The 284112-nt window shown below is 45.5% G+C and overlaps 3 protein-coding genes across 10 annotated transcripts; all 3 read right to left on the bottom strand.

Annotated features, from left to right (window-relative positions):
- Positions 1-527: 527 nt before the first annotated feature.
- On the bottom strand, positions 528-100411 carry LOC121459742 (regulator of G-protein signaling 12). 5 transcript variants are annotated; one of them, XM_041669722.1, is made up of 19 exons: positions 100366-100411; positions 81785-83769; positions 64241-64357; positions 41399-41420; positions 21177-21346; positions 20288-20380; positions 19415-19558; positions 18029-18208; positions 17586-17742; positions 16522-16598; positions 14807-15001; positions 14450-14523; positions 13862-13988; positions 12429-12525; positions 10912-10991; positions 10375-10528; positions 8512-9108; positions 945-1010; positions 528-856 (listed from the first exon to the last, which is right to left on the bottom strand). In XM_041669722.1, the coding sequence occupies exons 2-19, from the start codon at positions 83663-83665 to the stop codon at positions 846-848; spliced, it is 4242 nt and encodes a 1413-aa protein (XP_041525656.1). In that variant the 5' UTR covers positions 83666-83769; positions 100366-100411; the 3' UTR covers positions 528-845. The 5 variants fall into 5 exon arrangements, with proteins under 5 accessions (XP_041525656.1, XP_041525654.1, XP_041525655.1 ...); XM_041669720.1 differs by having other exon boundaries at positions 528-1010; XM_041669721.1 differs by having other exon boundaries at positions 528-1010; positions 17586-17739.
- A 24146-nt stretch (positions 100412-124557) lies between these two features.
- Positions 124558-133228, bottom strand: LOC121459820 (myb/SANT-like DNA-binding domain-containing protein 1). 3 transcript variants are annotated; one of them, XM_041669855.1, is made up of 4 exons: positions 133154-133228; positions 130401-130665; positions 126570-126845; positions 124558-124884 (listed from the first exon to the last, which is right to left on the bottom strand). In XM_041669855.1, the coding sequence occupies exons 1-4, from the start codon at positions 133167-133169 to the stop codon at positions 124644-124646; spliced, it is 798 nt and encodes a 265-aa protein (XP_041525789.1). In that variant the 5' UTR covers positions 133170-133228; the 3' UTR covers positions 124558-124643. The 3 variants fall into 3 exon arrangements, with proteins under 3 accessions (XP_041525789.1, XP_041525788.1, XP_041525790.1); XM_041669854.1 differs by lacking the exon at positions 133154-133228 and having other exon boundaries at positions 130401-130776; XM_041669856.1 differs by lacking the exons at positions 126570-126845; positions 133154-133228 and having other exon boundaries at positions 130401-130776.
- A 2223-nt stretch (positions 133229-135451) lies between these two features.
- LOC121459250 (huntingtin) lies at positions 135452-279985 on the bottom strand. Of its 2 annotated transcripts, none has more exons than XM_041668794.1 (67): positions 279657-279985; positions 266808-266891; positions 260486-260606; positions 258419-258478; positions 257761-257840; positions 253290-253428; positions 249486-249627; positions 247191-247369; positions 245158-245362; positions 241514-241561; positions 237633-237716; positions 236150-236490; positions 231411-231537; positions 231055-231173; positions 229901-230012; positions 229570-229707; positions 228677-228835; positions 228332-228429; positions 226802-226941; positions 224444-224507; positions 223896-223996; positions 223367-223513; positions 222180-222300; positions 220742-220818; positions 219207-219358; positions 217994-218196; positions 214692-214818; positions 213179-213306; positions 208471-208581; positions 203487-203564; positions 202583-202806; positions 201429-201507; positions 201135-201296; positions 196884-196939; positions 195866-196014; positions 191585-191721; positions 189681-189797; positions 188132-188254; positions 187639-187874; positions 186282-186424; positions 182144-182351; positions 175972-176113; positions 173720-173899; positions 173427-173603; positions 173128-173204; positions 171824-171962; positions 170772-170894; positions 167705-167918; positions 166667-166812; positions 164505-164682; positions 163474-163569; positions 160850-161037; positions 158301-158427; positions 155494-155594; positions 154371-154525; positions 153849-153988; positions 152721-152803; positions 151203-151333; positions 150934-151063; positions 149295-149450; positions 145794-145984; positions 143978-144092; positions 143651-143864; positions 143141-143246; positions 142134-142296; positions 141766-141926; positions 135452-138883 (listed from the first exon to the last, which is right to left on the bottom strand). In XM_041668794.1, exons 1-67 carry the CDS (start codon positions 279851-279853, stop codon positions 138670-138672), a joined length of 9363 nt encoding a protein of 3120 aa, XP_041524728.1. In that variant the 5' UTR covers positions 279854-279985; the 3' UTR covers positions 135452-138669. The 2 variants fall into 2 exon arrangements, with proteins under 2 accessions (XP_041524728.1, XP_041524729.1); XM_041668795.1 differs by having other exon boundaries at positions 237636-237716.
- Between the last annotated feature and the right edge of the window lie 4127 nt (positions 279986-284112).

Below are 284112 nucleotides of genomic sequence, written 5' to 3'. Positions count from 1 at the left end.
TCCTCACTAATGTCCTGCCATATCAGGACTGGATAACCAGTCTATAACCAGTGTCGCTCCTGTCTGTCTTCGACATACTTGGTTCTTTTGCTAGACACCTGAATGAGACTAGGGTAGGGGAGCAGGGCCAGCAGCAAGACGGCTCCACTGGGCACAGTGGACACAGTGGGCAGGAGTGAGACCACAGTGACCCCACTGCAGCTCTCAACTGGATGAGAGAAGAGCACAGACGTCCAGAACCCCAGGTCACCTACAAGGGACAGTGTGATGGACAATATTGGGGTGTAGCTGGCCTCATTATCCCAGGGGTGGTCCTGGATCCCATACATCTAAGGGCGGGAGGAGATTCTGACCTTCAGCTCCCAGATGCCAAGCTACCTTCTCCCTGCAGCCACCCTTGACCCTGACCTCACGGCCAGGCACCATTCCCTCCCTGGGATTCTTTCTTCTTGGGAGTGAGGGCTCCCGAGGGTGGGGAGCATGCGACACCAGCACTTAGCACAACACAATGCATGGCAGGTCTTCAGAAACATTTTATTGGGCAGAGTCTGAATGCCAAGGTTGGCTGCTGTGGAGCTGTCTAAATCCAGCCCCTGTGACGAGGTTGTCCCTTCAATTCCTGCTTTGGCTCCTGAGGGTATTGTGGCTGAAGGGGCTCCTCCCAGGCCCCTGAGCACCCATTGCTGACAAATGGGCCCCCGCTGTCTCAAAGTCATGGCATTGCCATATGAACAGGAAGACAGAGCACGCTGGAACAGTAGGAATCTCAACTTCGGAACAGCTTCACACAAAGGTGGCATGGTGCGTGCTGGCCTTGGGCCTGCTGGGCTCACCTGGGACTGGGCTCAGGCCGGGACTGTTTGATAGAAAGGGTCCGTCAGCTCTCACCCTCCTGGGGCCCAGCCGTACCCCCAGGACGCTGCCTCCCCACCCAGGAGTCACACCCGCAACGAGGTCCACATCGATGATCCTGTTGACTGGGAGGCTTCCGCTGCCTTGGGCCCTGCCCCCTGTCACAGGGAGAAGAGAAGCCGTCATCTACTTGGCTCAGCCCTGGACTTCCAAAACCCACCCGTCATCCCTGCACAGACACCAAAATACCCCAGATCCACTCCGGACAAGATGATCCTGGGCAGGAGGGCTGGAAAGCTCAGAGGGCATCAATTGCCTACACCTCCAGGCTGACCAGGAGCCTCCACAGATGATTCTCCTAACTGGGCGCCTCACGGGGAATGGCCCTGATGGCAGGCAGTACCACAGAGTCTCAGCTGGGAGGGTCGGGAATCACAGGCTGTTCTGACACGATGAGCAAGGGACTCAGGGCTTTCCTACACCTGTACAGCTGTACCCCGGCTTCATCTGTCAGACTGCTCAGGGGTCTCACCCACTAGGGTGGCCTCTCACTAGATGCTGGCCCGTGCAGCCTCCTCTGCTCACCCACCCGGAACACTGCTGATGTTTGCAGTTCCCTGTTGGGCATCCTTCTCCAGGCCTCTTTGGCTAGCTCTCCTCATCTCCCAGGAAAACAGCTGGACTCCTTCCTGACAGGCTTCCAGTGAAGATTCTGAACTGCCTCCAGGCCAGGTCTGTAATCAGGGAGGTGGATTCATCCAGTGCGGGACTGGAGTGGCCAGGACTTAGGACAACTCAAAGGGGTAGATGGACCCTGGGGTTCAGTAGGAGTCCCCGAAAGCAGGGAGGGGAGCTGTCTCTGAGTCACACTGAGATTCCCCTCACGGTCTCTTCCTTGCCCCAAGTGAAGCCCAGAAGCAAAGAGCCAGGTCACCTGCCTAGGTCCCTAGTCACCTTGTCCTGATTGCTCACCTTCACCTGGGGCCAGCACCCACCCCCAGTTTCTCCTGGGTGCTGCCTGCATCCTTTAAGCCTTGGAGACCCTAGGATCCTCCCATAACAGGCCTCCCAGCCCAGCTCCCCAGGCCCCATCCTTCCTTTTCCTAATGTTGGGGTCATCTTCACCTGCACAAACTTCTCTGGGACTATAGTGCCCCTTGACTCCCATGTCACCAACACTTGTCACCGACCTGTCGCCTCCACTGTCACTGTCCTTCCCTTGCTGTATTCCCCTCTTTGGTCTGAATTCCTCTATTCTAGGTGCCCCAAACTGCCTTGGAAGGTTCTAGATCTCAAGATAGGTTTAGAAATCCTTACTCCAGGACTGCCTTGACATATCTGACTCGCTGTGCATGGGCCTTGTAAGAGGCCTACCCATCTACTTTGGGGGAAGGGGTATCCCCACAGCCCAGTAATAGCTTGCAGGGATTTGGGAGTGGCTCCATTTGGGTCAGGTCTCAGTTTCCTGCATTGTACTATCTGAGCTCCAATCAGGGGCAGTGACACCAGAGTTAAGGCTGAGGGAGCCCCTGAGAACCCCCACTTTCCATCTATAGACATGAGCAGAGCAGGGTCTGCAGAGGTGGATCCCCACTTCCCGCTACCTCTGGGAGCCACAGGCAAAGTGGGCCTTCCTTGCCAAAGCCTCATGTGGACAGAGAGTTCCATTCCAAGCCACAAGACCCCAGAACATGGGATTATAGTCTACAAACCATTCCAGACTCAAGTTTCCCCAACTATAACAGAGGGCTTACCACTAAAGATGAAGATTCTGCTCCCTCCACAGCCCAAGTCTCCTAACAGACACAGGGGTCAGGAGGTCTGTGATGGCCAGCTTCTCTATGGACTCCAAGGCCCACTGACTCTTGGTATCTCACCTTACCCTTGGCCCAAGCTTCCAGAAGTGGCTTCCATGAGGCCTTGTGTAGCAAGTTCGGGCTTGTACACAGAGGCACAATGTCTCTGTTGGGGGTCCCCAGCTCATCCTTTGACAAGTCCAGGGGACACATGAGGAGGTTCATTGACTTCAGCTGATATCAAGAACAGGGTGCCCAGCACACAGTGTGGGTAAGACTGGAACTCTCGCCCAGTCTTCTCTATGGTCACTCAGCAAACATTCTGCTAGGGCCTGCTGGGATCATCTTGCCCCTATCCACCCTGCTTGTCATTAGACTCCCACAGCTTCAAGTGGCACGGCAGCAAGACGGTTGTTTGTACACTCAGGGACCAGGGACACCGCTGGAGCATCTGTGTGGATGCCATCGGGTCCCGAAAGAACCAGTTACCCGACAAAGGCACAGCAGGCCTGTATAGTCCCCTCCAGTTCTGAATGGACACTGGAAGAGACTCCAGCCTCCCGTAGGCCTGTGTGCCCAGAACGGGGCAAGGCAGATTTTTCTGGGGATCAAGGAAGTGCACCTCAAAAGGAGAGGCACTTTCACACTTCCTGCCTGCCCAGCCCTGCCTGCTCTGAAAATGTGGCAATTCCCAGCCAGTGAGTCAGACAGCAACCATATGTTAGGACCAGCCTACCTCCAAGGCCCCACAGAGCTCCCTAGGCTAGGAGCAATGCATGAGAAGCCACTGGGCAGGGCCAGTCTGGGGCAGCAGAGCCCATACCACACCTCCTGGTGTTAGTTCCCCTGGGCCGAGTGCTCTTGAACACTCAGCCCGAGGCTACATCAGCATCTCATTTTCTGCCCCTTGGACCACCCCTGGGCCTTTCCTCCTGGCACACTGGCCCTTGGCTAACCACTCAACCCCCTTGCCAGAGCCCCAGAGACTGGGAACTACCTAGGCTCCTCTATGGGAGCCTGAATAATCCTTTGCCTATCAGGAGTGGTGGCATCTGTCACCCTCAGGCCTCTTCATTTACCTGTGGACATTTCCTGCCCTAGCTGTTGCTGCCTGCTCTAGGCTCAGCATGCTGACCCCTAAAGCCCATCCCTAAGGTTCTGTGCCCCACAGCTAAGTAAAGTTGAGGGTTCACCCACTAAGCTGCTCCCGAAATAATCCCGTTCTCAGGGTCGAGCCCTAGAAGCCTGCCCCTCTTCCCTTCCTGTCTCCACAGGCAGATACTGCCCTGAGTTATGGCCCCATGCTCTCAGGATTGCATGCACCATCTGGTCCTGCGGCCTCCTACCAGGGCCTCCAGATGCTCCTAGAAAGAAACCAGGCACAGGTGAGCCACAGATGCAGGAAAGCCTGGAAGGAGACAGCAAAGAGGACCAGGGCCAGGGCTCCACCCTGGCCATTCCACAGGTTCCCACAGGGGCCTGAAAACTGTGGTTCCTCTTGGGAGAGAATGACTTAGCCCTGGTCACCACCTGCCTTCACAAAGACCCTGGTCACCACCTGCCTTCACAAAGACCCAGCGCAGGATCAGGGCTGTGACAGGCAGGGCGAGATTTCAGTTCCTTATTCTACGGAACACTTCCCGGGCCTTGAGCACATGCTCGCCCGTGGCTGGGATGGACAGTGGTGCAGGGCACACTGGTGGACAGGGAGTGGGCGAGTCTACAGGATGGTACCTAGTGAGGCTGGCATGCTAGGGTAGGGGTAGCCAAGAAGTCAGCATGGTTAGGGAAGGCCTGTGCTGGGGGTGAGGGTGGGGTAGATCAGGATGGGGGGGTCAGAAGAGAGCAAAGCCTCGGGTCTGGAGTCTGGGCTAGTACAATAGGTCCAGGGCCTTGGGGCATCACTAGGAACCCGATATCTACTTGATACTAGACACTGGACACGGCTTGCTACCAGATGTGCTATGGGGTGGCTCCTGGCAGATGGCTTCCTTGGTAACTCGGCAAACTTACAGTGTCGTCCCTAGGGGGTGAAGCGTTCTGATCTGTGCCTGTCTGTGCCGCATGAGTGCCGGGCTTCCTTGAGGACATGAGAGGTGCCCTGGGAGCCTGAGAATAGAATTGGACGGTACTTGCCAAGGAGGAAATGCCTCCTACAGGCAGTCTGGATGGAGCTTGAGGCCGGGAAGGCTGTGTACCCTCAATCCAAGATCAGAAAGTGTGGTACCACGCAGGGCTGGGGAAGCACCCGGGCTGGGGTAGGCAGATAAGCCTGACATGAACAGGATCTGTCCACGGAGCTGCAGTCACGATATCTTTATTTCCAGGGTGAGGAACTGACACAAGACTTTGTCCCCAAGTCTCAGCTACCTCTGGATGGGCTGGCAGGAGGGTGAAGAGCTGTGGTGGAGAACTGAGCTGGCAGCTCCCAGCCAGCCACTGTGACATGACAAGCCCCTGGATGGCTCTGTGAGGGCCCCTTCCCTAGGGATCATGGCTCGGCCTTTTGGTAGTCCTTCAGAGCTGACATTTCTCGGCAGCCTCCTGTGGGTCTGGGATTGAGGTTGAGCAGGGAGCTCAGCCTAGCCAGGTATCCCCAGGAACCAGGCCATTCACTCTGGGCTGGGAGGGGCTCACTGATCTTTCCTTAGCTGAGACTGGCCTCTGGAGGCTGTGTTGCCCAGTGAACAGAGGGAGAAGACAGGCAGGGCAGAGGCAGGGACCTCAGGAGAGTGGGTAGGATAGTGGCGCCACAGAAGGGAGGGGCAGCTGAAGTGTCCAGTCCCTGGGCAGAGAACCAGACCACCCCTAGGCTCCAAGCTTCTGCTGGCTGTGAGCACTCGGAGTGCTGATGGGGTGGGGCGCTGGCCATGGTCAGAGCAGGAGACTGCTCTGTGGTTCTCACCTCAGACCCCATCACCACAGCTCACTTCCTCCTGGAAGCAACGAGTCCTCCAGGCAGAACTCCACCCCTCCCCGGATTCAGAGAGCTGTCTGGGACAGACATAGGCTGCTGACCCATACTGCCTCCCCCTCCCCCTCCAGAGGCCCTCTTTATGCCCCCAGCACGCTAGCAGGCCAGCAGACAGACAGACAATACTAGAAGGATGAACAGGAATGACTGTCTAACTGTGAGGGGCAATTTCCAGACCTGCCTGTAAGAACTTCCTGCTTGGGAGGCCCAACTCCAGGTCCCTGCTCCCTTTGTAATGCCTTGTAAAACAAACACAGAGCAGCCCTCCAAGAGTGCTAAGGAGGAAGTTCTCCCAGGCTGGGGACACTCATCTGCTTTTCCCTATTATGAAGGAACTTAGGTATTTTGGAATTTCCTTTGTCAAGACACAAATATATATGAAATGTTACATAGAGGCACTTCCATGTACACACACACACACACACACACACACCCCTATCAAAGTGTCTAGAGTGTTAGTGGCCACATTTCAACGCTTTTCTCACTGGATTGTGGGGCCAAGGTGGCCAACAAATCCCTAAAAACTATCTCACAGTTAGTCGAGAGTAACTGGGTGGAAGTGGGGCCTTCAAACCCTGAAAACTGTAAGTGGCAATCAGTTGGCCCAGCCCTGCTCAGAGAGCCAGAAAGGACCCTAACGTGTGCACCTGAGGGTGCTCTTATAGGCAGCCTTCTCCAGCACTCCCAGCAGCCCTTACTCAGCCAGGCACTCTCCCACATAAAGAAGCCCTGGAATAGTTGGTGCAGAGACACAAACTGGGGTAAGCAAGCTGAACAGTGGAATCATACCCCACGACCTCCTCCCTCATGCTGGGGCCACTGCCTCCATGACTCCAATGACACTGGGGACTGGAGAGTGGGACCCACAACCAATGCGCTACAGCTGAAGCCCCCGGACCCTCTACTGCTGTCCTTTTTTTCAGGACAAAGCCAAGGACCCTACTTCCTTATCTCCTTGGCGACCAGAGACTCGCTCTCTACAAGTCTAGTGCCACCCTGCTCTCCCCCTATCAGCACAGCCAGGGCACGCCAGCAAAGGCAACCTGGCCTGGCACCACACTGGGCGTCACTGTCCATGTGCCCCGTGGGTAAACTGCACAGCCTACTCACACTCCAGATATGGCACTGACATTTGAGCTGTGAGCCAGCTTGAGCAGAAACAGGCTCCAGAGCCATCCCAGAGAGGGGAACAGGGCTTAAGGAGCCAAGCCCAGGACGGCTCCTCTGCTCTCCTCTTCTGCAGTGGAAGTGCCCAGGCAAACAGGAGACAGCTGTGGAGACCACAAGCCTGAGGTGAGGAAGACCCTGCCAGAAGGCAGGATTGGGCAGGGGACAATTCTATTCCCACTTTAAAGCCTGTTCTCTTGATGTTTCTATCACAAAGCTGGTGTGGCAGCCATGTGAGCAGCCATGTGAAGTGAATGGTCTCTCTTGAAAGCCAGTCTATTTGGAGCTGGAGAGATGACCGTGGTTAAGTTGCTGTTCTTGCAGAGGACCTGGGTTGGTTCCCAGCATCCACATGGCAGCTCACAGTCATCTGTAACTCTAGTTCTAGAGAATCCGACACCCTCTTATAGCCTTGAGTTGGGGGCACCAGACACACATGTAGTACACATACAAATATGCAAGCAAAACACTCATATACACACACATTAAAAAATAAATCATTTTTTAAAAGGTTGTTTAAGATAAATCTACTTAATTTCTCCAAAATGGTTAAGATGTAGAAAGAATCATTAAGACGTAGAAAGAATCATCTATGTTTAATCCTAAAGAGAGAACCCACTGTAAATGAAGAAGAAAGGAGTTTTCAGCCAGTCAGTGATGAGCGCTCGAGTTTATTACTCTCGGAAGAACAGAGTTAGAACACAGGTAGAACTGTAAACAGGCAGCTACAAAGGAGCAGAAAGGAGGGTGTGGCTTGACAGAGGTGCCCAAACATGCACACAGGGCCACTTCATGGCACCTCGTGCTTCCTGACTGGGTGTTGCCCCACTGGGTGAGGCTGGAGTCCAGGCCACCGTGTGTACCCTCCCAAGTGCCCAGATGTGTGAGTGTATGGACCATGCATTGAAGCCCAGAAAGAAGGCCTGGACGGGCGCAAACACTGCCTGCCGTAGATCACTGCCAGGCGTTGGACAGGAACAATAGGAAACATGCACTGAAAAGGCTCGTCACTGTCACTGAGGACACTGAGCACAGCAGCTGCTGGAGCCCATCTCCACTGTGTTTTGGGTGGGCCCAGAGTAGCATCCCAACCGCTTGGTCACACTGTTCCCCTCCACTGGACTCCTGCTTCCCCTAAGAGAAATGCCTGGACACATCTGAGGCCAGCCGTGAGCAGCAGAGCGGCAGAGACTGCCTAGCGCAAGGGCACAGCCTGGCCTGTCGAGGGCAGTCAGTTAAATCCCGGCCGGCCACAGAGGGGCTGACATTGAGAAGCCTGGTTCTTGTCAGCATGGGACCCTTGCTGACTGGCTCAAGACAAATACCATTTTTTTTTTTTTCGATCTTGAGGCTAAAACACTGAGATGGCAGCAAGGAGATTTTAAAAGTGAGATCCATTCTCAGAGCTGAGCCTGCCCAAGGTGTCACTGGACGTGGGCTTCCATTCCCACAGCGCCTCCGCAGCAACAGCTCAACATGGTGACCTGCCTGAGCCTCAGTGACCCTCCCAGGGAGACCAAACCTTGGCTCCACCTGCTTTCCTTTCAGAGGAAGGCAAAAGAGGCCCCATAAATACATGAGGCGGCCACCCCTCGCGTTTCAGTACGGAAGAGTAAAGGAGGGGCTGCCTCGTTGGTGCTCCCCTTATTAAACATGGGCTGGAGCAGCCTCTGGGCAGTAAGCAGGACAGATCAAGGCTGTAGAGTCAGAACCTGGAGGTACCTGGTCTTGTAGGTCCTGGTGTGTCTTGGGGGATGGGGGGTGGCGGTAACAGCGTGCTGTTGGGGCTGCTGATGTCCCCCTCCCCCATCAGGGTCAGGTCAGCCACCTGCTCATCCTCCACAGTCTGGATGCCCCCAGCCTCCACTTCTGGCGATAGCCTCCTCCAAGCCTGTGTAGGACCCTCCTGCACAGAAGGGATGCAGGAGGACTTTGTAGGCTTCTCTCCAGGTTGGGTGGTTCCAGGAGGCCCAGGGGGGCTGTGGGCCGAACTGGGGCTGTGGATGGAGGCGGGGCTGTGGGTGGAGCCGGGGCTGTGGGCGGAGCCTGGACTGTAGGCGGAGCTGGGGCTCTGGGCGGAGGCAGGGCTGGTGGCTGAGCTGTCGCTGTAGTTCTCAGTCTGAGCAGCTCCCTCCTGGACACAGCCTGTGACAGCTCTCTTGCTATAGCCCTTGACTGGGGCTGGGCTGGACAGGGCGAGTTCTGAGGAACCGGGAGGTAAGCGAAGGAACTCAGGCAGCACCAGGTCTTCCTTTCTCAGCAGCCCACGCTGGTCATCGGCTCTGTTGCTCTGAGCTTTGGAAATGAGCTCAAAAAACTCTATTGGAAGAAAACCCACAGTGACCACATTTGAGAGACTCGCAAATGCATGCATGCCTCAGCTGACCACTCACTCTTACCAGGGGCTTCTGCTTCCTTGAGCCGCCGCTGGCAGCCAACAGGATTATGAGGTCAGCCACACTACTTTCCCCACAGAGACGAGGCCAATGTCTGGCTGCCAGCCCCCCTGAAAATTATACTGCCAGGCCTAGGCTTAAAAACACCCCTCCTCTACTTAGTAGGGGATAAGCTTGCTAGCGCTCAGTAGGATGTTGCTGGCACTGTGGCATGTGCTTTGTTCATACATGGGGTCCTTTAGACCTGAGCACAGATGAATTTGAAGTGTAAGTGATGGTCGGAGTAGGGTCTGACAGAGCCAGGGCCCAGCCGCACGGCAAGCCCAAATCGGGAATGTATGGCTAGCCTGTGGAAGGCTGAGGGAAAGCTTTAGCTGGGTAGAATGGGGAGCCCTGAGATCTACCTGGCTCCCAGATTCACTGTCTTTGCACAGAAGGTGGTGCTCTGGGCTGAGGGGAGGAGGCGCTTCAGGACCCCCTGACCCAGCTGAAGCTCCCCAGCCCTTGGGCCAGAATGGGTACTCTGGGCTTGGCACCTGCCTGGCTTCTTCACTGCCCACTCCAGAGCCTTTTCTTGTCAGCAGCCTGTGTTTAGTGTGACTCAAGCTCACCATTCATGCCACCGGGATCTAAACGTTCTCTAGGTCCTATGGCCGTCACTGTCGGTGCTTCTTAGAAATGTGCACACTCAGAGCATATGCTTTATATTTGCTCAGGGGTCAGAATGCCCAAGGGCGACATTTAATGGCTCTATTGTGAAAAGGTGGCAGAGTGAGGGGCACATCCCACCCCTATGGCCCCCAAGTCCCAGGGGCACCCTACAGAAATCCTGGGTCAGGGCAGAATAGGCCTTTCTCCAGCTTCCATGGTCAACATAGGTCAACAAACCCACAGCCCTCTCAGGCCTAGAACTTTGCCCTCCTCCCTCACACCTAGTTCCTGCCCCCACCCAAGCTGGGCCCCAGCTCTGTCAGGATTTGGGTGGTAGGGGAAGGGAGCTGGTTGAAAGCACAGCCAAGGCTGCTGGCCTCTGGCAGGGCCTCTGGCTTTCCCCTCATAACAGGGCCTTTAGTGAAGTTACACTGGTAGCCTCAGTACAAGAAGACAGGCCACAGACAGGGCAGAGCAAGGTTAAGGACCATATTGTGCATTTACTGGAAGACACGGAAGTTTTAAAAAGTACACATACCCTCTGCTTCGTCCAAATTAATTTTCTGATATTTTTTTTTCCCAATCTTTGCAATAGATTCTTCTCTCTTTGAAAGCCGGGGATCCCTAGCACCTTTTCCATTTTCTCCTCTTATTTTAATAGAGTTAGACTTGCCTAGTGTTCTCTCCTCTCCCTGCATCAGAAGGAAAGTCAAGTTCTACTGCATGTCAGCACACGGTAACATCACTCATCAATACAGCAAAGGCCCTGGGGCCCAGCATCGACAGCATCTAGACACACTTCGCAAATCAATCCCAATGACGGATAGATAACACAACAGCGTTTATGGCCCACCTACCCACCCAGGACAAAAGAAAACCCAAGGCTGGCAGCTCATAGCCAAGCCGAGACTGAACTCCAAAGGGACCTTAGGAGAAATACCCACAGGGGGAGGCACGCAATACTGAGCAGAGCCTCGGCCAGCCAAATGGGCGACAACAGGCACAAGGAGCCCCAAGAGGTGGAGGCCATGCAAGAGGGGCAGGGACAGCGTGGGGCAGGCGGAAGGGGAATTACCATAGCAGAGTGGTTTCTGGGGCTGGAGTTCACAGCTGAGCTTTGCTTGACAGGAGCACCTTTCGGTCTATCTGTGGACACTAACACATGAGACAAGCTTGTGACCAGAGCTCACAGTGCCCTCTGAACAATAAACACCATTTGCTGTGCTCAGTGAGAACAAAGGCCCTCACCACCCCTTCCTTATCTAACATGCACACCCCAGCCAGAGCCTATGCTTCTCTGTCCACCTGCTGCAGCTGGGAGAAGGCAGCAGGGCATGGAGGGAGGTCTAGACACCTACTGGGACGTCAGGAGGCTGAGATCGAAACTCATGCCTTTTACCATGTGCTACACATACGTGTTCCTTTAGAATTGAACATCAGGCCCTGCCTTTCCCCCTGTCAGGGTGTAACCGGCTTTGGTGACAGAGTCTGAGGACCACTGTCTGGCTAATCAGAATCCTAGTCCCCAGCACCCAATAAACCCGCAGCCCCACCAAGAACTCACTTGCACACAGGCCCTACTTGCCAGCCTTGGAGGAAGCTGGTGAGAATCTGCCAGGTAAAGCTAGGTGCCTAGCCCATGGATGCTGCCTAGATAGTGCTCAGTCCACCCACACCAGGGCCAGGGCGCAGCACTTTCTAGAGTGGAGGATGACCAAGGAAGGGGAACTCTCTATAGAACTAGAGTACTGTAGCCCAAGCCACAGAACCTTATCTGCTAAGTTGATGGGGACACATGCACCTCCCAGGGCCCAGGGGGATCTGTTTATACAAAGCCCTCCCTCAGGAGTCATTTGGGCACCTGGGGAAAACCTAAAGTTACCTGGAATAGCTCCACACAATGGACCTCTACCCATATCACCCCTCCTCGCAGCTTCTAGAAAGTTTCCTCCCACCCGGACAGTCCTAGAGGCTATAAGACAAAGTGCCTCCCCCATGGGTTTCCTGTGCTAGCGGCCTGAATAATATAGGTCCCTGAGGCTTTGGAGGTTTGGGGGCCCATGGAGGCTTTGACGAGGACTGACTGACCAGGTCAGGGGTGGGAAAGAGTTATGTGGTCCCTACACATGAGGAACAACACAGCAGACCAGTGCTGAGTGCAGGGCCAGTGCCCTCTGGACAGGACCAGGCCCGCCACTGTCCTCACTGCCTGTTTCACCCAGAGGGACGGATCTCAGAACAGGGCACTGTGCTAAAGGCAGGAGACCTAGACCAGGCTGTTAAGGTCTTAGGTCCCTGCTTTGTAACAGCAAAAGCCTCTAAGGAAAAGAGTACCTTCTAGTGCTTTCTGCCACAAAAGCAACATGGAGGGGCAGACAGGGGCTGCCCCTCTTCCTACACCTGAGCAGACATGCTCAAGGAGCCAGGTCCTCCTTCCCCCATCCTGCTGCCCCTTCTCCTGTAGGAGGCTGGGTCAGCACATGAGAGGTAGATTGCCGTGGGGGCTCACATGGACAGAGCGGTCTGTCCAGGGTATGGCTATGAGACAGCTACTAGACCACGGAGTGGCAGGCTGGGAGCTGGCAGCCTTACCTTTCCCTCTGCAAGGATCCCTCTCCTCCAGGATGACCCGCTGTCCATCCAGACTTGATATAGGAGCACCAAGGTCCAGGGGCTCCTTCTCCCCACTCTAGAGGCAGAGATGATGCAGTGAACTATTTGCCCAGATTGGAACTTTCTGGAATAGTTGCTGTAACCCAGCCACTGACAGTAAGATTAACCCAAGTTTAATGGAGCCTCAATCCAGCTAGATCTGGGGTCAGATCACCCAGCCTGGCTGACCTGTGGGAATATGGAACCCTGAGAGGCTGGTGGAGCAGGTCTTTCAAAGGTCACTCAAAGGGGAGGGAGAACAACCCAGGGGCAAACTGGGAACTCCTCATCCCTGAATAAAGGTTGATATGCATGTGTCAACACTCTATAACTTCATCTGGCTTCTGTTTCAACACAGTCTTCATGATGGCCCACTTAAAACCCCCAAACTGCTCTGAGGAGAGCCCCAAGATAGGGGCAGGAAGCAACCTTAGCAGCTATAGGTGCTCTTGACCGCTCAGGACACTCTTCCCTCTGCCGAGCAGTTAGACTACCACAGCTATAGAAAGAAGCAGGGGAGGGACCCTGGATGCCAGGCTAGGTCAGTCTCTATAGGCAAATTTCTGATCTCCAAACTGGAGTGAGGCCACAGTAGGGAAGTGGTGTCCAGTTACCTGAGGCTGGAGCCTATGAATAACCAAGTAGGTTGCTCTTGTGTATTCAAGGCTCTAGGACAATTCTGAGGACAATTTTAGGGAAAATTAAAAATTTAAGAATATTTGAAATCAAAGCTTAATATAGTGATGTATGCCTGTAATCCCAGTAGTTGGGAGATATAGTCAAAGAATAAGGAGTTCAAGGCTAGCCTGCTACATGAAACCCTGTCCCCAAAACATCAAAACAAAACAAAACAACCCTGGAAATCACAGCTTGGATTAAGTTGACAGGGAAGGCTTGGCAGATGCTATACCTCAAGCCACTGTGAGCCAACACTGACTGCCTCAAGGCCAGAGCCATCCTAGCTGCTGGTCCATAAACACCCATGAAAGCAGGAAAGGGTCAGGGAGGGCCTGCAGTCTTCTTCCTCAACCTCTCCTCCATAACAACCTCCCCCCTCACAACTGGGAGGGAGCAGCACAGTGTACAAATGCATGCGAAACTGCCAGTCAGTGCAGGGACAGGGGCAGTGTACTTGTGCCCTGACAAACTGCATATCAAGGGGACTGGCTATACTCTGTTCTCTTGTCACACCTGAAAATGGTGGAACTGTTTCAAGGTGTTTGTCGCTTCAGTTTGGTTCACCTGAATCAAATGTAATGAACAACATGCGAATAAAGGACACAGAGGGTGGGCAGGAGAGGTACTGTCCTCTACCTTAGGAAGGAGAGCGACAAGATACGAGAGATAGTGCTCAGACTCCAAATGACACTCACCAGCCTCACCAGCAGGCTACCCAGGTCCAGGCCATACTTGGCCACCACCGGTCGCAACACTTCTGTGACAGGCTTGGTGGGCTTGGCCTTGAGTCCCACTGACCGGTTAATTGGAACAAGATCCAGCCTGGAAGGAGGGCAGGGAAACATTCACAAAACACCCAGTTCTGGTTCCACCATGTCTCGAGGGTCCCCTCGGCAGAACAGGAGACCCCGACAATTCAGCCCCACCTTATAAGGAGCACTCCCTGCATGTGGAAGCCACTTCATGAAGCCCTTCTGAAACTAAAAACAGGGCAGTGGGCCTCAACCTTCTGATGGAGGACTGCACAGTCAGGCTACTGCCAGGCACCCACTCACTCAGACTCTGCCTCTTTCCCCACTAAGATTTTAGGGCCAAGCAGCCTATGTGTGGTGCCTGCCCTCTTGCCAAGGGTCTGGTGGGGGCACCGTCATTCTTTTATGGCTGGTGATGGGACAAGTACATGTTCATTGGGTAAAAACAGAGATTATCACAGAACAGAAGTCCCGAGGTTCAAAATATGGAGGCTCCAAAAGTCTCCAGAAACCTGTACGCTCTTCTCTTACCGAAACAAAGTACGCTTTTCCAAGCGTAGGTCCCTTGTGGCCAGGATGCTGCTGTCCTGATGCAGCACCAGAGGCTGAGGAACAAAGACACCAGAGTTAACGTGGGAGCATGTGGGCTTGACATGTAACAGCACACAGCTGCAAGAACAAAAGAGCAGTTTCAAAATTAGCCTGACACCCTCGAGACACCAGGTTGTGCTGCCATGCACCCACAGACCCCTGGGAGCCTCCATTCCAGCTGCACTGCGTCACAGGCAGGGGGTAGTGGTGGTGGCAGGAGTGGGCACTGATAAGGCCAGAAGGAAGGGAGTAGACAGAACCAGGATACTGATGGCTCATTCCTGTCTGGCACAGTACCTTGTCTCCGCCCACCAGGAAGAGGTCCACAGCAGCCCCATTGATGCCGTGCCGCTCACACAGTCCAGATAGGATCTCTTTGATGGAAAACCCGGACTTTACAGCAACCACACAGGATGTCCCATCTGGGAGGTGGACACAGCAGTGTTTGGCAGCCTTATCTCTCTCTAGTGCTGAGGTCCTGCAGGCGTCTGACTGTAGGGTAGGAACACAAATGTCAGTGTCAGAAGGTAAGGGAGTACCTCCTGAAAAAGATCCAGTCTGCCTGGTCTCCTGGGCCCCATAACCTGCACATCCTCATGTAGAAACTCAGAATCCACCTCAGAAAATTCTCTGCCCCCAAAGCTGATGGTGTGGTAGGGTCTGGAGACCAGGGCCATGATCTCTCAACCACGGTAACTATATGGCTTGTACCTGAAGCATGGCTGTGTCCTTCCAGATGAGATTGCTACTGCTACACTGGACCCAGCTCACCTTGGGACCCTGAGGCTGTGAGAATGAGCTGCCCACAGGCCTGCAGGCTGTCCTAACCCCTCCAGTTATAGTATTACAGGCTTGTCCTGAGGGCACAGACCTTCTATGAAACCTGCCTTCATAGCTATCTCCTTATCCTACTGCTTCCCAATGCCTGAAAATCTCTGCCTGCTACTTCAGACAGCTGTCTAGGAGGGCGAGGACTGGCTGCAGGAATGGCCCAAGGACTCCTCCTAAATCTGTGTGGCTCTTCCCATGAAGTGGCTGTTTCATCCCTGGCCTTGGAAACTGCCCAGAAAGGACCTGGCAGAAGGGAAAGAGCCAATTCCCAGCCTAACCTCCTGGCCACCATGGGGAGGAACCTGGGTTGGCCTCTGGATGGTGACAAAAACATGGTCCGGATGGTCCCATTGATCTGGCCCATAGCCATATATCCATAGTCATCTGTGAGCTGTGAGGCCAGGGGACTGGAAGCATAAATGAGTCCCCCTAAGCACAGGATCACCCAGCTGACACCTAGACACATGCACTTCAAGTTTTCCAACACTAAGCTGGGGTATTGGTGGCAATAGGTAACTGACTCACGGTGACCTTGACAGGGTTTCTGGAGTAATGAAAGAAGAAACAACCATCTACCTCAGCCATCAACCGTCTTGATGGACAGTTACAAATGTCATGATGCTGACAACCAGCAAGGTTTCCCCAAATTCTTGTCAGACAAGAGTTGAGGGAGTAACAGGTCCTGAACCCTACCCAGCTCCCCTCACGGCACATTAGCAAAGAGCAGGGCAAGCAGGGTGCCCTGTAAGACGTGCAAAGCTAGGCCTAGCTCTTAAGCAGTAGGAGGACGGCTCCTAGGACCCCACAGGCAGACACAAACACTGGAATGCTAGCATCAACAGGAGGTCTGAGCACCAAGCCTAAGACAAAGCCCTTTTTCAAAGCACTGCGCTCTTAGTGGGAGTTCAAGAAATATTAACTACATCACAACAGAGGAATTTAAGAAATAAACTCAAGGCTAATTTTAGTCCTTACACAGCGCTTGTCCCCACCTACTAAACAGCTTCTCACAATGCCCTAGAAATCCTGGACTGGGGACTCTGAGGCCTAGGGGACCCAGGCCAGTGTCTAATCCTGGGACTCTGTTTATGAAACAAATGCTGGGTTTAGGAGCCAGACTTCATCTACCAGCTGGTAGGTGTAGCCTGTAACCTTTGGAAGGAGAGTAGGTGGCCACTCACCAGGTCTAGGCTCCCTGCTGAAGACACAGAGCCCTGGGACTCCCGACGGCAGAGGCCTCCATTGGCATGAAGAGCATCTTGAAAGAAGGGAAAGACCGGGGTAAATCAGAGCCATAGCTTCGCCATGCTGTGCCCTCTCAGTACAGAATCCTACCTCCAGCCTCAGACTGAAAGACACATATAGTAAGGACAGAGAGACAGCAAAACATCAGAGGCCCTTCCAGGAGTCACCTTGCTTCACTGGGGTGTAGTCAGATAGCTCCCTCACAGCAGAGGTCAAGGCAAGGGCCAAGGAGGTCACATTGTGGGAGCTGTGTAGGACTGAAGGACTTATCTGGTGCAATCCAGGCACCAGATAACAGGGAACAATGCTATGCAGCCCAGTCTCATGTCCTTGTGTGGACCTGTCTTCAGGATTTCTATCTCAAAGGGCTATTTTGGGTCTGAAAAAGACTGTCCCTATGACCAGCTGGCTGCTCCATCTACTGGTGACTCATTTCCCATCTTCTTCCTCACAAACCCTGTTCAGAGCCAATAGTCCAACTCTCCATAGTTCTTTTTTTTTTTTTAAAGATTTATTTATTATGTACACAACATTCTGCCTCCATGTATGCCCGCACGTAGTTCTAACTATGATCTAGGCTGCCCTACACAACATGAAGGGCCTAAACATGGTTCTATGCCAAGTCGGACTGATACTCAGGTTCCTGGATCCAGTGATCCACCCTGAACAAGTGGTCTCTTAGCATCTACAGACACTGTACAGACCAAGTGAGTATCTGAGCTCTACTCAAATCCTCTGGAATCTACCTGTTACTATCATAGCAGGAAGGAAAGGACCTCAGTCAGCTGAACACTTGGCACTAAGGAGACTCCAGAAGGTTCTGGAGCAGGTCTACTCCGTAAGCTGGCTCATCCCCAGCTCTGCTACCCAGTCAGGTTCTGTGACATTTCCTCATTCCTCCTGATGACTCTTGCTATACCTCTGCCTGCTCACCATGGCTTCTCATTTCACCATGGCAGCTGAGCTCCTGCTCACAACAACACGGTCTGCATCCACATACCGTGGGCATGGTCACCATGGTCCTTCTTCTTCTGGGACCGCCCCGTGCTCCTGCTCCTTGACCAAGAGAAAAAGGCCCCTTTGCGTTTTTTCTCACAATCCTCATCCCCCACATCCTCATTCAGGGATCGTCCTGATTTTGATTTTCCACTTAACTGCTAGGAAATAGAAAAACAGTTAAGAAGTTACTTTAACGTTACATGAAACACCAAAGGCGGAGTGCAGAGCTCTATGAGTAAGGATTCTGAGGAATAATCTAGAATCTAGATCCTTCAATGAGTCAGGGCACAGTCCTGACCCTCTCTTCACCACTGAGGTGGTCAGGGATTAGGGGACAGGAAAGGGCTCGAGGGGATGGATCTAAGGACTCCATGCCCCACCCCAAGCTGGTGAAGGGATAAGTCGCACAGCCTCACTCTCACCCCCACAAGGGCTGCCCAGCACCTTTTTTGGTGTGGACACATTGGAGTGGTCGGAGCTGACACTGTGCTTGGAGGCTGGGCTGCTGGGGACTTGCTGGGAGTCAGGGAGGGTGCGTCCTTCCACCTCTGCCAGGACGCATTCTTGGTACAGCTGGGATTTCAGAAAGCGAGTATAGCTATCAAACTTCATCAGGTTGAAAATCTGAGGAGCAAACGCCATGCAGTACAGTCACAGAAGGAACAGAACTCCCCGAGACCCTAGGTACCCACAAACAAGTGCTATTTTGGAAGTTTATTTCAGCCGATGCTCCCAGGGCATTCTGATGTTAATTCTCTAGGCATCTTTCTGCTCTTCCCTCTGCCACTCTAGTAGGAGTGGAATCACAGAGGTTATGTTAGTCAGAAGCATGGGCAGACTCAGGCCTTCATTTCCTAAGGACTCTGAAGGCTGTCATCTCACGAGTGAGTGCTGCCTAGGGAAGATCCTTGTTTTAAGCTAACTCCTGGCTAGAGAGTGTGCTCTGGACAGGCACTGTTGGCTCAGATCAAATGCTCTTCCACAAAGAAGACATCAACATATAAGCAGGGTGCCCTGCGCATTCGGTGACTCAGCACTCAGAGGCTGAGGCAGGAGGACAGTGAGTTTCAGGTCAGTCTTGGTGAGCTACACAGGGAGACCAAACGACACTGCCAGTACTACTAAACCCATACCGCAAGTACACAGACAGGCCCAGAGCTATGACGCCAGACACTGAGTATTCTGAATGTATACTAGTGTGGCAGCAAAGTGTGTTCATAGAATCAGTACTTAAAGTTTTGAACCTGGATCTTTCTCTGGGCTGGTAAAATGCAGTACCATCCTCTCTTGACTTCTGAGTGACACCAAACTCTGGCCCCAGGTCATCCCTGCAATGAGACCACTGACCTTTCATAATATGCCATGTGGAAAAGCTGTAGGTAAGGTGTGCCCAATGCACTTAAAATTTTTTTTAACATGTATGTATGTATATGTAGAGAGAGTAGAGAGTGTGTGTGTGCACACATGTTATGGTCCATGTGTGGAGGTCAGAGTATAACCGTAGAAGTTGGTTCTCTCCTTCCACTATGTGGGTTCCAATGAACAAACTTAGGATGTCAGGTTTGGTGACAAGTGCCTTTATCTGCTGAGCCATCTCACCACCCCAGTGACTTTTGATAGATAACATTGTCCTTTCCTTTGGTTCACAGTGGGGTACAAGTCTGTGGAGCAGGCTTCTCGTTCCTCAGTTCTCCCGAATCCTTTTGAGACTGGAGGCCAGTGGTCAGATGGAGTCCTCATCATGCCCACAACTAGCATTCCCCCTCCCCAGCTGAGAACCCTGCACCCCAAGCCCTGGCTGGAAGCCCCATGCACTGTCTGCAGAGTCACCTGGAGCTGCTGTTCCTTGAACATGTCAGGGTGGGGCGCATTAAGAATGTCGTCTGCCAGCTGGGCCTGGCTGTCAATGTTTACAGGAGTGGTGGCCTTGCTGCATAGGAATTTACTGAAAATCTCCCGGGCCCTGTAAGAGAGCTGACAGGTAGAAAGGTCTGAGCAGAGCTGTGGACACACCCACTGGACATGCATTTCCCACCGGAACTGCAGCGTTCCTAAGACTGACACTACTTTGGGACTGAAGAACTGATTCACGGGTCCTGTCTATACTCTGGCTTACAAAGGGAAGTATAAAAGAACGAGTCGGGGGAAAAACCTCCTGAATGGGCTCCTCTGCAAGTTTCCCAATGGCTGCTTTGGAAGGGCCTCAAAAACTGAGACGTGCTACCTGGAATAGGCCTCAGAGTAGGATCCACCAGCAAGGTGTGAGCCACCAGGAAGGACAGGAGTGTACAGTGTTCAGAGCGCAAGAAATAGGCATGAGGCCACTCTGTGAGGACAACTGTTACCTTGGGGACATGTCATAGGACATGGCTGAGGTAGTCCTGGGGCAGCTTGAAAGGAGCCATCAGGATGGCAGGGCGAGGGTACACTTGGACTGAGTGCTTCTCCAAGCCTCCCTCCAGCATGGCTTCTCCCTCCCAATCCTAACACCAAGTACCACCTCTGCCAGGCTCTGTGACAGGACATTTGTGCAGTCTATGTTTAGGCAGGATTAAATGTCACACACTTAAGTTTTTATTCGGAAGCAGAAATGTCATTTTTTTAAGTCACGTGGAAGCATCCCTCATCAACTGCTCAAGCAAAACTCGATGTAGCCCTCTGCCACCTGACCCTCAGGCAGCCCCACTTGGAAGAGCAATTTACCTCTTTTTTGTCGTGTGCAGGAACATGACTGAAGCATTCACAGGCCTGCCAGAATAAGATGTTCTCTTCACTGAATTCTTTCCGTAGAAAATCCTGAGGGAGCAAAGGAAGAGAGCAGTCGTCACTCCACAGCTCCACCACGCAGCTGACCCCCAACCCTTATCCTGGCCTCCTTCGTCTACCACAAAGCAGAACAGGCTCCTCTCCAGAGGGCCTCGAAAGCAAGCAGAGACTGTCCAACATCCCCGAGGGCACTTTCTGCCTCACAGCTCTTTTCTCAAGAGCTGATCTTTCTTTTTCTTTGAGAAATACATTTTTAGTTTCTAGTGAGTACACAAAATGACATTATATCATACGACACTGTCCTACACATGTTGCTCATATTCATCCCTTTACCCTCTCTTGTTGCCCCACCCCCACTCCTGGGTCCTTAAGAGCTGTGCTTGTCAGAATATCTTTCCAAGAATTTTGAAGAAGCTCCGGCTAGGAGGATGACACACACCTGTAATCCTAGCACTCAGAAGTACGAGGTAGGGTTATAGTTCCAAGCTAGCCTGAGTGACATAGGGAGACCCTGTCTCAAAACAAACCAACACATAGAGCCAAGAAATTCTGATGTTCTTTCTTGCATAGACATCCTATGTCTGTGAATGGGGCGTGGGGGGAGGGAGCTTAGGAAACTCCAGGACAGGAGGCCGGTCAGGAAAGAAGACTGAGCTGAGGGTCTCTACAAATGCACACCCTACTGAGTCTGGAGTTTGGAGCAGAAGCTGAGGCAGTCACGCTCTTACAAGTTGATGCACTGTCTCTGAGGTATGAGATGACCCAGTAAGCTTAAGCACCCTTGGCACAAAGTGGCAATGCCCCCTCAGCAGTGCCCCTTACTCACAGAGAAGTAGCGAACACCAATGGGATCCTGCAGTAGACGCTCGAATGACACTGCCCAGCTTGCAACCCTCCTCTCACGTAGGCGCCGGCAGCTCTGCACACTGGGGAGGCTGGCATTGCTGCTCAGGCTGTTGTTGCTGATGCAATCCTTCAGGTCAGCTCCTGTCAGCTCTGCAGGATCAGTACAGACACACCTGCACCTCTTGCCTTTTGTGACTGCTCCAAAGGAGGCAACAGGTACCTGCAGCCAGCTCCACTTTTCATACTTGTTCAGTCAGTGATATGCACTGCACCTGAAGCCTAGCCAAAGCTTTCTAGATATCAGATGTAGCAGTGAAAAAAACACATCTCATCTCAACCACACACACACACATACATACACACACACACACACACACACACACACACACACACACACTTACTTAAATAATAAGCTCTGACCATGAGAATGAAACAGAGAAACTATTACCTAAGTGCACATACAACACAGGGCAGAAAGCTCAATGTTGAGCATATAGCAGGGAGGCATTTGCAAGTGCACCACAAAGCCAAAGACCCCAGTGAAGCCCAAGGAGAAGCTTCAGTTGGCCCATTGCCCTCCTGATGTTGTCTGCTGCAACTTGAAATCCACAGCTCACGCTTATGCACTTTCCTGCGTGCAGGTCACTTCTCAGTGGAAACACTAAGCCACAACATCCAAAATGAGTATTAGCCATGTGTCTGCTGGCAGCTGATTCACTGGTGATTCCAATACAGGAAAGCACTACAACTCAGGAGACGGAGAGGTGTCTAGGAAAACCCCATTTGTCACTCCTGTCCAGTTGATGAAGCAGCCCAGGGATGAGAGGACCACAGGCCAATGTAAGTGGAGCTCTAGAGTTGTTACACATGTTGCCTCTGGTGAGCAGGGCACACAGAGCTTCCCTAGATGAGAATGACCCATGTCAGAGGCAAGGCCAGGCTACTGCAGGGAGACAGGACAGGAGCCGTACTGTGCTGTCAGAAGGTCCCAGGCTCTGCAGCAGAGCTGACTAAGATGACTTTCCACATGGCATCCCTAAGGAAATGTTGCTACATCACATGTTCACAACAGGCTCCATCATCTGTTCTGAGCACCTGCTGCCTGGTATTCAAGACAGGTTGGTCACTCAGGATGGTCTGCCTGAGGTCAGTCCACAGGACAGATTCCTGGGGACAGGGTAGCATAGCAGGCTCTAGCTTGAGGCCAGTCACTGAAGAGAGCTTTGTAGCTGGAGGGGAGGATGGAAGTACAGGGACTGGAAACAGCATGGCCACTTACACTTTCGGATCACACCCAGTCCACAGGGGCACTGAGAGTTGCCACTGAGCCTACAGCCCAGAACAGTGTGCAGATGGTGTGTGCAAGCCAGAATAGAGAGGGCCTGAGGAGTGGACACTGCACTTTCTAGAGGAAAGTGACCCCGAGGGCTAGGAGCCAAGCCAAGGATGTGACTACAGCAAGGCACCTAGATTAAGTACCGGGCAAGAACATTCAAAGCCAGCTAGCATTTAGATTACAAGAGACAAGGGAAAGACATTCGAGTCACACACTGACACCACTACAGATGTTTATGTCAGAAGAAATGAGATCATGAGATCAGAACTTGTACAATCTTACCCCCACCCCGTCTGTGCACCAGCCACTGTTCTCCTGAAGTCTAGAGGAAAGGGCTTGGGTCAGGACACATCACAGGAGTTGCAACCTGCTCCTCTAGAACACTGTTCACAGTGGGGCATGGTCAGAGCAGCTGGCGCTACATAGGGCTGCTTCACTAAGTAGCTTGGCCATCAAACACACTGTGTGAGCACCTCACACACTTCCTGTGGGGCTGGGACCCCACAGGGATGGTTCTCTGAAGCTGACCTGTGTCCAGTGACCACAGCAGATACTGATTGTCTCAGAATGCACATTTAAGTCCAAAATATGTTCTGACAGAGGTTTCCCAAGAGCTACACAAGCTGAGTGTGACTGTCCCAGAAGAAAACTAAACAGAAAACACATTAAAAGGAAGGATGGCTCCACCTAGTTCCACTGTACACCACCCCACCCCCACTGTACACCAACCCATCCCCACTGTACACCACCCCACCCCCACTGCATACCACGCCCATCCCCAATGTATACTACCCCACCCCCACTGTACACCAACCCATCCCCACTGTATACCACCCCACCCCCACTGCATACCACGCCCATCCCCAATGTATACTACCCCACCCCCACTGTACACCAACCCATCCCCACTGTATACCACCCCACCCCCATTGCATACCACGCCCATCCCCACTGTACACCACATCCGTCCCCACTGTATACCACGCCCGTCCCCACTGCATACCACACCCATTCCCATTGTACACCACGCCCATGCCCACTGCACACCATGTCCATCCCCACTGCACACCACTTGCTACAGCACTATACAAGCATGTTCTTGAGGATAAAACACCAGACCCATGCTTGGGACAGAAGGCAAAGTCCAGGAGCAGATGAAGAAGAATGCAGTGGAGGCGGGGACTGAACCACATCTGAAAAACTTCAAGCTGGGCTCTTGCTTTCCAGATCATATTAAAGCTGACTTCATAGGGCACAGTGATTTAGATGTGAAATGAAATTGGAGACAAACTGGAAACCCAAGCTCCCATGATGTGGAGCACAACAGCGTCTGAACCCCATATAAAATGCCCAGGCAAGAGGCTAAGGGTGACACACAACACACAGACTGAGGGTTGGTTCCTTCCAGACCAAGACACCCATACAGACAGATGGCCAGAAGAAGGCAGAAGGAAGCACATGACAGGTTCCGGGCTCCTAAGCGCTTGGGCATACTCCTCTCTGCAACCGCTGCAGGCTAGTTCATGCTCCATATACCACTCTGCCTCACTCTGCTAAAGTCAGGCTTTGTGCATACCAGGTGACAACCCAGGCAGACATGGGAACTTGTACTTCAAAGGAGCTTAGCACTTCAAGGTACATAGGAATCACACTGCCCAGCACAGTCTTTTGACGACCCAGCCCCCACGGAAAAGTGAGGGTGCTGATGTTGTTCTTCACTGCATCCTCTGTTGATGAGGTGATGCTCACCAATGAAGCACTGAGCCCAGCAGAGTCAACACTGCAACTATTTCCCTCCAACTTTCCTCTGAGGCAATGAACTAAAACTGAATAAGGAACAGTTAACTCAAGAAACACAGAAGAATCCTCTACAGCAGGATGTGCACATGCAAAGGTCCTGTGGAAGAAGAAATGCAGCACACAGCAGTGACTCGGCTGAGCTGGCCACAGGGGTATCCTGGCAATGTGTCCTTCACCCCAGACAAAGGACTGGCAAGGTCTCTTGTTCCTCACAGTGGAGGGTGGCCCGGAGGACAGGAAGGCAGAGGAGGTAAGGTGGGACTGAGTCACCGAGCTATCCATAGACCATAAGGCCCCACTAGGGCGATGAAGTTTGTGCTTCTGAATTACAAAATACTTGTAATTCCAGCACAAGCTTAGTATGAGAAATACCCATTTTTCTTTTCTTTATTTGTTTTTTGAAACAGGGTTTCTCTGTGTTGCTTTGGAGCCTGTCCTGGAACTAACTCTTGGAGACCAGGTTGGCCTTGGATTCAGAGATCTGCCTGCCTCTGCCTCCCAACAGCTGGGATTAAAGGCGTGCACCACCACCGCCTCATGAGAAATACCCATATTCTCTGTGTCCAAGGTACTCAATTGCTGGAGGAAAAGCGGCCCAGTTCTCCGAGCGGACCTGCAGACCTCCCAGCTTGCTCATATGCAGCTTGTCACTGTCTGCTAGCTCAACAAGATCTTCCCCGCTCCCTAAACATCCAGGTTTCTGTGTGCTCACCTTAACTACAAGAGGTCACTGGTCTCTAGGGCTGCAGCAGGAAGTGTTGGGTGTGTGGTAGGAGTGAACCTATGCTGTCTCAGTCAGTGAGTGAAAGATGACCGGTATACTGACTAAACTTATTTTTATAACCTGATATAAAACAATGGCTTTCCAAGACTCACGTCAACATGCCACCGTGAACTCTAACAACGAAGGATTGCAGCAAAGAGCTGCAATGATGAGCTCCACTGTGTCACTGAGTGTCCCACATCGCTGGCTGCCAACGTCCCTGGCTGTGGGTCAGGCTTGTCCTTGGGTCTCTCAGGCATGAGCACTGCATAGAGAGGAAGGTGGCGCAGCACCTAAGCAGGCACAAGTGGCAAAGACAACAGTGGGGAACTGACACCACAGGAAATGAGGGGAAACGGCTCGTCTTCTGGCAGCTGGACTAGAGACCCGCTCAGGTGAGATGCCTGGTTGGTGAGGGGACAGTCTCCATGGCTGCAACAGAGCCCTTCCCCTAGAAGAAGAGGAAGTTTCTGGTGCTCTGGTAATGCCTCCCTGAGGTTGTGGGAATAGTGACTTGGCCTTGAGCCCAGCACATTCCAGGGACCTAGACAAAGACATCACAAATGCTGAGGCGAGGCCTAGCCACAGTGGACTATGACAAGTCACACATATACGGGGGGGGGGGGGGGGGCAAGTCCTGAGTCCACAAGGGTGCCACATGTGGTTCTTTTAAACAGAGCTCCTGGAGGAGGTTTTCACCCAGTGGGGGTGTAGGAGGCTTGCAAAGCAGACGGGTAGAGGCAGACCCTGCTCAGGCTTGGCACAAGTTGCTCCTGTGAATTGGATCTTAGTGCTTTTGACGGGCTACACAGACACAAAGTCCCTTCCCCTTTGTCATGCATTTCTGAGTTCAGAACCCACACCATGTTCCAGCACTGTTAGTCACATACAGAACAAAGCATCTTCAGGGTTAGCCTGACCCAGGACATCAAGCAGCACCTGGTGGCCAAGGAATTCCTTGCAAACACCTCTATTTCTAAACCAAGTTCAAGACCAGTTTAGGAGGCCGACACACATCAGGTCTGAGACTCACTGGTCTGCTGGGAGCTACCAGCCTGGTCCTCTAATGTTAAGCGCTTGGGTGAAACACAGGCTGAGTTGAAGATATGGCTGCACTGTGGCTTTAGTGGGTGTGTTCTAGGTGTTTGTTGTGATGTGGGTTTTCTTCTTTCAGTCAAATGCTGACCTGGTGAGAACGTGATTCGAGTCTGTGCAGATCTCCTGGAACAGCTGCCAGCACAGCTGCAGAGACCGTCGCAATGTAGGCTGTAGGTTACACATTGCAGTAATTCCTTGAGACTGAGTGTGTAGTTACTTCTGTGATGCATGGCCTCAGCCTGCTCCCAGTTCACTGTATGTCTTAGCCAATCATAACCTTAAGTATTCCAAATGCTCAAGTCTCAACTCTAAGCCACGTGGCAGCCCAACCCAACATAAGACCCTCCCCACGCAGCAAACATACCTGAGGACTGCACACGCCAGCCTGCTCTGACACTCAAGACAAGGTGAGAGACAGATGTGGGACTTTACCTGGGTAGAGATGATAAGAGCCACTGTGGTGCCATCTAACCAAATACTTCCAACCATTCACCGTAAACCACCCTTCTGAGTCCATACCAGGCTCAGCCTGGGTGGCCAGGAGCAGAGGCCTGGGCCACGGGTGCTGAGGACATGGCTCCTTAGCTCGGCCTTGGGGGTAGATGAATTATTGCAGAGCCTCAGGGACCCTAGCAGAGGCAGCCCTCAGCCTTTCAACACTGGCTCCTGGAGAGGCACTAGAGCCTCGCAAAGCCTCAGAGACTCATGTATAATGCACAGCCGGAATGCCTGCTGCAGAGGCCTGAATTATTCACAAGGGCAGAAACACTGTTCCCCCAGCGTGGGGAGGAGCCACTGTGCAGTTCATGAAACAGCAGCAGGGAAGGAGCAGCAAGAACACACAGCTTCTCGTAATAGTTATGTGATGCTGTCATATTTCCACACCATCTTGAATTTAAACTCTTAAGTCCCATAAACACAAGATCTATATTCTCAGTGAGAGACTAAAGCCATGGCATCTCAACGGTGTGCACTTAAGAAACAAGCAGCTTGAACTCAACCAGTTCCAAAGCAAAGTCTGTGGCATCAGCAGCACACCTAAGGAAACCTCGAGGGGCTGGGAGCTCAGCCGGAGCTGGGCGTGCCAGCTTTAGAAAATAAAGCCTTTTGCTGCTGCCCTCACCAACTAAATCAGTGCATAAACAGAGGTGGGAGAAAGGCAGTGAGGCCTCATGAGTTCTCCATGGTCTCTGAGGTTGGGACTTCCTGCAGGTAGCCCAGGTAAGGGTCAGCAGAGACCATTTTCAGCTTTCTGGCCACAGTCCCCAGCAATTCCAAATTTGATCTCTAAGACATGCAAGGGAAAGATGACTGGGTCAAAGTTTTACCACCCAAGCTGGATGACCACAGTCCAATGATTGGTGACTTTGGGTGGACACTCCTCCACAAACACTGCGGACTCTGTCAGTTCCAGTAGAAGGCCACCAAAGGATCTCAATAGTGTCCTCTAAAAGAGACCTGCGAAGGGTTAAAAGGAGGCCTCAGCTGTGTCTGCCTTCCCTGAGCACATGGCTTCACATCAGTGGCGAAGCAGGGAATACACCCTTACCACCCGTGAGGTTGCCACCAGAAGCTCACAGGAGTCTTGTTGGTGTGAGGATGGGGAGCAGGAACAGGACCCCCACTCTCTTCTGGGCCCATTCTGTCTCTGGCCCTCCTGTCACAGCCTTCCGCACCTCCTCCAGGGACAGTCACCAAAACATACACATTTTTTTTCTAAGCTATTTGAGGGTAAGTTGCCAACAGCAGCACACACATAGACACACGACACATCAAGGTGTACTGACTGCTAAGACTTTTTTAATCACCGTGATAAACCCAGAACATTTAGCACAGCCTGTCCTCTAATCCCACCCACCATGTCCTTCATGGTGCCGTCCCCTCTTGCCTAGGACTAAATTCTGCTGGTTAGCAAAGCTCTCAGGCACCTCCCACCCCTCTGCACTGAGGTCTCGGTGGGCCAGAGGGTTTGGTCATCCATCTTATCTTGGCTTGTCAGTGTCAGGGAGAGAAGCGGATCATGCAGGCACCTTTCTCTTGGATGCACCGTGCCAGTGTGCGGCCTGATCCTGTAGTCAGGGTTTTCTGCATTATCATTCTTTCTCCTCCAAATACAAGTTGAATAGCCTTAATTCAGAAATCTGAAATTCAAAATGCTCCCAAATCCAAAAATTTGGGGTGACTAAAAAGCTACTTCTACATCTTGTCTCATGACACCTGCAAACAGACTAAAGTGCTGAGTAAAATTATCCTCAGGCTCTATGTGTAAGATGAATAAATGAAGCCCATGGGAAGACCTGTATCCTATGCCTGAGAACTCACTGTACCTATGGGAAAGTTCCAAAACCTAAGGGAAAAGTCAGAAACTGAAATACTGGCCCCAGTGATTTTGTATAAGGAACTCTCATCTCCCAAACTAAGGCAAAAAGCACCTCATGTTCATGGGGCTGTGCCACGTTCTCAGTCTCCTGAGAGCGTCTCAGGGCTATGCTGGTCTGTAGTCAGTCAGGGGTTTGCGCTCAGTGGCCTGACACTTTCTCCTCTACTCAGTCCTCCATCAGGTGGTCGTATGTCCCTGAGTCTTCCCAAACACTGAGCACTGACTGGAAGCAGACATATACCTGCAGGCCCACTGTGTGCTTTCCCTGCTCAGCCCAGGAGTTGGTCTTTGGGTATGGTCACTTCCTCTCCAGCAGTGGACAGCCTCCTTTCTCTCCTGATGCCCCCACTTCCTCCCTCAAAAAAAAGCAGCTGAGCTTTCTAGAGTTCCCTTGCAGGTGACATTCACAGCAGAGTCCCACCTGCCTTTCTGCGCTGGGAAGTTCTGTCACCTGCTTGGTGAAGGCACTGCCTCTCTGTGAACATGTTCCCCTTACTCCCACAGTGGTCCATGTAGACACCAGTCACAGGTCACCAGTATGGACAATTCTGGTTCTGGGAGAGGCCAGGCGGAGATAGAGCCCAACATGACCTTTTTGGATCTAGGTGACATGATGATTACTGGACCCTTATGTCTATGTCTTGGCTTTCTTATGGGGAGAAACAAACACCTGTAGGGCCTAGGGCCTGAGAACCCCGTAAGGATCCCAAGCTATTCATCCAAGTACTAGAACTGTGCCAGAAGCTAAAACGCCATCAACAAGAGAGGCCTCAACCTACCTGGAGGGCTAGGTTTCCATGAAAGTCCTGCATGACACGGGGAAGATAGCCCTGGCCTCACCTCGTTTCCTGTGTGACAACTGCATACCTGAGTTCTGTCACCTTACTCCGAGAGCAGCTGGCTAAGAGCACTTCATTCTCATTGCCAGCAGGGTGACCCTTCATACTAATCAGTGAGGAGAGCTTAGGACAGGCCCCACTGCTTACAGACTCCACAGTGTAAAATCTGAGGGCAGCCATTCGGCTCCTCACCTGAGAAAGCCAGAGCGAGCAGTGGCAGATCCTGACAATGAGCGGATTGGCTTGTTTTGAGCACCACAGCAGAGCCCCCAAACTGCTGGTCTAACTCTACGGGTCCACTGTGAGATGAGGCTTCAAAGGTCTTAGGATACTGGTGGGTAGAACTGGGCAGGCACCACAAACTCTGAGGTGGCATCCCAGTACCCTTTCCTGCCCTGCTTGCTCCTCACCGTCTCCCAGGGAGTGACAAGGCCGGGCAGTCCTTTGAGACTGTGCTGGGATCACACGATTATGCATACCGCAGGACCCCAAGGAAACAAACGGGAGAAACCTAAATGCTGTCTTGAAGCCGAGACCAGGCCCATCTGAACTCAGCAGAACAAACTCAGCCTGTGAAGTGACACAGTGTTTCAGGAGAGGAAATGCCAAGCAGATGGGAAAATGCCAAGAGCTTTCAGGGCCGTAAGAGTGGGTAGAACGGGAGCTGCCAAGGGTCAGTGTGGGAAGTGGTGGGAGAGAACAGCTCCTTCGTTTGTCACATTGCATTTTCAGAACTCAGTTGAGGAGCCATCAGCTGCCACCATGAGGGTCACTGAACTACAGGGCCCTAGCACATGCCAGGAAGGGGCAGCGCCTTTTTGAAGCCCTGATTCACACACTGGCTGGAACCAAAAAGGTCACAATACCTTACTGGCTAATTCTTTCTCAAAATGGACTTATTTGATTTTTTTTTTTTTTTTTTTTTTTTTTTTTTGGCTTTTCGAGACAGGGTTTCTCTGTGGCTTTGGAGCCTGTCCTGGAACTAGCTCTGTAGACCAGGCTGGTCTTGAACTCACAGAGATCCACCTGCCTCTGCCTCCCGAGTGCTGGGATTAAAGGCGTGCACCACCATCGCCCAGCTGACTTATTTGATTTTGACAAATAAAAAATTGGTATCACGAAGCCACACATCCTCCTTTTGTGTTCATTTCAATGACAGCATGTGGAACAGTCACCTGGCAACAGAACCTGGCTGAAGAAGACAGACACACTGCCCAGCACAGAAGCCCAGGGATCCAAAGGCTGGGCTCAGGAGGAAGGCTCTGGAACCTCATGCCCACATGCGGTGGGGCTTCACCTTCTACAGAAACCATGTCAACAAGGGTGTTTTGGCTGTGCCAAGTGTAATGATGGAGCTAACTTCATAGGAGGGGGTGAGCGCCGCGCCTCACTGGAGAGCCACTTAACCTTTCAATAAAAACCTGATAATAACTATATGCTGTCATCACAGCAAAGTTGTGACAATATCAGGCACACAGTAGGCACTGAATGATGTCAACTACTAACTGGGCTGTGCTAGTCCTGAATACCAGGTGAAGGGCAAGCAACTCCAGCTATATCTGCACTGTTAAGTCATGGTTCCTAAACTAGTCTCTGCCTTAACATTTTAAATATAAATCTAAAGCTTTTGTTGGTCAGCATTTAAATCATGCTCTCATCCCCTCCCTACACAGACATGGCACCTCATTTAAGGAAGATCCTGCTTTCTCTCTGATGAATTCAATCAGTTCTGAAGGTCAGGGCTGGTCAGGGGCTCTGCTTTGGGTTTGTACACAGGTGGCACCAACTATGAGTTGCGCATATGTAGTTTTCTCCTTTCTCTCTTTTGTCTTTGTAGTCTGGGCTAACCCTAACACCTAAAGTTACTGTCATGTGCACATGCTCGTGCTATTCTTGGCTCTTGTAGAATGCTTCTAGTTGTCGAGTCTATCTTGGAGACAAATCAAGCCAGTGCTTGACTCTGTCAGCTGCTACTCTGGCCTCCATGGTGTGAGTCAATTGGCTTCACTCCTTCTCTGCTGTGACAGATCTGCTTGTGTGTCTGCAATTGTTTGCCCTGAAAGCAAACTCTGAAAACATAGGCTTAGTCTGCCTCAAAATGTACCCAAGTGTCTGGAAGTGCTGCAAACAAAGCAGAAACTCAAAACCCTACCCCATACCATGAAAAAAAAAAAAAAAAACAGATTCCAGGGGCATCCAAGACTTAAATGTGAACAATAAAATGGTAATAGTTTTACCTTCATGGTCCTAGGAAGGACGGAGTAGAGCAAGACAAATGTGCTTCTTACAGGGGGATGGCCACTGGGACTATCTTAAAAACTTCAGTCTGCAGGAGACAGCACTGAGAACCAACGGCAGAAGGTGGCCTTCACGCCTTCCTCAAGTGCTATTACACCTTCTTTCATTCATTATTAGCCACAAAAACCAAACAAGAATGCAATTGATAAGCTGTAAAGCTGTGAAGGAGAACTGTCCCCATAGGCTCCAGGATTTGAGCGCCTGATCCCCAGCTGATTATTGTGTTGGGCGGGGGAGAGGCTGTTGAACATCTGGGAGGTAGAGCCTTGCTGGAGGAAGTAGATGGCTGGGGCAGGCTGTGAGTGCTCACAGTCTTACCTCACTTCCTGGTCACTCTACTTGATGATTGAGCTCTCAGCTTCTTGCTCTTGCAACTATGCTTCCCCAACACAATGGACTCTTATCCTTTCAAACTGTAAACTAAAACAAACTTCTTACAAGTTTCCTTGGTCATGGCATTTTATCATATTTTATCAATGGGAAAGTAGCCAATATATAAGATTATCATAATTCATCTGTCCAATCCAAGAATCACTTCTAGAATTTATTATTTTTTCAATTTTCTACTAATCAACTAACAGTAACAACATAACCAGCTGAATGAGAAAACACAAAAAGCAAGCAACAAGCACAAGCTTGTTTGTTTCTGGCAATGTCTGCGATGGAATGCAGGGCCTCACGCTTGTTAATCGGGTACTCTATACTGACACCCGTCTAAGCAAAGGTCTGGACTAAGTATTTAAAAATAAAACTGAGCCAGGCGGTGGTGGCACACACCTTTAATCCCAGCACTCAGGAGGCAGAGGCCAGCCTGGACTACAAGAGCTAGTTCCATGACAGGCTCCAAAGTTACAGAGAAACCCTGTCTCGAAAAACAAAATAAATAAATAAATAAATAAATAAATAAATAAATAAATATCAAGTGGCCACATACAAACCCCAGCGGCCATGATGAACACAACAGCTGCGTAGTGTCCACACTGGCCAATGGAGAATATCTAAATACACACGCCGATGGCCAGCTCATCAGAGCAAAGCACACACATATGTCCATGAAGAGACCTGTACGGGCATGTCCTGCAATCTTTGCGACAGCTAAAGTCTGAGCCAGCTTAGCAGCTATCACCAGAGGCAAGAGCAGACAGTGGCCATTTAACAACTGAACAGGGCATGGTAGCCAAAGTGATGGTAACAGACCCACTAGGCAGGAAAGCAGTTCACAAACAAGTCAGGTACCAGAGAGCACACATGGCAGCATTAGCCCAAGATCACATGGAAGGGTGAGACATCAGTTCAGAGTGAAGGTGGAAGGAAGATATGTCCTGGGAACCAGGCAGAGGCTCAAAGGATGATGTCCCAAGAACGGGTGCCTTCCTCCCCAGCGCCAGTCAATCCCCAGTGCCTTGTAAAGATCACTAGCATCAATCACTGTAGCCCATTAATGTTAGCTAACTTGAAAGGACGCCTTTATAAAGGCAGAAAAGCCATCATTAGGTCATGAGTCTTAGGTTTTGTTTTAAAATATTTACATAAAAGCCTTCCTTCCCAGAGGATGTGGTAAACTGACCCAGAGATGTGCTGTCTGTAAGGAGACTTTGCAGTCTGGCCCCAATCCCTTCTGTGCAAGGCTCACCAAAAAGTCCATGTTACTCAACCAGTATGTGCCACCTATCTCTCAAGCCCTGGCAGGTGAAGTCACTGGATAAGAAATAAGTACAGCCAGGCGGTGGTGGCGCACGCCTTTAATCCCAGCACTCGGGAGGCAGAGGCAGGCGGATCTCTGTGAGTTCAAGACCAGCCTGGTTTACAAGAGCTAGTTCCAGGACAGGCTCCAAAGCCACAGAGAAACCCTGTCTCGAAAAACCAAAAAAAAAAAAAAAAAAAAAAAAAAGAAATAAGTACATAGTGGGGCCACCTAGCTGATCTCCATCATGTTCAGAGCTGGTAAGGGACCTCAGGGAGCTCCCACATACTGCCCACATCCATGCTCAGGTCCCAAGAACAAAGACATCTCTGAGCAATGGTAGTAGCACACCACCAGCCTGCAGCACAGTGGGACCTGTCCCCCTCACCAGCCTGCAGCACAGTGGGACCTGTCCCCCTCACCAGCCTGCAGCACAGTGGGAACGGTCCCCCTCACCAGCCTTGAGACCTTGCAGGCCCTGCCTTCCGTGTCTGGATCCCAAATGCAGAGGGAACACAACTGCCCCTCACTGAGGTGAGGGCTGGGTACACCAGAACCCGCAGGGCTAAGTGTTGCTAGTCAGGTATGCAGCACCTATCTAAGGACACCCTGAGTGTCATACCACATGGTGCCAGACAGACTGAGAGCCCTCCAAGGAGGTGAGCCCAAATATTAAACAGTGTGTAGAACATTTTTGGGGCCCACACTGCTCCCTGGAGATGCACCAGAGCTCAGCTGGAACAGCGACACTTCAGAAGACAGGTTCTGATGTGGGCAGGGCCTTGTCACCACTTCATGATGCTCTGACTTTTCATGGCTGAATGCTCTGTAAAGGCAGAGAAAGTAACGGGATGGGCAGGCAGGGCTTGCTGATTCCAGAATGAGGTATCAGCTCTGAATGAATGAGGAACTGATTGCTTCCCACGCCTGTAATGTGTGGATACGGGATACTCCAGGCATACTGGGGTGAGACCTGGCACTTCATGATTCTAAGGGTAGTGCTCATCCTATGGGATGAGAGATCATGGGAGCTCCTTGTATTGAGCTCACATTTTATTGTGAACTTTCTAAATCATGTTCCACAACTAGAATGTGAAAGCATCGCATCGCAGGATGCTGGCTGTGATGGGCTGGCTGTGACAGGAACCCTACTGCCACTCAGCACTAGAAAATGAAACTAAATGTTTAGCAATGATCCCTGGAATCTGGACCTCTGTCACTTCTGATGGGAAAGCCATCAAGTCAGTGTGTGTTTAGATCACCCCATTTACCAGGAGGCATGTTGGGTGCTACAGCAGAAAAAGGTCCCTACAGGTGACTCTCCATTGGGCTGAAGAGACAAATCAGAACTAGAGAAAGTTAAGGGGCTGCGGCACGCAGTCCAGATACAATTGGTGAAGAGAGAGGAGGCTGGGGACCACCTGGGACGTCTCAGTTCTGACTCTAGGCAGTGCACATGCAGGGTGAGGCCCCAGGAGGTTGCAGGCGATGGTTTGAAGCTACAGGATGAAGGTTGCCAGCCCTTGCACAAGTCTGGGGAAGTTCCAGATCCAACCAGTTCTTGTAGGAATCCCTGGAGGGGCTCCATTAAGCCAGGAACATAAAGACCCTTTCAGGAGTCCTTCTTCATATGCCAAGTCCGGAAAGCACCTTGGTCATGTGACAAAGAAGCTGATGCCGCAGAGCACCAAGGGAACTAACTCTGGGGCAACTGCATTCCCTGCCCCACCACATCTCTTAGCAATGTCCCTGCGAGTGCTAGACTGATCCAGAGATCCAGTCCCCTTGTTCTGACATCACAGGCTTACTGCTCTTTATCATCCCTCCTACTCATTCCTGTGAAGATCCTCATATGTGTGCACTTAAGACATTCATGTTTTTTCCTGTTAACCAGCTCTCCAGCCAAAGGCTCTATGGTGCTAAAGGGAATGACAGGGAGGCCGCACCCCTACACAGCTCTTTACCAAAGTGTAAAAGAGCACAAGCCCCAGGCATGTATTGCAAAGGCTTTTGCAAGTGAGCACACTGTGTCAGCTCCTCTGAAACCGAGTGTTGGGACATAAGCAGGAAGCCCCTGGGCTTCACCTCTCTGAGCAAGGCTCATACTGCTTCTCTGCCTCAGAGACTCACACAAGTCTGTTCAACCGAGTTTTGTTCTCTAAGAACCGACTGAATATGTTCCCTTTGTGAGGCATGGCTCCCTCAGGTGGGCCTCTCGAGACAGAAGGGGAACCAAGAGGACCCTACTCCCACTCCAGTGCACTAGAGATGAGTACTGAAACCAACATGTCCAAGGTTCCCACAAATAGAAGGGGGGAGGAGGCAAGGTGGGAGGAAGGGAGGCAGGAAGGAGTCACTGGCTTTATTACTTTTGAACTTTGCTAGAAAAAAAACTTCACAACATAGTTACTAATAAAAACTCCTTCCAAATGTCTTGTCAAACCAGAAAGAAAGGAGTGTGTTGGGAGGCGTCTTGGCAGAAACCAAGTCTGCCTGCTTCCCCAACAGTCTACAGTCTGTTTGAATTTCAAGTCCAAAAAAATCATTTAAAAAAAAAAAAGTGAACTACTGGGCCAAATAAAAGGCTCTGCTTAAACACCTGCTCTCACACCACAAGCTACAAATTACCATCCCATTCCTGCTCAGTAGTGAGCAGTTTTGAAAAGCACAAGATTAGGCTGTGGTACCGTGGACCACCGAGCCACGCTGCACTGTCAGCACTGTTCCACGGGGACTCCTCACATCTCTGTCTCTTCTGATTACAGAGGATGGTTCACCTGCCCAGAATCTTCACAATCGCAACGTTCCAAGTGAATGCGACCTAACTTCAAGTCCTCGTGACAAGCACGGCTGGCCCTACATCCCTGAGCAGCTTCCAAGTCAGCTCAGCATGCCTGTGACGTGGACCGCTGCAGCCACTTCTGTAGGACAGAAGATGCTATCAGGTTGGAGCAAAGCCAAAGCTGCCAGACAGGAAGGGAAGGTGGCTTGCCTGAGTATAGCCCTGGGCAGACCCCACAGCTTAGGGTAAAGATGAACAGTTAAGAAGTGCCAGGGGTGAGGAGGGCAAAGGGCAGAATGACACAGTCTTTCCCAGAGCATCCGAAGGTAAACAGTCATTTGAGGGGTTAGGGAGCCCTCCAGATCTCAGTGGAAACCTAAAAAACAAACAAACAAACAAACAAACAAAAAAACAGGAAAGTGAAGATTGAGAGAGCCTGGCAGCCTCTTCACAGAGGACCTGACTGGGCTTCACAAGGAGGGAGGCTAAGCAGACCTGGCCAAGCCCATAAGTATCTAGCACAGGTCAAAGAGACAAAAACATGACAAAGGTGCCCCTACCACTCTGAGCAGGCATCCTAGTCCTCACCAAGTTTGTTCAAGTCTCCAGAATAGTCTGGGGAGTACTCTAGACTCCAAGCACTCAGATCTAGGTTAGCCTAGCTCAGCACCCAGACCTGGCCTAGAGTCCAGACAAGTACCAGCTCCAGACAAATACTTAGTCCAGCCTAGCCCAGTGTCAAGCACCCAAAGTCCCATACCTGTGGGGCATAGCAGGCCAAGAACAGCCCTTGGCCCGATACTCTCTTCCTTCAAGTTCCACTGAAAGTTCCACCACAAAGGAACCTACAGTCATGTGCATGACTACCACACACCTTCACTGACTCTCCTGTACTCTCTGCACTTAGGCAGAGGGTCAAAGAAGGGGACACTCATGCCCATACTTTAGGTAAGAAAAAGCTAAAAGCAGAGCAAACCCAACCTAAGGCCTAGCAGCCTGGAGAAGAAGGTGAAGACAGACTCGGAGTGCCTTCTGGAGTTTAGTCAGATGGGGATGCTATGGACGGGCACACCCAATTGCTACTCAGCAGGCATTTTCCAATCTGTGCTCCAGAATAGGGCATTTGCTTGACAGAATTTAAGAGCATTTTGCTGATGAAAACACTTTAAAAGCCACTGCCCTAAGCCAGCCTTCCAAAGCTTGAGCTAATGTCACTGAAGACCACTGGGGCCCAGATTCAGTGATCCTCTCACCACGCTTTCTCACACCAGTCACTGGCAGGAAGAGCAAAGAATACTACTCAGAGAAGGGGCAGGAGGCAGCAGGTGGGTGGGACAGGAGGAGCTGAATGACATCAGGGAGAGTACAGTGGGCGGTCTGGTGTGCTGGGTCACTGCAGGCTAGCCTGGGACAACAGACCACTGTGGCAGACGGAGGGGGTCCAAGTTCAGTGTGAGCCAGCCACAGCTGCTGCCCTGTGGAGACTGGAGAGCACAGGTATGGCAGACGGTAGGGATGGGGAGCGCACTGAGGAGGCAGAGCCTCACCTCCATTCGAAGGATCTGTGGATGTGGTAAGGGCACGAAGTCACAGAGTTGAAGGGCCTGACATGAGGACATGAGGAATGGCAGATTTCAGGACCAGCAGACTGGACAGTACAGAGATCTTAGGGAAGTGCTGCACAGACCCCACAGCCACACCCTCCACTGACTACACTGCTAGTTTCTCCCTCGCATCCCCCTCCTGTGTGCGTGTTATGCGTGCGCGTGCATGTGTATGCATGTGCGCGCAAGTGTGTGTGTGAGAGATAGCAGAGTAATTTTCAGGAGTTGGTTCTCTCCCTGTACCATGTGGGTTCCAGGAATAGAACTCAGATTATCAGACTGTGTGGCAAGTACCTTTATCCACTATAAGCCGTCACATGGCTCTTCTCTGGCATAAATCAAAAGATGCTCCTCACGAGGACCCTGGAAGCTAAAAGCTTGCATCTGTCTATCTTAGTGAGGAGCAGGTATAACCAGAGGCTGGAGGAATCCTTCCACACAAAGGAGGGGTTTTACCCTTGACCCAGGCAGACCATAGGTGACTACTACCTTTGTGACAAGACCACCTTGTTTACACTGTGTTTCTCATACCTTTCACAGACTCCTCTCGCTTTAATCTCTGTAAATGTCCTGATCCCAGGGACTGTCAAGCTGTCTGAATGCTAAAACTGAGTAGTAATGTCTCTAATGGTCTGCCTGCTGTCAGTTTACTTCACACACCAGAACTACTGAACCTTTAGCAGGAAAGGCACACCTGAATGTCCTCATGCAGCAAGGTGGTATGCCCTTTGAGAACAAGAGCCGGGTGGGAGGGGAGAACCTGGCAGAGCTGCTAATACCAAGTTAAAGAGCTTAAACTCCATGGGAGCACAGAGCATCGTGGGATCCTGGTGGATTACTGCAGGAGCACGGAGATGGGACACTGGGAGCACAGAGGTGGAGCACTGTTTGAACACAGTAGTGAGGTACCACAGAAGACAGTGTGAAAGCCAAGCCAGTATCTGAGACGAAAAGTCCTTTCAGTACCAGCATCAACAATGGGACTCACATTTATATCCCCTCCCCTCCCCTTCCCTCTCCTCCCCCTCCCTCTCTCTCACTCCCCCCATCTTCCCTTCTCCTTCCGTGAAGCTGAAATAAAACCCCTGGGCTCAGGGCTGGAGGTTAAGAGCACTGACAGCTCTTCCAGAGGTCCTGAGTTCAATTCCCAGCAACCACATGGTGGCTCGCAGCCATCTATAATGAAATTTGGTGCCCTCTTCTGGCAAGCATACATAGAAGGAATGTTGTATACATAATAAATAAGTAAATCTTTAAAAAAAAAAACCTGGGCTCAAGCATGCTAGGTAAGGGCTTGGTTTACACATTTTCAACCCTCCAGGTTGACCTTGTTTTCTATTTGGACATCGGGAAGTCTCTGAATGCTAGGGATACTTCTCTAGGCCTGATCTGCTGTCCTAGAGACAGTCTGCCCTCCACACAAGGCCAATGTGCAGGCAGTGGTGATCTTAAGCCCTTTTCTGCTGAGCAAGTGAAAAGCATACTCTGAGCGAAATCTTAAATGGCACCGCCCAACTTCCTTAAAATTGCATGAGACGACATGATAGGAACACACATTACCAAATGTTACACACAGCCTGGAATGACATCAAAGAGTCACATTATGTCAAGGGCATGGTAAGCTGGATGCACGACACTTCTGGAGAGTATTAGATTTCCTAATAGTCATAGCCCAGGCTGGATGAGGAGGCAAACATAGCCTCAACTGGGCACAGATTGAGCTGGCCCCTCGTCTCTACCTGCACTTGGTACACATTTTTCCATACATCGTGGGGTTCTGTGGTTCCTAGGTTCCATGTGAGAATCTGTCTACTACTGACCAGGTCTATAAAATATCTCTGTGTGGAAACATTCAAGCTTCTGCCTAGTCCTTCTCCACAGGTGCCTGGGCACTGCATGATGGAACACGGAAGAGCTCCTGGGGCCTGTGGGAAATGGAAGGCTTTAGCTGGATTAGTAGGGTGAAGGCTGGAGGTTCTTCTCCAGGCCTGAGCCCCAGGGACCTCGACTGGAGTGGTCCTTACACTGCTTCAGTATCACTGTGACCACAGCACATAACAGTGACCTCCCAGACCTAACACACAGACTCAGTCAGACAGCCTCTGCATTTTAACCTTATAATTAGAAAAGAAACTAAAAGTATAAAAATAATAAAAGCATGAAAAGTAGCGAAATAAAATATATCTGGCTGTCTAGCTCAGTTGCTGAAATCCCCTGCCTCCTGCCATAGCAGGTCCTCCACAGGAGAACAGAACACAGCCCTGTGGCCCTGGGGTCTGAGCTGGAGGAAAAGGGGACTGAGGGTGGAAAGCCCCCAAAACAGGGGGAATCACCTGGCCAGGACACCACTTCCTCAGAAAGGCGCAGTGGGGGCTGGGAGCCAGGGGCTTCCCACCCTTGGAAAGGGACCTTCTGAAACCTATAGGACAACTTGAGGTGCTGGGGCTGGGGAGGACTGGCTTCCCCAACTCCTAACAGCAGTACAGAACTTTGGAAAGTCAATAAAATATATTACATATTATTAAACTGATGGATTATGGAAACCTCAAGTATATACATTTCCCACAAGAATAAATGTCCTCTGCCAGAAAAGAGAAGTTAGCACCAGGGCTGTGAACCTGTGTTTTTGGCCCGGACTTGGCTGCCCATCCTACTTCTTTTCTTGCATTAAGGAGGCTTTGTCTGATTAAATGACATGATTATTATTGTACATAACACAGGAAATATAACCCCCTTTACTCTAAAATATATGCTTCTCACACTTTGCCCAGGCTCCCTGTCGTCTGTGTTCTGGCATGAGCAGGTTTGTAACTCAAGCAGTGGGAATCCTCCCCGCCTCCATTCTGTGAGTCCTACAGAGCTACTAATGCCAAAGGCTCAGCCTGCACTTTCCTGTGGGAGAGGAATACCAGCCTGAGGTGGGCAGCTCTGAGGGAGACAACAGAAGTCTTTAGAAACTATACCAACTGGTCTGTAGTACCAGAATACTACACGCCTGAGGAGTGTCTAGATGAAGCTCCCCAAAGAGTTTAAGGCAGTTTCTTTTGTTGTTGTTGCTGTTGTTTGTTTTGTTTTGTTTTTTCTATCTAAATGCTGAATTAAAACCAGGGATTATGTCAGAGAAATGGAGTGAACTCTGGCTGGGTCTTCCTTCCTGGTCAGTCCCACTAAAAGAGCCCTGTACACAGACTCTTCTAAAGACAGAGAGAAAGGTTTTCATTCTCCTTCACCCCACACTCTCAGTTCATCTACTACATTTTCCTTAGGAAGGGAACTTTCAGAATGGCTCAAACTCAGCAACTGCTTTGAGAACTGAACTTGCTCGTTTGGAAGCTGGATGTACAGGGATCAGCAAGCATGTTTTTGCTTGTTGATCACAGGCATGCAGGAGCATGAACTGCAGCTCAGCACACTATCTGTGCTGGCTACACGGAGCTTCTATTGCCATGTTAGTCAAACACATGGCCAGGCCACCAAGACGCTGCCTGCCAGTGAAACTCCAACTGAGACCCTCCCACAAGGAAAAGGCAGAGAAAGCATCTTACTGAGTATATATCAAATGGCAGATATATTTTCATAATTTGAAAACGACAATAAGAAAAATAAAATATGACTTACCACCATCAGACACAGTTGCAGACTGAAAAAAAAGAGAGAGAGACATGAGTTAATTACATCTCATGACAAGATTCAGGGAACAGCGCTTCACTTCCTCCAAGGTCCTGGGCAACTCCCAGCTACCCAGGTAGGCGCTGAGAGAAGCAGACAGTGAGTCAAGCCTTGGGGCTCCAACTCCGCCCCAGCTGGTGACTCCCTCTAAGAGGAAGTTGCCGTCATTTTCACTTGAAAAGAACAGATCCCAGCATGTCTGACATCATAGTCTTATTAACAGACCGTGCGAGAACAGTTTAAGATTAGTGCCCCAGTTAGGGCACTTTGCAGGACAGGGGCTCAGTACCAGATACTACTCAGCTCAGGCTAGTGTTACCTCCACTCCAGTGAGACCTGAGCTGTGAGAAAGCAGAACAGGAATGTGTGTCCCTAACCACCACCACCTCCCCCCACCCCCGCCCTGCCACTCCCCCTTGGGAGAGTGGCTACTACAGTTCTGGGGAAATGCCTGCGGGCAGATTAAAAAGAGTTGGGGGTTGCTAAGAACTACTGGGCAGAAAGGCTGATCCTCTGGGAATAAAAACTGTCAGCAGTTCTCTGCAGGAGCCCAGCCTGGGCTCATGTGGACACTTGCTAGTGGTCAGGTAGGTGGTGAATGGCCCAGGAAAAGGCAGATGGATAAGGAGGCAGGCATCCCAGGGGCAGCAGAGGGACTCAGCAGGAGAAGGAGGAGCATGGAAGAGCCAGTGAAGCCTGTGGCTAGGATCCTGGCGGCAGTATGGCTCCTCCCCAAGAGCAGGAAGGACAGCAGAGTGCCGGAGTGGCTCAGAGGAGGCCTGGGACACACAGCAAGTCCAGCACCACTGCTCTCATGTCTGCAGCATGCCAAGATGCCAGAAAACTTTCCCTCCTGTGGCCTGGGCTATAGGTGGCTCTACCTAGAGCTTCCTGGATCAATTACAAGGCCTTCTACCATTTTTGCCATAGCATTCAGGTCTCATCTGAACCGGGCTTCTAGGTGCAGCCAGAGGGCAGACAGCAAGTGAGTAGAGCCTGCCTCACACCAGACCTGGGTCCCCTGGGCATCCTGTAAGACCCCTCTAGTAAAGTAATCTACTCAGTGGCTGCCAACAGGAACACCTAGAACCAATGGCCATAAGACACTATCCACTCTCCCCAGGGAAGCCAAAGGATATGTGATAGACAACCCACCAGGGCACCTGGATTTGTGCACTTCCTGTCCGACTCTACAGCCCACGTCCAGGCCTATCGGGCAGTCAGATAGTACTCTCGATCCATCCTGGCTGATACCAAGGAGCCCCTATTGCTACCCTGCTAGGATACATGATGGGTCCCTAGGATACCCTGCTAGGATACTCAATGGGTCCACCTTGATGACCAGCCTCCACTTATGACCAAAGGACTATCATGGCACATAGAGAGAAGTCACTTCTTACTGTGACTGCCACAACCTGTGATGGGGTCTGAACCCATAAAATCGTAGGTCTAGAGAATCCAGGTTCTGTGAGGGCCAGCCATGATAGATAATCTAAGTCTGGGCAGGTCACCTAAAGGAAGTTCTTTATTTCTTCCAACCATTATCACCTGGGACTCTGGCCAACGATGAATTTAAATGGAGGCTGGAGTCACAACTGTTTACCCAGAGACGTGCTGGGCTGCAGGAGGAACCACAAGCTGAGATCACCCGACCCCTACCCAAGAACAGACCATTCAAAGGAAATTCCTGGCATTCCAAGCACTGTAGCTAGAAACACCTGCAGCTCAGAATCACCAGGAAAGCCTAGACGAATGTCAGCCAATCAGGAGTCTTAAAACTCAGAAACCCCTCACCCCCACCTTTACTACTATAAAACCCTATTCTAATTGTGCTCAGGGCTCTCCAGTTATTCCAATACGTTGGACGTCTATTCTAATTGTGCTCAGGGCTCTCCAGTTATTCCAATACGTTGGACGTGCGGAAAGACCTAGTTTGCACACTTGATTAAAATAAAGGCTCTTTGCTTTTACACACACGACTCTTGGTTTCCTTGTCGGCGTGCGGGGATTGCGGATTTGGGTGTAACAGTTCCTTAGCCACCAAGAGGATGCACCTAATTAATCTTTGATTTTTAATTTATGGATGTGGCTATTTTGCCTGCCTGTATGTTTGTTTACCACTTTGTGTGCCTGGTGACCTCAGAGGCCAGAAGAGGGCATCAGATTTGTCTGTAACCCTGGAACTGGAGTTACAAATGACTGTGAGCTGCTGTGTAGATACTGGGTACCGAACCCATGTCCCCAGGCAGCCAATGCTCTTAACGGCAATGCTACCCCAGCCCCAGAGCCACTTAACTTTCACCTTATTGGACATCTATGAGCAGTATGCACCCATCCTGCATGCTGGCCTCCTTTACAGGCTGGAGTTTCCATGCCTTGGCATGTCATCTGCCACCACAGTGTGAGGCTGAAAGACACCAGAGCCAGCTCTTCCTGGGGACTGTGAAGAAGACCCTTGTTGTGGTGCACATTCAGAAATCCTGTCAATCTTAGAGTCTAAACCTCAACAAGGTGTCACCTTGTGTCACTCAAGACAAATGCAGGCCCTTAAATCATAGCTGACTGAACACACATACCAGGAAATGTCAACACACAGCAGACCTACCATTAGGGAAGCATAGAGGCCTAGGAACAGGGGCCGGAAACCAAAGACAGGCAGTGAGAAGATGGCTTTCAAGGACCAATGCCCATGAGGAAAACAACGGTGGGAATGAGCACAGCAGTGTATCCATCTGCCAGCACTGAGCCAAGGTCAAAGAGACACCTTTTTGGGAAGGGACACTTTCAATTTCTAAAACAGTTTTAATTTACAGGAAAAAGCCAGTACAGAGATGTGTACTTTCTAATATGTTACTGTTACAAAAGCCAGAGTCCTTGAGAAACAGAAGATAGGCAGGGGATTGGGAGCAATGGGCAAAAGCCATGGCCTCCAGTGAGGCGATGCAAATGAGCCTGGCCACAGCACTGTCACCCACTCTATCTCATCTGAGATGTTCCACTCTTTCAGCATAGGCCTCAAGGAAGCTGTTCTGAGGCAGGCACAGGGCACAGTACTCTGGGAAGCAGGAGGATAACCCTACCTTCAGGAGCCCCTATATGTGTAACACCAGAGTACAAACTCTGCCATACCCAAGGGAGGCCCACACAGGCCAGAGTCCGTGGAAATGTGAGCTGGAGGGATGGCTCAGGAGTTAAGAGCACGGCAGCTCTTCTAGAGGACTAGGGTTAAATGCCCAGCACCCACGGGATTGCTCACAACTGCTTGTAACTCCAGTTCCAGGGAATCTGGAGCCCTCTTCTGACCTCCACAGGCAAAAGGCACATACATGGTGCACAGACACCCATGTAGACAAAACACTCATGGACGTAAATAAACAAAAGGCACATACATGGTGCACAGGCACAGGTGCACGTAAAATAAACAAATCACCCTTTTAAAGGAATCAGTAGAAACAGCAGCAGTTTCACCTCCTAGAAAGGTCTCGGCAGAATGACACAGTCATGACACCATGGAGAAATGAACAGTGCCATTACAAGAGGGAAGAAGGGCCGTGGTTGGAGGTAAGGGAGGGGTGAGGAGGCAAAGGGGAAGAAGAGGCAGAAGCCCCCAACTCATTCCCCTTTCCCTTGGGATTCCTAACAGTCCCAAAGGCTGTTGTCACAGCGGTAAACTAGTCACCTGCAGTTCAATGTGACTTTTTACATTTCAATGCTCAGAGCATTTATCTCCTGGGGCAGTAGCTACAGGGACAGTGCATTCACAACACAGGTTTAGCACAGCACTCATGCTGTGCTGCCAGGACCTGACTGGGCTGTATTCCCCAAGAAGGGCGAGCAGGAGGAGCCAGAATAACCAGAGGTGTACCTCACACCCGAGGGCATGGGAAGGAGGACACTGTGGGCTAACTGAGAGAGGTGCAGTCAGCTGTGGTGAGACACAATGCCGCGTCATCGTGCCACCGCAAACAATGCAAGCGGTTTCCACAGCACTGTCACCGGCGCGTCACTTTCACTGTAAAACACGTGAAAAGGCAAACTGCACACAAAGGACTGACATGGGTCAGTCGCCCTTGGAGTTTGTGGTTATGGATTTCTTATGCAGAAAAAGACCATGCATATCTTAAATGCACAGAATACTATTTTGAGTACAAACCCATGAGAGCATGATCACCATAACCAGACAGGGTATCCTCACCTTACAAGGTATCAATAAGCATGGGCATCCCTGAGGCCACAGTACTTTCCTGATGTGTTGTCTCCCTGCCCCCACTCCCTCTCGCCCTGGCAGCCACTCTTTTACTCTGCTTCAGGACCTTAGCCCTTTCAGATTCCACCATGCCACGAAGACCATGGAGGATCCATCTTTCTGTCTGGCAGACTTCAGTCAGCCTAAGATGGCTCGATGTTGTCACAGATGGCGGCTGTCATATACACACCACATTTGCTTTATTCCTCATTCATTGGTTATCCGCAGGTATTTGGGTTATTTCTGTATCTCGGCTATGGGGTTAACGCTGCAATGGGCTTGACAGTGGTGCTGTGTCTCAGATCTAAGTCTCAAAGGAAACTCTACACTGCTTGCATATTGGCTGCACTGATTCCCACCCCATCAACTCCCGCCCTGGCCTACAGTTGTGCCCTTTATCACTGTGAAGGCAGGCGTCAGATAGCATCGTACTGTTTCATCTCCTGATGAAGGGCACACGTGACATGGTCTGCACATGTTACTCAGGAAAACAGCTCCTCTGCCATTTTGCAAGAAGGATTTATTTATTTTTATTTTTTGAGACAGGGTCTCACTACGCAGCACTGGCACGCACAATGTAGACTAGACTGGCCTTAAGCTCAGAGATTTGCCTGCTTCTGCCTCTGCCACTGGAGTGTTGGGATTAAAGGCTTCACTAATACACCCAGCCTATAAGTAAAATTTTTTGTTTTGTTTTGATTTTTTTTCTTGTTGATGTTTAGCTACTTGAGTTTCTCATATATTTCGGTTACTGACCCTTATTAGGTAGCATGTGCATGGCTTGCAAATACTCTCCTACCTAAGAGATTGTCTTTTTGTTTTGTTGACATTGCCTTTACTATAAGGAGTTCCTGGCTTGGGTTCCTTTAGTAGTGGACTGTGACCTGGAAATATAAGCTGGAAAAACCTAAGTTGCTTTTGGTCAGGGTGTTTTATTACTTCAGCGAAGATCAAATTGGAACAGTGTATTATGTGCATGCGAGCATCTCTGAGTGTCTATTTGTGGGCATGTATACGTCTGGGTTCCCAGGCTCTAAAGGGATATATACTTACCTCCCACGTGGGGGCTAATCTGAGGACTAATGGTGGCTGCATGCTCTAACCCAGTGTGGAGCTGCTGCCCCAGATTACACAGCAGTCTCAGCTGGTAGGTTCCCTTACCTGGACTCAGGTACACTTGCACCTCCTCTGGATAGCCCCTGATTGCCCTCTCTGGCCATGTTTGGAAACCTAGCCAGATCCTGTCTGCTCTGGGGCTCTTTGGCTGTGGAATCAGAGGGTGGCTCCACAGACTCCAAGGAGCCCCAGCTGCGGGCTGGGCTGTACTGCTGACCTGGCATCAAAGCATGGCATTTTAGCTACAGCCTGCAGCTACCGGTTCTCTTCACGCTCTTACACAGAATACATGGTCGCACAAATACAATACAATGCTTTTTCTTTTAAATAAAGGGGCAGCTGGAGAACACGTTCACCTAGAACAAGGCGGAAGAGGCAATCATCAGGTATATACCTGGAAGTTGACAAGAAATAACTTCTGTAATCCAGGAGCCAAAGTAGACGCCACGTCAGTGGGAACATTCTAGGTTATTTCTGCTTAGAGCTACTCAACAAGCAAGACCTCAGGGGAGAAAGATCTGGAATGTGGAGTGTGCTTAGAACAGTGGTGAGAGGGGCAGGGAGGGCCAGAGATGGGGGGAGACTGAGGTCGTAAAAGAGCTTTTCTGTGTTCAGTACAACCAAAAGACATGGAGATCAGGGAACTAAGGACAACATCTGTCACAGAGCCTCACATCTGTGCTCTGCTCACTGCTGAGACCTCAGACTTCAAGCAGCACTTACTCCAGACAAGTACTGTGACAAGCTGGCACATGGCAAGCACCACACAAACACAGCACTCAGTGTCCCAAGTCCTCAGTCCTTTGTCCTGGTGCCTCATTGTAAATCAGGAAAACCTTCCATCCATCTCCCAGCAGCCACCGCTGTGTCTAGGCATCACACTGAGCTCTGGTTATTGTGAGGCACAGACCACAGTCAGTCATGATCAAAATGGGCAGTGTGCAGGGAAACACATGCTAGAACGCTCACACTCACACACAGTCACAGCTGACCACCTGCACCTGAGGTGCTAGGAGTCTGAAGGTCAAGTTCACAGCTGCTGATGTGAATAATCAGAGTGGCAAGGCCTGAGTCAGAGGACAGGGGCTAACCTTGCCTTAGCTATGGGAGCAGATACAGGGGTGAGAGATGAATCAAGTCTGGTGGGGTTCCCAGATAGCTAAGGGGAGACAGGGATGTGTGGAGGGTTCCGTGGCCCAGAGGCAGTGAAGGCTGTGGAGGTTGGGGGTGGCAGTGCTGGAGGTAACATAGTTTCGAGGTCTGGAATAAACCTTGTGCTGACAAAGACAGACAGAGTGAGGGACAGCACCTTACATGGTGGAGGGGCTGGACCTGCAGGACCAGGAGGGGACATGCCTCTGCAGAAGCATAGTCTTGTGACTCCTCACGGCAGCATCTTAGCAGGCCACTGCCAGGCCACAGCCTGGACACATCAGCAGCACTCACTCAACGTGCATCAAAGCAACTTTACACTATCTTACTTTTTACCGCTAGGAAAACACGTCTGTGGACATCTACACATGTGTGCCCTTTTCCTAGTGCAAACAAGCTGCTCATGCGAACACTGCCGAGTCCACCCAAGGGACTCAGTCATGTCTGAAGCACTGGCTGCACCTTGCTTCCTCATGTTTTCAATCCCACAGGCAGCCAACCAGCTTCACCCTGCTGCACACTCCAGAACACTGTGTGTTTGTCACGTTCTGCACTCAGCCCTGGTGAGAACATCATTTCAGAGCCCTACAATAGGTAGAATATGGCAGAGAGAATCTAATTTGACTAAAAGAGAAACTCAAAGGGGGAAAAAGAGATTCCACAATATACTTCAAACTCAGCCCACAAAGGCTCAGCAAGAGCCAGGCAGAGGCAACCTCAAACACATCGCCTGTGTTTCTCACGTCCCACGGCTGCCACCGGCTGAGCCGCACTCATCACTGCTAAGCACACCAACAGTGCCAGCTCCACTGCTGTCAGCCACAGCCCCTCATCAACGCCTAGTCTCTTCTCATAGAGGACGGGCAGATGAGGACAGACAAAAGGTTCCAGACATGAGAGGCAACGGACACTCTGGACACTGGAATCTGAATCACCCCTCAGCCACAAGTCCCCTTGGCATGCTCATCTTCCGTGCTATTCATTTACCTCCCCATGTCCCAACAATGCTCTGCCTTCACCAAACTCAAAGGTCTTTTGCTGTGCAGTGGGTACAGCTCCAGCCATGCAGGCAACAGAACTCCCAGCAGGAGCCTGTGCGCGCCCTGTACAGGGCGTACCTGTATCTTGTACCCACTGAAGTCCTACTCATCACCCCAAGGAGACAGTGGGCCTTCCATACAACCAAGAAAGAAAAGTCCCGTGTTTTCTTTACACTAGAACCAGTTTTCATTTTCAAATACTAAACAGCACTCAATACAACCTAATGGCCACTCTCCCGTAATGATGACCACATGGCCCAACCTGCTGTTCCTGACATCTGAGGCCTGAGGAAGAAATGGTATCCACCTGTGGGACGTGCTGACTGCCACCTCACTCCACACAGAGCCTTAAATGCTTCCGGGTACAACTGCTCCTCCCAACAGACCACCCAGGAGAAGAGAGATCCTGAGAGGGTGTAGGCAGATTGGAAATGTTACTTTCCTATGATAACTCATACTTCTTTTGACTATAGGTTTTACTCTCCTTAAGTAGCTCATACCAGAGCCCAGGATACATCTAATGGCCATGCAGTCCAGCACATGCATTCCCCATCCACATAACCTGAGGAAGTCATGGTCAGTATTCCTAGCCACTGAGACTCTTGGCTCTCTGGCTCTAATTTCCATCCACCTAGCTGTCCATGTGCCCTGAAAGATATTGGACTCGAAAAACTAGAGAGCTCCTTGCCTCAGGGCAAAGAAAACACAACCACCTGTACTTTAAGAAAGGCAGCAGCTAGCCATGTAGACTATACACAGAACCCCAGTATTCTGAGTACCCCATTTTAAACTTTAAGATTCCCTTGGGACCTGGGGTTTAAGAACAGTCTCTCCACTTTACTCCAACACCAAAGGGTTAGGGAGCATCTGTCTTGGCCCCCAGGAGCCACTCTACTTAGCTGGCCAGTGCCTGGTGGGAAAGAAAAGGCTAGAAAGCAGGGAGGTGTCAGCACATCAAACATGGCCATGCCACCTAACCATACCCAACCCAGTGGGAGTTGCTCTACCCTGGAAACCAGCCCTGACCCATGAGACCAGTTCAGGCCCTGAGGGAAATGGAAGGGTACAGCTGTCCTAGTGTGCACTAGCATTCTACACCCACACCTGGAGGGTACAGACGTCCTCCTGTGCACTAATGTATACACCACACCTGGCGGGTATAGACGTCCTCCTGTGCACTAATGTATACACCACACCTGGCGGGTACAGACGTCCTCCTGTGCACTAATGTATACACCCACACCTGGCAGGTACAGACGTCCTCCTGTGCACTAATGTATACACCACACCTGGCAGGTACAGACGTCCTCCTGTGCACTAATGTATACACCCACACCTGATGAGTATAGACGTCCTCCTGTGCACTAATGTATACACCACACCTGGCAGGTACAGACGTCCTCCTATGCACTAATGTATACACCCACACCTGACGAGTATAGACGTCCTCCTGTGCACTAATGTTATACACCACACCTGGCAGGTACAGACGTCCTCCTGTGCACTAATGTATACACCACACCTGCCACTGATATTCTAGCAACTTTTACTCCAGGAAGTGTGAATTAGATACTAGGAAGACAGATTAAGCAATTCCCAGGAAAAAAATTGAAACCAGTACCCAGGAATTAATGACAATCTTCCATATAAGCTTAAATCTATTTTTATCTTCCTAACAACATGGGACTATCACAAAAAGAAAAATGCTTTTTGTGCTCTCAAACTTTTTAAAAAAAAAAAAACACTCTATAACATGTTCCACTCCGTACCCTCCTATAATAACCAAACATTAAACTCCAGTACTTGTCAGTATGTTCCCGCAGAGCCAATTTGCTATATTTTGAAATGTGAACTACAAGCTAGCAATTTAACAAGAAGAGAAATGTTAGTGTTTATCCACTTGAAACGCAGTATTGCAAGAAAACATTCACTAGCACTTGAAGAGCTGTTAGAATTACTATGGGTAACTAAAAGATAAATGTTGGTGCCTTCAGACAGGCTCCCAAAGGGTTAGGAGGGACCAATGTCCCAAGCAGCCGAACAGACAGCCTGCACTGGGCTGCGGTGGAGTCCCACACTCACCCATCACTCTGACCTAGCTAAACAGCCAGTCCTGCACTGGGGCTGCGGTCACTGCTGTTGGTGTGGCACTCACTCCACGGCTCTCTCAGGACCCAAGGAAAGCAGCTTCAAAGCTTACACTTCAAAGCACCTGGAAATTCCACAACTACTATTCCTAGAGCAGGTAGAAATAAAGCAGTAACCCGGATGTAAGCTTTCTTATGGACATCCGTTTACACAACACACAGCAGCTGGATCACTTACCTGATGGTCAGTAAAAACGTCCGAATCATCTGACAGCCCCTTTTCCAAATTCATCTTAAGACAAGAAAATGTCCAGACGCGTCAGGCACCTGGATCTAAAACCCCATCGGACACAGCACCGTGCCTGTACATGTCAGAAAAGTTCAGACATTTCGGTTCTATGTGCTCCCTTCGTCACCCATGGCAACAGGACACTGAGGAAGCTGTGGTCTGCCAGAGACTCAGACGCTATCTTGATCGACTCATACATAAGAGCCATTTATATATAAGTCACCCTGTGAGATCATTTTTAAAGCATTTCCTCTACCGAATCTGAAGAGCAACACTAGCTGATAGGGGTAATTTCTCAGCACAACAGCTGCAGAGAATTTGTGTTTTAGCGGCGTGGTATGGTTTGCAACCTTAATTACAGTTGCTGCTGATTCTATTATAAGCCTGCTCCATATGCACGCGCTTCCTTGGTGGCAGCCAGCAGGATCTAGTACGTTCCTAAAAACCCCTCCACCTCCACGCAGCATCTGTGATACATGATTGGCTACGTTTGCTTCCCAAGGATGAACAACCCAGGAATGTGTGAACCTGATGGATCCTGGCTTGCGAAAGGAAGAAGGGGGTGGTGGGGGTGGGGGGAAAAGATTGCCACTAGAACCTGGGTCCCACTGCAAAATGACCTGCCGTTTCTCTGAGACTGGGTGAACTGCTCAGCCAGGTGTCTCCCCAGGCATCGTGGTCTGGCCAATCAGGCTCTACAGTCCTCCATCATCCTAGACCACTGGGTTAGATGGGGGCACCCCCAGAAATCACAAATGCAGTGCCTCTGTTCCTTAGACTGGGCCAGGCCTTGTGTCTGTGTCAGGCTACCAGATGGGAACGCCTAGGGCCAGTATCACCTTTGCTATTCCGAGAGAGCTGTGTGATCACAAGGCCGAATCCACAACACCTTCCCTGCCCTTCCATGTGGAAGCTACAGTGACTGCTGGCCAGGATGAGAACCTGCAGCAGCTCAAGTCTCCTTAGACTTAGGCTTTCTGGGGAGATGTAGTCGTGAACACAGGAACAGAGCCAGAGAAAGCAGCAAGGGGCAGGGCTCATGTGCACCACTCTCATTCCCGCCTCGAGCACAGCTAGCGCCCAGACAGGGGATTTACAATGGAAGAAGCAAACAAGGGGCCTGGCTTCCACAGCTAGAGATGGTCCAGACAGCCCAGTCCTCCCTCTGCAGAGCTGCTCCTTGCTGGAAGGGAGCACCACCTATGCTCTGTGGGCAGCCTAGAGGCTGTGGTCAGTCCTGTGAGTCCAGTGGCTACTGGCACAGGGAACTGTCTCCATGCCAAAGAGTCTAAGTGACACACAACAGTCAGAGTGACAATTGTCTGAGGACCTAGCACTAATTGATAGAGTTTTGGAAGGGGTGCAGGACAGTACATCCCAGTCCACCATCCCTCCAGACCCTAGAAACAGCTATGAATGATGAAGGTGCATATGTGCCAGGTGTGGTTAATGCGCACAGAGGAACCTGCTGCGACGCTGAGAGACAACCCAGCCATATATCACTCAATAACTTTAGACAGAAAGGTCTAGGTTCTTGCTTTCATTATCTCAAACAGAATGCCTGCATCCTAGGCATGTTCAGTCAGGGATGGGAAAGGAAGAAAACAATAGCATCTTGTCAGTATGGACGCTGTGGCTCAGTCACAAGCAGCCTGGAGTCTTAAGGCCACATCTTCTCTTCTCCTCATACCTGCGGTTTGCCCTTGCCTCTATAGCTGATGAGGTCTTTGCTAAGGCTGAGACTGGCCTCTTCGTCTGAGGACAGGCCTAGAAGACAACCAGGCCGACACCCAGGACTCTGTGCCATCCCGCTGTTTCCTGACCCACACGTGCTCTGAGCTGCCTGCCAGATCAGGGCCCAAGGGTGAAAGATAACAGTGGCAGTAGCCAGGGCCTTACGTGCCTTCCTGCCTTCTGCCCATTCCCAGTGCTGGGGGATAGTTTTCAAGTCTGGGCCCACCAGCCCCAGCGCAGCTCTCACAGAGTTGAGCCTATGGCCACTTCAGGAACACGAAGCCAGGACCAGAGAATGAGATGAGAGCAGAAAGCACTGGGCATCAGTGCTGCCTGAGTCACTATCCAGAAAGCACTGGGCATCAGCGCTGCGTGAGCCACTATCCAGCAGTTAGGCTAAGCTACCCCTCACACTAGCGCCCTGGAGCCCAGAGAAGAGTGAAAGCCACCACACGGCAGATCAGTAAGCCGTGGTGTCAGGGGGAGTACTCAACCTAGAGTACCCAGACTCTTGCTACTCGATGAAACAAGAGGTACCTACTAAGTGCCCACAGGATCCCAGGAGGGGCCTCACCCCCACCTTCGCCCCAGAGCCAGCACTTGGAATAAGGAAACTGGAGTACACAGGGATGTGGATGAGGCGCTGGCCAGAACCACAGGGACAAGAGCAGAATGACAGCAGTATAAGAGGGCAGAAGACCAAGGCCAAGTGGAAGTGAGAGCTCCTGGGAGGTGGGCCCCAAAAAGTTCTAGGGCAAACAAAGGGCTCCCCAGCGTCCCATTCTTCATCCGAGCATTGCCAACCAGACAGCTGGAGAGGCTAGCCAGGCTGAGTGCTCTCCACCTGCCAGCAACATCACGGCAGGGCATGGCCTCGTGATCCTCAGTGCCTCTTGCTCTTGCCCACTTTGCCAGAACAGGCCCACCTCCCTCTGGCCTGATGCTCTCCATGGCCTGGACCTCATCAGCTTCTACTGGCTGCTGTGTTCCCAGAGATAAACAGTGTACAGAAATGGAATGGCCCCATGAGCAGCATCTGAATGGGGAACTACTCCGGGCAAAGAGATCCCTTGTTGTGTGTCTGAGTGAGTAAAGAGTCACGGTAATTTCCCACATAAAGGAAGAGAAGATAGGAGTATGAAAGACCAAGCTAATTCAAATTCTTGGAAGCAGGGAAGGGTAGATTTAAGAAATAAGAAAAAAGAGTTTATTTTGAGCTATCTGTGAGGCGATTACACACTCTGTAGCCGCCAGCATCACAGTTCAGGGAGGCTGAAGTAGAAGCAACCAAACCTGCCAAATGTCAAGAAGGCACTTTCCCTGTGTCCTGACCTGGCTCTCACGTGGGGTTTCTGTATGCTCTGCTGGGATTGTGAGTATGACAAGCAAGAAGAGTGGGCTGGGTCTGCAGACAGTATCAAAGCACCCACATAAAGCCTCCTCCCACTACCATGGCTCTCCAACATCTGGAGCACAGGGCTACTTTTATGGAAGCAAAACTTTGACTTGGGCGCCCCCTGCTGCCCAGAATCTACCATTGCCAGTACCAGCAAAACAGTACTGGCGTCACACAGCAACAGGCAACTCTATATCAACTCCAGCTTAGGTAAAAGAGGTCAAACCAGCTCATCCCAGCACAGTGCTCTGCAGGGCCACCAACAGATCCCTTGGGTGTTGGAAGGTCAAGGAGTAGAGACTAGAACACTGGCTTTAGCCAGGACAGAGATGAGGGCACACAGGACAGGCATGAGGGCACACAGGACAGGCAGGCCTGACCCACGCATAGGGTAAGGTAGGAGCCAAAGGAAGATCAATGTGGAGGCAAGACTGATGGTAAACACCTATAGTCCTATAGCTCCAAAGGCAGAGGCAAAGGAGGTGCTACAAGTTTAGGGCCAGTCAGGCTACACAGTGAAACCTTGTCTCAGAAAACAAAACAAGGGCCAGCAAGATGACTCACTGGATAAAGGTACATGCCACTGAGCCTGATGAGATCAATCCCTGGGACCCACACAACTCATGCTACTGCACAAGCGTGTGGGGACACACACACACACACACACACACACACACACACAGACACCACAATACAAATTCATTCACTCACTCATTCATCCAATTATTTAACAGGCTATAGAACAATCCAGAGCCACAGGAGGTAGACAGGGTTTTATCTTGTAGCCCTGTAGGAAGCTCAGAGAAGAACACAACAGGCTTCTCTGTGAAGGGCCCATGGGACACTCAGCTTTGCAAGCCATCCCAACCCTGCCTGAACCACTCAATGGCCATATGATACAAAAACAGCTGAGATACAGGCCTGGGTGATGTGGCAGTGGCCATTAACTGGGCTCCAGGCCCAGAGCACCAGCTCCAGCTCCCAGAACCTCACAATTTACCTTCTATTCACCCCGCCCTCAGGTTCTATTACTGCACCTCCTCCTGTCACATGGAAACATGACAGCTTCCTCCAGACTGCATTCTGAGAGCCCCAGCCCAGGGCAGTGCCACCCGGACTCCCAGTTGCGGTCCAGACTCCGGGTCCTTCCCTCTTGCACTGCTTTCCAGGCTTGTTTCCAGCCCCTATCCAGCTGCCACTTGTTGCCCAAAGGCCTTCTAAACACAGCCCCACTAACCTTGCAGAGAGTGACTGCAATCTGCTCTCACAGCTAGAGCCTAACCGAGGCACAGGCAGGAGCCTGGACCATCCATACCAAGCCCAAGGGTAGTTGCTCTCCCTCAGCTCCCTGCTACAAACTTATCCAAAGCTTTGTCACACCAAGAAGAAGATCCAAGCTTGCATCTCAGCCCTTCCTGCCCTTCAGACACACTGCCTGTGACCTGAGTTCCTTGTGGCTGGTTCCCTCTCAGTATGGAAGGCTCAGTATGGAAGGCTCCTCAAAATAGCCATGCCCCACCCTTCACCCAGAGAGCCTGGCTTATTGTCTCATTTTTATCACCCTGCCACATGTGGACAGCAGTTCCCTGGGCTCAAGATCTCTTCTGGACACATCACTCCCTATTGTAAGTGAATGTCCTCAGAGTCAAGCAAGCAAGAGTCAAGCAATATCAAGGGGAGTTCAGCTGGGCCCTCCCCTGCAAAAGGGCTGTCTCAGCTGGACTTACTGACTGTTAACATACTCTCATGGATGGGTGGGAAGGGTCTCAAGCCCCCCACCTGAGTGTCCTGTCTCTCCCTACCACCTTGTGTATGGAACTCTGCTTAAATGCACATGGTCTGGAGAGGGGCTAGAGTACATAAGCTGATGAAGCCAAGATGAGGGGAGGGAGCTCCATCTATGAACAGTGGGGAAGCCTCCATCCCTGCTGAGTAAAGTCTTTCCAGGTGTAGCCTGTTAGGGGAACCACATCCCTGTAACTAACCCTTCAGCTATGCTCTGTAAGGGAGACTATCTTAGCCAGGGTTGCAGGGCTAGGATAGGAAATCCTACCGTCCCACACCTGCAGTCTCCTGAAAAAACAGCCGACTAATATGCAATCAGGGCTTGCCTGCCAGGGCAATGTCCTGGCTGCTGTCCTCACACACTCATGGTCTTGGACACAATACTCCTGGCCTTTGGCCCCAGGTTCTAACTTTTTTTTTTAATATTTATTTATTTATTATGTATACAATATTCTGTCTGTGTGTGTGTCTGCAGGCCAGAGAGGGCACCAAACCTCATTACAGATGGTTGTGAGCCACCATGTGGTTGCTGGGAATTGAACTCATGACCTTTGGAAGAGCAGGCAATGCTCTTAACCACTAGGCCAGCTCTCCAGCCCCAGGTTCTAACTTTTTAAGGAAGAAATGCTTATGCTCCTACCCTGTAGGAACTTTGCCATCTCCACATGGAATAAGGACACCCATGCCTCCTGGGTATCTACTAGAGGACCCAGTACCAAAAGCTCAGCATGGGATCATGGGGTGCACTCAGGACAAGCAGACAGTCAGGAGACCTCAAGGCATGGTGACTGCTTTGGGCACTAATGTCACCCCCCATGTGATCAGAGCAGGCCTCGGAGGATGTCAAGGCTTTTCCCATACTCTCACAGTGGCCCCACAACAGCTACAAGACTAAATTCGCTGTGAGCAATGGAATATCATTTTAACTATGTAAAGATGTGTTATATTTGTTTTGTTATAGTTATGGTGTATTTGTTTAATTATGAAAAGGTGTTATTGTTTTGCCTTGCTTGCTTAAGGCATCTGATTGGTCTAACAAAAAGCTGAATGGCCAACAGCTAGGCAATAGAGGGACAGGCAGAGCTGGTAGGCAGAGAGAATAAGTAGGAGAGAGAGAAGGGAATAAGAGAACGAGAGGGAGATGCCAAGGACCCTGTCTGGCAGGCAGGCAGCCAGACAGAGTGGGGCTTATAGAATGAAAGATAAAACCCCCTGAGGCAAAACATAATGAAGAGAAATAGGTTAAATTACATTATAAGAGCTAGTGGGACAAGCATAAGCTAAGGCCGAGCATTCATAACTAATATTAAGTCTCCATGTCTTTATTTGGGAACTGGTTGGTGACCCAAAAGAAAGCCTGCTACATCTTACTTCCCCAGTGAAAAGAACTATGGTTTTCAATGGAAGGTGATTCCTGTCCACCTCTTCAGTACCAGAGATCATCACATTTCAACTCATGGGTGATGCAGTCAAGGAGAGTTGAAGATACCCAGACACACACAGTTTTATGGGGTGCAAGCTTCTCCTGGGGTACAGCCTCTATCCCAGCTGCTCCCTGGCTATGCCTTCCCCGAGCTTCAGGCTCTACTGGGGCCTCAGCACAGCTTTCTTCCCAGGACTGCACTTCCTGCACCTCCCAGGACTGGTCCTACAACTTCCTATTACCTGGGCCAGCACAAAGCAGTCAACCCCTTCAGTCACTGGTCAATCTTCAGGACCAAACCTGCTCCCCACAGGAGGGTCACAGTGTACAGGCCTCAGCCAGTGCAGCTTTCCTTCCTGGCTGCATGCCAGGCTAAACACCACCAGTGGTGCAGTTGCTTTAACCTAGACTTCCCCAGAGCTCTTCCCTTTCTGTGCAGTTTGCTGGGTCTTTCTCACTGTGCTTCCTAAAATCTGCAGGGTTTTGGAAAAACAGAAAATCCATATATTGATAAATTATTAGACATGGCTGCTGTCCCCAGCACCCTTGGGAAGAGCATTGCATAATCATCTGTATCCTCATCTCTTGGCTCCATAAACGGCAAAAGTCAGTCAGGGCATCCAGTAAGGGGGCCTGATGTTTTCCAGGTAGCCCACCCTCAGCCTCGTCATTCCACTTTTCACTGCTCAAACTGCCACCCAACCTCAGGAGTTGACCTGCAAGCCAAGCATTGCAAGACTGTAGCTGAGCAAACAAACAAACAAAACAACCAACAAACAGTTCAAAGGACCACCAGGCTGTGGATACGTTTTAGCCAGTCAAGTGCTTGCCTTGAAAAGCATAGGAACTTGAATTCCACCCCCAGATTAATATATATATTAAGGCCAGTTATGGTGACATGTTATGGCCCTGTACTAGGAGTCAAAGAAAGCAGATCCCTGCAGCCTGAAGCTGGTAGTTAGTGAGATCCTATCACAAGAAGAGGAATGGCAACCGAGGATGTCCTCCAGACTCCTCATACAAGTGCACACAGAAACACCCACACACACACAAAAAGAAACACAGAGGCAGAAGCAGGTCTTTTTTTTTTTTTCTTTTTTTTCTTTTTTGGTTTCTCGAGACAGGGTTTCTCTGTGGCTTTGAAGCCTGTCCTGGAGCCAGTCCTGTAGACGAGGCTGGTCTCGAACTCACAGAGATCCGCCTGCCTCTGTCTCCCGAGTGCTGGGATTAAAGGTGTGCACCACCACCGCCTGGCCAGAAGCAGGTCTTAAATTGGATTTTTTTGTGTGTGTGCATGCGTGCGTGCTGAGAGAGCACCCAAGGCATCAGTGTTGAATGTGCTAAGCAAGCACTTTATCACATGATAAATATGCACAATTGCATGTTAACAAACTTGAAAAAGAATACACTGCATTGAATCTACAGGTCATCTTCTAGCTGTGTTCATAATTGACTGTTGTACAGGATCCATGTGTCCAGCAACCTTGCTAAATCCTACTCATTGTGCTGAATAACTGAGACATCACTTGAGATTTTCTTTGATAATTTTTAATCACTTGATAATAGTAACATTTTTGTTTCCTTTTTGCAAGCATTTCACATTTCTATTATTTTTATCTCCTGTGTGCATCAACTACACTGCCAGTACAACTGTAAATGGAAAGGCAGCCACTTGTGTCTTGTCCCTGTCTCAAGGAAAGCTTATACAATGCACACCAGGCCACTCTGAGGACTGTGGGACCCAGAGGCTCCTCTCCACTTTTACATTGGTAACTTCTGTTTCACTATACATGGGTAGTGAATTTTACCAAACGCCTTTCTGGCCTGTTGAGAAATATGTAATTTTTTTTTTTTACTTTACTCTGTTAATGTAGTAACTTACGCACACATACATGGTGGGGGGTTATAATTTTTAAATACCAACCAATGTGTCCCTAAAATAAAAATTATTGCACTCAGGTTGTTAATACCTTGGCTAATATCTTGTTTAGGATTTTTACATCTAGTATTAGCCAATTTCCCAAACTTTCTTCTCAGAGTTTTTGGTTCCAAGGTTATAGTAGCCTCATCAAAAACAGCTGAAAGTAAGTACTCTCTTATCTACGGTTGGATTAACTGCTTTAACCTTGATTACTGCACAGCTCCTGCTTCCTGTGATTCTGTTCTAAGACTTTTGTCCAACCTGAGATGACATCCCACTGCCCTTGTCTGCACACTGCTGGGCTGGAAAGGCAGCCCATCTCCACAGGCCTGTCACACCAGCCTGAGGACCTGAGCTCAGATCACCATCACCTCCATGAAGGCTGGAGCATAGCTACACATCTTCAACCCCAGGGTTTGGGGGACAGAGACAAGCAGATTCTGAGGTTCACTGGCCAGCCAGCCTAGCAGGATCAATGAGCTACAGATTCAGTTAAAGAACTTGCCTCAAATATAAAATGGAGGCAGATCAAGAAATACACATGATGCCAACCTCTGACCTCCACCTGCATGCATGTGCACACACTCACGTGACCATGTACATACATCTCTTTCACACCCACACACACCCACACCTACTCACACCCCCCCCACACCCACACACCAGAAAAAGAAAAAGGAACTAAAAGAACATTAAGTTAGTAGTCACTTCAAAGCACTCTCTAACGTCCAAGGGGATTTCTTCTCTGAGCTGGATGAGTCAGCAGGGCACAACTCACCAAGCGGATAGGTGCTGGTGTTTCTAGTCTGCCTGCACAGAGGCAAGAACAGGCCATGCGCCATTTGTCACTCTTCTTCTCAGAAGAAGCTTATGGTCTAGCCCATGCTCAGCTTTGCAAGCTTCCAAGAGGGTGTGGCAAGAAAGCACTAAATAGCAAATCCCACCAATAGAGGAAGGAGACTAATGTGTTTGAGGGACTGAGCACAAGCAAAGCAAACAGTGGAACAGGTAGGATATAAGTCCAGCACCATCCCATCCCTGCAGCTGGAGGACAGGAAGGTAGAGTCCTCTAGAGACTCAGGTGGGAGACAGAATTCTCGATTCCAGTACAAGTCCCTCACAGAGAGCAGATCAAGGTGTTCCCGGTGTCATCTGGCTGGAAGCTATCAGGAGACACTAAAGCAAGTGTCATCAGTAGGGAGTCCTCAGGTTTTGCTCTAGTGTTCAACTAATCACCCGGGAGACAGACCTCTGGACTTACCTGTGGAGGAGTATTTTGATTGTGTTCAATGACGTAAGAAACCACATCTTTTTTTTTTCTTTTCTTCTGAGGCTGGGTTTCTCTGGGCAGCCCTAGCTGTCCTGGAACTCACTCTGTAGACCAGACTGGCCTCCAAAACAGAGATCAGTCTACCTCTGCATCTGCTAGGATTAAAGGCATGCTCTACCGCTTCCCAGCTGGGGAACCCCATCTTGGCCATGGGTGAGGCCGTTCCCTGCAGAGGATCCTGGACTATACAAACTGAGACAGCCAGTTGAGCACTAGCACGCACACACTGGTCACTCCCTGCTTCATGACTGCAGATTCCATGTGACCAGCTGCATCAAGGACAAAGACCACCTTGATGTTTCTGCTATGATGACCCATAACCTTGAATTGTGACCCAAAACAAATCCTTTCTCCATTACATTCCTTTGCCAGGATATTGGTCACAGCAACTTGAAAAGAAACTCAAATAGTCACAATACTGTGAAACACCATGCTGGGAACATGTGCAGCTGTTCCACCCAACATCAATGCTCCCACCCTGCCACGGGACAGTCAGAGAGAACCTGAGCCCCTGGATCATCACAACACCGCAGGGCTCATGATACCACCAAGCAGCAGCAAGTCCACGGGTCTTGGTCCAGCACTGGAACCCAGAGAGTAAGAGACAGATCTGCACTCAGGGCTGCCAACCAGCAGAGTGATCAGAAGTTGGACGTCCCGTCCTAGGGAGAGACAAGTCTTTACCACAGACCTCTCACCAACCACAGAGAAGTCAGCCCAGAAGCTTGTCTGGGCTCTAGATGCTGACTGCCTCTCCCTTGGGAACATGGCTCAGATCCTTCTTCATATATTGTGTTCCTACTGCAGCTTCCTGCTGCCAAAAAGCAGCTCCTGGTGCTGCTGAGCCAGATGATTCACAAAGTTTCTACATGGGACAATGGTCAGTTTCTAGGCACCAAACCATCCATGAGTGTGGAACTGGTTCTTTCCTGGGACAAGTCCAGCACAATCAGGATACGCCCAGGCAGGGAGGAGCAGGCTACAGGCTCCACATCACTCACATCCAGCGTATCCACACCTATGGCCACACAGGTAAGTGCTCTAACCAGTGAATGTGGAAGACATAGAGAAGCAAATAGGTCACCTCAAGATGAAGTGGATCAAAAACAGATGCCCAGAAAGATCAGACCGTGACAGGGTCGCCCGGCCACATTTGTGTGTGAGGAGCATAAGCCCAGGTAAGACTATGTAAAGGCTTATGAGGAGGAAAGGGGATGCGGCAGGAAGACCTCAGCTAAAAGGATGGATGGGGAGGGAGGGAGGCCTCAGAATGGCAGGAGAGAACAAGAGCATGGACACCTTGTGCCACATGACTGCATCCATCACAGACCATCCCTAGACCACTACCTGAGTCCTTAGAAGGACAGGGCTGACATCCAGCAGTAGCCAGAGAGTGCTGGGATTGAGAGGCACAAGACAACAGAGGTAGCACCGTACATCATCCAGTGAGGCTGTCTCCGCTCCAGCTGCCTGCAGACCACAGAGAGCCTCTTGCCATGTGTCCTCCAGCGAGCAGAGCTACTCAGTAGCTAGTCATCAGGACGGCATCCCAGCACTCTGCTGTACTCCACAGCAGCCCTGGTCACCAGGGTCAGCTGCACCCCAGGGTAGTGGAGCCCACGGATGCAGAGACTAGGAGGACGTTCCTAGCACACCCACAGCAGCCATGCAGAGCACAGACGGACAGGCCCCAGTCCCCAAGTGGTCAGGACTATTTGTAGCTTCTGCACTTTGAAATCTTTAGGAGAAATTCAGAAAGTTTAAATAAGAGGCTACCCATATGATGAAAAGCCACAGCTTCACTGTCATGTGACCCAAGAAGCATTTAATAACTGGTCTACAATTGGGCTTCCTTTCTGTAAAGAGGCCAGGTCAGCAAGACACGCTGACACAGGCCTGCAATCCTATCCCTTAGGAAGCCACACAGAATTGTGAGTTCAAGGCCAGTGGCCATACTGACAACCCTCTTGTTGTGATACTCTGAAGACAGCAGGGAAAGGTTTGGAACACCAGCCCACGCTCACTTCTCACTGCTGACAACAGCAAGACTCCACTGCTGGCCAGCAGGTAGAACCAGCCCATCCCTAAACATGAAGAGAAGCAAAGCAGTAGCCCAAACTTCTACAACAGTTTCTCAGACATCCACCATGAAGCTATATACATGCTCAAAGTTCAGACCAGTGAGGCCTTCTTCTCACACAAGTGGAGACGTAAGCACCCCTGGCAGGAACCCCCGCCTGGAAGCAGGTGAGCCATGATCTACTTTCTCACGGGTCCCCAGGCTCAGCCAGACCTTGCCACACAGCCTCCCATCTAACACCAGGAACTGACTTTTCTCTTCTAGGCCATGGAACAGCCCTGCAGCTGATCTTCACGTCACTAGGGACATACACGGACACTCAGCTCTTCCACTTACACAGCCGTCCTAGCACCACCACATGTGTGCAGGGGATGTGTAGGGAACACTCACAGCTTCCTTAGAGCAGACACTTCATCTTCCCCCACATTTCCATCAGACAGAGGAGTCTAACCGCCACAAGGTTATAGATCATGCCACAGAAAGCCATAAAATAAATCCTGAGAGCAAATGGCCTGCGTTTGGAAAGTGGCAGAACAAAGCATGGCAGGCAACTGTGCCCGTCAGAATTCATAAACCAGGAAACCCAGCAGCATGATCTGTGGGTGCAAATGGCTCAGAGAGGGGACAGGAAGAGCACAGAGGCCCTTGGGAGCTGTCACTGCTCTGTATGTGCTGTGTCGGCTAGTATGGCATGGCACACGTGCCCCACACAGCAGAGACCCCGCCTGTCAGTGCTGCTGTGCTGTCATTAACAGCAGCGCACCCACAGTGCCCACTGGCCGTGACAAGTCCTCAGCCCTCATGTAGAGATGACTGGTGCGCCACCATCAGGGTCTGTACTTTCCTTCCCTCTAGTTCCTGGAAGCCTAAAACTCCCCAGAAGAATAAAACCGATTCTTAAAATGGCCTTTGATCTGGTTGATCGGGTCTATAGGAAGGAACAGAAATGGGCCTTACCTTAACTGTCCCACAGGATTAAACACACTCCTGTCTGACCAGGGCTCCCCAGTGTGGGGGTCCAGGTGACTCAGGTACTTTGAGGGATAGGGACAGTCTAGCACATGCTCTAGAAGCTCCCGCTAAGGGGGAAGACTCCAGTAGGCTCCCAGAGGGAAGAGCCAGAGCGCTGGAGGGGAACAGAGGGGAAAGAGTGGCCAAGGCCCACAGTGGTCAGCAAGTCCAATCCACCTACCTCAAGATCATCAAGGGAGCGCGTGATGCTGAACCTCCTAGACCTTCCAAAGGATCTTCGAGCTGAGGTGCGCTGTGAAGTCTGAGCCAGGGTAACTCCCCGCCCCAGTTTTGAGCCCTAAACACAAAGGAAACAATGTGTTAGGTAAGCGTTGTTGGAAGAGATGATCAGTTCTGTCCTCTGTGCTCCACTCAAGGAAAAGCCAAGCCCAGCAGCACCGTGGGAGGTTCAGTTGAAGTCACTGTTTGGTACATTTTAATTAAAATATTTACCACAACATATATAAAATTGTAATAGTCCTCCCAGGATCTCGAGCTATCTGCTGCTACTTACCAACTGTGTACCCTGGATGATAAGGCCCGCCCTGCTTTCCCAAACCACACACAGACAGCGGTCTCGGGGCGGACTGATACTGATGGCTACACAGCAAAAGTCAGTGTGAAGGCTGTCTTCTTCACACCTGGGCTCGTGTCATCTGATGGTCACTTTAAGCAGCTAAGAACACCCTAACCAGTGTCTGAAGATCATTCCAACAAGAGGCTTGTGTTTCTTCCTTCAGGAAATGACAGTGTTTGCTGTTATTTCTTCCCAATTCAACATCTCCTCCTGGAAGGCGGAGGGGGTCTGAAAAAGACTTAGGAAGCTAACAAAATGTACATGACTGTGAAGTCAGAGGACTCAAGTGTGGATCCTATCACCCACAAAAGGTGGATCACAAGCACATATAAGTCTGGTTCCAGGGGATATGACACCCTCTTCTGGCCTCCACTGGCACACACACGCATACACACACACATCTTAGAAAATGGGAGGGGCAGAGAGAAAGAGAGTGCAAGCAAGCAGACAGGTCATCTGGCTCGGACAGTTCAGTAAGTTAAAAGGACTCACAAAGTCTCAGACACCCCAGGTTGTGGGAGCAGTGAGCTGTTAAGTGAGGAGCTCCCGGGATGCAGCTTTCGTGGGTCCTCACTCATGCTGGAATCGGCTTTTCAGTGATGCAGCTGCCTAAAGATGTTCCAGTCCTTAGTAACCCCTCACAATGGTCCATAAGCCCCCGCAATACACTCACTATCCATGGGGCTGGCTCTACAGCACTCAGACTCCCCAGAGAGGGCACCTGGAGGGCAGTCTTCAGACATCAGCATTCAGGCCATAACTCAGTAGTGCTGAGCACCCCAGTGTTGGCAGTCATCACCTCCATCCACAGCCAGCACCTTCTCACCTTCCCACATGAAACTCTCCCCATGTCTGCCTTTTCTGCCTGATAATGGCCACTTTGGGCCTTGTATAAGCAGAATCACTACATCCTCATCTTTTAGTGACTAGCTTGTCTCATTGGCCATAATATCCTCAAGGCTCATCTGTACTGCAGCACGTGTCAGGATTTCTTTCCTTTTCGAGGCTGAATTCCACTGCATAAAGTAGCCAAATTTTCTCTTTCCAGTCATCTATTCAAGGGCACTTAGGCTGCCTCCATATCTTAGCTGCTGAAATAATCCAGCTATAAATATAAACTCTGGTGTACAAACATCTATTCTAGTCTCTGCTTACAATTATTTTGGCTATACCAGAAGTGGAATTGTTCAGTCATAAGGTGATTCTATTTAAAGGAATTTTAAGGACTTGCCACACTGTCCATAGTGGCTATTCTACCGTGGATTTGCACCAGCAATGCACACAGTTCAAATTTCACAAGTCCTATCCAGGACCTGGCACTGTCACCTCACTGGGCCGAGTGTGCTGCACTGCACTGGAGCCATTGCCACCTGCCTGGTGACAATGGGGTTGAGCATTTCTCACATGCTTTCAGCATCTGAATATCTTCTTTGGGAAGGAGTCATCCCGAGTCCTTTGTCCATCTTAAATCAGATTTTTTTTTGTTTATTTTTTTTCCTTTCTGATGTTGAATCCCATTTGTGCTAGACCCAGGTTCTGTCGGATCTGTTTGAGCATTGTCTCCATCTCAGAACCACTTTCCTGTGTTCTTGATTGATTCCTTCAATAAGTCCAAGTTTTGAATTTTGGGATAATGTAATTTCTATACCCCCTCCCCTTGCTGCCTTTGTTGTTAAAATTTAAAATTCTTAACCCAGAAGCCTTAACCCTAGACTGCAGGCTCCAGTAAGGCAGGGACTTAGTCTGTCCTGGTAGCGCTTATCTCTGCCCTTCCACAGTACCTGGGAAAAATCAAGTGTCCACACAGTCTTACCAAACAGATGCTGAGCAAGAGTTTGGCTCTAAACAGAGACCAGATCCATCATCAGAAGGTTCTTCCAGATGCCACACAGGATTCTGACAAGATTTGGAACTGACAGGTTTGCTCCTCCTGTCATATCAATCAAGGTCCCCATGAGGTGTCTTAGTAGAGAAAACTCATTATGTCAAGCAGCTGATTTGGTGCTGGGGGACAGGACAGGCAAGGAGGCCCTAGGGTGTCCTGGAGGCAGAGGAGGGCTGTTCACACTGAGCAGCTCAAGGAGGGACCACAGAGCTGGGACTCTGAGAGACGGAGGGGAAGAAATGGTCCCTAGGGATGAAGAGTGTTATTATTGTGACATCCCTGTCCTCTGGTTCATTTAACATCCCCAGAGACAAAGCTTGCCAGCACATGACTGAGGAACAAGAAGATGGTGCAGACCCCACTCCTCAGGGCACAGAAGGTCTCAGGGCTGGGGGTACAGCTAGAACTGGTGTGTTACAGCAAAGTTAAACATTAAGAATCCAAAAGCCAAGATCAAAACAGCTTCAGAGTGTCACACACAAACTGAACAATGACAGCTGTGCTGTGTTGTGTCCGTGTGTCTGTGTAGGTGCACACAAGCACATGTATGCGCATGCATGCAGAGGTCAGAGGGCAAATTCAGGTGTCACGTCTCAGGCTTGCTGGCTAGTTATATGTCAACTTGACACAAGCCGGAGTACTCTGGAAGAGGAATCTCCGCTGAGAAAATGCCCCTCAGACTGACCGTAGGAAAGCCTGCTGTGCATCTTCCTGACTGACTGTGGGTAGGCCCAGATCACAGAGGGAAGTTCCACCCTTAGACTGCTGGCCCTGGATGCTGAGGCAGAAGTTAAGCGAGCCATGAGAAAGAAGCCAGTAAGCAGCACCCCTCCATGGCCTCTGCTTCAGTTCCTACCTCCAGGTTCCTGCCTGACTTCTTTCCCTGATGGAGTATGACTCAAGTGTTATAATCTGGAATAAACTCCTTTCTCCTCAAGTTGCTTTAGACCATGGTGTCTTATCACAGCAATAGGAAACCATAACTAAGACAAACAGGGCCCATGACTGGCCTGGAACCTCACCAAGTTGGCTAGGCTGACTGGCCAAGAACCCTAGTGATCGCTCTATGTCCATGCCATATTGTCATTGCTCGACCTGAATTCTAGGGCTCTGAAACACTCTGCCAAATGAGGCCCCCTTCAGCCTTACAGTGCACTTCATGCGTACACTGCTTGAGAAACTACTCCTGGCCACCGTGAGTCACGTCTGAGAAGTGGGGAAGTCCAGGTCTTCTACTCAGGAAAGGAATGGACAACACACAGGAAAGCACATGTGAGCACGAGGGCAAACTGCATCAGTTAGCACGTATCTGTCAGGCAAGGCCAAGAACTCTACAGGGAAAATGAAGTATGAACTACCGCACCGAGAAGGGAGAGAAGGAACCAAGGAAACAAACTACATGGCCTTGAAAACAAAACAAGGCAAAGAGAGAAAGGGAGATTTGGTGCCTTCCAGGGGCCCAGGACTCACCTCTCCTCCCATTACATGGATGGACCACGTCTGTAGATTCCTTCTGATTCACTCATATGCTAACGGAAGAATCTCAAAGTGAACTGGGAAAGAAATCCAACTATTGACCTCCAATACGGAAGTGGAAACATTTAAGTAAGAGTGCTGATCGGAGCCGGGCAGTGGTGGCACACGCCTTTAATCCCAGCACTCGGGAGGCAGAGGCAGGCGGATCTCTGTGAGTTCGAGGCCAGCCTGGACTACAAGAGCTAGTTCCAGGACAGGAACCAAAAGCTATGGAGAAACCCTGTCTCGAAAATAAAAATAAATAAATAAAGAAAGAAAGAAAGAAAGAAAGAAAAGAGTGCTGATCGGACAGGCCCGTGCCACTGGTATAACCTGGTTGTTTGCTGATGTCTAATAAAAGAACCCAGAGCTGGGGATGTACCTGAGCTGTGGAGCCCTTGCCGAGCATACACAAGGCCTTGGATTTAATTCTTAGCTCTGAAATGGGGGGTGGAGATTAATATGTGAAAAAGGGAGGAAAAAGAGAAGGAAGAGAAGGAGAAAAACACTATTAACTTGATACAATATCATTTATTTTATAAGAAAAATATTGCTACCAAAACTAAAAACATGAGAAAGGGAAAAAAGTACAGAAGAGTCTCACAACACAGATTCAAAAATCCTACAAAACTATTAGCAAACCAAATCCACTAGCATATGAAAAGCTCATTGTGCTGAGCTGGATTATCTTGGGAATGCAGATGTGGTCTAACATTTGAAAATCTAATGAAGAGGGGGAAGCCCACACAATTCGATGGATGCAGAACACTCAAAAAGAAAAGCTCAACTAGAACACCCATTGGAGGATTCATATTAACAAAGGAAGAAAAGGATCTTCCCAAACGCAGAGAGCTGAAGAAAAGGCCAGGAACCAACTGTATTTTCATATGTCCCCAGAGGTGGCATTTATAATTTATGATGGTCCCATTATTAATAGCAACAAAATTACATAAAACAGCTAGGAATGACTCTAACGAAACAATATGCCTTATTAAAGACACTCAGGAAGGTAATTGCCAAAACAGCTGGGAGAAAAAAACAAGGCAGCAGGATGGCTCAGAGGGTAAAAATACCTGCTACCAAGCCGGACAGCCTCAGCTTGGTCCCTAGAACCCACAAGGTGGGTGAAGAGAACCAGCTCCCTGGCCAATTGTCTTCAGACCTCCACACACATGCTGTGGTTCACATGTGCACGTCACCACACACATATACACACATACTGTCTTAAATCCCTGCCCCTGGTCAACAGAGCGCACAAACACATCTCTCTAAGCCATATTCTTCCACCTCCTGTCCCCAAAGTCTCATGCTTCTTTCAGAATATAAAGCACAGCACAACTTTAAAAGTCACCACAGTCAGACTGGAGAAGATGGATCAGTGGTTAAGTGAACTGGCTGCTCTTCCAGAGGACTTAGGTTCAGTTCCCAGCACTCACATGGCAGCTCACAACAGTCTGTAACTCCAGTTCCAAGGGATCTGACACCCTCGCACAGACATTCTTACAGGCAAAACGCCAGTGCACATAAAATAAGAATAAATCATTTTTAAAAAGAGGTCTCCATAGTCTTTAAAAATTCCAACACTTTAAATCCCATCTAACTGTGAGTGCCTCTAAAATAAAAACAAGCTATATACTTTGAACACATACTAGCAAGAATGAATATGTTTTATTCTCAAAGGGAAGAACCAGGGAATAAAACAGTCACACCAAAATAAAACTAAAATCCGTCAGGTGAAATACCAAACCCTACACTTTCCTGTCTAGCATCTGGAACTTAGAGCATAAACATCTAGCTCTAAAAGGCTGGGGTATCCCTGACCCCCTGAATTCTGCCAGCTGCAGCACCTCCAGCTTCTCTCTAAAGCTCAAGCTGGCTCCATCTGACACCTGCGGCTCTCGCTGGCAGATGTCCTATGCTCTTGGCAGCTCCGACATCCTAGGGTCTCCACTGAACCTGACGTTTCGCCTTCACAGCTCCACATAACAGCTGTTCACAGGGACTACAACCAGCCACAGGGTACCTGGCCTCAGCTGCTCTTCATGATCCTTGCATCTTTGTCTTTAAAACCAAGTATACAAAGCTTACAATGCTAAGTTCTGCTGCCAGCTCAAGGTGTAACCAGGCTCCTGGGACTACACTGCATGCAGACCTTGAGGACAAACTCTCCTGGGAAGGTGTTCTTTTAAAAAAAAAATTATTTATTATGTATACAATATTCTGTCTGTATGTATGCCTGCAGGTCAGAAGAGGGCACCAGGTCTCATTACAGATGGTTGTGAGCCACCATGTGGTTGCTGGGAATTGAACTCAGGACCTTTGGAAGAACAGGCAATGCTCTTAACCACTGAGCCATCTCTCCAGCCCTGGGAAGGTGTTCTTAAGGAGCAGGGAAACTTTTCAGGTTAAGTTTCATTCCTTTAAATGAATTTGTTTCTCTACAGGATAAGGCCTCCCACGGGTGAGGTCCTACCCTGGGATATCCTTCCTTTTGTCCCAGTATAACATGGCAGGCTTCTCTACATTGGTGCTGATCTCTCTACCATTGACGGCTGCTTCCTCAGCACCAGCCTGAATACCATCCTGCCTTGACTCTCCTCTGCCAAACAAAGATTAGTCCATCAACCTTCAAATTTAATCCTACTCAAGTTTTCACAAGACAGAAGAGATGCAGCCAAATTCTTGGCAAAAAAAAAAAAAAAAGAAAAAGAAAAGAAAAGAAAAAAAATCACAAGATTTGTCCCATCCCAGCTCCTGTTAGAGCTCTGTTTGTTCCCTCTGAAGCCTGATGAGCCGGATCTCTCGATAGCCCATTAAATCCTTCACACGGCATCCAGTGGCTTTTTAAGCCCAAAGTTATAAACTTCTTCCACATCCTCCCACAAAACACGTGGTCATGGCAAAGCTTATCACAGCAACTACCCCACTCTCGGAACCAATTTCTGCCTGAGCTTCTTTCCTGGTCACTATGATAAAATACCTTAACAAAGGCAACTCAGGGGAAGAAGGGGGTTTCTCTTAGCTCACTGTTTCAGGTTACAGTCTATCTTGGTCAGGGTTTCTATTGCTGTAAAACACCATGGGCAAAGCAAACTGGGGGAGGAAGGGGTTTATTTGGGTTACATTTCTACAATGTGGTGGCTCACTGAAGATAGGAACCTGGAGGCAGGATCCAAAGCCCTTGCTAACCTCATTCTGAAGGGCTAGGGCCTAATAGAAACAAAATCCATTGCACACCTGAGCTTTGGTTAAACTGCATGGGCCTCCTACGACCCCCTAGACTCCTCAAAGGCATCAACACTAGCCTAAATTAGGACACTGGCTGTGCTTTTCAAACAGGGTTGGGATGAACTACTTCCTTTTTTTGGCTGGTCTCGAACTCAGAGACCCCCTGCCTCTGACTCCCAGGTGCTGGGATTAAAGGTGTGCGCCACCACCACTGCCTGGTGATGAATTTCTTAATATCATAACGCTTACATGAAATCAGTGCCATGAGTTCACCAAGACACCAGTGCACACAGACACTGCTCAGAACCTTGGAGGGATCCACTTCGAAAATCACGTGCTCCCGGAGGGTAACAGGCTGACACTGAGATTAAAGGAAGCTAATGTGGGAATTTTTATTACAAAATATCAAAAACTTAGGAAATCTCAGACCAGAGTTTCACTTTCACCCTCATGTTATCTATAACACTATGCTCCACGTCCACCACAGTCACTTCCCCAACAACAGAACTCAGTTTTTTCTTTGCGTGCTTTTAGGATAAGCAGTGCAAAGTTCCTCTCAATACATTCTCTTCAATGTAAAGAACATGTTTAGAACAATCCCAAACACCATCAAAAAATTTTTAAAAAAATATTTTAAAAGCCTGAACAAGCAAAAACTATTACTCTGCTGGGTAGTTTTGTGTGTGAACTTGACACAAGCTGGAGTCATCAGAGGAAGGAGCCTCAGCTGAGGAGATGCCTCCTTGAGATCCAGCTATAAAGCATTTTCTCATTTATCCATCAATGGTAGAGGGCCCAGATCATGTAGGTGGTGCCACCCCTGGGCTGCTGGTCCTGGGTTCTATAAGAAGGTGGGCAGAGCAGCCATGGGAAGCAAGCCAGTAAGCAATACCCCCTCCATGGCCTCTGCATCAGCTCCTGTCTCTCGGATCCTGCCCTGTGTGAGTTCCTGCCCTGGCTTCCTTCAGTGATGAACAGCAATGCTGAAGTGTAAGCTAAACAAACCTTTCCCTTCCCAACTTGCTTTTTGGTCACAGTGTCTTTGTCACAGAAAGAGAAGCCTTAACTAAGACAATCACGTTATCTGGGTGTGGGATGCCTGTTTTTTTTTTCTTTAATTTTAATAAAGAAAATAGAGCTGGGCAGTAGTGGCACTAGCTTTTAGTACCGGCACTTTCGAGGCAGAGGCAGGTTATCTCTATGAGTTTGAGGCCAGCCTGGTCTGCAGAGTGAGTTTGTGAGTTTGAGGCCAGACTGGTCTGCAGAGTGAGTTTCAGGAAAGTCAAGGCTACACTGAGAAATCCTATCTCAAAAAGACAAAAATGAAAGAAAGAAAACAGAGACACTCAAAACATGGAGAGAGATTATTTTCATGGTAGGAAAACTTGGTAACTTAAACTCATCAACTCTTCTAAATTAATCTACACATGAAAATGTAATTGACATGAAAACACCAATAGTATTTTGGGGAATCTTTTAACTGAGTGTAACTACATCAAAGCGAGGCCTAAGCAAAATTAACATAAGGTAAGGGACTTGCCCTATAGAAAGAAACAGAGACATCCTGAAGTCATGATAAACTGTTATTCAGGTACTCACAAAGCAAAAACAGGCATGCGTAGAGGGTCTTGCCCTAGAGACACAGAGACATCATAAACCTACAATAAACTGACAACAGAATAACAAATTACCAAGGAATAGACCCATACATAACAGAGCATGTCTGTGGTGGAATATTAGTTGAAGATGTGTTACATTTGTTTATGCTATGGAACATTTGTTTAATGATGCAAAGATGTGTTGCATTCTTTTATGTTGCATTTCTTTTAATTCTGTGAAGCTGGGTTACTTTGCCTGTCTAAAACACCTGATTGGTCTGATAAAGATCTAAATGACCAAGAGCTGGGAAGGAGAAAGGATAGGTGGGGCTGGCAGGCAGAGCAAATAAATATTTAGGAGGAGAAATCTGAGAGGGGCGATCAAAGAGCTAAAGGAGGCAAGGAGGACTCCAGGGGCCAGCCACCCAGACACACAGCAAGCCACAGGTAAGAAGAAAAGAAAGGTACACAGAAATAGAGAAAGATAAAAGCCCAGAGGCAAAAGAGAGACAAGATAATTTAAGAAAAGCTGGCTGGAAACAAGCCAAGGCAAGGCTGTGCATTCGTAAGTAAGAATAAGACTCCATGTATTTATGTGGGAGCTGGATGGCAGGCCCCAAAAAGTAAAGAGTAAAAAACAAACTACGTTTTGGTACCCATTGTGAGGCTCGAATACACAGGGCCTGAGAAAGCTGGAAAAACTACAGATATGGCCCCTTTAAGAAACTCTGCCTTGGCCGGGCGGTGGTGGCGCACGCCTTTAATCCCAGCACTCAGGAGGCAGAGGCAGGTGGATCTCTGTGAGTTCGAGGCCAGCCTGGTCTACAAGAGCTAGTTCCAGGACAGGAACCAAAAGCTACGGAGAAACCCTGTCTCGAAAATTCAAAAAAAAAAAAAAAAAAAGGAAACTCTGCCTTATAGCAGATCATTTAAACAGCCTTTCCAATGATAAATAGAAAAAACTAAGTTAAACAAACAAACAAACAAAAAAACCCAAAAACCACCTGCCACTGTGCAGGACACTGGCATTCCAGGGTTGCGGGTTAAATACAGTTCCTAGTCAAAGACATCTGTGACCAGGCCGAGAGCCTGAGGCTTGGCTCTCATGTAGCTTAGCAGTTTAAAGTTTGTTCACATGGTCAGGAAAGACTAGAGATATGCATTAAAAGAGGGCCAGATGGGGGGGGGGGAATATTTTGTGGCAGGGAAAAATATCTAATCTTTAAGGTAGTAGAATTTTACTATGTAAAACACAGATTATACAGGAACTTGTAGGCATCCAAAACCATGAAGGCCGGGGTGTATGTGAGTGCACGTGTGTCTGTAAATGTGTGGTCCTGCGATCAACACAGAGCAAGTAGTCAGCATCTACAGTCCTGCCTTCCCAGAAGAGACAATCGGGCAGAAACTGTGTGTGAGCAAACAAGAGGTGTGAACAGATGCACCGCAACCTTCACAATCAATGCAAACGTAAGCCACAGTTAACCACTGCTAGTGCTAGGAGCCCAACAACCGCACCCAGACCCGGCAAGAATGCCAACATGGCACTGATCCTGTAACAGAGGGCTGGAGAGGTGGTTCCGCTAAAACTGTATTCTGCTCTTCCAGATGACTCAAGTACAGTGCCCAGGACCCACATAAGGCAGTTCAAACTGCCTGTAACCCCAGTTCTTGGTGGAAATCCAGAGCTCTCTTAGGACTCTGGGCACCAAGCACACATGTGGTTCACGGACATACACACAGAAAAATATTCATGTGCAAAAGAGAATAAAACTAAGAAAAATAGGAGCATAAGAGCTGTGTGTGACACATTTACACAATGGAACATTCATACAGCAGAAAGGTGATCAAGCTGCAGCTACGCCTAACCTCGCAGGGAAAGCTTTGAAGTTGTGCCGGGCTACTATAAGCCAAGGGCAGACTTGCAAAGCATCCACACACAGTGGAAGGGCAGCAAATGGCCATGTTTGGGAAGCCAATTGCTCAGCTGGGGCTCTTCCAGCAGGAATCTCAATCGTCTTCCTTCCCGGAAACTAAACAAAGGAGAGGATGGCAGGCACACCCGTCTACGTCCCTACGCCTGCAGGGCTCCTCTGCAACCCTAGGTCCGCTCACCCTCCTGGAGGCACCATCCAACAGTCAGACACCATCCTGGCGACTGGCACTGCAAGGGGGCTGCTGCACAGAGCACACCTCTCCAGACAGGCAGTACTTCACATGGGAACACTGGCCACCTCGTTCATCAAAGACATGGAGTGGGTACTGGGGGCTAGACAGAGCTGAGTCTCAGTTCACACACGGGATGGCCACAGATACCCTGCTCAGGGAGGTAACAATATGGGGCCTTTTTTAGGTGTGGTCTTTGTTGATAGTACCAGGAGAAAGTATCTATTTTGAAACTTCCTCTCACACAAGGAAAGACTAGACATATCTTGTTTGTTGAATGCAGAGCTCTCTTGTTTGTTGAATCTAGGCTTGGTCTCGGCCAGCGTGAAGGAGGAATTACCATTTTCAGCTCCACTCCTCACTGTTCCACGATTGTTGTGTTTTGTTTTGTGTTGGAGTCAAGGTTTCAAGTTGATGGGGGAGAGTCTTCTGTTTTGTGTTAATTTCATTGGTTAAATAAAGAGACTGCCTTGGCCCTTTAATAGGACAGAAAATTAGGTAGGCGGAGTAGACAGAACAGAAATCTGGGAGAAAGAAATCCAAGTCAGTCAGTCGCCATGATTCTCCCACCCAACACAGACGCAGGTTAAGATCTTCCCTGGTAAGCCACCTCGTGGGCTACACAGATTATTAGAAATGGGTTAGATCAATATGTAAGAGCTAGCCAATAAGAGGCTGGAACTAGGGGCTGAGAGATGGCTCAGAGGTTAAGAGCACTGCCTGCTCTTCCAAAGGTCCTGAGTTCAATTCCCAGCAACCACATGGTGGCTCACAACCATCTGTAATGAGATCTGGTGCCCTCTTCTGGCCTGCAGGCATACATGCAGAAAGAATACTGTATACCTAATAAATAAATAAATATTTAAAAAAAAAAAGAGGCTGGAACTAATGGGCACAGGCAGTGTTTAAAAGAATACAGTTTCCGTGTAATTATTTCGGGTGTAAAGCTAGCCGGGTGGCAGGATGCAGCCCCGCTGTTTATGCAACATCAAGTAGTCCAGACTAGCCTCACTATATGGCCTTGAACCCCTGACCCTCCTCCTCCCTACCCTGAGTGCTAGTTACAGCTGGCTTGTTCTTTTTAAAAGAGTCTTTAGGGGCCATCAAGATGGCTTGGTAGTAAAAGCACTTAGCAAGCATACTTGATGATCTGAGCTTAGTCCCCCAGCACTTAGTAGGAGAATCAACTCCAAAGCTGTCCTGTGACCTCAAATGCATGCCGTGGCCCACATGTTTGTATGTGTATACACATTAACAATGATGATAGCAGTAAATAAAATAAAAAAATTTAAACTATCTAAACTAATGTGTTTTCATCTAGGGAAACGTTCTTAGTCACTAAGTTTACATTTCCATTACAGAAATAAACACAAGATGAAAATAGGCTCCCTGGCTCTCACTGGCCCCTAAGGTAATGGTTATCACCAGTCTGCCTGCTCAAAGTCTCTCGTTGGCTTGATGTGGTGGGGATGGGAGGTTGAAGTAGGTACTGAATGCAGGGCCTCACACACTGGGCAGGCTTCCTACCATGGACCACATCCTCGCTCTCTTTTTCCTTTCTGGTGGACCCTTACTACACTGTCGAGGCTGGACTTGAACTGTGTAGCCTAAGCAGAACTTGAATGGGCTATCCTCCTGTCTCAGCTCAAGAGTGACTGGATGACAGGCCTGTGGTATCACCTGCTGCAGCAGCATGTGCACACCAGGGCTAGCCACACAGTCGGCAGGAAAAACCACACGCTGCACATGCCTAGGAAGCTGAGTTCAAGTCTAGAGCCCACAGTGAGAGAAGAGAATTCTCAGAAGTTGTCTTCCGACCACATGTGTGTTACAGCACATGTGTGCATGGCCACCTGTGTACACATACACAATCACTTTAAAAGCAAAAAAATAAACGTGAATGGTTAACAACGGCTTGAGGACACTAAAACCTTTATATAAGAAAGGGATTTAAATGTGCATTTCTGTGAGCTGCTGTTCTCACTGGGCACGAGGAGTCCTACTAGTCACACACTGTCCCTCCTCATGAATGACAGCACACTCTTGAAACCCCAACCCCAATTCCAGGGACTCAAGCCCTGCCTCCATCTCCAACATCTCTGGACTCAGGCAACCAAGAAGGTTAACTTGCAAAGGAACCCACACTGCATAGAACTCAGTTTGATTGGTGATGGTGGCACACGTCTTTAATCCCAGCACTTGGGAAGCAGAAGCAGCTGGATATCTGTGAGTTTAAGGCCAGCCTGGTCTACAGAGTGAGTTTCAGGGCAGCTAGGGCTACACAGAGAAACCCTGTCTAGAAAAACAAGAAAGAATTCAGTTTTATTCCTGTGCCCAAATGATGCCTAATGCAAATTCAATCCATTCGTAAGCAGTCAGCAGACTTCCAGTCTGATCTGTGATAGCCTACCACATCACACCTGAGTCCCGTTCTGGTGTCTTTCATGTCTACCCCTGACAGCTCAGTGGGTTGGCAGGGAGTCATGTAACTGCTGCTTTAATACTTCAGAGTGAGAGCCCCTGCCTGTCATGGTATTAGCATAGGGTGAGACCACTGCTTGTTCTGAGCCACCTCGTTCCTGTGCTGATCCCCTTCTCCCAACATTACTCTCACGTCTATCACTGAGCACATCCGGTGCTATCATTTACAAGTCTGGCACTGGCTACTTTAAGAGACAGACACGGCCTCCATCAATTCCAGGAGTTCACTACCTGTAGCGGGCTGGTCTGCGCTCTCCGACAACCACATATTGAATCCTAAACCTAGAACCTCAGCACATGCCGATGCCTGCTGACAAGTGCCCATCAAAGGAGCTCACTGGGTGACCCTGATGCAGTATGATGGACACAGGAGATCAGAACACACACAGGATGACTCTGGGGACATATGGAGATGACCCCACACAAGGCTTACCTCAGGAGGACACACCCAGGTCTGTGGAAGAACATACCTCCACCTTCAGCCCAAACAACCTGGCATGGCCCGTACACATCCATACAGGCATTTACCCTCAGGCCCCAAGGAGCCTCTCGAACATCTATCTCCCAGCCCAGGGCAGTCCTATCCACACACTGCACACACCAGTGAAAACATTTCTCTGCCTCCTGAGATCAAAGAGAAGGGAGGCTTGCTTGGCCATCATGGAAACCCAAACCAAGTGAGGACCTCTCAACTCTAACCACCTGACTCCCTCAGTCCTTTCCACTACCCTCCCTGGCATTTCAGCAGATGGAGGTAGGAGGGTCCACTCTCAGGGGGCATCACCATTCTTGCAATCCCCCCCACCAAGCTGTTCAGTGGGAGTCTTGCAGCTAAGTGAGGACGGTGAAGGCAAGAACACCCCAGGAGGAGAAGCCTTGGGCTATGGCAGTCCTGATGCTAGGGGCATAGGAGCTCTGAGCTTTCTGACAGTCCCCTGCCAGCTGGCAGGCTCAAGCCCACGGTTTAAAATGTCCCAGTTACAGCAGTGGCAAATGAAACAAAAACCCCTTCTAAAGGGAAGTGAGGAAGTGGCAGGCAGCAACCTGAGCTGCCTGAAACATTTTAACAAGTGTCCCTGCAGGCAGACCCCAGAACTAACTTGAACATCTGGCAATTTGGGGTGGGGTCAGGGTTCTCCTCCTTCCCCACCAGGCTGGATCTTGTCAGGGCCCAGCCGATGTCCTATAAATCAGGGCTTCAGCAAGAAGCTGCTTGCAGGTGTGTTAGAATTCAATGGAAGAAGAAGAGATGAAGTCAGGGCTCTTTGAAGATTGGATGGGTAGCTGCAGACTGAGGGGGCTTGTTCCTGCCTGGGTCTCTGAGACTTCATGGATCGGATACAGGCAGGAATTTGTTCTGGCTTCCAGACAGTGAGACCACACACCACTTCAGAGACCTGCAGGCCGAGCTGCAGACCTGCTCTGCAAGGGGTGGCCCCTCACTGGCATCCCAGGACCCTGGGAGCTTCAAGCTGCAACCCTTCTCAGCCCTTGGCTATCTGTCCACTGCTCGCCAGAGTTTATGCTTGTGTTGTTTAAATCCTGTGTGGCAGGCCAGTTTACCTCACTTAAGGTCATTCCCAAACTGGCTAGCCAGACATTCCTCAAGGGGATAGCCACTATCCAACTGGTACTCTTTGCTGTCTGTTTACTTCATTCTTACCAAGTCGGGGACAGGTGACAACCACCTTACTGGCTAAAATGCATTTGTATGCACTGCCTGCAGGACTGCCTGGGCAGTTGCTCCTGGTCATAAGGACCTCCTCGAAGGAGCATCTGGGCAAGGCTTGCTCCAAAGGAAAAGCTAAGGAAGTAGATCCCCGGCAGTGGGTGGGGAGAGAAGGGTGAGGAAAGTGACAACGTATTCCTGGGAACCTAGAAAGCTGCCTTAGGGCTGGGTACACGTGCAGGAAAGACCCGAGGAAGCCACAGTTCTTAACTGAGAAGGAAGAGGAGGCTAAGGCAGGAGAACTGACTGTCTCAGGCACCTAAGATCTGACATTTCTGTTACATTATGCGTCAGTCACAAAGCTAACCAGGCAGACACTACATGGGTGCACAACAAAGAATAAACCTCATACACTCTGCTCGGGGAAGCCAATTAACAAAAAAAGCAGATAAATAAGAACATGGGACTGTCCTGGAGGGGAGAGGACACTCTCACCATCAAGTCTGCCTCCCAGGGACACTGGCCTACTCTGCCTGGTACCCAGGGACACTGTGTGGCCAGGGAGGGGTGTCATGGTAGGCATTAGGCACTGAGATACTCTGAATGGTCAGCTCCTGCTCTTGTACCTGGGGCCTTACAGATACCCTGCCCGCTTGCTACTCAGCACTGCCACAGAGGCACTGGAGGGCATTCATGTTAAAGTGTCGATCTCTTCCACGTGGTGGAGGCAGATCTGCAATGACCTTGACAACATTTCTCCTATAGTTTTAGTTGTTGTGAGCCTAGCCTTTAAGGCTGAGCCATCTCTAGCTGGACATTCCTCAAGGGGATAGCCACTACAGTTGGGCAGCTGCACCTCCCCCCCAAGTCTCTTAATCAAGTGCCCCTGTCGTTAAAAAACCCACCACCTGCTGCTCCTCACAAGCCTCCTCAGAGTGTCTGGTCTCCTCCTTGTCACTTTTCTAAACCACATCCCTTTCTATATTCCCCTCCTCATCTTAATAGCTTCAGGTCTTTCCTGGTCACCCTCAGACACACTGAGCCTCCCTGATTACATCACTGCACTGTATTCTGTGACCCCACCACATCCTGGCTGCTTTAGCTGCCTTCCGGCAAATGCTGACAAGAACCAGTGTTCTGTAAAGCTGACCACTGGCTATCCACAGCCTCCAACTGCTCCCTCCCTTCCCAACTTCTGTCCCTCTCATTTCCAGGCAGTTCAGCCCTCTGGCCTCCCCTCTGTTTCTAACAAACCCCAAGCCTTGCATAGTCCTGTCCTTTATTTTCAGTTGAAATTTTAGGGCATAAACTGAGCATGCCCAGAGGCATGAATTTTTTAAGAATGTGTTCCACAATATTAAACTGAGCAGGCTCAGGAATGCATTCCTTAACCGAGACGCTTAGGGATGGGACATTGCCCGGATGACTATCTCTAGGTCCCCATGCTTCCTCTGCTCAAGAGGCCGTCGCTTCAGGAAGGCCCCTTGTTCTCCTTCCCACTCTTTGCATCTGAGTTGTGCTTGTTTTGACTTTGCGCTCACCAAGATGGGAATCCATTGCATTCGGTTGCAAAGAAAGCCTCCAGCTCAAACAATCTGCTAAGACTTGATTTTATTTTTAGAAAATGAAAAAGAACGAGGTTGAAAATCAGTTCAGCGTGTGTGTTTGCTTTAAATCCACACTTAGCTGCACCAGTGTTACCGTGACCATCTGGGGACAGGGCACCAGAAGCACCCTTCCTTCCCAGATACAAGTCATAATGAAAAATCACTACAGCTTATGAGGGCTCTGGGACAAATCCCCACCAATGTGACAGCTACAGCCTTTGTTTTATGCCCTGCCCTGACCAGCTTTTGGAAGGCTTGGGAGAAGTTTCCCACTACTAAAACAAAAATATGCACCAACACAGAAAGATGCCTATAACTACAGTATCTCTGAGAATGGCTTCCCAGCAACAAGGAGGTAAACGCTGACTGAGCCATGCTGTGGCCAGCACCTCACCTCAGACAGCACCGCCTTCACTGAACAGAGTCCTGGAGGAAGGTCTGGTTTTCTCCTCTTACGTTCCAAACTTAGATCCCACAGGAAACCAGAGGTCCCCAAGGGACACTGACCATTGACAGATCAGGTTCTCTGAGGCAGTGATGCTCAAAGGCCCCATCAGCTGCAGGCAAAGAACCTAAGCCGCCCCAGGGATTCGCCAGGGAGGTCCCCAGAGAGACTGTGCTTCTGTAAGCCTTTCACTCAGACACTGCAATGACAACTCAGGCTCAGACACAAAAAGGGCTTCAGAGGAGCACCAGGAAAGGAGCCCTCTAGCAACCAGCATGGCCAGGAGCCAGAGAGGGAGGGAGGTCCTGCCAAACCGGGAGGTTTCTGCCTGTCCAGTACAGATGTCCTGACAAGACCAGCCAGACAACAGCCTAAGGTCAGGGTGCAGACCAAGGCAGAGGCTGCAGAGCAGGACAAAAGCCTCAGTGAAGGGCAGAGCAGATTACTGTGACAGTCTGCAGAGGCCACAAGGCCACTGGGAGTGAGCCAGGGCTATGAGTGACAACTGTTCAGGTTACAATGAAGCCGTTCCTTCTAAACGTCCTCCAACTTACCTTTTTGTCCTCTTTGGTCTTTCTAACATTTCGATGGGGCCCAAAAATGTTTTGCATTCCAAAAGCCTTCCTGGAGCAGTCCCTCTTCTGGGTGCTCAGCGGGGCCTGAGCAAAGCTGCCCTCCACCCGGTACCGGTCTGCAGGGATCTTACTCATGGGGGGAGGCAGCGTGCCGCAGTTGACACTGGACCACCCATCAGTAGAGTCTGTGTAGGATTCCTGGTCACTGGCATGTCCGCACTGCCACTCTTGGAGCACGTGGACTGGGAGCCACCTCTGGTTGAAACCACAGCTGGAACCTGTGGCACCCCTCTTGGAAGGGGGTACAGAACTCCTCAAAGAGGTTGGAGGGACCTCCATATGAGAGGTAGGTCCTGAAGGCTTTGTTAAGTCCCAAAACCTGTCGGTGTGGGGGCTGGTTTCCAATGGGGAGCCCACCTCTGGGTCGTGGCAGAAAGTTCCATTCCAGGATGCACCCCAAGGCTGTGAGCTCCTCCCACTCACACCTTCCCACCCTGGGCTACTACCCTGGCCGTGCCTGCTCGAGCTCCCACCTAGGTCAACCACAAGCACCCTGTTGTTCTTCTCTTCCTGGTTGAAGTTGCCAATGCCACTGTCACTGTTGCTGCTGGTGCTGTTATTCTGGTGGGCATCAGCATCCCCGTCTAGAAAGGCACGGGCCCGCACACCCTCAATCAGCTCACCCATGTCTCGGTACAGGACAGAGATGAACTGAAGCACAGGGAGGGAAGATGCTGGGAATTCCAAGCAGCCGCTCGTGTCTGGGTCGGCTGTGCATGCAAACCCAAACCTCCGTGCGATGCCTTGGTGAATCTTGTGATGAAACAAGTCTGGGTCCACCATGAACACATGGCAGGACGTCCTCAGGGCACCTTCATCCTCCTGTGCCAGGCCTCCATCATCATTGGTCTGCATGGTCACCAATCCGAAGAACCGCCTGTCATCTGGGCACACTGCACTGAATGCCAGCTTCTCCGCAGGATATTCTGCCACCACGCCAGCCCTGTCAGTGACCAGCTGCACACAGTCGTGCATGACCTTCATGGTCACTAGTGAATGGATCTTCTGCTCAGCCCGCAGGCGGCGCATGCAGCCACGAATAGCCTGTAAACTGTCATGCTCCAGGTTGGAACTTGTGGAAGGGAGCTCGATGGAGCCCAAATAGCCCACGACCATGGCAACATTTAAAATACTTGCATCTAGTCCAAAGTCGTCATGACTATCCAGCCCCACAGTGAATACAGAGTCATCATTGATAACTTTCGATATCTCTTCCTTGGAGAGCATGCTGGGATGTGGTGCACAGAGACTGTCCTGACCAACATCAAGCCGCAAAGCAGCTGACTCGGACAAAGACCTCTGCTTCAGCTTCGGTGACTCAGGGCCACTGGCACAAAGATTTGGGCTTTCAAAAATCATGTTGAAAATCCCCCCAGACTGCACCTCTTCCACAACTCTCTCTGCCCTGTTTATACCCAAAGCCTTAGAATCAAGCTTAGGCCTCAGCCAGCCTTTCCCCTCATACAGGCCACCTTCTTCATCGCTGGAACAGGACTCCACATGACTGGTGCCCTCACAGATCACCATGTGCAGAACACCAGAGCATTTCCCAATTAATTTCACCACATCTTCGTGTGAAGCTTTCTTCACATTGATTTCGTTGATGGCTAATATCTGGTCTCCAGCCCGGAGACCCACAAAATCCGCAGGGCTGCCCCTCATGACACAGCTGAGCACACAGGGTGCCTGTCCTGACAGGGTGAAGCCATAGCCAGCTCTGCCTCTGGCCACTTCCACGCTCCTCACTCGAGGGGCCACAGCGCCAGGCTGTCGCTTCCCTGGCTCCCCTGCCCTGTACATCCTGGTGCACCTTCAAGGCCAATTGCATAGCCCACTAGTCCAAAGAGTCCATGTTTCAAGGAATGTTGAATGCTACTGAGGTTTTTTTGTCTTGAAATGTTGCCCTAAGGAGGAAATACAAATACCTTGTTATTAAAGATCCTGTATCTCTAACTTCTACTGGCATTACCTGACTCTACATGGTAATTCACAATAAAAACCACCAGAGTCTCTACAGTCACCACGTAAATGTCAAGGTGAAGGCAAACCATCTGAATTTGGAGGATCTGATGCCAGGCTAAGAACCCTGCTATCACAGTGGAAAGCTGTGATCTCTCTCCTTCAGGATCCTGAAGAGGATATCCATAGAACAACCTGGAGGCCTCTGCATTCAGCCTGCATAGACAGAGGCTAAGGCGCAGGCCTAGGTTCCCCTGAAAGCTCCATGGAACCCCTTGTAGGTCCAGTGTTAAAAGCAAGGTTTGCTGCTGTTCTGGGGTCAAAGGCCCCAAAGATCACCACCCAACTCTTTTACCTGATCCCAAATTCCCTCCACAAAGTGTACTCCCATGTCCCATGACTCTCCCACAATTAATTTATTTTGAACAAAGAGCTATGCTAGGAAAACATGTAAGTATGAAACAACCTCAATCAATAAAACCATGGAGGTCATCCAAGAGAAGAGATAAAAACAGCAATTGAACAAAGCAAAACAATGCTGTACTGACTTACTTATTCCAGGGGGCATGACTTCATAAAGTACTGGTTGTCATTAAATCCAGGCCTAAGATTCCAGGGTATTTTTGTCCTTTTGGCTGTGAGTCTTAGCCTTTAATGGCTGAGCCATCTCTCCTAGCTCCTTGAGGGTATTTTTTTAATTATTTATTTATTATGTATACAATATTCTGTCTACGTGTATGCCTGCAGGCCAGAAGAGGGCACCAGACCTCATTACAGATGGTTGTGAGCCACCATGTGGTTGCTGGGAATTGAACTCAGGACCTTTGGAAGAGCAGGCAATGCTCTTAACCTCTGAGCCATCTCTCCAGCCCCCCTTGAGGGTATTTTTTAATCAGCCTTAAGAAAGTGAAAATGTAACTACTTTACTCTAAAGACAAAAAGGTTAAAGAGCAGACCCGAGTCAAGGTCCCCACACCACCCAGGCCAGTGATCCACAGGACTCCTAGGACTTGGCACGGAGGCACACCAGGTTAAGACTCATTACAATACAGGAACTCCAGGCAAAATCAGCAGAGGGGAAGATACACAGGGATGCCCAAGAAACCATGCATGAGCTTCTAGAACCTTCTCCCAGGGAAGTCACAAGGACACACTTAAGTCCCTCTAGCGAGGAGCTGTGACAACATGCACATGTGAAATGTCCAAGCAGGGGCCCAGCAGAGACTCAGAGTCTAGGGTTGTCACTACTTGTGTCCTCTGTACAGCATGTATGAAAACTCCAGTCTCCCAAAGAAAAGCAAGTACAGACATAAGTCACATTGTCTCTGTGTGTCACACAGTCCGCAGAGGCACAAGAAACCTTCCCCACCAGGGGAGGCAGGCGCCATCCCAGCATGCAGGCATCTCTTGGATGGGTGTCTAATGCTGTGAGAACTCTACTGCCTCAGATTCCTTCAAGATTATCCTTTAGAAAATACAGTGGGTATGACGGTGACTCCGCTGGTAAAGTGCTTCTATGTAAGCACAAGGGCCTGAGTTTGAGCCTTGGCATTAAAATGTGAGCAAAGCAACACATGCCTATAAATCCAGTACCAGAGAAGGGCAGGACGCTGGGAGTCTATTGGTTGGCAAGCTACAGGGTCAGTGAGTAATCCTGTCTCAAAAAATAAGGTGGAAGCCATATGTGGTGGCATATAACTTTAAGCCCAACACTCAGGAAGCAGAGGCAGGCAGACTGTGTGAGTTCAAGGGCAGCCAGGGATTCACAGTGAGACCTTGTCACAAAGACCTGAACATACACAAACACGTATATACACATATACCACACACAGAAAAAAATAGATACCAATATACACATATCTATGACTGCTACATCAGAAGGCCAAGGCAGGAGATCTCTATAAGGAGGAGGTCAGCCAGGGCTACAGTGAGACCCTGTGTCAGGAAAGAAAGGCAATCCAGGAGTGGCTGGAATGTGATGATCCAAACTATAATGACGAGCTTGGTGTTTGCAGAACACGTCGTTGAATTAATTACCCTCTCAAGACATTCTTGTGTCTTGAGATAGTTTCCAGTAACAGAATTGTGAACAGATTCTAAATGATTTACAGACACACAAAGGCTGACTGGCAAGGGCAGTGGAAGAGCATCAGGATGTTGCGGGAGGTCCTTCCGCTCCTCCAGCCTATCGCCGCTGAGATACCAGCCCATTGGGGCGTGGTCTCTCTCCCTTTAAAAAAGCGGCCACTTTCCTCTCCTCTCTCTCTTCACTTCCTGCTCTGCCGACGACTAGACTCCCTTCCTGGTTGCGCAGAGGGCTGTTGTCTGGGACGGTGATCTGTAAGTTTTTTCCCCTTTAAATAAATACCACCCTATTAATCATAATTCCAAACTGGTGTGGCATTGTTTGTGACTTACGCCTTCATCAGAGACTGCAGGAATGGTCCCAACAGTGAGAACAAGGGGACACAAGATGCATGTTTGAGAATTACTTTTGCTACACAGGAGTGAAGAAAGGACAATTTATCTATAAAATATGGCATCATTTAATATCTAAGTGATGCTAAATTAATAATTTATTAGTCATCAATAAGATGTACATACTGGAGCTGGGAGTACAATCCTATACAGAGAATGATTAGCATATGAGAAGCCCTAGTCTCCACTCCACAATGAAGATGACCAAGAAGCTGTTTTAAGATCTCAGTGGATCTGTTGTGGAATATTAGTTGAAGATGTGTTGCATTTGTTTATGCTGTGGAACATTTGTTTACTGACACAAAGATGTATTGCATTCTTTATGCTGCATTTGTTTAACTCCGTGAAGCCGCATTATTTTGTCTGTCTAAAACACCTGGTCAGCCTAAATAAGAGCTGAATGACCAATAGCAAGGCAGGGGCAAGAATAGGTGGGGTTGACAGGCAGAAAGGATAAATGGAAGGAGAAAAGGATCAAGCAGCAAGAAAAGAAGAGGTAACCACCCAGCCACTCAGTCAGACACAGAACAAGAAGGGAAGAAAAGAAATACAGAAACAGAGAAAGTTAAAGCCCATAGGCAAAAGGTAGATGGGATAATTTAAGAAAAGCTGGCTAGAAACAAGACAAGCTAAAACCGGCCATTCATAAGAAAGAATAAGACTCCATGTATTTATTTGGAAGCTGGGCAATGGGCCTCCAAAGGGTGAAGAGAAAAGAAATGAAAGCAAACAAACAAAAAGAAAAAATCAACTACATGGGTCTTCTCTGGGGAGCAATGGGCAGAACTGTGGCCCTTGCACTGTAATGCCCACACTCATGCATGCTCCCTCTCCAACCACAGAGCATGCAAACAAGCTGATGTGAAGGATATGAGACAGGGAGACAGATAGTCCTGACCATTCAAGGGAGCTCCATGGAACCCTGGAGCCCAGGGAAAGAGATGGGGAGAGGTGTCATTCAGCAGAGACAGCGTGTGTGTCTGGAGCCCCAAGGATAGGGCTCAGGATGTAAGATGGAGACAACAAAGCCTCCAGGAAGACTCAGCCCTGGGACGCCATGACTTTAGAGAGGTCACCAGACCCATGGGTGCCACAACATGGCTCAGCCTTATAGCTTCTTGTTTTGGTGGCTCCAGAAGCAAACACAAGGGACTGCAGGAGAGACACAGCACAGGATGATCTGCCTGGGACAGTGCTGACCATGGTGTCACTGTGAAGATCAACCATCGCTGCAAGCTGCTCCAGGACCAAAGACGCAGCGCCCTCCTCCAGGGCCAAGAAACCCCTCACTTGTCTGGATCAGTCTATGGAACACAGACACAGATGGTACTGGGCTCAAGACAGGCCCTCCAGAGCACAGCCTCATCAGTACAGGTGCCGCCAAACCACATTCTCTAACAGGGACCTACCCCCAGAAGATCCTCTGGCCACCTCTTACCCTCCCCCACAGCAATTATGCTCCCTACCCCCACCCACAACACCTGTGGCTGTCAAAAACCTTCCGTGCACCGCCTACACCAACATCTACATCAGGCACACACCGAAGACCAACAGCTGTCCCACTGACACCACCCCACAGGTTCAAGTTGATGGTCCCTGACCTCCCAGTTACTGTAGCAGCCAGATTCCTAGGCCCTTCATGAAGAACCTTGTGGAAGTCCAGGCCTGTGCTCCTACCCACCCATCCTCCTGACCCTGGCAGACCTGGATCTGGACCCATCAGGACACAGTGCAGAGGTAGGACCAGCAGGTTCTTAAGCCACATGGTTGTCACCAAGCAAGGCACAGAGCAGTAAGGTGAAAAAAAAAAAGTTCCTTTCTGTGAAGACCTCTCAGGCCACAGATCAGGGGCCCACAAGGCCACTGCACCAAACAACACCACTGACTTCTGATACCTACTGCTTCATGAATTACTCCCAAAGCAGTGGCGACCCAGCACTTGGGTGCAGACATCCCCGGGTGCTCTCAGCCAGGGAGTCCTTCGCCTACTGAAGACCCTTCTGTCTGCTTCTTCTCCTTAGGGACCCAACTTCTGTCTAACTGCACTCCAAGCCCCCTCCCCGCTCTAGCTCTCCCTTAAAAACTTGCTAGAGCCGGATGATGGGGGCTCACGCCTTTAATCCCATCACTTGGGAGATAGAGGCCCGAGGACCTCTGAGCTTGAGGCTAGTCAGAGCTACACAGAGAAATCCTATCTTAAAAAACAAACAAAAATAAACACTAGCTATCATCTCCCAAGCCTCCCTTCCCCTTTCTCTCCCTTCCCCTCTGCACTGCTCCCCCATCCATGCAACAGCCAGCCTCCTTAGAAAACCCAGACCCCATGGCCTCAAGCTGTCCCCACCACCCAGTCACATGGTTTTATGACACCACCTCTGCTACAAGGCATCCCACCCACCTAGGGTCCTGGGTTCCCTCTCAAGTTCTTTACATCAGTGTCCCCAGCCCGTCAGTATCCCTTTGGTCCCCTCATTGTGCTCCCAGACCTCTGAAACCTGGCCCTCCCTTCCCTTCTGGCTCCAGCTCATGACTGGCCTTCCTCTTGTGGCAGCTTCTCTCCTCATTCCCCTGCCCCTTCTAGAAGGTTCAGTCTCTAAGAATGGCTCCCAGCTGTCTCCCCATCCCAGGGATTTCCACTCCATGACTGGTCTCCTGCATGTTTATCTCCCACAAGCATGCCCAACAACCCAATCCCAGCAGAGTCCAAACACCCTCAGAGACAAAGTCAGCTCTCCAGATGTCAGAGGAAGACAGCCAGCCCCTAAGAGCACCCTAAAACCTTGTCAAGCACATGCAGATACCAGATGGTGCCACCTCAAGATAAAGTTATCCAAACTATGACAGACTACCACAACAGAGCATCTCCTAAGCCCAAAACATGGGGCTGGACAGTGGCCATCCACAGCATAGAGCAGAGCAAATGGCATCAGAGAGGTTGGAGGCCCTGTCCCTGAGCTGCACAGGAGGATGAAACATGAGCTGGGTTTGTCTGCAAGGAGACAGGAGGCCCTACCTCAAGGGTATGTTTGGGGTTGTACACTTAAATTGTAGGTTGTGTGTGAGTGGAGAATTCTGAAATTCTGACCGCAGCTGAAATTGAAGCCAGGTGCCAGCATCTGGGAGGATGTCTGGCCTTGTTTGACTTTTTAAAGGGGGAGAGGCTAAGAATAAAGGAACCCAGAGAATAAATAATGGGCGGGATCATGTAGCTGCCAAAAGAGAGGGCCCCCACCTACCCTGCAACTCAAGGGGCATGGGCTGTAGTGTTAGGACAAGACAACAAGGGACCCTGTTACTTCTATCCAGTCTCTAATGAGCAGCTAGCAGCTTGGATCCCGGGAGAGAGTAACGGTTAGTGGGGGCAATGGTGGGTTAGTTGGTTCAGAGACAAAGACAGACAAGGAGCTGTGCACTCTGAGCAGAGAGCACAGAAAGTGCCCCCATAAAACAGAGCAAAAGGACAAGAACGTACCACAGACAGCACTTAGGCTGAGAGGGCACAGAACTCCAGCAGCCACACACAGGCCCCAACACTCCAGGACCAGCCCACTAACACAAGGGGCTGGCCACTCCTCACACCAGCACCTGTGTGAATGAGCACAGCTTTGCCCGTTCCTAAGACAGAAACCTGTGGTGACTGCCCAGAAAGGGCAGCACCTCCACCTTGTGTCTCCACTGGATGTGATGATCCAGCTGACCTGCAGCCATCCACACGAGATCTGTCCTGCTCAGATCACTGCCGTCACCAGTTGGTCTTCTCCATCTGCCAAGGAGCATCATCTGCACTGAAAAGCAGAGGACAGGTGGACCACCATGGGGGAACCCATGCCCTGCCTGCCTTCCCATGAGCACCTCAAACAGCTTCACTAAAAGAAGCAGGCTGCTGTGCCCACATCTGTCGCACACATCAACATGAGAGCTTTCTCCGTGCCAGGCATGAGAAAAACAACAGGGAAAACGGCCCACCTGGGGAGCCCACTCAGGGACTGCAGGTCCCTGGGCAGAGAATCTAAGAGAGGAGGCACCAAGATGAGGCAGGAACATGCCGGCTCCACTCCCATCACCTACCCAGCTCACCTGCACCCTCTTCTTGGAACACGCTCCCACCTCCCACTCCCAGGGCCACTCAAATTGCACAGGCTTGCTTCCTGCCCTGGTGTGCTTGAACACGGATGTGCAACCACAATGGGAGGTTTCTAGAGGTGCTGAGTAAGACTTGCCCCCCTCAAATTCACATTAATTCACTGATGCAACAGTATTAAAAAAATAATGGAACATTTAACACGTTAGGCTACCCTGTAAAAGTAGTGATGCTGCTCTCACAGGAGTGGGTTAGTTCCCACCAGAGCAGGCTGTAGAAAGGGTGTGTTTGGCCCCTCCCTGCTGGCTTCCTCTTGCTTGCATTCTCACTCTGTGGTGCTAGATCACCAGGGCCGTGAGACTGACCAGGGGCCAGTCAGAAAGGGCTAGTCAAATTTGGAGAGTTACTCAAACCTCGTTACCCTATTGAGTACCCCAGTGTTGGGTATTTTTGTTATGGTGGCAGAAAAAGAGATAGCTATGGCAGGTCTTTTAGCAAGGTGCCCCATATCTAGAGGGCAAGGCACATCCCTGCCCTCAGAGCAAGAGTTCTGCCAGAGCTGCTGAGCCAGAGAAAGAAGGGTTGCTCCACAGTACTACTGAGAAGTGGAGGAACCTTTGGGAGGCTGGGCTGACTAGAGGAAGCTAGGCCATTAAGATATGTCAAGGTTTGAATGTGAAATGTCACCAAAGGCCTTGTATTTCGAACACTTGATCTCCAGCTCGTGGTGCTGTTCTGGGAAGCTGTGAAACCTTTAAGGTATGGGACTTTACTGGAGGCAGTGGCTCACTGGGGAGCAGACCCTGGGAATTAGCCTGGTGTAACGGCGTAAACGAATGCAGACAGATTGTAATATATATATATATATATATATATATATATATATATATATATATCTTTAATGGAGAAATAGACTTACAGAACCACCGTTCCAGCAGAGACCAGGAAAGCGAAAGCAAGCGCTGCAGCACTCGCCATATTTATAGGTAAACATTAGCCTGAGGCGAACACACCCCCTAAGGGGCGGGACTTATCCCTACATCTCCCCCTTTTGTCTAAATAAGACAGAACTAAACCAAATACAACTATATACAATAATAACAAATAATAAATATAACAAACAATATTGAGAACAAAAGTTTTGCTAAACATTCTATCTCAAGGAGTCTAAATAATGTAGAGAGTAACTACAATTATATAATCTTCAACTCTGTCAAAGATCTGAGAAGGGAATAAATATTACTTAACAAACGAGATATATCCAAAATGTGCAACAATTGACAGAGACAACTGACTACCTGGGAAATCACCCAAAGTCTCGTTTGCAATGTTGAGTCAGCCAACTTTGGCTAAGGCTCAGTCGGTAAAGCATGAGACTCTTAATCTCAGGGTCGTGGGTTCAAGTCCCACATTGGGCGCCAAAATGTAACAGCGTAAACGAATGCAGACAGATTGTAAATATATATATATATATATATATATATATATATATATATAGCTTTAATGGAGAAATAGACTTACAGAACCATCGTTCCCGCGGAGACCAGGAAAGCAGAAGCAAGTGCTGCAGCAAGCTCGCCAGATTTATAGGTAAACATTAGCCCTAAGGGGCGGGACTTATCCCTACAGCCTGGTCCAGCTCCAGCCTGAGTTCTCGCCTCCTGATCTGCACAGATATGACAATCTGCCCTGCAAGTTCCCACCACCAATGATGCCCCAGTCACCATGCCTTCCACAGTTTGCTAAACTGGATTCCCTTAAACCAACCCTGAGCTAGAGCCAAGCTCTCCTCCCAGGGATGGCCTGTCAGGTATTATCTCAGCAACAGGAAAAGAAATGAGACATGGTGTGCTCTGGAAGGGCACTGGAACACCGGCTCCTTCCTGCCTGTCCTTCACTTCCTGGCTGCCAGGAGGTAAGCTCTGCTCCACCGTCTGCTCCCCACATGATGCACTGCACACAGGCTCAAGCAATATATATCCATATATATCCAAACACATAGCCATATCAATCACCAGGGATCTTGCTGAGCACACATTCAGAAGGAAACCAAACACCAGAGGACTGACAAACACACTGGCACATTTCCCAGGTGCCCGTAGCGACAGGGCCTTCCATCCTCCAGGAGAGAAAACTAGGGCTGCCTCGCTTTCTACTCCCAAGCCCTTCACCCATTACCCTGTGCCCAGCCCAACCAGACACCCCCACAAGTGCTGTGAGGATGACTGCCTTTAGGGACACATGAGCTCTCCAAGCTGGGCAGCAGCACAGTGCGTCGTGGCTGTGGGCAGGCCCACTCCCTGCCAGGTTACCTATACTGGTGACCCTATAAGGCAGGCATATGCAGACAGCACTGCCTCTCTAGCTGCCCCACAGTTTAGCAGAGCAGACAGCACCTCTATCATTGGTCACATCTCCAGTAAGTAACCAATGGAGGGGCATGCAATGCAAGACAGGCAGGAAGCCCTGCTAAAGCCAAAGAAATCTAAAGGACTCGAGGAGGACAACTTCCAGTCTCCTGTTCCACACACTGTGTCTACCACTCCCCTGGAACACTCACCTGCACCTGTCTCCCCAGTCTGCACCTTCCTAGAAATAATCCCTCACAGCCAACCTCCTCTGCGCAGCCAACAGGTAGCTAAGGTTCCGGAGTCCCTGCTTGCAAGCACCAGCTAGTGAAGCTGTCCTATGATGTACACGGTCTAAACAAGACAGCCAGAGTCCTAAGGGGGCCCCAGGAAAACTGAGGGGCCTGATTCCTCACCATACAGAGCGAACAGGGATTATCTTGTAGGCCATGACTCGGGTCAAATGGAGTGCCAACAAGGAGATCCACAGATCCATCAAGTTTCTGAGAAAACGATGGCATCAGAAACACTACCAGCTGTAACTGAAGAGGCAGAAGGCCTCAGGAGGACGTGGGCACTGGATCCTGTGAGCCCTCACAACAGGAAGCAGGTGACAGTATCTCAGCTGCAGGAAGAGCACATTCCAGGAGGAGAAACCAGACCGGGAGGAATACTGAGGTCTTGGGGTTTAACAAGGACCCTGCAGCCATTCCCAGTCTAGATTTCAGGGTGGCCACAGCTCGGAGGCCATCTCATCTCTCAGTCTTCTCTGCACTGCACAGGAAGGCCTGCAGTGGGGACATCTGTCCTGGGTATGGGTAGATGGGCCGACTGCTTGTCCCTTCAGTTTCCTCTCCAAAGGTTTGAGTCAGGCCCTCCCTCATCTGCACCAAACCAACTCAAGTGCTAGAGTCTGACCTGCTACTGCTGTGGAACACATCTTGTATGTAGGATAAGGGCACTGGGACCAGCGATTGACAGGGAGCTCTGAGATGCCCCATAACCAGGCCTCCTATTTATCCTGCCCTTAATAGTATTCTTGTCTTGGACGCGAAACGGACCTAGTGACTCACTTCCAACTACTAAACCCCAGCAAAAGTGATGAGGGGTCAGCTCCGAGGCTAGGTCACAAAAGGACTGTGGCTTTTGTCTTGCCCTCCCCCTTCTCCCTCACTCTGAGGGAGATGTCAGGTTGTGAGCGTCCCTAACTAGACACCCACATGACAGGGAGCCAACAAGATGGGAAGTCTGCCAGTAGCCGTATTAGCAACCTTGGAAGAGGATCTTCTAGAGCCAGCAACTGCTACAGGTGAAACCTGGAAGCAGTTCCTCCCAACACAGCTTGGACTGACAGTTAAATCCCAACCTGGGTGAGTGCTGACCACAGAAGCACGCTGTGTAGTGTAAGATGCTGTGCTGGGGACGACCTGCTGCTCCGCAGTAGATGGCCAATGTCACAGAGAACACCAAATGAAAATATCATCACTTGATCTTCCATCGCTACACTAGAAATACATACACCACAGCATTGTTTGTTCCTGGGTGGCCAAGCATAGGAAGGTGTTTTCAGACAGGTTCCCTAAAATCGAGTCTGTGACAAGATGACAGCTGCAACATCAGAGCTATTCCAACAAGAAAGCCAAGGAACTGGCGGGAGGGACCACCACTGGATAGCCACCTGGTAGCTCAAGGTCTCGTCATCTGAGTGTACTAATCCCATTGACAGATGCAGAGATGAGCTCAAGCACATCCTACATCCCGGGTCCAAACCTCCGTTCAGAGACTGTCTCCGAGCCTGCTGCAAGTCCTTGGCGGCTCATGTCTCCAGTGTGTTTGAGAGCATCTTGGCAGCCATTGCACTGCAGTGTGCCCAGGGGCTGATGGAGCAGTGCTGGCTGGCTAAGCAAGCATAGTGTTGCTCCTCTCCCAAGCTCTTCTATAGGCAGGGTTCCTCCAGGGTTTCTGCAAAGGTCAGTCCCTGAGGTTTTAACATTTTAGATGCCAAGAAACCTGAGGCCAAACATTAGGACCATACAGATGTGTCAACTCTTTTCTTGCACAGCAAGCCCTTTTCTGCCTATTCCAGTCAGTCTTAACACCAAACACTCAATCCTGCTAAGTTGCAGCACAGAAATTAGGTATGAAGAATTCCTTTAAACAGTGACTCTGAGTTCACCTTAGAATAAAACATTCCAAAGGAGAAAGAAGTAGGGGTGGTAAAGAGGAAAGTGAAGACAGCCATCATTTGGCCTGCTCCGCTCCTCCAAATACACATTATCATCACAGTTGAGGACACCTGACAGGCGGAGGGGTCAGAGGCAACACAGCTAGACTAATGTCACAGCTGTCACATGAAACAAGCTTCAAATGCTGACTGAGCATAAATATCGAGCCTTAGGAGACAAGGCACAATGATCACAGGTGGCTTCCACAGCCCTTCCCCAGAGGACTTACCCATGCTCACCTCAGCTCCCTGATGCACCCTCCAAATACAAGCTAAGCTGCCAGGACCCAAAGAGCAATGTTTCCCATAAACAGGACTCGTTGCATACCCAGGGACCTCAGAAGAGAGAAGACCAGGAACACAGACTGTCCAGAGGCAGCAGGGACCCTGCCTCCAGGCAAAGCTCAACTCACACTTACCTGTTTTCAGATTTAGCAGCAAAGATACTATCTCAAAAGGCAAAAGGTTTGCTTTTCTTGTCTTTGAGCAACTATAATTTTTCCTGATGTAAAGTTCACAACTAGCAAACCCCAAAGGCTAGCCTAGTCACAGAAACAAACATGTACAAGCTCCCAGTATAAAAGAAGGGACAATGCAAGGCCACCAATGACTAGAACACTTAGAGATCCAAAATGCAACGCTTCACACTGCCTGGGCTCACCCACTACACATACGGTGATAGAGAGCGCACTGTGTGCATGCAGACAGGGCCTCCAGCTACTCACAGAGCACAGCAGAGGTGAGGTGCTCATGCAGTGCAGTGCCATTGCATGGGGTGAGAGAACACAGGAACGGGCACTGCCCCTTGGTTCCCTGGGATCTGCACTGTAGCACTGCAGAAACTGACAGGCCCATTTCTTCAGTGCCCCCACAGGTTGAGGACCTGATTCTTTTGCAGGGAAGGGAGCCATAAGCCATAGGAACCAACAAGGACCTGACTGCATGGGGCCCACCTGCCAGAGGTCGAGGACCTTCACATGCAATAGCAGCAGCACACTGACCCAAGAAATCAGCAGAGAAAGTAGCTAGCCTCCATCACTACTTCATGAGACCCCCACGGCCAGCTGAGACCAGGGCTAGCACTGAGAATGGATGCCACCAGAGCCCACAGTCTGCTAGGTAGAGGACATTTGTCAACTCATTCCTCTCACTATGAACACCAGTCTAGGCTCCCAAGTTTTAGAAAAGAGACAGAACATGCAGAAGCCACAGCCTGTCAGGACAGGGGTCCTCACTGTCAACGGCTCTGCCATGGCAGTTGTGATCCCAGAAACACCAGTTCCAAACCTCTGAAATATTTAAAGTAAACCGTCCTAATTTTTCCCTTTCATTTTATTTGATCTTTCCTTTTTATTGCTAGTTGATATATAGTTCTGCTTGTGTTTTTTAAATCTGTGCAAAGTGAGTCTTTGAAGACAGTTGACTGGTTTCACAAAAATATGAGACACATTAGTAGATGCTACATAAAAAACCAACAGCTTTTATGGCAGTCCAGTGTCTCAAACACTACGCAGCAACATTTTCTCTGACAAGCCCAACTATAAAGAAACAAGGCTAATCCTTGGTGCCCATAGTCCCACCCGAGGAGCCTGAGCTCCCCACATCCTGGGGCACCCTGCTCTCCTGTTCCTAGCTAACCTTACCACATTGCCTTCACAACTGTCCCCTGCATCAACGGCACAAAGGACAGAATAACTGTCTAGAGTTTTATTCCCAGCTAAACTAACAAGGAACTAGACCATAAGGAAGGTTTCAAAATCAAGAGGAAAGGTTCTCTTTTACATTTCTTAGCTACTAAAAAAGTAGAATTTTAGCAAGACAAGGATGGATCTGAGATCAGACGAGGAACCTGGCACACAGGAACCCAATACAGAGCGGTATAGCACAGGTGACCCCAGCTAACAGCTCTGTAGATCTCTGGACTTCAGGGCAGACTGGAGAAGGCTCTTCCAGTACCACCAGCTGTAGGTGTGAACTAAGATGAGGATGTAATGAAATCCAGTTCTGGCACATCAGTGACAGCAAGATCAGCCCACAAGTGCATGATGGGAGCTGTGCTCCAAGCCCTGTTCAGCTCAGCGATGGCAGCTGGTTTAAGTAAGAGGCCCCACTATTTAAAGGGGCATGGAGAGATGATTCGGTGGTTAAGGGATCTTGGCTCCATTCCAGCACTTAAATGGTGGCCAATGATCATCCATAACCACAACTTTGGGGATCCAACAGGCATACATATGGTCCATACACATGCATGTAGGTAAAATATTCATACACACACAAAAATCTTTTTTTAAGAGATGAGACATGGGGTGGGGAATGAGTGCACAAAGACTTGAGACTCCATCCACCTAGGGTAGTCCCTCTGGGGCTGGGCAAGTGGCACAGAATGCCACTGTTGAATTTAAACCCATGGGTTAGTTCCCAACAAACAAGTGTCATGGAAGGAAAACTAAGACCATGGCTCAGAGATAGATGAGTGATGTACAAAATATATATGTATATAGCACAGAGTGTGTGCATGTCTATGTGACTGCCTGAACAAGGCAGGGGACTCATGGGGACAGTGAGGTCATAAGAGAACAAGGAAAGGAAACAAAGGACAAATAATGTGCTCCCCTTCTCTCATTTACCCCCAGACCTTTAAGGACATTGAGTGCGGTCACTAATCAGGTTAGTGCCTGCCTGGAACAAACAACTTCTGCACGGGAGAAGCCTGGAGTTTCTAAAATGGTAGCCCCTGAAAATCAGAAGCCAAGTTCCCATGCATATTTGGGCTTGTTTGCTTTGGGGTTTAATGTTTGGGGGCTTTTTTGGGTTTTGGGGGGGGTGCTGTTTGTTTGTTTTTTATTTTGAGGCAGGGTTTCCCTGTGTAGCCCGTGCTGTCCTGGAACTTGATTTGTAACCAGGCTGGCCGCGAACTCACAGATCCGCCTGCCTCTGCCTCCCCAGTGCTGGGATTAAGGGCATGCACCACCAAGGCCAGCAAGATTGTTTCTAAATTATGTGTACATGTGTGTAATGCTCATGCAGTCCAGAGCCTGGGGAGGCCAGAGGCATCCGTTCTTCTGGAACTAGATCTATAGGGAGTTGTGAGCTGTCCAAGGCAGGTTCTAGAAACCAAACATGGTTCCTCTGCAAGACCAGTAAGTACACACTCTCAACCACTGAGCCATCTCTCTAGTGCGGTGATTTTTGTTGGGCCAAGGTCTCACTTGGCCCAGGCTTCAGCATCAGCTTACCATCCTCCTGAGTGCTGGGGTTCAGGCTACTACTGAGCCGATTTCTGGAGACTGTAGTTTTCACTGGATTGCCGAAGGAGTGGGAACCCCCTCCTTCCTAAAGAGAATAAATGGACACCGCACCCTTTCACAGATGGGCAGCAAAACCACAAGCTACCACAGTCCTTGCTGTGTAGGACCCTTGGGTAGATCCATGTGTCCCACCCTGGGGAAAAAGCAGGACACAGCTGTTCCTCAGTGAGAAGGGGAAACCACACCAGGGTCTTTGCAGATGTAAACTGAGAACTTCAAATCTCCTGGCAACTCTAAATGTCCTTAAAGACCAAAGCAGAAGGAGGTTTACGAGAAAGCTGTGTGATGCTGGAACCAAGCCCTGAACCCAGGGATGAGACTAGTGTCCACCTGACATGAGAAGTATGGAGATTCTCCCTGAGCTTTCCCAAAGGACATGTGGCCAGTGAGGCCCACTGCACACTCCTGGCATCCGGAGCCATGAAGAATAAACTGTTGTTTTAAGCCACTAAATTTAAGTCTCTGCAATAGCTCAATAGGAAACTAAAGCAAGTGCTGACTAGTAAGTAATGTTTGCAAGATTTCCAGCAATCAATCTCTCTCTCTCTCTCTCTCTCTCTCTCTCTCTCTCTCTCTCTCTCTCACACGCACGCATACATGCACACAATGTTAAGGGCCCTCAGCCACCCAATACCATCTTCGTGCACTTGCTGCCAGCATGCTCCCTCAGCCAGATGGAACCAGCATGTTGGGTCTGTCTCAGACACAAATGTCAAATGACAACGGGATTAGAAATACAGTGCTCAGCCTCAGCCTCTCTCACCCTGGGATCCTCGAAGAACCTACTGCAGCAGCCAGTGACCAGGCTCAGCATCACCTCTGTGACGCCCACCATCCATCCTCTTGAGGCTGTTGTTCTAAACGTAAGGCAAAAAATGAGCCAGTCCTTGACCCTCCTGTGTGACACGTAGAACCACAAAGTGCCTCCTGTCACAAGCTGGCACTCAGGGGGGATGCACTGCAGTTTGGTCCTCAGTATGGACCTTGCCTTCCCAAAGCCTGGAACACATACACCACCCCAAGTCTGAGGGCTTTTCCTCAGCTCTGGGATTTGCTGACCTCTGCCAGCTCTCTGGCCTTTCCTCGTCCCTGTCAGAGGCAACCCTCCTTCTGCATGACACTCCCCCAGGGTAGGGGCCAAGAAGCTTCAAGGTCCTACCCAAGAGCCTTAACTGCTCATCTGCCCTCATGACCTTCTCTGTCCCAACAGTGTCCCTGAAGTCCAGGTCCTGACTACCTGGTACTTGTCATCCGGCCCCCAAATGAAAAAGGTGTAACATTTTTATTCCCGTTTTTCTGCAGCAGAAACTTCATACCGACAATAGTGCTTCCTTCAGAAACTTTGAAAACTTAAGCACGACCTCTTGATTCAAAATTGATTTTGCTCCTCTCCCCCCACCCATACACACCAGTTGCTTACTGTAGCTCAAGGTTTCACTCCCAGGGCAACTTCCCTGTGCCAGCTTTCCCTCACCTACACTCCCCGGGTCTGAGCCCATTCCAGGAGCCTAGGCCCCTCTATCTGTATTCTATGGGTCAGAGCCCCTCTGTCTACACTAAAGGGTTCTGAGCCCCCATCCCCGCTACATTCCACAGCTGAGTCCCCTGCCTATCCAGTTCCGCTCTCATCTATACGCCATAGGTCTGAACCCCTGTCTACACTCGACAGCTCTGAGACCCCTTGGATACACTCGACAGCTCTAGCCCCTCCATAATTCTTGCTGTGGGCTGCTCTGCGTTCTTGCCCTACATTTCCTCAGTTCGGGTCCTTGGAAACGGTCTCTGCCCAAACAATGCAGCCGCGGGCTGAGTTAGACTTTAAATCCCCCTCACTGCCGGCTGGACCCGCTTCTGAGCCGGGTCAGATCCCGCCCGGGTCCGGTGGGCTGCGGCCCGTGCAGAACCTGCACATCCGGCCTGTGCGGGACCCCGGCCGTCGTCCGCGCGAGCAAGTTCCCGGAGTCCCGCGCGAACAAAGAAGGCGCGGGCGGCGCCCGAGCTCGGCCCCACGGCCGCCCGCAAGCCGACCAGCCCGGACCGTGCGGGGGCGCGCGCCAGGGAAGAAAGACGCACGAGGAGGCGCGCCGGCCCCGCTCACCTACCGGGCCGCCGCTTGCTCCCGCCGGGCGCCCGCCGAAAGCACCAACGGTCACCACCGTCGCCGGGCCGGGGGCGGGGCTCCGGGAGGGGCGGGGTCTGACCCCTGATAGCGGAGCTCGGGCTCCAGGGGGCGGAACTGTAGGGCGGGGCCCAGGGTCTAGGGGGCGGGGCTCGGTGAGGGGCGGGTCAGGCCGTTGTCCCGGACTCGGACCCGCAAAGTCCAGCTTCTGGGGGCGTGGCTCTAGGGAGGGCGGGGTCCAGCCAATTTGAAGGGAGGGACTCAGGGTCTCGGGGGCGGGCTTCACTCTGGATCCTCCGGGGCTCCGTGTTTTGGAGAGTTCAGTGTTTAGGGGACCGGATTTGAGGAGGGGGAGGCGTCAGGCCGTTGGATTGCCTGTGTAGGGACCGACTGGGGGGTGAGGGGGTGGGGGCCTGCTTCTGGAGGCGGGGCTTCTGGTGGGGCGGGGTCCAGCTATTGGGGACAAACGGGTCGGGCTCCCAGGATTGGAGTGCTCAGAAAGTAGGGGCGTGCCCGGGACATAAGACCTAACGGAAAGCACAACCTCCTGGGCAAAGGGCTAGGCAGGGGCGGGGCGGGGCCTGCATGTCGGGGCGGGACTTCCGCCCAGTGGAGGCGGTGATGGTCTAACTGTGGGGCTGAGGTGTCCCACCGAGCCGCAAGCGCCAGAAATGTCTCTTTTTTGAGTGGCTGGAAAGTGTGAACTCCTTCGCGTGTAGAGAAAGGTGATCACTTCGTCCTTTTTCAGGAAGCAGAGCTGAGACACGATTCACTTGTGAGGGGTGGGAGGGGAGTTGCGCACCTGCCACGAGAGGGGTGATCCCCCAGAGAGGTGTGCGTTTGCGATAGAGGTGTACCTTCCCTGCTCCAAGCACTCCCGGGCAATACACAGCAGCTGCATAAGCTGGTTTTCTAGCTCCTTCGCCCAACCTTTCCAGAACACCGAGCCTTATCTATCCCCAAGGAGACCTTCCTTTAGAGAAACACGACGAAGGCGGGGTTCCCCTTCCCTTCGCAAGCTGTCTTCCTAGCAACCACAGCTTCTTCGGCGGTTTCGTTCATTCAGAAACTTTCAGAAAACAGTCCGCTGGGCGTTTTACTGAAATATCTTAAATGTTAAGAGAGAAAAAAGTCCAGTCCAGGAATTCACTGGCTGAGCTCTGTTTTTCTCAAACACTACCCCAACCTGGCTCAAGCTTCTTGGATTTGAGATTAAATCATTACGAAAGTCCCACAGCAATAACTTTCAAGATTCACCTCCTCCCTTAAATCGGAAAATGTACATGCTTCCAGAAGGACAGCACCCCCTGGGTTCTGTCAGGTGCAGCTTCAGGTTGCTGCATGGGTAGACACTGACTGTCCATGTGTCCTGAGCAGGCAGCCCTGTGACACTGGGCCGGTAACAATAGCATAGGACCCTGTTTCTGTGCAGGCAGCACAACCTCACACCTTTCTCTCGCCTTGGCCTCACTCAACTCCTTCAACCTCTCAGAATCTCCCTGCCCTTTCTTTCTTGGCCCTGCTCCCTTCTCTTCTGTCTTTTTCCCCCACCTATAAGCATGGGAATGAAGAAGTGGGATACAATAGCAGTCTATACAGCCTTGAGAATGAACTCGAGGGCTTTATGCTGAGTGTAATAAGACAGACCTAGAAAGGCAAATGCGCATGCCTGCAGCTTTGGTCTTCCCTGCTGGGGCCTGCCATAAACTTGCTTAGCGCGCTGTAGTGGAAGTATGGAGACGTGGCCCAAAATGTTCCCTACCAGAACAGAGCTGTCTCACTTGCGTTGGGGAAAACCTCCCCTGGAGCAGAGCTGCAACACTCACTGGGGACTTTCCCCTCGAGGAGCAGAGCACTTGCATTTGATCCTGTGATTCTGATAGGCTCTCCCGGTGCCTGTGTTCCCCCTCAGGGTCTGGGCCACAGTGGCCCCTGTCCCTCATATCTGTTCTACCCACAGCAAATTCCCAGTCACTTGGCATTCCATCCACCGGTAGCAATTAGGTAAGTTTACCCTTTGGTAGGTGCAAATATTTCCAAGTGGGAGGAAGTGATCATTGAGTGTCCAGCACTCCTTTGGTATTCTTGGAGGCAGAGGTACCCCAGGCAAGGTCTTTAAGGCTACAGCTAGCCCCCCTTCACCTGGCCCCATCCCACACCCCTGGAGCTGCAATCCTGCAGTTTCCTTAGGCCCAACTGTGCCCTTCCTGCCCTCTTCTCCTGTCTTCCCTTCAGAGCTGCCACAGCTCCTCTAAGCCCTTGTGACTTTGGTGACTCTGTTACCTGACCCTTGCCTGTGAATGAGACACACCACCCCCTCCAGCCTGCTTTTCCTCTTCACTTTCTGGACTTTACAGATGCCCTGGAACCAAGTCTCTCCTGTGGCTTAGCCAGGCTAAGACCCTGACCCCCACTGAGTGTAGTGATGACCCACTGAGGAGCTTGGTCCTCATTTTGGTCCTCCTGAGCCCTGGGGATGCCTGTGACTACAGGGGGCAGTGACGTTTTCCTTCTCTCTCATCCATGGTGTCTTCCACACCCTCTCATTTCCCATTGAGATGCCTCTTAGAAAACCTCCAGCCTCTGCACCCCACCTGAGGGACCCTAAATTTATTCGCCTTTCCAATTGAATTTGGCCACAGTACCCCTTAGATTATTAATCCAAACGGCCATGTAATGGTGCCCTAGGTCCCAATATTATTCAGTACCTGTACAACTGCTGTGAGCGATGGGGGAACTGGAAGACTATGCCCAAGCTTTCTCACCTCCGCTCCATGCTGCCTCTCTGCACTTTGTTCCCCTACTCAGCTCCTCCTAGCTATGAAGTCAAGGTCTTGGGGTCAAGTTAGAGTCAGGGTGTTCTTTCCCTGGCCCTTTACCCTACACTGCCCAGGTGTCCAGCAGCCCTCTTCCCTTCCCTGCCCCCCAGGCCCCTCTGCTCTGGTGAAGATGCTGCTCCACCTATTGGCCAAACCTTGACTTGTCACCTGCTCACCTGTATAGGCTCAGCTCTGGGGTTGTCCTCTGGAACCAGCGCTCATCCCTGCCCCACCCATAACCTCCCTGGGCACCCACCAGGCTGTATGCCTATCACTGAAGGGCACATGGGGAAGGCAGCTGTGCAATACTGCCCCACAAAGCCATACACATACAAAGACCCAGACTTCAACTGTCAAATGCTTTGGAGTACTCACCAGTGCTCTGCAACAGCTAGGCCTTGGGGATGCAATGTCTATGAAGGCAAGCATAAGGCTCAAGGAGCTGCAAGTGGCTAGCCCAGCATGGGTGACCGCCATTCGTGCTCCTGGCAGAGCCAGCTGGGGAGGAGAAGCAAAAGCTGAGGCCTAAGCACTAAAATGAACCGGCTTGCCCTTTCTTACCCTGCCCCACCTGAAATGCCGGGCTCTAAGAGCTCAGACCCCTCCCTCTGGAAAGCTCTCCACGGGGAGCATCCGTCCTCCATGGTCTGTTGGCACCACCAGCTGCACCCTGTGTTTCAGAATGCATGAGGAACAAACATATGAAAGATATTAAATGAAGCATAATGTTTTTCACCAGAACACACGAAAGAAATTAAATAGGACATACTGTTACTAAATAGAGTCTGTGTTAATTAGGAAGACTGTTACCAAATAGAAGATGCATCAATTAATAGACCATATTGCTGCTGAGCAGAGCATAGAATCACTAACTACACCAGGCTGCTCCTGCTGGAGCTTTTTTATTTCTCCTGGTTCTCGGCAGGGCTGGGGCGTTGGGGACAGGGAGCTCCTTCAGGTATAGCCTCGGGCAGTTTCACAAAGCCGAAAAGGACTTTGCTGCCCAGATGGATGTCCACAAACATGAGAACATCAGCATCCTGTGTAGAAATGCTCTTCTTAAAGGACCCATTTGTGCTATCACAGCCACACTAGAACTCTGCCAGAGTGAAGCAGGGCAAGATGGCACACACCTTGAATCCCAGCGCTTGGGAGGCAGAGGCAGACAGATCTCTGAATTCTAAGTCAGCCTGGTCTACAGAATGAGTTCTATGACAGCCAAGGATTGTTATACGGAGAAACAAGTCTGTTAAAAAAAAAAAAAGAAAAAGAAAAAAAGTTTCAGAATGGTTGGGTATGGCAGGGGTTTAGGACTGCAAAGCTACTAATCTGGGAGAGCTGTAGTTGGGGGCAGGGCAGCAAAGCCCTGGGGAGGGCCTGGACTGCCCTGAGCCAAGCCCATCGTGGGTGCCCAGGACTTGGGGATGATTCTCCAGCCTCAAGATGATCACCCACCCACTCGTTCTGGACTTGCTTGGCTCCTGTGTGAACTTTGTATTGCTGTGATGAAGCACCAACAAGAAGCACAGTAGTTGGGGCTCTCCACAGGGATGGGACAGACAGAATGAGTCTAAATAGATGTGAGGAGGGTCTAGAGTGCTTTACAAGCTGTGGTCTGGGTAGTCCGGCAATGACTTCTCTCCTGATGGAAAGACCAATAATACAGTAGTGGTTCAGACTGCATGTCTCCGCAGTTCCAGTTTGGGGCGGGAGTCCTGGGAGACTCTAGAGAGCTGTGGGCCTTCAGTCTGTGTGGGAGTCCTGAAAGAGCAGGTTCAAACACCAGTGAAGGGATGCCTCGGCAACAGGTTATGTGAACTTGCTAGGGAGATTGGGGACAAGCATGTGTAGGGAGGCCACTTGTTCATTTCTCTACCACCCAAACTCCCAAAATAATCACAGAAACTATATTAATTAAATCACTGCTTGGCCCATTAGCTCTAGCTTCTTATTGGCTAGCTCTTACATAGTAATTTAACCCATTTCCATTAATCTATGTATCACCACGTGTCAGTGGCTTACCAGCAAAGTTTCAGCATGTCTGTCTCTGATGGCAGCTCCATGCCTTCTCTCTGACCCTGCCTCCTTTCTCCCAGCATTCAGTTTAGTTTTCCCTGCTCTCTTCTGCCTTGCTCTGCTATAGGCTCAAAGCAGTTTCTTTATTAATTAATGGTATTCACAGCATACAGAGGGGAATCCCACATCACCTCCCCTTTTCTGTTTAAATAAAAAGGAAGGTTTTAACTTTAACATAGTAATATTACATAGAATGAAACAGGTATCAAATAAGAATTATAGCTGCAATATTTATATCTACTTTATCTTTTATCATAAGTAAAGAAAAGCTATAACTATAAATTCTTCAACTGGGGGGCTGGAGAGATGGCTCACTGGTTAAGAGTACTGACTGCTCTTCCAGAGGACTCGGGTTCAATTCCCAGCACCCACATGGCAGTTCACAACTGTCTGAAGATCCAGTTGCAGGGGATCTAACACCTTTGTACCAATGCACATAAAAAATAAAGTTAAATAAACCATAAAACATTTTTTAAAATAAATAAATAAATAAATTCTTCAACTGTATCAAAGACTCCAGAAGGATATAATATTACCTAAGTAAACAGGAAGTGCAATGTAAACAATTTCCAAAACTCTAGAATTCACAGACATCTCGCTGCCTGGACAGTCACCCAAAGTTCTTCTGTAATGTTGGAACATCCATCTTCAGCAAACTGACATAGGGGTTACCAAAATAGGAGAAAGGAAGCGGGTTCTACCTGGTAGGAGGGAAATGCTGGCCACACCAGTAAGGGTACTGGTCTCAAACCGGGCAGTGGTGCCACACGCATTTAATCCCAGCACTTGGGAGGCAGAAGCAGGCAGATCTCTGAGTTTGAGGCCAGCCTGGTCTACAAAATGAGTTCCAGGACAGCCAGGACTGCTACACAGAGGAAGCCTGTCTCAAAAAAAAAAGTACTGGTTTCAATATATGAAAGAGGTCACTGTGTTCCCAGACAATGTGTGTAGCTATCCTAAGGATATATATATATATATATATATATATATATATATATATATGTACACTATAGCGAAATAGCCATCATTGGTTGTGTGGTCCATTGCAGAGTTCATAATCAGAACCTTCACAAACAGCTTCAGGGGAAAGAAATTCTGGGTGCAGGTCATTCCAAGGTTTGAAAGCATCTAGGCGCACTGAGATGCCTAAGGCAGGTGGACTGAAATAGCTAATGTCACTGTGAACCATTTCACTCCCCAGCTCTACAGCCAATTAAGTAACAATAACATTCTTAGCATTTGGTCCTGAGATTTAACACAAAATAGAGACTTGGATAATGGGAGCCTTGGATACCGTCTTGGGGTTTCCAGGGCTGTGATAAAATACCATGACAAAAAGAAACTTGGAGAGAAAAGAGTTTATTTAGTTTACACTTTCGTATTGCTGTTCATCATCAAAGGAGGTCAGGACAGCAACTCAAACGGAGGCCGGAGCTGAGGCAGAGACCATGGAAGGATGCCACTGACTGGCTTGCTCCCCATGGCATGTTCAGCCTGCTTTCTTACAGAACCCAGGACCACCAGCCCAGGGGTGGCACCACCCACAATGGGCTGGACCCTCCCCCATCAATCACTAACTAAGAAAATGCTCTACAGGTTGGCCCACAGCCTGATCTTATGGAGGCATTTTCTCAGTTGAGGTGTCCTTCTCTCAGATAACGTGATAGCTTGTGTCAAGTTGATAGCTAGCCAGCACAGATACTAACTTGGACTACAAAATGCCTTGTTACCCTCTCTCCTCAGGTAAAACTGAAAGAACGGCGAAGACCCTTAAATGTTAAAGTACTAGGCTAATTTTAGAAGCTAAACTGCTTTTGATCAAATGCTTGCTGAGAATCCATACAGCCCCTCATCAAATGCTATGAGTGACCACACCACGGGAAGGCCAGTGACCATGGACACTAAAAATGACTTTGTTAAAAACTATGAGCTGGGTCTCTCCTCCTCTTGGTTTTCTCTTATGTTCCAAGGCCTCCTTGTCTAGACCCCTCCACTAGAGTTTTCAGTTCATCCCTTCCAGCGTAGGGACTGAATGCTGATAAGAGCTAGAAAGGCTGTAGAGAAGGCTCCGCAGTCCAGAGCAACCGTTCTTCTTGAAGAGGACCAGGATTTGGCTCTCAGCACCCACATCAGTTAGATTACAATCGCTTGTAAATTCAGCTCCAAAGCATCTGGAGCTCTCTTCTGGGTTCCACAGTTTCTACACACATGTGCAGCACATAAATTCATGCAATCTCACACATGTACATAAATAAGAAAAAAATAATTACATCCTGTTTATTTTTTTTAACATTTATTTATTAATTATGTATACAGTGTTTTCCCTACATATATGCTGCAGACCAGAAGAGGGCAACAGATCTCATTACAGATGGTTGTGAGCCACCATGTGGTTGCTGGGAATTGAACTCAGGACCTCTGGAAAATCAGTCAGTGCTCTTAACCTCTGAGCCATCTCTTCAGCCCCTGATTTTTTTTTTTTTTTTTTTTTTTTTTTGGGTTTTCGAGACAGGGTTTCTCTGTGGCTTTGAAGCCTGTCCTGGAACTAGCTCTTGTAGACCAGGCTGGTCTCGAACTCACAGAGATCCGCCTGCCTCTGCCTCCGAGTGCTGGGATTAAAGGTGTGCGCCACCACCGCCCGGCTCCTTGATTATTTTTTTTTTAAGTCAGGAAAGAAACAAGTTGGAACCAACCTGGGAGGGCTTCTTTTCTGATACTGCTCATACCAGAAACATGGTTCAGACAGGTGAAAGAGGCTGGACACGTTACACCTAAATAAAGAAGGCCGCCACGAACAGCGCCCAAGGAGACTGGACAACATTTCCTCAAAAAGACCCTTTAAAATCAAGATTAAGAAAAGCCTGTTCCTTATAGAGAAAGAGGACAGGGAAGCTGGAGATTAATGTAACCAGAACAGCATCTGTACTAACTGTTCAGCTGGACATGTGTCTACCCTTGTCCCATGAAAACTCAGAAAGCCAAAATTACTTTCTGGGGAGGACAAATGCAACATGGCTCCAGGCTGAGCATAGCATGGCCAGGGCAGACACCCGCTGGTACAGTGCTGACAGATACTTGAGACTTTACCAGCCCACCAGAGTGGGACCAGTGCTCTGGTTCAGATGGTCACCCCCATCACTAGTGTGTATCCCCTGTAACATGAGGGCCTGCTTGTTGGGGTTTCTGTCCTGCCCGGTTCCCGCAGCCATTCAGACCCAAAGAAATCACACAGAGAGTCTGCATTACTTATAAACTGATTGGCCCATTAGCTCAGGCTTCTTGCTAACTCTTGTAACTTATATTAACCCATTGTTCTTATCTATATTAGCCACATGACTCAGTACCTTTTTCAGTGGGGCAGGTCACATCCTGCTTCTCCAGTGGTCTGGGCAGGACTGGGGAAAGAGCTTTCTTCTTCCCAGAATTCTCCTGTTCTCATAAGCCCACCTCTACTTCCTGTCTGGTTGCTGGGCCAATCAGTGTTTACTTAAAACATGATTGACAGAATACAGACAATTCTCCCACACCAATCCCCTACACGCCAGAGTCAACCTCGATTGTCACATCTTTGATGCGCTCTTTTGACTCCAGTGGGGTCCCTTGATGTGCACATCTACATACATAGATGTTGTTGGCATGCAGAGAGCAGTCCCTGGCGGATTTAAGGCTAGGAAGCAAACGGCAGCAGGATTTGGGTCCATGCTATTCAGAAGGCCTAAGCATCCAGCTTTCTCTGACCTGGCCCAGCCCTGGTGGCATTGCTGAGGCCCCCTCAGTCTGACTAACAGGGTGACTGACCTCTCTCCAGTCCCTGGGCCTCAGGAGTAACCAGAACTCCAGGCTGGACAAGGACAGCATCTTTTACACCTGAGTGCTCCATTTTCACAGGTGTCTCCCTCGCGAGCAGACCTGATCAGCCTCCCAAGTGAAGCTGAGGCAGCGTTGACTGTGACAAAGACCAACCAGATTGGGCCCAGCAGTCATTTCAGAATCTCCTTTTCAGTGACAGCTGAGGGGGCAATGGAAGATGGACAAAGTCATGCCCTGTGCACTCCCCAGGGGCAAGAAAGCCCTGAGGCTTATCCCGTCCCACACCCAGGAGTGGGCTGAGAACATTCCCAAAGAAACCAATGGTCACTGCAGAGGGTCTTGGTCAGGCTGCTGGTCATTTGAAAAAGGCTGTCTGTGCACAGGGAATTCTGGATGAAAGAGGTAAGTACCTGCCCACATTACCTCCAGGCAGGTGGGGGCCTAGCTTACGGAAAATGCAGTGTGGGGGAACCATGGCTGGGGGTCCCAGGAAGCTTTGTCCTCCCCTGTGGGCCACCACATGGCAAAGCACACTTCCACAGGAGCTCTTGTATGTGCCTGAGAACAAATAAGTGTAACGTGTCCTTGGACCCTAGGACCTTCCGGGGGTGAGGGAGGCAACAAAATAGCCCAACAAGATGACTGAAAACTTAAAAGGAGGGGCTGCTTCTTCTGAGGGATCTGAGGGTTCAAACCTTAGTTTCATCTCTTTCTGCCCCAGGACCCCATTCTTACCTTGATCTGTGTTTTTGACAATGACAAGCAAGAGACCAAGTGGATTTAGTATAAGTGGGGCCTAGAGTCTGCTGCACCATAGACCCGCACACCATCCAGTCCAACCCGTGCACTCCATTGTCATGGTGTGCCCATCAGTTCCCCCCAGCTTGTCTCTGCCCCAGGGAGTGCTCTATGGTGGCCTCATAGCCATGATGGCTATTGGTTGCTCCATTGATGCGGTTATAGTCAATTGGACAAAAAGGAGATGGGGCCTGGCTGAAGGAAGTAGGCAGGTTCCTGGTGATGTGCCTTTGAAGGATACGCCTCCTGCCCCCTTCCCTCTCTCTTTATGTCCCCTGGTTGTCGTGAAGTAAGATGAATGGCCTCCTCTGTCACGCCCTTTCATTACGATGCTCCACCTCACCACTGGCCCAAAAGCAATGGATCCAGTCAGTCCCAGATGGACACCTCTGAGCCCATGAGCCCAAATGTCTTTCCTCGTAGGTGTCCTCACAGGTTGTCACAGAGACAGGATGCTTATTAACACAGTAGTAAAGTACTTTCCATCCTCCCACCTGGACAAACATTCCTTTAAGATGCCCACGCTGAAAAACAAGCTTAACTCTATTAGCAGCAAATGCTGGAATAATGTCTTCATGTAGGGTTGGTTGGTTGGATGAGCGGCAGCAGGACCCACCAGACTCGGCAGCAGTTGGACCTTGCTTCCCCAAGTAACTTTTTCTGAATTCATTTCAGCAAACCCAGTAATTATGCTGTTAGAGTCCCACATTTCCCTCATAATTTGTGCTCCTTATTCCATTTTGAGAAGCTTTTCCCAGTTGAAGCAGATGCTACGACACCATCAATTAAATTGTTCAAGCAAATGTTTATAGCTGTGAAAGAGACACTCATTTTGTATATCACGGTCAGACCCGTCATGAGGTTGCCAATGACATTGTTATTACAGAAAATATTACTGCCTAAAAATGCTCTCATAGAAACCGCTACAACACATAGCACAATAGTCTGCTACTGTGTAAAAGACCCACCGGTGTGCCTAAATCATCCTTTCAGACGGATCAGTGCTGACATTCTGTTTTGTAGCTGAGAATGACCCCAACTTCCTGAGTGCAGGTATATGCCATCCTGTCTAGCTTCTAAAATATTGTTTTTAAAGATTTATTTACTTTTATGTGTTTGGGTATTTTGCCTGCATGTATGTGTACTATGTGTATATAGTACCAATATAGGCCAGAAGAGGGCATCAGATCCTGAAAAATAGAGTTGCTGATGATAGCCACCACATGGTGCTGGGAACTGAACTGGGGTCCTCTGCAAATGTAGCCAGTGCTCTCCAGTCATCCCTCCAGTCCCTTTAAGAAAGGAGACTATTACTTTACTCAAGTCTCTCTCCAGTTGAATTTGCCGTTATCTAGAACAGCAGAAAGTGGTCTTATATAAGCCCTGGAAATCATTTTTCTGTAAATTATCTCCCTCACAAGAATGCAAATATTTCCACTACTTTAGATTTGACCAGGATGCTATCTTTGCTACCTCTATAATATAAAGGTTTTTTTTTTTCCAGTAGAAAGAAGTTATTCTTTCTCCAATTAAAAAGATATTTAAAATTTGTCAAAAGATAAAATAGTCAACCTTTTTTGTGTTTTGTTTATTTTGTTTTGTTTTTTAGGAAGTCTTGGCTAGCACTATCAACAGCAACCAGCATATCAAGTGACAGGAACAGAGGGCACTGAACAGGGTTTCATGTTCTCTGGAAGCCAAGCTTGATTTCTCGGAGACTGTGCTGCTCTCTTCTGCTGCATCTTGAACACTATAAATCAGATCTAATCGCTCTTACGGCACTCAGTCGCTGTTCCCTCTGAGGATCTGGGAGCAATGAGAAAGGCGGAGCATGCATGTTGAATAGAGATGTTCTGCCTTTTGGACACACACAGAACCCACCGACTACCATCGCTGAATTACTCCAATCCTCAAAGTCACATCTCCATATACAAAGTCGAGCTCTGCAGAGGACCTGGCATAAAATGGCATAACAAGCCTAGTTTGGCCTGTGCACCTTTTCCTTAACCTAGCCAGGGAGTCAAGATCACAGTCACCCTCGACAAACTTTTTGTTGTTATTGTTTTTCTTTAAATATTTACTTATGTGTACATGTGCATGCGTGTGTGAATTTATCTGCACTACATGAGTCCAGGTGCCTGCGAAGTTCAGTTGTACTGGACCTCATGGAACTGGGATTACAGGCAGTTGTAAGTAGTCTTGTAAGGCTGTAAGCCTTGTGCTGGGAACAGAATCAGAGTTCTTTGCAGAGCAGTGTTTTAACCACTATACTACCTCTCCAGCCACGTTTATTTGGTGTCTAGAATGCAACTGAATCCTTTCGAGTGAAATGATTTGCAGTGTACAAGGTCCAGGTCCTCCTCGATCCTCCACCATCGTACTCACAACAGGAAGGGGCTTGCACAGTCGGAGGCTGCAGCTCACAGACAATCACAGGTAGGAAAATGACAGGAACTTCCTTTCTTTCAATTTCCAGTGCACAGTGTGGAGCAGAACAGAGGAGAGAATGGAGACCTCTTGCCCCCAGGGCCCAAAGAGCAGATACACAGGGCTTCCCGCCCAAGAGGTGCTCTTTCTGGAGAGCAGGGCCCAGTACTTGCTCGCCTGCTCTGGCAGCCCAGGCTGTCACTCCATGTCAGAGTGGAGGAGCATAGCGAAGCAGCCCAGCAAGGGACAGGCCCCATGCCAAGTAGCTGAAGAACAAGCCAATATCCTCAACTACCCAGCCTCATGTTCTGCCAAGAAGAGGCAAGATGGTGATGGCAGAGGACATATAGGAATCACACATTTCTACATCCGCACCAGGCTGGGGTCCAAAGGAAATGCAAGTCAAGTCCAAGGTGAAGAAAACACTGCAAACAGCAGCTGCAGCACCATGCTAAACACAGATGAGATCCACGGGGAGTCCCCGGCCACTCAGACCTACTGTTTATTCAGTGTCTGGCATGGAATGAAAAGTCAGAAAGTATGTAGAGACCTGCTCTGCAATCAACATTCTGTGCTCAGAATGTTCTACAGCCTTTACTTCCCTCTTCTGCAGCGTCTTGGATATCACCTAAATTAGCTCTAATTGCTTTAGTGTATATTTCAGTGTATATTCTTCTTGTGTTTCTGAGGGTGATCAGAAGGTCAAATGTGACACACATTGAATCGAGATGCTTCGTGCGCAGACACAAAACCCATCAACTGTAACTGTGGGATGCCCCAGTAGTGTGAGTCCACAGGCTCCAGCAATGGACAGTCAGGGGCATGCAATGCACACAAGGACTCTGCCAGAGAATTTCCAGATGAAGACGGATACAACCCATGAAAAGAGACGATAAACAGAAACTCAATAGCAACAGAAATCCAAGACCTGAAAACTCTACCACAGTGTCTGATGTAAAAGCATGCAGGCGGCTGGGTGTGATGTGCACTCAGGGGGCTAAGGCAGGTGGGTCTCAAGTTTAAGACCAGTTTAGGACACAAACTGGGATCCTGTGTTTGTTTGTTTGCTCGTTTAATTCAATTAAAAGTTAAAATGTATTGGCAAAGCTTCTGGGCACTGTAAAATTTGAAGTGACCAGAAGTAATCCAAAACTAAGCAACAAAAGAGTTGTTTTAAAGATGAGGAATAAGATACAAAGAGTGAGTGCCTGGGACCAAGCGGTAAGACATATGTAACCAGAATCCCAGCAGGGGTAAAAGAAAGTAAAGGTGACATTGTAGGAATTATTAATCTTTTCTCAAATTTAACCCCCCAAAACCCCACAGATTTCAAAGTTTAATAAACCCAAGCAGCAGGATAAATGCAAAGAAAATGCATCCAGGAAGAAATCATCAAGAAAGAAAGAAAGGAAGGAAGGAAGGAAGGAAGGAAAATGGAAGAAAAGAAAAAGAAAACTCTCAGATGCAGCCAGAGAAAAAGAAAAACCCATCATACACACAAGGGAAGGGAAGCTGGGGAGACAAAAGATATGATTCTTGACCTAGTGAAAACATCCTAGAAACAGGAAGGCAGAGGGAACACATTTTACTTTCTTTTTCTTTCTTTGCAGTACTAGAACTTGAACCCAGGGCTTCATACATGCCAGGGAAGTGCTCTCCCAATCAGCTGTATTCTAAGTACAGAGAGAAGACATTTCCACACACAGAAACTGAGTGAGCCCATTTCTGGTGTGCATCTGTTGAGAGAAATGCTTTAGGCCAAACTGGAAGCCATACAACACCAGATAAAGAAGGTCATGAGGGAATGGAATTATGAGTATGTATGCTCTTCCTCTCCTTAATTTTCTCAAAGAAAATTTGAAATCAAAATAATAGTGCATTATAAAGCTCATAAAACAAATACATGCGAATTATATGCAACAATAGCACAAAGGACAAGAGGGAAATGGAGTAAATGTTGAAGTCTTTATCCTAACCATCAAATAGTATAGAATAACTTCAAAGAACAATCTCTAAAAGAACAACAGAGAATAACATAGCTAAAAAACCTTGGAAGAAGATAAATTCTTAAAATGTTTAAGTCAGTTACTCCAAAAAGATGAGGGGAAAAGTAACAATTGTCAAATATCAAACAGACAAGTAGAAACAATTAACAAAGTTATAGGTAGACTTAAACCCAGTGACATCAATAACTGCATTAAATATAAATAGTCCAAATAGTCCAATTAAAAGAGCATGGCAGTCTGGATAAAAAAATAACCAAAGCTTCTTGTGCTTGTTTAACAGTTTAACAAAATCCTTACTTTGCCGGGATGATGGGTGCTGATCAGGTGGGGCTGAAGACCTAGGGATTAATAAGAAACCAGATGGGTGGGGTGGTGCACACCTTTAATCCCAGCACTTGGGAGGCAGAAGTAGGTAGATCTCTGTGAGTTTGAGAACAGCCCGGTTTACAGAGGGAGTTCCAGGACAGCCTGGGCTACACAGAGAAACTCTAACTTGAAAAACTAAACCCCTCCCAAAAAGAAGAAAAAGAAGAAACCAGCATCACTGGGGTGAAGTCTTCTGGAAAGTGTTTCCTCAGGGTCAGTACACCGAAGCTGTGCTCCAGAAGTGGCCAAGGTTGTACTTCCTGTTGGCAGCTGAACTTGGCAGTGTAAGAGTCACCCAGGTGGTACTGGTTTTGAAGGCATGAAGGGGTCATGGAGAGCAGCTGAGGCTTAGCACTGTGTGACAGGGCTGGGGTCTCTGAAGAGAGTCCGAGAGAGGTTACTGGTGAAAGTACAGCCCAGTTGCACCAAGGGATCCCAGCATTTTTGGAGATACCAGTGCCATGGGGTGACCACTAGGAACATCAGCAGCAATAGAGTGGAGCCAGCTATCGTCTAGGAGACAAGCTGTGTGTGCTGCATAGGGAAGGGCTGCGGAGTGACCCAAGCCCCTTGGAGGAGTCCAGAAGATTGCGAGTGAATCCCAGACAACCGCACATTGAGTCACACTGTCGGAGTTTAGTATTGCTTGGTTCGGGTGGTGACTATGCCCTGGTTCTTCCATGTTGAGAAACGTATTTAATTTTGATTTTTATAGAAGCCCACAACTGAAAGACTTTGAACTTTTAAAAGAGATTTTGGGGTTTTAAAGAGATTGGATAATTTTTTTTTCAAGACAGGGCTTCTATGTAGTTTTTGGTGCCTGTTCTGGAACTAGCTCTTATAGATCAGGTTGGCCTCAAGCTCACAGAGATTTGCCTGCCTCTGCCTCCCGAGTGCAGGGATTAAAGGTGTGTGCCACCGCCACCCAGCAAGATTAGATATTTTAAAGAGATTAAATTTTTCAAGTGTTTGAATTTGTAAAGACTGGGACTTTTAAACTTATTTATAAATGTTTTATATCGTGACATTAATAGTAACATGCCATTTTGGGGATAAATGAGATAGGAAAGGTTCTAGTTCAAAGATGATGTGTGTTGTGGGAGGTCCTCCCACTCCTCCAGCCTATCACCGCTGAGGTACCAGCCCACTGGGGCGTGGTTTCTCTCCCTTTAAAAAAGCGGCCACTTCCCTCTTCTCGCTCTCTTCACTTCCTGCTCCGCCTGCGACTAGACTCCTTTCCTGGTTGTGAAGAGGGCTGTTGCCTGGGACAGTGATCTGTAAGTTTTTTCCCCTTTAAATAAATACCACCCTAATAATCATAACCCCGAATTGGTGTGGCATTGTTTGTGACTTACGCCTTCAGATGTGTTTGTGTGTCATGTTGACTGGTGGCTAGTTGTGCTGACTAGTTTTTATTAAGTAGACACAAACTAGAGTCATCAGTGAGGAGGGAGCCTCAACTGAGAAAGCCTCCATAGGCTGGGCTGTAGGCAAGCCTGTAGGCCATTTTCTTAATTAGGGATTAATGGAAGAAGGTCCAGTCCATTGTGGGTGGTGCCATTTGTGGGCTGGTGGTCCTGGGTTCTATAAGAATGCAGAATGAGCAAACCAGTAAGCAGCACTCTCCACGGCCTCCTGCCTCCAGGTTCCTGCACTCACTGCTTTTGATGGTGAACCATTATAAGGGAACTGTGAGTGACATAAACCCTTTCCTTCCCAAGTTACTTTTGGCCATGGTGTTTTATCACAGCAAGACTAACCCTAACTAAGACAATGTGATAGACCCATGTCTCCCGTGAACATGGACACAGAAATTCTGAGCACAGTAATGGTAATTGACGCACTATGGAAAAGTATAGCTTAGCCTAGGAATACAAGGTTAGTTCAAGCACTGCAACTCAGTTATCCTAACTCATCATGCTAACAAGATAGAGGAGAGATAACCCTGTGATTATCTTAAATGCAGCACCAGCACTTGTGAAACTTCAGCACACATCTGTAAGAATTTGGGGGAAGTTCCTGACTTGGTGAAGCATCTCTATAGAAAACCTACATCTCTGAGGGGGTGTGTTCCCCTTAAGATCAAGAACAAGACAATGGCTCTGCTCTCTGCTCTTTTCAGTCCTGAGCTGGAGGACCCAGTCAAAAGAACAAGGCAAGAAAAAGAAAGATTAGAAAGAATGGAAAAACTGATTTTATTCACAGATATGTGATCAGGTTGGCAGTTTTGATTAGTTGGGATTTGTTTTGTTTGAGACACGACCTTCCTATGCAGCCCTTGCTGGCCTAGAGGTCATTTTATAAACCAGGCTGGCCTCAGATTTGTGGTAATTCTGCTGTCTACACGTTCCAAGTGCTGAAGTACCAGGTGTGTACCACCGCACCCTGATGAAGATGTAACTACAAGCAGAAAACCCCAAGGCACAGCCAAAAGAAAGCAGCAGCACAGTATTAGGACTAGTAAGTGATTCTAGCAGTTGTGGGCTACAGTTACAAAAACAAGTATATTCCTAAATATTCATGACAAATAATTATAAAATTAACATACCAAGGAGTCTTAATGGTGGGCTGTCCTGGTTCTGTCTGTGGGGGAGCTGCACTGTGTTGATAACACATTAAGACTCAAAACTTTTTAACATGTTCTTGTCAAGTGTCTTTGAGTTCAAAGACAACTCTCAAACTTTCAGCAGACTTTTTGGTGGCAGAAACGGACAAGCTGACTTTAAAGATATATAGAGATGCAAAAGACATAGAGAAGCCAGTACTGATTTTCGGAAGAAAAAGGTCAAAAGTTTTTGACGTGTGACCTGTGAAGTCTCTCCGTGAAGCTACAATAACAAGACCCAAGGCACATGCAGCTCCTGGGCCTGACTGGAGCCTAGACACACACCCACCTTTGTTCCCCAAACAGATTTTTGACAAAGTCAATAAAGGAAACACTCTTAAACAAATAGTTCTAGGACAACAGGGTAGTCCTACAGAAAAAAATAACTCTTAATGTCCAGCTCGCCACACGCATGGCAATGAATGTAAGCTGGATCTGAGACCTGGACTCAACTGCAGCTTCTGGGACTGGACATGGGAAAGTAGCTTCATGACCTCACTGAGGACTTTGAAGAACACAGGAAGCTGTCTCCATGAAAGAAAAACAAATGAGGCAAGTATGATTTTATCAAACATAAACTCTTCTGCCCAACAAGAGACTGTTTACTTCCATTTCCTGTCAGGAAGGAGCCACAGGGCCCAGGCTCAATTCTCCTACCCACTACACTGATTCCTGGGGCCCAGTCCTGCCACAGATCACTAAGGCATGCGGGTGGAATGGGCTGCCTTGGGGGCGCTATCTGGGGTCAGGGCCTTTGATTCAAACATTGAGGTTGGAGAACCAGCTGAGCCTGACTCCAAACTGCATCTTTGGGGTGGTCATGTCTGTGGATTTAAAGTTCCAAACGCAGGTCTCTTTCACCTGGCAAACCAGTCCATTGCTGGGGACTCCTTTCCCACTCTGTGGAGAGTTTAACCAGGCTACCCCCAATGGCCACCCCCAGGTTCTTCCGAGGTATTCAGCTCCTCCTTGCTTGCCTAGGATGCAGAGGTCTCCTGTCAAGCCCTGGCTCCAGCTGCTCTGCCCGGCTCAGCGTTACTATTTTTGGCTGTAACCTAAGCAGCTGCCCATTAAAATTCCATTAGTTTCGAAGGCTGGAGCTGCAGTTGATATTTCTAATTATTGTGAAATTAAAATTGTCTCTGTAATTTAATGATAATTGCACGAGATGCCAGCTGGTGCCCCAGGGAGATGCCCTGTTCCTGAGCAGAACTTGGAAGGTCTCTTGAAAGTTTTTTGAATAAGAAAGAGGAAGGGGAGGAGGGGGCCGGCACACAGTTGGAATCTAAATTTCCAGCGTCAATAGGCAGCGGAGAACCCAGACTTCTGAGGAGGCAGCCTGGCTCCCAGAATAGGTAGGCTTTAGTAAGAGGTTGGCACCAGTCCCCTCCAGCACTGAGAATAGGATTGAATAAAAGGGGGAGGACCCCATGGGTTAATACATTACAATCGAAACCTACAGGAATTATGAAACACATTCAGGTGTGACATAATGGGGAAAGTTCTAGAAGCTTACAGAAGCTTTTTCTGGGACAGGCCTTGCATTTAATAGGTTGTTTTTTGTTTGTTTAATTTGTTGTTGTTGTTGTGTAGTGGGTCTCCATGGAATGCATCCTGGAGCCAATTCTGCTTGATTAGGCCTCCCTTGCAGTCACACCTGGAGGACTGAGCTAAGGAAACAGTGGCTGGCCCTGGTGCTCCCTGCCGTCTCCTACCTGCTTCTGCCTTCCCAGTGTAGAGATTAAAGGCCTGTGCCACGATGAACAGCATTAATTTGTAGCTATTTTTTTTCTCAGTTTTTCAAGACAGGGTTTCTCTGTGTAACTTTGGAACCTGCCTTGGAACTCGCGCTGTAGACCAGGCTGGTCTCGAACTCAGAGTTCACCTGCCTCTGCCTTCTGAGTGCTGGGATTAGAGGTGTCACTTTGTAGCTTTTTGATGCTATGATAAATGGGATTTACCTACCCCCTACTGCTCTGGTTATTATTACTAATACAAAAAAGGGAAGTTTACATATTCCTCCCTTATTAATTCTAAGCACTTTAAAAACCTTTTTCTGAGATAATCATCCCATCTCCTTTTCTAATATCTCTAAGCAAGGTTGTACCAGTCACCAACAGTGGGTCTCTTCCTGTCTCATGTTGGACTTCTTAAAGAAATGTACTTGTATATGGTGCCTGCTATCTGTTAAAATTCTATTTATTTATCATTATTTGCATTATATTTTTTCTTCTTTCATGTGCTACCTGCATGTCCCTTTCTCTTTCTTTTCTTTCTTTTTTTTTTTTTTTTGAAACAAGGTCTTGCAGCCCTGCCTGGTCATAAGTTCACAGAAAACTTTCTACATAAACCTCCTGAGTGCTGGAGTTCCAGGCATGAGACACCAGCTCTACTCATGAATGTCTCAGATGAGGCTGACTTTAAGTTCTAACCTGGAGACCACTTCTGTCAAGTTCCTTGTGATGGAATGGAAAGTGTGTGTGCAAGGCTTTTGTCATGCCTGCATGTTGGGCTGAGTGAGGAAAGGCATGTGTGCAATGGTGTGTGTTGTAATAAAATACAGTTTATAGAGATTCCTTGAAAGAACACTGGCAGGCCAGGGTACCTGGTATATTCCTGAGAAATGAACGAGGCCAGCTCCTCAAAAGAAACAGTGGCAACATTTGTTACTGGTGGTAAAATTCACACTTTCCTAAAGGAGTCAGACTGGAAATATTGCTCTGACTACCATGGGCTTGGGACTTTCCACCTGAGGACTTCCTGCTGAGACTGTCTGCTGTGGGATAATGTTCTTGTACCCTGTAAAGATTTGTCACTTGTATTGGTTTAATAAAACACTGATTGGCTAGTGCCAGGCAAGAAGTATAGGCGGGGTTACCAGACTATAAGAATTTTGGGAAGAGGAAAACCTCAGTCTGTAGTTATCACCCAGAAGCAGAAGAAGCAAGATGAGAATGCCTCACTGAGAAAAGGTACCAAGTCATGTGGTTAAACATGGACAAGAATTATGGGTTTATTTAAGTTGTAAGAGCTAGCTAATAATAAGTCTGAGCTAACAGGCCAAATGGTTTATAATATAATATAAGCCTCTGTGTGTTTCTTTGGGACTGAATGCTGTGGGACCAGGCAGGACAGAAACTTCCACCTACAATTCTTAGTGACTGGACAAAGGTGACTCTCTGGTATCTGATTGATGACATGTTGTAACACTAGGAATACTTGTATCACTCTAGGCACAATATTTTCCAAAAATGTTTCCAAATGCCTTCTGGGTACATAAACACAGAAGGACAAAGAGCCAGTGAGGCATAAGATGAGACACAAGGAAAGGTTGGGGCTTTGGGGGAGGTGGCTGAATGGAGGAACATTTGCCTAGTATGCAGGAGACCCTGGGTTCAATCCCCAGGTCCAGAAAAAAAAAAAAAAACCCCTATCTCTCCTCTCCTCAAGTTTGAGGTAGGACAACATCAAAGCAGCCACACTGAATTGTTCTTTAAATATCTCTTTTTTACAGGTAACTTCCTGTGAGGTTGGACTTTCTGAATAGAATCCTGCACTTAACAACCAAAAACTCCGCTGGCAGGTGAGTACACAGGTACCTGAGGAACCCTTGCTGGTTCCTGTAAGCCAGAGATTTATACCAATATAAAACAATGCCACTTTTCTTGCTGACACCTTGTTTTGGAAAATACATTTTAATACAACTGGTCCTGATAGTAATATTTAATGGGTTTATTGTTCTGAAATAAATAACATTTTATATGTCTAAAGTTTTTAAAAATTATTTTATGTGCATTGGTGTTTTGCCATAGGTGTTGGATCCCCTGGAACTGAAATTATAGACAGTTGTGAGCTGCCATGTGGGTGCTGGGAATTGAACCCTGGTCTTATGAAAGAGCAGTTAATGCTCTTAACCACGGAGCCATCTCTCCAGCCCCTACAGTTTAATTTTTAAATAAGGTTTTCTAGAGGTACTGGTGTTGCTGGTTGGAACTCTTTAAAGTTTTCTGGAATCCATTGCTGGTCACTTTTCTTAGTGACTAGGGTCCCCAGAGCTCTCCCATGCTTGGATGACATGCTGAGCCACCCTGCAGAGGTGCCGTGTGAGTATGGAGCTGCTGCATGGAAAGGAACATCTCCTCAGATGATCACTGATGAGGCTGTCACAATCCCCTTAGACACTGTGGGAGTCGAGGCTCTTCCCGGTCTCTGAGTCCATCAGACTCCCGGCCAGGTCCACATGTGGTGATGTCTATCAGTTACTTCCCTGCTGCCGTTATAAACCACCATGACAGAAGCCACCTATAGAAGGAAGAGTTTGTTTGGACTTATAGTTCCAGAGGGATGAGAGTCCATCATCATCATAGCAGGGAAGAAGAGCAGCAGACAGGCATGGTAGCAGGGACAGCTGAGAGCTCCTATCTTGAACCACAAGCAGGAAGTACAGAGCTCACTAGAAATCACACAAGTCTTTTAAATTCTCCCAGCCTGCCTCCAGTGGCACCTCATCCAGCAAGGTCACACGCTGAAGCTGCCCCAAACAGTGCCACCACCTGGAGACTGAGTATTCAAATGTCTGAGAATACAGGTGACATTTCTCATTAGTATCACCACAGGAGGTAACCTGAAGGCTCCCAATGTGCCTGCAGGCTACGGAGAACATCTTCCCACCTTTGGCCCCATTCTTTGTTTCACATGAATTTAAACATAATTTTGTCATTTCAAAACAAAACCTGCAGTTCTGCTAGAAACATAGTGGGGTCAAGGCCGGAGCTTCTGTGGTGCACTCAGCGCCGGAGCTTCTGTGGTGTATTCCTCTCCCACACTCGGGGACCGTTTCGCACCCTTCAGTGACGGGGTGTATCTTCGCCAGTCTTTCTCTGTCTTTCTGGCTAGATCCACTCCTGGGCAATCTACTACCCTGGTTTCAATTGAGTGGACTCCTTTCTCACTGTCAATTTTAATACGTTTAGGTTGAAGCTCTCGAGGGTCTGTGTATTTGGTTTTCGGGATCATCAAAAGTAGTATCTGAAGATAAAGGGAACTGTCATGTCTTCATCCCGTCCCTTAGCTTTGTTTGTTGACTAGTGTCTTGTTCTAGATGGCAGAGGATCAGGCTGTGATGGTGAAAGCACTTGCCTGGCTCCTGTGTTCATGTTTTGCTGAACCAGATCAGATATTTTAGCATTTACTAATAGAGTTATTTTACTCCTCAAAACAACTCAATAGCTAAAGAAGAAACCAGAAAGTCCTCAACGACACATTGTGGAACCTTTGGTCAACTTCAGGTGTTCAAGAGATGAGTCCCATCTAACCTCTAGGGGACAAACAAACAAGTCCCAGACTGCTCAGACAGAAGCTGCCTCTGCATGCAGAATGCAAAGATGCTAACTGACAGGAGTACTCAGCAGTGTACTGCTGCTCCGATTCTGGAATATGGGATCTAGCCATGAAGTCACTGGCTGCCTCCTGACCCTCATTCTGTCCCCTCCTATGGAGCGCCAAGACCCAGTGGCCAGTGCTCCCCTCCAGCAGCCTCTCAGACAGCACTACTCTCTCTTCTAGAAGGATAGACCCCCCCCCCCCCCCATTTTTTGAGGCTCAGGAGCTTCACGGCAGCTTAGCCACCATGACCCACAAATGAGGACAGGCAGATGTATTCAGCAGATCACTGAGTGTCCATGCTGGGGTCCCCAGCAACTAAGGCTGCAGATGAATTCTGGGAGGCAGAAGGAGGTCAGGCTCCTGACTTGGCTCTCATGTACCACATGCCCCTGAGTTCTCTGTCTTCCTGGAGCCACCAACTGCTTTTCAGGAGAGAGCTGTAGTTACTTACACTGGTGCCTAAGAACCAACTATTTGATCTCTTCCTTGTTAGGGGTACAGGGACAGCACACAGACAGCCGGCGCTTTGCTTAGTCTACACCACAGACTGACAGGTGCTCCATCTGTACCACTGTGTGAATGTTTCCCACTGCCTGAGGTTGCTAGCAAAACGCAGAGCCCAAGGGACATGGACTCAGGAGACCTATGCGGGGCAGAGGGACTGAGAGCTCAGAGGACCTCAGATCAAGGTAGATCGTGCTCGCTATTCTGCCTCAGCTGCATAGGGTATGCAGCCCCTCCCATAGGTAGCCTGGGGTAGGGTGCCACATCATCTGGTGACACAGACTCATAGCCCCTCCAACCCCTCATGCCTGGCTGACTATTATTGAAGAGTCAGTATAGCTGGTACTCTCACCTCAGGATGATTGGCAGCTGCATGGGGAAACCTTGCTATTACCCCTGACCTCAAAAGTATACTCTAAGTTTCAGGGAAAACTGAAACACATAAGCACCTAACCCAGCTCCACTGAATCTGGTCCTCTGGAACTGCAATTGGCCTGGGCCCAAGGGGTGAATCAGACAGGCTTCCAGTCTCCCCTGTGGCCTCGGTGAAAAGTCAAGGCCTGGCCAAAGGTCCTATGGCTATTCAGCAGAGGCGGTCCTGGGAAGAATCTTTCACATGGTAAGATGACAGAGGCAAGATGGCCATTGCATGCCTTCTCAGAGGCCGGGCTGAAACACTCACAACAAGCTTAGAGAAAACACAAACTTCCTCCAGAAGTGCATGGCTCTGGGTGACCTGGCTGCTGGCAACAGGTTCCCCTGGGTGCTTGCAAGGGCAGTTCTCTGTGTGGGGGTGTTCTTCCTAGCTCTGCCTGAATCTGGTTTCTTCTGTCACAGGCCCAACCTTTCCCTTCAGCACCCTCTGTCATTGGTTACTATTTCTCTGCTGAGCCCTGTGCCTCACTTCGCATGCCGCTGCTACCAGGAGCCAGATCAACAAGGTGAGTCGGCATGGACCCTGTGCTCGTGTGAAGCTCCTAAGGGGTGACTGTGTTGGGTTAGTCCTCTGATAGCTGGGTAATTAGGGTTGGTGCTACAGATCCTGTGGAAGAAAGACCCCACAACCTGCCCCTGACCTATGGCATTTGCTTTTGTGTACAGAGGAGAACTGACCCAGCCAGCACTTCCCTTTCCCCTTCACATCAGAGAGAGCAAAGTCGGCTTCCAGGCAACAATGGAAAGTATGTTTAATATCAAAAGCCGTTTCAAGTATTATGGTAGTGACTATACTGGAGAGTGGATTCTGGGATCTTCTCGCTAGCAGCTGCCCTAGGGTCCCTGGCATTAATGCTGGAGCTGGGGCTCCAAGGTCTCATAGGGCCACTGGGGAGGAAAGCCCTTCAGAGAAGCACAGAGGCCAGATTGAAGTCTGTCCCCTTTCCGGAATCCTGCCAGGTGGGCAGGGCCCTGAGCCTGGGTGGGCCTCCAGACAGGACTGTGTGGCACCTGGCATCCTCTCCATGGCCTAGACGTTGGACTTGGCGATGATCTTCTCCAGCAAGCTCATCATGCGCTCCTGAAGCTGCAGACTCTGAACCTGCAGGATGTTCTGCTGGTCCAGCACACGGCGCACCTCTCGGCATGTCTCCTCCATGGCACGGCTCAGCCGGCGCTGTTCCTCCAGCATGGCCTCCAGCAGCCGCAGCTTCTTTTTCTGTAGGTGACAGCTCCGGACCTTGCGCTTCTTCACAGGACGTTCCTCTGACCTGTGAGGGAGACATGAGCTGGTCACAGGGCCTGGGACATGGGGGCGATCAGACCTTCCCAAACACCCGCCTGGACAAACTAGGCCACTGAGGCCCCATGAGCCCCAGAGGAGGGCTTGGGGCTTACAGAGCACACAGAGCAGCAGGTAACAGCCAGTGCTGGCTTGCGGGAGGAGCAGGCAGGCAGCTCCAGGACCATCCACATTCCAGAGTATGAACTGTGTGGGCCCTGACAGCACCCCAAACCCACTGAGCTGGAGGAAGGTGCTCAAGGGTGAAGAACCCACTCCAGGGAGCAGCAAGGCTGGGAAGGAAGATGCTAGGCAGTGTGGTACTTGGTACTCTTAAGGAAAGTGAAGTCTGTAGCCCCCACTGGCCTTGGACAGACAAAGAAATGGGTTCAGAGTGAAGGCCTACCCTGAACCTGGTCTCCAAGTATGCCTTTCGTGGGGTGGTGTGTGTGTGTGTGTGTGTGTGTGTGTGTGTGTGTGTGTGTGAGAGAGAGAGAGAGAGAGAGAGAGAGAGCGCACAGCTGGGTTCCTCCTCAGGAGAGGCCCCATGGTTGCTCTCTGCCAGTCTAAAAACCCTGTTGGACAGCAGGGAGTTGTCAAAAGCCACTGGATCCCTACACCCCAAGGCCTATTCTGGTTGCCTCCAGTGCCTGTCCTGTGCTCTGTGTCCTGAGCAAAGTGGGTGATCAGTCAGTCTTGGGGACAGAGCCCCAGGCTGCTGTGCCCAGAAACGGCTCGGTAAGCCACGGGAACAATTGGCCATAAATCTCAGGCTTCTCTGCTAGCTTGGCCTGGCTCTAGTAAAGACAGATTTTCGTCTGGGCCCTTGAATGAGAAATTCCCTCTAGGGAAGGGCTTTCTGGATAAATTAATCAAATTCCCTCCATCACTCCCAGGGACATTAGGGTCAGAGGCTGCCAAGGAGACACCTTCCCTATCCTACCTACTGTGAGACAGGCTTGAAGGCCCATAACTCAAAGCCACATTTCCTAGTTTCTTCAACTGCTTGACTCCTATTTTACCTTGGAAACCCACCCTAAACATCCCCTCCTCAGAAGTGTCTGCTCTGGACTGCACAGCCCAAAGCCACAGAGTGTTTCCTACTTGTCCCCCAACTCTTACAGGGTCTATGAGTGTCTAGCAGGCACAGGCGTGTAGCCAACACAGGCCTAGAATGTGATGGGAGAGAAGACAGAGAACGCATGGCCCACTCACTGCTCAGGAGGTACAGACCTAAATCTCCATGTTGAGAGGACCTGTTACTGAGGTGGGGCCCATGCTGGGGCTTGACAGACAGGGAGGGCGTGCTTGGTGCCTGTCCCTGTGTCTTCTCTCCTTAAGACATGCTGATTTATCCTCATTTATAGTGGAAGACAGAGGTCAGAGAGGTCAAAGAACTTTCCATGCAGGCAAGAGGTGATAGAGCCTTGGACCAGCCCCACCTGCCCCCTGGCACTAGAGCACTTGCTGCCCTGAGGCTGCCCTGGCCCTGGGCAAGGCACGCAGCTATGGCCTGTGCAGCCAGTCAGGGCAGAGGACACCACAGCATGTCACTGTGCCACTGCCAGTCCCTAGCTCCGAGCACTGGAGCCTTGGCCCCATTTGGGGATGGGGCAGGGGGTGGAGTTGCCAAGGCAGTGCTGGGTCAAGAGAGGAAGGGCGAACACACACTACCTGAACTTAAGGGACAGTAAGCTGGAGGAGCTGTCGGAGCGATCGTCCTCGAAGCGGCCTTCATAGGAGCACTGGGTATACGGTAAGTACAGAGGGGTGGACTTAGCAGACGGTGACAGGGACGCCTCGGTCTGGGACGTGGAGGGCCCCGGCTGCTGGCCATCCGGCAGTTTGCCCTCACAGGACTCAGGGACCTTGGCCAGAATCCTATCAATGGCTAGGTAATAGGGCCAGTCCGGCGGGACGGACTCGCTATCTGTCATGCATTTTAATTTCCTGAAACGAGAGACACAAGAGCCAAGGTGAGAAACAGCAGGTGCAGCCTGTCCTGCCTGGCCCCTGGGTAGCGTGGCACACAAGGGGTCTAGGTCCCCAGGGGGAGTCATGCTGACACAGGCGGGAGCCACTCTCGGCCAGCACTGGCTTCCTTGGTAAAATCAGTCAGGCCCTAGGGCCCCTGTGACACTGGACAGAAGGTAGAGAGGTGCTGGGACCTGAACAGCTTTTGGGTGTCAGAAAGGAAACCCAAGCATGAGCAAGGACACCCATAGGTGCTGGGAGCTTGGGGCTGGTTCCTGTGGTCTCTTCTCTTCTGCGGGTTCTACACTCACTGCAATGAACTGAGTGCTTTTTATATAAGTTAGCCTGCAGCGATGAGACTGTGTATGAGATACCAACATAGAAGAAATTGCCATGCAGCACTTGTATTCTACAAAGATGCCTCCAGGAGAGGTAACAGCAGGCCTCAGGAAAACAACACTCACAGCTCTGAGCCTGTATCTTGCACACACAGTGTGATCTTGGACAGGTTCATTAACCTCTCTGAGCCTTCATGTTTTACATTAGTAAAACAGAGATGGGAAAAGTGAACCCTCCATAAAGCTACAGGGAAGGTTTTATAAAATAATGCCTGGTAAACAAGAGGCCAGGCTCCAACAATGTCCTCAGCTGAACCTACCAGGAAGGTATGTTATGCCGTATCACTGTAATGCTGCTACCATTCCGGCCCTGTGGTCAGTCTAACTTAGCCCTCAAACCCACAGCCTGCTCAGAGTCTATGGGGCTGGGTGGTCGGTGCCAACTCACAGTGATTGACATCCCCTCTCTACTGTGTCAAAGTCGAAGGTCAGATCGGTGTGGCCAATGCCCTCAAGACCCTGTGCCCTAACTTTTCCCATGGATGGATCCTGTCTCACTGAAAGGACTGTCACATCCTTGTCCTTGACCATCCCCTGGGAAGGGAGGGCAGGAAGACTGGGGAGACAGGACACACGCTGGCTAGATAGTTCTGGTCTTCATAGAAAGAGACTATAGGCAGGGTGGGCAGGAGCATTTCAGCCCTCAGGACCACCTTGGGCCCATACAAGGTTTTCTGCTTGGGCTGACCCTAGCCCCAGTGGTCCCTGAAGATAGAGAGCTGGTTAAATGAGCCCCCAATACAGGCATAGCCAATGACAGGGGCTGCTTCTCAGGATAGGCTGTGGTCAGTCACAGCAGAGGTTAGCCTTGGGGAATAGCATCCAGGGTCTGGAGGGCTCCACCCCATGGCATGACGGCATGAGAAAGCAGAGACAAGTTACACAGGACAGAGCACAGACCGCTCTGGATGAAGAGCAGGGTAACCATCAAGCCCCCTGGGGCCATGGCAGCCTTCTACCCAGCTCTTCCTTTCCAGAGAACCCCCTCCCCAGTTTTCTCTATTCCACGTAAGCCAGCCCACTCCTTGGAGAAATGGGGAAAGCCTGTCTCCAATGAGGAGAACCTAGCTACCTGTTCAGATTTCCTACATGCTAAAAACTTAATATATAGATAGCTCCTGTAAAAAGAAAAGACTCTGCCATGAGGGGTTAGGAAGAGATAGATAAAGAACTGCTTGGCTTGAGGAGCCATAGTCTGTATGTGCTTCATACACTGAAGTGCTATGCCTCCTGCTCCCAGACTGCAATGGCTGTCCCTCCCATGCATCATCATCTCCCGGGTCTTCCTAGCTTACAACCACCTCTAGGAACGGAGACAGAATCCCTCCCCTAGGACACTGAGGGAGGCTTTCAAGATAAATAATGAATAACTCAGTTAGACACTGTGAGCCACTAAGTCAAAGAGGCTAAGGAAACAGCCAGTAGAACCTCCCACCTCCCCCAGAAACTGGAACAGGTATGGAGAGTGAGTAAGCCAGGCTATGGCTGCTATCTCTGACTGTTCATGCCTGCTCCTGAGGGCACTAGACTTGCCTCTCAGCTCTCTCTTCGTAAGAAAGGCTGAAATTTAATATCAGTTACTAAATGACCCTGAGGCCAGCAAGTCCAAGCAGCTGCTGGAGCTGTAGGTTTTGGCTCATAGGCTCTGCTGGGGACAGCACTAGAGTCAGAATGAGCCATGGACAGGCAAGGCTTAAGACCCTTTCACTCCTTCCATGACCCTTAGAAGTTAAATCAGCAGTCAGAAATGGAGTTTCAGGGCATCATGGACTGTCCAAGGTCTTGTTGGGCCTCCACGTCTCCCAGGGCATGTGATTCATGGGCCAGGCAAGGTCCCTTCTCTTTCTTGGGGTATCTCCTCACCTATGAAGACTTCTATGGAGTCTGGCTGAGCACCACACAGCTATTCTTATGGTAAGTTCTGCACCAGCCTCCCATCTGCCCAACTCACCAGATGAACTACAAGTATGTTTGAGAGTCTCTTGGGATAGCATCTCCCTTCCGAACAGGCCCTTAGACCCAGCCTGTTGAGCCTGTCTTTTGGGGAAGTACTCTTTTTTTTGTTTTTTTTTTTTTTTGTTTTTTTCGAGACAGGGTTTCTCTGTAGCTTTGGTGCCTGTCCCGGAACTAGCTCTTGTAGACCAGGCTGGCCTCGAACTCCCAGAGATCTGCCTGCCTCTGCCTCCCGAGTGTTGGGATTAAAGGCGTGCACCACCACTGCCCAGCTTGGGGAAGTACTCTCAACAATGTCCTCCCTCCTACAGTGAGGCCTCCTGCACTCGACCTTCACTTTATACCCACTATTTTCTCAATGCCACCAAAGTCCACAATCTCCACCCCAACCATGATCCCTGCCCTGCATTTGACTTTTCCAGATAGGTCAGGCCCACCACAGCTGTTCCCTCCTGGATGCCAGAGGCATTTCAGGCCTTAGCATCAGTTCCCTCCAGGCTTTCCTTCAGCTGCATGCTAAGACAGTCTACAGCTGAGATGTAGCAAAGTCAGAGACCCGTATGGGGAGTCCTCAGGTCAGCGTTTTATGCTGTCTAGGAAGCCCTCTCACCAACCTGAGGTTGGCCTTAGGCACATGGCAGGGGCTCACTTGGCACTCAGTCTCAGGGTATGGAGATCAGCCAGGCCTGGGAGTCAGCTTCCTCTTTCACTATGGCTTCCATTTCCTTTAAACAGCACCAAGCCCAACTTGGATGCTGTGATCAGTGAGTCAGGCAGAACCAAGACCAGCTAGCTGGTCCCCTGGAGCCCCAGTCCAGGAAGCAGGCCTTCAGGTTTGGTGCTGCCTAACACCCATCTCTACGGTGTCACGGCAGGCAGGAGGCAGGTCTAATGCCAACCTTGAAAACATCCTCATGATGGGACAGCTCCAGCCCCAGTCCCAGAAAGTTGAATTGACATTCCCAGACTTGCCACTTGAGAGCTCAGGACCACTTTCCTGCTTGTGGACCTCAGTTTCCCCTTATTCCCAATAGGAGGCTGAATAAATGGTTTTAGAAGGCCATCTTGCCCAACAGACCATCCAGCCCAGGCCACACACACCCTCCCTGACTCACAACACGAAGTGGGCAATTGTAGAGCAACCTGCCTGGACCCTCCCATAACCATCCTGAGTGCCCACCTGTACTGGAAGGTCATGTTGGTGATTTTGATCTTGATCTCCTCGCCTAGTCGGCGCTCTCCGGTCATCTCGAAGAGTTTGCTGGCCATCTTCTCGTACACCTTGGCATTGCGCTTGGTCTGCTTGAGCTCATCGAAGAACTCCTCCCAGACCAGCATGAGGCCACGCATCTCTGCATCTGTCCAGTTGCGGGCCCGCCGGTGCTTCTCCGTCTGAGGAGACACAAGGTAGCTGGGTACTTCGGCTGCTGCCATGCTGGAGGCACCTGCAGGGTTAAGGATGGCAGTCAGGCAGGGCCTCAGGCCTGGCCAACGCACCATGGGAGAGAGGCAGTGCGCTCATTCACTCGCTTGCTCGAGGCAGCTCCATGCTCAAAATGGGGCCTACATCTGACAGGCAGGAATTTAGTTAAAAGCTTTTAAACGGGAAACGTCATTTTGATGTCATGTTTCCATAGCAACAGAGCAACTGCATAAGCTACAACAACAGAAACCTTTTAACTGAAAGCACAGGAATCAGGGCTGCACTGACGGGCCATCAATATTGCAGTGAGAGGCTGTGCCCAAACCCACTGTGGCTCCCAGTCCCCCTCCCACCCTGCTGGCCCTCGAGGCCTCAGAAGAGACTTGCTCCAGCTGTGCCTGAAAGGGGACCCAAGCAACCCCCACCTCAGCCTCACCTGGTTCATACAGGCCAGAGTCCAAGGAGGCCCCAGATGGGCAGTGTGCTGAGACCCAAGGTGCAGGATCACAAGGGAGATGGAGTTCCCAGTGCTGTCTTTATGACGGCAGGGGTAGTGGGGTCCTTGCTGAGAGGTCACTCCCTCTAGGAGGCCTATCAAGCTTTACGGAGATTGGGCCTCATCACCACCTCTTTGCTTCTCTTGTTCCACTCACCAAACACCCTGGGTCTCGGGTTGTGTGGGTGTTAGGAAGCCAGGCTAGTTAGAACTAGGCCTGACCTAGCCATGCAGGCCAGGACACAGACATCGACCTTCACCATGGCTGGAAGCAGGAGCACAGCTCTGGTGGAGCTGAGGTGAGGAGGCCCATCAGAGAAAATTGGCAGTGGATAAAGGACAATGTCAACGGCCTGAGGCAGGGCACAGCTTGGGGCTTGTCCTCAAGAAACACAGCAACGCTGAGGTGGGGACAGGCAAAAAAATCTCAAGGTGGAGGATTAATATGCTCACAGGGCTAGGCAGGACCCTCAGGCTGAGGAGTCAACAGGAGGGCAGGGGTGGAGAATGTGGAGTCTGCAGAGGGAAGGCCATCACAGAGCATCAACATCTAATATCTGGCCCGTGAGGACCAAATGCGACTCCATGGGACCTAAGGCCCTCAGCTGCACAGGCTGTGGTGGATACTGGGTCTTTCCTGGGCCCTAAGCAACTAGGCTCACATGCTCTGACCAACAGAGGAAGAATATCTATCAGCCTGTCCCTGACAGACCAAAGACAGAAAGAGCTCAGCCTGGAGAAAAGAGTCTCTCTGGGCTTCCTGTGTCCATTGTAAGGAGCACAGTTAGGACCTTGTTGGTTGGCAGGGGAGTGACCTGAACTCCAGTCCAAAATTTAAAATGGGAGGGAACCAGGAGAAGCCCCTGGAAGTCTTGCTGTATTACTTCATTGGTTTAGGTCAATGTCTGGTCTTGCTAAAGCTACTGGCTACTGGCCAAACTCCTTTCCCTCTGGCCCCCGAGAGTCACCCAGAGAAATTCTTCCTTCTGTGGAGCTTTGTTTGCAGAGACCCTTGATTGTCCCATTTCTCCTAAAGGGGCACTCACTGTAGCACTCTCACTGCCAATGTCAGATATTGGTCCTGCCAGGCACACTACTGGTCTGCTGCTGCCCCCTAGTGCTGAGTGTAAGAACTGGGTCTGGTTCTCTGAGCTCCCAGCTTAGAAGGTGCCTCCTCCAGGAAGGCACTTTAGGTTTTAGGCTCAAAGATTGATCCTTGTGGGGTGGGGGCAATTAGGTACCTGCCCTATTGCCTTTCCTGGCCAGGATTCCACAGACAGCGCCTCCAGTAAACAGGGAAAGACAAGTACGACCAGGGGCCCAAGAACTCTGTGTTATCAGGCTGGCCTTGAATTTAGAGAGCCACCTGTCTCTGCCTCCTGAGTACTGGGATTAAAAATCTGTGTCCAGCTACAAGCTGCTAGACTTTCAATCTCTGACTCTGTGACCTTAGCAACGGGCCCCAACCTCAGTTTCTTCATCCCTGGACTAAAATAACAGGAGCTAGCAAAATGCTGGCCAAAGAGTCATGACCTTTAGGGATATGGGAGGTATCCCTATCCCTTTAGGTCATAGGGTCCCTGTCTTCCATCTCCTAGCCCCTCCCACAAATCTCCTTAGAGCCTCTGGAGAAGAATTCAAAGCCTGGCCAGGCGCTAACTGTTGGCTAATGGATTCTTCGGCCATTACTCAGGGTCCTACAGTCATATGGCTACAGAGGAAACATCTATACCAGCTGCTTGCCCAAGTTCCAGGATATAGGAGGCAGCAGAGTCAGCCTGGCAGGAGCTACTCCATAGTCATACAACACTTTGGGTGGAACTTTCCTAAGATAAATAGGTTCCCACAACATCTTCTCAGGCATGTAGGCATCAGAAGCCCCAGGACAAAGTGGCCTCTGGGGACACCTCCTAGAGCAGAGTCCTTGCCTGGCTTCCAAGGACAAGAATGAACTGGGATGAACAAACCAGTTTGTCCAAGCCCCAGCTTCTCCCTTGAGGGCAGAGTTCCATACCTTGGCACAGCTGCATGGCCTGCTAGGACCCTCAGTTGTCACAGGATGAGAAGGCAGAAGGCTGAGAACTAGGCCCTCAGTAGCACCTGAAGGGAAAGGGGGCAGGTCAGCTTTAGCAAGTGTCCCTTAGAGGCCAGGCAGAAGAAATCGGGCCAAGACTAGCCTGCTGTGAGCTGGTGAGACCTACTTAGGCTCTCTGGGTCTGTTTCCCCTCTAAATAATGAGACTGGGGCTAACCTGAAACTTGTATTTATGAAAACAGTTCAGGTAGTAGGAAACCAGGCTCAACTAGGGTGATGGCAGCCAAGCTCAGCCTATATGAATAGAGGCCAGAGCAGAAGGTAGGCGCTATGGTGGGATGCCAGGTAACTTTTAAAACAAGGGGTTGTGAACTAGAGGGAAGAATTTAGGGGTTAAAGACTTGACAAAGGCCTGGAATAATGCAAAATGTGTGCACATGTATGTGGCAGTGGCCAAGAGGTAGTAGGGCCCAGTCTAGGGAGTCTTGGTGCACTAAGGAGCTTGGACTGCTCTAGGAGATGAGTGAGGTGCAGCCTATCTCAGTGGTAGGTAATGAGAGGAGTTATGACCTACCTTACTTAGAACTGGCCTGTTCCAGCAATTCCTGGGATAAAAGCCTAGCTAGATGCCTGGGCTGCAATGCTAGATATTGCTATCACATATCATTGAGGAACCCAGACTCTTAACCTTTGACTCACTGCCTTTGTGGACAGCCCTCCCTTCAGTCACCCCCCAGCTTGAAGTGAAGTAGGCATTCCCTCCAAGACCACAATATGGAGACAGACACGTAGGGAGAGGAGCCTCAGGCTTCAGGGCCAAGGATGTGTGTGGATTCCAGGAAGGTCTGTGATTCTCCAGTGCTGGGCCCACTTCTGCCCATAAGCCTTCCCTGGGCTACCCAAGTGGGTCTTCCAGACTTGGCTGAGGTATACCACCTCACATGAAGGCCAGGTGTACCTCCACAGAACCTGTCTACTCCATGGCCATATACTCACCCTGGCTTCTCTCATCAACACAATATTAGGCTCCTTCTTCAAGAAACTCCTTCAGAATGCTTTTTGGAAAAGTTGAAAACACCAACCACAATGTAAGGCAGAGGAGGAGCTCAGGTCTTGTGCTCCTACATTCCCCAGGCAAGTGGGGAACACAAGACTTGCTCTGGTTGAGGAGGGATGCTCTGCTCTGGTGGCTAGAAGAAATAACACATGCTGTGGACATCCCAGGGAGGCTTACCTCATCCTTTCTGAATAAACCTCCCATGTCTGGCTAGCCACTGGGAGGGGCGTTTCATTTCCCTGAAGTCACCAAAACTCAAGTGGTGCTGAAGACCTTAAGGGCAAGATTACCATAGTCCCAGAGAGGACTGCTGAGACAGATTAGGGAGTTGAAGTAACACCCATACAATCAAACGCTTGAGTTACTGAGCAGGGATCTAAATCTGGTTGGGTATCTACCAGGCCCTTCCTGGCAAGGATTCATCGCTTTGTACAGAAAACAGACCCTGTTTGCACTGAGTTGAATGCACTGGCAGAATCTATAGGGCTTCAAGAGTGATCCAGGCAGACTTCAGTGTGTCTGGTGGGCTGAGAAATAAGGTAGACAACTCCTGTCTCTCAACTGGAACTTGATGGGCTTTCGCAACGTGTTTATCAAACAGTCCTTTTTCCTGTAGGTTAGTGAATAAAATGTCTGTGCTTCAGGCTCAGCCCAGATACAAAGGAAGGGGCCTAGTAAGATGGACAATGTTTTCGACAAGATTAAAGGATTTGCAAGCTATAAAGGACAGGGCAGGCATTGTAGACACAGCAGTCAGGCTAGAACAAAGGTGGGAAGACCAGTTGTGTTGGGGACCAGAGGGGTTCCACCTGGAACAGGAGCATGACCTGTAAGGAAGGGTTGGAGGCTATGCAAAGACTCCAATGCCAAACTGTGTGTCCTATGTGAGAACAGAGGCTCACCACCCCTCTGGTACCTTGGAGCAACACATGGAAGCTGCAACAGTATGTAGGACCTTGCACAATGGCTTAAAATGCCAATTACCACCAGAATTTGGTACACCATTATCTCCACGGCAGGGAGATCACTTCAATAGAACCCTATTGTGAATAACTCTAGGTCTGGCCCCAAGTCCAGGTACCTAGGTTCATTCCATACCTAGTATTGCCTGACCTTTACAGTGTCAAGAGAGCTCCTGGGTGGTATACTTGCCCATTGAAGATGAGCAGGATGCGCTCCTCAAATGCTTGAAAGGAGTAAGTAAAGCAAGCCTTAGACAGTAACAACAGGTGGTTTAATTGCTTCTTTAATTCAAATGTACAATATCTGCAATTTAAAATTTTTAAATATACATTTCATGTCAGTCCTTCCACTTGGAAGTGGACAGCCAGGTCTGGACTGGGCTCCGGGGCACACCCATCACAGCCCTCCTGGTTCCCAGTGAAGCCTATGGCACACAGCAGTAAGGCCTGGACAGGAGCTCCTAGAAACGCAGCCAAACCTCTGCGGATAAGTCTCTGCCACCATCACTTTACACCCAACTTGTGGCAGAGGGTGTTTGCAGACACACTGAGGGTAGCAGTTCCTTTGATGGCACTGAAGCGTGACAAGTACACATAGAGGGTGGCCCTGAACCTTCAGCTGTCACACTGCAGAGCGTGGCTTCTTCTTTCCTGGAAGCTCCAGACCCATCGAGGAACAGTTCTCTTCCAACCTGTGACAATCCTGAGCTCCCCAACCACCCTCAGCAGCGCTCAGTGTCTTCTACTTCCACACACCAAGTACCAGAAGACAGCTTCATGCCTGCCCTGGCAGCAGCTATGATCTTAGTGCTCAGTGTTAATGGAGGGACGGTTTAAACCCAATTGAGACTGTGTGGGGAAGGATGCGCAAAGGTGGAAGAAGAGACTCATTCTGCAGCCCCACAAAGGGAGGCAATGCTCCTTGCCAGGTGGCTGTGAGCCAAGCTATTGCTGTGTAAGACCTATCCCATGGGTTGAAAGCAGAACTGCTTCACTCACAAGAAGGTGCTTCCTGTCAGGTTTAGTGCCTTCTCTGGCACTACATTCTATAGGGCTGGAGGTGGCTCTACTCTAACTCTTCCCTCTTGAAGGGTACATGTGCAGACAGAAATGAGAGAATAATAAAGGGCACTTGGCAGTTACAAAGTCACCTACATGTCAAGGGGGCCAGCAGTGGGAGGGAGGCACATTTTGGAGAAGAAACATGCTGAAGTGCATTGCCAAATAGTTCTACCCTGGTTTCATTAAAATGTTTCCTGACAGTACCAACAGGAAAACAACATCCCACCCAAAGCCCCCCTAAATCCCACAATCAAAATAACATTTTTTAAATAAAGTTTGGAAATCCATAGATTTTGAGAAATTTGGTGAAAAGTCTTGGTCCCTCCTGCAGTCAGTCAGGTGGAGCAATATCTTCAGTGGGACTTTAATGAGCTATGGCCTTTTTGTTCCCCTTTAAATTTTAAATTGAGTCCCATTCTCAGATGCCAGTCACAAAGCTGACTGTATGTGGCATGTCCAAAAAGGGCAGCTTTCAGTAAGAATGGTCAGGCACCTTACACATGTCTTTGAGGAGTGTGTGTGAGCATGTGTGTGCACAAATACAACTCTGGGTATATATGCAAACGCATGCTTGCCTGTGCCTGGCTGCATCTCTAGGCTGTGGCGCCCATTACAAGAGAACAGCTTTGTGGCAGAGGCTGTTGTAGTCTCTTATTAAGAACTGTTTCTGGTCATTCTATGAACAAGAGCAACTGAACTTCAGGTTGAACTCACTGATACGAATCCCCAAGGGAATGGCTCCAGATTTTACATTCAAGTTCCTTATAAACATCTACCACAAGCAGTGATCAGGCTTGCAACATGCAGAGTTGTTGGGCCAACTTGGGAGCGTGGCAGCTTAGAAACAGCTCCAAATGACCCCTTTCCCCCAATCCACATGGACATGACTTAGCTGAGCAGCAGAGAACCTACCTTGTCATACAGCCAAGCAGAGCTCCCAAACCAAGCAAGGAAATGAGGACAGCCCATGTCCAGGACTCATTTTCATTAACATGACCAGGCTACTCTGGGCCCAGGCCTTGGTTAAGAAAGAGAGGTGGCACTGACAAGCATGAGAGGCTGTCCCTAGGCCACAGGCTGGCCCAATACTGAACCTTCCCTCTGGTGCCTCATTTTGTCAGGCTGAACCCTCCCTGGCCTCTGATAGGCATAAGTCTACAATCCCCTGGGCTGACAGAAGGCAAGATGGAAAGGGTCAAAAAAGGGGCTGGATTCATTCTTAACAGTTGCTAGGACACTAACCTTTCCCTTGACCAAGAGAAACTGAGACAAACCAACAAACTATATAGCTCAGAGACATCTTTGGGGTTATCAGGCCAGCACTCCTCAGGTCCCCACCATGCAGAAGATACAAAGGGACAGCATCCACAATGGCTAGCTGGCTCCTGGGCAGGCTACAGGCCAGCTCAGCCAGGACCAGAGATGAGGTTATTGGGGTAGCCTCTTTGGATACAACAGAGGCTGTTTCTGGCTAGGCTGAGGGACTAGGAAACTGCATTATCACTGTTGAGTAGATAGCTTGACAATCATGCCTGAGGAGGGGGTGCTGCAGCAAGGCAAGCCTTGCACAACCATAACAGTGGAAAGCAGCTCTCCTCAGCCCCTCAGTTAAGCCACAGATAGGATTCTCACTTAGGGCAGTGAACATGAACACCTCTCTCTGTGCTGGTTAAATGTGATGTATAAAAAAGGGGAGACGTGTGAGGTGCAAGTGCTATCAGGTGTTGGGAGGGCTACACAAGGGACCTGCCTGACTAGACTGAGTAGCTACAGGAGAGGGAGCGGTGGCCAGAAGGTCCATCCACTTCCACAAACTTTATCACATGCAGCACAGGCCTTGCAAGTCACACACTTTACACGGGCATAGGAAGAGTTACATTAAAATTAATCTCTTTACTGATATAATTAAATTTAACTCCTGAGAAGAAAACAGAGAAAGGGAAAAATGATGCTGGAAACCTGGCACCCCCAGTTCCCAGCCACCCCCCACACCACTCATTTTGTGTCCAGACTCTGGTGTGGCAGGTACACCCTGCTGTGGAAATGCGGGTGAGAGTTCTCCAGCCCAGTGTGACAGAAGGGCTCAGAACCATCTGGTTCTGCTTCACATACCAGGGCAGCTGTAACCTGGAGACCACAGCCAGGGGAACACTAGGAAAAAGACAAACACCTGGTCAACCTAGCACTGCCACCAGCTGCAGCAAGGCTAAGACCCAGGACTCAGGCTCAACCCCAACATAGTGCATGTTCCCTGCATAGCCCACACTGTAAAACACTCCTGCAATTGCCTGGCTGTCCACCTGACACAAGTGGAAGCCTGTATGACCAAGGAAGCCCCAGCAGAAGCTTGGCACAGGCTCCTGGCTCCGGCCCCAGCAGTTGCCTCCTCTCAGCCTCTTGTGCCACAGGTACTACTCAGCAGGTGGTGACCTTGTGGACATTTCGCAAACAAGCAAGCAGCCTGTGGTATGGACTTCCTGGTGCCGCCACCACCTCAAACACAGACTGGAAAGCCCTGTGGTCGAATTCCTCCTCTATCTGGTGTCTGTAGAAGTCTGTGGCAACCAGGCAGAAAAGGTTCACATCCACCTGCTCCAGTTTGCCCATCCTGCTGATGATGTGTGGGAGGCTGGTAGAAGAGTTAAGGGGAACAACAGCAAGGGTAGGAAGACAGTCTCCCCAAGGGGTTCCCTTCCTAAGTCCACCAACAGGCCTAGGGAGGACAGTAGGCAACCAAAACAGAGGGTGGCCTAGGCACATCAGCAGCAGCTGCTGCTTGCAACCCTCTCCCAGGAGGGCAGGGGTGGGAAGGCAGAGAGGCCCAGAAAGTGGGAGCCCTGCAGTGCAGACAGGGTGCTGGTTCCCAGTGCTCTGTGCAGTAGCACTTACCTGGGCTGGGCTCCCCACAGTGCTAGTGGCTGGTGTTCCTGCTCATACTGCTCCAGTGCAGGAAGGGTAGAGCTAGCACCCTGCCTGGGAGGCTTTCCCGTACTTAGGGTGAGGCTGTGCTGTCACCACCAAGACAATTTTGCTGCTCAGTAGCTCTCGTGGTCTGCTGTGGGGGAGGTTGCCAAAAGAGGAACTCCTGGCAGCACTGTTGGGACGGGAACTGAAGCTTTATTTATGACTTTCCCCAGGAGGGTGACCATGGCATAAAGATGAGAGCTAATGAGAAGCAGCACTGAGAAAACCCCGGAGGAATAAAGCATGCCAGAGGATAAGGCAGCCGCAGGGCCAGTGGCTGGCCTGAGCTGCCCTGCCTCCCCTTCTGTGCTCCCCTCCCATCATCCTTCAGCAGTAGCATTCCTGCCACAAACCCACCCATTGGGCAGCACTTGCTGGCAAATGGTTAAACCTTCTGTTTTGTGTCCCTGTCAAAGTTTTATACCTTTAGTTACCGGTGGCCCTGTCAGAGGAGCGGCAGGTGGCAGTTAGGTCTGGGAAACCAGCTCACCAGGAAGCAAAGCTCTGCTGGGTGAATCTCAGGTGAGGCCCTGAGAGCCTTGGCCCCAGAACATTTCTTGCTACTGCTGTATCTTTGCCGCTGCCATTTTTCTCTGGTACCTGGCATGGAATAAATGGGCATGGGGAGACTCCCCACTGCCCTTAATGTAGTTTTGGAAATATCCTGTTTTATTGGGCATTTTTACCTGTGGATTATTAAGAAGGTCATTTCCTCCTAAGTTGTGCTGTTTGACTGGAACAATGACTTAATATAATAGTGTTAGTTTAAGTAGAATTTTGATGATTGAGGGTTTTTAATAAACATAGTAAAGTTAGGTTAGTTTAGTAGAAAAATTAACATAGGTAAAGGTAGGATAAAATGTTGCCCCTGTCTCTGATAAAGCAGAGGTTGCAGAGGATAAAACATAAAACAAGAAAGAGTCACACAGCTAGAACACATGAGTTTCTATTGAGAAGCCACATAGACTGTGGTTTAAATTAATGATTAAGGAAAAACAGTTGAGTCCCAGAAGCCCAGCTAGCTCAAATTCTTTTAATCTTAATTTTGGGAGATGTGTTTCCAGGTTTTGGAGTACATCACAGCTGAAACAAAGCTTTGGAAATGACTTAAGGTTAGATTGAGACGTTTCTGTAGCTTTGAGGTGAAAAAAATCAAGGAAACAACCTCAGGTTTTAGAAAGGCACAGTTCAGTGAGGGACTTGTAAGATCAAGGAACAAGAACAAAGCAGCCCAATCATTATTAGTTGATGTGCCTTTCTTGCTAGAATTGGTTGATGATTAAAGATGACTAATTTCTGTCCTCAGTTTCCTGATATAAAAAAATGTTAATGAGTATACCCTGAATAAAGTAGAACTGACTGTTTTTCATATATGAAAGATTAAGTTAGGGGGGCTGGAGAGATGGCTCAGAGGTTAAGAGCACCAGCTGCTCTTCCAGAGGTCCTGAGTTCAATTCCCAGCAACCACATGGTGGCTCACAACCATCTGTAATGAGATCTGTTGCCCTCTTCTGGCGTACAGGCATACATGGAGGTAGAATGTTGCATATGTAATAAATAAATACATAAATAAATAAATCTTTAAAAAAAAGATTAGGTTAGTGATTTTTTTTAAGATTCCTTATAAAATTACTTTTTTTTTTAAATTTTTATTTATTATATTATGTGTATAGCATTCCTTCCACGTGTGCCTGCAAGCCAGAAGGGGGCACCAGGTCTCATTATAGATGGTTGTAAGCCACCATGTGGTTGCTGGGAATTGAACTCAGGACCTCTGGAAAAGCAGTCAGTGCTCTTAACCTCTGAGCCATCTCTCCAGCCCCATAAAATTACTTTTTGAGACAAGTAATAAAGCAACTGATTCTTTCCTTGAAACCACAAAATGCAGCTTGACAGTAAAAGAGTGACTGATAAAAATACCTCACTTGCTTACACTGTGTCAATCTACAAGTTGCTTGGACATGAATGTATGTGAGTTCTTGGAACAATTTGTTTTTCATCAATAATACACAGGATGTTTAACCATGTAAGGGAAATGGGAAACATGTTTTTTACCTGTATTCGTTATAATCATTAACTTGAAAGATAGAATGTAACCACATTGTAATTTTTATACTGTCTGAAACATTTGGTCAGGATATATAAGCTGTGAAGGAAAAATAAAGACAAGATTAGAGAGAGAACAGAGAAAGACCCTAAGTGTGTGTTTTTTACTTTTTACAGGCCTCAGAGAGTTTAGTCCCGTACTGTTGTCCCCGCCCCCACCACTGACAGTCCCAGAGTATTAAGTTTTACTCCCTCAGGTAGAAAAGTTGATTGATAGTCTGTAGATACTCTTGTAGACTCACCCTCAAACCCCTGAGCTGCTGGAGGCTGGTCCTCACTGAGGCAACATTTGGAAAAGAGTTAGTTAAGCATCGCCTTGCTATCTGTGGGGTTCTGTAGAGTTTAGTTTCAAAACATTCAATGAAACCTGAACCTGATACTAAGAGAATAAAAAAGGTCTGGTGGAGATTAAAATATGGTCAAAGACCCATGGAAGGATACATCGCTGAAACCCATGGGCTAGTAGATGCGCTGACAAGGAAGCAGGAGAGGCTCCACATGGCCATGGCAACTGGAGTTCTTTGTGTGAAGTTGGACAGGGATAGCATGACCCAGTCCCTGACCATGGATGACTGCCCAGCACTGTGCAGAGTCTGAAAAACCTGGGGATGAGAGAGTCCTGAGCACAGGTCAGCTGTGGGGTGGGGTGGGGTGGGGTGGGGTGGGGTGGGAATAGAGTGAAAGGGGCTACAGCTGCCACCCTTCTTACAGGATGAGTCTAGCCCTGGTGACAGACCTACTGGAAGTGTGGAAATGATTCTGCCTTCAGCCCCCTGCTCTGTCCTTGTCCCACACATGGACACCCTCACCTTGTAGACGACAGTGGCCATGAATTGTGGGTATGGCTGCTGGTTGGACAGAAACTCTCCAATGACTTTGTTCATGACATCTTGAGGTGGGAAGAAGTCGTCTAGGAACTGAGGCAGGATCCTTGCCACGACCCTGGCTTCACAGGGAAACCCCTTGCGGATCCTGTAAGGAAGGGAGCTGATCTGAGTTTCACCCTGGTTCCTGGCCTCTCAGTCCTGCCCACAGAGCAACATGACTGAGGCTCAGAGGCCCTTGACATATAGGGATGCTCCAAGTGGGGCTCAGTCCACAATTAGGATATGAGCTTTAAAATTCAAAGGTGACACACAGGCTTTTCTTTTGCTGCCCTGATTGATCCAGGCACTATGAGGAGAATAAAGCAGAGTGTGAGAAGGCACTATAAAGGAACAGCAGGAATAGGGTGGGGTAGTGACATTATAGAAGAGACTTTCCACATCAAAATGCTTCAAGAACTTTTCACTGTTACATGTCCTATATGAGAGCACTAGTGTCAATCAGGAGTTTTTCTTTCCATCAAAGATCCTCCCCCCACCGCCTGCACCACTTGTTCCTGTTTATCCTTCTCAACATTCAACACTTGTCCCTTAGCCACAACCCGAAAGAGAGCTGACGTACAGCTATCCCACTAATACACAACTGCAGTGTACAGCTGAGAAGTGCACAAGTGACGCAGACACTTGGCTGTGCCTTCCTGTGGATGTGGCCCAAGCCCACCAATAGCACTTGAGCACACTCCCAGGAGTGTTTATTTCCTTAGCAGTGGACTGTGGGATCAAGGAGGGCAGTGAGTGCCTGTAACCTACATGGGTCCAGCTGTCCCCAAAGTGGTGCTCTGTGAATATTCAAGCATTGAAAAATGGCCACAAGATGCACTTTAAAGTTTAAGAGGATGAACAATTACACATAGAAGCAATTGCTCTGAATTTGGCTCTAGGATAGTCAATGACTACGGAGGTTAGAGGTAGGGCTGTGCTGCATTTCTTACCTATCAAAGAGAACAGATACCCGCTCCATAGCAACGATCACAGACTCACTATCAGGCGTAGCAGGGCTGGGGTCAGAGGTTCTGCCCGGACTGGCTTTTTCTTTTCCTGAAACAGAAACACTCAGGCCGCTATAGGATTGAAGCCTAAGAGGCTTGAAATTAGCATTTGGTGACTCATATAGGACTTGACCAGATAAACACAGACCCTTCAAAAACAGGTGATTAGAGTTCCTAGCAAGGTAGGACCCACCTCAACTTTCTTACAACTCTCAGGGATGTGGTGGCCAGAGGCAGCTCTGAAACCTATACATGGTGGTGTCATGTGAGCTGCTCCTTTGCCCTGGGCCCTAGAATTTCTGGAAAGGTAACAGGGCTGGTTTAGGGTCACAATAAAGCTACAGCACCATGAGGCCTGGTTTGTGACGCTGAGTATGTTCCTGTTTCACTTTTTAGAAGCTAGGCTATGCACAATGGCCCTGGGTGAGTCGATGACCCTTACAACTTGCTCACCTGTGTACATGCAGGTGAGCATCAGGCCTAGGGCTGCCATGGCCCGATGTGGGCTTTGTACATTGACTCTGTCCACGCTTAGCTTGACCAAAGACTCTGTATCTAAGCGAGAGAGCTGCTCAGACAGCAGGAGACGCTCCAGACCCCGGAGGGCACAGTGGTAAATGATGGAGGGGGTGGACTCTTCACTTCCAGACAGCATAACTCCACACATCTAGACAAGAAGAAAGGTTTGTTCTTATCCTCCTCAAAAGCACAATGACCCACTGGTACAATTCACAAGGAAGCCTGCCTGTGTCCAATAGAACCCATCCAAAGCTGTCTCACCTGTATTACAGATGCTGAAAATTCTGGTCCCACATCCAGAGGGTAGTTTTCCATCAGATAGAACGCAGTGGCACACATCACCAGCACATGCTGCTGGCTGTGAATGTTCACGCAGCTGAAAATGGGAGACAGAAATCATACCTAGTCACATATAGCACCCCTGGCTGTCTGCCGTGGGAACAGTTTTAAAGCATATCCATTCACGTCTATCGAGTATAGAACCCTGGGCCGTGCCAGTGACTACACGGTTTCCAGAGCTGCATGGCCTCAGTATGGCACACCATCTCAATGCTGTACCTCTTTTTTTTTTTAAATATTTATTTATTTATTATGTATACAATATTCTGTCTGTGTGTGTGCCTGCTGGCCAGAAGAGGACACCAGACTTCATTACAGATGGTTGTGAGCCACCATGTGGTTGCTGGGAATTGAACTCAGGACCTTTGGAAGAGCAGGCAATGGTCTTAACCGCTGAGCCATCTCTCCAGCCCAATGCTGTACCTCTTCATAGGCCACTTGACTCTTCCTGCAGATTCTTCATGTTTAAGATGCTTCTTCAGGATGTGTGGCATGTGCTAACTTGTAACACTCTATATCATGGGATCACCAGTTGGTACCACCAGTAGGGACCTGGCTAGCATATGATTTAGATCAATGTCATCATAAACAAAGGAACCACACATCATCTCTTCTACCCTTTCAGATGTATTCAAATGACAATGTCACATCTAGGAACTGGCTACTGCTTTGTATGTGACATGGAACTCTCTGCCCAAAGCACTGAGCAAGGTCTACTTATTATCCGACTGGACACTGTAAGCACCTCATACCCGCCCCAGTTCTCTTTGTCCTCTTCATTCCTCAGCAGATTGTGCCTTCATATAACCTGCTCAACTCTGTCCCAGGCCAGGACCAGGAATTGCAGGGGGTGGCTGTTTGCTTACCTTGCACACATGTAAGCTACTATCCAGCAAGGACTACAGGGAAGAAAGCACCTTCCTACAAGCCGCTATCCCTGTCCCAGCTCGATTTGCCACTGACTGTGGGGCCCCTGAAATGCACTTCTGCTCACCTGTCAGCTTAAGACCTTACCATCTCCAAACTTTTAACTTTACTCTGCATTTCTCAATCAACAATCCACCACACAACAGCCGGCTTTTCTTCCAACTCCCTTCTCATCCCTAACTCATGTCCCAAATTCTAAGTGCCCAGTTGTGTTCCATCAGGGCCACAGCTCCTCCCTCTGCTTCTAAAACTGAGCTGTAATGGGCTCAACTTATTATCAAAAGGACCAGCAATATATTCATGTGCAGCTGTATGTAACATCTTTAGGGGGAGGTGGAGATTAGAGCAGGAGTAAAGGGTCTCACAGGAAACACAGGGCTGATCAGAAACTAAAGAGGAAGCTAAGTCTGGTGACAGAATAAGGAAGTTGGTCCACATCAGTGTGCTGAGTGCTGTAGGAGAGTGATGCAAGGCAGGACTTTTCATCTTGCTAGAGATGAAAGCTTCTGGCATATACTTGTATCCTTGTGTCTCATGGCTACTATTTCCTAAAATAGGTACACTCCTGTCACCTACTAGAACCTGGCAAATACTTTGTTACTTCTGAAACAGGATCTCATCTGTAGCCCCGCTAGTTTCAAGCTGATGCCAAATTTTCTGCCTCAGCCTCTCAAATGCTGAGATTATAAGCATGCACTACTATGCCAGTTCTAGCATATACTTTTAAAGTCAAACAGGGCTCTTCTGTTTTATTTTTTATTTTTGTTGTTGTTAAGACCATACTAAAGCCCACCCACCCAGCCCCACTCACTGGGCTATTCCTTTGAGGTTGGACAGCAGATATTCACTAACAACTGGAATGAGCTGCTTTGCAGTGTCATCCAAGAGGTCACACTCCAACACATAAAGGATGCCATGCAGGGCTCCGATCTGGCTGGGGAGGTGGCTGCTCCTGAGTGTGCTCTCCAGTAGGCGGCTGACTGGTTCTGCCACAGTTTTGTCCTGAATACAAGCACAGACATGAGTTGCTGGAGACGGGTTGATTGCTAACTGCCAATGGCCTGAATCCCTGAAACTGAAAGAGCCTAGCTATAATCTAGCACACAGTAGAAGTCACACGGGGGCAGGATACCATGCAGGAAAGGTCGGTGTACAGTGCTGACCCTATATAAAAATCTGAATTTGAGAGAGGATCCACCTTATGTGGAAAATGTGATTTGTGCCTACACTTGCTTTCCCCTTTGGAGTTGTAGGGTGCTCCTGTAACCTGTCTTGACTGACAACACTGATTCTGAGCTCTGCTGCCCCTGTAGAACATCTCATATGTGTTGTCTACTCCTTGTCTACCTACTGGATGAATGAGCTGTGTTCTGTATGACTATTCTGGAACAGTATTCAAACCTGGTTTTCTAGGCTTTACCCAGGAATTCTCTCCCTCAGCTAATTCTGCCTCATGTCTCTTCACTATAATTAACTTTGGTCTGGCTCCTCCTAGCAAAAGCTTGTTGGTAGTTGTGGAGCTCTTGACACTAATTTGTGCTAACCTGGACTGACATGGTATCACTTTCTCTGGGTATTCTAAGTGTGGCAGTGGAATTTTTGCCCAGACACCCAGCACACACCTTGACACAGGACTCCTCCAGCAGTGAAGACTACTGTTGTGTGATGCACTCCAGCAGCAGGACGTCAGTGTCTGACTGACCTACCAAACACCCTACCAGGAAAGGCTGACTGAGGACTCATTTGGTCTCATGACAGAAGAAGCCATCTAGTGGTGGAGGTGTATACTTTTAATCCCAGCAATCAAGAGGCAGAGGCAGGTGGATCTCCGAATTCAAGCCCAGTTTTGTCTACAGAGTGAGTTCCAGGACAGTCAGAGCTATCACAAAACAAAGAGGCCACCCAACCTTCTCCAGGGGAGTCTATATCTAATGGTCTTGGGTTAAAGAAGGTTAACAGTCCTTGCCAGTTACTTCCTTCTCATCCCCCTTGCCATATCCATGTGTTCTTCCTCAGGATAGTACAACCAAGGCCTCTAACCACACTTTTTTATAAGCATAACACCAGGATATGTTGTTGAAGGCTGCAGATCTAACAGTGAGCAAAGAACAGTGACAGTTTGGATGCATGCTGTGGAACACTGACCTCTGGACATGACACAGTTGTGCCATGTTGAAATCAGAAGAGCCGGATTACCTGCATCTACACAAGACTCTCACAAGTACAGAACTATAATGTTCCCTCATAGCATGGGTAGTTAAGGACCAAAACCTGAACCTCAGCATACTGCACATAATCCTTACCCAGCTGCACTTGGACTTGGGAAGGTTAACTGAAGAGGGAGAAGGGTGCTATGTCTCCATTTCTGCAGCTCTTGGGGTTACATTACGTTTTAGTATGCAGCTGTTTTGAAGTCACTACAGTTCCAATAGATATGTCTTCATCCATACTTATATGAGGAAAGCCAAAAAACACACTGGTTTACAAGCTGGACTCGGCTCATCAGTGACCTATCTGAGGTGAGCAGACCTTTGCTCAGGTTTCCCCAGGAAAAGCAATGCAGCAGTGCAACACCATCTGTAGCAACACAGGGCAGCTGAAAGCCTCTCAGAAGACAATTGCCTTCAAGGACAGCCGCCTCTATACACAGAGCTGGGAACTGGAGCCAGCCACCATTCCGCCTTGGGGTTGTTCTTTAAAAATCACCATTATTTGCCTGATGCATTTGATTTACATTTTGCCTGAGGAACCTGGGCCTGAGCACAAAACCACAGTTACAAGGAAAGTCAAGCCACTAAAGTCCCCCCATGAAGGAAAATAGACCTCCCACAAGGACACAGTCCTGACAGCACCCAGAAGATGCCTGCTTTGAAGAGTGTGCTCACACAGGGGGACTAAGTGCTCATTGTTCCCGTTCTCTGGAAGATGCTAAGCATGGCCACCCATGCTGTATACCTGTGCTAGCCTCTAGGTACAGTGACAACAGGTTCTAACAAGGGAAGACATGGCATATATGGCACATGAAAAATGGGCGCCAACAGGCTCACCCACACCACTCCCGCCAGTAGCCCCAACTACTTCATGCACAGCAGCCACTCATGTGTCTATTGAACAAGTAAGTTTCTTTTTGTAAAAATTAGTTTTTGTATGTGGTATGTGTATATGTGTCCACATGTTAAATATGAATGCGCATTATGGGAACCTGTAGAAGCCAGAAGAAGGTGTTGGTTGTAAGTTGGCAATGTGGGCGCTAGAAACGAAATCAGGTATTCTGTAAGAGCACCAAGTGTTCTTAACCACGGAGTCCTCTCTCTAGCCCTGAACAAGTAAGTTTCTATTGTTATTACAAAAATGGATTCCAGGAAAAATATATTAAACACATGATGATAAGTTTAACATTTAATGATAAATTTTAAGCTAATTTAAAAACATAATTATTTTAACATTAAGTGAAAGGGCGAAAGTGCCTGAGCCAACAGTCTAGAGTCACTTTATTTTACTGGCCATGCTGATGCCCTTCCAATATGTACCAACAAGAGGTGGAACACACAGGTAATTATTTTTATGTATGTATCTGACATATTTTCTATGAGAACCACCTAGTATGTATACAGGAAAGGCAAAACCAAGTAGTACTAACCAAATTCTGATAAACCAGCAGCAGAATAATGAGGAATGCTGATGAGTGGGGGAATCTAGGTATCAGGTATCCAAAGAACACCTTGATTTGGGATTTCCCAGTACATATCTGTTGTCAATAAATTACCCTGTCTAAGGTGTTTTGTGACAGCAGTACAACTGGACCAAGACAATCATGATGCCAAGGATAGATGTCTACATTCCCCAGTGGGGGAGTGCAAGGGTACTATGACAGATGGGTCACCAGGGAAGACCTGTGTAAGTCAAACAATACAGTGGGATCCAGACCCTATCAGAGAAATGGAGTGGAGCTGTCAAGATGATAGACTGGCCATGGACACAAGGCATGGTTCCAATATTTGGGCTGTCCCAGTGGCCTCACACTTTTTGTCCTGGAGAGGTACCCTACTATAATGGCACAAAAGCCAAGGGGCATAGGTGCTTCAACCATGTTCACCACAAAACATCTCGGTTTCCTGTGGGGATGATACCAACAGGTACTGAGTTCTTTTAGCTGATCAGAGCTGTGGTTCCCATGTGCCAAGGACCTTACCCTGGGACAGGCCTTTGAAGTATGCAGATGCACACAGCACATTTGACCAACACCAGATCCCAAAGCAGAGAAGTCCTAAGTGCTTCAATGGGGGCAGCCTCTGCACCACCCCTCACTCACCATACCAAGGACAGCAGCTGCCTTACAAGTGGCAGGTACTAAGTACTGAATGAGGATTTCATCTTCTGAAGGGTGCACTCTCCGAAGTTCTGTGAGCGTTAGATACATCATTTCAAACTGGGTGCGTTCAGTGAATAAGTCTGACACCACGAGAAGCTGGAGACATGCAAGATCAGAACAAGAAGAAGAGCATTACACCCAGAGGAATGTAAAAATGTAGTCTAAAATGCAGTGGGTGGTAAGGCATGGGAAAAAATAGGAGAATCTTCAGTACTGATTGGAGAGACTTAAAATACAGAACGTAGAAGTAGTAACAGAATATCATGTTAAAAATGCCTTTGCATATACACTACAGATGGAGGAAGAGCTTGGATTTCAGCTGCCACATATACAAGGGTGATCATTTTCAGGTAATGTCCATTAATACAGGGCCACGTGCTCAAAACTCCTAGGAGCAAGAAATGGGCAATCATTTCTCTCTCTGTTATCATTGTTACTTTAATTTATTATCATTGAGTGTGTGGATAACGTATGTGTGTAAGTGCAGGTGTGCACAAAAACACAGCATGTGTGTGAAAGCCAGGAAACCACTCTTGAGAGTTAGGTCTCTCCTTTTACTGTGGGTTCTGAGGATCAAACTCAGGCTGTCAGATCTGCTGCACAGGAAGCACTTTAACCTGCTGAGACATCTTGCTGCCCACTATCACTTATTTATTATATATCTATTTGTTTTTTATTTATTTTTATGTGTTTGGGTGCTTTGCCTACATGTATGCTGGCATACCATGTGTGTGCTGTGCCCACAGAAGCCAGAAGAGGGACTCAGATCCCCTGGAACTTGAGTTACAGGTGGTTGTGAGCCCCCATGTGAGTTCTTGGAATGGAACCTGGGTTCAGAAAAAACAGCCAGTGCTCTTAACTACTGCTTTCTCCAGTTCCCACTATCACTTTTAAAAAGACCAAGCAACTATTTTAGAGCCTTTCAATTTCCAGCCCTGTCAATATTGATAGATGTCACTCCTAAAACAAACATCCTATGTTTGGGGCTGTAGCAGAAGAGCACGAAGTACCACGAGACTATTTATCTGACCTATCTACTTATCTAATAAGAAGGGTAATGTCTAGGAGTCCACAGCTGTTTGTCACCACCCTAGAAGAGACAGGCAGATAAGGTGGGCCTTTGGAACTGTGACAGCAACTGGCATATTACACACTGGTGCTACACTTGAGAGCATTTACCTGCTCTGGATCTGAAAAAGAACATCTGTCCTGTCACCATCACCAACTTCAAACACTCGGTTGCTCCAGACCTGGGAGGCTGTAGGAGTTCCTTTACAGGTTCTGAGACATTACAAACCAGGTGGTGTGTGTGTGTTGTGTGTGAATGTATGCATGTGTGTGTATGTGTCTATGTCTTCATATGTGTCTCTCTGTGTATCAAGCAAATTCATGGCACATACAAGTATGGTATGTATGCATTTATGTATATGGTATCTATCTAGTGCATCTATTATGGTATTTGTATGATGTGTCTGTGGAGTGTATTTTGGTACATGTGTGTATGTGTATGTATGTGCATGTGTGTGTACAGCATCACACATGCTTCTGGATGTAGGGAAAGAGGGGAAGGTAAACTTACAGATCGAACCACTTCACTGATCAGGATGACAGGGGTCTTTCTGGCTGTACTGGATGGCAGGATCCAGCGGCTGTACAATTCAAGCAGAAACTGCGAACAGGAGTGAATATCAACCCCAGCACGGTGTTTTCTGCAGAGTGTGAAACATGGATATTTTCCCCATACATAGATGAGAGGTTCACCTCAAGATGGACCCCAAACATATCAAGTGATTGAGAAGAAATTTCAAATTGCTTATTTTTTTTTCTTTTAAAAAAGTCAGTATTAACCTGGAATTGACTGGAGACACAGGTGGTGATGTTGGTGCAGGAACATCAGCCTCTTCCTCTTCCTCTTCATCCCATTCCTCCTCTCTCAGGGGTGTGATATTGTTCCCTAGCCACACAGAGTGTATGGATACCTGCCACAGAAGCAAGAACCAGATTTAAAGTTCTTGCTGGGTAGGTACAAGCCAGTCCACTACTCTGAGCACATAAGACCACTGTAATGATCTATCCCTTTCAGACCTATATGTACTGTCAGAGGAGCCCTTGGGTACAAAGGCTAAACTGTTGGCAGAAAAACTTTGACCTTAGGTTCAAGGCTTGAATGAGTGTCTGAAAAAAGTATGAAGTAAAAGAGGCTCCAGAGAGTGACACTACAGTCCCTGGAGAAAGGGGACCATACACAGATTTTATAAGCCTGGTTCCCATTCATTTGTGTTTTCCAGGAGTAGACCCTGCTTTTCTGGGCTAATTGCTTAGAGATATCTCTCCAAGGATGCAGTTGGAGATGTAATTGTTTTAGGAAGATTAAGGGGCAGCCAAGAGCCCCAAGCCCCCAAATGCAGCTACAGATGAAGTGGGTTTTGCACTGACCTCCCTTCTGATTGCTCCTCTACAAACCCTCCTGCATTTTCCCTTATGACCTCAGATACTTTCAATGAAGGCAAGCTGAGAATTGTGGATAAATTTCAGTTGCCAATGTTCTCCACACCTAGCTCCTTGCACCATCTCTTTCCACAAAATGCAAAGTGGCAGTTCATCCTAGTAGTTTTTTTTTTTTTTTGTTTTTTTGTTTTTTTTTTTTGATAGCTGATATGGTATCCCAGGCAAGGCAGGGCTAAAATGGACCCACACAGTCTTACTATATTCAGCTTACAGACACTGGAACTGGAACTCCAGTACTGAAGGAAGCAGAGTTAAATAAATGTAACAGAGCCAGAAGGGATACAGTCAGGGACATGGGACTCTTGAACACGGTCACGTACCTAGGGGCCCCAGGCATCTTATTTATCACCTCATCTTTAGAAACACTCCATGAAGAGCACATCACATTCTAACTGTCACTATGACTTATCTTAGGGCAGAACTTTCTCTGCAAAGGTAGGAAGGAACAGAGGGGTTTGTCTAGAAAAGCAGCAGGTACCACAGCTCCCTGACCCCTGCAGTCAGCAGCTGTCAACTATCCTTATTTGTTCTTACTACCTGCTAAGCTATGCACTCAGTTGCTCTCTGAACTAGCAGCCAGGAAACTTTCAGTGCTGCATCTGACTGAGCAGCTCTCAGCTGACTTTATTTTGTCCTTCCTAACCTTTCATGCTTCTTAGCTCTCTCCTGTCTCATATCATTCCACTATGTTTTATAAACATCTGCATGCTTATATGCAAAATATATTGAAATCTAGAATAAAGTATGTAAATAAAACTTTTCTTTAAGTTTGGTATGTGGCTCAAGCCTGAGGACCAACAAGGCTGGTTATAATTTCAGCCTGTAATCCTCAGGAGGGAACGGAATGGTGTAACTGACCTGGCCCAGCTTGTAGCTCATGTTGCCTAGCTCCCGCTCTGAGTTGATCTGCAGTAGTAGTTTGTCATGGCTGATGAGGGCACCTGTAAAACATCAGCATAGCACTGCATAAGACCCTGACTGGCTGGACAGATGTTTGCCCAATCCGGTTATCCTCTTCATTGGCAAGATGGCTCAGATATACAGAGGCCCAGGAGGTCTTGTAGTACTGTCACTTGGTAACCTGTTGAGCTGGCAAGCCTGGTAGGCAAACTAGACTCTTTTCCTATGGCTGCCTCAAGCTAACAGTGTTAGATCTCACACCACCCATTCTCTCCCCAAGGCACTCTGATGCTCTTAGAGCTGTATTCTGAGTTCCTATAGCTATCTATCCACACCTTTCTCAAGACTCTACAGAGCAAGTATGTCATTTCTCACCCACTCTATTGGCCCAGACAGAGGCTCCTCAAGGTCTAGGCCCATGGCCATTTAAAGTCACACTGCTCTGTTAAATTCAATGTTCCCAAAATCATTTTGAGATACACAACACACTGAATTTCCATACAGAAACTTCCCCAAATAAAGTCTTCAAGGTACTTAAATTCCTAAAAGAATGAGGTAATTATAAGATTGAAGCAGTTTGTTCAATAATAACGAGGGTGATGGCAAAGGGAAGGGTAAGGAGGTTTTGGAGGGGGTTCATTTAGTATACATTATGCACTTGTACAAAAATGTCTTTATGCAACACAGTAACTTGTACAATTAATAAACACAATGGAAAGAAAAAGAACCTACAAAATTCTCTTCATTGAAGCAGGATACATCCTGGTGCTTATGGTGGTACAAGTCCAGACAAAGCATGAGACTTGTGAATGGGGGCAATACACTCAGCATGCAGCCTTCTTGTTAAGCCACAGCAAGAATGCTAGCCATGGCTGGACAGAAGGCTCAGCGGTTAAGAGCACTGACAGCTCTTCCAGAGGACCTGAGTTCAATTCCCAGCACTCATACGGCAGCTCACAGTTGTCTGTAACTCCAAGATCTGACACAGACATGCAGGCAAAGCACCAATGAATATAAAATAAAAATAAACATTTTTTTTTTTAAAAAGAATGCTAGCCACACTCTTGTTCTAGTTCCTTCCTGTACCTGTAGTAGCTGGCAACAGGGAAGGGACAGGATCCCAGGCTTGGTGAGAATGGTGAGTGGCAGTATTCTCTCTCTGGGAAACCATTTCTTGGATCTCTTGTTCTACAATCCCTCTGATCATGCTCAATTTTCTTCCAAATCTAAAATTCAGAACCAAAAGAAAGAACATGTTTGCTTTTTTCAAACATCACAGGAATGAAAACCATGAAAACCACCAGGACTTCTCTTTCACTTGCCTGAAGCAGCTGGTGTAACAGCAAGCAAACCCTGCTGCAGGTGCTTATTCCTGACCCAAATGTCTGAGCCTGAATACCCAGTGAAGCTCATACAATTTCACACTAAATCTTCAGCTTGTCACCAATGACCAAAATCACTTTAGGATCTATATCCCTGGGCAGGGCCACAGACACATATTACATCAATTCTTTTAACAAAGGAAAGGGTATGGGAATTTAAAAGTGGAGTGGGCTACCTCACCATCCTCTGCAATAGAATGTAGCCCACATAGAAACTCAGGCAAACCTGGTATCGAGAACCTTCAGAGGCTTGTTCCGGGGCTGTTGCTCCAAGCAGCTTACAGCTGGATTGCCAGCCACAGGCACAGTCATTGCACTGAGCACTAGAGAGGTGATGGCCTGCACAGCCAGGACATGGATCTGGGTCCTTTCTGTATCTTCCTAGAGGAACAGTCCACACATTGACAACATGACAACAAGATACCAACCACTTATTCTGCCTCTACTTCACACAGAGCACAAGGGCCATAAGGCTTCAGAGAGGAGAATTGGATTCCTTAAGTCCTGTGGCTTCCCATAGCCAGAGTCTTTTGTTCAAGTTTGTTTGGCATTGGTCACACATCTATATACCTAGACTTTGGAGTAAACCTGAAGTATGCAAATATTTGGCACAGAACTCCAAATAGGCATTTACCTCAGAGGACATTGCTCTTAAATACTATCATTTGAGAACACCGGCAACCTGGCAGTTACAGAAACGTTGGAAGATGATCTTGACGACTTGTGACCTATATAGATTCACTCTCTTATCTGTCATCTCCACAAGTTCATTTCACATCTCTCAGAACCAAGGGCTCATATCCCAGGACTTTGAACATACAAAACTATGGGTGTTATTCATGTCTTATTAGCATGGTGAACATTAATATTAAGCAAACAAAAAACTATGGGCGTTATTCATGTCTTATTAGCATGGTGTACATTAATACTAAGCAAACAAAAAACTATGGGCGTTATTCATGTCTTATTAGCATGGTGTACATTAATACTAAACAAACAAAACCTCTAAGATAATTAAAAACAAAACAAACAAGAAACAAGAACATGACCTGGATTCATGGCCTTTTTTGTTTTAGTTCAATGATATTCCTTCAGATAGTGATAAATGAACAACAGAATGCAAAAGTGCTGACAGAGAACAATCTTATTCCACTGATGTGGAAGGTATCATAGTAAAAGTTGCATCCTAGCTACTGGAAGCCTCAGTCTCCAAACCTCTCAGAGGGCTTGTCTTTATTGTGGAGCATCAGCTGAGATATGATCAGCCTGCTTTCCTGTTCCCAAACAGTCACCAAGCTGCCATAGCTACAGGTTCCTATTTAGCCACCTTCTAGCTATAGAAGTCTCACCTCTGGTGGGCTCTCCTCCTGTTCCATCACTAGGGGCTGGGTCACCAAGACACCAAGGAGGGTGGCCCAAGTTTCTTCGAACTGGGTACGACTGGTCCACCCTGGGAATCAATCATTACATTAGATAGTTTCCCAACTCTCCAAATCCATGAAAAAACACTGACAATATAACGCCTTTAGTGATGTTCCTAGCGAAGATCTTCAGGGCAATCCTATAGCATAGGGAATACCAGTCTCTCCATTTACCATGAAGGACACTGTAGTACATGGAAGTCAGTTATGCTATCAAGGTCAAGAGGCATAGGCCAAGTTCAGCAGCCCAGACTGCCCTTCAATTCCCCATTGTGTGGTACAGTGACAAGGATGTCCACACAGGTTTCATTCAAGCAGGCCAGGCTATTCCTGTCTATGAAGCATTTTTAAAGTGTCACCTTAAGTCTGACCATGAGATTTCAGACCAGACCACAGAACCACATACATGATAATTCGGTCTCTGTAAAGCTGGTGAGATTAGTGTCAGCAAGATGGCTGACAATATGAGTTCAATTCCCAGGAACTACATGGGAAAAGGAGACAACCAATTCCTGCTAACTATCCTCTGCCCTCCATGTACACGCTGCACTATGGGCATGTTCATGTGAGTCATGTCTCCATAAAGTAAATAAACATAAATAATGAAAACCACTCAGAACAGATTGGAAAAGCATGGCATGGGGCTGGGAACACTCCAGCAAGCAGCAAAGGCAATCTAGGAGGCCATTCCTCAGGTTCACTAAAGAGCTACATCAGAGTAAAGTTCAACAAATGGCTGCATTTGGTGTTCCCACCATGAGTCAAGAAGATCTGCAGTACTCCTTGTAAGGCAAGGATGGAACAAAGATAGAAACGAAGAATATCAAATCTCGGATCTCCTGGAACATAGGGTATGACTCAGACTCAAGTGAGTTTGAAGGGAATTTGCTTAACTAGTGATTGGTGTGGCAGGGCCCAGCCCATATATGTGGTACCACTCCTGGGGTGGGGGTCCTACATGCTTTGATAAAGCAGGCGGAGTAAGCCCTGGTGAGCAAGCTGGCAAGCAGCATTCCTCCATGGCTTCTACTCCTGTTTCTGCCTCTAGGTTCCTGTCCTGGCTTCCTTCAGGGATAGACCTTTGTGTTATCAGGAGAAATAAACCCTTTCTTTCCCATGTTGCTTTTGGTCATGGTGTTTACTAAAGTAACAGAAACATAACTAAGACAGGCAGGAAAACAATTCTTCATAAGAGTTGCCTGATTCCTACTCAGAAGTTACTGGGGACAGTGATAAACTGTTTAATTTATGGACATAGGAAACTGAGGTAGGCTGCTGAAATCTGAATAAGAAAACCTGAAGAAGCCTAAGGTACTAACATGGATCAGACAGTGGATCAGGTACCTGGGCTCTTCCAGGAAATACCCCAGCAGGGGAAGGCTATGAAGATTATAATCACACTACCCAATCACACCCTGTGTGGTTTGAAAGAGTTTGGTCCCCATATTTGCATATTTAGCCCCCAGTTGATAAACTGTTTGAGAAAGGTGAGGAGATGAGGCCTTGTTAGAGGACATATGCCACTGTGAGAAAACAATGAGGTTTGAAAAGCTCACACCTAGCCCTGTATCTCTCTCTCTCTCTGCCTGCTGTTTGTGGATCAAGATATAAAGCTCTCAGCTACTGCTCTAGCAACATGCCTGTCTACTTCCCACCATGATAATAATGGACTAACCTACTGAAACTGAAAGCAAGCCTCCAACTAAATGCTTTTTTTCATAAGAGTTACCTTCTTCATGGTATCTTTTCACAGTAATAGAACAGTGGCTAAGACGCACCCTCATCCAGAAAAAAAAAGGCGGGGGGGGGAGGGGGGCAATTTAGATTGTACTTCAGAAATCAAGAGAAGAAGCCTGACAGGAGAACTACTCACGCTGCTGCTAAGACACTAAGTATATTCTTCATGTTCACATCTGTGGCAAACACATCAAGTGGACACAATACCCATTTTATGGGCCATAGCACTGTGGGTCCCACATTGTTCAGCCAAGGGATGAGTGGGGCTGTCTGGCCAAATCTATCTTCCCTCATCCTACCACCCTGGCTCCTGTGACACTTAGCCTGCCATGTTCCCCAAGTTGCACATTTCACATAGGAGAAAAATGACCTAAGTGAGAACACGAGGTCAAAGTAGCAGACAGAGGAAATCACTTCCACTACTTACAGTTTGTTGCTGTAGCCCTGGAGACTGAACTCTGGTCTTAATTGGTGCTAGGCAAACACTACAGAGTGAGCCATATTCCCAGCCCACTTGTACAGTTTAGTCTGAATATGAAGACAGGATCTGGCTTCTTACATGTGTATCTTTGTTCAAAAAGCCTGATATGCAACCATACACACTGCCTCGTCTAGCACCTAGGTCTATTTTCTTTCTTTTTTTTTTTTTAAAAAATATTTATTTATTTATTTGTTATATATACAATATTCTGTCTGTGTGTATGTCTGCAGGCCAGAAGAGGGCACCAGACCTCATTACAGATGGTTGTGAGCCACCATGTGGTTGCCGGGAATTGAACTCAGGACTCTGGAAGAGCAGGCAATGCTCTTAACCACTGAGCCATCTCTCCAGCCCCTAGGTCTATTTTCTTATCATAATTCCATATGTGCTGTGAAATGTGTGAAGGTTTGTTCCGTTCCCATTATCCCAGAACCTTTCCAGTTGTCATGAGATGGCACTACCCTGGAGCTTCGGGCATGTGTGTGGTATATGGGGACTGAGGAGGATTGTGGGGTACCTAGGGTGTTGATGCGATAGATGAACTCCTTGAGGATCTCCTTCTCCTGGAGGAATTCTACAGGGATCTCAGGGAACACTGTGCCAAAATCCCCTCCAGGTTTGGGTGACCACCCAAGTTTCCATACCTGAGAAGAGGAAAAGAGAGTAACAACTGGATGGAGATGCCACTAGGAAAACAAGAGACACCCCCCCCCCTTATCTCAACTAGTCTCCCCACTGAGCCAGCTGCACTCCCCTCACTACTCACACAGATTTTTCCAGAGCCAGTGCTTTTCCACAAAAGGCTCCCACCCCTTTGCTAGAACCTTTAAGCCCAAGCTTGACTCCCACCACTCTGTTCTGCCTTCCCAAAGCCAATCCTCTTCTTGTTACACCTTCAGACCGGGCTGTACACAAGCTAGATTCCTTGTGGGAAATGCTGGGGCCCACAAACATTAATGTGTGTTAGAAAAAAGGCAAACACTAATGAAGTTCAGTCCCGTGTATAAATATGTGTTGGCAGTCAGGCACAAGGCCAACCCTACTGTTCATTCTATCAATTCTGACAAGTTGAGTTCTGCCATTAGATATCCAGACAAGCACCATGCACAAAACGAAACCCTGAGGCACATCCTATATTATTCCAGTAGCAAGACCATCTTGCCAGCTCAGCTATGTGCCTCAGTGAAGCCATGAGGACCTAACAGAGCCTCCCCAGATTCCTACAACCAAGCTCTCTTTATCATAGTAAAGCCTTCTATAAATCTCTTATACAAGCATAAAAGTCTCTGGGGCATGCCCAGGGGAGGTTCTGCAATGCTTGCTACAGTTGCCTTTGTACCCAGGGCATTTAAGGGAGCAGATTAAAAGCACTTGATGGAGTTTTACCTACAGCACATGGCCTATGTAGGCAGATCCCCTATAGCCTTCTATGACCTCTATACTGCCTTCCTGCACAGTCTCCACAAAGAATGCTTCCTGCCCAGGGTTAAAACCCATGCAGCAATGTTGGATGATCTCCTGGATTTCTATTGTGCTCTTCCCAATGTCCACAGCTCTTTCTGTAAGTACTTCCAGCACAGTGAAGCCACAGTACTCAAAATGGGCCTCTGCAACTCTAAGGTCCAATGACTGTCACTTTCTAAATGTGAACTTTTCCAGGATCTTACATGCGAATACACGCATGTAGAGACTGTGGCCCAGCAGTAGGCACATGCCCTATTCTAGGAAGAAAAAAAGTACTTTTCCCTTGGGCCTGGTTTTGTGTTCTGGCTTAAGTCAGCTATGAGCCAGCTTTGTTTTCTTGTTGAGGATTTTTGTAGGAAAGGATATGTCTAGTGTGCTATTTCAGCAGACTTAGGTCAGCATAGCTGCTGTTAACCCTTTTCCCATGCTAAGTTCCTGCTGAACCAAGAGCCTGTCTATTTTATGCTGATATGCGAAGAAAATTTCAAGAGAAAACCCACAATAGTGCTTGTCCCTAAATTTAAGAATCAATCTTTCTTTCTCTCTGATACAGTCTCTCATTATGTAGCTCTGGCTATACTGGAACAATGTAGACCAGGCTGGCCTAAAACTCAGAAATCGTGTTGGTTTTTTTCCCCACACACCACTATGCCCAGCTTTGTATGAAATCTTCAAAGGTGACACCTTTTAAAGAAAATAATTGAAGAGTAAAATTTCAGGTTTACCATAATTAGTCTAATCACTTCAGAATCACATCCAACATGAACACATCAGTGGAAATGAAGGTTAGTACTTTAGTTCATTTTGAAAATAACCACTACACAGAATGCCTGGGGAACAATACAGGTGTCACAACTACCCACATGCAAAATGCTGGAACTACCACAGAGAGTGTTACGGCAATAAAGATTGTGTGATAAGTGGGCATGAATGCCTATAGCTAATTCTAGCATTAGGGAAATAGAGAAGAGGATCTCAAGTTTGAGGCCAGCCCTGGTTACATATCAAATTGAGCAAGATCCTACCCCCCCCCCCAAATCAAAATCAAAGGTCTGCATGAGGCCTCATCCTATAAAAAGAACTATATAGGCAATTGAGGAAAGCTGGAAACAGGAAAGGTGGCCTTACCAGAAGAACATACCAATTGGTTGTTCAGTTCTGAAAACATACATACAGGGAGGATTATACAGACTAATCAGGTTATATTTAAGAATAGACACACACACACACTTTCTTCTTCTTCTTCTCTCTCTCTCTCTCTCTCTCTCTCTCTCTCTCTCTCGCACACACACACACACAGTAACAATTAGTGAATAAAAAGGCCATGAATTTAAAGATCAGGAGGGACACATGGGAAGGTTAAAAGGGAGGAAAGAGAAAGGAGAAATATTATAATTAAATTATAATCTCAAAAACAAAAAAACCAAGGGTGGAAAATGTACCTCAGTGATAGGTATGACATTTGCCTTGCATGCACAAGATTCCAGTACTCTTGCCCCCCTTCTCCTGAATCTTCCCCAAAATATTCCACTTCAGTCTTAGGATCACCCCACCCCAAGGCTGCTAGTAAATACCACCTATCCTATTTCAGCAATGACTTACCAGAGGGGGCACACGCGTATAGCTGTTGACCAGGGGGAGACGCGCCAGACTGATGACAATATTCTTAAGCACTGCCGTGAGGAATGAAGGCAGAGTACTGTTCCTTTTGTGGCCCAAGGCCAGCACTGACTGCAGGGATTCCACCATCTCTGCCACCATCTCGCAGGCCGAAGTGATATAACTGGGATCTACATAGAGAATGGTGATCAAGAGGGCAGATTCTGTCAAAACACACTGCAACTCTGCTATCCTTCCTCTGTATACCCATGGAGAAGAGCGTATCAAGCCTACCAACCCCTGTCCAGTCTACCAGACTGTTGGCTACTCACATAAGCCCACCTGGAATGCATCCAAAACCAGCAATTCTTACAATTTCTGTGGCGAATACAGTAATAGTCTTGAACCTGAGTTTCAGCCTTGGATGGAAATTTTAGAGGCAGAGTGATGATGAAAATTCCAGAGCCACCAAACTGTCCTGTCAGAGTCTTGAAGGCAGGGACTGTTCATATTTCCTGAATCTCAATATAGCATGGAATTAGAAAACTACTTGTTACTAAACAAGTAGTAAAATGGACAGATAGTTACCTTTGCCCATGAGATTCAACAATTTAGGCAACTTCCTAGTATAGAAAAAGGATCCTTATTAAACTTAAGGAATTAAGCCCCTAGCTAAAAGAATGATGCATATTAGACTAACTTCAAGTAGCATCAACTAGGAAGGAAGAGATAGCTGAGCAGTTAAGAGGACCTGGGTTCAATTCCCAGCAACCACATGGTAGCTCCTAACTATCTGTAACTCTACTCCCATGAGATCTGGCACTTTCCTCTGGCCTCCTTGGGCAATGCATGCATGTGGTGCAGCATACATGCAGAAAACATCTTCACACATAAAATTAAACAAAAAAAGTACTAACTGGAGGTGACTTAAAAAACTTAATAAAACCCAAGTTACTACTTCTGACCAGAATCTCATTAACTGACCTCAAGAGAGTTACAGATGAGCATAATTATATAGGCCTTAATTAAGTAATCTCCTGCCACTGGGCCAACCTGCCCAGTCTCATGATGGTGGGCATTTGCCTTAGTGCTTCACATGGCTTGATTTTCTTACCTGCATCTTATCCTCACAGAATTACCTGAGCTCCTGCTAACCTGGGGGGGGGGGGGGGAAACAAGCTATGAGGTGGAGGTTTCCTCACTTTGTGAGTATTAATAAGAAATTATGAAATCATAACTCAACTGCAGGAACTGTAGGGGCTCAAGACAGAAACAAAGTGAGAACCCAGCATATACTTAAATGGCGTTGCTTATGGGCCACTATGGAACCCTAAAATTTTGGAACAGGAGCTGGAAGACTACAGACAAGGAAGCTCTGTCTATAAGTATCTCCATCTTTTTTTTTAAAATTATTTATTAATTATGTATACAGTATTCTGCCTGAGTGTATCCCTGCAGGCCAGAAGAAGGCACCAAATCTCACTGTATATGGTTGTGAGCCACCATGTGGTTGCTGGGAATTGAACTCAGGAACTCTGGAAGAGCAGGCAAAGCTCTTAACCACTGAGCCATCTCTCCAGCCCAAGTATCTCCAACTTTTAAAATGGTTTCTCTCAGCTCAACTCAAATTCATGACCCTCCTACTTTGGCCTCCTTAGTGCTGCAATTACAGACAGGCTCATGTCACAATGCTGGGCTGTGACTAAGCATTTCTCTATACCTATTTCTGGAGCAATAAAGCAGGGCTGAGGCTCCTGTGACCCTAGGAAAGATAAACATTCATGGCGCCTGCTTTCCCACCTGTGTGAGAAGGGCTGCAGCTGTAGGTTGCATTCCTACTATTTGAGCCTCTAGGGTCAAGGAACTAAAAACATTCTAGAAGCCTAGTTAGGAGGCAAAAATTCAGTTGGTGAAATGTGTTCTGTCTTGCCACAACTACCCTAGAAGCAATAAGGAAGATCAGAAAAAGACAATGTGGTACCTAAGTTCAGAACAGTTTTAAATGATGGTGATTTCAGTAATTTTTTTTTCAATGTAATAGCATCTACCACTTAGGAGGTTGAGGCAGGAAGGTCATGAATTCACTGCCAGCCTGGGCTACAGAGTAATATTCTGTCACAAAACAAGTTACCAAATGCTACCAAAAGAGATGTCTGAAACAGTCATTAAGGTTACAGTATACTATGTGAGTATCTGCACTAACTTCAAATTCCTTAGTGTTTTGAGTTATTTATTCAAAATTTAATGTACACTTACAACAGGCCAAGCAGCAATTTTGGGAATACAGACAAGAAAAACATATTTTCATCCTCAAGTAGGAGTCATGTGTTAAGTACTGAGGACTAAGATGGGGGCTTCCCAGAAAAGAGGTGCAAATCCAGGCTGTGAGGAAGGATGTAGGATGAACCAAGTTCGTCCAAGGGGAGAGGGAGTCTTCACCGGAAAAACAGGGCACACAAAAACAGGAATATGGATGCATCCATCGTCAGAAAACCTCAATCCTCTGGATGAGCTCTAGAGGGTTTCGTAGAGTTCAGAGTCCCACTTGACAAGTTTCTTTTGTGAATGATTGAAGGCCCCAAAGAAACACGGAAGGGGGAAAAGAGTAGGGAGGTCCTATGACTTACTTTGTATGTTTGAGTCTTCTCCTTCCTTTCTGATAGCCCTTGGAGTATCTGACCTGCTTTCTGGACCGAGAAGCTGGTCCCCAGGCTGCACTGCAACTGAAATCACAGCAGAACATACACTTTAACCCTACTTTCTACTCAAGTCTCCAAACCTGTGCAGCCTCATAAAAACTTGCAAAGACAGCTATGTCAACTTAAGGCTAGATTTCTAGAGACAATCTCAGTAAAACTAAAAGCACTGGATAACACTAAATGCAGGCATCAGTGCTTTGGATAATCATGAATACACAAAGACTTGTGCTTCTACATTTCAGTGCCATCTCCACTCTGAGAGTTTTTATCAAACTATTTATCAGCCAATACTGCTAAAAGCATCACTATGACTAAGAAGCTTAGCTTTTTAAAATTAATCCCTGGATCTTTGCTTCCAAGTTGACTACAAATGCACAGATGAAAACAATTTAAACAATGAAAGATCAAAACACCACTCTATAATGTTTAATTTAAAAACATAAAACTTCAAAACATCCTCTAACATGTAAACTATAATGTCCAATTTTTAAAAATTTTTAGCTAATGACCCTTGTTGAGGACACTGTTCCTAGAAAAGAATGAATCCTTTTATTTTATAACACATTAGCATTACAATGTAGCATGCAAGCACACACTTCAACTTTAACAGAAGTCATCTATTGAATGTAATCTTGTTAATTTTATAATCATTCAGGATTAAGAACATCAAATAGCCAACTAAGACTAAAGATCAAAGGGATAAAACTTAAAAAGTATTTTTTAAAAGCTGGAACTACAAACTCTAAACAAAATAACTAGAAAAGAAAATTCTAGTTAAGTTCCAGTGTAATATCAAGGTCTGGGAGTGGAAAGATGGGGCCTTCTAAAGGCAGCACCTATAATTCATCCATTCCACTCCAAGTCCTAACTGGTTCTTGGGAAATAGGAGACAAGAAGAAAAAGTATTCATGATTGATATGTATTTGTGAAGACAAAGTTATTCATAGACAAGGACTTACTGGCTTCCAGGATGAATCGCACGCAGTGGATGAGGGAGCAGGCATGGGTCACATACTCTGGGGAGGACAGCAGCCCCCAGAGGCCAGGCACCTGTAGTGCCAGGCAGCAGCAGTCTAGCCCGGCTTGGAGGTCCAGACTCAGTGGGATTTGCTCATGGATCAAATGCCATGACAGGGCCTAAAGGGAAGCACTGTTAGAATGCTCACCCAGTACTCTGTGCCTCCTGTATCTCTAGAGAACAGTGCCATTAAAAGTTATGGAAGACCTTGGGAGCTCAGTCCAGTGCTCCAGTGTGGGTCTCTGTCTCTATCTCCATCCATCACCAGATGAAGGTTCTATGATGATATGCAAGATATTCGTCAGTATTGCTATAGGATAGGGTCATTTCAGGTTCCCTATCCTCAGCTGCTCAAGGAACTAACTGGGGACCTCGGCTTGGGCATCTGGGAGCCACTCTAGGTTCAAGTCTCTTGCCAACCCTAAGGTGGCTCCCTTAACTAAGAATTGTGCTTCCGGAGCAGAAGGAGGGAGAACATGAGCAAAGAAGTCGGGACCACGAGGGGTGCACCCACCCACTGAGACAGTGGAGCTGATCTATTGTGAGCTCACCAAGGCCAGCTGGACTGTGACTGAAAAAGCATGGGATAAAACTGGACTCTCTGAGCATGGCGAACAATGAGGGCTGATGAGAAGCCAAGGACAATGGCACGGGGTTTTGAACCTACGTAATGTACTGGCTTTGTGGGAGACTAGCCAGTTTGGATGTTCACCTTCCTAGAAATGGACGGAGAGGGGAGGACCTAGGACTTACCACAGGGCAGGGAACCCTGACTGCTCTTTGGACTGGAGAGGGAGGGGGAGAGGAGTGGGGGCAGGGGGAGAAGGGTGGGAGGAGGGGGAGAAGAGTGGGAGGAGGGGGAGGGAAATGGGAGGCTGGGAGGAAGTGGAAACTTGTTTTTTTTTTTCTCCTTTTCTCAATAAAAATAAAAAAAAATATCGCAAGAAAAAAAAAGTTATGGAAGACCATGGAAAGATGGAGAGGCCAAGAGATGAGCCAACTTCCTTCTAGAAAAATGGTTTCGACCCAGGTTTCTAGGTTGTCATTCCTAGGTTTCTTAATATTCAGTCCTGATCCACCTATACCTCAAAGTTCCAGCTTTCCCTCTGTTAGAGTACTCAACCACCCAGATATCTTTATCCTTTAGAACCCTGGGTAGCTAGAGAAACTTGTCCTGAGCTACACAGCCTCCAGGCAGAGGCTTTTCTCAAGGGCTCCTGTAACATAGGATTTCCAAATAGGATGTTTAAATCTCAGTCACAAAGCTGAGTTTGGAGTATTTATGACTAGTGACTTCTAGCAAGTTTCTGAACCTCTCTGAGCTTCCTTCCCTATGTGTAAAATGGGAACAGAGAGTTCATCCTTCAGCGTTGTTGTGGGAACCAAGCACCATGACATTGCCTGTGAGGTTCAGGGTATGACTAGGAGCTGCCACCCAGTACTTAACACATACACTTGCTTTCCAGTCTCCACTGGGCTAAGACAAGCTAAGACTACCTAACTCAGCCTGGTTCAGCTGGTGCCTCTGTACCACACTTCCTCAGGAAACTTTCTTTTCTTAGTGTAATGAGTCAACTCTTGCTCAGGATGGCGCACAGCTCTGGCACTGGTTGAAGCTCTTTTCTAGTAGTCATATGGCAAGGTAACAAAACTACAGAGCATGTGTATACATACTTTGAGGGGCCAAGTGTTCAATTTTCTGGGGGTGAGATGCCTAAGTTATTGCCCAACTTAAAACATAACACTGCCTAGATTTTAATTAGGATCCACCTTAGGATTGTAGTACTGAGACAAGAGGATGTCTTAAAGACCTCCTTGGTTCGCTGTGGGTGTTGTGGCGAGGGTGAAAGACTCAGTAAAGTCAGGAATTAGATTTTGACAATAGGCATTCTCTTCCTGCCTAAAGTTTACTGAAAAAGGCTCTAGCTCTGTACCCAGACACATCCTTACAAGCCAGGAACCCACAATTCTCCAGCCTCTACTTCCAAAGTAGCTGGGCTAATAGGCGTGCACTACCACACTGAGTCAGCTGTTGGCTTTCATCTTAGTGCTACTCACATAGCCTATCCTCACAGAGACACAGCATTTCAGGGCTGCTCTTACCTCAAGTGTCATTACCACAAACTTCACTATGTCCCCCTCCTTGTCAGGGGGAAGGTGCAAATGAGCAGGCACTTTGGAGACCACCACCAGGTATTGTGCCAGGGCACGGGCAAGTGTGGTCAGAGACTGGTATGATGCAGCATCACCTGAAACATGAGACTGGCATGAGTGACTCGGACTGTGCTTCACATGGCTATGTGGATTTGAGGATGCTAACACCAAGACAGCACATTTGTACATGCCCACCCATATGTGCTACGTACAGTCTGTACCTGGTTTGCCCTGAGACTAAGCCAGTATTCCTGAAGGGCTTAGAACCATGATAATCTAGGTCCAAGAGTAGTAGTAACAAAGAAAGACAGTTTAGAGTTAAGAATTTGGTGCAGTTTCTCATTTATGTCAGCCTGCCAGTGTTTTAGAACAACAGCCCTGACTATATATGTGCTTGGGGCGAAGCACCATGCTGGATCTGAAATACTTTTTAAAACTATGATAACCTGGGATTAGAGACATAGCTCAGCAGTTGAGAGTATTGGCTGCTCTTCCATTGGGCCTATGTTCAATCCCCAGTTGCCACATAGTGGCTCACAACCACCTGTAACTCCAGTCCATGAGATCTGATGCCAACTTCTGGCTCCATGGGCACTACATGCATGTGATGCAGACATATATGCAGATAAAACACCAATACACATAAAATAATTAAAAATTTAAGATAACTTGGGTCGAGAAGATGGTTCAGTGTATAAAGTGTATGCTACACAGCATGAGGACTTGAGTTTGGAATCCTGGCACTCACATTAAACCTACGTGGGATATGCACCTGTAACCTCAGCTGAGACAGCAGGACACCAAAGGCCTATTGGTCAGTGAATCTAGTAGAGATGGCAGCTCTAGCTTCAGTGAGAGACCTTGCCTCCCTCTGGCTTGCACATTTTGCTACCACCATCCCATCACTCCAGAGAGAGACAGACAGACAGACAGAGAGACAGAGACACATAAAGAGAGAAACATCTAAGGAAACAATATTTAAATTACCAAGTAGATCATTCAACTTGCTCCAGTAGGCTGTGGGCTCTATAGGCAGAAAAGGCTGAAAGACTTGATGGACAGCAGGAAGCTGCTGAACAACACTGGTCACCCGGTCCAGAGTCACCCCCCGGGCTGCTTCAAAAAGGTGACTCTTCTGGCCAGTAGCAATCTCACTCATGCCAAGGCTTAAGCAAGGAGCCAAAAGGCTTAGGTTGAACTCCTGGATCAAACATTATAGGCCAGACAAACAAAAGCAAAGATGGTAAGCTTTCCTTCACATAGCTAATGCAACAAGCATTTATTTCCGAGATAATCCAGACTAGAGTACATGCCTGTGAAAATATTCTAGAAACATGGACACTCAGGCTCCTTACTTTTTGCCATAGAAGATTCTCTCTACCACACTGGGACTCTGACCTCAAGAAGGCCATCACCAGATGAGCCCTTGGACCTTGTATCTGTAGAGCTACCGGTCAAAATAATCCTCTTTTCCTTATAAAGCAGCTTGCCTCAAGTTACTTGTTACAGTAATAGAAGTAGAAAAATATTATCTGGAAAGGGTCTTAGTTATCATATAAATAGATAAAAGATAAAACTAAGTTGAATTTTCTATTTAAAAAGTATATTATATACATTAAAAATATATCAACAATTCCATTTAACGTACATTCAGAAAATACTTCTGGCTTCTTTGTCGTACTTGAATTTTACAGTAGTATTTTTACTTTTATGATCTTAGATTTCTCTGAAATAATTCTAGAATGGCAAATTTTAATTGACATAAACAGTACACCAAGGCTAATATGCCAGGCATTGTTGTAGCCTGAGGCATAACAGCATCTGGAACAAGGGAAGGTGGTCTTATGTGTGATAAAGATCTGGTTGGAAAATCAGCATTTCACATGACAAAATTTAACAAATTTTACTTATTCATTTATTTATTTGGAGATAGACTTTCACTGTATGTAGACCAACATGCCATAAATAGAGATCCTCCTGTCTCTGTCTCCCAAGTGTTGAGATTAAGAGGATGTGCCACCATGCCTGGCCTCATATGACAGTTTTTATTATATTTTGCCAATATTTTTAGCCATTTAAGGAGTTAGGGGAAAGAACAATTTTTCAAATAGAACATCAAGCTTTAATATTAAAAACTGTATTTCATCATTAGTACCCCCAAATCAGACATTCCTATGGTCACAGCTGGAACTTTCATAGTTGTTAATAGGCCACTTAGCAACATGGAAAAATTTAACTCACTGATCCTGTACTTTGGATCTCTTCTTGTGTGCCCTACCCCCACACCTCCCATTAACCTCAGTTTCTGCTTCTCTTTTTCCCAATGGCATATGTCAAGGAGCTGTGGGTCCTTGTCTTCACTGGGGCAAGAAAGCAGCCCATTAAGGTAGCTTAAGGATGCTTGGCAGTAGAGCCAAGAGCAGGGAACTAATGTTTTCAAGGTCTAGACCAACTCTGCAGTATACCTTCTGATATTTGAGGGGTAAGTAGAAAAGAATTCCTCTATATCTAGAGGGGATAGGGCACCTCACCACATGGTGGGCATGATGGATAATACTGAGGTCAACTTAGCAAGATCTACAATTACTTAGAAGACAAGCCTCTGGTGTGCCTATCAGGGATTTTCTTGTTTAGGTTAACTGAGGTGGGAAGACCCATTTTAATTGTGGGCAGGGATCTTGGACTAAATAAAAAGGAGAAAGCAAGTGGAGCACCAGTATTCACTTCTTTCTGTTTTCAGACTGTGGATGCCAAGTGACCAGACACCTCAAGCTCCTCCTACCATGCTTTCCCTGCCATGAGGACTGTACCCTTGAACTGTGAACCAAAACAAACCCTTCCTCCTGTAAACTGCTTTTTGTCAGGATGTTTGAACACAGCAATGAGATAATAATACAGGGGTGTGATGGTTTGCATAATTATGGCTCCCATAGACTCAAATGTTTGAACACTTGGCCCACAGGAAGTTGCAGTATTAGGAGTTATAGCCAGCCCCTTGTTAGAAGAAGTGCATTTTGAGGTCTCATATGCTCAAGCTACTCTCAGGGTGGCACACAATCTTCTGTGGCCTGTGGATCGAGATGCAGAACTCTCAGTTCCTTCTCCAGCACCATGGTTGTCTGCATGCTGCCATGCTTCTCGTCATGATGATAATGACTAAACCTCTGAAACTGTAAGCGATACCCAACTAAATGCTTTCTTTATAAAAATTGTCATGTTAATGGTGTCTCTTCACAGCACTAGAAATCCTAACTAAAACAAACGGGCTATTAACAATCAATTTCCAGACTACAGTGAACACATGTGGTCATGAAATGAATGATGATGGACTGATTATAGCTTATGGCCACTCATTTTCTTTAAACACATGAAAGATGAAGTTAAAACAACTTTCCTCTTTAGGAATACAATTTGGTTGAAATAGCATCCTATTCACTCCCCATGTACTGGTGTGCTATTCTGGATTATAGCTTTCATGTGACATTTTTTTATTAGAGCCTCCATGTGCTTTGCCTAATGTTGCCCTTGCTACACTCAAGTCCCCCACACACTGCCATATATTAATCACAGAAATTATGCTGGATAGTTTTATGTCAACTTGACACAAGCTAAAGTCATCTGAGAGGAGGGAACCTCAATTAAGAAAATGGTCTCTATAAGATTGGGTTGTAGGCAGGCCTATAGGGCATTTTTTAAATTAGTGATTGATGGGGAGAGTCCAGTCCATTGTGGGTAGTGTCATCCCTGGGCTGATAGTCTTGGGTTCTATAAGAAGCAGGCTGAGCAAGCTATGAGGAATAAGCCAGTCAACAGCACCCTTCATGGCCTCTGTATCAGCTCCTGCCTCCAGGATCCTGCCCTGTTCCTGTCCTGATTTCCTTCAATGATGGACCATGATGTGTAAGTATAAGCCAAATAAACCCTTTCTTCCCCGATTTGCTTTTTGGTCATGGTGCTTGCTTCATTGCAGCAATAGAAATCCTAACTAAGATACAAGTAATATAAAAAAGATAAGCAGAGCTGGTGATTCCCTGGCCTCCCATTGTTGCCCTACCGAGCTCATCATGAAGTCATTCATGTCTTCAGCAGGGATGCGATTCACCAACTCTGCACCTTCCAGCAGTGCAGAATCTGATTTGGTCCAACACTGGGATCTTACAAGCTGAAGGTACCAGTCCTGAGAAAAAGAAGCAAAAAAGAGGAACATGATTGGTTAGACACTTTGGCTGCGCCTCTTGAGAAAAAGAAGCAAAAAAGGGGAACATGATTGGTTAGACACTTTGGCTGCTCCTCTGGGCTGTGCCTGCAGCACTGGGACCCTGGCTGCCTGTACAGACATCAGACACACCTTGGGCTTACAGCTCATCAATCTTCCCTCTGTTGTTCTGAGCCTGAATGCCCTCTTCTTTTCCACCCATAGAACTTCTAGCAGTCCGTGCAAACTCAGCAAAGTTCTGAGAGTTAGCAACCTTTCCTCTACCCACTCCTTGATACTGTACCATCTACACTCTACTGGAGTGTGCACAATACTGAATGGCTATGCTTCATCTTCCTCAGCAGCCAGATCAAGCCTGGGGCAAACGTATGCTTTCTTCTATGAGCTGCAGGTTTCTAAAATCACATCTCCTCCCCACCTAAGGTCCTAACAATCTCTAAATCTCAAGTATGAACGGTGAAGGTGACAACCTATTATACCCATTATATACTACCTAGTAGCAGGAGGTGTTAACACTTCATAGGAGGTAGAAAGTTCAGGGAGATGTACACAGGCAAAGTTTGATAGCATGTGCTTGACAATATTTGCAGTCATAGGCGCTGGGCCACAACTAACTTCTCCTGACTTGCCAACTAGCCACCTGACCTTGACCCCACACTCCTCCACAAAAGTTACACATCATCATCATCATCATCATCATCATTTTCTCATTAGGACCTCATGGCATCCATATTCCACTCTAATCTACAAGCAGAGTTGCTAATAAACCTGAGTTGAGTATCAGGGGCCCTGTGTAGACTGACATCTACTCTTACCCTCATTGTAGACAAAGGCTATTATTGTCTTCACATGGTTCCCGGCCAGCACACTTAGATATACAGGACACTTACTTTGTCTGGAATCACTGTTTCCAAAGAAGTGTGCCCATCCCCATCCAGTGGGTGGGAAGTAACTGGGGGCAAGGGGCTAAGTGAATCTTGCACGGTAGAGAGTCGGAACCTGTCCAGCAGGGAGTAGAGCCTTTGGTGTCTGAAACACAAATGAAACCACAGAACAGTTGATCCTTTAGTTTGAAATCTCAGTTTAAGAAAGATGGCTCCTAGAAACACGTAAAACCAATGAACAGAAGTAGCTTCTTAAAACAAGGTTAAACATACTTTGAACATTCTAAAGTCATGATGCACACTTAGAACCTAGTTAGTTTAAATTACCACAATTTATACCTTGTTGATATTTTCCAGAAATTTCATTTATGCTCATCATTCTATTAGGCAATGCACTACATAACAGCTAACAAAGCTATTCTATTCTTTCTTTTCTTGACAGTATTGAGGAATGAACACAGGGGCTTGGGCATGCTAGACAAGTGCTCTACCACTGAGCTATACATTTCTAGCCAGTGTTATTTGTAATATATGAGAAATAGATAAATTCTTCTAACACCCAAGTGTACAAATTATTTCCCCATAATGATACAGTTTATTCCATTATGAATGTCATTTCATAAAAGAATCATTTCATCTAGTCAAATGTATTATAATTATCATCTTTCTCATTTTGGTCTATGACTATGTCTATAGTCAAGCACAATAACAATTTGCTCTCTTACCATCCAAAGTCAATGTGATACTTCGTATGTCAAATGACATCATGTGGCTCTAAAGACTGAAAAATTATCTCGACTATACTCTGTCCCATTAAGAAACATCACCATAAAAACCCTCTAAAGACTAAATTAGGACAGAATCACCCTTTCTGATGTACATATGTGTGTGTTCCCTACCCCTATCTGCAATGGAAGCGATAAAAGATTTTCTTAATTTATCTTGTAACTCAAGGAACTATGCTCACACTACAGACGGAAATGTTTCTAATAAAGGCTTCTAAAAGACTTTCAAACAATTAAGCAAATGAGTAGTTATAAAGAGATGGCACTTAACAAGACATAAATGTAATGTGCATGTGCCAAGAGCCAGGTAGTGCTCTCAGGTTTAATCCTTCTAACCTAGCTACTAAGTTATGCATTTACTCTCATTCATCAAGGGTCCAGAAGTGGAGGCAACAAATACACTTCCCATCCCTTCAACAGCCATAAGGTTCAGGAGTCTCCCATGTCTCGCTATTTGTTCCTGAACATATCCAAGTCCTTATACCCTGGTAGCTCAAATGCCAGGATCCCATGCTGCAGCCTTACCTTTGTGCAAGCCCACTATTCTGGAGGTGCTCCTGGATTCTGTTCAGTTCTTCCACTGGCAACTGGGCCATGCTGCTCTACACATACAAGAACACATCAGGGATTTTGATACATATAATCTCACACCCACTTTAAAAGAATAAAATGGTATGCACAGTTTATCTATTAGTAAGAACAGACTAGAAGCACTTGGTTAGATACATGAATAACAAACATGGCATACATGCTCCTATCAGTGGCCCATAGACCAAATGTTTTGATTGACTTGCTAAGTTTTTATATAAACCACCATCTTGTACCTGTAAATTTGCTGCCAAAAGCATTTCTACGCGGCGACAGGCCAGAGTGTCGACCATGCGAGCCAGCGCACGGAAGGGAGTACCCAGGAGCCTGTCCACATACAACGTGAGCACAGCACCGGACTGGCTGAGATGGATGCCTTCCAAGCACTGAAGTGTTTTCTTCAGGGTGGTTGGCTAATGTTGAGAAGGAACAAGAAGTTATTTTTTCTCAGACTGGTAATTGGTACTGACAAAATTCTAGTGCTTCATTTTTAAGGCAGAGAAAGCACACTTGCAGGCTAAAGACTTACAGTTGAAAGATTTTCACAACGAGACTGAATTGCCTGGATGAAAAGGCCACTAGCCGCAGAATTACGATGAATGGCACTAATAAAGTCTTGTACTGGTGGCTCATGGGACAAGTTGATCAGATCTTGAATGTGATTTACAATGAGCCACGTTAAGTGTTCTGAGTCATGGAGATTCTGACACTAGGAAAGATATAATAAAAGATATATTTCAATCAGGCAAGAAGGCTAGAAAGAGTATGAAAAGAACAAATTCCAAATACAAACTTTTGTTCAGTGAAGACAGTGTCTAAGTACATGAGAGAAAGGAAGGAAACCTAGTTATAGAGCCTTGCACCTCTGATGTCGTGTGGCAGAGGCCACGAGAAGTCAAGCCCCAGTGGCAATGTCCAGCTCCCAGAGCCACTAGCAAATGGCTCAGCATCAGAATGAACAAACGAAGCACTGGCTTCTTGGGAGAGTCAAGGGACGGCTGCCCACAGGAGTAAGGTGAACAGTCTGGTGCAGTCACTTGCTAGTGGAGCTTGCATGCATGGGAACAAAGGAAGCCGCATATTGAAGTAAATGGGCTTGCCATCAAGCGCTGTAGGCCAGCCTCGCACGAGCTGTTCCATATCTACTCTTGTCTCCAGTGGTTAGTGGAGAAAAGAGGCACAAACTGCCACAGAGCTGATAGAATTGCTGAATCAAAAAATAGATCTCCCCAGAACACAGGAGAAGTTTCACTTGAAATTTTTTAAAAGAAAATAAATAATATCCACAGTTAAAAAACACACAGCCCTTCTACCTTAATTCATAATCCTAGACAAAAGCCAAAACCTGATCAATTTTAACATCTGGCTAACTTTCCATTTGGAACCGTTTGATAGTATTTACATACAAAATTTTTCTTTCTTATACTTTTGTGAAAAATACCATTATATCATATTATTTCTCAAAAGCAGAACAAAATGTAAAAAACTATTTCAATTTTGGGAATGGCAAGTAAAAGATGGATATTAAGCTGCATATCATGGCACACACCTACAATCCAATACTTGGGAGGTTGAGGTGGGAGGATTATGAACATATAGACTGCTCTGTACAGTGCACCCTGGCTTGAAAACAAAGCGAACATTACTCAAGTTCAGATACCATAAGACCACCTCTGCTCACAGCTGGCTCAAACATGTTTTTTCCCTCTGTTTCAGATTTTTGTTTTTGTTGTTGTTGTGTTTATTTTGAGACAGGTTTCTTTGTGTAACAGCTCTATCTTGGGACTTGCTTTGTAGACCAGGCTAGCCTCAAACTCACAGAGATCCATCTGCCTTTGCCTCGTAAGTACTGGGATTAAAGGCGTGTGACACTACTGCCAGTCTGGTTCAGACTTTTAAAAACCATTCTGCTCTATGATAGCAATGTATATGTGATTCCAAGTTTGTTTAAAAAAATCATCAAATATAAATTAAAATGTAATTGTAACTTATTTTAAACAAATATGATTAAAGAAGACTTGTTTTCATAAATCAAATAGGTGATGCTATTTTTTGTTAAATATTTCACAAAAGTGATTGTTTTTAAAAAGTGGTACTCAAAAGAAAATCTATTCTGAAATCCAAATCCATTTAACACCTTCCTACAAAATAAACGGAAAAAAATTAGCCAAAAATCCCACAAAAGTCAGTGCATTTATCTTTGTTAAAATCATGTAGTGTTTGCTGGATAGGGTGGTACACATTTTTTTTTAAAGATTTATTTATTATGTACACATGTACGCCTATACACCAGAAGAGGGCACCAAATCCCATTATAGATGTTTGTGAGCCATCATGTTGTTGCTGGGAATTGAATTCAGGACCTCTGGAAGAGAGCAGCCAGCAGCCAATGTTCTTAACCTTCGAGCCATCTCTCCAGTCTGGTGGCACACATTTTTAATCCCAGCAGTCAGGAGGCAAAAGGAGGGATATCTCTGAGTATGAGACCACTGTGAGTTTCAAGGCAGCCTGGCTTACACCTTGAGACAAAACTGCCCAGCTATGTGCCAGGCACTAAGTTCCTGGTGACAAACTAGTGGAATGAAAGCCTTTGAAGATCAACTTAGAAATTTAAGAGTAGATGGGTCCAGGCCATTCTAATTAAACTCCAGAGAAAAATCAAACATTGTTACATCTCCTCAGTTTGATGTTATCTGTGGGGCAGTGAATAGTCTGGTTGCCCAGCAAATGCTGTGGTCCTCTCCTCCCTTAACAACCCTCACAGACATTTTTCACACTTACGACATAATCACAGAAGAGAATAAGGGCCCCTCTTCGCACTATTTCTCTATTGCACATTCCAAGCTGAGCTGCTGAGCCAGAATCCTCCTCTTCACCAGACATCTGGGGGTTAAGTGACTTCGTGCAGGACAAACTGTGCCTTCTACAAGGAGTGAGAGATGCAATGAGGACATGTCTGGGATAGCAGCAAACACACAAACACACACACACACACACACACACACACACACACACACACACTACTGAATGGCTATGCTTCATCTTTCTTCTCAAACCCACAAGTTATTCCAAACATTACTACATCAGACTGGTGTTGTGTGTTTAAGCACCTCAGACTTCTGTTCCTAGAAAACAGTTAAAGGACACAAGAAGGTTTAGCAGGCAAATGATTACAGTGCTTGGCTGAAGAGCAAAAATCCACTACAAAGCTTCAATTCCAATTACCATGTCCATTCCAGAACTCAGACTGGTCATGTTTGATAATGAATCAGTTGTTGTTGTTTTAAATTCCACATGTTCTAAAACTATTGTCAGGTGCCATAGAGAAGTTCTCACTTCATACTTCCCTGCTCATTTTCAAATATATTACTAAGCAGGTCCCAGTTGTGGAACTACTGTTCAAGGTGCTTCTTCCCCACTAAATCAATTATTCCACTTGGTACTCCTTTCTCACTGCATCTTTCTTCTTTCTAAATAAAACCCTGGAGACTCTTGATTTTAGCCAAATATTTAAAACATAATGTCTGACACAATCCCACCACACCCTTCTGGTTTTTGCTCAGGGGCAGAGGTCACAGAAGGGCAAGCACATTTGAAATGTGTTGACCAATCCTGCAACTCCTCAGTACTAAGAGACAATTGATAAAATATTGTATAGGATAAAGTCTTGCTAAAGCTGCCAAATATTTCTGCTCCTCAACTAGTGAGTGGATGAGTAAACTAGTGCATCTACAGAGGAATACTATTCAGCAAGTGAAAGGAATACATCATAGATCACTACCACCACAAGAATAAACTTTACACATACGGTGCTGATGAATAACCAGATGCAGAGCTGTCTATGGAATTCTGCTCTGGGCACACAGTATGCATGGATCAGAACTTATCATAGATGGGGGAAGGGATGGCTAAAGAGACAAGAGGGAACTGCCTGGAACGATAGTACTGTTTGTATCTGACTACAGATGTACAAAAGGCATTTTAACAGATTTCCTATGTCAGTTAAGAAACTATTACACAGGGCTGGAGAGATGGCTCAGTGGTTAAGAGCATTGCATGCTCTTCCAAAGGTCCTGAGTTCAATTCCTGGCAACCACATGGTGGCTCACAACCATCTGTAGGGAGGTCTGGCGCCCTCTTCTGGCCTTCAGGCATACAGACAGAATATTGTATACATAATAAATAAATAAATAAATAAATAAATAAATATTTAAAAAAAAAGAAACTATTACACAGAACACCTGCCCTTTTCTCAGTTGGAGCTTTGTAACTTATACTCACAGCTATGAGTAAAGAACTTCTGAAGGATAATATGGGGAATTTGCAATTAGGAAATTAGCAGGAGACATAGTTATGGTTTGAATAGAAAATGGCCCCGACAAGAATATAACAGCAAACATAAAAAAGAGACAGATATTAATCAAATCATTACACAAATAATGCTCAATTATGACTTTGCCACTGAGGAGTATAAGCTACCTAGGAGCAGATCTTGTGATCTCAGCAAATGAAGAAAAGCCAGGGGAGGCTCCTCTGAAGAATACTGCACTAAGGACCCAGAAGAGATGGCCTTCTCATTCTAATATATGGGGGTGGGGAATAATCTGTCATTTCAGAGCTGGACAGTGGCTTAGTGGTTAAGTGCACTGGCTGATCTTCCAGAAGACCTGGGTTCAATTCCCAGCACTCACATGGTAGCCCACAATTGTCTGTAACTCCAGTTCCTAGGGATTTGGTACCCTCACAAAGACATACATGCAGGGAAAACACAAATGCACACAAAATAAAAATAAAAGAAACTGTAATTTTAACTTTGAAAGACTGTCAATAACTACACTACAATAAAATCAATGTTTGTAGCCAAATCTCATATTCATCAACTCAAGACTGCTTCTTCTGTGCACTCAAATCTGTAGTCCTTTTGGATAACTGGGACCATTATCTCTATCATTAGAAACCCCCTCTTGAGCTGGCAAGATGACCCAGCAAGTATAAGTACATACTGCACAAGCCTGACAACTTGAGTTTGATCCTTAGATTCCACAATGGAAGAAGAGAACTGACTCCTCATAGTCATCCTCTGACCTCCACATGTGGGCTAAGGCAAGCGTGTGCATACAAACACTCCCCACAAATAAAAATGAAAAGAAAATGTCTATGACCCCATTTCTTACAGCTCTAAGAACCCCCCAACCTCAGTGGAACTCTGAAACACAGCCTGCTACTACACAGAGAGGACCAAGAGGTGAGTGACCACCCACCAGGTGGGGCACCCCACTCTGTAGGCCTTCCATACTAGGACAAAACCCCGGGCCAGTCCCCGACCTGCCTCAACTTCTCTAGACAGCCAGCAGGTGAGCTTTCTATAGGCAGGCTGTTCCAACACGCCCACCCCATCTATGGGACCCTGCAAGCTACAAGTCCCACTCTATCCCCAAACCCTCCTATCCCCCTTACCCCACAACCTCAGTGGAACTCTGAAACAAATCCTGCTACTACACAGAGAGAACCAAGAGTTGAGTGACCACCTACCCAGTGGGACATCCCACTTTCTAGGCCCTCCACAAGGGGGCAAAACCTCGGGCCCCACCCCCACTTGCCTCAGTTTTTCCAGCCAGTCAGGTGGCAAGCTTCCCGCAAGTAGGCTGCTCCAACACCCCCACCCCATCCATTCAGACCCATCAGACCCTGCAAGCTACAAGCTCTGCCCCCAAATCCTCCTATTCCCCTGCAACCTCAGAGGAACTCTGAAACACAGAGAGGACCAAGAGAGCAAACCAAGAGAGACTTCAGTGGCTCCCTGAGACATGGACAGGGACAGTACAGAGCAAAGAACAGTTCTCAAAGACACAGATAGCCACTGCAGGGATTGGACCAAGAGGTAAAGACACTGCCGGCACCAATTGAAGGAAGAGATGGGTAGGTGCCAATGCAAGAATTCATTCAACAACCTAAAAAACAATATGGTAACACCAGAACCCAGTGGTCATACAACTGGAAGACTTGATCATCCTAACCCAGAAGAAGCAGAAGAAACAATTTTAAATGTAACTTTATGAGGATGATGGAGACCTTTAAAGAGGAAAAGAAATGCAGGAAAACACAAAAAAAAAAATTGGAAAAAAATCAATAATCTCTCAAAGAAACCCATGAAAATCTAGGAAAACAATCAACCAGGTGAAGCAAACAGTTTAATCTGTTCAAGATGTGAAGACTGAAATCGAGGCAATAAAGAAAACACAAACAAAGGGAATTCTGGATATGGAAAATCTTGGTGAACAGGAACTACAGAGGTAAACATAACCAATAGAATACAAGAGATGGAAGAGATGATCTCAGGTATTGAAGATATTATAGAGGAAATAGATTCATCGGCTAAAGAAAACATTAAATCCAATAAATTCTTAACACAAAACATCCAGGAAATCTGAGACACCATGAAAAGACCAAACCTAAGGGGTAGAAGTAGAAGAACTCCAGCTCAAAGGCACAGAAAATATATTCAACAAAATTATAGAAGAGAACTTTGCCAACCTACAGAAGGATATCCCTACAAGAAGCTTACAGAACACTAAATAGACTGGATTTAAAAAAGTCTCCTCACCATATAATAATCAAAACACAAAACATATAGAATAAAGAAAGAATATTAAAAGCTGCAAAAGAAAAAGGTCAAGTAACATATAAAGGCAGACATATCAGAATTACACCTGACTTCTCAAAGGAAACCATGAAAGCCAGAAGGTCCTGAACAGTGTGCTGCAGACACTAAGAGACCACAGATGCAAGCCCAGACTACTATACCCAGAAAAGCTTTCAATCGCCATCGATGGAGAAAATAAGATATTCCATGACAAAACCAGTTTTTTTAAGTCTTTAAAGAAATTATTTGTGTGCATATGCATCACAGTGTGCCTGTGGATGTCAGAGGACAACATGTAAGAATCAATTCTCTTTCTAGCATGTAGGTCTTAGGGACTGAACTCAAGAAATCAGGCTTAGCAGTAAGTACCTTTGGTCAGAGCTGCCAGTTTTGTTTTTAAGACAAGGTTTTACTGTGTCACCCTGGCTGGCCTCAAACTTGCTATGACCAGTCTGTAGACCAGAATGGCCTTGCATTCACAGAGATTTAACTGCCTCTGCCTCCTGAAGGTTGAGATTAAAGATATAGGCCACCACACCCAGTTCTGAGCTTCAATTTGTAGCTACCATCCCCATCAAAGAACCTTCTCTTTGTAACAAATGGAGACAATCATAGGAAACCACAACTGGATACAATGCAGAGTGAGATGAATGGATTGTGGAGAGCCCAGTCCTGGTGGATACATCTACATTACAACTCCCATATCTGTGGCTCAGGGAACATTATGGAAGAGGAGGCAGAAAGATTGTAGGAGCCAGAATACCAAAAAGTCTGATGTGAAGCAGTCTAGGAGAGAAATATATGCATAAACAAGACCACAACAAAGGCAGTAACATGTATATAACGTAATAATTCTATTATGTAACATATATGTAATTGTTACATGCACATACATTATAACATGTATATGCATACAGTATATAATGTAGATGGGGAAATTTCATAGGATCTCATCCCAAGACAAAGAATTATAGGTAGCTAATAACTGCTGGGATGAGAACTAGCCTCTCCCATTTATATATTACTTGTGCATACACATATAAGCATACATAATACATACCACATATATTTATGTAACAAACATAATAAAAAAGAAGTTACTGATGTGAAAATGGGGGCATGGAGAAGGGGTTTGAGGGAGGGTAGTTAAAAGTGGGGAAGTGATGTGATTCTATTTCAACTTAAAAACATTCTTTTAAATTAAAAAAATGAACAGGAAAAATTGCAAAAGAAAGAAGAAAGGAACGAACACGGGTGATGCTGAGACACCCCTGTGCTCAGAGCAGTCTGTGGGGTAGCAGTATTAGCAGCAGAGGCTTGGAATATATGCAAACTCCTAGTCCCTCGCAGCTTCCTGCACTAAAATGTTTTAAACAGCTTCAAGGCTGTTCTACATGTACTTATGAGAAATAGAGAGCTAGGCTTAGTGTCCACTAGGTCTTACAATGCTTCATTAATGTGTCAGGCTTAAGAGATTCTCTAAGCAGTTCAAATACCTTGTGGGTGCCTCCCCAGGTGGTCCCATGTGGTGGCAGAAAGAAACATTTCTATGTTCTTTGGAGACACCATCATAAGGAGCACACAGCAAAGAGGCAATGATGCTCCCAACAGGATATGTAAAAGTTGGGAGCCCCTGGTCTCCCTTCATCAAGCAGAGGAGCTAACCTCACCTATATATTCTTCCTTAAGGAATTTCCCTCCACAAAGACTAATAAGCTGTCCAAAACTACACTAAGGAATGATTCATCAGGGCTCACAGCTTTTTATTTCCAAACATGTTCAGATATTTCAGTGAGTACCTGAATGCTAAGATTTAAGCCTAAAAACTCTTTGCAAAATAGAGGGCCACCCACAACCAGAAAGTTTATTTGAATAATAAAAATAAATTAATAAAATACTTCCAATCAGTTTCAAAATTTGCTAAATAATTCCTTCATTATCTAAGAATACCCAGAACACATTTAATCATAACAAAGTTAAGACATTGCAACATGTTTGGCTGTGGAACCAACGAAAGCTGTAGGACGTAGCAGGAGGGATAGAGCCTGACAAGCATAGCCCACATGATGGAACAGTGTCAAAGAATTTGTCAAAGAAAATCACAGAAAAAAGCAGCTGTTGAGTTTGAATGCCTGTAGCCAGACCACATTTCCCTACAAAACAGTACCCAAGAAAGAAAGATTTATATGAAGCTAAAATTTTACAAAGCTTCACAAAGAATGGAAAATAAAAACGCCCTCATGGCAGCCAAGCCTCAGGCCAAACACTGGGCTGCTGCCTGGGCCTGGGCCTGGGAAACTGTGCACCTACTTGGGTGTTTGCTGCACCTCTGCCCACCATCGGTGGTCAGTGTGATTGATGAGCAGCAGGATCTGACACCAGAGCAGTACCAGGGCTGGGTGCGTGGGCACCATGGATCGAACCCGTGCATTGAGGTTCTCTAGAGTATAGAAGCTGCCTTCACAGCCATCACTGGTGAAGAGTCTAGTGGCAGCTGCTGTGATTCTCCGAAACATTCCTAGAACCAAACAAAAATAGGTAAAACAGATTATGGGGAATGCCTCTACTGTTCATCATGATCCAATACCAGGTCATATACTTTCCCACATTTATGTGAATACAGCACTTAGCACTTAGAGAATTGTGACTTTTATGTATGTACATGTGCTCATGTGTATACCTGGGTACATATGTGTTGAAGTCAGAGGTTCATGTAGGGTCAATATTGCTTCTCCACCTTATTTTTTATTTTTTGAGACAAGGTCTCTGGTTCACTGATTAGATAAGACTGCTGCCAGTGAGCCCTACAGATCTTGGTATCTCCAGCTGCCTGCTAGGACTGTAGAAATCATGCCTGGTTTTTTACAGAGGTGCTGAGAATCCAAACTCAGGTCTTCATACTTTGTACAATAAGCACTTCGCTCATAAGCCCTTTCCCAAGATCCAAACTCCAACTTTTCTAATCAGAAACAGACACTAAACTTATTAAGTCAGTTCACTTTTTGTCCCTCTGCTGATTGGCACTGCCTCATTCTCTAGGAGTACAAAACAGCTGCTATGGAATCCTCAACACAAGAAAAAAAGGAGAAGCTACAGCAACTATCTGGCAGTCTACCAGGTGACAGAGCAGAGACATTTGCCATCCAAAGAAGGCAAGAGAAAGTTCTTCAGGTAGCAAATCCAATCAAAGGAAAATATTAAATGACCAACATACTAAACACAATCACTATTCATAAACAGGCATACTTTCTTAACTTTCAATTTGCTAGAGTGGTCAGTGAAGCATAAATCAAAAGATCTTTAAGGACCAGGGCAATGGCTCAGTGGGTTAAAATCCTTGCTGCACAAGTCCGATGATTGATTTCCAATTCCAGAACTCATGACAGATGTGTGGTGTACATCCAATTCCTACAGCAAGACGGGAGGCAGAGACCGAAGGATTGCTGAAAGGCTCTTGTTGGCAGTGTAATAGCAGAAACAAGAGCCTACCTCAAAACAAAGTGGAAAGAGAGAACAGACACCTGAGAAGTTGTCCTCTAAGTGCACACCTTGACATGGTTCATGACCTTTCTGTCTCTCTGTTTCATACAAACAAAACAAGTAAATAAATCTTTAGATAACAAACAATATGTTTAAAAAGAAAAAAAATAAAAGAAAAAAAATCAGTATTAGGAAATAAGATAGTTTGAAACTAGCATCCATTATCAAAATTAAATTCTGGCACATTAATGTTCTAAGGATGCCATCAAATAAAGGGTGCAGTCCATATAATGCCTCTTTCTCCATGGCTCACCTGGGCAGCCTAGCCTGTTTTTCTCCCTACCCTGTTTCCAACTCTATTTCTCTTGTCTATTCTTCATAGTCCAAAGGCTGGTTCTGCTGCACACTTCAAGAGTGTACCAGGAACCCTCAGAAACTGTTTACTGATAAACTGCTCATCTCTTTCTAGAGCAGTGTGTGTATTGGTGTACCACCCGCCCCACTGGCTGTGAAGTTCCACAAAGGCACAAAATACATCTGCTTGTCTAACACCAGGACACCAGAGCCCAGTATAGACAAGTCAGAATATGTCCTGTTGAATAAAGCCTAAGGTAAGTAACTACCTTTTACTCTAAGGTATGAACATAAAATGCACATACTTAAAATGCATATAGAAGGGGCTGGAGAGATGGCTCAGCAGTTAAGAGAACTGGCTTAGTTCAATTTCCAGCAATTGCATGGTGGTTCACAACCATCTATAGTGGGAGCTGATGCCCTTTTTGGACATAAAGGTATATATGTAGATAGAGCACTCATATGCATAAAATGAATAAATAAATCTTTTAAAAAATGCACACAGAAATCCAAACACAGAGAACACCTTCTTACTGGAGACACAACCTGCTTTTACTTTCTGTCATTTTTGGCTTGGGATTTAGTTACCTCCAGAATTCTAACCGATAAGCTATTTTCACTGGCAGCAAACCATTAGTTTCTTACCCGTTTCTCTTCTTTTCACAAAGCAACCCACACACTCCAGGGAAGGCCACCCCAGCTGGTCAAAGCAGCCAGGAGCTCATGGCTGCCTACAGAGGTCAGGATGGTCAATTAGCATACTTTGGAGGCTCAAACCACTGTGGTCATAGGCCAACCTTCTGTCATGTGAAATGAATCCACCAGAAAGCAAGGCCAAGATAGAAAACACAGCCAGGACATGGAAATATGGGATAAAATCACCATGTCACACTCCGCCCCTCCCTCACTTTAAACAAACAAGTGTTATTATTATTTTTTTTTAAAGTCAAGTCTTCATATACGTCAGACAGACCTGCCTCAACTGAGGATGACCTTAAAATACCAATTCTCCTGCCTCCACCTCCGGGTTAATAGGATTAGAGGTAAGAACTGAGATTACAGGTGTGTGCTGCTTAGGTTAGGTAGGAATCAAAACAAGAGTTTTGTATGTGCTTGGTTTTCATACAGGTTTTTGTATGTAGCGTCAATGGACTGACATTCCCAGCATGAGTCTTTAGGTTTTGTTTGATTTTTACATTTATTTGTTATTGGTGAGGGGATGCACATGTACCACAGCATGTATGTGAAGGTCAGAGAATAACCTGAAGTAATTGATTCTCTACTACTGTGTGGTTCTCCAAAGATCACATTTAGGCTGGGCAGCACACACCTTTAACCCAGCACTTGGGAGTCTATAGAACAAGTTCTAGGTCAGCTAGTAGAGACAGACAGACAGACAGATACAGACAGACAGACAGACAGGATGGATAGATAGATAGATAGATACAGACAGAGATAGATAGACAGACAGACAGACAAAATCACACTCAGATTATCAGGGTTGGTTGCAAACACCTATATCTACTAAACAATCCTGCTGGCCTCCACTTCTTTTTTTATTGTGGTAAAGTACATAAAACATTAAGTTTACCACCTTGATAATTTTTAAATATACAGCTTTGGTATTAAATGCATTTATGTTATGCAACATCAGCACCATCCATTTACAATTCTTCTCATCTTATAAAACTGAAACTCTAAAGTCATTAAATCCCTTTCCTAAAGCCCTTGGCAACTACCATCCTAGTTTCTGATTATCTTATATAAATGAAACAGTGTGCCTTTTTGTGTCTGGCTTACATTGTTTAACACAATGTCTTCAAGGGTACCTGTGGTGGCTTTTTAATTTTATCTTATGTATATGAGTGTTTTGCTTGCATATATGTATGTGCACCTTGTGCGTGCCTGGTTCTGGTTGAGTCTAGAAAAGGGCATCAGATCTACTGGAATTGGAGTTACAGATGATTGTGAGCCTCTCTAATATACTGGGAAGCAAAGATGGGTCCTCTGCAAGAATAAAAAATATAGTCGGGTGGTGGTGTTACACAGCTTTAATCCCAGCACTTGGGAGGCAGAGACAGGTATATGTGTATCTGTGAGTTTGAGGCCAGCCTAATCTACAGAGTAAGTTCCAGGACAGGTTACAAAGCTACAGAGAAACCCTGTCTCAAAAAACAAAATACAACACCCCCCCAATAGAAAATACGCTTAACTACTAAGTTATCTCAAATATCCTATGTTGTTTCTATGTCAGAATTATTTTACTTTTTCAGGCTGAAAAGATTCCATGCATAAACACATTCAACTCTATAATCTATGTATAATACCATATTTGGCTTTCAACCAGCCCACCAATGTCAAAGTTGCTTCTACATCTTAGCTATATAATGAATGCTGTTATGAAGACTCATATACAGCCATCTTCCAAGCACTCTGCTCCCATTCTTCCAGATATCTACCTATCAATGTAACTGCTGGACCATATGTACCAGGCTCACTCCTATCATCATGTTCTCACATGCACAAGGAGTATGGAGAACAACTACCCTGAGAACAGGGCACTGCTGGAGACAGGGAACACAAACCATTACCAAGTCTAATCGGATTCACTTACCAGATTTGAAGATGTGGATGAGACACATGAGCAGTGTGCCTAGCTCTTGACAGTAGAATGTATGCTGCTGTTCACTCATTTCCACTTTGAGCTGTTTTGTAACAATGTCTTCTAAAAGAATTCCAACTAACTGTAAAAGAAACCTTCCAAGAAAGGGAGTAAATGACAGCATATTAGGTCACTATCAGTGAGCTTATGCCAAGCACAAGTGTGAAATAAAGACCATCAGTTTGTATAAAGTAAAAAAAAATAAAAAAATAAAAAAAACCAACAAACCACAAGGACGGCACACAGAACAAAGTGAAAATTAACTGTTTCAGACCATCACTGTGAACGAAGGCTCTGCTTCCCTCTATATCACCTTCCTCAAATATGAAATGATAATCATATCACCTTCAAGGTCCATCAAACAAAATGACAAGTGATTATTTTTTTAAAGCTTTATCAGCTGTAAGAGTGTTACATAAATACAAGCTGGTAATTTGAAGGAATTTAGTGTAACACCAGTTTTACCCACTCCTTCAACTCAGCAGAGAGAGGGTAATGGGCTGCCAGTCAACTCTGCAAATGATAAGACACCATGGATGTCTCCCCTTGAAAATATGGGAGGCCCTAAGGAACACATTCGCAGCACTGCTCTAATGTAGCAAGTACTCCAGGAGTAGGCGATACTTCTTCCTGCAAAGTGCTGGCAAGTGATCATACCACTGCCCAGGAGGAGTTCCTATACCATGTGGAAGGGAAGACACAAGATACCTGCAGGTACCTCCTAGATGCTGTTCACCTTGGCAATGAGGTTCTTAAAGCAGCACATGGTGAAATAAATACAAGGCAGATTTTTCAGTGGCTTACTCTACATTTTTAACTATTCTAAAGGCAATTCATCTTTTAACATGCTGCAGGTAGGGCAGGTCACCCCTGCTTAATCACAGACTTGTCAAGTCTGTCACAAAGACAGCTAGAATGAGACAGGACCTTAAGAAAGGTGTGACACAAGGCCATTGGTGAGGTGGGTGAGAATAAAAATTGGGTAAGGGGGCTGGAAAGATGGATTGGGATTCAAGAGACCCTCTGGCAGAGGACCCAGGTTCAGTTAGTTCCTAGAACCTACATGGCAGGTTTCAACTGTCTGAAACTCCAGGTCCAGGGGATTCAATGCCCTCTTCTGGCCTCCACGTGCACTCAGTAAACTTACACATAGGCAAAACACTCATATATATTTAATAAAAAGAAATAAACCTAAAACAAAAAGAAGACCCGAAGGAAGACCAGCAAATGTTGTTGGCCGCTGCTGCTGGGACACCATGGGATCAGCCAAAAGTCTCAGGTCAGTTTACACTTCAGAAAGAAAGTATACCTTGAGAATGTTTCTTCTGGCAAATTCTTTGTTTGTCTCCCTTCACTGCATTCTCCTAATGTTGAATTACCGTCTCCCTCTCTTAACCTGCTAATTACTGAACAGGAGATTAAATATGGAGAGAAGGAGAGTTCCTGAATACGAGAAAGAACAATATCTTCGGTTGACTGGGAAATGAGAACCCTCAGAATGGCTAGGATTCCAGATATCCACAGCTGCACGGTGCTTACAGAGGCCTAAAAAAAAAAAAAAAAAAAAAAAAAGCAAAAACAATTAAACTTCCCCTTGTTGTTAATTTCAAGGAAGAAAATTACCCCAATTTACTACTTCACCAGAAAGTCCCTACAGCACAGGTTCCAGGTATGGTCCTACAGAAGCAGGGTCAGGCTCAGATGAAGAATTGGAAAAATGTAAATTCTTCCACTCACCAGCTGTGGCAGATCTGGGCCGGAACCCGCCCTCTAGTGCATCAGCAGTGTCTGGTGAGACTCACCATTGTGCTTGGAATGATGAACATACTCCGCAAAAGCATATCCACGGGACGTAGTGAGGAAGGAGCCAGAATCTCAAACAAGGTATTTAATACTCCAAGGGCTTCATGAGAATCAATGTGCATCTGTGGAATTAAGCATGTCTGTGGAACCCAACTGAAATGCCAGCTTCACACACATAATTCCTGCACCTTGAGGGCACACAATCACCACCATCCCTATCATGTCCTCGCAGCTAAAAGTTAAAAGCATTTTACTTTCAGAGGTAATCCTATTTTCAGAACAGTGTATCAGCTGCACTCTACTTTAGCAATAGCCCCAGTAAAGCTTCAAGACAGTCTCCATTCCAGCCCTCACATCCTTCCCTTTCCAGCTGGAATGCTATAATCTCAGGGACTATGCATTGCTCTCTGCTCTGTCTGAAACATTCTCTTGAAGATATCTGCTAGAATTGCTCTGTTCCTCCACGTTTACTCAAATGTCACCTGCAGTACAAGGCTTTTTTTGATTGAACAATAAATGCATCCTCCTATCCTGACACTATCACTTTTCCACAAATAACTACTATCCTGATATTTTATACGCTTTGATAATGTATTCCTTTGTTATCTACCTTATTATTCATTGTCTGCCTCAATAAAAGCTTGACTCTAAGGTGGGAGAACACTGCTTTTCAATATATTTTGTTCAGTCAAGTATTTTCTATCTATCCCTGAAATACTACCTAGCACATGAAGACAGTAACTACTGATACAGTATGCCTACAAGTGTTTATGAAATGAGGAGAACCATGGCCACTTTGTGCTTTCTAAAGAACCTATTTAAAAAGCAGTGCCTTGCCATAAAACAGGGGGTTTCATTCAAAGCATGGCCAAAGGTTAATTTGGGTTTTTCTGGTAGAACTGTCTATAGCCAGGCTCTGTCTGTTCTCTATCTTCTTTTGTAATGGTGCTATGGTAAAAGTCACGCAGACTCTTGTACTTTAAGGCACACATGGTCCAGGAGCCAGGGCTGTTTGTTTCCATAAGATATGGAATAGCCAGATGACTGCATTTTCTGAATTAACTAGTAATGTCATTTTATTATAGAAATTCTGAGCAAGTGATGAATAACTGCTAGGTTACTGTGTAAGTAAAAAGAAAAACAAACAAATGGAAAATCATAAAGCTAAAGATCAAATAAAATACATAACTGACTAGAATAAAGGAGTCAGGATAATAAAATAAAAAAGGACTCAGTTGAAACGACTCAGTTTGTAAGTTAGAACTGGGCCAACCAATTGCAGACCCTGCACCCTCAAGCTCTGTGAGGATGGAAAACCTCAATACCCTTTCTGACCTTAATTCCCCCACTTACAAAGTGAGAAGGTAATTTCAACCTCAAAGGAAAATGGGAATAAAAGAAGCTACTTGCCCCACAACCAGCAATCAGGACAATTTTCAGAGCAAGAACCTGTCAGGATATAATGATCATAACCCCAGCTTCATAAGCATCTCAGTCCACTCTGAAATAAATTACACATGATGGCAAACCAAGACCACGGTGACAAACCTGCTGCTTGGCTAACATGGGCAGGATGATGTCCGCAACCTGCCGAGATAGCCGTTTCCACTTGTCCTCATTCTCTTTGTGGCACTGCTGCAGAACGAGGATAAACATCTCCAGCACCTGCAAGAATGGGTAGGATCAGAGTACTTTCTGATCCAGGACCTCTACTTTGTCACATCCCACATTGGTCCCAGCTCAGCAGGGCAACTCTCTGGTTCAAAGATATATAATCCCCAATGAAGACTGAGAAAGTCACACAATCTATATCCTGTGATATGTGAATGTGAAGCAGACCAAAACAAACAAACAAACAAACCCCACATACACAAGGACAGATGCAGTAAGCTCCAAGGGCATGGATGAGCCAGAGCCATGCTGGGCTCAGGAAGACTCGTAGTAATCAGTATTATTTCTACGGCATTATAACATTTCATGAAGAAAGAGATCAAGGAAAAATCAGACTTACATTAATCTGCAGAACTCAAAGACAGCCTTGAATAAACACTCTATGGGATGGATATCTATGTACTTTAAATCCACCTCAGTGCTCTTTGCAAAATCAATCTATTTTCGATTAGCCCTCACAACAGTCATACAAAGCTGAGCATGAGTTTATTGGTAGTCATTTTGGTCATTCAAAATAGATGTATCTATGACCTAGAAAAAGTTTGTAACAGAGACACCTGGTCCACAGCCCATTTTGTAGAGAAAGTCTTATTGGAACACAGTCATGCCATCTGTACACAGACTGTCTGTATCTACTTTCCAGGTACTACAGACTGGGAAGGCCACAAAGCTTGCAATGCTGGTTAGTTTGTGGTTTACAGAAAAGAATCTGCTAATCCCTGAGTTATAAAATATGGCTGCTATAAAAGATGCACACCACCTCAGGGACAACATAAAGCCTAATCCTACTACTGCATGCCCAAAGCTGCCTCTCTTCAAGGTCCAAGTGCAGTGCTCATGCTACACAAGAACCTCGTTTCCCCTTTAGTTCATGGGCATTCAAGAATCTCCATGAGGCATACTGAGACCCTGACCTGTGTATGCACAAGTGGTATAATCTTCCCCAAGGCACTACCAGCCCTGCCATGCTTCCCAGGGTCATCTGCTTACTCTCAAATTACTTTTTGCCTCTTGTATTTTTTTATTGTAGTCATGTGACTTAACTAAGCATTAAACATTTAGTTAAATATTACAACGATTGATCAAAATGTAACAAAGAAAGTGCTGTTTAAACTTGTGGTTTTTCATGAAGATTCAGAGAAAGGCAGCTGAAAGGAACTAACAAAATAGAGAGGGACAGGCAAAAGTATAAGTTTAAAAGGGACAAAAATTAAGAAAACTACATTTCCACACATGGATTGACTCATAGCATTTAAAATCCCTGTTCCAGCTTAGGGGAAACAAAACTAGAAATGAGTACAAATAAAAAAAAAAAGTGACTGTTTCAAGAAGTAAATACCTATTTATTTTATTTCAGATTTAAAATTTCTAGTATTTTTAAAAAGTCAGTGGTTTAGATCAACACTGCCAATTAACTGATGCTTGAACCATGTTTGAGAATAAACAGCCTCTGTTACATTTAGTACCTAGTGCATTTTCTTCTTTCACTGCCATTTACTTTTGTTTTTGTTTTTTGAGACGGGTTTTTCTGTGTAGCTTTGGTGCGTGTCCTGGCACTCACTTTGTAGACCAGGCTGACCTCGAACTCACAGAGATCTACCTGCCTCTGCCTGCCAAGGGCTGAGATTAAAGGCATGTGCCACCATCGGCTGGCTCACTACCATTTCTTCAAGTCCCAGAGAACCCAATGCTCCTGAGACTGTTCACCACACACAGAACCTCATGGAAACAGCATGCTTATCCATGTTGATGATGTGACTATCACTGTACCTTCCTCTTACCTGATGGTACTGGATGAGTCTTAAAAGCATCGACACCACCACCTCCTTCTGGGTTTCAAGCTCTTTCCCTGCATCAGCTTTGTTTGTTCCTCTTAACACAAACAGGTCATGGACAATGGGCTGCAGAGCAGGTATGGCTGTGGGCACAAAAGATTGAGCAAATAAGGCTACGTAGAAAAAAATGACACTTAGACAACTATCAAGACTTTCAAAGTACTTTTAAGAAATAAAGGAAACCTTAGTTGGTACTTGGCTTACAGAATGGACTGATTAGGATTGTTAAAAAGTGTATTTGAAATCATGATCATGCAATTGTAAGAGGTTCTTCCTCTCAACACTGACTAACAGCTTGTCAGTGAAGGCTTCTAATAACAACAAAAACCATAGATTTAATATCAAACGCAGTATCACTTCTGACAAAAAGTGACTGAAATCAAAGTCAATTTTAAAATAAGAAAGCATTCCAAATAACCAAAACAGTAGCCTCTCTACTTTATGCATAAACTACCTGATTTTACTTAAAAAGATGTTAAATATTGTGGTTACATGTAGCACAATTAATTAAAAACACAGAGACAGAAATTGGAGTTCAATCTGAAGGCCAGAAAAGCAAAACAGTGCCAGGTGATGGTGGCACACGCCTTTAATCCCAGCAGTCAGGAGAGGAGGCAGGCAGATCTCTGTAAGTGTGAGGCCAGCCTGGTCTATAAGAGATAGGACAGGCTCCAAAGCTACAAAGAAACCCTTTCTCAAAAAGAACCAAACCAAACCAAGCCAAGATAAAACAAAACAAAGCAAAACAGCCAGCCACTGACTCTTACTTCTACCTCAGTCTGAAATAACGATCCTGTTTCAGGAATCTCAGAATGTGACTATGAGTGAGAGCTGTCTCCTCTCTATATTCCTCTCTAGTGCTGGGATTAAAGGTATACATCACCACTGCCCAGTTTCTATGGCAAACTAGTGTAGCTACTGTGATGAAAGGTATGTGTCACCACTGCCTGGTCTGTAAGGCTGACCAGTGAAGCTGTTTCACTCTCTGAACTTCAAGCAAACTTTATTTATTTAAATACAAATGAGATATCAATACAGTTACATAATACATTATAAGTCAAGATATTAGATTTATTATACAGTTAAAAAATGACTCATTAAATTAAGAATTTTTTTTCAGGTCTTACTTATCTTTATCCAAAATAGGAGTCAAATGAAATTAATTGGTTTAAGAGTATCATATAGGAAAACAATGATAATAGAAATGGCTTTAATTGGTACACAGCACACCTACTGAAATGCATACATACATTCCTGAATTTTGGTAACACAAACACCCTGACCATCTGTGACATATGCACAAATACTTAGTGATATGAATATGCATGAATTGCATATATATGCAAACATACATTCTGTATACACACACATTCTGGTGGTCTATGGAAAGAATATACACATATCCAGACCCTCAGTGCCATGTAACATCCTTGCATTTACTTGCTTACTGAACTTCCTCCAGATGAACAAGCAACCTAGCATGAAGTAAAATGGCTGACTGCCACTAATTCTCAGTGCAATGACACTACAAGTCCAGGAAACCTTACATCCATGTATTTAAAAAAAAAAAACATTTTTTTTATGTGTATCGGTGTTTTACCTGAATGTATGTTTGTGTAGCACATGTTTTCAGTGCCTTGAGAAAGCCAGAACAAAGTGCCTGATCTCCTGGAACTGGGCTCACAGATGGTTGTGAACCACTATGTGGGTACTTGAAACTAATTCCAAGAGCAGCCAGTACTCTTAACTGCCGAGTCATCTCTCTAGTTCCTAATTTTTACTTTATTATTTGTTTTTCAACACATATATACAAGTGTCCTCAGAAGCCAGAAGAAGGTATCTGATCCCCTAGAATTGGACATTATAAGTCACCATATGGGTGCTTGGAACTGAACCCAAGTCCTTTGAAAGAGAGACTAGTACTGAGCCATCCCTCCCACTTCAGTCTGTGTATTTGACTGTAATCAACTAAACCATCTATCAGCATTTCACAGTCTGTGCTCAGATGGAGCATGAGAGGCAAAGTTTATGAAGACTGAGAGGGCCGATCAATGCCTCTGGTCAGTTTAGGCTCCCCTGTAGAGGTTAGGTGAAGTCTGCAAAGTTTGTAGAATGCATCTATACCAAAGCTCAGAAGCTTCTAGACCAGCAGTTCTCAACCTGTGGGTCTCAATCTCTTGGAGGGGGGTGTTTAATGGTCCTTTCATAGGAGTTGCTTATCAAATATTCTGCATATCAGATATTTACATTACAATTCATATCAATAGCAACATTACGGTTATGAAGTAGTAACTAAAATAATTTTATGGTTAGGGGTCACCACAACATGAAGAACTGTATTAAAGGGTCACTCAGAAGGTTAAGAGGCACTGCTCTAAACTCTTAGCAAAGGAATAGGGAGAATCCAACAGGGAAAGGCTAGAAGACTGGAGTTAAAAGTTCTAAGGAAGGGCTGGAGAGATGGCTCAGTGGTTAAGAGCATTGCCTACTCTTCCAAAGGTCCTGAGTTCAATTCCCAGCAACCACATGGTGGCTCACAACCATCTGTAATGGGGTCTGGTGCCCTCTTCTGGCCAGCAGGCATCATACACACAGACAGAATATTGTATACATAATAAATAAATAAATATTAAAAAAAAAGTTCTAAGGAAGAATCACGACACATTCTTTTTGGTCATTGTTGCTGATGTACAAGTCAGGACCTAGCTGAACAGCCCAGGCTGGCCACAACTCACGGTCATCCTGCCTCCACCTCAGGAAGGCCATTAACAGAGGCATACACCATCATAGAGCTACAGAACATACTTAAAATACACACCACACCTACTTTATCAGCTAAAGGGGGAAAGCTAAGTGGCAAACCATTAGCTATGGTTCATACTTAAGCTTCAGCAAAATAATCAGGCAGCCATGGCATCAACTTGAAGTGCAGGGGTTTTAAAAAACAATGTGCAAAAAAAACTTTAGCTTCCCCATAGTTTTAAACTGATTAGCCTTTTACTTTCATGCAGCATGCTTACAAAATATAGTTTTAAGCCGGGCGGTGGTGGTGCACGCCTTTAATCCCAGCATTCGGGAGGCAGAGGCAGGCGGATCTCTGTGAGTTCGAGGCCAGCCTGGACTACAAGAGCTAGTTCCAGGACAGGAACCAAAAAAGCTACGGAGAAACCCTGTCTCGAAAAATTAAAAAAAAAATATATATATAGTTGTATATAAAATTCAGTGTGGTTTATTAAACATTGAATAGCTTATCTTCTAAAATATAATGTAGCAAAACAGAAAACCCCAAGGTTTTGTTTTCCCCAAGGAAATGTCCAACTACAACACCAAAACCAGTAAAAAGAAATCAGAATTTATAGCTAGGTTTGGTGGCATATACCTTTAATTCCTTTACTTAGGAGGCAGAGGCAGGCAGATCTTTGCGAGTTCAAGGCCACCCTGATCTACAGAGTGAGTTCCAGGACAGCCAGGACTGTTACATAGAGAAACCCTGTCTCAAAAGAACAAAAAAAGAAAGGAAGGAAGGAAGGAAGGAAGGAAGGACAAATTCAAAATTTTGAGTTGTGAATGCAGGTCATTTGTAGAAAGTTGAGTAGCATGCACGAAGTCCTGGGTTCAATCCCTACACCTTACAAACCGGGAATAGTAATCATGCCTATAATCCCAGCACTCAGGAGGTAGAAGGAGAATCAGGAGTTCTAGGCCATCCTGGGTTTCATAGTGACTTCAAGTCAGCATGGGATACATGAGGACTTGTATCAAAAAAAAAAAAAAAAGTCAAAATTTGATTTGACAAGCTAGATTTAAAATTCTTCTAAGTCTAGAGGTGTGATCAAAATTAAAGTACTTTGCTCATGTAAGGCCTCAGAATTGAGCCTATGCCCTCCCTCTGAAAAAGAACAAAACAAATACAAATGACAAAATTAAAATTTTGTTTCATAAACAGAGATATTTATCAGAATCTCTCTGTATCTTAATCATGTCACTATTTTTATATTTTCACTTTTTTATATATTTCACAATTTTTTAATCTCCCTCAAGTAGTTTACAAATTTTTGTGAATAAGTAATGTGCTTTTTTTCCCTTCTCAAACATCTCTAACCTATGTGCAGCATGCATGAGCCCCCATACATGTACACAGACAGCACATGCAGTGCAGAGCTGTGGTTCAGTTAAAAGTGGGTAGAGGTGAGACCAAGGACAACAAGCAAACATGTATCCCATTACCATGTGTAACAGCCTTCCTTCCACTGGCCATGATGCCATCACATAGCTGGATGATTTTAGGAATTCCAATGATCTGTTTTGAATGGTAGCGCTCATAAGACAGTAAAACCAGGAAGAAAAATATATTTGGAATAATTGCCTCTGATTCCCTAGAAACAAAAACACCCATTTAGACATTTCTTTTTAAAAACTAAGATAAGTGATATGCATACACAGCATAACATAGGTCAAGATTCAACCTCAGGAGAAAGTACTAGGGTAAAGCAGATTCTACAACCTCATTTAACCCCACCCACACCACTGGGTTTCCTGCCTCTGCTCACGGGGACAGTCTAATGGTTAGGAGAGTGAAGCTCCAGCAGGAGAGGCACCTTAAACATTGGATGCCAGCAAGTAAGATCGTCCTAGCACTTCATTTTTTTTTTCCCCTCTCTTAAAGAAATTCAGACACCAAGGGAAAATTTCCCTGATCAAAACAACAGAGTCAGGGTGTCATAATCAGAACAAGACCTGGGTCTCTAAATCTCGGGGACTCTCACAACACTCTCCAGTACTGTGCTTTACAAACTACTTATTAAGAACTGTAATTTTCAAAAATTACAAATCTGTTACATGTACTGCTAGATTATTAAAGCTTTAATGTCTAGCAAGAAAAACTGCAGTCAATATAACTAAAGTTTATAATCACTTTCTTTACTAAATCATGGCCTAAAATTGTTCCCTCTAAAGTTAGGGAACAGGGTTCCACTATGTAAGAAGACACCACTTAGTGACCTGTCACAATAAATATACACTCTGAATGTTAAATGAGAACACACTAGTGAACAGATGCACAACTGTTTCTAAGCACATCTTGAGAAATGTTTTCAGCAAGTGTTCAGCAGAGTAAAAGTGGAAAACATGTAAATCAGACCTCCATTGGAAACCAGCAGCACTTGAAGCTCCTATGACTATACGGACCTAGGATCACACGTGTTAGATAACAAGGACAATAACTGAAGTAACTAAACAGTAGTACCTGAACTGGCCCACTTCAATGTACTCAAACTGCTTCAGCACAAAACCGATGAACACCTACATCAAGAAAAGAAAAGCTGCCATCAGTCACAGGCTTACAACATAAAAGCCAGGTACCTTTTTGTCTACTGATCTGTGAACTATTCCCAAGCACATACACAGTAGGATTAGCTTGTTTATAATAACTTTCTCAAAGCTACTCTAAAGTCAGGTAGCTGCAGAATATCTCCAGGCATGCCTTCAGGAACTGGTCAGGGCAGACAGGTTGGTATAGGCCTGTAATCCCAGCAAAGGGGGAACTAAGGCCAGCAGATCAAAGTTTGAGGTCAGTCTCGGCTGCATGATAGGACTGTCTCACAAAACAAAGTGACTAAATACAGAGATGAATCCTTACTGGGAAAATAATAAATTCTAGCTATTACTCATAATCACATCTGAAAACTGTTTCCAGAGAGTGGTGATCTAACAGCATGAGTCTTGTAGTACACAATGCCTAGATGCTGTCTGTGACAGACACTAGAGGAGCCAGGAGGAAAAGCCAACCCTAGGAACAGAGACAGTATCTGGGCTGAAGAGCCGGTCTATGTGACTCTCATTTTCTGTGAGATTTCATCACCCTAGAAGAAACTCCCACAGATGAACAACAGAACTTATACCCATTGCTTTGCAGTTCTGGGGCATGCATAGACATTCAGTAGTTGCTTAGTAAATCATATCTGAACTGAGTTTGTGCCTCAGTTTTCTGCATTTATCCCTCTACAGGACCCACTGATGAAAGTCACAAGAACAAACAGGAGGCCAGAGTTCATGGTAAGAAAAACAGACTATCACCAGTGGTTGGCTAGGAAGCTTTGCTGGTATGAGGCTCGGTCCCAGAATGAAGGGCATACATTCAGACATGGGCACAGCACACAAAAATCTGGAAGTCCTGAGCATTTTCAATGTCAAGTAACAGGCAGCAATTTTAGGAAGAAAAACAAAATACCTTTCTGTTTTAGAGGAAACACTCTAGATAGAATAACTACAGAAATTATCTGAGGAAACACTCTAGATAGAATAACTACAGAAATTATCTGGCAAGACAGCCAAGTCTACCTAACATATCTACTAGTAAATTAATTTTCTATCTATTATGAATAGCTCAAATGGAGATGATTTTTACTTCTGCTGAGTAGGAAGTAGGAAAGTGAGAAGAGAGGCAGGCTGCAGTCTTACAGGTATTCTACCTAAGATGCATCCATCAGTGTTCTAGAGACTGCAATCCTATCTATCCTCCAGGTACAGCCCCAAGCCTGTTTCTTCTACAGACCACATAGAGGACAACTGTAGAATAGGTTACCAGGGTATGGGAATGAAGGAAGCACACTATGGTGGCCTGAATAAGAAATTTCCTTCCTAGGCTCAGATGTAAATGGTCCCCTGCTGATAGTGTCTGGGAGGTAAAGCCCTGCTGAAGAAAGTATGTCACTGGGTACAGGCTTTGAAAGTTTATTGCTTCACCCTACTTCTAGTTCATTCTCTTTGCTTCTTGAATGTGGATGGAATGTGAGCTTTCAACTTCCTGTTCCAGATGTCTGTGGCCACACCGGCCTTTTTTATTTTTAGATATTATGTGTTAAGGTTTTGCCTAAAGAAGACAGAAGGTGTCAGATTCCCCAGAACTGGAGTTACAAAAGAGTTCCTGCCATGTGGGTGCCAGGAAAACAAATCTGGGTCTTTTAGAAGAGCAGCAAGTTCCCTTAACTGCTGAGCCATCTCTCCAGTCCTCACGATGGACTGACTCTAATCCCTCTGAAACCATAAGGCAAAATAAGTTTTCTCCCATATATTTCTTTTGGTCCTGTATTTTATATTAAAGCAGTAAAAAGTAACTAATTCAGAACTTCCTACAAAAGTGAAGTATTGTAAAGAACCCCATTGCTGTTTTTTGGAGGAATGTGGAAAAACTTTGGAACTCTTGAATAGGAAAGTGGTTAGTTACATACCGTAAGCAAAACTTAATGGACAGTTTTAGCAGAACTAGTAGTAGTTCTAGAAGTGGCAAGGATAATGCAGAATGTTGAGAATAACTCCTGGCTCTTGAGGTTTCAGAAAGAAACAAGATCTTTATTATCCAATAGACTTGAGGTCATTACTGAGATATTTTAGTAAAGTATCTGCCTGTTTTTTGCTCATGTCCTAAGAAGTTGGTTGAGTCTAAATTAAAAAGTAATGGACTAACTTCTTTGATGAAGGAAATTTCAAAGACAACATAACATTGAGTCTATGGACTGGTTATTACGAATAACTCTTATGCATGTCTGGAGTGAAAAAGAACAAAAAGGGCAGAAATAAAAATGTACAGTTTGGAGAGAAAAAGCACTAACAAGCAATTAACATTGCTCCATACCCCATATGTGCGCTGAAAGAGAAGCTGTAATTGCTAAAGAGATTAGTGCCATTAAGGAGAGGCTTCCTGGTCTGCATTGTAACAATGAGAAGTGTGCTATAAGGGCAACACCTCATCCAGCTAAGTTTCTAACTTGTGAAAGGAGACCACTGGGTGTTGCTGGCCCCTATAAAGCAATTGTTTCAAACAAGAAAGTTGTTGCTAGTGTGGTCAAAGGGGCGGAAGTCCATACCAAACTGTTGGCCAAACTTGGCAGAATTTTCCATATGGAATTGGCTTTGGAGGCATGAAAAATCCAATAGTGAGAGGATCATAGATACTTCTGTGGTTTCAGACAACTGCCAAGGCCAGGCAACCATGAGGAAAAGGAGTCTTTGCAAGAGGCCCCAAGAGGCCATTCATGAAGCTATGAAAGTTAAAACCTGGAGTGTGGAGACACCAAGATGTTGCAGATGTTGGACCTGTGCTATCTGCAAAGAGCTACATACATGGAGTGAAAGAACCCAAGAAAGAGAGAAGTGTATGTGATAACAGCAAAGTTCAAGGGGCTGAGCCATCTAAACCCTTAAAAACTCAAGAACAGAAGAATACATGGAGCTATAGGTTTTGATGTTTGTCCTACTGGGTTTTGGTATTACTTTGGTTCAGTATTTCCTGTGTCCCCATTCCTACATTTTGGAATGGGAATGGATATTCTACAGCACTGTAGATAAGAAATATGTAATTTGCTTTTACAAATCAAAGGGTGGTATAATTAAGAAATTGCCTTTGGTCTCAAACAGGACTTTGGACTTTTAAACAGTGTTGAGACTATAAGACTATGGGGGCTTTTGAAGCTGAACTAAATGCACTTGGTATTATGATATGACCATGAGTCTATGAAGGCCAAGGATTCTCCCCAACTGGCACATCCTTGTAACTCACACAGAAAGAGTAGCCCAAAAATCATAGCACAAAAATGATGGTCAATTTTTAACAACCTAAACAATTTCTTCTTGGAAAAGGCATGGAAATAAGGTTTCCTTGAAGAGAATTTGTATAGTAACTATGACTGGTGGGCAAGACATGGTGGTACACTGAGTACAACTAGTGCTGCCCTACCACTAAGAAAAATGGCAATCCCTCCCCCTGCAGCCATTAAAACTGCCAATAGCTTTTCAGCTAGGGTAGGTCTCTGAGCCCTAGTTCCAGTCATGCTGGGGTGCTGACGGGTGTGATCTTGTGCAGGTGATGACAGCTGCAGTGAGTTTGTGACCTCAGCAGCTCTGTCATGTCCAGAGACAGCACTTCATAGCACCCTCCCTCCCTCTACTCCCTACCCTACTCATTCTGCAGTGTTCCCTGAGACTTAGAGGAGAGAAGAGGTTTGAAACAGATGTCCCATTTAGAGCTGAGCACTCAACATCCACTGCCCACTGAAAAAGGAAGCTTCTCTGATCAAAATAATAACCCATTTTTAATTTTATTTATTGTTTTTTGAGACAGGGTTTCTCTGTATAGCCCTGGCTGTCCTGTAACTCACTCCTTAGACCAGGCTGGCCTTGAACTCAGAGATACACCTGCCTCTGCCTCCCAAGTGCTGGGATTAAAGACGAGCACCACCAGCACTAACTGAAGATCACCAATTTTTAAGAAATATGAATTTTGCATAAATGCCATCCTACCAGAATCTTAAATTATATCTTATAAATTAAAAAAACAACAAACTTGTTTTGGAGTTGTAAGTAGGTATACAGATGTGGAAAACATATGGAAATTTCTAAAGCCTAACCCAACTGGAACATGGTACAGACTTGGGACAGCGTCTTTTCAGGGTAATTTGTATTCAGCTAGGTATGGTGACTATCAGACATAGAGACAAACCTGATCCGAATCCAGCAGACAGTAATTGACCCGCAGCTGAACCAGTTGTGCAAGCAAATCCAAAACCTGCTTCTGCAACTGTACAGATGTCGTGGTGGTGTACTGCTTCAGAGCTTTTATAACAAGAGGCTCAAATAATCTAATGTGATTGTGAATAGCATTCTATAGGGAAAAAAATGAAAGAAACCATTGTTGCAATTAAAATTTTCTGGCAACCAATCTAGAAAGCGCTGAGCTCCATTTGCATCCCTGTGGCATGGCCCACATGCCATCTCTAGCTGCAATGCCATTCACCTTATCTGCACGGTTCTTTGTGACGCTTGTGAGGTTCGTCTTCAGTTGGGCAGATACTTTCTGGAGTACATCAAACCACCTGCAAAATGACCAAAAGCAGAAACAACAAATACCTTTTAATAATCTCTTTTGTACTCAGCCATCCATCAGTTCAACTTCATGTTCAAATAATCAGAACATGTCAAAATGAGACTTGGAAAGGGCATTGGGTATAAGGGCTGCATATGCTTGAGATAACAGGACTCATCTGAGAGTGCAGCTGCACAGCACCTATGCTGTACCTACAGAAGTAGTTCGAACCCATGTTTGCTGTTACAGGAAACTCACTCCCCAGTCTACGCTCTAAGAGGGATTAAAAGAAAGGTGAGAGCTGTCTGGAAGGTAAGTAATTTATCATATATATATCATTTGGTTTTCTTGGAGGAAGACTGATGGAGCCCACAAGTTCAACATCAGCCTAAGCAACATAGAGAGATACCCATGTCATAAAATATTTGAAAAGACAGCACAACAGGAACTATGGGTACACACATAAGCATCAAGATAAAGCCCAGAATAGGAATATTTCCTTGATTCCAACATTGTCTGGTCATCATAAAAAGGAAAATAAGGATTCTACTACCATTACTACACAGAATAGCATCTCAAATTAGGGATATAATGGGGCTCAGTGGTAAAATACATGGCCAGCATATAAGGCCCTAAAAGGAAGAAGGAAGGGTGGGCGGGACTTCCACATTCCTGGCATAAAAAAGATTAAAATAAATTCATGTAGAAATCAAAAATAACACACCCCAGACTTTTCTGTGACTTTCAATACCTCTAAACACTAGTACCATTATACCATTTTGAAGGCAGTCTTTTGTGTCATAGAACAAACCACCACTGACACATGGCACCTTACTATAAAGAATGTCCGTCATTCAAGAACACTTTCAAGTACCAAATGCTTTTAATAGGTGAGGACACTATGTGATCCACTTCTAGTCCAAGGCAGGATTTGGAAGTTAGAAATTATGCTTCACAGGCAGCCAGCTTGGGTTCCTTCTCTCCAGCCTGCCACCTCTAGATGGCAGACTACAACATAGCTCAGCCAGCAGCCTTCATTACTTATCTCTGCGTCATCAATGACAGATTTGCACCACAATTATTACCCCGAGGCATCATGCTCCTGCTCCGCCTGCACCATGTTCCTCAGGCTGGCATCAGCCAAGGCCTGCGTGAAGTGCGTGTATGGTGCCATGAAGCAGTAGTGATATAAGCCTGGCCTCACACTGGAAGAGCCAAGACGCTGTGCTCGGCATTGAGACTTGCTGGGGTTGGAAGCCAAGCCATCAAACTGTGAGGCCAAGTTTGTCCCAAAGAGAGTCTTCAATAGCTAGAATGAAAAAATTGAAACAATATTTTATATTGTTATAATATAATTTAATATAGATTTATGAATATGAGCAGGACAGGGCTATCTGTAATCCCAGCTGATGGACAGAGGTTAGGATGGACATGACTGAAATGGTAAGTTGCAAGTTTCAGGTGAGCCTGAGCAACTTAGTAAGATCATGTTTCAAAATTTAAAAAGTTTCACTGACAGAGTACTTTCCTAGAATATATAAAACCAGGTTCAATCCTCTATACCACTAATAAAATGAAGAAAGGAAAACAAAACAAAAACAAAGTAAACACCCTTTAAGATTTTCCTTTCCCAGTAGCAAATCCAGCAGGAATATATGATGGAAAGTTTTGTTGTGAATCCCTATACGTCTGAAGATTCCCACCATGTGGTGTCACTGTGCCATGGATTCTCTATAATTCTTAGTAAAATGAACATTTTAGATATAGGTCCACTGAGATGAGGTAGCAAACACGGGCAAAGCAGTGAGGACCAGTGCTGCTTTTGATGCCCTCTGCCCCCTCACAGTCCCAATCACAGGGCAAGCAAGAATGACACCCGACCCTTCCTAATATCACAAAATAAGCACCAGCTTCTAAAACTGAATTAAGTTTTGTTGCTTCACCTGAAAGTGTTAGCACGAATCCCAAAGGACAGGAAATAATACTCACCTGCTGAACACAGACAGTTGCCATCATCGGTTCTCGACTAAAGCAGGATTTCAGGTATCCAAGGACCTCTTCAACACACTGAAAGGAAGAGTACAGTATTAAGTGACTCACAGGTGACCGATTACTGTTGCCAACTGGGAACAAGACAATCTCCATATAAATTGTATAACTGTTAGAGAAAGATAATCAGAGTAATATTTTAACAATCTCTTGTATCTACAATTATATTACAATTGCTTTCTTGTACATTTATTCACCAAATCTGTCACTCAATCATTCAGTAACTAATCAAGTATCTATATCCATTCTGATTTCAGGGCAGGCACTGAGAAATGTACAAAGGAGTCAAAAGCCTTGCATTTGTGGAGCCCTGAATGTAATCAGCTGAACAGAATGCTTAAGGCACTGTGAGAGTCACTGCCAATGAGACTCACTGCAGCCTGCAAACAATTCTCGGTGCACCACTGAAATGATACTAGGTGCTACAAATATAAAGAATGCAATTGCTGGCCTTCTGGGAGCTCCAGAGTTGTAGGGAATCAGATCACTAGCACAGACATCACTATGTAATATTGAGAGATTTCCATTTCTGCATTTACCCTCCTCTGCCTGAAATGACCCAAAATGTATTTTAAAGATTCCAGCTTTGACACCACATTCCTCAGATACAGGACATTAGGCCATAAATATTAGTGATCATGAAAGGTGAAACACTAGAAAGGCCCTAGGATGTTCCTAGATAAGGATCTTAAGAGTATTCCCAAGCTGTAATACAACAAGGGGACAGAAGCCAAGCTGGGGGATGAAGGCGCGAGTAGTGAGTTCAAAGACCCCAAGAACACTGCATCTCACAGGATATAGTACCAAGAAGACAAGTCGTCCAGAGATCACTGAAGATCTTGGGAGGGAGTACTTCAAAGACAATAAAGAAGCTCCCAAAGCCAGGAGAAACAATCATCAGAAGAACTGAAGGAGCCCATAAATAAAGGACATTGAGCTTATAATTCGCGATCCTAGAGAAGCTAAATAAGAAGGTGAATCCAAAGACAAACACATAGGCATCCTCCTGAATATTAACCTTCATCAGGCGATGAAAGGAGACAGAGACAGAGACCCACATTGGAGCACCGGACAGAAATCTCAAGGTCCAAATCAGGAGCAGAAGGAGAGGGAGCACGAGCAAGGAACTCAGGACCGCGAGGGGTACACCCACACACTGAGACAATGGGGATATTCTACCGGGAATTCACCAAGGCCAGCTGGCCTGGGTCTGAAAAAGCATGGGATAAAACCGGACTTGCTGAACAGAGCGGACAATGAGGACTACTGAGAACTCAAGAACAATGGCAATGGGTTTTTGATCCTACTGCATGTACTGGCTTTGGGGGAGCCTAGGCAGTTTGGATGCTCACCTTACTAAACCTGGATGGAGGTGGGCGGTCCTTGGACTTCCCACAGGTCAGGGAACCCTGATTGCTCTTCGAGCTGATGAGGGAGAGGGACTCGATCGGGGGAGGGGGAGGGAAATGGGAGGCGGTGGCGGGGAGGAGGCAGAAATCCTTAATAAATAAATAAATTAAAAAAAAAAAAAGAACTGAAGGAGCAGCACGGGACACTCACACAAGCTGAGAACAGTCTTACTCTCACCAGACAAGCACTGGGTAAAATGTTCAGTTAGGTCTGACTTCCTTTAGGAGAAGAGAATAATGAACCCCAGTTCAGGTACCGCAGCAACCCATCTGACAAATTGTAAAAGCAAGACCAGGAAGAGTGGCTGGTTTCATGTAACAGCACTACATCCCCTAAGATGGCTGAAGACAACAGAATAAAAAATACCCAGCACTCAACAGAAAAGTTCAAAATATCAGGCATCCAATCTAAGACTAGTAAGCAGGAAAGGAAACAGGAAAACTCAATCAATAACAAAAATAAACATAATCAATTAGCCAAAAACCTAGTATTGAGAAAATTTTAGTGTATGTGTGTGTGTGTGTGTGTAAATTTAGCAAAGTATATTAAATCAGTTATTAATTACAACTTTATAAAAAATGAAGCTCAGGCACAAATGGAGCAGCTATATTACATACCCTTCCCAAGGTTCAAGGCCCACCTCAGAACAAGGACAGAAAAAGGTTAAGAGAACCATGAGTCAAAGAGCAAAGCAACATGAACTGCTGCAATGTGAACTCCCAGACGATCACACCAGTTAGCATTCCAGTGGGAAGTGGAAAGAGGTTCATAAGCCCAACCCCTAGCTGAGGAGCTATAGACAGTTGATGGCTTCTGAAGGAAGGAGAATCTGTTTTCTTTAAGAGCATAGAGCCTGTTTGATTTGCCACATCCCAGTGGATGGCCTCACACTGAGAAGTACATGAACAATGCAAAGTGGAGTTGATGGATTCTTAAATTAAAAGTGAAGGACACGGGGAGTTTAAGGGTGGATAAAAAGGTGTAGGGGGGAATCCAAAAGGAGATAAAAGGGGCTGTTGGGAGTAAAGATTATCAAAATACATTACATGATATTTTCAAAGAATTAATAAAAATATTTATTTAAAACAGTTAAATAGGAGCTCAGAGGTTAGAAGCACTTATTGAGGGCCAGAATTGAGATCCCAGCACCCACATAACAAGCCGGGTAACCTGTGCACACCCATAACTCTAACTCTAAGCAGAGAAGAAATAAGACTGCTCAACTTTCTGGCTTCCAGCACAGCAGAAAAAAAATGGAGTGTCCAATTTAGGAAAAGACTCAGCCTCAAAGAAATAGATGGAGATGATGATAGAAGAGGACTTCCAACCCTCTTCTGGCCTCCATGTGGCAGGTGCATGCACACACAAATGAATAAATACTTTTTAGGTTAAAAAAGACAGGATATTTAAGGAGATATAATTCAGACTTCTAGTGATAAAGACTTAATGAGGAAAGACACAATGGATGAGATTTTATAGTAAAGCAGATGGGAAAGAAAAGCTTAGAGAAACTATGAAAGAAAAAGTAGATAAAGTAATTAAAACAAATAAACCTAAAAAGAGGGCTGGAAATGCAGTTAAGAGTGAATACTGTCTGGGCTGGAGAGATGGCTCAGAGGTTAAGAGCATTGCCTGCTCTTCCAAAGGTCCTGAGTTCAATTCCCAGCAACCACATGGTGGCTCACAACCATCTGTAATGGGGTCTGGTCTTCGAGCATAGACACAGACAGAATATTGTATACATAATAAATAAATAATTTTTTTTTTTAAAAAAAAGAGTGAATACTGTCTGGCAAATAACCTGATGGCTCCCAGCACCCACATTATGTGGCTCACAAGTACCTACAGCTCAGAGGTTCTGGTGTCCTTTTCTGAATTCTGCTAACACCTGCACTCACATGCACATACCCACACAGACACACAAATATACATATGATTAAAAATTAATACAGAAAAACAAAACCCAAATCCTGAAAAAAGTAACAATAAGGTAAGGGCAATTTTAAGCAACCAAATACAGGTTTTTAGAAGGTAATTAAAAGACCCTTAAGAGACAGGGTGAGGGAAAGGGTACAAAAATATTTCAGGAAATAGCTCCAGTTTTTCTAAACTGTGGAAAACTACAAAGTCCCAGATCCAAGAAACTCAACAAATCAAAGGTACAAACAGAATAAAGGGAAAACCACATCAAGGCTCATCATAATAAAATCACTCAAAACTAGCACCAGCTAGGAGAAATCAGAGGAAACACAACACAGATCAGTAAGGAGTTATGTGGGGGAAAAGTGTATTATACATAATGCAAGCAAAACTCACACATAATACATTTCAGTTATGTATAAAATTAGTGTGGAATAACAAGATCTACTTGTCAGTGGGAAATGAGAGCTATTTGTCAATGTCATGGAATTATGACAGGGACGTCTCATACTAGAAGGAAGGTTATATGGTATATGAGACAATTCTCCTTGTTCATGTGTTTTTGATATGGGTGGTCTTTGAACTCCTGCCACAGTTAACCAAGTATCAGCCTCTGGTGGGACTATAGGTATGTACCATTATATCTAACTTACCAGGTGTGACCACCAAAACCAACTTTCGAACTGATAAGAAGATCTGTTCACTAAACAAATGTTCGCTAAATGTTACTAACTTCAGGCACTACTATAGACAATGAAGAGACAAAATTGTAAAACAGTCTGTTGCCTAATAGAATAGGTAAAAAGGAAAAAAAAAACAAGCAGGATAGAAAAACAGGATTCAGAGTATCTATATTGGACTTCTGTAGGCTTTTTTCCTTATCACCATTTCCTAAACAATACACTATATCAACTATGTAGACGGTGTTATAAGTCATTTCTAGGTAATTTAGTCTTTTGCGCAGATATGGGCAGGCTTTCAAAGTTCAATACCATTTCATACAAGGAACATTAGCATGAATGATTTTCGACATGTGTAGTTGGCAGGGCCTGGGACAACAACACTGTATTTCACTTGGAGATACAAGCTGAAGATGGCTGACTGACTTACCATGGAGTGTTCTAGAAATGAGATGTGTTGGTGGAGATCAAGCAAAAGCTTTAGCACTGGAAGGATGTAGGTATGAGCATATGGGCTGGAGAAAGACCACTATACTCAAAACTATAGTATATGAGCACAGATCTTCTACTTTCTGAGCTATGGATGGAGCCAGTCGGCACCCTTGCTAATCTGGTTTTGTCCCTTTCTGTTTAAAAAGGTCAAAGGAGAAAAAAAAGATCCTGTGAGCACGTTTTTCAACACATTCTAGACTAAATGAGGTATAAGGAAAACCCTTAAATGAAAAAATGTGGTAATCAGACCTGACACACTGGTAACAGACCTAATAGAACTGTCCCCACACACTGCAGTACTGGGGAAAAAAATGGGATGCAGTCTCCCCAGCTGCTGTACCTGTAAATGTGCCTACAACACATGACTAGGAATCAGCTGAGGTACTCTGACCCAGGTCAAATGAAAATAACCAGACACAAACCTTTCCAATGTCCTGCAGTGTTGCCAGTTCTAGAATCTGAGAGAGGACGTCCAAGGCAGAGCGCAGGAACCCCCCAAACTTTTCAGTGCTGTTCTGAAGATCTAAGGTGACCTTGGCAAGGTGGAAGGAGAGAGCACACGGTTACTGGCACCACCGAAGTCTGGTTATCTACAACAAAGACACAAATGTTGTCTGCTGCGGGGAGATGCTTCTGCAATGCTGACCTATACTCTCACCATCCCAGGGGTGTCATTTCACATGTAGTCAAATCAGTCTTAGGATGACTAAGATTCTAAACACTTCAGCTTAATTTAACTATATATCAATTATCCTGTTTCTACAGACTCAGATGAGGGGAAGTGCTTCTGCAAAGAACCAGTAACAAAACATTACAACAAGAAAAAAATCTGCCCTCTGAACTTGAACCTAACCACCTATGATGTAAATGAATACTGGGCAAAATCAGGAGCAAGATATGGAAGAGGAAAATGAGAGTGGGTCTTAACAGCTTCCTGCTAAAAGACTACACTTTTCAGTTTCTCATGAGGACTACACAAGTCATTTCTGCCCTAATAAGAGGCTGCATCCCATCTTCTTCTGTAGGCATTCTGGCCCCCCTCACCATGGTCCTGTCTAAGGTCAGACAAAGCCTCTTTCTTTCCACCTTTCATCTTCCTATAGCTGCCTTAAATAATCTAACATATGGTGCTGAAGACCTGTGAGGGGAAATCTGAGTTCACTACCCCCTCAAGTCACCCAGGACAAACCTTCCTGGCTCTCATACTTTCCCAGGCAGGGCCACCATTTCTCTCAGGCAGTCTTTTTTTTTTTTTTTTTTAATTTTTTCCCCCACTGTCTCCACCCTCTCTTTCTCGTAACTGTTTTGCCTTGACATAGTCTGACATTCTAAGCGGGAGGCCACATTGCAATCAACCAGAACACACATGCAACATACTAAATACCAGGACAAGGTAATCAGTGGGAATTAACTCAGGGGTACCCTAGTGTGGTCTGGGAGCTCACTGCAGCTTTCTTCTGTCTCCTTTAAAGGCACTGGAGACTTTCCACTGGCTAAGAGAAAGTTTGGCTGAGAATTCTTATTCTGAAAATTCTCCACTGGCCTGCTACTTGTTCAGCCAAATCCCTGAAAACCTTCTTCTACTAGCTCTGTTCTCTCTCTCTCTCTCTCTCTCTCTCTCTCTCTCTCTCTCCCTCCCTCCCTCCCTCCCCCTCCCTTCTCTCCTTCCATCCATCTATCCATCCTTCCTCCCTTCTTGTATTTTTCTAGACAGAGTTTATCTGTGTAATAATCCTGACTGCCCTGGAACTCACTTTGTACATCAGACTGGCCTACTCTGGAGGCTCATTTGGAGCAGTTGGTTGATTTAAGGCTATGAGGATACTCTACAAGGCTGGATATTGACCCTTGTTTTGACCTTAATCCTGGACCTCACGATGGGTTCGAAACTCTCCATTTCAAAGTACATACCCTCATCCTGGATACAGGCTAACCTAAAAAGCTCCATTTGGGAGACCTCATACTGGTTTCTACCTCTAAGATTGTCCCTGTAATGAATTAATTTCATTTCTACTTAGCATGACTATGAATATGTTCTGAGCACATTAAATAATTGATCATTTATATGATGATTGACCATAAACTTGTATATCTTAATTATCTTTACAATTTACAATAAATTAGTAAATTTTTGTGGGTTTTTTTTTTTTTTGAGGCAGGGTTTCTCTGCAGTCCTGGCTGTCCTTGAACTCACTCTGTAGACAAAGCTGCCCTCTATCTCTGAGAAATTCACCTATTTCTGCCTTCCAAGTGCTGGGTCAAGACAGAAATAAAGAAATTAAAGACTTTATAGAATTCAAAGAAAATAAGTACACAGCATACCCAATTATGGGACACAATGAAAGCAGTGCTAAGAGGAAAGAAAGTTCATAGCATTAAATGCCTTCATAAAAATGTTGGTGAGATCTCATACTAGCAACTTAACAGCACACCTGAAAGCTCTAGAACAAAAAGTAAGCACACCCAAGAGGAGTACAAGGCAAGAAATAATCAAAATAAGGGTTAAATCAATAAAATAAAAACAAAGAGAACACAAAGAATCAATGAAACAAAAGTGGTGACTCTTTGATAAAGTCAACAAGGTAGAAAAATCCTTATCCAAACTAAAACATGGAGAATATCCAATTAACAAAATCAGAAACAAAAAGGGGTACATAACAGACACCAAGGTAATCCAAGAAATTTATTATTTAAAAATCTGTACTCCACAAAATTGGAAAATCTAAAAGAAATGGACAATTTTCTTGATAGGTTCCACTTCCCAAAGTTAAATCAAAATAAGGTAAACAATTTTTTGTGTGTTTATTTTGATTTTTTTGTTTGTTTTACCCAGTTAGGTAAACAATTTAAGTAGACCCATAACCCCTAGTAAAATAGAAGTCACTAAAAGTCCCCTATCCTGGTGGCATGCATGCACACCTTTAATCCCAGCACTTGGGAGGCAGAGGCAGGTGGATCTCTGTGAGTTCAAGGCCAACCTGGCCTATAAGAGCTAGTTCCAGGACAGGCTCCAAAGCTACAAAGAAACCCTGTCTCAAAAAACCAAAAGAACAAAACAATTCAGAATTAAATTATCTTCACAGACTGACAATATATAATTTGCTATACTACAGAATCAATATACAATATAATTTATATACTATATAAATTTACATTTATTATATAATCTTGGAATATAGCTATAACAATTTGATGTTAACAAAATACATATTGTCATGTTTTCAAATATTAGACAAGGCACTTTAAGATACTAGTCCCAGTTTTTAAAATTTCACATTATCAGATTGTTTGGAACTAAAAATTTTGTTTTACTTATAAAATACTGTATTTGAGCCAAGCAGAGTGAGTTCCAGAACAAGCTCCAAAGCTACACAGAGAAATGCTATCTATAAAAACCAAAAAAAGAAAAAAAGAAAACAAAAGAAAGAAAGAAAAAAGCAAAGAAAGAAAGAAAAGCAGTTTTCTTCATGTAACTTTGTCTCTGCATTTTCCCACAAAGATGTACAGTCACTACCTCCTGACTTAAGTTCTGGATCTTTGCCAACTGTTGTTTTATTGTAGCCCTTGGATGGGCCCTCTTCTGAGGCACTCTGATTGCTGCTCTCCTCATTGACCATATGTCAGCCTTGAAGTCATAACCAAAAGATCGACACCCCAAATCCCTAAAAACAGTATGGGCGACCTCTGAAAGGGAACTAATAGGCCATGGGCCATCCAGCTCATCTTCTTTAACTCTTCAGTTTGTGTATTTTGATTAGCTTTTCCTCCTTGCTGTGTGTCTTCTCACCTTGTCTTTCCTTCATTTTAGCTCTGAATGCCCTGCCTACTCACTCTTCTCCTGCTTCCTCTGCTTCCATTCTCCTCCTCCCAGGGGAAAGAAGGATATCTTTGCTGATTGGAATAGAGCTCATTCTTCACTGGACCCTTAATCTCACATAACAACATTGTGTTATTCTAGGTCTTAGGATCAGGTCTCATTGATGGGTGTCCTTTCCTGCCCTTGGCACACTGAGGTTGACCCCAATCCCAGAGTTACACCTGCTAGATTATATAAAAGCAGCTGTAGAGAGACAGAAGATGGAAAGAAAGGTCTAGTCTCTCTCCCATGTTTATTCATGGAAGGGAATATTTTGTCACCAATGTGTGGATGGCTAAAGTGCTGTTGAGAAAGTGGGATGCTGCCCCTTATAGGGCAGAAATGACTTCCATAGTCCATAAAGGAAGCTGGAAAATGTAGTTTTTAAGCAGGAAACTATCATTCCTAACTCTTGAGAGGATATAAAAACTGTAAGGAAGGGGAATGATCTTTCTGCTGAGATTTGAGGCTAGTGCTAGTTAAGCCAAGGGTAGACAGACAAGACTCCAATCTTAAAATTAATCAATTAAAAATTTTAAAAATGTGCTAATAGATGAGTGACCAACTGGTGTAACAAAAATATAAATAAAACTATACAATCATGAGATTTTAGCATTTGATAAAGAAAGGATTTCAAATCAAGAAGGGCAGAACTTCAAAATTATTCATTAATGTTAGAATAATTAGGAAAAAAAGAATGCAAACCCGGACACCATCATCCAGAAGCCAGTGCAAAGCTCAATCAGGGGCCACCTGACAAAGGAGTGTTTACATTAATAGAAAACACCCAACAGACTACAGATACTTATGCAGATACCCAAGTTATAGGTCTACAGTGAACACCTGCTTTTTCCCCTTGAGACTATAATTTTGTTTTGTGTTGGGAGGTTGCACTTTATTATGAGGCTCACAGAGGGAGAGGGTACAGGAAACCTATTTGGCTTGGCTGTGTATCTTCAGGACATGACAGTGATGCATCTTACCTATAAACAGGATTATGTGCTGAGCACCAGAAGTCCTTGAGAAATGTATCTGAACCCAAGGTATTCTTGGGAAGTCAATAAAAAACAACATCCAGAGACCATGGGAGATCATTTCTCTAATACAAAAAGCCTAAATGTTTGTTAAGCTACCATAAACCATGCTGGAAGACAAACAAGGAAAGAAAAACTTAAGTCTTATGTCACGGGGCTTCTTTCTATGTAAGTGTAACATGGTTACATAGACATGCGTCCCACTGGAAATACATGTTCAGAAATAAGCTGGGGCAATACCTTATAGTTGGCATGAGTGGCTTTCAGGACGTCATGGAGCTTGAGGTAGGAAGGGAGATGGTAGAAACTCCCCAATGAAGAAGATTTACTTGCTGTGACAGGTCCTGAGGTGTCTGATTGTCGAGAGGCTTAGAAAGAAAAAACAAACAAACAAACAAACAAAATCCCAAAATTTAAACTTTTAGATCCAAGGAAAAAACTTCAAATTTAACAGCAATTACTGTGATGACTTTTCAAAATGGTCTAGCAGAAGCATTCAGGTCTTTCCCCCCAACTTTGAAATATGTGTGCTGGGAGGTAATGAATAACTGACTAAAATACTAAGCAGTCTGTGAGTGAAAGAATAGAAAAAAAAAAAAAACATGAACATAAGACCATGGAGGCTGATTGGTTGTGTGTGGTTTCAGCCATTCTCCTCTGCAGACAACCTCAGGATCTCTGAGGCCACTAAGCAATTAATCAGGTAATGTGGACATGTTTTGAAAACTATAAAGGGCATATACATCTCTAAAGTACCAAGCAGAGCAGTTTCCTCCAGGTTTAAGAACTTCTCAATGGTTTGAGAAACCATCAGTCATATTTTCAAGCCTGCAGCTTTTAAGCAGGTAAATCCTCCTTCATTACTATAGCCAATCCTTAGAAAGAGCATCTCTTAAGATTTCATAGTTAGTCAAAGGATACAAAACTGTTACCAAATAGTATCTTTAAAAGGCCTACTGTACAGCTACAGAGTTAATAATTTATCAAATACATGATTTGATTTAAATCAGGGAAGATTTAAAGTTTTCTCACCATAAAAAAAAGTCACAAGTATTGAGCCAAGGCATATATGAGGCTTACATACAAAGTGTTTCTCAGCATACATGTACTAAGACTGCTATGAGAGGATGTGCACAGCAGGTAGCCCACAGGGCACAGAGGTCACCCTCGCTTCCCATCCCAACAAGAGCACACACAAGGACTGTTACTTTAACTATGCCAAAATTCTGGCCCTTCTGTCCTGATATCCCACAAGTACAGAAGCCTTTGTGCTTTCTAGACTCCTCCCAAATCAGATGACTTCAGCTCCATTGAGTCTTTTCGTCTCTGCCCTCTTCTCTGTTTTACATATCTCTCACTTCAAAAGTTGCACGGGCCTCAAATTCTAATCCTCAAGCCTCAGCCTTCGGAGTGGATGGATTAAAGATGCATCATACTCTCCATTTCCCTTATAATTCCTCCCACAACACATTGTTTTTTACTACCACCATCCCCATCTATTCCTAGCCATCTTTGTTCTTTTCTTTACTAAAATTTCGGAATCCTCCCCTGCAAGAAGAGAAGGAAGAAAGTAAAGTAAGGCAGACTCCTTGTATAGCAAGCTGCCTCCAGAGTAAAGTGACAGTTTATCATGCAGACACATATAGGCACCCAGAGAACCCTTCCCTGATAGTACTGCTATGGACCAGATTCCCATAAGGTACATACACTTCTGCACCACAGCTAGCAATCTGGCCATGAAACTACTTCCTACCTGCACTGGCCTCACCACCTTTCTTGGGACTCATTGGAGCAGAAGCTTGTTCTCCTGGTTCTTTCTCTTTCCCTTTCCGTCGAATAGGACTTAGAGAAGGGGGGTTTGTTAGAGAAGGCAAAGCTGCCTAAAAGAGAAAACAAAAATATAACAGGATAAAGTCAACACAGGAAGCAAAAACTAAACTAAAACTACTAATACACTGTACTGGAAAGTACTAGCCCAGACAACTTCATGAACTTTGAGTTTTTATTACAGAGCTCAGATACTATAGATATAATTCTACTTCCACTCACAACTCTACATAGCAGGTCTGGCTCTGAACTTCCTCACACCAGCACTGAGAATGGGTTGGAAAACGGAGGACCACCAGGGAGTTAAAAGAACCAGAAGTGACTGGCACCCCCAAACCTGTCCCCTTTAATAGCAGGCAATCGGGGCATTTTATGTGAACCATCACATTTCAACGTTTGATATTTCAACATTTGAAATTTCACTTTTTCAAGTGAGGAAACAGGATTCGGAATAAAACCACCTGCTCAATATCACAGCGGAAACTCAGCAAAGCTACAAGTCAATAGCCCAGATGTGGCCCATGCTCTCCAATATGTAACCCGAAGGCTATAAGGGACAATCAGGCTCCTACACACAAAGAGGAAAGTTGGGACAGGAGAGAAGAGACAACCCGTAAGAGGCTGGCACATCAGGTCTTTGCTCTGTTCCTCACTCCCTTCCTGGCCTCAGCAAAAGGCCTATTCACTGTCTGTGTCCCTGTCCTATCCATCTGTTGAAATCACAGAGAGTGTTTCAATAGAGGAAGGGACTTTATTGAGATGAAGTCATGATGGCAGGATCCTCTTAAGCAGGATCAGTGATCCTATGAAAAGAGAATCCAGGAGTTCCTTTACCCCATCTACCATGAGAAACCCAGTCTTTACCAAGATCAAATCTGTTAGTGCCTTGATCTTAAGAGTTTGCAGCTATTAGAATGGTGAGAAATAAATAGTTACCAAAATATCAGGACAAATGGCTGATGTGGGAGTGTCATATATCCGTTGCTTTCATTGGTTAATCAATAAAGAAACTGCTTGGCCTGATAGGTTAGAACATAGGTGGGTGGAGTAAACAGAACAGAATGCTGGGAGGAAGAGGAAGTGAGTGCAGACGCCATGCCACTGCTCTCCGGGGCAGACGCGATGAAGCTCCAACCCAGGATGGACGTAGGCTAGAATCTTCCTGGTAAGAGCACCTCGTGGTGCTACACACATTAATAGAAATGGGCCAAGCAGTGTTTATATGAATACAGTTTGTGTGTCGTTATTTTGGGGCATAAACTAGTCAGGCGGCCGGGAGCTGGGTGGCAGGAACGCAGCCTGCCAGCTCCCTTCTACAAATGGCTGTAGTCAAACAGTGCATAGAAGGAGGCAGGAAGGCGGCAGAGGGCAGGTGAGAGACTATCACACTGAAGAACCTCTTGGTGGAAAAAACCTGTTACAAAGCCATCAAGGGTAACGAGACCATCAGCAGGACAGTCCAGGAGAAGCACAAGCAGAGTAATGGTTGTCCAGAGCCAGGGGAACAGCAGGATTTTGGAGTCACCTACAGGGTTGACTATAGTGATGGCCATACAACTCCGTGGCATGATTAAAAAAAACAAAACAAAAAACAGGTGGTGACTCATTGTAATCCTAGTACTGGGGGGCTGAGTTGAGAGACTCACCATGAGTCAGAGGCCAGTCTGGGATATATAGTAAGTTCCAGGATAGTTGGTCTACAGAGTAAGACCCAGGCTCAAAAAATAAAACTGAGGGGCTGGAGAGATGGCTCAGTGGTTAAGAGCACTGGCTGCTCTTCTAGAGGTCCTGAGTTCAATTTCCAGAAACCACATAGTGGCTCACAACCACCTGTAATGAGATCTGGTGCCCTCTTCTGGTGTGAAGGAGACCATGCAGGCAAAATACTGTATATATAATAAATAAATCTTTTTTAAAAAAAATTGAATTGTACACTTGAATTTTATGGAATGTGAATTATCTCAATAATATAATTTCTATAAACAGACCAGTGTAGTATTTTAAATGAGATGCACCAGTTTATACCATAACCCAGAAAAGAGTAGGTGTGTATTAATGAACATGTACCTAATGTCAAAGGGATGTTTATGGATCTGTACATGTAGATGTACTTACGTTGTTTTTATTTGTTTGGTTGGTTTGGTTTTTCAAGGTGGGGATTTTCTCTGTGTGGCCCTGGCTGTCCTACAACTTGATCTGTAGATAAGCCTGGCCTCAGACTAAGATCCACCTGCTTCTCCTAAGTACTGGAATTAAATGCACCCAGCCTTATGTAGATTTTTAAACAAAGTATTTGACAGGAAAAGCAAAGAATAGTGACTTAAATAAAGCTTTGGTGGCTCCTGTTTCTGTCATGACAAAGTACAAAGTGAGGGGAGAGAGTAGGTACAAAGAGGGAAGAAGATAAGAAGGCCAGACTGGCTAAAGAGTCTGACACACTGGAGTCAGTCTCACAGAGGCATCACCAGGAGAGCAGGCACACCGAACTGCAATTCAGCACAGCTGAAGCCCCTGAAAATGGGCACATCAGCAATAAGCGGCAATTTGGTGAGTTCAGTTCGCAAGACACACGAGCCACATTTCAAGAACACAGTGTCACATGTGGTCAGTGACTAATGCTCTGGCTGGTGTGGACATGGAGAATTCCCTCTATGGCAGAGAACCCCACAGAGTAGAAAGAAAGTGAATGATCCACAGGAGGGCACCTTTAACATTGGACAGGAAAAACTGAACCAGACTGCAGGATGCTGGAAGAAATACAAGAAGCCATATCACTCGGGGTATAAAGTAGGCCAGAGAAGAACAGGAAGTCCTTATAAAACTGAAATGAATGACCATGGCAGGACGTACTCTGAAAGGTGGTATCAGAAACCAGATGGAGTGGATTTAAAGAATGGATGGCTCAAGTGGAGGAACACAGTCCTGCCAGAAAGGCCCAAAGATCTCGATACAAAAGTCAGAGCCCGAGCAGAAGGAAGGAGGCTGGTACACTGATGAGGAAGAGAAAGCAGTGAAGGAAACCAGAAGATTAAGGGAGAATATCACTTCTGAGTTTTATGGCTGAAACCAAAAAAAAGAGTACTAAATACATTTTTATGTTACATACAATGTCTGAATACACTGTTTTCTTTACTTATAGCAAGAAATAAGAACATTCTGCTAACATGGATATTCAGGAAGCCCAGTCATTAGACAGATGATAATGGCTGCCTCCCAGGAAAAAGTTACCTTGATTGCTGGTCCAGGAGTCACATCATCCAAGACGTGAGCGCAGATATTGATCACTTTCAGCAGGTGGGAGAAAAGCTGTTCTACCATGGGCACCAGTGTCCGGTCACCCAGAGCAGGCCAAACTTCCTCCTGTCTGGTAGATGCTGAATTGGCTTCTTCTTCAGAGGCCCATGAACTTCTCAGAGACCTGGGGGCACTGGCTGTGACACAGGCACACACATTACTCCACCTCCAATGTGTGAGATGGGAAGCAGTTGTGGCCTAAGTTTCTCATACTGATCTATGCTAACGCACAAATGAAGCTCTGTATCTAAACAGATGTCTTAAACTAAGTGCTATTTGCACCTCAAACTGCAATTTTCCAAAAACATCACCACTAGTCTCCAGCTGTGGGTGTGATTCTCACACTGATACAGCTGGAGATCAGGTCTGAAGATGCTGCCTCCATTACGCTCTCTCCATCCCCTTTCTCTACTTCCTAAACTGCACTCATGGTTCAGTCTTTTGCCAGAACTTCAACTTGAACACCCTGGACCTACAAATTCCAAACCAAACTCAGGTCAGTTGAGAGATTTTTTTTTTAATACAAATCCACGTAGTTCCTTCCATAAAACGCACCAATGATAAACAGGACAAGTCAATTACTTCTCAGTGGGAACAGGAACTTTACCCCCAAGTAGATTCAATGGTTTCTGACCTGGCTGGCCACAATTCTCCATTCTTATCCCTGTCCTCATATGATATCCACAGTAACTTATATTCCTTCAATATTATATAACCTTTCAGTTCTCCAAATCTTTACATATGCAATACTTCACCTGATATTTTTCTATCTGCCTATAAATCTGACCAAAGGAGAGTGTATATAGTTGTTCTGCTCTTTCTGTGTGTGTCTGCATCTATCCCCAGATGATCTATACTACCTGGAGAATACAGCTCTTCTGTTATAGTCCCTGGGCCAAGCCACTGCCTGGCACAAGGCACTCAGAACAAAACTCAAATCAGTTCACCCATAGTAAAATTGAGGTGCTAGTCTACTCTAGAAATACTCAGCACTTAACAACTCCCCTCATATACATCCACACAAACAGACGTCTAAAATCTGGATTAAGCCATCCCCCAAATAACTCTTACATTCTTATAATCTGTGTACCCCTCACAAGCAAATCACAACTAAGTCTGAGAACCCATCCCCACTTGTTACCAGTACCCGCAAGCAAGTTTCCAGCCAAAATCAAGGCATCCTGATGGGCTGAGAGATCCAAGGGGAACCAAGCTGATGAAAGCAGGGTGAGAATCATTGAAGCCATCCCAACAGTGCAGCTCTTCCTGGACTCATCAGAGGCACTCAGTGGGGGCACTCTGGAAGTAGACATTTCCAAAGTCAAACACGAATTTCCAAGCATTTAATCTTACTCTCTAATGTCCCCATGAAAAAGTACATGAGACATCCATTTTACCTTTTTACTTTGTTTGTTGATGTGTTTGGGGTTTCTTTTTTTTCTTTTTTTTTTTTTTTTTTTTTTGGTTTTTCGAGACAGGGTTTCCCTGCGGCTTTGGAGCCTGTCCTGGCTCTGTAGACCAGGCTGGTCTCGAACTCACAGAGATCCGCCTGCCTCTGCCTCCCGAGTGCTGGGATTAAAGGCGTACGCCACCAATGCCCGGCGTGTTTGGGGTTTCTTAAGACCAGGTCTCACTCTTATTTGTGTAGTCTCCATGGCCTGGACACACTATGTAGCCTACACTGGTCTGAAAAGTGTGTCAATCATCCTGCCTTTGCTTACCAAGTGCTGAGATTAGAGGTGTGAGCCACGGCTAACCAACCAACACCCTTCCTGTAAATCAGGACTCCATAAGTCACTTGAGAAATGAAATCATGCAGTTGATTTCATCAAGAGAACTAGAATGTTTATTCTGATAAGATTTAACTTTCTGACTTAGCAAATTGTACTCCAATGTCAAAAGTGCTCAAAAGTCAAGTCGACTGCAGGACCTACGACTGGAACCTGTAATTTTTCAGTCAGGATTCATGAAAAGAACAGAAGTAATCACTCTAAGTCATAAAGCAATCACTTTAAGCAACTGTTAATTTGTTACATACTGACACTCAGAAGAAGTCTGCAGACTTCCTTCCAGATGTGACGGGAAACACCAAAGTTTCTCAGTTGTCAGCACACAAATGAAGGCTTACTCATTAGTGCTGAGAAAATTCTAAATGATTCCCAGCTGGTAGTTGGTGACATATTGGGGAAATTCTTTTGTAGGGAAACAGAAGAAGTACACTACTTCCTAAAGCACTCCCTTCATCACAATTCTGGATGCTAAGACATAACTGACTTTTATTACCTAGTAATTTTTGAATGAACCAAATTAATTAGGAAGTTTTTACCTGCATATGAAAATTCCTTAAATGAATTCACAGATCCTACCCTCAAACCCAAAACATGCTCACAAGCACCTTATAATCATTAGAGTCACAACTGCTATATTGTCCCCAATAGTTCCTTCACTTGTTTCACATACCTCATACAACAGAAACATGTATTCCATCGTATATTTTTCAAACAAAAGCCAAACAGATCCAACATAAAAGGAAAAAAAGGGAAGGGGAGGGGAAAGGAAGGGGTGGTTATAGGAAGGGAGGAGAGGGGAGGAACGGAAGGGGAGTAGAAAAAAGAGGAGGGGTGCCAGCAGCTGTGTCTGTGCTGTGTGGGTGGTTGACTGTACGCTGAGGAACATACATACCCACAATGCCAACCTAAGCTCCAAGTGCAAACTGGAAAGGCTGCTGAAAGAAGACACAAGGCTTCACAACATCCAAACTGCAGGGGAAAGGAATGGAAAAGTCACAGCAACCACCACCAAAGACATACTCAAACAAAATGAAATGAAAACTAGATCTGTAAATAACTACAGGATAGCTATCCCACCACTGGACACAGACATGCTTTAAACAACAAAGCTAGACACACCTATTAGTAAAACTAGTGTTATAACCTAAGAAAGGGCAGCTAGCAGCTACTGCCAGGAACTCTAATTGTCCTACACTCAAAGTCTCCCTGGAAGTTTCTCCCTTTCTCCCTCAAGACTTCAGCTCAAGCTGACTAACATAAATCTCCAGAGCAGAGAAGTGCTTGATATGTACAGATTACAATTAAAATGAAGTTTATGATATCTTAAACAAATTTAGGTTTGAAAAGCATTTATTTAGCAAGATGGTTGAATCTCAACTTTATATTGTCCAAGCCATATAAATGAAAAGGAACCATTACTTCTGTATATTCTGCTTTCTGATTATAAAAGTCACACTTGATTATTTTTTTTGAAAAAAAAACTTATGAGTAATTGAAAATTACAAGTAAGAAAATGAAAGTTAACCACAATCCTGAAAACTCATCTTGGCAATTCTCTGCTTGTCCTTTATCTGAGTTTGTAAAGACTGTACATATATGACTGTTACTTTTCTAACCTGGTATCAAACTACACTGCCAAGAGTTTTATATTTTACCTTTCTCATTCAGTACTAAAACTCAGGTAATATCTTGCCATATCATTAAATTCTCCAAAGCAGCATATCAACATGTGTCTAACATATTATTGTGTCAGTATTTATTGTAACTGGAATGTAATAATTCTTAGATCCTTAGCTATTAGTTCTTTTCCAGTTTCATCATGACTTAAAACAAAACAAAAACTTAGTTGGCATTTCTAATCTATTCATCTAGTATAAGTTACCAAGTCAGAGTCAATCATACTAGAGGCATTCTAAACTTCTGGTACATTACTAATTCAGATTGTGGTGTTTTTAAATTCTTAAATTTCTATTTGGGGGATAGAACATGTACACCTATGCCACATGCACATACAGAGGCCAGAGGACTTTGGGGAGTCCATTTTCTCCCTTCACTGTGTGTGTCCTAGAGGCATCAGGCTCAGAACCAAAGGCCTTAAAAGGCCTTTACCTGCTGACATACCCACATGACCTGTTTTAGAGTTTCTATTTGATGACTCTTTAGGTAGGGATGAATTAGTTTACAATGAGTATGGATTATTTGAGAGTCTGCTGAAAAGAGGAAATTTCCTTCTCAAGCACCCCAGGAAAAGGACCCTCACACAGAACTGTCCTACTTTGGCCATAAAAGGCATGCTAGGCAGTCTCCCCAAGCCCAAACAGGAGACTTACTGTGAGCGCCCGTGTGGTGGATGTAATGAGTCCATGAGAAACTGCAGCAACAACCCTTGAGAGGTTGTTTTCCATAGTGACGTCTGTTATGCTTGGCAGTAAACTATAACCCCTATAGATTCTAGTAAGAAAAATACAGAGAATCAAATGACATTTAAAAGTTTATGATTAAACTTTTTTCCAGAAGTAGGTAAAGCAACATGGATTTAAAGTAAAATAGAGGCTGACAATGAGGCTGGAATATGGCTCAGTAAGCAGAGAACTCGCTTAACGTGTAAAAGGTCCTCCCAAAAAGACTGGACTAAGTTTGTTTATCACTTTTTTAAAAAAGGCCTGACTTCTCCCTCACCAGATGCACCACATTTTCTTATAGTGTTCTGCTAATTGTTTGTTGTTTGTTTGATTAGTTATATTTTGATTTTTTATTCTCAAGTTGGTTTTTCCATGAGAAAAAATGATAGTCATTTGGAAATAATGACTTTAAAATTTGATAAGCTGAGTAACAAGTCAGAAAAAAGAAATTATCAAATTACCATGTGAGATTGGAAGTCATTTGGTCAAGTTTTTGTTTTTTGTTTGTTTGTTGTTTCAAATCAGCAAAAAGAAAGGTATCCTGTAAATCCAGTCTGAAAAAAGAATGTAAAAGGCAAGAGTTCCAAGCATATCTTACTGCTACTGCGATCTTCTTTGCAAACTAGTTTTCTGATGAAACCTGCACATTCAATGGAGCTTTCCCGATCTGCCAACCTACCCAGCAGGTAGGTTATGGGGCCAATGGACCCTGCCCATGCTCTAGCAACATCGGCCTGAGAGTCATCACTGCATGATGCAGTCTGACCCTTGCTATCAGACCACCCATGCATTAGCAGCGACACTAAAAAAGTGAACATTTTCTATGGACAAGTTTTCAGATGGCATGTGACATTTACAACAACAACAAAAAACAACTGTCAGTATGAGGAAGTTTATGAACTCATTGTAAGACTGAGGACATCACTGTTATGTGACTAAGGTTAGACTTAACCACAGGGGGCCGTGGCAGATAATGCTATCAAATTAATATCCTGTTAATGAACGATGGCCTCTTCCTCCAAAGGCTGCGTATGATTTTAAGAAAAGAGAACAGGAAAGCAGGCACCAGGAGAGGCACACTTTGCTGACAAGTCAAGATGCTATGGTCAATGTACCTGGTTATGGTGCTGACAGAGAAGTGTGATGGTGGCTGTGTCTCGTGCATGAGGAGTTTCAGGTAAACACTGCTTTGATCTCTTGCTACAGCCACTACTGGATCAGCCTGTCCTTGGTCACATTTATAGAACAGCTTTGGGACAAGCCTGCGTGAAAGGAAAGCTGATCTATACAAAAGGTCCATGAAATTCACCCAACACCATACCTTTCCCCAGATGGCTAACCCAACCTATGCCCACCACAGCAGCCAGAGCTGTGAACAGTGATTACACCCAGGAGGCAGAAACAGGCAAGACTCCCCTTCCTAGTGCTGGTCTCTAAACTCCAAATTTTGACAAAGAAAACAATAGAAGGCTAGTACATTTCTGTTTCAAATTATAACTTTAGTAAGTACTTTTCAAATAATTAAAAGGGACTAAAATTAGTCAAAAACATGAAATTATGCAGTCTTTTGATTCCATCTACCTTTCCTATTGTCATACTTTATATTTTAACCCAAGGAATAAAGGGATAAATACTGGTAAACACCTTGTTAGCGATGCTGCAGCAACGTGTCGCACCCTGGGGTCTTCATCTCCAAGCAAATAAATGACCACATTATTAAGCACTCGTTCTTGTAGTTTTAAAAACTTTAGAGAGACAGAAAATAAAAATAAGGTTAATTTTTAAAATCAACTGAATTTTATGTAAGATATTTTTGGGTTTTTGTTGTTGCTGTTGTTATTTTGGATGGGAAAGTTTGGATTTTTTTTTTTGAGATATGATCTCACTATGTGGTTTTGGCTAGTCTGAAACTCACTATTTAGATTAAGATCTGCCTGCCTCTGTCTCCCCAGTGCTGGGATTAAAGGCGTGTGCCACCAAATCCAGCTAGATGAGGAAGTCATTCTAGAAAGCTAGTCAGGAAGAACTCGGGATGACTTAAATTCATGCCATATACTGACAACTCTCATGACATAAAGAGTTAAATACATAACACAACACAGGCATTCAGCAAGACGGCATACCACTAGGGAGACCCTGCTAATAAGTTTCCAGAAGGTAGGGCATACAGTCTCACAAAATGAACAGCTTACCCCTGTATAATGATGAGCCCCTCGGTGTAAACTTTCTGCTTTTGCCTCCAAAAAACTCACCAGCCTAACAAAAGAGCAATTCAATAGTGATGTCATTCATTTAGCAAACACAGTGCTGGCCTGCACTCTTCAGCCAGCTAAACATGAAAGTAGCTCACCCCAGTGCCCTGTAAGTCTCTCAGAGGCAGCTCAAATGTATTTAAATAGATTGATTCAGGATCTATAAATTCCTGACTAAGTAAGTGAGCACTGGATAACAGGCCTTACATCAAAATACATATCTACTACTTCAAAAGTGTTCTATGAATGAGCTCAAACACAGAGAGGGAAAACACAAACACACTGCAACTTCCACTCAAGTGACCAGCTGTGTGCCCGTTCCACAGTCCTAACTGCAGAGACACATAATCCTTTAGAGATATTCTACGAATGGGATACAGTAACCCACAGGGTCTACAGTAGCTATAAAAATCAATCAAACAAGCTGGAGAGATGACTCCATGGTTAAGGGCACTAGTTGCTCTTCCAGAGGACCAGGGTTCAATTCCCAGAAGTCACAGACAGTTCACAACTGCTTGTAACTCCAGTTCCAAGAGTCCCAATTCCCTTTTCTGGACTCCATGGGTACTGCATGTATGCAGTATATACACATACATGCAGGCAAAAACAAAACAAACAAAGAACAGTAACAACAAACACACACAAATCTAAATAATAAAGATATATTTCCCTTCTAAGAGAAACCGTTAAAAGAGAACATCTCTAACCAAAACGTATTCTTAGGAAAGATATAACATGTTACATTTTGGGGATTTTTATTTATAGGAGGTAGGTAAGTAGTGTGTGTTTCTCCAGAGGTCACTCAGATGTTTCTTAGAAGCCATCCACTTTGTCAGGTTTTTCGGTTTGGGAGTGGAAGGGGTTAATGGTTTTTAAAATATGTATTAAAATTAGCTAGCTGGACTCGGTTTATATATTCTCAATCTTATTGGCAGCATCCAAAGCAACAGAAGGCAAACGTAAGCCTTCTTTCCATCAGGCCTGATAAGGGTGTTTAGACTTTGGCCACATTGATGGTAGTTTATTTACAGTCTGTTTGATCCATGCCTTCTGGTCTGACAACTACAGTGAGCAGAGTAGTTGTTTATCTTCTTCATGAAAGACTTGGTGGTCAGGAGGAACTAGATTATGGTAGAACAGACAAGCTTGTTTCTCTCAGGAATGTTCTTGAGACTATGATATCTAGGCTGTCTAAGGGGAAGGTGAGTAATGTATGGATGGATACCTTCCACACTGTCTTCTGGGCTTCCACTGTCTTCACTTGGGCTTTAGCTTTAAAGGTTAGGGGGAGTTTTCTTCTTTTTCTTTCTTTTTTTTTTTTTTTTTTGGTTTTTCGAGACAGGGTTTCTTTGTGGCTTTGGAGCCTGTCCTGGAACTAGCTCTGTAGACCAGGCTGGTCTCGAACTCACAGAGATCCACCTGCCTCTGCCTCCCGAGTGCTGGGATTAAAGGCATGCGCCACCATCGCGCGGGAGTTTTCTTCTTAAATTTCAGTACCACCTTGTATTTTAAGACAGGGTCTCTCCCTGAACCTAAAGCTTGCCTACTAAACTAGGCAAGGTGGCTAGCTGACCAGCAAGGCCCAGAGACCCAACCTATCTCCACTTCTCCAGTGCTAAGATAACCACATCTGCTTTCACGTGAGTGCTGGAATCAAATTCAAGTCCTATTTGTGCAGCAAGCATCCATCTCCCTAACCCCTCAAGCTGTTTTATTTAAATTGAAACAAAATACAATTAAGCTATCTTCCTTAAATCAGAATAAAGGTAAGTACATTAAAACATAGTCTTATAGCCTTTTCTATAAGCTTGAAACAAGGTTTCAAAAAAAAAATCAAAAGGGCTAGAAAGATGGCTCAGCAATTAGGAATACTTTCTGCTCTTCTAGAAAATGGGAGTTCAGTCCTCAGCAACCATATCAAGAGGCTCAGAAGCATTTAACTCTGCTCTAGGGGATGTCATTCCTCTGGCCTTCTCAGGCACTTGCATTCATATGAACATAACCACATGCCCAAATACATACATGATCATGCATAATTAAAAATAATAAAACTAAATCATATATTTTAAATTCCTACCATCCAGAAAGCCAAGACAAGCAGAAAAATCTATTCTTCTTTCAATATGAAAATCTACAAATTCAGAATTCAACTAAAAGTACTGTGAGCTACCACACGTTCTCTTCCTAAACCTCAGATGATGCTAACAGGCAGTATACACAACAGCCATGCCAACTACAAAGGCTTCACGACTTTTGGTTCCTAATTTGGACTTCTGAATCTGAACTTGGTTCCCTTACCTGAAGTCAATCTCTGCAAGGGTTTCCAGCAGTTCAGTCCTCACCAACCAGTAGGAGCTGTTCTTCAGAGGCAACATATCAATGAGCAGTTGTAATCCCAAGTCACTGTAGCTGCTACTGCAAAGACTCAGGACACAGTGCTGGAAAACCCAGCCCAAGGCAAAAGGCATCAGAATCAGACACTTCATCTTAAGACAGCACTCCTATACATGTACCTATTTTGTCCTGTTCTATTTGTAAGCAGCAACAAGAAAGCTTCAGGTTCCCAAAAGTACTCAAGACAAACCTTTCTCTTACTGTGTTTGAGTTTAATAGTCAGTGTGCCTATCACACATAATTTTGTTTTCCCTGCCTCCCATTACTTGACTCCTAAGCCACAATCTCAGAAACACTAATCATCAATTTAAAAGAAAGAGGATGAAAAGGAGCCTCAGGCCCTACATAAGGACTTCTATCAAGGAGAATCTTGAATGTTACTGGGTTTTGCTGATGAACAAGGAAACTAAGTGGGCCTTGTACTGCTATTTCCCCTACAGTCTCAGAGCCTAGAGACATTAACCTGTAAGTATCCTATACACGGATGACTCAGACCAGACACAGTCTACCCACCAGATAGAATCTGTGCTATCAGCATAGCCTCTTTGCTTAAAAGATACAACTGACTAAAACTTAATTTAAAAAAGAGGAGCTGGTGGCTGGAAAGATGGGTCACTGGCTAAAAGCACTTACTGATCTTTTAGAGGACCTGAGTATGGTTCCCGGCATCAACATCAGATGACTCATAATCACCCCAAATTCCAGTTCCAAGGCCCTCTTCTGGCTTCTGTAGCTACTGCACTTACATACACAAGCTCATTCTCTCTCCTCTCTTTCTCCCTCCCTTCCCCTCCCTCTCTCTCTCTCTCTCTCTCTCTCTCTCTCTCTCTCTCTCACACACACACACACACACACACACCATTAAAAAATAAAATCTTAAGAAGTTGGAACCAGAAAAACATTACTTTGAGGTTATTAAATTTTAAAAAGGGAAGATATTCTCCTCCCTAGATTTAACCACTGTGTTTTTGTTTTGATTTTCTTTGATTAAATTTTCTGCTATGGCCAACTGTGACTTAGACAGCTGACAGGAAATATTCCATCTCACTCTTACTTGAGAAGCCAAGGCACTTTTCACAAACACAAGGCCAGTTAAATAATAATCATAATACCATTGCAGCTCAACAAGTCCACAATCTTAAAAGAGTATTTTTAAAAATTCAACAAATTTGATATTTGATAATAGCAAGGTACATTTTTAAACATTCTGTTTAGGAAAAAGAATGCTTCAAATAAAGATTCCAATAATTAAACCTAAAACTTTATTAAATTTTAATATTATGACAAGACAATGTTTTTCAAAAGCTAAGTGGTAGATTCCTGCAAATGATTGCTTACATGTTATGGAAATGTGACCTATTAGTTCCAAATTTAACTGTATCAATGGCAAGCTCACTAAACCAAGGAACAGTTTATGTAAAACATTATACTCACCCTAACAGCTGTACAAGCCAACTTGCAAGTAACAGAAGACTCATCCTTCAAAGTTTTCTGCAGCAAAGGAATGCAGTCCACCAGAGAGAACGTATTTCCTGACCAGAAGAATGAGCAAAAAATGTCTGTATAGAAACATGATTGCTTTCTGAATGGAGATGAAGGAGGAGTGGATGGGGAAGGAAGTAGATGCGAAAGGGGAGGGGACAGGAGAAGAGGAGGGAGGGGAAACTGGTTGCTATGTAAAATAAATGAAAAAAAATGTTAAATTAATTAATTAATTAAAAAATGAAACATGAACCTGGGAACAATATACAGAATTCACCAGGACAAATTGTCCATTACCTGTCAGTGTTTTAATGTTGCCCAGCCAGTCGCCAACACGGAGTCGAGACCTGCTGAGTATTGAGTAGATGAGGGTTCCACAGAGAATGGCAGTAGCTCCTCGGACCTGTGGGTCTCCATGATCGATGTAGTTCAAGATGTCAGAGACATACTGTTCCTCTGTGGACACAAAGGCCCAGCCTAAACCTTCTCCATCAACAAATTTATACTACAAATAAAGCTTCATTCTCAGAAAAGAAAAGGGATATTTTACATCTGCAAAGAGGACTTGACCATAATATACTAAGTAGTAAAAGATATTTGAGGTTTAAAGATTCTAGATTCATCACACTCCAATTATCTCAATACATCAGAATTTCTAGATTGTGATTCCAGGTTATCAGACAAACTTCCAAGACTTCATTTGAAAATAAAGATTAGAACCAACCAATCTAGTATACATTTGTTAACTCTAAACACAATAACATGGGTTTGTCCAGTCACTCAAAGAAAGATAGAAGATACTTTTCGCTCCAAGAACAACTGTGTCCAATGGGAACAGGGTGAGGTGCTTTCTTGGCAAGTCTTAGTCTGAATGTCGATTTCTGACCCAGGTGAATGTGATACAGCAACTTAACAATGCAGCTTGTGATTTAAGAAGAAATCCAGGACATGTATAAATAGATATATTCCTAAGCTTCTTTTTTATGACTTGAGTGCTTCCACTACACATATAACATCTAAGGGAGTCAAGAGACTAAAGGACATAACCATGTGCACATATGGAGAGTTCCAACACAGATGAAACACCCAAGCTAACTGGAAACACTCACTATCCTATGACAAAGAAGGCAAGACTGTGAGATAGCTTAAGTATTGACTACCTGAGGGGAAGAAGTGAATATTCAACATACCAGCACTTTCCATGGTGTCAAGAGGTACTTTATACAGTTTGCTGAAGAATGATTCTGGATGAAGGGCCACGGCTGCACCAATACAGCTGAGGGCCAGGGCCTTCACACTGACCCTCACATCTCTGTCTGGAACCAGTGCTGCAAAGGAACCACCCAGACTCCTTTAACCTTTTCCAAGAAACAAAACCTACCCCTCTCATTTCCTCCCTTTCTCACCAACTAATGGAAAGTAAAGTTCATCCCAATAACAAGATGCCAACAGACCCAACAAATTGACTTCTAAGCCCGTAAGTATCCCCCCTCAACTCTACAGCTGTTCTGCTGTACTTACCTTTCTTTTCCCCAGTTAACAAAAAGGAAGCAGATAACAGGCGGACACAATGGACCAGAGGAGCAGAATCATCATCATTAGGCTGTCCTATGTCACCTTTGATTCGGCAAGCCTAGAAGAGAGAAGTAAACATTTGATTCACTAGTTCAGTCAACAAAATGAACCACACTAGGGTGCTAGAAACAGAGATGCCTATACTTAGCTACCTCCATGCCTGACCTCAAAAAAAAAAAAAAAAAAAAAAAAAAACAGAGTTGGAACCCTAAAACACAGGACCCTAGGTCTGTGGAGAGGTGCACAGGAAGGTGTTAAAACCCAGCAATCAAGAAACACAGTTGGCAAGCCACAAGTGTCTACTGGAAATGTAGAAGATACTATGAGTTCCATGCCAGTTAAGGCTATACAATGAGAACCTATCTCAAAAAAACAAAACAAACACATGAACAAAAGGATACCAGACAAAGGAAAAAGCTAGAGAAGCCCAAAGGTTAAAAGGATATAACAAAAAACTGGAGGGCACTTTCAAAGATGCCATTTTGACTGATGGGATTAAATAACAAAATATATTCATGACTTCAAGGAATGTAAAGTTATTGTAAATACAGTAACGTGCATGAAAAGCAAACGACACAAAGATGTTTTAAACAGTTGAGTAAACAAAACCAAGAATTGCTGCAAAGCTCTGCAAAAGCCTCAAAGGAATGATATAGGATTATCAGGCAAGGCAGAGCTAAGCATAGGCTACAACTGTGTAAGGGGAATTCTGAGGAGACAGAACAAGGCAACTGTTAAGAATGTGGGTATTCAGCCGGGCAGTGGTGGTGCACGCCTTTAATCCCAGCACTCGGGAGGCAGAGGCAGGCAGATCTCTGTGAGTTCGAGGCCAACCTGGTCTACAAGAGCTAGTTCCAGGACAGGCTCCAAAACCACAGAGAAACCCTGTCTCGAAAAACCAAAAAAAAAAAAAAAACAAAAACAAAAAAAGATTGTGGGTATTCCTAGAGAGGCAAAAAGAAGGACAGAGGTCTGGGAGTGTCCAGTGTTTCTAGAGCAAAGAAATAAGCCCAGCGCTGGGACAGGAACAATGAGAACATCAGAAACCAGGGAAATTCCAACACCTCACATGCAAGCAAGCTCCTGCCTATGTAGCTCACCTTGCTTTCTGGGTCATTCGCTTCAGCAACTTCATCTCTGGATATAAGCTTCTCTATACTGCTGTCAGAAGGTTGTCTGTTATGACCCATTCTCTCCAATAAGTGTGCTTGTTGAAGGGCTTTAAAAATAGAAATCATGATTAAGTAACAAGTTTCCAATCAAACTATGTTTATATTTACACAAAGACAACATGAAGGAACAGGATTTTAATCAAGATCTAATTAAACCTAAATTGCCATTTTTCAGCTGCTATTTACAACTCAAAAATAAAAATAAAAATGATACCAAAAAATTTCCTCTTGGAAGTAAAGATATCTAAGGCTGATAACATTTTCATCATATAAAGTAAACTTACCCAGAGAAGAGTTTCTGAAAACATCTGATACTTCACTGGAAAGAACACCCGCAGCCTCCTCCTCATCTTCTTCCTGTGGCTGTCCTATCTGCATGCCTAAATACTGGCTGTCAGCACCATCTAATACCTGTGCAGATGAAGGGGGACTATCAGGGGCAAGTCCTCCAACATGAAGGAAAAGCCACCAAGAGAACTGAGCATTTTTATAAAACTTTTTATTTATTCTTTGTGGCTTTCACATCATTCATCTTGGTCCCATTCATTTCCCCATCCCTTCGTATCTGCCCTCTACTCATACAACCTGCCTCCCCATCGTACCCCCCCCAAAAAAATAAAAATTAAATTGAAAGGAAAAAGGGAGAGAGGAAGGAAGGATGTGGAAGCTCCAGTGTGACAGTGAATCACACAGTATAACCTTCAGTATACACATATCTTTACTTGCAAGAGTTCATTGCAAAGAGTCATTGGTCTGGTTCCAGGCCTCTAGTCTCTGCTACACTTCTGATCCTGGGCCCGCATTGGGACTCCCCACAAGACAAGGACAACCTACTGTTACCCTGTGTCTTGGAGATCCTATAGTTTTGAATCTGCAGAACCAGCCCCTTCATACGCTCCACAGATCACATAGATGGGGTGGATGTTGGGGTAGGCCAACACATAGCTCTGGTTCTGAAACCGGGTGGTTGCAGAGTTGGTCAGCCCACCAGTTTTCCCCAATTCCTCAAGACCAGCATGAGCTCTCCAGCATTACCCTGGCTATTTCACCCTAAATAGCAAGGAGCAAGGGGCAAAGGCTGGTTCTCCTACCTTCATACCCTCCGGGCAAGCTCACCCACATGTGTACCATCAAGGCCAGCCCTATTGTATTGCTCAGGTGAGGTGAAATGGCCAGTCTCCTGAGTTCTATAGCCAGTGAGGGGGCCAGAATAGCTCTCCTGTTCTTATGACCTCAGGGAGGGCCAGCTCTCCCACCTGCCAAAGGCAGAGTATGGGGGGTGGGAGTATACCTCCCTCACTCATGCCAGCTTATGGCAGATGAGGGGTGGGACCAGATCTCCCACACTCAAATTCTCTGGGTAGGCTGATGAGTAGCCAAGGACAATGGCACTGGCTTTGTGGGAGCCTAGCCTGTTTGGATGCTCACCTTCCTAGACCTGGTTGAAAGGGGGAGGACCTTGGACTTCCCACAGAGCAGGGAACCCTGACTGAGGGGAGGGGGAGGGAAATGGGAGGCGGGGAGAAGGTAGAAATCTTTTCAATTAAAAAAATTTTGTCTTCATAAGCAAATTTTACAGTAAGTTAAAAACAAAGACAAGGCTTTTAGGTAAGAATATAACAACATATTATCTCCACTAAATTTATAAATACTTCATATTGTCCAGTCATGAACCTAGAGCAGATTCTGTGGAAAAAATCCCTGGAAAGAACAGCGAGGTAGAACCAATGAGAATTCATTCAAGAATGTGGAGAAAAGAGGGCACTATAGCCTAGAGCCAAAATATCTTTTGGCATCTTCAACCCACTGATAGTCATTTGTTATCTTCTTCTGTTTGTGACCTAACATCTTTTCTTTGCTTCTTTTGTTGCTGCTGTTTTTCAAGAAAAAAGGATTTTTCTGTATAACCCTAGCTATCCTAGAACTTGCTTTGTGGACCAAGGTGACCTTGAACTCAGAGGTACAACTGAGATTAAAGGTGTGGGCCACCACTCCCAACTGATCTAACACCTTTTAAACCCTTAAGAAATCCTTTAAGATGTACAAATAGAACCCTAGTTTCCACTTATTAAAATCTTCCCACTTCACTTCAACCTGTCTGAGATAACTACCACTGTATTTGAAGACTATCTTCATTTATGGATTTCTTTTTTCTATTATTATGAAAACTTACTAAACTGTCACCACACAGGAACATAGAAACCAGAGTAACCTAAATCTGTGTTCTTGGGCCACAGTGACTAATATTTGGCTTCAGAATAAACTTACTCTTATCCCCTTTGAGATGAGAGCTGTATTTCTGTGTCAACAATTCCATATTGTAAAATGTTTCTTATCTACTTGACACTTCTGTGTAATTTACCTGAAAACTGAGCAACTGCTGCTGGGGATAAGGCTCAGTGGGCAAAGTGTTCACTGTGCAAGCATGAAGACCTGAGTTCAGATCCCTATCACCTAAGTAAAACCAGGTGTAACAGCATGCATCTATCACCCCAGCTCTGGGGGTTGGGATGAAGTGGGTACCAGAAGTTTGCTGACCAACTTAGTCTAGCCAAAAAGGTAATCTTTGGGTTCAGTATGAACCCTGTCTCAAAAAGTAAGGTGCACTGGGGCTGGGGAGATAGCTCAGTGGCTAAGCGTGCTTGTTTTGCAAGCATGAGGACTGAATTCAAAACCCGTAGAACACATGTAAAAATCCACACATGGTTGCACAGGCCAATAAACCCCAGCACCAGGGTCAGGGATGGATAGAGATAGGTCCTGCAATCTCATCTGCCAACTAGCTAAACCAAAACTGTGAGCTTCCAATTCACTGAGAAATCCTGCCTCTGCTTCTACTTGAGCATGCAGAGGAAAGGATGCATGCACACTCATGCATGCACCACACACATACAAAATATACCATAAACGCAAAATAATTTTTCTGTATCATGAAAAACATATTCCAAATTTTTCAATAAAAGACGAATATTCTATATAATCAAGAACAACTGAAAATAAATTTACCGCTCTGTCTTCCCTTGAGAGGGTTTACCTAGCCTCTCTAAAAACAGATCAACTGCTCAGCAGGTAAAGTGAAGAATTTCACTATCATCATAAGGAACATCAATTGGCCACCTGGAGAGGCAGAACCAGATCAGATATTTGCAGTCATATTGTGTGTGTGTGTGTGTGTGTGTGTGTGTGTGTGTGTGTGTATAGAGTAGGTGTATGCATATTTATGAGCATGTATGTGAAGCCCAGAGGTCAATGACTAGTATCTTCTTTAGTTGCTCTCATTTTTGAGACAAGTCTCTCAGTGACCCTGGAGCTTACCCATCTGGGATAGACTGGTTAGCCAGCAAGTCACCGTCTCTACCTTCCCAGTGCTGAGATTACAAGTGTGCAGTACCCTTTTAACTGAGGATCCAAATTCATGCTTGCATAGAAGCAACTTATTGAAGCCATCTCCTCAGCTCCTGTGGTCACAACACATACTCATCTCTAACTTGAATTCTGTGTTTTATATCCAGTCTAGTATCTCATTTATATTTCAGAAATGCAGGGTACAATATAAAATTCAAAGGCAAGTCAAAATATCCTGCCATATTCTTAAAATATATTCTACACTAGCTAATATTTAATTATATGCACTTAATATTAAATGTAAAAACTGTTCTACTTTTGGTTTATGACCAAAAGTATTGAAAGCGGGATCTTAGAGATATTTTGTAGATCTATGTTCATAGTGCCACTATTCATAATTGTTAAAATGTAAAGGTAACCCAAATATTCACTGAAAGATGGAAGGATGAGCAAAATGTGGCCTATCCATATAATGGAACATTATTTAGCCCTAAAAAATGGGGAAATTCTCACCCATGCTACACAAAGAGCATTATGTCAAGTAAGTCAGTCATATAATGGTAAATACCACATGATAAGCAAGCTACATGAAAAACCTAGTCATCAAACTTGTACTGTCAACAAAAACAATGGTTACAAGAAGAGTGCACATGTCTTTACAAAGGGCTAGGATTCATAAGATGAACTTAATGAAAGTTTTGGTGGTGATTCCACTTGACTGTTTAAATATATTTAATACCACTGAGCTAAATGCTGAAAAATAGGTAAGATGATTTTGTTATATGTTATTTTACTAAATTAAGAAGAGAAAGAGGGGGCTGGAGAGATGGCTCAGAGGTTAAGAGTACTGGCTGCTCTTCCAGAGGTCCTGAGTTCAATTCCCAGCAACCACATGGTGGCTCACAACCATCTGTACTGAGATCTGGCGCCCTGCTCTGGGGTGCGGGCATACATCGAGGCAGAATGTTGTATACATAATAAATAAATAAATAAATAAATATTTTAAAAAAAAAAGAAGAGAAAAAGGAAGAGAAGAAAGCAGCAATTCAGAATGTAGATTAGGTGTGGATCATGCCTACATTTCCAACAGTTCAAAGCTAAAGGCGGCAGACCTCAAATTTAAGGCCAGCCTAGGCTAGGACCCTATTTTAGAAATACAAAACAACAAACTGTCAAGCAAGCAAACAAAGAAACCACAACTCAGCACCCACTTGCACCAAACTTTCTGATTATACAATCTTTGAGAAGTCACAGGGACAGAGATATGTGCTACTACAAAATGGTATGTGGTGTAAGCATGTTGAAAGGTGAAAAAGTTCCAAAACAACACACAGTATTAATATTAACAACCACATTTCATTAAGACCACAGGCATTTACAATAACAAGCTCCTTGAAGATTTTAAAGTAGCTATACAACCAGGTCCAATCAGGTAGTAAAGATATGGCAAGTGAATAAGACGCATAGAATTAACTTGACTTTGACCTCCATAGTTTAATACAAAAGATACTAGGTGATTTTTTTCAATGGAGGCATCAAACAAAGTCAAGTTTTTTGTTAACCATCTATGCACTATTAATGTGAAGTAATAAAGAAAATAATAGGTCCAAGTGTGGGCATTTAGCAAATGAACTCGGGAAGACGAACAGAAGAACCAGGCCACCCTCTACCCACTCACAATTTCAGAACTGTCTGAAGGAGTCACAGCTGAATCAGGCCCTTCAGTGGTGGTCTGAGAGCTGTCACTGATGGGTGAGGAGGCCTGGGTCCCATCATTCAGGTCCATAGCAGGGTCGGATGGGACAGCACTGAACTGGCTGGAGCTATGGCTCAAGATGTCCTCCTCATCTCCATCAGTAGCAGCACTGGTCAAGTCACAGCTCGACAAATCCACAGAGTCTGCTTGAAGTGTGTGCTGGGACCGTGGCTGCTCAGTGATGATGTCATGACTTACAGAACCAGGAGTGGAGACACCCGAAGAAGTAGCAAGCTCTCCACCAATCTCACTCTTCACAGAGGCTAGAAATCAAAGGTATACAAAATGACAAAAAGTTCATTATATTGAATATTGTAACGATGAAACAACTTGGAGCATGGTGAAAAAAAGATTGAACAGCACAGAGGAGTTGGTTGAAACAAGTAGATTCTTTATGGCTGCGAATATTATCAAATGTGTTCTATAATAAAACCCAAAGCAAGTCTTAACCAACTCTAAATCACACAAAGGACATGTGTAACTCAAAGGCAGCTGGTCAGGGACACAAGAAGACTCACAGGAACTCTAAACAAGCAACAACAGCAGTGACTGCATCATCCCTTTAGGGTAGGCTTGCCTTCTTCCACCTCACCTCCACTCCAGTCCTAGCCTCCTATAGGATAAACACACTCCATATTTTCCTAGTTGAATTTTGAAATTCCCACTTACAAACATGATGTGAGATAAAAATCACTCGGTGCCCATTATATAATATTTAACATTTATTCATCCTTATATGTTTGGAAGGACTTGCAAAAACTAAGTGGGTGATTTGTATTGCAGGAAATGAAAGCTGCCGATGATTGGGAATAGTAGATTGTAACAAAAAAAAAAGTGTGTGCTTCTAGTAAGCTGATAGCATGGCTTGTTTTATGAAATAAAACAATAATCACAAAAACAAAATCACTTCAAAAAACAAACAAGGTGTGAGCAGTAACCAGGTGAAGGCAACTGGGTCACAGGTAACTGAGTTTTATACTAGTCTAGGTAGGCCAAAGTTCTTCTGTTGACTTCTTATCTTGTAAGCAATGAGGAGGAAAGTCCATTGACACTATTCAAATTTTCCTTACCAAGTATATCAAGAGGTCTTGTTTATATTTACCTAAAATAAACATAACCAAAGCTGTCAGCATTTTATATAGTTATTAGTGTTTTAAGATAATACCTGTGTTTATTAAAGTACATAAATAATCTTACATGACTACTTGCAAGGATGATTAACTTTTAAATAGCCTAAAACAAGAAAAGCACACAGCCACACGCATTCAGAGTGAACATTACAAAAGCAGCTGAACTACAAAAGTCATCCCTGCCCCACAATGCCATCTGCAGGCTTAGGTGATAAAGGGGGCATGAGATGGTAGGAGTGAGTGAAGGCTGACACTGGCTGCTGACAAACAACAACTACCTGCAAAGGCTGAGCTGCTGACATCTGACCTGGACTCCGAGTCATCTTCCAAGGCTTCTTCTTCTCCTAAGAGCACTTTGCCTAGAAATAATACAAAAATATTACTTTTGAATTTTATTAAAAATAAGGGTTTTTCTTAAAGCAAATAAATAATCAGGCATGGTACTATACACTTTTAGTCCCAGCACTCAGAAAGCAGAAAACTCTATGAGTTTGAGGACAGTCTGGTCTATACAGCAAGTTTTAGGCTAACCAAGGCTATACAGTGAGACTGTGTCTCGAAAAACAAACAAAAATCAAAAAACAAGCATTCTAAATTGGAAATCACAAGTATATTTAATTTACCCTCATACAATTTATCCATCGTGTGTTTTATGTTACTGCAATGTTAAAGAATGAAAAGAGAATATACCACGAAGTAATCTTTTACTGATTTTAATTGCTGCAATGAGTTAAATAACTTATTATTACTTAATGAATGGGTTGCTTATAGCTGAAAAGGTGCAAGTCTATCAATCAACCCTTGGAATATCCATGTTCTACCTCCAATGGCAAATAAAAACTTGAAAACAAACTCTTACATGTAAGTAAGTCACTTTCATTTTATTATCTTTTCATATTCTAGACTATAGCTAAGACTCTGGGAGGACAAATATTTTCTTGCAACGTTTTTAAAATACATTTTATAATTTATGTTTAAAATCATATTAGAAAGAAAAATCAGGCTAAGTATCTTTATGGTTATATTACATTCAAACATCATTAAACACCACCATTATGGTTTGATCTTGATTGTCAGCTTGACTGAAGTGAGAAATGCCTAAGAGATCTCCAGAGAGGACTGAGTAACTAAGAGGGAAGATTGGTGCTCACAATTTGAAATAAAAAATTAAGACCAAGGAAGCCCATCAGTACAGGAATTAGCCCCTGCTTTCTGGTTGCAGTGAGATGAGCTCCTCCATCACACCTTCCCTGCCATGATGGACCAGGACCTCTGAAACTGTGGCCAAAAATAAATCTTTCTCCTGAAGTTTTTTATATCAGTTATTTCGTCACACTGAGGCAAAGTAAAAATGATACTATAAAATTGCATCATTAAAAACACAAGCTTATAATCAAAGAAGACACAAATCTGTGCTAAATTAACACAGCAATATGACATAAATACTAAGTCTTTCATTAACAGAACATGTAGTTTAAGAAATCAAAGACTCGGGGCTGGAGAGATGGCTCAGAGGTTAAGAGCACTGGCTGTTCTTCTAGAGGTCCTGAGTTCAATTCCCAGCAACCACATGGTGGCTCACAACCATCTGTAATGAGGTCTGGTGCCCTCTTCTGGCCTGCAGGCATACACACAGACAGAATATTGTATACATAATAAATAAATATTTTAAAAAAAAAGAAATCAAAGACTCAAGAAATTAAGACCCAAGAACCGTGAATTTAGATCTTAATGAAGCCGTTTCTACCCTCCAAGTCAGTAGCTGATGATTATGTTCTGGGGAGAGGCCCCTAGGGCAGATTACTTGAAGACATAAAAGAAAGGTTGCCAGGATCTGGAGAGATGGCTCATAGGTTAAGGGTACTAGCTGCTCTTTCAGAGGATCAGGGGTTCAATTCCTAGCCCACTATAACTCCAATTCCAAGGAATCTGGCACCTTACACAGACATGCATGTAGGCAAAACACCTACCAATGCACTAGAGATTAGACAGACAAACGGACAGATAGAGGACTGCCAAAAAAAGAAAAGGCTCCGGGCTGCTCCTAATGGTGGATAAATTCTACGTGCTCCACAACTCTGCTTTTATCTATTTTATATCTGTCAGGTTACACTTGTCCAGTTAGGTTTTATCACTGTGATAAAACACCATGCCAAAAGCAAATTAGGGAAAAAGTAAGGGAATCAGAGTAGGAACCTGGAGGCAGTAACTGAAGCAGAAACCCTGAAGGAATGCTGCTTACTGGCTTGCTCAATCTGCTTTCTCATAGCACCCAGCACCACCAGTCCAGGGATGGCAACACCCAGAGTGATCTGGACCTTGCTATATCATCAGTCAAGAAAAGGACCATAGGCTTGTCCACAGGCCAGTCTAGTGAGGACATTTTCTTATGATTCCTTCTTCCAAAATGATTCTACTTTATATCAAGCTGATATATAACTAGCCAGCACAATATTTGAAGAAAAGACTCTTCCAGTTATAACAAAAAGTTTTAAAATCACTGGTCTAAATAAAAAATTATCACATTGAGGAATAGTAGAAAGCAGAAATCATCTCAATATCACCTTTGTCACCATCTCTGGACAAAGTAAGTATGGAATAAGTTAGCAGACTGACTTCACCAAGTGTTCACAGATCTATAAAGCATAATATTTCTTAGGATTCTTCTGGCCTTTAAACATTTGCAGTGCTTTCTAAAATCTCAGTAAGGGTCTAACACTCTGACGGCTCAAACACTCAGCTTTCTTTTTAAGAGGCGAGGTTTGCCATATAGTCTAAAGGACTCCTGCCCCGGGCTCCAGGTGTGCATTATGATATCTGGCTCCCCAAATCTTCAAGTAAGGGCTGGAGAGATGGCTCAGTGGTTAAGAGCATTGCCTGCTCTTCCAAAAGTCCTGAGTTCAATTCCCGGCAACCACATGGTGGCTCACAACCATCTGTAAAGAGGTCTGGTGCCCTCTTCTGGCCTGCAGACATGCACACAGACAGAATATTGTATACATAATAAATAAATAAATATTTAAAAAAAAATCTTCAAATAAATGTTCCATTAATTCAGTGGGAACTGGAATGTTATTCCTGTTAAGAACTCATTCAAAAATGAGGTGTACTACAAACCCAGCACTTGGGAAGGAAAGGCAGGAAGATTCTGAGTTCAAGGCCAGCTTGCACTATACAGTGAGGACCTGTCTCAAAACTTTAAAAAAGGAAAAAAATACATCAAATTTAATATGGCAAATAATACTCAAATGTTCAAATTACAACACAGAAAACAAATATATCTCTTTTAAGATTTTAAAATAAAAATGAAATTCTTTCCCATCGATAGCTATAATGCCAAAGAAAATGGTTGCTGCTGCAATGTGGCCACATGTATAAAGCTATTAGGTCATATCAGAAACAAGCTACCAGGTCATATCAAAAACATTGTAATAAAAATAAATAGGTCAGTATATTCATATGCACTGGGCAATAGCAGCACACGCCTCTAATCCCAGAACTCAGGAGGCAGAGTCAGGCAGATCTCTCTGAGTTTGAGGCCAGCCTGGGCTACAGAGCTAGTTCCAGGACAATCAGGGCTGTTACATAGAGAAACCCTGTCTCAAAAAAACAAAAACAAACAAACAAAAAGAATATATATGCAAAAAAGTTAAATATGGCTAAAAATTGATAACCAGGCATGAATAAAATGATGAACAAAACAAACTATTCAATGAATCTAAAAAATTTATTACAAAGGAAAGTACCTTTATAAAATACAGCGGTACATTCTCTAAAGTAGTACTGAGCCCACCTGCATCTTTATGATCTCACTGGAAAACAGTCAGACCCAGCAGCTCACTCGTTATATATTGTTGTTTGGAGGCCACAAGGCAAGGAAGTAGCTCAAGAGCCTTTGGTCCACAAGGTTAAAATATTTACTCTCTGGTCCATTGCAGAAAGTTTGCAGATCTTTGACCTCAAACATTAGAAATTATGATAAACAATTCTGATATAAACAATTTTTAAAGGACAGAAAACTTCAGATTACAACGGCATTGGCACTTGCACATGCATTCACTCTTCAGGGAGGAAATATAAGCAGAGCCTGATGCATTACGCAAACACAGAAACTGTAGTTCAATACAACGCAAGACTTGGATTTTCAAATAATCACCTTTTTGTTTTCTTGAGAGAACAGGGCTGCACGAGGAACCCCCTCCAGCTGTAAATCACAGAAAGTAACAGAAGACAGTAAGATAACAAGCTGCTAAAATCTGCAAGAAATTTAAAAATCCTTAAAAAAATTGACTCAAATACTAAAACAGCAGGACATTATTTGCCTAAGACATGCTTAAACACCAGTATCACATATTAAATGTAAAAATTACACCCATGTTCAAATGCAGAATTCTAAAGATATGGCTAAAATGTCAAAAGAGCTCATATAAATTGCATTTTTTAAGATCTTACATTATTATTTGGTCAACCAGCAATCAAATATAAGCTTTCATTGGAAACTGAGGGTGAGAAGTCTGTACCAACACACCATGATCTAAGTTACACACCAGTTGTTTGGCTCATGCAGATAGGAAAGGTTACAGATATACAATAAGGATAGAGTGAGACAATAAAGGCCATTTACTGGGTCACACTGTTTAAAAAAATAGGCTTGAGAGAGAGAAGAGAAGGGGTAGAAACAGTCATAGATTTAAAAATAATAAAGTCCTTAAAAAGGGAATAGAGTAACAAAAAAATGATAAACCACATTTTAAAAAGACACAGAATCTGGATTCTGTATTTTATTGTGTTTTTTTTTTGGATTTTTGACTGTTAATGGGCAAATAATAACTGCTGAGACAACTGATTGTGAAAGCTACTAAATTAAACCAACCTATATATTAAAAATATCTTGTCTTCAAAATTTAAGTCAAAAGATATGTTACTTTGGGAGAGAGGTTATGTTTTTGTTTCCACAGAAAATGAGAGGCAGTGGATTCGTTCCCAATTAAGAAAAATCAGCAATGATAGAGGAAGATCCCCATGAAAAATCTCAATGGGAACGGATGGCCCAGATGATCCAATATTTTAGAGCACCTCCGTTGCAGCTTCCTCTGTGTTCTGCATCCAGAACAGCTTCAGGGTTGCTGGCTGGGATGATCCAGTCTCACAAGACTATTCCACTCGGGACTTGACCAAAATCCTAAATTTTCTCAGAGTCCCCCCAAAGAATACCACGGCCCAGAATCAACAGGAAGTAGTCAAGAGAACTGGTGTGGGAAGTCCATCTGTATATGTGTTGTTTTTATTGGTTAATAAAGAAGCTGGTTTTGGCCAATGGCTTAACAGAATATAGTCAGACTGGAGTCAGTGAGAAGCCATGTAGCTGCCAGAGGAGAAAGACATGAGCTGCTAACTATAACCTTGGCAGTAGGCCATAAGCCTCGTGGCAAAATATAAAATAATGGAAATGGGTTAATTCTAGATGTAAGAGCTAGCTAGCAATACACAGTTTCTGTGTGATTATTCTGTGAGTCTGGGCAGCCGGGAAACAAACAAGTGGCCTCTTACTACAGAGAATGATACACAATATTCTCCTAAAAATTATGGATGTTTATCATTTAGAGAGGTTGGTTACAAGTTGTTATCGATAATGGTCAGGAAAAAAACCTAAACAAAAAAATTAGATTCAAGAAATTCTTTCTGAAAAGAAAAAGGGGGAGAGGTATAGAAATTGGATAAAAATAGGACAAAAGCTTAGATTATTCAATCTACTTTAATCCAAAAAACAACTATTAATTATATTTTTTGTTTTTTTTTTTTTGTTTTTTGTTTTTCAAGATAGCATTTCTCTGTGTAGCTATGGCTGTCCTGGATCTTGCTCTGTAGATAAAGCTAGCCTCGAACTCACAGAGAACCACCTGCCCCTTCCTACCTGAGTGCTGGGATAAAAAGCCATGTGCCATCGCTGCCTAGCTAATCTTACATAGTTTACATTAGTATAAATTTTGGTTTACTAACACACATTTAATTTTATCATATTGTGTGTATGTGTGTATATTATGTTTATGCAGTTTATTTAAAGATGTAATATATAATTAAGAAATACAGATTAAAAGTTATATCTATAATAGCAAACTTACAGTCATGTTAGGTTATCAAGGTCATACAGAGATAGATTTCAGATAGATTTCAAAGACCTACGAATATGGCATTTAAAATGTTTTAAGAACTTAGATTTTTCTCAACAGTGAGACACATCTGCTCCTAGCAGCACCAATGACTTCAAAGAGGATGATAGGCACAACATAAAATCTGAAAGGAGTTTCTTCTCTTTATGGCAAAAGCTAGCCACTTGCACAAATAAACTGCCCTTGCCTTATTGCTGACAGTTACTGTCCAAACTAAACCAGCAGGATGCAAGAAAGGAGAATGCCGAACTTTGCCAAGACAAAGTAGGAGAGTCTGTCAAAATTTTCTGTTCATGTTAGGCTTGTAGACCAAAGATGAATGCCCCTGTTGGGAGCTGTGAACCCCCAAATCTTTAATTTCTTGTAAACAACGTGTTATGCTTGCAGCTGCTCTGAGCACAAGATCCTCAGGCGTTCCTGATAGCAGGAGAGTGGTTTCTGGTGGGTTTGGCTGGGGTGTGGCTATCAGTTACGAATCCCTATATAAGCCACCCTTGGTATACAAATAAAGGGGGGCATTCCTGTTTCAAGGATGACCCATGTCTCTGTGAGTCTCTGTGTGTTTAAATCTCCAGGCTCTTGCCTGGCTTGTAAATGGTCCTGTAGTGCAGGCACCGCAATATAGGAGTAGTATCGTACAGTCACGTAGTACAGGAGGGCGGTACATGCCCCAACATTACAGAAGAACTTTGGGTGACTGTCCAGGCAGCTTGAGGTCTCTGTCATTAGGTAATATTTTACCTTTCTGGGATCTTTAATGGAGTTGAAGACAAGATAGTTATAGTTTTTTTAGTTACGATAAAAGATAAATCAGGTACAAAACTTTGTACTCACAAGATAAGATAGATAACAAAGTATTTTCTCTAATTTTGCTAAATATAAATAGACTGAATATTGCAACTGTAATTCTTACTTGATAACTGTTTTTGTTGTATATAATTTTACAATGTTAAAGTTAAAGCCTTTCCTTTAATTAGACAAAAAGGGAAAAATGCTGTGGAAAGACCCTCTTGTACACTGTAAAGACTTACCACTTGAATAGGTTTAATAAAATGCTGGTTGGCCAGTAGTCAAGCAAGACGTTAGGTGAGGCAATGACAATGACATCGGTAAGGAGAAGGGCAGAAGTCAGTAGTCTCCAGCCCAACACAGAAGGTGCAGAAGATGAACATGCCAGGCTAAAAAAGTACTACCATGTGGCAGAGCATAAATAAGGAATATGGGTTAACTTAAAATATAAAAGTTAGCAATAAGCCTGAGCTACTGGCCGAGCATTTATAAGTAATATTAAGCCTCCAAGTCATTATTTGGCAAGCAGTCACTGGGTATTTGGGAATAGGCAGGCGGAAGAGAAACATCCAACTATAGGTCCTGAAAAATACTCTGCCTCATGTTTCTACTTCACTGCACCTGAAATGCAGGTGAAAGCCCAGAAGTCAGAGAACAGGTTTCAAAGGTGTGACCTCATTCTGTTATCTAGTTTTCTAAACTGTAATTTATATGCAAAAGATGATGCCTACATTGTAAGTTTGGGGAAACGATTTAGGCATGAATGGCTTAGCACAGTATAGTCCAATAAAGCAACAGAAGGATATGAGCATTACTGTACAAACTATAGCTGAGAACGTACCTAAAAGTTCCACAATGCTCCCGCTGCGGCCTCGGCCCCTGGCCTCCTCTTGAACCACAGTGAGCTGCCCAAGACCACCTGGTGTTGTCAGTGCTTGCAGCAGCTCAGGAGGAGGAGTACGGAAGAGCTGCTGCAAGAGCTCCAGAGCCCCTGTCACCACATTGTGGTCTTGGTGCTGCGTGTGATGCAAAGTCAGTTCATAAACCTAGGAGTAGAAACACAGGCCTTCAATTGTGTTTAAAATGCATTCCAAATTTCATTTTGTTTTCACTGATTTTTTGTTGAATGTGTGCCTTAATTTTTGCCTCTAAAGGCTTCTTTATCACTTCTAGGGTCATTGTTGTCCACTATATTTTCTGAATTGCCATTTTTTTTCATTATATTAACTCCTTGGAAATACACAGAGCGCTTCCTCTAGGTATGATAACTCAGGATCTCCATTTCCCAAAACTGGTGAGTAGGAAAGAGAATAAAACAGACACTGCTGTGGAAACAGGTGGGGACACCCAACTGTCAGGAACACGGCTCTGACTGCAGGGGAGAGAAGAGCTAGAAATTTTAAGGATGTGAGTCAGATATTCTTGGTGTTTTTAAAATTATACCATACTATCTATAGAAACAATGAGTTTGTCAGTTTTCTCTTTAAAGTAACTAGGGGGAAAGAGTCCACAGGTCTAAATCATAACTTCAGATAACATGTAAGTTTGCAGTATAAATATATCCTAAAAATTTCAACTACACTTATAAAATCACCATTTAAAATTTACACTTCACTGGATCCTGCATTTTTCCTTGCAAGTTTGCCAACTCTATCATAAGTTGATTTTTTTTTTTATTTTATTATGTATCCAATATTCTGTCTGTATGCCTGAAGGCCAGAAGAGGGCGCCAGACCTCTTTACAGATGGTTGTGAGCCACCATGTGGTTGCTGGGAATTGAACTCAGGACCTTTGGAAGAGCAGGCAATGCTCTTAACCACTGAGCCATCTCTCCAGCCCCCATAAGTTGATTTTTAAAACAAAACAAAACACAAACAAAAAAAAAAAAAACAACCAAAACCCACGCATTTTGAAAGTCAGTGTAAAACAATAAAAAATAAAGAGTAAAAGCTTCCCAGGAAGTTAACTTTAAACTTTGACTTTAGCTCTTCTCATGCAACCTGCACACATACCCCTAAATCCTGACTGGCAAACTGCTAGACACAGCCTTATTTGGCTTTATACTTGCTTTCTACTCCCTATTTTGACTTTTTTGAGACCTACTCTGGTCTTGTAGCTACAGATAGCTTGGACTTCCTATAAGCCCAGGCGTGTAGGAAACTTGTAATTGTCTCAGCATCCCAAGTAAAGGGGTCATAGGCATACACTGCTGTATCTTGATTCTGTGCCTGCTTCTGTGGATGAAGACTCACTGTGGCCACAGTCATGGACTAGCTGTGGCTTTCACTCTACAACACTTGAGGGTGTTCAAGGAAGATGGCTAGACACACACACCTTAATAGACGTACTCTCTAGATCTTTGTGGAAGACATATGGGGCTCCTGCTTTTGGCAACAGCTCATATCTGGTTTCTGAAGCTACATACCAACTCCTCTGGAGTGAAGAGCACACTATCACGCATCTCACTTCCTTCTGTCCTAACATTTCCAGAAACATGCTGCTTCCAAGGAACACATTTCCTACATTTATGGCTATGATGTAACACTAATTCTGGTGATAGCACTGCCTAGAAATTTGGTATAAATATTTAAAATACATCTTATTAAGTATACATAAAATTATTACTATGAAGCCTATTAAAGTTACTTAATAAAAAAAAATTCTCCATTATCGTGAAGAGCTGTATTGTATTCATCCTTCCCCACCCCACCCTACAACTTTTTGAGACAAGGCAACAGTGATATAATACTTCCATTTTACTCATGACCAGGCTGACGGAGGCCACAGACTACACTTTAATCCCAAAAGTTCTGGCACATGTAGACATTATTTAGTCTTTGAGTGGCCCTCATGTAGGGTCAGAGCTCTCTTACCTGGACAAGCTGCTCTGCAGAAGGAGAAACTTCCATTTCTTTCCGTGTCACTCCAAAACTGCCTTTTAGACTTGTGTCCTTGACCTGCTGCTGGAGCAAGGGCACTAGACACCTCAATGTGAGCAGGACACCGAGGATCAGGAGAGTGGAATGTTCTTCCTCCATGGGAACCAGCAGACCTGCAAAGGCAGCCAAAGAAGCTTATCAGCCAGTCCACTGTTGGAGAATATTATTTTAACTAGGCAAAGATATGTTACAGATATGTTACATTTCTTAATGGTGCAGAATATTACTTTAACTGTGTAAAGGTGTGTTACTTTTGTTTATGTTGCACTAGTTTAAAGATGTAAGGATGTGTGTTTAATTATGTAAAGATATGTTGCATCTGTTTTACCTTCTCTGCCTAAGGCACCTTATTGGTCTAATAAAAAGCTGAATAGCCAACAGCTAGGCAGAAAATGGACAGGCAGGGCTGTCAGGCAAAGAATAAATAATAGGAAACATCTAGGCTTAAGAAGAATAGGAAGAAAAGAAAGGAAGAAGAGCAAATGAAGAACACATCCAGGCAAGAAGCCTGGCAGACATGAGAAACAATGAAACTAAGATATACAGAAGAAAGAACCAGGCAGTAGCAGCGCACACCTTTAATCCCAGCACTCAGGAAGGCAGAGGCAGGTGGATCTCTGTGAGTTTGAGGCCAGCCTGGTCTACAGAATGAGTTCCAGGACAGCCAGGACTACACAGAGAAACCCTGGCTCGAAAAACAAAACAACAACAACAACAAAAAGAAGACAATAAGCTCCAAGGCAAAAGATAAATAAAGAGAAACAGGTAAATCTATTCAATGTTCTGCCTGCATGTTATCCTTGCAGGTTAGAAGAGGGCACCAAAGCTCATTACAGATGGTTGTGAGCCACCATGTGGTTGCTGGGAATTGAACTCAGGACCTTTGGAAGAACAGGCAATGCTCTTAGCCACTGAGCCATCTCTCCAGCCCCCCAGGTAAATCTAAATTAAAAGAGTTAGCCAGGGACTGGAGAGTTAGCTCAGTGGTTAAGAGCACTGAGCGCTTTTCCAGAGAACTCAGGTTCGGTTCCCAGCAACCAGATGGCAGCTCAACTGTCTGGAACTCCAGTTCCAAGGGACCTAACACTCATCAAAAAACACCAATGCACATAAAACTTAAATAAAAATAAACATAAATCAAAAGAGCTAGCCAGAAAAGAGCTAAGCTAAGGCTGAGCATTCAAAACTAAATAAGAAGCCTCTATGTCATGATGTGGGAGCTGGTTGGTGGCCTAAAAGAAAAAGCCCAGTATAGTTCACTGCTCAGAGAACCCCAGTACACACTAGCAAAAGAAGAGACTTACAAAGAGTACCCTATTGTAAGCCTGGCAGTTAGAGTGAAGGGTGACATAAGCAAGACTATGAAACATGGGCTACGTGTACGCCTAGATCAAGGAGCAGCTTTGTAGCATAAAACATGCCCTTGGCTTGGCAAGACCCTTACAGGGAATAGAACTATATTTATAAGCCATATAATTGTATCAAGTGTCCATATGGTTACTCTAGCAGGATTTGCTAGTGTCGATTTTGATTTTGACAGCAGACAAAAATGAAATGGAAAATATTGGTTTCCTAGAGTACCTACAGAGGGCTAAGGCAAAGCCTCAGGTCTCTTGAACAAAGGGCCAGGCCAGAAGGTGAGTAAGATTATATACCAGCTGGTGTCCTAGGGCACAGCTACAGCTGAGAAGTCGCCAAGACCACTAGGGGCTTACACCATCCCTGACAAAAATCATATTTATCAGTCAGCAGCTGTGAATGGCTTAGTCCAGATGCCAAGGCTTAGTGTAGCTTAAAAGATGGAGCACATGCTAATACTGGGCCATTTGACCCTTTGCTGAGGAATAATGCTTTTGTACACTGTAAAGATTTGTCACTTGTATTGGTTTAATAAAACGCTGATTGGTCAGTAGCCGGGAAGAAAGTATAGGCAGGATGACCAGACTAGAAGAGTTCTTCTGGGAAGAGGAAAGCCTCAGTCTTCAGTCACCAGCCAGACACAGAGGAAGCAAGATGAGAATGTCTCACTAATAAAAGGTACCAAGCCACATAGCTCACATAGACAAGAATTATGGGTTAATTTAGGTTGTAGGAGCTAGTTAATAATAAGTCTGAGCTTAAAAGCCAAACAGGTTATAATTGTTATAAGTCTCTGTGTGTTTCTTTGGGACTGAATGGCTGTGGGACCTGGCCGACAGAAACTTCCATCTACAACCCTTTCTTTTTTACCTAGGAGCACATTTAGGAGCCAATTATAGAAGTACTGTGTCCTCCTGGAGTGCTGGCAGATGCTCACTGCTGAGCCAGCTGCTGTCCGTCGGACAGTGGGAGAACTTGACTTCAGATTTGCTATGAAAGCTTTCAACAGAACCTGTAAAAGCAAAACCCAAGATGAAAGCCAAACTGTGGAGCTTATGACACATTTCATAGAACTCCAAATCTTGTAGGACACAAACTGTGACAAACTGACACATTTTTCATAGATGAAAGGAAATATCCCAAATTTATGGTAGTCAGTGCTAATCAACACAATCTATTTTCTTCCTTATAAACTGCATTAGGAAGGCTATGAGACGCTCAAATGGTAAAAGCACTTGTTGATGGCCTAAGTTCAATCCCCAGAACCCACATGGTAGGAGAGAACCAACTTGCATTCATCCACACAAATAAGTGCATACACACAAATGCACTTATGTATGCACACACGTGCGCACACATACATACATATACACACACACACCAACCAAAATTTAAAAATCTACATCAGGTACTTATTTGCTGTGAGTGGCAGTCTCAATATCTAAAGTTTTACACACAGTATTCAAGGACAGAGGTGGTAATAACACTACATTAAATAAACTTAACAATAATAAGAAAAAAAAGCAGTGAACAACTACAGTAATAATCTGGCCTATGAATCGCCTGCACAAGTGTGAACTGCTGTACTAAACTACCTGCCAAGACTGGCAATTCTGTGCGTAGAAGGCTGTAACTTACAGACATGACAGTAGGCCATGCACAACCTTCTAAAAAACCAGAGATAAGATGTTCATGGTAACCTCCAAAATAAGCCCGTATCATTCTTCTTTAGCTCTTCTCTTTCTTCTTTCATTTATTTAACCTTGTTTTTCTTGTCTTCCTTTAATTTGCCTATCTCACTCCTTTACCTTATTCACTTAATATTTCCACATTTAGCCTAAATAACTGTTAACTTCAAAGCATGTTCCATAATAGCCCTGCCATTTCCAGTTTCAGGGCACTGATGATGTATTAGTGGCTGCAATTGATTTTAAGTGTGTGTCTATATCTTGTATGGTTTGATGTTGCTGATACAGCACATAAGAAACAGAAGTAATACACACACATAAGAATTGTGAAAAAGGCCGGGCGATGGTGGCACACGCCTTTAATCCCAGCACAGGCAGAGGCAGAGGCAGGCGGATCTCTGTGAGTTCGAGACCAGCCTGGTCTACAGAGCTAGTTCCAGGGTAGGCTCCAAAGCCACAGAGAAACCCTGTCTCGAAAAACCAAAAAAAAAAAAAAAAAAAAAAAAAAAAAAAAAAAAAAAAAAGAATTGTGAAAAGGGGGATTCAGCTTTATTTCTTCCTGTGTACCCTCTTAGCTCTCCTTTCTAGCATGTCCCCATTCCTTTGTGTCAGCCTATTTACCTAGAAACACTTTTTACCTGAGACACCCAGGGGCCACTATGGAGGATTGAGACTCAACTTTCATTCTCCTTCCAGTCTTCTATTACCACCTCTTCTGACTTAGCCCCAACCCTGTGGCAGCCTGCTTGCAGCTGCCCCTCCTACTTTAACTCCATCCTATGGAGATTCTGACTCTTAGTACATACCCAGGGTCCCCAGCCCTTTCATTCTCATCTCTCCAGACATATTTTTTGTCCTACTTCAGTCTATGCCTCCTACCACACATCCAACTCCCCAGGATCCTGCTTCTTGGTGTGGACAGGATCCTCCAGTTCTGTATTCAGAAACAAAGATTTCATTCTCCTGAGGAAAAAGGATTCTGCGGACCACACACATTTTTAGAAATGCCAAATTCCAACTGCTTCCTGCTCATCCTTTGGAGGACAACACTGGTGTATAGGTTACACTACAATAGCAGCAAACCTAGACAGAAAGAGGAGAGCTGCAAAGGAATCTCCAGGATGGCAAAACTGACAAACCCAGGAAACACTGGCCACATTGAGCAGAGCTGGAGAACATCAGGGTGGTAACTGCCAGAAGAAATAGACCCAATAAATTATTTAATGGGTAAAAGAACTAGCACTAAGGTTTAAGAGGTCAGAAATAGCCAACAATTATTAGGTTTAGAAAATAAAAAGTATACAAAAAATATAATCATACATAAGCAACCATTACTATTGGATTGGGCATGATAAAGCACATAGTCAATACAGATAGGACAACTGTAAAAAGATAGTAGGGTTAGAGCCAAGTTCATCCAATAAATGTAATTTTAAAAAACCAAATCCAGCAAAATAAGCATTATTGAGTTTGACTCTGACACAGGACCAGGACGAGTAGGAAAGGATGGTACTCTGTTTCTAGGGCCCAGCAGACGAATGAACACAAGTCAAAGGTTCATGAAGGAGGTAGTAACTACTCTATTAAAAAAGAAAGGGAAGTGTCACTTTACTCAAATGGCATCTATATCATGGAAAGATCAAGAACCACCCACTATGTGTATCTATCTCTGAGCTATGACAGCAATTATCACAGAGACTTCTGAGAGTATTACATTCTGCTCATCCCAGCAGCCATTTAGAACCTTCCACCCAAGAGGGTAGGAATAACAGTGACAGCAGTAGCAGCTCCCTCAACAAGCAGGTAAGTTTAGTTACGCTAATTCCTTAGACACATCATTTCCATTCCTCATTTTAAACTCCACAAAATCATCTTTTTAAACATCACACAGGTATTAACAGAAAACCACTGTACCTCAAGAGGAAAAAAAACAAAAAACAAAAACAAACAAACAAAAGACCCATGAATTTAAATAACACTTATATACCCAGCTCTGAAGTGTGCAAACACAGGAGAGTCATGCAAGCTTGATGGCATCTAGCCTAACCAAGAAAAAGCAAGTCCCAGGTTTGAAGAAGAATCTCAGCCTCAAAAAGAATAGACAGGAGTGATAGACAGGGACGCCTAGCATCTTCTCCTGGTCTCCATGCACACACACAGGCTCATGCAGCCACACACACAGGCACATATACTTACATATAAACAAATAATCTATTTTTAAAAGACAGAAACTTAGCTCAGGAGTTAAGAGCACTGGCTGCTCTTCCATAGGACCCAGGTTCTTTTTGCAGCAACAACATGGTGGCTCACGATCATCTGTAACTTTATTTTTTATTTATTTATTTTTGATTTTTGAGACAGGGTTTCTCAGTAGCTTTTTGGTTCCTGTCCTGGAACTAGCTCTTGTAGACCAGGCTGGCCTCGAACTCCCAGAGATCCGCCTGCCTCTACCTCCCGAGTGCTGGGATTAAAGGTGTGCGCCACCACTGCCCGGCTTCATCTGTAACTTTAATTCCAGGGTATCCAACACCCTCTCCTAGCTTCTGAGAACACTAAGCATGTACATGATACATAGACAAAACACCCATACACATAAAACAAACAATTTTAAAATAAACCATTTTTTAAAGGATTAAAAACAATACCAAGAATATTACAACCCACAAATGTGCAACAAAATCCTCGCACTATAAACAAAAGGGAAGCTCTGGTGGCTTTACAGCATCCACACCCACAAGGCCGATCACTCTTCTTCACTCTTTCCTATGTAGTCTCTTTCCTCAGCTAGCCCAACTGGTCAATGCAATGCACCAAAATTCATCCACTCTGGGAAAATGCCTTTGAATTTGCATCTATAAACTATCTCTCTTAATGTTCTTAAGATGTCTCTAAGTGAAACAAACATGACTCTAGAAGCAATCTCAAAGACTGTCCCCCCAGAGGACATCACCCCCACAAGACTCATTCCTAGAGGCAACAACCATACCTTAATTTCATTGTCATTTGCAAAATTTCCAAAAGAAGCCATAATTTTGGGAACAGCTGCAGCCAAGGTCTCCTGAACTGATTCCTCAGGTCTCTTGCTTGTTCGGGTCAGGCATGGAAGAAGGTTCACTAGGTAAGGCCTGTATGTGCAAGAGGAATACTCATCATTTTCAGGTCTCTTCCATTAAGAAACATATGCTCATGATTCCCTGTTAGGGAAAACCCAGTTTTGGTTTGTCTTTTTTTTTTTTCTTTCTTTTTTTTTTTTTTTTTTTTTTCAAGATAGGGTTTCTCTGTAGCTTTGAAGCCTGTCCTGGAACTAGCCCTTGTAAAACAGGCTGGCCTCAAACTCTTGGAGATCCGCTTGCCTCTGCCTCCTGAGTGCTGGGATTAAAAACTTGTAACACCACCGCCCAGCAAAAGCCAGTTTTGTAGGTAAATTGGTCCTCAATGGAGAACACAATGCTCAACCACAAGCACAGGAGGCATAAATGCTAATAAATTTCAACTGTCCTTCATCTCTCCCATAGGTTACAAAGGATATTAAGAGGTTTGGTTTAAGGGCAAGCAAGATGATTTCGTGGGTAAAGGCACCTTATGACAAGTCTGAAGACCTAAGTTTGATTCCTAGGAACCAGAGAGAGAGAGAGAGAGAGAGAGAGAGAGAGAGAGAGAGAATCAACTTCTGAAGGTTGTCCACTAACTTCACTCATGTGACATGGCACACACACACAGACACATAAACAAAATGTAATTTAAAAGGTTGGCTTTAAATATTATTTGTAGCAAATTATAACTTAAGTTGTATTTTAAATAAATTTTAAAAATACTTTTTTTTAAAAAAGATTTTATTTATTATGTATAGAGTGTTCTGTCTTCATGTATACCTGCAGGTCAGAAGAAAGCAACAGATCTCATAGATCTTAAAAATACTTCTTTAGGGCTGGAGAGATGGCTCATTGGTTAAGAACAGTGTCTGCTCTTCCAGAGGACCCAGGTTCAATTCCCAGCACCCACATGGCAGCTCACAACTGTCTGTAACTCTAGTTCCAGGGGATCTGACACCCTCACACCAATGCACATAAATTAAGGTTAAATAAATTTAAAAAAATACTACTTTAAAAAAATTGAGGGAACAAAAGAGGGAGCCTATACAGCAAGTACAGGAGATGAGTTTGATCCCTAGCATCCACAAAAAGACATAGTGGTGCTCACTTGTACTCCCTGCACTAGCGAGCCAGAAACAAATGAATCCCTGAGGTTAACGTCTGTCAGTCTAGCCTCATCAGCAGATCCCAGAACAGTCAAAGACCGTCTCAAAAAACAACACCCAGGTGTCTTTCCTGAGGAACAACACCCAGGAAGGAATGACACCTCTAACCTCTCTACACATAAGCACTGACACACACCCTTAAACAATAACATTTTTAAACAAAATAAAATGCAGACATCATTTTACTGAAAAAGTCATATTTAAAAACTACTGTGGGAGCCAGGTGTTGGTGGCACATGCCTTTAATTCCAGCACTCAGGAGGCAGAGCCAGGTGGATCTCTGTGAGTTCGAGGGCAACCTGGTCTACACAAAGAGAGTTCCAGGATAGCCAGAGGTGTTATACAGAGAAACCCTGTCTTGAAAACCCTGTCAAAAAACAAATCAGCAACAAACAAACAAACAAAAAAACCCTACTGTGGGATAGCTGTTTCCTCGTATTTGATATAACCATCATCATCATGAAGCAGAGCAGCTGTGGTGACTTACAAGGACAAGTTAGAGCAACACACATGACAGCAAAGTAAAGAGAACTACAAACCGGTTACCTAGGCCTTTGGCAATGGAGCTGTTACTGCTCCCTTTTGGAGAAGAGAAGGTCACAAGGCCCTCAAGATTCTAATCACCTTTGTGCCACAGGTATACATTACCTTAGAAGTACTAAGGAATGTAAAAGGCAAACTTATTGGAGGTAAAACATTCAAAGGCATAGCTGCCTATGAGTTGTCTATGCCCTTGTACATAGCCAAATGAACCCATTAATTTGGCAAGTTGGACTTGATGGGACTTTTCTTTGGCAAGCCAACTCCTTTGGATTAGAAATCTATACAAGTCTCTTTTATGCTTCCCAGGAAAGATGCACAATCTCTAGGGGGTAAAAGTATTCAAATTAAATGAGACCTTCAAACAACAACCCAGTCCGTAGAAAGAAAAACATGTATAGAATAGGAGGACTGAAAAAAGGAGACATGGTTAACATTAGGGTACCTGCTATAAGCCCCTCTTATGTAGCAGGCAGGCTATATATAGTACAGTCACCTTTAGGAGTCATATATCTGTGACATCTTGAAATATATTAGGCAAAAAAGCTAGAAAGTCTACATAAGGAGATGACAATTTTTCTGACACGTGAAGCCATCATGAGGAAAAAAAAAACGGATTTGTTTGGAGAACTAACATCAGACCATGAGTCAATATAAGATGATGACCCAGCAGAGGGGTTGGCAGAGGCTAGAATGTCCCTCGCCTTGAGTGAGAAGTCTAGACTGTCTGAACAGCACTAGGAATAATTAAGAGGGTTTAAGGAAGGAAATGACAGAACAGTCAACACTTTTGAACACCCCTTTGCTGTGTCGTAAACCTGGGATGTACTGTCTCAAAAATATTACAATTACAACTTGATCTGGAAAGCCGGGCGGTGGTGGCGCACGTCTTTAATCCCAGCACTCGGGAGGCAGAGGCAGGCGGATCTCTGTGAGTTCGAGACCAGCCTGGTCTACAAGAGCTAGTTCCAGGACAGGCTCCAAAACCACAGGGAAACCCTGTCTCGAAAAACCAAAAAAAAAAAAAAAAAAACAACAACTTGATCTGGAAATGTGGCTTGGTGGCAAAGTGAACACTTAAGCATACCTGAGACCTATTCTCAGCAAAGACAAAAATACATACATAAGCACAGTAAAAAGAAAGGGTCTATAAAAAGAAACTTTCACATAAAATTCTTACTGAAACTCAACCTCAACTGAACACATCATTGTTGCTTATAAATGAAAGATTTAGAGCACTCTACCAGTTTCTCGTGGATAGAACCAAGGGTCTTTGGGACACGGGCACTACATTTTGTCAGTTGAGGAGAAAAGGACAGAACTGAATAAAACTACAGCCCTGTTTTGTTACTCAAGCCAACACGCCAAATGGGTGGGCTGAACATGAGACTCAGTGATAGAGCAATTGTCTAGCGTGCCTGGGCCCTGGATTATAACAGGGGTTAGGAAATCAACAAGTTAAAATTTTATGTACAGTTCAAATTAATTTCTCCAATTCCAATGTGCTACACTGTGGGAGTTTGAATGTAATTGGGCCCCATAAGCTCATAGAGAATGACACTCTTAGAAAGTATGGTCTTAATGAAGTAGATGTGGCATTGTTGGAGGAAGTGTGCCATTGTGGGGGTGAGTTTTGAGGTCTCACATATGCTCAAGCCACGAGCAGTGTCTCAGTTCATTTCCTATTGTCTTCAGATCAAGATGTAGAATTCTCAGCACCATGTCTGCCTACAAAGCTACCATGTCACACCACGATGTTAGTGGACTAAATCTCTGAACTATAAACCACACCAACTAAATATTTTCCTCTGTAAGAATTGCTGTACTCATGATGTATATAGAAATTAAAAAGTAAATGTATATAGAAATTACAGAACATTCACAGTAATACAAAGCCTAACTTAGACATATACAAATACTTATTTTTCGATAACTGCTATACTTGCTGCTGCTGAGATCAGATTTAGTTTTCAATCATTTGGCAAGTATCTTTAACCAATACATTGTGTGGACACTGTATTCAGGTTGAAAATCCAGCACAGAACAGGATGGCGAGACAATGTTACGCCGAGGAAGATATCCCATAAGTTTCTTGGAGAATGAAGGGACAAGAAAGAGGTACATTAATAGAGTATATGTGAAAATTCCTGAAAGAGATGGGTGTTAGAAAAGAAATATAAGAAAGGAATACTGGGGGGCTGGAGAGATGGCTCAGCGGTTAAGAGCGTTGCCTGCTCTTCCAAAGGTCCTGAATTCAATTCCCAGCAACTACATGGTGGCTCACAACCATCTGTAATGAGGTCTGGTGCCCACTTCTGGCCTTCAGGCATACACGCCAACAGAGTATTGTATACATAATAAATAAATAAATAAATATTTAAAAAAAAAAAGGAATACTGACAGTAACTAGAAAGGGCAAAAACAGACAACTTAGAGTGGACAAAAATGATCTCTAACGGGTGGACGCCTGCACTGGGCCAAGACCAGCAGGACTAGCCATCTACCAAACAAATCTTAAAAATAATACAACTGCTGAGCAGTGGTTGCACACGCCTTTAATCCCAGCACTCGGGAGGCAGAGGCAGGCGGATCTCTGTAAGTTCGACACCAACCCTATCTCGAATAACCAAAAAAAAAAAAAAAACCCAAAACAACTTACCTGCATTTTTGAGGTCGAACCAGGTGAGCCAGCTCAGCAAACCTCCACAGGGCTGCACGCAAACTTCGAGGAGCACCATTCTGAGTGGGGTTTACAAGTGATGTGTTACATTTAAGAGTTACAAGCACTTCCTACAGCTAGGTGTATGGTATTGGAGCTGCTTGCAGCCTCTTTTGGAGAGTTAGTAAACATACTCTTTCACTGTTAATTTTCAGAGAAAAGCCCAATTAAATGTGTAAAATAGCTGGTAACTATTTCAAAGATTTTTTAAATCCAGAGGGCTTCACTTAGAAAAATAAAATTTATTTAAAAAGGAAAGTTACCAGGGGCTGAAGAGATAGCTCAGGGGTCAAGAGCACTTGCTGCTCTTGTAGAGGACTTCAATGGGCACTGCACACACGGTACAGAGATATACATGCAGGCAAAACTCATACCCAAAAAAATAAAATAAATCTTTTAAAAAGTTGAGTTGATACTTTTAAATTTCCATTTCACCTAATAAAAATGAGGCATATGTTTTTAAGGAAAACTGAAGTTCACTTCACCAAATGGCATTTCCTTATAACAGTTTTTAATAACTTGCAAGATTAAAAAAATCATAATGTACTCAACAGTGAAAAGAGTATGATCTTTGTAATAATGCAGAGCAAAGACCCACCTTTTTAATTTCCTTATAGAGTTCTAGCTGTAGCCTTGGAAGATTAGAATCCATCAACGCCTGTAAATAGATGGAAGAGATTTGTTACAGAAGATACATTCTACCCATAGTTCTAAATAAAGCTAAATGGCAACCAAAGTTTCAATTTTTAAGAAAAAGTAACGTAACAGCAACTAAATGACAAAGCTTTTTGTTAGGAAAAAGGTAAATATACACAGAAATCACAGAACATTCTAAATTCAGGTCTCTACTAGGATAAAAATAGAAGAAAAAATAATTTAACATTTATAATAATCAAATACTATATAGCATCAAATTAATATTAACTGTAAGCGCTCATAGTATTCAGTCTTCACTAGTTCACCGAGACAACTCAAGTGACCTCCCTTTCAGCCACCTGCAGCACCTGCTATCTAGAGACCAAGAAGAAATGGTCAGCTCTAACTACCAACCTGACATAACCTAGAATTACTTGGAAATAGTCTCAATAGATACTGTCGGGGCTGGAGAGATGGCTCAGAGGTTAAGAGCATTCATTGCCTGCTCTTCCAAAGGTCCTGAGTTCAATTCCCAGCAACCACATGGTGGCTCACAACCATCTGTAATGGTGTCTGGTGCCCTCTTCTGGCCTGCAGACGTACACACAGACAGAATACTGCATATACAATAAATAAATATTTTTAAAAATATGGATACTGTCTAGAGCAGGTTGTCTTGTGGGCATATTTGTAAGGGACTGTCTTGATTGTCTTAGTTGATGTGTGATGGCCCAGGCAGATAATGAGTAGCATAATTGCCTGGGTTTGGATCCTGGGCTGACTGAAAGAAAAGAAAGTTAGCTGAGTATCAGGCATACATACACTTATTGTCTCTCCGTCTTGACTGTGGCTGTGACCAACTGCTTTGAGTTCCAGTTGCTTTGACTTCACTGTAATGATGGACTATGACCTGAAGTTCTAAGTCAAATCCTTCTTTCCTTCAGTTTTTTTTTTGTCAGTATATTTTATCACAGCACAACAGAAATGAAACAGGACACAGGGATCATGCACTGGGCCCATGAACTTCAAAGTCAAAGAAGAGGCACATTTTGGAAAACTGACTAAGAAGAATAACATTCCACCAACTTCTTTTAAAAATTTAATTTTATAGCCAGGCGATGGTGGCGCACACCTTTAATCCCAGCACTTGGGAGGCAGAGGCAAGCGGATCTCTGTGAGTTCAAGACCAGCCTGGTCTACAAGAGCTAGTTCCAGGACAGGCTCCAAAGCCACAGAGAAACCCTGTCTCAAAAAACCAAAAAAAAAAAAAAAAAAAAAAAAATTTAATTTTATGTGGGCCTAAGTTTATGTATGTGTACAGGGTGTGCACAGGAGCATGCAGAAATCAGAAAAAGGCACAGGAACCCTGAAACTTGGGTTACAATGATTACTAGCCATATCATGGGTGCTGGGAGCTGAACTCAGGTTTTTGCAAAAGCTTCACACACAGTCAATGACCTGCAGGGAGCTCTCATTTTCTACCAAAACACAAACCACTTGAACTGACCCTCAAGGCACCCCATTCTCCACATTATGAGAAGGACCTACCCTGCTCTTTGATCCAAACTTCCACGCAGGAGGTACTGTAGGTCTTTCCTGTTTCAGGAGATGACTTTAATATATTTTCATCACAAAAGACAGGTAATACCTGTCCATTTTCTGAGCTAGAGACTGGTCTTTATAATACACACATAGCAATTCTTACAAGAAGACAAAAGTCCTGGACTGACTACTAGAAGACCATTTCTGCATTTCTACGCACTCCCTGCTCCTGGCCTGAAGCCATCCCATTCTCCCACTTCGTCTTTCCTCTATCACAGTGAACAGTACCTAGCTGGATCCTGGTCCACCTTAGTGGCTTACCCTGCGGACTGTAGCAGTTGAAGAGGCAGAAACATGAAAGCAGAAGAGAAAGAAGGAGAGACTGGCCTGACTTACGCTCAGGGCTAGGCTGTGAAAATATGGAATCTGCACCATCAGAGACTAGAAACCACAAAGAAACAGAAAGGAATTAGAGAGAGGCTCTTACTTTGATGACTTTGTTGAGGCACTCATCAGCTACCATCCTGACGTCTGACTCCGCATCGTCGCTGCACAGCAGAAACAGCTCCATAGCAATGCCCAAGAGTTTCTGAAATTCTGGAGAATTTCTAAGTAAAAAAGAGAGAGATTGTCACAGGCATAAGGGGACTAGGAGATCTGATGGCAAAATACAATGAGGGATCTAAATGGAATTTTGAAACAAGAAAGAACGTCACATAAACTGGGCAGTGGTGGCACACACCTTTAATCCCAGCACTTGGGATGCAGAGGCAGGCAGATCTCTGTGAGTTCGAGGCCAAGTTCCAGAACAGCTAGGGCTGTTAAATAGAGAAACCCTATCGCAAAAAAACTTAAAAAAAAAAACAACCAAACAAACAAAGAACCATAATAATTAAGGCTATCTGCATAAAGATGGACTGTAGTGGGCAGCATCTACTAATTCCCCCTTTTCTTTGTAAGATTTCATTTAGTCACTTTTTAAAAATACTGTCTAAGGTTCTCAAATCCCAGGTAGCCATGTGGTTTGCAAAAAAGTTGCTTTTACTGTTAGATAATATCCTTGATGCCTTAAAACACCAGTAGGCCAATACATCTTCATTTCTTTTCAACCTCACTTTCAATGTGCTTCAAGGTACAACCACATTTCACCAGACGCCACAAGTTCATGAGGCTTTTCTATTGCAAGAAACAGAATACTGGTGTCACAAAAACTGGAATCTGGGTACTATTTGTGAACTGTTTTAGTAGTTCAGTTGAGAGCATTTGTTTGATATGTCATGATCAAAGCTAAGCCCAGGCATGAAGAGAAGCTGGTGGACCATATGAGTGGAACTCTGAAGTACCTTAAACCTGTAACACAAGCCATATTCTGAAAGTAATCCTGATGACAAAGGAACGGGGTATGCTATTCCTAAAACATCAAAAGCAGACTCTTGTCTCAGGATCTTAATCTAAAGGATCCTGATCTACACCCTCATTCTCTTTCTTCTCTAAGCAGAAAGTTCTAGCACATGTCTTTAATCCCAGCACCAGGGAAGCAGAGGTAAGGGGATCTCTGTGAGTTCTAGGCCAGCTAGAGCTACACAATGAGACTCTGTCTCAAAAGGAATAGAAAAGCATCCATAAACCTAAGAGAAAGAAAAAGGTATCAGTAATGCTTAATATAGAGAGAGCAAAGAGTAAGACACGGCACTCAGCAATACTGTAAGACCTTATTAGTAAGGAATATAGTAATAAAGTAGGAGCTAAGGAGAAAAGTTTGATGCTAGAGACTTTTCCTCAGACATAGGCCTTAGCAGTGCCAAAAACAGAAAGCAAATGACAGCTACAAGAGTGAATTCAGGTTTCCTTCTAGTAACATTGAAGTAAAAAGAAACAGGTAAGGTTAATTATTTAACAAACATATCCAAAATATCATTTCAAAATGTGGTCAGAAGGTAACTTGACAGCAGACCTGATGACCTGACTTCAATATTCACAATCTTCATCACAAAAAGAACCAATCCCTGAAATTTGGTCTCTGACCTCCACACAAGTGCTGTGTTACATGCATACACACACAACACACACAAAATTAACCAATCGATGTAATAAATAAATAATAAAGAAATGAAGGACTGTGTTGTGGAGCAAGCTCTTTAAGAGTCAGGAAATTCTGAAGGAAGGCTTGTTAAGACTCAGGAAGTGGCTGGGTATAGTGGCACGTGCCTTTAATTCCAGCATTCAGGAGACAGAAGTAGAAGGTCTACATAGCAAGTTGAAGAACTACCAGAACTACATAAAGAGTCCCTATCTCAAAAAAACAAACAAACAACTCCCAACAAAAAGACCCAGGAAATAAGCAACTCACACATCTCAGGAAGACCCTGAAACTTACCAGATTCATAATGACCCTCTCCCAGTGTCCTGGCTAATTTTATGTAAGCTTGACACAAGCTAGAATCATTTGGGAAGAGGGACTTCAATTGGAAAAATGCCCCCACCAGTTTAGCCTATTGCACATTTTGATTAATGTTCATGTGGGAGGGCCTAGGGTTTTTTTTGTTTTTTTTGTAAAACTGGGTTTTCAAGACAGGGATTCTTTGTGTAGCTCTGGCTGCTGTAGTGAAACTCACTTTGTAGACCAGACTGGCCTCAAACTCACAAAGATCAGCCTGCCTCTGCCTCCTGAGGGCTAGGATTAAAAGTGTGCACTACCAGCACCCAGATTAGGAGGGCCTAGTTTGTTGTGGGTGGTGCCACCCCTGGACTGGTGGTCCTGGGTGCTGTAAGAACGCAAGCAAAACTCCTCCATGGCTTCTGTATCAGTTCCTGCCCTTACTTCCCTCAGCAATGGACTGTGATTTGGAAGTATAAACTGAAATAAACCATTCCTTCTCCAAACTGCTTTCAGTCACAGTGTTTATCACAGCAATAGAAACCCTGAAAAAGATACCAGAGTTACAAAGAAATGAGGACTGTTGAGGGGAGAGACTCCTGAACCGTTGGGGTCTATTTTGTTCAGAAAGTTCCAGGCTTTCAGCTTTAGTGAGCTGTGAGTGTCACCCATGTCCAGGGTGGGCCTTTGGGGATGCACTGCCTTCTGAGTCATCCACACTCCTGTAAGTTACCACTCACCTTTAGCACTGTAAGTAACTCTTGTACACTTGCTGATTTACCAAGCTGGGTTTGGGTGGTATCAGTACTTTGATCTGTTAGTGCTTCCCTATGGATTGAGTAAACATATATCCACATCTCCCCTAGAATAGTATCACAGAATAGGTTGCTACATGCATGATTACATCTATAATCCCAGCACTTAAAGAGGCAGAAGCAAAAAGATCACCACCAGTTCTAGATAAGTACATAGTGAGGTCTTATTTAAAAGGGAGAGAGGGGGCAAAGGGAATGGGGTAGAAGGGAAGGGAGGGAGGAAAAGAGGGAGAACAGAAGTCTCTTACATTTGCCAGCACAGATGCTATTTCCACTTCTCTTCAATCCTTTGTGTAGATCAGATTTTTCTATCTGCCTGAAACACTTTCTTTAAAATGTCTTAAACTCATTGCTTATCAGACACAAGATATTCCTGTGGTATGTCTCAAAACCTATTTCACCTTTTCATTTGACAGACATTTTTACTGGAAAAAGTAGGCCTTACAGATTGCACTTCCCTAGATTCTGGCAGGCATTCCCTATGAGAAGTCAGCTGCTGCCTTACTTTAGTTCAGACTCAGTCTTTCTCCTGTCTTGTTTCTACTTTCCAACCTTTTGTTTCTTGAACATATAAAATAGTTACACTGTTTTAATGTTTCTGTGAGCTAATCTAGTTTAATTTCTGGGTCAATGATGACTAATTGTTCTTGTTACAAATTGTAACTTCCTACACTTTTTTGCATTTCTGGTTGATTTTTGGTGTGGTCAGATTTTGGTTTTAAGCCAGGACGACCCATGTGTCTTACCTCTGACAAAAACTCTCCGGAGTTTGTTTGCCAACTTGCAAGGTGACAATGTCCTATTTTGTTTTCATCATTGTTCCAGCTGCTATAGCAAAATCCCACAGACTAGATGGCTGAAAGCACAGCACATGTCTCCCAGTGCTGGGAACTGGAGTCTAGGCTGGGGCACAAGTAGAGGACTGGGAGAAGAGGGCACAGGGGTGCCATACCTTACCTTCTAAACATCTACTATCTAGCTTCCTTGTAGCAAGTCAGAAAATGTCTGCAAGCTACCCTAGCTAACTAAAAACTACTGAACCTAAAGAGGAAGGTCAGACCAATCTCATTATTAGTCACTCAATCACCTCCCACAATCCGAGTGCTGGGATTAAAGGCGTGCACCACCACCGCCCGGCTCCTTTCTTTGTTTTTTTGAGACAGGGTTTCTCCATGTAACAGTCCTGGCTGTCCTGGACCTTGATTTGTAGACCAGGTCTGTGATTGGTATTTGAAGAGCAGTTTATGAGACAAAGTGGTTTAACTTTGTAGGATGTGGCATTAACCCCAAGAAGACAGAGTAAGCACTGAATTCACTTGCTAAAATGTATAGTTGGTCTCAGTTACAGACGGGGGGATTAAGCCTTCAACACAGAGACTGGGATGGAAGCCGAGGCATTCAGTCCACAACTAATAAAGATGAACTTTTAGGCTGGGCAGTGATGGCACACACTAATCCCAGCACTTGGGAGACACAGGTAGGTGGATCTCAGTAAGTTTGAGGCCAGCCTGGTCTACAAATAAAGGTCCAGGACAGCCAGGACTGTTACATGGAGAAACCCTGTTTCAAAAAAACAAAGAAAGGAGCCGGGTGGTGGTGGTGCACGCCTTTAATCCCAGCACTCGGGAGGCAGAGGCAGGCGGATCTCTGTGAGTTCGAGACCAGCCTGGTCTACAAGAGCTAGTTCCAGGACAGGCTCCAAACCACAGAGAAACCTGTCTCGAAAAACCAAAGGAAAAAAAAAAACAAAGAAAGAAAGAAAAAACAAACAAAAAGATAAAATTTTAACATAGGAAACCCAAAATAAGTACGGAGTCCAACCTAATTCCTTTCTTTCTTTCTTTTTTTTGAGAAGAGTTGATGATTTTATAAAGTCTAAGCTAGCCTCTAATTCATGAACCTCTTGTCTCTAAGTAGCCAAGTCAAATTTCTTTCTTGAAATACTTGTCTTTTTTTAAAAAATCTATTTGCTTATTAGGATAACGGTCTTTTCTATAATGATTTACAAGATAAACCATTAAGCCTCATTTATACATTGTCAATACCTTCCCCAAGTTGAATGTATTTATTATTTAAGGTGGATTTTAATATTTAAGCTATATACTAAAGCCAGGTGTCCTTGCTAGTTTTCTGTCAACTTGACATAAGCTAAAGTCATCTAAGAGGAGGGAACCTCAATTGAGAAAAAGCCTCCATAAAATGGGGCTACAAGCAAAGAAGTCTGTAGGGCATTTTCTTAATTAGTGATTGATGTTGGAGGGTCTAGCCCATTGTTGTTAGAAAGAAACACCCCTGGTCTTGGGACTGTGGCGTCTATAAAAAAGCAGGCTGATCGAGCCATGAGGAACAAACAAGCCAGTAAGCAGCACCTTCCATGGCCTCTGCATCAGCTCCTGCCTCCAGGTTCCTGTCCTGACTTCCATCACTGATAGACTGACTGTTAAATGGACACATAAATGAAAGCTGCTTTTGGTCATGGTGTTTCATCATAAGAATCTACTCTGAGACATCAGGTCCATAATCTGAGCACCCAGGTTGAAGCAGGAAGATCAGGAATTCAAGGTCATCCTTTGCCATATAGTGAGTTTGAGACCATCCTGGGCACTTGCTGCTCTTGCAGAGGACCTAGATTTGGTTCCCAACACCCACACAGCAACTTACTTTAACTCCAGTTTCAGAGACTCAAGGGCCCTCTTATGGTCTCTGTGGGTTCAACACTTACACACATAAAATAAAAATAAACAAATCCTAAAAGAGTACAAATCAAACACCAACATCCCATTCAACTATCATATGGCTAAAATTCTCATATTAAGATGCCAAAAAGAAAACATTACCTATGACAGAGCCCCATACCCTTATAACACAGCTAGATGTGGTGAAAGCATCCTTATTTTAAATAGATTTTTCTTGATGCTGGGTTTTGCTATTTCAAAGGCTAATCACAAATTCAAGGTCCTCCTGTCTCAGCCTGCCAAATACCAGGATTACAGGTCTGCACCACACCACACTTAGACTAGATGAACTTTTTAAAGATGGCTAGGGGTACAAAGGATATGTTTACTCCATTAAGAGTGAAAATACACAGTTGTTATGTTTGTTGTTGTTGTTGTTTTGGTTTTCGAAGACAGGGTTTCTCTGTGTAGCCCTGGCTGTCTTAGAACTCATTATACAGAATAGATTTTTCTGGAACTCATAGAGATCCACCTGCCTCTGCCTCTGCCTCCTGTGTGCTGGGATTAAAGACCTATGCCACCACCATCCAGCAATCAGTTTGTATTTCTATAGAAAGTTTCTAATACAATTATCTGAGAGACATCTTAAAAAAAAAGAAGAGGAAGAAAGGAAGGAAAAAAGAAAGAAAGAAAGAAAGAAAGAAAGAAAGAAGAAGAGGCTAGAAAGATGGCTCTGTGGTTAAGAGCACTGGCTGTTCTTCCAGAAGTCCTGAGTTCAATTCTCAGCAACTACAAGGTGGTATACAACCATTTATGATAGGATCTGATGCCCTCTTCTGTCATGCAGGCATGTAAATAGAGCGCACACACACACACACACACACACACACACACACACACATATATATATATATATAAATAAATTTCTTTTAAAAGAATTACCTGAGAGACTGTGCCACAATATTTTCACATATTGTTAGACAATGACTCACACGGTCCTTCTTGGTGGCTGAGAGTTCCTTCTTTCTAAAAATCAAAAGGAAAAGAAATGAGCATATGCTGAAGTGACTACGTCATTTGTTTCTATATTTCATCCATTCCTAAGTAGTTCTTGGCTATTACTAGTGAATCACTAACTCCACACTGGGAACAGGGTAGCATGAGGATAGAGAGGGGTGACGAGAGATGAGCTTCCCCAAGTGCTTCCTAATGCACCACTCACACACAAAAATCAGAAGCGTCAAAAAAGTATTACCTTCCCCTTACAGAGAGAAGGAGAAAATAAAGTGCCAACAGTCAGGCAGGGAGGAAAACCGGCAAGAGAGACCCTATGAAAGGTAAAGTCAAAGATAAAGAAGACTGTGCAGGGGTTCCCAGCACAGAAAGATTCAGAGCCTGAATGTTAAGTCCATAAAGAATCTGTCAGTTCTGGAGTCAGTGAGTGTGTCTCTTTCATTTCTTTCCTGAAAGGGTATTTTCTTGACAAATTATGCTAGGGACTACTGATCACCCACCAAAATTTCATAGCTTGATCTTAGCTTTGACTTGCCAAAAATCACACATGTAGAAAGTAAGAGCCAGAACTGGTTATCTGACTTCAAATATGATCTATGTCTCACCAATCCACGTTCAGTTCACATTTCCCCTATTTAATGACACTGAAACAAGAATGCATATTACAACCAATGGCATATTACAGATTAATTAGTAACTTCTTTTCTTTCTTGGCAGTAAGAGTATGGAGACATGGATTACAATGAATAAGATACTCCGTGGGACACAAAATATGATACTATCCTACATCAATAATATAATAAATAAAATAAAATCTATAAATCTTGATCATGGTAACCACAGGGATTTATAGATTAGTCAAATTTCATAAAACTGTATACTGAGCTGGGCGGTGGTGGCGCATGCCTTAATCCTAGCACTCGGGAGGCAGAGGCAGGCGGATCTCTGTGAGTTCAAGGCCAGCCTGGTCTACAACAAGAGGTAGTTCCAGGACAGGAACGGAGAAACCCTGTCTCGAAAAATCAAAAAAAAAAAACCTGTATACTGAAAACATGTATGAAACTGCCTCTGTTCTCAAAATTGGTATGGTTAACTGAATATGGTCAGTATACTATGTAGACCTCAGTGGCTAACTAGTCTATACACACACACACACACACACACACACCAAAAAAAAAAAAAACTAGAAATAAGCCTTCTTTAAAAAAAAAAAAGCCAGGTGGTGGCACATGCCTTTAACCCCAGCATTCAAGGAGCTGAGGCAGGCAGATCTCTGTGAGTTCAAGACCAGCTGATGTACAGAGTGAATTGCAGGACAGTCAGGGCTGTTACACTGAGAAACCCTGTCTTGAAAAACCAAAAACGACAAAACAAACACACAAACAAAAATAAAAACCTGTCAGAAGGAGTCAGACAGGGTAGCACAAGCCTTTAATTGAAGCAATCCAGAGGCAGGCGGATCTCTGAGTTCAAAGTCTGCCTGGCAAGTTCCAAGACAGCTAGGGCTACACAGAGAAACCCTGTTACAAAAACAAAAGTAAAAACACCTGTCAGTAAGCAAAAGATGAACAGCCTAGACAAAAGGCCAGACTAACGTGCTTCTTTCATACCTATCCTAGAGCTTCAGGTGTCCTCAAAGTTAGCAAAATCAAAGTAGAGTAGAGAGGAAAGATTTAAAACATAGGGTAAACTGAAAACAAATCAGAAGATCACTAGTTTTGGGGGCAGTTTAATTATAATAAAATGAAAAAAACCTTGCTAACAAACAATTTGCACTTAATTGCTAAAGCAGCCCTCAAGCTTCTATAAGTACACACAACAACACAAGCTATTAAAATTGGAAATGGAAGCATCTTTGGTCCCTATACGACTTTCAGAAGCACAGGCTCTCCACACCTCTCATCCTCATAAGAGGATCACTGTAGCAATGCTAGAATTGAAACCTTGCAAACATCCTTCACCAGTAAAAGACAAACAAAATGTGATAGCCAAACAATGGAAACTACTTAGCTAGAAAAAGGAAGCAACTACTGATAGGAAACAAATCATAGTGCAAATTATAATGTATTCCTCACCAGCATTCACCAGTAGGGAACACTGGCCCTTTAAACTTTAGTTTAAAAGAGATGGAAGAAATAGAAATGGTAAAGCTTGTAGTGTTTGGGGCATACATCTTCTAACGGAGTTCTAGAGTGCCCCCACAATCCCGCTTTCTTCTTCCAACTGAGTTCTATAGAGTGCCCCCACAATCCCGCTTTCTTCTTCCAACTGAGTTCTAGAGTGCCCCCACAATCCTACTTTCTTCTTCCAACTGAATTCTATAGAGTGCCCCCCACAATCCCGCTTTCTTCTTCCAACTGAGTTCTATAGAGTGCCCCCACAATCCCGCTTTCTTCTTCCAACTGAGTTCTAGAGTGCCCCCACAATCCTACTTTCTTCTTCCAACTGAATTCTATAGAGTGCCCCCCACAATCCCACTTTCTTCTTCCAACGGAGTTCTAGAGTGCCCCCACAATCCCGCTTTCTTCTTCCAACTGAATTCTATAGAGTGCCCCCCACAATCCCGCTTTCTTCTTCCAACTGAGTTCTATAGAGTGCCCCCCACAATCCCGCTTTCTTCTTCCAACTGAGTTCTAGAATGTCCCCCATCATCCCGCTTTCTTCTTCCAACGGAGTTCTAGAGTGCCCCCACAATCCCGCTTTCTTCTTCCAACTGAGTTCTATAGTGCCCCCACAATCCCGCTTTCTTCTTCCAACTGAGTTCTATAGAGTGCCCCCACAATCCTGCTTTCTTCTTCCAACTGAGTTCTATAGAGTGCCCCCCACAAACCTGCTTTCTTCCTTCCTCTCTCCCAGTTGTCCTGAACCTCACTCTGTATCCCCTTCTAGATGAGAAGTTAAAATTCTTCTGCCTCACCTCCAGCTCACAAAACCTAGCCTAGGTCCCTGTCTGAAAAAAGTTCTTTTCTATCTCATTTTGTCCAATAAGAAAACCAAATGTTTAAAAAAAACAAACAAAAGACAACTTGTAGCTATTTCATTCCCCATGGAATTAGGTGGATTTTTAAAGATAAGTCAAACTGATTTGTTTTACATGAAAAGTAAAATGAATAGAAGGGGGGCTGGAGAGATGGCTCAGAGGTTAAGAGCATTGTCTGCTCTTCCAAAGGTCCTGAGTTCAATTCCCAGCAACCATATGGTGGCTCACAACCATCTGTAATGGGGTCTGGTGCCCTCTTCTGGCCTGCAGGCATACACACAGACAGAATATTGTATATATAATAAATAAATATTTAAAAAAAAATGAATAGAAGGAACTACATAGCTCAGGGCAAGAACTGTATCAATAGGGTAAAAACAATCTGGCTCTCTTCAATCACTTGAAACTACATCATCAAAATGAAAACAAGCTTCAGCCAGTTTCTTCTAACATTGCAACAAAGCAATCTTCAGAGGCTCACAATGATGGAGGCATGTTAAATCCTGGCTTAGATAATCATAAAATTATCTAAGAACTCATTTCTCCTCACCAGTATCTCACACACACACACACACACACAGAGCTGGTGGCAAGACTGAGGTCTACAGCCTGTACCACCACTGGGAAGCACAGCAAACTAGGGTAGGAAGTCATAGTTTCTGTCTGATTTCTCATCAGCTGCTCTCTGACTTTTGCCAAGTCCTATTACACAAGTATTGTTTCACACTTAATTTTTTTTTTAAGACAGGGTCTCTCTGTAATGGCCCTGGCTATTCTGGAATTCACTCTGTAGGTCAGGCTGGCCTCAAATTCACAGAGATCTGCCTGCCTCTGCCTCTCGAGTGCTAGGATTATGCCATACCCAGGCATGGTATATATCTTCAATCCTAGAATGCAGGAGTAGTAGAGGCAGGAAGATCACAACATGTTCAAGGACAGCATGGGTACAAAATAAAACTATGTCTTAAATAGATCAACAAATTAAAGGGAGGGAGGGAGGGAGGGAGGGAGGGGAGAGAGAGAGAGTGCGCCAAAAAAAGGTGGTAGTGCATCCCTTCAATCCCAGCACTCAGGAGGCAGAGACAGGCAGCTCTCTATGAGTTCAAGACCAGCAGCCTGGTCTACAGAGTGAGTTCCAGGACATTCAGAGTTGTTACACAGAGAAATTCTTCCATAAAAACCAAAATAATAATAATAATAATAATAGGGAGGAGATACACAAGAGCATCGAAGAAACTTGAGAAAGGAGCGACCACATTGGAAAGACAAACAAGAAGTCTATTTCATGCATACAAAAATTAACTTCTAATACACAGCCATCTTCAATGGGAAAGGCAAATCAATATGTCATTTATGCAACAGAATCAAGAAATGTCTCATGACCTCGGGTTGATTAAAAATTCATCAAAAAAGAAATAAAAGCACTTACCATAATGGAAAAGTATGATAAATTGGACTTCATCAAAATGAGGAATTGCTCATTAAAAAGCATCATTTTGTGAAGGAAAAGATAGGTCAAGGGGGGAGGAGGTATGCTCACAGCAGCACTTACCTGTAAATGCTTAATAACCCAAACATACAACTAAAATGAGAAAAGCATGGTATATTCATACAAAACAGACTAAGTAAATGGGTAAATATTAAGCCAATAACCCTAAACAAAAAGAGATGCAACACACGTTAAGTACGAGCAGGTAGCGCTGTATGATTCTATTCATGTGATAGTCAAAACTGAGTCACAGTGTAGTAAAATTCAGTGCTTAAGTTGGCCTACATTTTCTCAAGTTTAATTCCTATCACAACTACTGTCTCCAAAAAGTAAGAAAAACCCAATAAGGTTGTTTAAAGAAATACACCTCTTCGATGAAACTATACAGCAGGGCAGAAAGGTGCCAAAGATGAGGGAGGATCACTCAAGGAACAGAACTCAATTAAGGAAGGGTGCCACTAGAGCTATGTTCTGACTGACAATGGTGGCCAAGTTTTATACACTGTTTTACATGCACGTTTTAATACATTTTATGTGCATGCCACAGCACTCGTGGAGATCAGAGACAATTGTGGAGATTGGTCCTCTCCTCCCACCATGTGGGTCCCAAAGATTAGACTCAGAGTGCTGTTGGCTTGGAAGCAAGCATCTCTACTCACTATCTCACTGGCCCACAATTTGGTTTTGATGTGCTTTGGAGTTTTTGAGACAGGGAATCATTATGTAGCTCTGGCTGTCCTGGAACTCACCATGTAGACCAGGCTGGCCTCGAGCTCACAAAGATTCTCCTGTCTCTGCCTCCCAAGTGCAGGAATTAAATGTATAGGCCACCACACCTGGCCTACCCACGATTTTTTAATAAAAAGAGAATAAGGTTCTAAAGCATGAAACTGGTAAGTAGAAAAAGATTTAACTTGAAAAACAAAAGTAGAAAGTATGAAAGTGCTAAATGTTTAACAAAATATGTATTATAACTCTAACTACACTTTAATAAGAACTTCCTGAGAACTTGCCATGAGCCTGGAACTCTGGATTTAATGACTAAAAAACAAACAGTTCTCACTGACCCTGATAGCAAGGGCATAAAAGTTGGCTCCTTCTCTCATTTGAGGTGGAAGGCACCAGTGGCCGGGACTGACAAGCTCAGCCACCACCCAGGCCTACAGCAGGGCCTTGGGTTGGCCCACCCTAACATATCCACTCCATCTATGACCTACTCGAGCTCGTGAAGGGACTGGTCCTGTGGAATCCCACAGGATCTCCATGACTCAGGGTGGCCACAGGATAACCCAGAGGAGTTTTGGTGCAGATCCAGTGATGATGGTGTACCGGAAACCAGAGACCTTGAACCAGACCAATGACTCACTGCAATGAACATTTGCAAGTAAAGCTGATTGGACAAAAGGGTATTTTATGTGACACACCATTCCCAATGCCACCAGGACAAATGAAGAGGTAATGGAGAGACGTGATAGATGGAGAAGAGAAATTTTGGTTTTGTTTTGCTCTTGTTTGCTTGCTTGCTTTGTTGTTTTAATTTTCTTTTAGGGGGTGATACAGGGGTGAGGGGAGGATATGGAGGGACTGGGAAGTGAACAAAATTAGGCTGCATGATGTGAAATTCCCAAAGAATTAATAAAAAAAATTATGTTATTTAAAAAAAAAGACAGTTCTTACCCAGCTCCCTCTAGTGCAAGAGCCACACACAAAGAATCAACATATAAGTCATGCTAGCAAAATGAGAACAGGACAGGGGCTGCACATCACCTTCTCAGTACTCCTAAGAGAAAGGATCCATCAGCAGAGCCAAAAATCAAACCCAGGGCTGATAAAGGAAAGGTGGTAGCTAGTGTGTAAAACGAACACACAAACCAGGGTTTTATTTCAACATACAAATGCCATTTGACTAGGGAGTCAAGACCTACGACTTGCCCACCCCATGGTCTGTATCATAGAAAAGGACCACTATACCAGAGCCTTTCCTGCTAATGAGTTCATTGCAATAAAAGGTACTAGCATGTGTAATTCAAAAATCACCGTGTTCATAAACATGCACAATTACAATGTGTCAAGTAAAAATCTGTAATATACTTTAAAGAGCAACATCAAAAAGAGTTACAGAGGTGGCTGGTGGTAACAACTGAACACTGTTTTTACTATCATAGATTGTATATTTGAAATGGTTACATTTTATATGATGTTATTTTACCACAGGGGAGAAAATAAGAAAAAAAAAACCCTGAATCACCAAAAGTCTGACATTATAGAAAATGTCACATAAATAGAATCATAAAATATGTAGGCATTAGGAACCAGCTTGCCCATAATCGCCGCTATTCATCTGAGCTGCTGCAGGTATCAATGCAGTTATATTCCTTCATGTTGCTAAGGAGCTTAACTACCTGTTGAGGACTTCTAAACTGACTTCTTTTGGGGCCACTACCCCTAAAGCTACTGATCACTTGCAAACAGGTGTTTGTGTGACTCTAAGTTTTAACTGATCCAGGATATTAATGCCCAATACTACAACCGTTGGGTTGTTTGGGTTGTATAATAATTGTGTGGTTATTTTACAGAATGTAAAGAAAGGGGGGGAGGGACCTTATAGAACTCACTACTTTGATAGCTAATTTAGAAGTGTGTGTGTGTGTGTGTGTGTGTGTGTGTGTGTGTGTGTGTTTTAAGGAGTTTCAACACAGGTATGTACATGAGTAGACAGTGTGTCCCCCAGAAAAAATGTATTATTAAATGAAAATTCCCAGTGCTAAGCATGGGATACCTTATTGTTCAGGGAGACACCAGAAGCACACACACACACAAACAACACAGGCTATTTCCAATGCTCTTGGATGCCCAATGTAACTAGATGGTAAGACCCTACTGTTGAAGATATAACACACTTTGGTTGCATACAGGACACAGAGAAATAAAGATAGAATCGACCTGAAAACTTCCCGTTGGCTGGCTAGTTTTCATAATGCCAGATTTTATGAAGGCCACCGGGGAAAAAAGGACATGAACGGTCTTACTAAGCACTGGCCCCTGAATGCTACAATATAGGCAATGGAGACAAAATGTGACTATTAGTGCAACCGTGGTATAAAGGATACAAGGATAACCAACTGCTTTCTAACTGGATTTAAAGCCTGCTCCACAAAAGGTAGAAATTTAGTACAAAGCCTAAGACTCAGAGGAAGGAGGTTACAGGCCCTAAAAGGGGGACCTTACCACTGTTGTTCTGTTAAACAGACAAGTTGTTAGACTGCCTTCTAAATATCTGTTTATACTCATAAACTAGTACTATCATCTGCGTTGGCCAAAGAAGCTTCTATCTGCAGAAGACTAAGTATACTAAGAAGTGACTACTGAATGTGTTGTCTAAATCAACCCCACCCACAAGGTTCAGGGAAGGGTGGGTGGAGAGAACAGAACATAAAAGCCAGATTTCAGGGAGTTCTATGAAGCGCTGTCTTTCAGACATGACATGGCTGTTGCTTTCATGACCTCACTGCAGTTATGGTCACCTATACAAGACCTACACAAGAGCTAGCCATGGTGGCACACACCTTTAAACCCAGCACTGGGAAAAAGAAGCAACTGGAGCTCTGTGAGTTTGAGGACATCCTGGTCTTCAGAGCTAGCTAGTTCCATGATAGCCAAGGCTACAAAGAGAAAGCCTGTCTCAAAAAACAAAAAACAACAACAAAAAATAAAAATATTCCCAGCCTGGTCTACAGAGCTAGTTCCAGGACAGGCTCCAAAGCCACAGAGAAACCCTGTCTCGAAAAAACCAAAAAAAAAAAAAAATATTCTTTTAAAAAGTCAACAAATATTTCATAACTTGACTTGAAAATCATGTAAAATTTCAATTTTATGTACTCATTCTTATATATTATCTATGAGTACTTTTATTACGCTACAATGGCAGAGCTAACTAGCTGTGATGACATTATGTCCACAGAGCCTGAAATATTTACTATCTGGCCATGAAAGCTTGCCAATATTGATGGACTAAAGTAAGATTGATTATACAGAGTCAATCTCAGATGGCGTCTTTGTAGAAACTAACAGCATGATCCTATAATTCATACAGAAATGCAAGGGACCCAAAATAACTAAATCAATACTGAAAAAGACAGGTTGGGGGGCATACTTCATAATTTGAGATAATGATTCAAATCTGCAATCAAGACTATAGTACTGGCATAGAACAGACACACAGATCAATCACAGAAAAGGAAGTAAAAAAAAAATCTACACACAGAAAGGTAATTAATTTTTAACAAAGATGTCAACACAATTCAATGAAAAAAGAACATTTTCTTTAACCAAAGTGCTGGATTCCACATGCAAAAGAAAAGTGTCAAACCTCTACCTTAGCCACAAACTCAAAATGGGTCAGACTTGCATATCAGCGCTACGACTTGACAGTTCTTAGAAGACCAGGTGTAAATCTTTGTGATTTCAGATAATGCAGTGGCTTCTTAAATATCTAATATACTGTAACTAAAGACAAAAACAAACAAATTGGACTTCATCAAAATTTAAAACTTCTGTGCTCTGAAGAACACTAGGTAGTGGTGGTGCACGCCTTTAATCCCAGCACCTGGAAGGTAGAGGCAAGCAGATCTCTGTGTGTTTGAGGCCAGCTAGGTCTACAGAGTTGAGTTCCAGGACGGCTAGAACTGGACACAAAGAAGCCCTATCTCAAAAATAAATGAATGAATGAATGAATGAATGAATAGGAAAGTGAGTCAGGGAGCTAAGCTGGGTAGAGGTTCAATGGGTAACAGTACTGGCTTTACAAGCCTAAATCCTGAGTTTAAATCTTCGGCATGCAAGTAAAAATTGGGCATGGCTATGTATGCTTGTAATCTCTCTGTGGTGGGTAAGGACAGGCAGATCACCAGTGTTTTGGTCAGGCAGCTAAAAAGTAATTAGGAGCTTTACGTTCAGTCAAAGACATAGAGAGCAACAGAGGAGGAAGTCACTCAACATACTCTTTTGGCCTCTGCATATTCTACACAATATATACACTATACACCATTCAAAACACACATACACACAGGGGCATATCTAGAGTATACCAGTACTTGGGAAGTTGTGCCAAAAGGACCAAAGCAAGTTTTGAGAACTTGGGCTACAGAGTATACCAGACCAACTAGAGATACATAGCAAACTCCTGTCTCAAAAAATAAACAGAGAAATTGAAAAGACAATACATAGAAAAGGTTTGCAAATTATGTCTGATAAGGAAATAGTATCCAGAACACGAGAAATTCGTATGAATCAACAAGACACATAAACCAAAAAAGTGTGCAAGAATGAAGACTGGGACTTGGTGTCTGGGACCTGAACTTCCTAGACGTAGTTTGTCTTCTGATAAACTCTTGCCTTTGCCTGTTAAGATCCTGTAGCCAGGTTTTCTATCTGGAGCTAACTGCAATAACTGATAACACCAGGGCTTCCCTCTTGCTCTTCCCCGACTACAGCTACTCTTTTCATCCAGCAAAAAATGGCATCCCTCAGGAAAGCTTTTTTGACAAGTTCTCCCTGCAGGAACACTCCTCTTCCACACACCCTCCTAGTAGATTCTTGACTCCAGATGTTCGTTCCAAAAAGGCCTTCAACTAGACATTACTTAAACATCCTGTCCAAACAACACTCTAAGGCCCTGACATCTACTAATCCCCTTCCCTACTTTACTGTACCTTATCACTTATTTTCTTGCTTATTGTCTGTGACCCTCCCTAGAATTTTAGCTTCATGAGGACATAACTTTGTTCCCTGCTAAAATCTACAGCTAGAATAATGCTAGACACACAGGTGACAACCAGCAAATACTGATAAGTGAATGGCTACAATCAGGAAAAATGAGATAGGAATCTGAAGAGTGCAAACGTAAAGGGTGAATGTCAACTGCTTAAGGTCTACCAGACCCACCACAGCCAGCCCGAGAGCTCCTGCATCCTATACACTGAGCAGAGAGAGAGCTCTGCTATTTCAACAGAAACCCACGCATGGCTGTGACACTAGTTCTCTGTAATACAATGAGAGCCATAAAAATAGAACAGATTCATTCTAAAATTGTTTTGGCTGGTCTTGATTTGGAAAAAGGACTTTTAACTGAAGCAAGTGGACAAAATGCCAAAATCGAAGCTTCCAAGCAGTGAGTTTGTTACTTATTACTAATGAACACCTGTTTTCCAACAGCAAAGTACACAGAAATATGAGATATATGCTTTTATTTAAAATAACTACAAGACTAATGCAGTTGATTTTGGGGAATGTTCCAGTTAGTTCTTGATGTACAGTGTAGTAATTAGGTTTTAAAACTTTTAAAAGCTTTTGTTCCAAACCACTTTTGTCTGTTAATAATTTAAAAATCTGTCCTAACATATGCCCAGATTTTATCTGGAAGGACACATGAGGAGAAACAGTGTTTGCTCCTAGGGACAGAGTTAGGTAGTCAGGAGAATGGGGACGGGGATGTTTTCATTATTTAACCTTTCCTAACTTTGGAACTGTACCATGTTAATGAATTACTTATGCGAAACCAGACTGAATTTGTGTTTAAAGCACGCAGAGTAATCACCCCACCCTACCCCCACCCTTGTTTACAGAAAATATGGGAAATATGTGAACTTCCACAATTCCTAACACCCATAGAGACAGAGTGACGGTAAGAATCTAATAATTAGAAATTACTTATACAGTCAGGCGTGGTGGCAAATGCCTTTAATCCCAGCACTGAGGAGTCAGAGGCAGAAGGATAGATCTCTATGAGTTCCAGGCCAGCCAAAGTTACATAGTGAAACTCTGTCTCAAAAGCAAAAACAATAGAAATTACTTATCTACACATAAGTATTTTTCTACTCAAACATACTTTCACATTATAGAAGAAAAATTTATTCCTATATTTTATTCTATCAAATAAGCCAACATTTCTCCCCAAATCTTCATTTTCTTTTTAAATTAGACTCTCAGGACAGGAAAAGGATCTCTATCAGAAACACAAAAACAAGAAAAAATTACTAAATATATGCTGGGAATAAAGCTCAGTGGTAAAGCACTTGCCTAGCATGTGTGAAGCTTTAAGTTAAATTCCCAGCACCAGAACAATTTTTTCCCCTAAATGAGTATAAATAATGAGATTCTTTTGTAGGTTGTTTCCTGAAAGTTCTCCTTATTAATTGTACAAATCCACATTAGAAATAAAATGCCCAGAGTTGAAAGGCCTGAACTGCAAGAAAGCACAGGGCTGAACACTCAGCATGGACTTCCAGGAAATGTCGAGCTTTTTTTTTAAGACTATTGTTATTCATGGTCTCTCTTCTGTTTCAAATATTCTCTCCAGTCACCCGCAACAAACTTCCAAAGGATGACAAGACCTCAGCAAAGAATTAAACAGGAATTTTTACTGAAGTACCTGATATATTCAGAGTCGAGGAGTGACCCATGCTCTAAATCAAGCCCGACCATAACACCGGTAAAATTCATTCCCTGGTGGAAATTGCACAACACCAACATGTCCATTTTATTTCCAGCAGGAAACAGGCAACAAACATCAGTTGACTTTTTCAAATATATATGTGCATGCATACATACAATTTTTATTAATAATCACACCTAAGTAACTCACCACGTACTCGACAACCACAACTCATCCATCCAATTACCTGCAGACCAACAGGAGAGTACAGAAGCAGACCTTTGCGGTGATGCTTAAAACCTTGTTACTACACTGCAACACCAACTAAACGAAACGCCAGGAGTATACGAAGCGCCTCAAGTCACAGGCTGCTTCAAGTGTCACTTGGAAAAAGAATATCCCATTGGATGGGTTCACACTCCCCCGCCCTCAGCACTCCCGCCGAGACCTCCTAAAAGCATTATGTCATCCACTAACCGCACATCTCTCACGCTATCCTGCGCTCCCAGCTCCGAGGCCTAAGGAGGCAACCCGGAGAGGTCTCGCCCTCTCCAAGTTCTCCTGGAGTCAAGTGTGCCACAGCCCCAGTTTCTCCCCGAAGACAGAAACAAGTTCGCTCCCTAACTTCACAAGCTGGGAAGGGCGAAAGCACTGGGGCCGAGACGCCCCTCGGCGTGTCCCCCGCAGGCCTGACCGGGCTCTGCCTCCTCTGAGGAAGGCCAAAGACCCCACGAGTCGAGGGCCCGGGCCGGACAGAAGGCCCGGCCTCCGGGAGGCACCGCGACCCTCTCTCTGGACAGGTGCTTGCGTCGGCCGTCTCCGGCACGCAGGCCAGGGAAGCGGGCCCCGGGAGGGAGCTGCGGCGCCCGGACTCACGGTCGGTGCAGCGGCTCCTCGGCCGGACCCGGCAGCGGCGGTGGCGGCGGTGCATGCGGTGGCGGCTGCCCCTGAGGAGGCGGCTGAGGGGGCTGAGGCGGCGGCGGTGGTGGCGGCGGCTGCTGCTGCTGCTGTTGCTGCTGTTGGAACGACTTGAGCGACTCGAAAGCCTTCATCAGCTTTTCAAGGGTTGCCATGACGGCCTCCTGCCCGGCGGGACAGGCCCCGAAGGCTTGGCGCCTACTCGCACTCCGCAGAGCCACTTAGCAGCGGGGAAATGAATGGGGCACTGCGCGGCGGGCAATAGCGGAACCAAAGCGCCCAGCCATCTTGGGCCCGTCCCGGCAACCCCCGCGGCGCCTGCGTCCTGTGACGTCAGGCCGGCGGAGGCGAGGCCACGCTGGACCCGCAGATTTGACAGGCGGATTTGAAGCGTCGTCTTTCCCAGTAGCTGGAGATGAGAGCACGTCCTGCCTTTGCCAACTTACTGAGACTCCCCGCCCACCGACATGGCCCCGCCCCCTGGCAAACCAATCGCCTGAGTGGAGAGGGTGGGGCGGACTATAAATGAGGGGCGGAGCCGAGCCAAGAGCGGGTTTGAGCGGGGCGCGGCCTAGCATTGGCTAGAAACAGTAGCGATGGAAAAATGTCTAGGAAGTGGGCAGAGGAGTTGGCGACGCGGCAGGGTTTGGGGAGACCTGGAAGGAAGGCGAAGAAGTTGGAAAGAGGAAGGGCAGCGAAGAAATTGCCCTGCAGAAAGGCACGCTACACTGGGATGGCGGTGGTGGAGCTCGGAGCCCGAAACCCAGAGAGGCTCTCCTGGTCCACAAACCGGCCGGTGGCCTGAGATACAGTCCCAAGCGCAGCATGCTGGGGGCTCCCTGAAATGAGAATGGAACCAAAATGACCCTGACCAAAGGACCCTTGTGATCCGTGGACCCCTGAAGCGCTGGCCCCCTCAGATGTGAAAGCCTCTAGAGGGTGTGCTGTGGAGGAAACTGATAAAGGGTTCTAACCAGGCAGCAGTGGTTGCAGTTTAAAGAGAGACTGGGGTTAGTGCACTGGGGCCAGACACCCCACAATGAGTGCCGGACCATGGGCATTGCTCTGCCATCAGCCAGGACCTACAAGGGGCTTCATAGCCACTAGGGCTGAAGACTTTGTCTCCAGAGCCGCCATCTCTCACAGGTGAGCAATTAAGCAGGAAGCCGAGAATAGAGTGGATTACATCCAGCTCCTGCAGCGTGTCCAGGAAAAGTGTTGGCTTCAGAGAGAGCTATCTAGTGGTGATGCATTTGGTGAAGAACTCATTTAAGACCTTCAGGCTGCCCCTTAAGACTCAAGAACTCTATTACACAGCCATGAAACAATCCATCTTCTCAAAATGGTCAAGTACACAGAAACCAAGTCTTTAGATTCCATGTCCCTCCTTTCATTAATGTGACTATCTGCTGCACAGAGCCAGTGCCAGATCCCACGAGAGGCAAGCTGGTTGAGACTGGGAGTTGCTAGTAGGAAGACTTGAAAGATGGTCCAGTGAACCCAGCCTCTTAGCATTCTCTAAGCTATGGCATCCCTGTTCTCAAGAATGGGCAGCTGACTTCTGACATCTAACCAATACAAGGCAAAAGAGAACAGGATGGGATGTCATACTGTTGTTAGGTTACAAATGTAACCTTAGTCCTGTTGACTACCATCTTCTCAACTTACACACATGCCTTTTTTTTAAATTTTTGAATTAGATGTATCTTTCTTTGTGTGTATGTTTTGACTGCCTCTATGTGTTGTACCACAGGCATGTTTGATGCCTGAGTAGGTCAGAGAGAGCATTGAATTCCCCAAATCTGGAGTTATAAGTGGTTGTGAGCCACCATGCAGGTGCTGGGAATCAAACCTGGGGCCTCTGTAAGAGCAACAAGTGCTCTTAACTGTTGAACCATCTCTCCAGCCCTGCTTACACAAATTGAGAAAGAGCAATTGGCAAGACTGACATAAAGAACAGTCCATGGCCAGCAAGCAGTCAGAACTACCATTGGCAGTCCATCAGTGCACACAGAAGTAGACTCTGCCAACACCACTAAAGCTCTACGGTGATTCTTTTGAAGTCAAGCTTTCAGATAACAGGGAGCTGGTACCTGATTGGCCACTGTGAGAAGCAGGTAGCAGAGGACTTACATAAGGTGGGCCCAGATTCTAGACCCATAGGAACTGGATAGTTATTAAAATATAGGCCACTATCCTCTGGTATTTTGCTGGTCAGCAAAGGATAGGTATATTTTCTGGCTTGTACTGCTGTGTCAGGGTACCACTGTCTGGGAGCTATCAGTAGATACTTATATTCTCATACTCCAGCAAACTAAAAATCCCAAATAAGGGGCTGGCAGAGCAGCTTCCACTTGAGGCCTCACACCACCATCCTTCTGTGTCTTTGTCCTATTTTTTAATGAAATCCTAAGTAACTGGATTAAGATCTAGTAGCCCCACTGTATCTCAATACCTCTTTAAAGACTCTCCATGACTTAGTGGTACATGATGCCTGTAATCTGAGCAATAGAGAGGTTGAGGTAAGGGTATTTCAAATTCAAGGACAGCCTTGGCTACATAGTGAGTTCTAAGCCAGACTGGCTGCATATCAAGACCCATCAGAAGAGGGAAGAGGCCACCATCTGCTTTCCAAACACAGACCCATTCTGATATTCTAAGGGGTTAGTGCTTCAGTATATAAATTATGAAGTGAAACAGTTCCATCCATAAAAATAATAGTTGTATTCCAACAGTTACTCTGTCCTTAATTCGGAAATATCACCTGTTTTTTTAATATGGGCAACTTTCCATTTAGCTAAAATACCACAGTTCCTGTCTCTCCATAGCTAACTAAACCATGTGACTAAGTAAGTCCTGGTCAGTGAGATACAAGCAGAAGTAGTGATACTTCTAGAAAGTCTTCTGCAAAAGAAAGGGTACATCCATCTTCTTCCTGATGCTTGCAATGAGAGTATGTTGTCCGGCAGTAGAGCAGTCATTTTGGGTGTGAAAGTCACATTCTGAGATGACAGAGCTGGAAGAAGTTGGGTGGATGACTGGAGCTGTCATTCTAGCTGCCTGCCCATTTCTGGATTTATTTCACCGTAACAGAGCAATACATTTCTATTTTGTCTAAGCCACAATTACTCTGAGTTATACTATTAGATGCACCTACACTAAATCTTTACCAACTTAAGAGACAAAGAGTTTGTTCTGGCTCGCAGTTCAAGGGCAGTCTTATGGCAAGTTTAGGTGGCAGGAGCATGAAGCAATTGATCACATAGCTCTACAATTAGAAAGCAGAGCACATGAATGTATGTAGCTGCCCAGCTTTCTTTCTCCACTGATTTAGTCCAGGATCTAGCCAAGAAATGGTGCCACTTACAATAGGTGGGTTTTCTAACTGAATTAATACAATAAAGACAATCCCCCATAGGTGTGTCCAGAATGCCATTTCTCAGGTAATTCTAGATTCTGTTAAGTTGATACCACAAACCATACCTCACTATGTTAGAGATTCAGGCTGAGAGAAACTTGAGCATAGACTGCAGCTGGCTCAAAAGGGAGAATATGTGTGCTTTAGGCAGCACAGCAGAAGGGCCAGAAGTCATCACAAGTCAAAGATGCGAGACAGACTTGTAGGATTTGGTACTGTAAAATTGGGTTTGGTCTTACTTTAGCCCACCCCTTCCTTGCTATGCCCTCATTCCTCCCCTAGTGTAGTTTGAAATAATGGAACTTAGTTTTTCTCACGTTTATTGGTGTTGGGGGTGGATCATGCACATGCCACAGTGCACACATGGAAATAAGGACAACTTTTGGTTGTCAGTTCTTTCCCTCCAAGTAGAGGCCAGGATCAAATTCATGTCATCAGCTTAGGCAGCAAGTACTTTACTAGTTATCTTGCCTGCCTTTGTGTGTGCCAGTGTGTGTGTGTTTTAATATTTATTCTTCTTAGTTTTAAAAGTGTGGTGGTAGGAAAGGGAAGTGTCTGTATATGTGGTGGAATGTGTACTTTAGTGCAAGTGTTTGCAAGGTCCAGAGGGTCCAGAAGAAAGTGTCAGACTCCCTGGACCTGGAATTACAGACAGTTGTGGGCCACTCAAAATTGATGCTGGCAACAGAATTCATGTTTTTAGTCACTGAGTCATCTCTCCAGTGTTCTACCTTTGCAAACATGCTTTTATTGTGTACATGTGTGTGCTTTTTAATTATACACTGGCTCCTGGTTAAATGATTCCCTTAAGTATCAGAAGAGACTTGAAACTTTTGAACACTGTTAAAACATTTTGTTTTGTTTTGTTTTGTTTTTCCAGACAGGGTTTCTCTGTTTGGCTGTCCTGAAACTTAATTTGTAGACCAGGCTAACCTCAAACTCAGAGATCTGCCTAGCCTCTACTGGAACTAAAGGTGTGTGCCACTATCACCCAGT

Source organism: Microtus oregoni, unplaced genomic scaffold (genome assembly GCF_018167655.1).
Source record: "Microtus oregoni isolate MIOR12 unplaced genomic scaffold, Mior012 000019F_ref0000042, whole genome shotgun sequence".
In the NCBI taxonomy this organism is placed as follows: domain Eukaryota; kingdom Metazoa; phylum Chordata; class Mammalia; order Rodentia; family Cricetidae; genus Microtus; species Microtus oregoni.
This window is presented reverse-complemented; position numbering and strand designations above follow the sequence as displayed.

Coding starts and splice junctions, on each gene's coding strand:
- LOC121459742 (XM_041669720.1), bottom strand. CDS start 83,665: ATGTACAGGGCAGGGGAGCCAGGGAAGCGACAGCCTGGCGCTGTGGCC. Junction 41,421..64,240: donor GCTCCCTTGATGATCTTGAG/GTAGGTGGATTG, acceptor CTTTTTTTTCAG/TCTGCAACTGTGTCTGATGG. Junction 16,599..17,585: donor CCATGGTGACCATGCCCACG/GTATGTGGATGC, acceptor CCTTCTTTCAAG/ATGCTCTTCATGCCAATGGA.
- LOC121459820 (XM_041669854.1), bottom strand. CDS start 130,720: ATGGTGCGTTGGCCAGGCCTGAGGCCCTGCCTGACTGCCATCCTTAAC. Junction 126,846..130,400: donor AACATGACCTTCCAGTACAG/GTGGGCACTCAG, acceptor CTCTCGTTTCAG/GAAATTAAAATGCATGACAG. Junction 124,885..126,569: donor TTACTGTCCCTTAAGTTCAG/GTAGTGTGTGTT, acceptor TCTCCCTCACAG/GTCAGAGGAACGTCCTGTGA.
- LOC121459250 (XM_041668794.1), bottom strand. CDS start 279,853: ATGGCAACCCTTGAAAAGCTGATGAAGGCTTTCGAGTCGCTCAAGTCG. Junction 219,359..220,741: donor AGCTTAGGTTGGCATTGTGG/GTATGTATGTTC, acceptor GTCTACTTCCAG/AGTGCCCCCACTGAGTGCCT. Junction 214,819..217,993: donor CTCCTGGACCAGCAATCAAG/GTAACTTTTTCC, acceptor TTTCTCTTTTAG/GCAGCTTTGCCTTCTCTAAC.